The 288,358-nt window shown below is 48.4% G+C and overlaps 1 protein-coding gene, 1 long non-coding RNA gene and 1 pseudogene across 3 annotated transcripts; 2 read left to right on the forward strand and 1 right to left on the reverse strand.

Moving 5' to 3' along the window:
• Nucleotides 1-16,485: 16,485 nt before the first annotated feature.
• LOC133227353 (large ribosomal subunit protein eL33-like) lies at nt 16,486-16,835 on the forward strand (annotated as a pseudogene).
• A 49,188-nt stretch (nt 16,836-66,023) lies between these two features.
• Nucleotides 66,024-198,689, reverse strand: AJAP1 (adherens junctions associated protein 1). The gene is made up of 6 exons (XM_061382939.1): nt 198,569-198,689; nt 136,422-137,239; nt 81,866-81,953; nt 79,446-79,688; nt 77,572-77,703; nt 66,024-70,086 (listed from the first exon to the last, which is right to left on the reverse strand). The coding sequence occupies exons 1-5, from the start codon at nt 198,595-198,597 to the stop codon at nt 77,631-77,633; spliced, it is 1,251 nt and encodes a 416-aa protein (XP_061238923.1). The 5' UTR covers nt 198,598-198,689; the 3' UTR covers nt 66,024-70,086; nt 77,572-77,630.
• A 34,434-nt stretch (nt 198,690-233,123) lies between these two features.
• Nucleotides 233,124-244,434, forward strand: LOC133227883 (uncharacterized). 2 transcript variants are annotated; one of them, XR_009729988.1, is made up of 3 exons: nt 233,124-233,347; nt 239,488-239,620; nt 242,471-244,434. It is a non-coding gene; the product is annotated as an uncharacterized LOC133227883 (long non-coding RNA). The 2 variants fall into 2 exon arrangements; XR_009729987.1 differs by having other exon boundaries at nt 233,131-233,347; nt 242,809-244,434.
• Nucleotides 244,435-288,358: the final 43,924 nt, after the last annotated feature.

Raw genomic sequence — 288,358 nt, forward strand, 5'->3', positions numbered from 1 at the left:
ACTCCTTTTCCTATTTGGAACCAGTCTGTTGTTCCATGTCCAGTTCTAACTGTTGCTTCCTGACCTGCATACAGGTTTCTCAAGAGGCAGGTCAGGTGGTCTGGTATTCCCATCTCTTTTAGAATTTTCCACAGTTTATTGTGATCCACACAGTCAAAGGCTTTGGCATAGTCAATAAAGCAGAAATAGATGTTTTTCTGGAACTCTCTTGCTTTTTCAATGATCCAGCGGATGTTGGCAATTTGATCTCTGGTTCCTCTGCCTCATCTGTATAAATATGGACATAGGTCTAAAGATATGATATACTGATATTGACATGGATATATGTATAGAAATATGATATATAGGTGTGGACATAGAGATGTAATATGTCTGTATCTATCTAGATCTCTATATCTATATCTTATAGATACACAAGATATATCTTATAGATATATAGATAGATGGTATGATATAGCTGTAGAGATACAATACCTCTTTATCCTCCAGTGTGATTGTATGGATAGGAGTGGGGACTAGGGAGGTGATTAGATCATGAAGGTGCAGCCTTCATGAATGGTGTCAGTGCTATTATGAAAAGGACCCCAAAGAGCCTTCTCCCACCTTCCACCATGTGAGGATGCAGGAGAGGACAGCTGTCTGCAGCCTGGAAGAGGGCTTCACCAGAACCCAGCCAGGCTGGGGCCCAATCCTGGTGGCCCAGTCTCCAGGGATGTGAGACATCAATTTCTGTTGCGTATAGACCACCCAGTCTGTGGTATTTTGTTATAATTATCTAAACTAACACAAAAATATAAATACCTATCCATCTACCTACTTTCCTATGTATTTTTTAATGTGGACCTTTTTAAACTCTTTTTAAATTCCTTACAATATTGCTTCTTTCTGTTGTTTATGTTCTGGCTTTTTGTCCATGAGATATGTGGGATCTTCACTCCTTGACCAGGGATCCAACCTATACCCCCTGCAATGCAAGGTGAAGTCTTAGCCACTGGACTTCCAGGAAAGTCCCTTATCTATCATTTCTAGAGCTATAAAATACATCTTCATGCCCATATCCATACCTGTATATACTTCTATTATCTGTGTATAGATAAGGATGCGCACACTGACATCTGCACAGATACGGATGCAGGGCTGCATAGAGTGACAGATGCAGGTACAGGTGTGGATGGAGATGAAGCTCTACCTCCTACGGGTTCCATTTCTCTGGTCAAACCCTGACTGATGCCTTTCCTAAATGACCAAACGGGTGTCAGTGAGCTGTTCCAAGTGCAGAATTGAGGAGAACCATCCTTCAGATCCTCGTCAATCTTCAGTATCGGGCCCTCCAGATATCCTTTTTTCCTCACCGAGGGTGAAATTTTACCTTGGATGAAATGCTTAATGTCTCTGAGTCACCAGTGACCACTGCACACCCTCACAGCCCTGAGAGTGTAGGTCCGGGTTTGCTTCGATCTTCCCTCTCAGATCTGCCTGACCTACAACAGACCCTCCTGAGCCAGAGAGGAGAGGCCAGCCTTCCCCCATATGACTGGCTTTGGTTCCAAAGAGCGAGCCCCTGCGCCAAGGTAGTTTCATCAGGACTGAGTCCCTGTTTCCCACGGGCACCGCAGCAGGCAAGCACTTGTCATGTTTATAAACATGCATTCATCTGAGGGCAAAGGGCATCCTAATTACCATCGATCTGAAACCCCACAGTAAGCACAGTTTTCTTCTATGTTGTTTTACATCTGAAAAGGCTTGTGTGTTTCTCAGTGATGCATACAGGCAGAAGGAAATAAAAATGTAGGGTCATCACCATGAATTATAATCTCATGATGTAATGACGAGAACACAGGTGAGCATCTCTGGATCCTTGGCAGTGAATGGGGTGTCATCAGGGGTGATAATGCCTGCCTGATTAACAATTACAGAATTTACTCCAACAGGGCAATGCATTGCAGCTCTCAATCAGCACCTCTGTGCAGTGTGCTCAAAGATGCCCAATTCTGTGTATGGCCTAATGCAACCATGGCTTCCTTATTCCTTCCCACTGGACTTCTCAGGGAGGTGTTTGGTGCACACCGTGTTCTCTGTGGCTGGTTTAACGAGCTGCGAATTTGTGCCTCCATTGAATCACTCCACCAGTTGGTTCACAAAAGCCATTTCTCTGGGAAGCAAACACACTCAGGTCCTGCTGTGAAGGCATGGCCATGCTGAGTGTATTTTCAACGTGTCAGAGCGAGGCTCCGTGGTGGGACCATTTTTCTTTTGATGGAAAAATAAAGATTGGAAAATAGCTCAACTATCAAGGAAAGCTGACTGAGGGGAGTGGGACTGAGACCTCCCCAGTTTTCTCCATGCTGGATCGAAGCTGGGGAAAGGGTGTTTTTCATTGGCCGTCAAGCAGTTCTTAAATGTAATATGGATGCCAGAGGTGGAACACCATGGATATCTTTTGTTGATAGATATCTTGTTATCCTATTTACCCTCAAATCTATCCCATAGGCTAAGGAGAGGACACAGAGGATGAGGAGGAAGCTGGTGTCACCGCTGGCTCTGCAGACAGGGCAGTCTGATGGGATGGGTTCTTTGCTGGCCTCAGTCACACTAACAGCCCTGAGAGGTGACCTTGGCTTCTTCCCTGGCCTGTAGTTGGAGAAACTGAGGCCCAGAAAGTTTAAGCAGCCTGCCCAAAGCTCTCCCCCAGACAAATAATACCAGCCTTATGAGCAGCCCAAGAGGGGACCCTCCAAGTTACTCAGAGAGTGGGTTTGTGAGGAGATTATCCTGCAGAGTGGAGATGGATTCACAGGACTGAGGACCACAGGGGAGTCTTTAGGAGCAAGTTTGTCCGGAGGCCCTGGTGTCCATGACCTGTTTGTGGAGCTGGGCCTCTGGGCACACTTGGGACCATGATGTCACAGCTGTATCAGGTGTACCGGGGGGAGGGCAGCATTATTTGTATGGCTTCTTCCACAATCTGTTCTAACTGAGAGGGCTTCCTTAACACTTCTATCCTCATACATAAAGTCCTCAGTGAGGATAGATTTTAGTTAACAAGAAAATAGAGTTCAGACCAGAGCCGGATTCCCTAGTTTACTATGGTTGGAAGGCTTGAATGGGGGAGGCATTCCCTGGAGGCCCCAGTCCCTGGAGACGCACATGTGATGCTGTTTTTCATAAATGCATGTATGTACAGATCAAGATTATTCCTACCACATAAAGAAGATGTGGTATATATACACAATGGAATATTATTCAGCCATTAAAAAGAATGAAATAATGCCATTTGCAGCAATATGGATGGACCTAGAGAGTGTCATACTGAGGGAGGTAGGTCAGAGAAGGAGAAATATCATATGACATCCCTTATGTGTGGAATCTAAAAAGAAATGATACAAATGAATTGATTTATAAAACAGAAACAGACTCACAGACTTCGAAACTGAAATTATGGTTGCCAGGGGGAAGGGATATTTAGGGAGTTTGGAATGGACATGTATACACTGCTATATTTAAAATGGATAACCAACAAGAACCTACTATATAGTACAGGGAACTCTGCTCGATGTTACGGGCAGCCTGGATGGGAGGGGACTTTGGGGGAGTATGGATACACGTATTTGTATGGCTGAGTTCCTTCACTATTCACCTGAAACTATAACAACATTGTTAACTGGACATACCCCAATATAAAATAAAAAGTTTAAAAACTAAAAAGATTATTCCTAACGCAGGCTTCAGTCAGTTCAGTTCAGTTGCTCAGCCATGTCTGACTCTCTGCGACCTCAGTGGACTGCAGCACACCAGGCAACACAGGCTTAGGATGTGCTGCAACTCTGCGTGTTTACACTGCCCCAGAGACTGCAGCTACCAAGCCCCAGTGACACGCCACCTCGTCAGGTTTACAACAACTCAGGGGGTAAGGGTAATTGTCGCCTTTTCTTTTTCTGGGCTCCAAAATCACTACAGATGGTGACTACAGCCATGAAATTAAAAGACGCTTACTCCTTGGAAGGAAAGTTATGACCAACCTAGATAGCATATTCAAAAGCATAGACATTACTTTGCCAACAAAGGTTCATCTAGTCAAGGCTATGGTTTTTCCAGTGGTCATGTATGGATGTGAGAGTTGGACTGTGAAGAAGGCTGAGTGCCGAAGAATTGATGCTTTTGAACTGTGGTGTTGGAGAAGACTCTTGAGAATCCCTTGGACTGCAAGGAGATCCAACCAGTCCATTCTGAAGGTGATCAGCCCTGGGATTTCTTTGGAAGGAATGATGCTAAAGCTGAAACTCCAGTACTTTGGCCACCTCATGCGAAGAGTTGACTCATTGGAAAAGACTCTGATGCTGGGAGGGATTGGGGGCAGGAGGAGAAGGGGACAACAGAGGATGAGATGGTTGGATGGCACCACTGACTCGATGGACGTGAGTCTCAGTGAACTCCGGGAGTTGGTGATGGACAGGGAGGCCTGGCGTGCTGCGATTCATGGGGTCGCGAAGAGTCGGACACGACTGAGCGACTGATCTTTTTTTTTTTTTTAATTAATTTTATTTTATTTTTAAACCTTACATAATTGTATTAGTTTTGCCAAACATCAAAATGAATCCACCACAGGTATACACGTGCTCCCCATCCTGAACCCTCCTCCCTCCCCCGTCCCCATACCATCCCCCTGGGCCGTCCCAGCGCACCAGCCCCAAGCATCCAGCATCGTGCACTGAACCTGGACTGGCATCTCGTTTCATACATGACATTTCACATGTTTCAATGCCATTCTCCCAAATCTTCCCACCCTCTCCCTCTCCCACAGAGTCCATAAGACTGTTCTATACATCAGTGTCTCTTTTGCTGTCTCGTATACAGGGTGAGCGACTGATCTGATCTGATCTGATAGATAAGAAAACTGAGGCTCAGGATGTTATATAACTCTCCTCCAGGAGTTGCTAGCTACAAGGATAAAACCCACATCCCCACCCCAGCCTTACTTCCATCCCTCCATCCTTTGGTTGGAAACTGCTTCACATCCTTAGCTTCCCAATCAGAAGCCCTTATTCTGAATAGACTCTCCATGGGTAGAAGCGGTCTCCATGGAAGCCAAGCTCAGGTGATGCTCTTGAGATTGGAGAGCTTTGAGCATTATGCTGTGTTTGTCACTGGGTAACAAGGCAGGGAGTTGGACCTCCCAGCATCCTCTGGACAGTTCTTACACAAGATGAATGCTTCTTACTCTGCTGCTTCCTCCAGGACCAGAGGGAAAGGAAGTGACACACAGTCAGTAGAATTACTGAGTTGAGCTGGTACCAACCTAGATCCCATCACCCCTGTCACAACATTATAGCATGGGTATGTGTGTGTGTGTGCTAAGTCACTTCAGTTGTGTCCGATTCTTTGAGACCCATGGACTGTACCCCACCAGGCTCCTCTGTCTATGGGGCTCTCCAGGCAAGGATACTGGAATGGGTTTCCATTTCCTCCTCCAGGGGATCTTCCCAACTTAGGGATCGAACCTGCATCCCCAGTGTCTCCTGCATTGGTAGGTGGGTTCTTTACCACTAGCTCCACCTGGGAAACCCCCAAAGGAGTAACATGAAGTCAGTGAAAATAACTCAGTCAAGCTGGCACCAACCCAGATCTTCCCAGCCCCCACGTCGCAATGTTATAACATGGTTATGTCTCCCCCAAGGATAACATATATACAGTGTGGGGGTCTGCCTTTTCTCCTCTTTCTGTCTAGGTGGTCTGCAGGTGCACAGAACTCCAGCCCAAGCAATCAGTCCAGTTCATTCCTCTCCTTGCCCTCTGACAGATTCAGGGTGAGAATATGACAACAGTAGCTAATGTTCAGGGCTTCCCTAGTGGCTCAGTGGTAAAGAATCCACCTGCCAAGGCAGGAGAGGCAGGAGATGCAGATTCGGTCCCTGGGTTGGGAAAATCCCCTGGAGGAGGCATGGCAACCCACTCTGGTATTCTTGCCTGGAGAATCCCATGGACAGAGGAGCCTGGTGGGCTACAGTCCATAGGGTCACAAAGAATCAGATATGACTGAAGTGACTGAGTGCACACACACACACACACACACAGTTAACGATCACTGGGCTCTTACTATGTGCATATACTGCCCTGAGCACCCAGTCTTCACAAAGCTTTCTAAGCCTCATATCTACCCTATGCAGTAAGTACCATCCCTTTTTATAGATGAAGCCCAGAGAGGTTTAATAATTTGCCCGAAGATACAGAGCAGAGATGTGACTCCTAGAAGTTACTCAGAGCTTGAGTTCTTAACCACTACCATTGAATTAGTGAACGGCCAACTCCAGGGTCTACCTACAGAAAAAAGACTCTCATTCTTCTTGTTCATCTCAACGTGCGAGGCTGTGAGGCTGGAGCCGGCTCATTCACCCTACCACTATGATGGGAGAGCTAGAACTCCCTTAGCTGAAGCCACAGAGGGAAAGCAGGGCAAAGAGATGAATGCTCCAAGCGTTTTGTTTGTGTCTTGGTTATAATTCTGCTTTAAGCTGAATACCTGCCAAGATTTTCAGTTGCATGAGCCAATAAATTCCCATTTTGCTTAAGACAGTTTCTATCAAGTTTTGTCACTTTCAATAGAAAGAATCTTAACTGATTCAATATTTTCTCATTTTTTACAACTTAAATAGACTGTGAAATCTAAAGTTGGCTTTTTTATCAAAATGAAAGCTGAAAACAAAAACTGAACAAGATGTTCAGCATTTTGGAGCTGCCTCTCTGACTGCAGATGACGCTGCTCTGCCTGCAGCCCTGGATTCGTGCTATGCCTTTGCCTCTGGTTTCAGCTTTGGGCAGCCACCACCATCACATATTCAGGAAGCGGGCTGCCCCTGTACATGCTCTCTGCCCTCATTGCAATAAACTCTTCCCTTTATCATCACATGATCAGATTTCAGAGAAAGTTTTGGCACATTTTAGAACTTTAGATTCGTATGCTAGCAGAAGTCTGGAACAAGAAAGGAGGTGAAAAAAAAATAAAGAAACAAGAGGCAGGACGAGGGACATAAGTAGCAAAAAAAAATGTAAAAGTTATATTCTTTATGGACTACAGTGCTTGAAGATTGGCCTTTTCATCTATGAGAGAAAATGAGATACTGGGCAGTGAGCAAACCCTACCTACAGGGTGTTGAAAGTTCAGTGCTGCTTGTTATTAAGCATATTAGGCATCACTGCATACTTATGCTCCTGACAACACATGACTGTCTCCAAACCATTTCATCCACAGCTGATTAATGTGTTTTAGAGTTCCGCCCCCTACTATCAACACGGATGAGTTGATTAGCACATTAAAGTTTTTCCTCTCCTTTCAGCATCCACTAAATCACATTTAACTCATTGATTTAAATTAGAGATGGTTGCCCTCCAACACGTCTCAATTTCACAGGGAAAAATAATTTGCAAAGTTATTTATCTTAATGTCAATTAAGACTGGCTAATTAGACATAACTTTAGTGGTTTGGACTTTCAGAACTCAAATCACTTGAGTCCCATGGTGATCTTTGTAATTTTGGAATAGTTTAGAGAAACAAGAAGGAGCAAAGGGTAAGGGATCTGGGACTTAACAAAACCTCCTTCTCTTCTAGTTTCATCATTTCATGATGTGTCTTATTCCTTCTCTGTTTCCACCAATGAAGTCCTTGCATCCTAACTAGGAGGTGGTATTAGCAGTGGTAACAGTACAAGTAATGCTTACTCTGTAAGTCAGGCAGTATTTTGGACACTTTAAGCACAACATCACATGTAACCCTTGCAGCAAATCTTTGCTTCTTGACATGGAGGAAACAGAAGTACAGGGAGATGCTGTCACTCGGTCCAAATCTCACAGCCAGTAAGAAACAAAGCCAGGATTCAAACCTGCACGTGCGTCTTCATACTGTGCTGTTGGCTTCTCTGCTATTGGGATAAGGGGGTGACATCGAAAGTCAGCCACAGGTGCAGAATCTGGTGCTGACACACCTGGGAAGGTCATTTGACACTGAATGTCCATCTGGTCTACAAGCAAGGACAACAGTGTCTAGTTCATGGGCTATTGTGAACACCAGGGAGCTCATGTGTTTAGAAGGGTCTGACACGGGGAAAGCATCCAAGATTTGTGAATGTACATTTTAATGACATGGAAGATTGCTCCCAGGGTCATAAAGGTGAAGGTTCAATTAAGGTTTCTAACCAGTTGGTTTTGAGTTAACCAAAAGGAAATTATCCTGAGTGGACTTGAGTGATAGATAATGGATAAATAGATGGTTATATGATGAATAAATAGCTGTTTAGACGATGGATAGATGCTGCTGGTGATGATGATGATAGATAGATAGGGATTGATGATGTAGACACAGATACTTTAATATTTGCCTCTTAACTAGTTTGTTGAGTGGTGACTTACATTGTTTATTAGCTTTAGGCTGCTGTGCAACGATTTACTGAAACTATGTACAAGCCCCTGAGTCTTTGTCTTTTGAAGTAAAATGCTGACACAAGAGTTACTTATTTGGAAATGTGAAGATGTACAAAGAATAGCTGTTGGGCTAGGGAACTGGTCACAATTTAGACTATAATTCTGCCACATAATGGAACCACCAAAATCCCAACTCCCTGAAAGATACAAATAAAGACCTAACACACATTCCTAAATTATTTTTAGTTGATGTTGGATGGCATCACCGACTCAATGGACATGAGTTCGAGGAAACTCTGGGAGTTGGCAGTGGACAGGGAAGCCTGGTATTCTGCAGTCCATGGTGTCGCAAAGAGTTAGACACAACTGAGTGACTAAACTGATTGAAGTTGTTTTTACAGGAAGCAGACCACCCCTCCAGATGAAAACTGCAGACCACAAGAACATAGACCCTAGGCTGGTTGAAGCCAAAAGATTGATGATGACTGAAACTTCTCTTTAATGCCAACCAATCTAAGAACTATCCACAAGCTGATCACATCCTGCTCCCTAAACTCTATAAATCTCCTCACTACCCACTCCAGGGTGGGTTACACGGTCTTCAGGACATTAGCCCACTGTGCCCCTCTTTGCCTGGCAAAGCAATAAAACCTACTCTTTTTTAAATTTATTTTTTTGTTGAAGGATAATTGCTTTATGTAATTTTATTGTTTTCTGTCAAACCTCAACATGAATCAGCCATAGGTATATATATATCCCCTCCCCCTTGAACCTCCCTTCCATTTCACTCCCCCTCCCACCCCATTAGGTTGTACAGAGCCCCTGTTTGAGTTTCCTGAGCCATACAGCAAATTCCCATTGGCTGTCTATTTTCCTTCACCCCAAACTCTGTCTCTGCATTTCTATTTGGCACCAGTGAACAGAGGCCAAGTTTTGGCAACACTACCACAAATTTAGCAATCTGAAACAGCACACATCTACTATCTTGCAGTTTCTGTAGGTTGGGAGTCTGTGTGTGAGTTTGCTGGACCCTCTGTTCAGGGTTTCACAGGCTGAAATCAAGCTATTGATGGGACTGCAGCATTGCCTTGGGCTCATGGATCTCTTCCATGCTCAATGGCTGGTGGAATTCTGCTTCTTGCAATTCTAGGACTGAAGTCCTCAGTCCCTAGAGGCCACACGACATTCCCTTCCATGTGGTCCCCTCCACAGCATGGCAGCTTACTTTCTTCCAGGCCAGCCAGAGAGCATCTCCTGCCTCTCGTCAGTTTATGAGATCACCTGATTAGGCCAGGCTCATCAAGGACAACATCCTTTTGGATTAACTCAAAGCCTACTGGTTTGGACTTTAATTATATCTTCAAAATCTATTCAACTTTGTCATATAACCTGATCATCAATGGGAGAGTTGTCTCACCATATTAATAAACTTTGCCCACATGCAAGGGAAGGGGATATACAGATTGTGTACACCAGGATGTGGGAATTGTGGGGACCATACTAGAACTCTGCCTAACACCTACTAGAAAGATTTGAGTTCATCTTTTCTGCTTTGATAATTTCTAGTTCTAATGGTTTCCAAAATCAGCTGTTGAAACACACGAGGCCTCCACGGTTAACTGTGAAAAGAGAATAAATATCGATTCTTTCTATTTGACAGTGTGTTAGGTTATGAAGAACAACTAAAACCCAACTCAGGTTGTATAATAATAAAGAAAATCCAGAGCAGGATGGTTTCCAGGCATGCTTTGATCAAGGATGCAGTTCCACTTGTCTGTGATAATCTTGACTCTTCTCATCTCCATGTGAAGACTGACTTTCCTCATAGTGGGCAAATTATTGCAAGGACTCTGTGTGCATATCTGATTGTCCACAGTACAAACTGATACTTCTCTTCCTCCAACCAGCAAGCAATAAAATGCCTCATCACCCAGCTAACCAGTCCCTGGGGCCAGGAGAACTCCATGCACTGACTGACTGCAGCCTGGGCTTCTGCCCATTTCTGAGCTCATTTGTATGGGAAGGTGGGTAGGATCATCCAGCTTGACACAGACTAATTAGGGTCCACTCATGAGCCCTAAGCCAAGGATAAAATGAATCAGCCCCCCAAACCAACACTGCTACAAAATGGAGAGAGTGGTGGTTGCTTGCAAGGAAACCACCATAACCCCATATGCCATGAGGATGTTGCTGAGTTAAGAGACTCTTCAAGTCCCACAGCAGTTGTCAAGCTGCTCAGTGCTGGGCCAGATGCTAAGGTAGAAATGAGAGACACAGGCACCGCCCTCCAGGAGTTCTAGCTTCCTGGGGAGACAAGCCACAGATGGACAATTCTACTAGGAAAGTATGAGCTCCCTTGCAGACAAGTAAAATTGCCCCTCCCTACTGGGATACACTCAGTTACTGTGGGGAGTGGGTGTGTGGCACAACCGAGAAAATGAGGAGAGTGGTTCAGACCCTCCCCAGTCTACCACCCAGGCTTTCGGAGAAGGCAATGGCACCCCACTCCAGTACTCTTGCCTCAAAAATCCCATGGACGGAGGAGCCTGGTAGGCTACAGTCCATGGGGTCGCGAAGAGTCGGACATGACTGAGCGACTTCACTTTCACTTTTCACTTTCATGCGTTGGAGAAGGCAGTGGCAACCCACTACAGTGTTCTTGCCTGGAGAATCCCAGGGACAGGGTAGCCGGTTGAGCTGCCATCTATGGGGTCCACAGAGTCAGACACGACTGAAGCGACTTAGCAGCAGTAGCAGTAGCAGCAGCACTTGGTCCCCACTTCCTATCAAAAGCCTGTATCAGCTATCTAAGCTGAACAACAACAACTCCACACTCGGTGGTTTAAATCACCACACATTGACTACCTCACAGTTTTCAAAGGTCAAGAATCTGGGCCCTGGCTTAGCTGGGCTCTTGCCCTGGGGTTTCACAAGGCTGTCATCAAGGTGTCAGGGGGACTGTGTCCCTTTCTGGAACCCAGGATCCTCTTCTAAGCTCATGTCCTGCTGACATAATTCAGTTCCTTGTTGTTGCAGGGCTGAGGCTCATGGCCAGGGACAACTCTCAGCTCCTAAAAGCCGTCTGTATACAGTTTCTTGCTATGCAACTCAGAACATGTCAGGGTCCTCTGTTAGAGGCCAGTAAGAGAGCATCTCTGTGGCTCTTGGTCTCTCTGGCTCCTTTTCTCTCTGATCCCTAGACCATCTTTTCAAAGGGCTCACCTGATTAGGTCAGGCCCACCCACACTCAAGCAGAGGGAATTATAAGCAGTATACAAAGCAAGGGCCAAGGATCCTGAAAGCCGTCTTCAAATTCTGCCTGCCACAAAATCCATCCTATAAAGTCCCTCTGGCTCAGAAAAGTTTCCAGAGCAAATGAAGGCTTAAAATCAACTGAGAATTTCTTTAGAAAGGAGCAACCCTCTGGAAGCCACATTAGTGGGCAGCCACCTGCCCTTCAGTCTTGCTGCTGATTTAGAAAAGCAGAGTCTGGTGCTGGACTGGTTCGTTGGAGCCTCAGCACCCTCGGAAACCTGCTGAGGTCAGGAGATGTCATTCTGTGGAATCAACATCCAGTTCCCCACCCGCCACAACAAGGCAGTTGGCTGCTGAGCTTGAAGCGACTTATAAGCCCCACTTGCACCAACATGGGCCGATTCCCTGTTCCTTTCTCTGCAGCAGCATGCAAGGAGAGTGCTCCCAATTTGTGGGAGTAGGAGGGGGAGTGGTAGGAGGATTAAAGGCTTCTTTCTTCTCCTTTCATTAAAGATGACATCTCTCGTTCATTTTGAAGAGAATGGGAGCTGTCTTGAGGTTCCTATCCTGACACCTTGTGATTTTTCTCTGTTAAGAACTTGAAAAATATGCAAATGCCCTGCAGAGAACTAGGCACACTGTTTTTTTCTTAATGGGTTGGTTCTGATGAAGACTGATTTTGCTCCAAAGTGGCTGGTTTTTCTTGAGCTCTGGGTCTGTTATCATTCTTCTGCCTTAAATGAGTTTCTGCCATATTTCAAACCTCTGCAGAGGGAGATCGCAGGTGGAAAGGCTTATTACGACAAATTACCTTGCCACTAGCTCTTCCATAACATTAGCTCCTTACTGGGAGCTCAGCTTAGCCCCAGAAGAGCAGAGTGGGAGGAAGGTAACTGGTTTCGGATGCTCACAGAGTGTCTCCGATTCAGCGGTTTCAGAAATGGTTGGACTCTTGGGAATTCTGTCCCTTGAGCACAAGTGCATTGTCAGCCTTCAAAGCAGGGGCTGCAAAGGGAAACACATGACTAGTAATGTGCACGTGTGTGCACACACATAGCTATGCAAACATGCATGCAGTTGTGGCATGCATGCACACACTCTTCGTCTAAACCAATAGGATCATGGCTGAAATTAATGGGTATGTCTGGCAGCCACATGGAAACCCCAGAGTTCAGCTTTTCTAGAAACATAATACATCATTATCCAACAAAAGTTGTTCCTTTTTTATTCCATCCCTCCCTCCTTCCCTCACTTCTTTCTTGCCATTCAATGTGTATCAGTCAGGATAGGCTAGATTATGCTGCCATAACAAGCGTAACAGCACAGCCACCCCCCCAAAACTTCAGTGACTAAACCTAACCAAAGTTCTTTCTCGTTCACTAAACATCTGTTGCAGGATAAACATCTGTAGAGGGTCTGTGATAACTGTCACCCCTTGCTCCCAGGGAGGTAAACTGGAGTCTTCACCCCAGCATAGCTCCCAGGGATTCAGAAGCACACAGAGGGAATGGGGTGAATCATATATCATTTGGGGCATCTCCCCAGGGTTTATACACACTTCTTAGCCCACACGCACTGGCCAGGCAAGTCAAATTGTCACCCTGGTCTCGAAGGGATTAGCAAACAGTGGCCATCCTGTGTGCCCAGGAGAAGAACCAGAAATATATGATAAATAGTAGGCATAAGTGCCACCCCTTATGTGCTGGTCTGCTAGGACTGCTGCAACGAACCACCCCAAGGATGGAGGGCTTGAGCAACACAGTCCTTGCTTAGCTCTGGAGATGCAGAGGATCAGGATGCAGGACCTCCGTCTTCTGCCTTCATTGTCACCTGACCTTTTCCCTCTACAAGTGTCTCTGTGCCCTTTTTATCAGGACATCAGTTTTATAGGATTGGGTTCCCTGGTGACTCAGGGGTAAAGAATCCACCTGCCAATGCAGGAGACACAGGTTCGATCCCTGGGTCAGGAAGAGTGCTGGGAGGAAGAAATGCAACCCATTCCAGTATTCTTGCCTGGAAATTTCCATGGACAGAGGAGTCTGGTGGGCTGCAGTTCATGGAGTCGTGAAGAGTAGGACACAACTGATTGACTGAGCATTTATGGGATTAAGCCTCACCCTAATGACCTCATCTTAACTTGGTCATCTGCAAAGATCCCATTTCTAGAAAAGGCCACATTCATGGACACAGTGTCAGGACCTCAGCATCTTTTGGGGAGGATACCATTCATTCCATAGCACCTCTCTGTGTGACCCTCATCTGTGTGACCATACCTGGAGCAGTATCATTCTAGACCTTGAGAATAGAGAGATACAAACACACAGGCAGTTTATCCCCATAAAGCAGAGTCTGGGCTTCCCTAGTAGCTCAGCTGGTAAAGAATCTACCTTCAATTCAGGAGACCTGGGTTCCATCACTGGGTTGATCCCCTAGAGAAGGCAACAGCTACCCACTCCAGTATTCTGGCCTGGAGAATTCCATGGACTGTATAGTCCATAGGGTTGCAAAGAGTTGGACACGATGGAGTGACTTCCACTTATTTACCTTACTTAGAGCAGAGTCTATGAAAATACATGCATATAGTGATGCATGGTGAGAATGTAAATGAATGCTCATTTGTGGTCTGTGATCTAGTCTTGGATTTTAATCCCTGGTCCACAGGGCAGGGTGGCAGATTTTGAGCTAAGGATGCATCCCTCAGGTCAGAGACGCTGCCCATGTCTTAGGTGTGTGTGAACCAGAGACCTGGGCCTTCATAACCTTGGTACTAGAGACGGATCATAGGAGTTCCCCTTGTTCTTTAAGATTCCAGGGAAGAAACACACCCAGAAGGCACACAGTATGTGTGTTTGGCAAGATGGAGCAGTGGTGGGGGGGTGGAGGCCTGTCTCATGGGATATAAGCTTGGTCCCTTTAGATACAGGGTCATCCTGGGGCCATGTTCTTCAGGCTAGATATGAAGCAGGTCTGCTGAAGAGCTAAAAACCCCCTTATCCAGACCCCAGGCATCATGCAGAGTGGTCTCCTGTCTCTGAGACCTATTCACCTACTCATCCCATAAAGGTTTCCTGACAGCCCACCAGGCACTGTTCTCTGTTCTGGGAAATAACAGCAAACACAGCAGACACAGTTTCTTTTCCCCAGTGCTGAACAAGGAAATAGGTACTCAGATTGGTCAAAGTTCTCCAGAGAAAACCAATAGGAGATATATCATCTACATGTGAACATATACATTATATATGTTATAGATATATGCATATAATATATAATAAATATTATAATAAATTTAATAAATATAATAAATTTCCTTTTATATAAAAGGAAATTTATTATAGGAGTTGGCTAACGTGGTTACAGAGATCACATCCCACCATCCGCCATCCACAAGCTGGACACCCAGGAAAACCAAGTGATATAACTCAGTTCAAGTCCAAAGGCCTGAGAACCACAGGGCCTCTGATAAAAGTCCCAGAGTCCAAAGGCCCAAGAAGCAGGAGCTCTGATGACCAAGGGAAGGAAAAGATGGAAGTCCCAGCTCAAGATGAGAGAGAATTTGCTCTTCCTTTGCCTTTTGGCTCCGTTAAGGCCCCCAAAGTGTTGGAGGATGCTGCCCACACTGGTGAGAGCAGGGATCTTCATTCACGGACTGAACTGAATGCTAACCTCTTCCAGAAACACTCCCATGGAGGATTTTCTTGGTGTTCCAGTGGTTAAGACTCTGCACTCCCATTCAGGGGGTGCAGGTCCAATCCCTGTTTGGGGAACTAAGATCCCATATGCCTTGTGGCACAGCCAATAAATAAATAAATAAAACGAAGAAAAAGAAACACACCCAGACCCAAGTATAATATATGACTAGCTCTCTGGACATTCCTTAGCACAGTTGAGCTGACATATAAAATTATTCACCACTGGGTATGTCCCACAGCGTACGTGCTTTGGAGAAACTAAAGCAGGGGTGGCCTTGTGAGGTATCAGGGAGGGAGTCTTATATAAGAGCTCTAGAGAGGCTTCCCTGAGGAGGGGACATCTGAGTAAAGACCAGAAAGAGGACAAGTGTGGGGTTGGAGTCCACCCAGAGAGAGGATCAGAGAGGTGGGTCTGCCCATCTATACCGTGGAAGCTGCAGGGCAGAGATACACACCCACTCCCTCAGAGGGGCATCCTGTTGCTTTCCTCATGTCCAGCCCACATGGGTCAGCCTTTATTCTGCAAGACTGTCCCCTGTCTAGGTAACTATGGCCTTCAAAACCTCCTGGGGGCTTCCCACAGTGGGCCTGGTATATCCAGCAAATGTCCACTCTGCAGCAGAGCCTTCTAATAGAATTGCAATGTGAGCTGGGTATGGAATTTCATGCTTCCTGGAAGTCACATTGAAAAACAGTTTAAAAAAATGAAATTATAACATAATTTATTTAGTCCAACAAATACCAAATATTATCACTTGAACATATAATTGTATAAAAGTTATGTGATCGCTGACATAGTTTTTGCATATGCAGTCTTCCAAATCAGGCCCGTCTCCACGCGGGCTACCCCATTTCAAGTACACAATCTGGAGTCGGTATCATTGGAAACCAGTCTGGTGGTAGCTGTTCTTTTTATATCTTCCTTCAGATGCTTGAGCATTTTGTAGAAATGGCCTTGGGCTAAACAGAGATTCAACACCAGATCATCTGAGGATGAAATGAGTTCCTGCCGGAGAGGGTTCAGTGCAGTGCCTGGCCTGGATTGGCCTGGTGGGTCCTGGGAATAAGAAAACACCAGCCCGGCCGTTTTGGACTCTGTGGAGACCTGCTGGGAACAGGACTTCTGAAATGACAAATAAGTCTGGAAGGCTGTGGTCCACAGCCATTTTTGTTGGCTGTGAGTGGAGTCTATGAAATCAGAGGGAAGGAGCACACAGCTCTCCTGCAAACTGAAGATGTATGTGCCCTCGATGAAACTGAGTTCTATCCAGGCAAGAGATGTGCATATGTGTACAGAGCAAACAACAACACAGTAACTCCTGGCAGAAAACCTAACAGAACCAGAGCAATCTGTGGAGAGATAACTCAAGCTCATGGAAACATTTGGCATGGCTCATGTCAAATTCCAAAGCAATCTTCCTGCTGAGGCCACTGGACACAGAATCCGTGGGATGCTGTACCCTTCAAGGACTTATTAAATAAATAAAAGTGAAAAAAAAAAACACCAGCCAATGTTTACCACCCTTGAACTCTGTACTGACTTTGTCTAAAAGGCCAGTAGCCTACAATGCAACCCCACCATCCACATGCGGATCCAGCAGACATTAACAAATGACCAATGCACCCTTCCCAACCTCCTGATCTTCCCACTAGCATGATTCAAGCAGCCATCTCCTTCCATTTGATGAAATGAAGCCTACTTTCTATCCCAAATCTACGTGGGTTATTTTTATATAACATGGCAGATAGAATTGCTAATACATCAGGCAAATTCTGGTGGCTCAAATGGTAAAGAATCCACCTGCAATGCAGGAAACCTGGGTTCAATCCCTGGGTTGAGAAGATCCCCTGGAGAAAGGAATGGCAACCCACTCCAGTATTCTTGCCTGGAGAATTCCATGGACAGAGGAGCCTGGTGGGTTACAGTCCATGGGGTTGCAAAGAATCAGACATGACTGAGTGGCTAACACTTTTACTTTTCACTTTTCAAGCAAATTCTAAATGCTTTTTCCTCTTCACTCATCCAGTCCTCTCAACATCATCAGATACAATTTTGTCCATGTCACAGATGGGGATACTGAAGCCCAGAGGGTTTTAATGGCTGGTCCAGTGTCATCCAAGTAATACAAGGCAAAAATGGGATTTGAACTCTGGACCCAGAGACACTGCTTTGAACAGTCAGGGAAGATCTGGGTCTGGAGCAAGGCTGTAATGAAGAGGATGCTCTGTCTGCCTCCTCAGGTTGCCTGGGGCTCCTCATAGGAAAGCCTAAAGGTGCTACAGAGGGCTCAATGTCCAGCCTAACCGGTAGAACATGGACTTTGATGTGTGCTTGAGAAATCTTTCAACAGGTTAAGTCCTCTGTCTCCCTTTTCTATAAATGAGGGATTACAATGCCTACCCTTTGCAGCTAGCTCTTAAGTCAGTGAAACAAAACAAAGCATGTATGTGATCCAGCATGGCCTGTCATGACAAGTGTTTCCTTCTCCCAGGAAACAGCTTCATGTGTGTGTGAACTGCTCAGAAACACAAGGTTCCACACTAAGGAGGACCCCACGTTTGGTTTAATCCCCTGCTATTTTGTAAGTTTTAATAATTTGTTAAGAACCCCGTATTTTCCTTCTTCCCTGAGCCCCGCATCTTGTGAAGCCAGATCTGCTTCTCCTCACTTCTCCATCAGAACACATACTTCTCCAGGACATGGGCTTCTCAAGGACTGGCTGCTGCCTTCTTGCTGTTTTCCAATTTGTGTGTCAGGCCTGCGTGAGAAAGGCCCGGAAATTGAGGAGGAAGGTCTGTACCCATGTATCCAAGCCCATCTGGCCAGTGGTACCTAGGAGGGAGGTGCTGGCTAGTGGAGAAGAGAATTCTCAGCCCTGTTTTCTAGGGGACACTGCCTTGTTGTCAAAGGGGCTGCTCCTCCAAGCCAGGCTCAGTTTTGAGTTCAGTGCCCTAATCATAGATTGTCTGGAGGACAGTTCTGCAGGTTGGTGTGATGATCCCTGACTTAGAGATGAAGGACTTGAGACCCAACCGAGATGAAGCAGCTGGTGGCTGGATTGGGGCACAAGTCCAAGAATGCCAACACTCCTGGAGATGCCAATGGTGTGAGACTGCAAGGAGCTGGTGAACTAGAGGCAGTATGCAGAAGGCCCACTCTCACTGATCAAAGCTCCTCTCAGATATCGCACAGCAGATTCCCTTCAAGTAAATAAAATAATGGAAAAATTAGGAGAGGAAATGGAAGATTTCCTGTTCCTGAACAATAATAGGAAGGATTCACAGAAGCAAATTTTGCTAGATATCCTTTATCATTTGTTTCCTTCCAATAGGATTTAAACAAAAAATGATTAGATACAGTTGGTGTTATATATTCAGACTCATAAAATGTTTGACAGCATCTTGTGGAATTTTTACTGGGAGAATTATTTAAATTGGCTGGGATTGGAATGTTGTCACAAAGATTGAAGGCTGGATCACTGTCTGTTAACAGAGGGTCATAATAAATGCCAAGGAGAGCAGTTTGAAGACCAGCACTTTGGGATTTGTGGAAGCTCCATGTTTTAATTAACTTCTACATCAATAATTAAAGTAAGTCGATGTGGTTATCTGGGAAAAGAGGCCATGGTGGATGTACTTGGAAACAGATACAATCCAGATATTCACCACCTCCTCTACCCCAACAACAGTTTCATCACAACCTCACCACCACCACTACCATTGCAACAACATCAACTGCCAACAACACCACATCATCCACAACACTCATCAGTACCACCCACCATCACCCCAATCACCAACACCACCACAAGAACCACAACAACTACTACCCCAACAACAGTAGCATCACAATACCCACCATCGCCACCATGACACCACACCAAGTACCAACACAACCACTACCATAGCAACAAGCTCCACCACCACCATCATAAAAAACTGCAACCACTACCTCCATCACCCCAACAGTAGTGGCATCACAACACCCACTACGGCCATTGCAACAACCACCACAACTGCCAAAACCAACAGTGCTACAACATCAATGGCAACGGATACCACCGCAATAATTACCACCACTGCAGCAACCATAGTAACATCATCAGTTGTAAGCACCAGCAATATCACTGCATCACCAACACTTACACAACAGCATCAACCATGGTTACCACCACCATCAGAACTATAACCATCACCACCATTAAGCAATATCGACCACCTCCACCATCCCAGCAATAGTGATATCAACAACCATAACCAATACCATTGCAACAATCACAAAATCAGCAACCATCACAACCACTACCAAGGCCATAACAACCTTGTACAATAATCACCACAGCATCAACCACCACACCACCATAATAACAGTTACAACAACCACAAAAAATTAATAGTTGCAACCACTACACATCAAAAACAACCACTACAAATACCACTACCACCACAACAATCTCGGTAACAGAGAAGAATAAATCTGACTCCATAAGTGGATCTATTTATTTTACTCTAAATAGATGGGGAAACAGCGGAAATAGTGTCAGACTTTATTTTTTGGGCTCCAAAATCACTGCAGATGGTGACTACAGCCATGAAATTAAAAGACGCTTACTCCTTGGAAGAAAAATTATGACCAACCTAGATATCATATTCAAAAGCAGAGTGATCACTTTGCCAACAAAGGTCCGTCTAGTCAAGGCTATGATTTTTCCTGTGGTCATGTATGGATGTAAGAGTTGGACTGTGAAGAAAGCTGAGCACCGAAGAATTGATGCTTTTGCACTGTGGTGTTGGAGAAGACTCTTCAGAGTCCCTTGGACTGCAAGGAGATCCAACCTGTCCATTCTGAAGGAGATCAGCCCTGGGATTTCTTTGGAAGGAATTATGCTAAAGCTGAAACTCCAGTACTTTGGCCACCTCATGCGAATAGTTGACTCATTGGAAAAGACTCTGATGCTGGGAGGAATTGGGGGCAGGAGAAAAAAGGGAAGACAGAGGATGAGATGGCTGGATGGCATCACCAACTCGATGGACATGAGTTTGAATGAACTCTGGGAGTTGGTGATGGACAAGGAGGCCTCACCTGCTGTGATTCATGGAGTTGCAAAGAGTCAGACTGGACTAAGCCACTGAACTGAACTGAGCTGAAACTTTGTATTCTGTTGATTTTGCTACAAGTGAAGAATGTTGCCTACAGCCTAAAAGAGACAGGATATTCCCTTCTCAAGGCTTTGACATTTAAGGGTGTGATATTTTTCCATTTATATAGAGATAAAAAGTCACAGAATGGAGAATCACATTTGTCTTCTTGGAGACTTACAGGAACATGTTGGCTTGACCTATGGACAGCTGCAAGAACAAAGTATTCCAGCACAAAGAAGTTTGAAACAACCAAGCACACTCCCATCTCTGTTAGTATAAAATAAGTCTGAATTCTAACTCAAATAAGATGGTTGTTTTGGACACTAGTCCACCATCTTCTCAGTCTGCTGACTTGCTGAACAAGGTCACTATTCCTTGCCCTCACAATTCATCTCTTGATTTACTGGCCTGTTTCACCACAAGTAGTACGAGCTTAAATTCAGTAACAGCATCACTGTAGCCAACAGGCACAGCAGCAACATCAGCAACACCTACAGCCCCCTTCCCCGTCACCACCACCACAAGGAGCCTAGCTTGACGATCAGGATGGATCTGGATCTGTCCAGATCCAGCAGGGGTTGTGGTTTGATCTATTTTTGAACATGGCTCCTGGCAGAGTAGACTCCAGCCCATTCCTACCTAGTGGTGAGGAAGGGTTGGCCCAATTTTGTCTCATCTGTCTCCAGGTTTACTTCCATGATTCAAATGAGATCAGGGACTTCACTGGCTTCTTCACATCTGGAATGCCAGCAACCAGCATGGAGCAGGTGCTCAGACATTTTTATGAATTAATGAACAATGGAAAAATGAGAGATTTTGCAAATGGAAGTATTTAGACAAGTGCCCTCTTGGAATCAAGGTTGTCTTGCTAGTTAGCATGTAGTTATGGAATGTGCTCTATGGAAGCTGATTTTCAGCTTTCCCCAAACATCAGAGCATCGATAATTACTCAGTTCCCTAGAACACAGCACTTCCTGCTGGTTTACAAATCACTTCCTGCTGTGCTCAGTGGTGTGGTCCTCATGACAACTGGAGCAGGTACATGGAGATGACATTCTCACCACCTGGTTTTACTCACCAGGAAATGGAGGTGCAGAGAGGGAACCGATTTGCCCAGATCTCATGGGAAGTCAATGATGAGTTTGGGTCCAGACTCTGCCTTCTGATGCAAAATTGCATTCTCTCTCCATCTCCCATATCACCTCTGAGAGTGCAACATAAGCTCAAACCCTAAACCGTCTTGATGGTTCTTCCAATATTTTCCAACTCTTCAATTTTTTCCTACTTAAATAATTCATGGATTTCTTAGGGATTGCATTGTAGTATTTTTATACAGTTCTCAGAAGATACTGTCATTGCAGTGGTTAAGCCACTGTTCCTTTCCTCTCCAGCATGTCCCCACCACATCACCTTTTACTGTCTGGGGGCATTGGATTGGCTGGCCGTTGGGATGGGACAATGTAGTTAGGGGTTCACTGGGATTAGTGGATGTGTTTCCACATATAGGGCTCTGCTATTTGGGTAGGGATAGCTTCTAGAAATTCTCCTGCTGCCCACATTCCAACTCATCTAGAGTTGTGACCTGAAGATGCAAGAACTGTTTGTTACACCTTGAAATAAGAATGCCTTCTCATGGCCCAGGGCTGGATTATGTATTTAGTGGAGGAGAAACATGATTTGGAGAATACAGAACAAAATGTGGGACATGAAAATGGTTTGTTCTCTTCATCAACTTATGAACATACTCTCAGGACCACACTTAAAAGTGCTGTGTGTATGTTTATGAACTCACCACCTTTATTCTTCCATTGTGAAAACAGCAAAATAGACTTTACTGGAATTGTGTCTGTAAGGTGTAGAACTCTAGTAGAATGGCCAGTGTGAGATCGCAGGTGTTACGAGCCAGGAACTGGATCCAGTCTTGATGCATCCAATGGCTCTCAACTCAACCAAGTCTAAAAAGTTTAGCAGAAACAACATGCAATACCACAGACCCAGTGAAACAGCTGATGAAATAAATGCTCCCATGACAATCCTATATACCTCCATTGATGAGCTGACCTATAGCATACAGGATAGTTGGATTATACAGTGGTGTAACTCAATACAACATAGCAGCAGTAGTAAAGTGCATTTTGGATGGATTATTTTAAAATTCTTACACAGTTATGGATCACATGCAAAATTCAAACACAAGGGAAGTTCAGTTCAGTCATTCAGTCATGTCCAACTCTTTGTGACCCCATGGACTGCAGTACTCCAGGCCTCCCAGTCCATCACCAACTCCCAGAGTTTACTCAAACACATGTCCATTGTGTCAGTGATGCCATCCAGCCATCTCATCCTCTGTCGTCCCCTTCTCCTCCCACCTTCAATCTTTCCCAGAATCAGGGTCTTTTCAAATGAGTCAGTTCTTCACATCAGGTGGCCAAAGTATTGGAGTTTCAGCTTCAGCATCAGTCCTTCCAATTTAGCTCTTGGTTCTGCTTCTCCAAGAAGATCATCATCTATTATCCATGATCCAGCTCTCACTCTGGGGTACCCTGGTGCATTTGAGAAGGGCGGAGTGCCCACTTAAGGGATAGAGTTTGGGAGAGATGGTGCTTACTTTCAGGTTGAATGCTCACAGCATTTGCAGGTAAAGGTTTTACCCTATTTGCCAAACTAGTTCTCCAAGTCTTATAGGCATCCGGCCTGAGTAATCACAGGCTGAGTCCTTCTTATACATGAGGCTGAAGCCCACAGTTTCTCATCTGTTTTCAGGCCTCTGTGCCACCATCACCTCTTTCTGTTCCCTTCAGTGATGGCTTCTCTGAGACCATTGGGCATGGTAGATGAGGGCGGGAGGCCCCACCCTCCACCTTCTGCTGTCAGCTGGACGGGCTCTGCTGTCTGGCCAAAAAGTAGTAATGGGGGGCTCTTGTGAAAGGCAGAGTTCCCACACTTACATCCCATTGTCTGGGGTTCAAAAGCAGTTAACTCTCAAGGCGACAAGGTCCCAGGTTTCTGTCCACTTAGTGCTTGGGCACTGATGGGAGCATTCCCTGAGTGGGGCTTCCAGCCTTTTCCCCACTGCCTGTCTGCAGAGCAACTAGCTGCAATCTGGGCTCCTCTCCTGATGGGCTTTCCTAAAATTGACAGGAAGTTGCTGACAGCTCTAACATTCTGACTCCCCAACTCATCCTTCTTAAGATGTGGCTCACCCTCACTGATGTTCCTGGTGTTTTGAAACTGCACAGAAGGATACACTCAAGGGCTCAGCTTCCAGCTGGCAAGATCTGGGGCCTGGCTGAGTCAACCTCCACATTTTCAGTGTGACCACGTAGTTGTTCAGTCAGTAAGTCGTGTCCGACTCTTTGCAACCCACTGGACTGCAGCACACCAGGCTTCCCTGTCCTTCACCATTTCCTGGAGTTTGTCCATCGAGTCGGTGACACCATCCAACCATCTTGTCCTCTGCTGGTGTGACTATGGTAGTTTCCATATCTGCTCTAACCGGAGGACAAAGTTGACATGAAAGAAACTTTCCCATTTGTGTTCCAGTTCAGAAGTGAGCTCCATGGCCAGCAGGGCAGCTCTGCACCCTTAGCTTAGAGCATCTGTCTGTGGGTCATGGAGGCACCAGCTCTTGCTAGAAACAGGGGTGAATGAGGGGAGGGCAGAGCTGATCCAGTCTGGGGAATGACCCCCTGCAAAGCTGTTGGCCTGGCTTTTATGCACCCTCCTCTGCCCTAAACTTGATCACAGGACCTCCATATGTGCCAGTACAAATGGATAGAAAGAGTAGACTCTTTACATGCAGTTATTCACAGAGGGTTAGGGGATCAAAGAAAGGGGAGGGGCAGCTGGCCATCATCCACAGGTAACCAAGGCGAGCTCTCTCAGAGTCTCAGGGAAGAGAGAGACAGCCCACTGGTGTCCTTGTGGAGATTAAACTAGATGATGCACAGAAAGCACTTGGTGGGGCACCTGCCACATTCTGAGTACTCATGGGTCTCTGTCCTCATCTTCACCATCAATTTTTTCCAGAACTGTGAGTTTGGGGAAGATCCTAATTAAGTCTCTTTGCACCTAAAACCAAGTACAGAAGAGCTGATGGACTGCTGGCCATCACAGAGGCCCTGGGCACAATGCAGGTGCCTGAGCTGACCATGAGCCAGACAGAGCTCTCTTCGCAGTGTCCTGCTTCTGTGGACTCGCCTCTTGTGAGATGAGAGAACTTTGCCTCCTGATGTCTGAGGTTATGCCAGGCGTGTGTGTGTGTGTGTGTGTGTTTAGGTGAGACACCTGGCTACTTCTCTAGGTGAGAACATGAGAACACCCAAGAAACCATGCTTCTCATCCCTGAAGTAAAACCATACATCCATCTTCTGGCTGAAGAAGTGAAAGGGGAGAGCCCATGTCTGAGAAAGGACCTCCCATGGAAATGTAAAGACCCCTCCCCACCCCCAACCTGAACAGTAGCAACCTCCCACACATCACATGCAAACACACACCCATAATCCCAGGCACACACAGCCCCCCTGCAGGGCCACCCTACAGGTCCACAGGTCCACTGTCTTGGTGACATTCCCATGGCCCCAGACACATGCTCCCAGGAATGTCATTATCAGCAGAAGTCACTGCTATACTCCCCATGCAAGCTCTCATGTACACATTCCTACACACCCGTGTTCCCACCATACAAGTGACGTGGACCCTTGCACTGCTTGTGCACACACCCCCACCTTCACATACCCACAGGCTCTCTGTACACCCTCTTGGGCTCATGACACACCTACTCCTGCAAACCCCTTTACTTCCCCCAGGAACTGTATCTCAAGCAGCAACTTTATCAGTGAGAATGGGAAAAAATCCCAACTCATCGATACATGGCTGCATTGACATTTATGCCCAGTAGGTGTCAGACAGATATTATCTGCTCCGGACCAGCAGCAGCCCCTTCCTTGCATCCCCAAAGGGGAGAAAAAGATGAATTAACACATGAAAGAGCAGAGAGAAGGCAGAAGCAACAGGACTTCTGCTCCCATGCGGGGAGAGCCCAGGGCTCTTCCGGGCTCTGAATTCATGAGGGACCGGACCCAGGGGTGCTGGATGGGGTGGGCGCTGTTTAACCACATTTGGGGGTACCATCTGTGTACATGCACTTGGCGAATGGACCATGGGGATGAAGGTGTCCTTGTCCATTTGCACACATACTGTTGAGTGTGTCTGTGTCTGCATGGGGTGGAGCCATCAGTCTAAACCAAATGCATAGTGGGGAGAGTGGAATCTGCCCTGAGGTCTCTGCTTGTGGCCCCAGGTCAGCTCAAGGTGAAGGCTAGCTGACAGGGGGCTGAGGAGGGTGGGCTTCTCTCAGCCCCCTGGTCCTCCCAGGCATCACCTGGGGACCCTCAACTTGGCATCCTGAACCAGCATTGCAGTTGCCACACAGAAAAGGCTTGCAGCTGGCCTCTGGCCTGAATAAAAGGAAGTGGGGGCTGAGAAGCAGGGATACAAACAGTTATTTAGGAAGAGTAATGCTCTTCCTAACCTGGGGCTGCTAACCTGTGGTTTCGGAGTCCAACTTGCCATTTTTCAAAATGATACACTGACTGTAGCTTAAAATACCCAAGACTCCATTCTTCTTTGCCTTAATCACAATCATTGAGCTTGGACAGAGGCTAATGATGGGTGGGTTCTGTTGTTGTTTGAGATTTTTTTGTTCTGTGCTCAGCTTTTATTATAAGCCAGGAGGACAAGAGGAGAAGGGGGTGACAGAAGATGAGATGTTTGGATGGCATCACTGACTCAATGAACATGAGTTTGAGCAAACTCTAAGAGATGGTGAAGGAAGGGAAGCCTGGTGTGCTGCAGTCCATGAGGTCAAAAAGAGTCAGACACGACTTAGGGACTGAATGACAAAGGGGCTCCTAGCCCACCTGGACCTGAAGTGCTGTGGCCTAGGCCCCTTCCTGACCCAAGGACTCAGCAACTCACACCACTGTCTCTGCTCAGGGGTCAAGACGTCCCCCGTGAGGTGCCTAATATTGTGCCTGATCCAGCATGGGCACTGGGTGGACATGGGCTGTTACCTGGCCTTAACAGAAGAGAATGTCTCTGTTGCTCTTTCTCTCTGCCTCTGTCTCTCCGTCTCTTTCTATCTCCCTGTTTCCCTGTCTCTCTCCCCACCACCTGCTCTCTTTTTCAATGATGGGGGCCTTCTCTCTCCTGCCCACCATCAAGCAGTCATTAGGACTAAAGCTAGCTTCCCTCATAGGGATCAGCCTGAGTCTCTGATGGACTGGTGGGGGCAGAGGATGTCTGCAAACCTCCTGAAAGCCTGTACACAAATTCCTCAAGGCCTGTAAACAAAGGGCTAGTGTCACCTTCCCTGAGGAGGGGGTCCAGGGTTCTTCTCAAATTCCCAAGAAGTCCAGAACCCCCGGTGGTGGCATGGTCTTGCTTCACTAGCCTTCCCTGGACTGGCACTGATGTTCCTTCCATTGAGATACTGAATTCCTATTATCATGCAAATATGTTAACAGAATAACATTTTTACCTATCAGGAGTCATTAACGGGAGTTAATCCAGCAAATTAGAATAAGAAGCGAGAAGGCCATAGAGGGAAACTGCCTGATTTGGAGGCTTCCTGTGACCTTGAGGAGGTCATATCCCTATGCTCTGGGCTTGCTCTACAAAACAGAAAGACCCTGATTGGCAAGGTGATCTAAGTCCCCATTTGTGGGAGAGGCTGCAGATATCTTTGTTATCCTTCCAGCCCTCTTCACTCTCAAAGTGTATCATCTGCTTTCTCCCTGGGAGGGGCCTGGGGCTTTGACCACTGGCAGATCTGATTCCAGTTGCTTCTGGGAGTGGGAAATCAGGTGGCAGAGCTCAGGAGTGCTGTGGGGCCCTGGGAAGAGGGGGGTCCCTGGGGAGGTGCTCTGTAGGGGTCCTCTTCCCATCTCCACACTGTCCTGGCTGGCCTTCTGCCTTCCCGTCCTTCCTTCTTGGTCTCTGCACATCTCCTGCTTCTCCATGAGGTGCCTCCCTCTCCAGGCTTCAGACCAAGCACTCAGTTCTACTCTTCTGACTCCCTTTTGGGGTCATGGTGTCTATGTCAGTAGCTTCCTTAGGTATTGCACAGAGCACAGTCTGGGCAGCTGTGTTCGTTAGCCCTGTGTGTCTGAAGCTTTCAATGACCACCCTGTATTCTGCTGACTTTTTTGAATTTACCAGGTTGTGAAACGTAATATACATACAGAAAGGTGCCTAAAACATACCTGCTCAAATTAAAGGAGAGTTCTAAAGCACACAATCATATAAGTGTCACCTACATCAAGACATGTAACATTGCCAGTGCAGGAAGACCTCAAATGTCCCTTCCACACAGAGGGTCTTCTCTTGACTTTTATCATGACCAGTTCTTGCTCTCAGTGCTGCTGTTGCTATGGCGATGCTGCCCTGTTGTGCATCCCTACCCCCCGTATGTCAGGCTTGCTTGTTGTGGAATGCAACGCACAGGAATCATTCTGTGTGTATTCCAAGTCTAGCATCTTTCTGTTGATGCTACATGTGTGAGATTCACCCATGCATGTCCGTCTCTTTATTGCTGCTTAAGTAGCTCATTGTAAGTTCCTGTATCTAGTCCACCACTGATGGAGGTCTGGCTTGTTTCCAGTTTGGGGCTGCACTTGTCCAGGTGAGCTTCTGGACCAGGTATATGCCTGGGAGGGAAATCAGTAGGTCACAGGGAACATATGTGTTCAATTTTAATAGATTACCTGCAACTGGGTCACCAAGTGCTTGTAACAATTACTATGTTTACTATATTTACTATGTTTCTGTTCTACACTCTCAACAAACAATGAAAGTGAAAGTGAAGTCACTCAGTCATGTCCAACTCTTTGCGACCCCATGGGCTGTAGCCTATCAGGCTCCTCCGTCCCTGGGATTTTCCAGGCAAGAGTGCTGGAGCGGATTGCCATTTCCTTCACCAGGAGATCTTCCCAACCCAGGGATTGAACCCGGGTCTCCCTCATTGCAGGCAGACGCTTTACCGTCTGAGCCATCCAATGTCCAATTTTGTCAAGCTCACAGGTGCAAAAGAGTATAGTCTAGTGATTTCCTTTTGCATTTCTCTGAGGATTAATAATATTGAGCACTTTTTCTTGCATTTCTTGGCCATTCCTGGCCAAGTGAAGTTGTTCAAGTCTGTTCAAAGTAAATAAATAAATATTTATTTATTTATTTATTTATTTATCTGTTTGCCAACAAAGGTCCATATAGCCAAAGCTATAGTTTTTCCAGTGATCATATACAGATGTTATAGCTGGATCAGAAAGAAGGCTGAGCACCACAGAATTGATGCTTTCCAATTGTGCTGAAGACTTTTGAGAGTCCCTTGGACAGCAAGGAGATCAAATCAGTCAATCCTAAAGGAAATCAACCATGAATATTCATTGGAAGGACAGATGTCAACAAAGGTTCATATGATCAAAGTCATGGTCTTTCCAATAGTCATGTATGAATGTGAGAGTTGGACCAGAAAGAAAGCTGAGAGCCAAAAAGTTGATGCTTTTGAACTGTGGTGTTGGAGAAGACTCTTGAAAATACCTTGGACTGCAAGCAGGTCAAACCAGTCAACCCTAAAGGAAATCAGTCCTGAATATTCATTGGAAGGACTGATGTTGAAGCTGAAGCTCTAATACTTTGGCCACCTGATGCGAAGAACTGACTCATTGGAAAAGACCCTGATGCTGGGAAAGACTGAAGGCAGGAAAAGAAGGGGGCGACAGAGGATGAGATGATCTGATGGCATCACTGACTCAATGGATGTGAGTTTGAGCAAACTCCAGGAGATAGTGAAGGACAGGGAAGCAGTCCATGGAATCACGAAGAATTGGACACTACTGAGCCACTGAATAATAACAACAATTTATCTGTTTGGCTGCGCTGGGTCTTACTTGTGGTGCACGAAATCAGTATATCTGCAGCATGTGGAATCTTAGTTTCCCAACCTGGAATTGAACCTGTGTCCCCTGCATTGCAAGGTGGATTCTTAACCATTGGACCACCAGGAAAGCCCCTATGCGACTATCTTTATCGTTTAGAAACATTTCACTTGGGATGTCTTAGAGACTTGCCTCTCCCTCCTCCCATCAGCAAGTCAATTTCCAACGCCTCTCAGCTATATCGTTCAATGGTTTTTCTTGGCTGTTCTCACTTTCCATGCTTTCCCATATTTGAAACTTCAGCCCGAGGTCTCCCGTATGGTTCAAGATCCACAGGAGTGCCATATGTGAACATGAAAGCCAAATCTCCATATGGTCCTCTCCGACTCAAGCCCTCCTCAGCCTGTCTGCACAGGACACATATTGACTGTTAGCTGGTGGCTCATGAGCTTTTCCACCCCAGCTCATCCACTTCCTCCCTAGATCCTTCACACTTTTAAAAGTCAGCTTCAACTTGCTAGTATTTGGCTGAGGATTTTTGCATCTATGTTCATGTACCCAATGTCCACAGCCACACAATTCATAACTGCCAAGACACAGAAGCAACTTAAATGTCCAGTGACAGAGGAATAGATAGAGAATACGTGGTCCACATATATAATGAACTATTACTCAGCCATAAGAAAGATCGAAATAATGCCATTTGCAGCAACGTGGATGGACATAGAGATGATTGTACTGAGTACAGTAAGGCAGACAGAGAAAGACAAATATCATGTATCACTTATATGTGTAATGTAAAAAGAACGATGTAGGTGAACTTATTTACAAAACAGAAGCAGACTCACAGACGTAGGAACCAAATGTATGCTTGCCAAAGTGGCAAGTTCTAAACCACACATACATGTAACTGCTACACTGGAGGAGGGGATTAACATACACATACCACAGTCTATAAGATAGATAACCAACAAGGACCTACTATATAGCACAGGGAACTATACTCAGTATATTTTAATAACCTAAAGCAGAAAAGAATATTAAAAAGAGTGTATATACATATTATATATATATATATATATATATATATATATATAACTGAGCTGAATCACTTTGATGTACACCTGAAATGAACACAACATATATTGTGTTCATATCATATCAACATATCAACTATATTTCAATAAAAATTTTTTTAATCACAGAAAATAAAAAAATAAAGAAGAAACAAAAAACTTATTGAGGTGTAATTTACAAGCATTCAAAAGCACCCCCTTTGAAATACAGACTTGGATAAGCTCTGATACACATATAGACATAAGCCACCTGGCAGCGAGACCCCCTGTCCCAGACCCCGGCCCCTGGCCCCATGCAAACTCTGACCTGCTCTGTGTCTGTTCCGGAATTTTATCCATGTGGAACCACACAGCATGTCCTTTCTGTCCCTTTGCCTCATTTCACTCTTTGGCTTTATTGTGTGTTGGAACTCTAATCCTGTGTGTTGCTGGAGATGTTCCTTCGTGTGGTGGTACCACAGTGTCTGCAGCCAATCACCTGTAGATGAAAGCTGGGTCTTCTCCAGGCTGGGCTGTGACGATTAAAGCTCTGGTTTCATTTCTATATGGTAAATGCCCAGGGGTCTTCTCAGCTGGCTCAGAGGTAAAGAAACTGCCTGCCAGTGCAGACACAGGAGACATGGGTTCTATTCCTGCATCAGAAAGATCGCTTAGAGGCGGAAATGGCAACCTACTCCAGTATTCTTGCCTGGAAAAGTCCATGGACAGAGGAGTCTGGTGGGATACAGTACATGGGGTTGCAAAGAGTCTGACATGACTTAGCCACTGAGCACACATGCTAATGTCTAAGAGTCAATTGCTAGATTTCATGAGAAGTAAAGAATCTGTCCATCAAATGGTTTTCCAAAATGTCCAGTTACACCCAGCAACATCTGAGCACACCTGTTGCTCCTCATTCTTGCCACACATGTATTTTCACTTTGCCATTTAGCTAGTCCAGAACTATAAGGTGCTGTGCTAAGTCACATCAGCCATGTCCGACTCTTTGTGACCCTATGGACTGTAGCTTGCTAGGCTCCTCTGTCCATGAAATTTTCCAGGCAAGAATACTAGAGTGGGTTGCCATGCCCTCCTCCAGGGGATCTTCCTGACCCAGGGATTGAACCCATGTCTCTTACATCTCCTGCATTGGCAGGCAGGTTCTTTACCACTAGTGTCACTTCAGTTCAGTTCAGTCGCTCAGTTGTGTCCAACTCTTTGCAACCCCATGGACTGCAACACACCAGGCTTCCCTGTCCATCACCAAATTGCAAAGCTTGCTCAAACTCATGTCCATTGAGTCGGTGATGCCATCCAACCATCTCATCCTCTGTCATCCCCTTCTCCTCCAGCCTTCAATCTTTCCCAGCATCAGGGTCTTTTCCAATGGGTCAGTTCTTCGCATCAGGTGGCCAAAGTATTGGAGTTTCAGCTTTAGCATCAGTCCTTCCAATGAATATCCAGGACTGATTTCCTTTAGGATTGACTGGTTTGATCTTCTTGCTGTCCAAGGGACTCTCAAGAGTCTTCTGCAACATCACAGTTCAAAAGCATCAATTCTTCGGCACTCAGCTTTCTTTATAGTCCAACTCTCACATCCGTACATGACTACTGGAAAAACCATAACTTTGACTAGATGGGCCTTTGTCAGCAAAGTAATGTCTCTGCTTTTTAATATACTGTCTAGGTTTGTCATAGCTTTCTTCCAAGGAGCAAGTGTCTTTTAATTTCATGGCTGCAGTCACCATCTGCAGTGATTTTGGAGCCCCCCCAAATAAAGTCTCTCACTGTTCCCATTGTTTCCCCATCTATTTGCCATGAAGTGATGGGACCAGTTGCCATGGTCTTAGTTTTTTGAATGTTGAGTTTTAAGCCAGCTTCTTCACGCTCCTCTTTCACTTTCATCAAGAGGTTCTTCAGTTCCTCTTCCCTTTCTGCCATGAGGGTGGTGTCATCTGCATATCTGAGGTTATTGATATTTCTCCCAGCTATCTTGATTCTAGCTTGTGCTTCATCCAGTCCGGCATTTTGCAGGACGTACTCTGAATATAAGTTAAATGAGCAAGGTGACTGCAGCCTTGATGTACCCCTTTCCCAATTTGGAACCAGTCTGTTGTTCCATGTCACCTACTAGGGTGCTCTAGTGCCACCTACTATGTATAAAATCAGCACGATTTTTGAAAAGACCGTGATTTTCCCATTAAATTATCTTGATACCTTTATTGAAAGTTAATTGATTGTATAACTATGAACATATCTCTTGAATCTCTTTTCCGTTGCACTGACTTAAAAGTATATCCCTATGGGTGTCACTGTCTCAGTTATAGTGGTTTTATGGTAAGGACTGAAATCAAAACGTGGCAAGTCTCCCACTTTGCTATTTGTTTTGGATCTATGTTTGTATTGGCACAAAACTCATGTCAGGACCCTGAACTGTGCGAGTATGGCATTTGGAAGTGTGATATCTGCGAGGTGTTTGTGTTCAGATGAGATTGTTAGAGTGGGACCCCTCAGAAGAGTTGCGGTTCATGGCCCTCCTTGAAACCTAGCTTTCATCCTCCCTCTGTCCTCCCCTGTTTCACCATGTGGTCTTGGATTTTCCCACCACCAACCATAACTATGAAAAGTACATTTCTGCTGTTTAAACCACCCCATTTATGGCATTTTATTATAGCACCCAGAACACTTAGCCACTTTTTTGTTTCAAAATAATTTTGCCTGTTCTAGGTTATTTTGCATGTCTAGCTAAAGTTTAGAATCAGTTTGTCAATTACAAAAAAAAAAAAAAAATCTTCTTGGATTTTGATAGGAATTATATGAATTTGTATATGTATTTGGGAAGAATTAACATTTTAAAGTAGAGTTTTTAGTCTTTAAGCAAGATATTCCTCTTCATTTATGTAGATTTTTCATTTCTTTCAGAAAAATTGTAGTTTTTCAGTGTATAGTTTTTCTGTGTATACATATATCCCCATATATTTACATATTTTATATGTAAATAAAAATATGGGGGATATATAACAGTATATGGGGGCTTCCCAGGTGGCTCAGTAAAGAATCTGCCTACCAATGCAGGAGATGTAAGAGACATGGGTTCGTTTCCTGGGTCAGGAAGATCCCCTGGAGAAAGAAATAACAACCTACCCCAGTATTCTTGTCTGGAGAACCCCATGGGCACAGGAACCTAGTGGGCTACAGTCTACTGTGACCCTAGTGGGGTCACAAAGAGTCAGACACGACTTAGTGACTAAACAACAACACCTGTGAGTATAGTACATATGTTAGATGTATATAACTATATTGACCATACACAGATTCTTAAATCTTTCACTTTTTTGATGCTATTATAAGCGACTATTTTTAAAATTTCATTTTCCATTTGTTTGTTTCTGTCATACAGAGATGAACTTTATTTTTGTACGTTGACTTCAGACAACTTGCTAGATTTAGCTATTTGTTGTGGCAATATTTTTGCAGTTTCCTGAGGATTTTTCTACATATTTACATGATCCTATCATCTACAAATAAAGACAGTTTTATTGCTTCCTGTCTAATTTGTAAGCCCTTTATTTCTTTTCCTTTGTTATTGCACTGGCTAGGAAGTTCTGTAAAACAGTGAATAAAAATAGTGAGAATAGACATTCTTGCCATGTTCCTGTAAGGATTCAGGCTTTCGGCATTAAGTGCAATTTTATCAATAAAAATTGCTTTTGCTTTCGTTTTGTTTGGACTGTTTTGTCTCATTTTTTACCTGTCCTTTATTTATTGAGGATGTTTCCTCTATTTCTACTTTGCTAAGAGTTTTTAATGTTGTGGGCCTTTAATTTTGTCAGATGCTTTTTCTTCATCCATTGAAATAACCATATGATTTTTTCCCTTTTATTATCTTAATGTAATAAAATAGTTGATTTTTTGAATACTGAACGTAATTCATATTCCTGGGATAAGCATTAGTTATCTTTTTATATAGCAATATATATGAATTTAATTTGGTGAAATTGAATTGAGGATTTTTGCGTCTAATTTAATTAGGAATGCTGGTCTGTATTTTTTTTTTTTTTATTCTGTCTTGGTTTCAACTCACAAATGAGCTGAGAAGCATTTATTCTTTTATTTTGTGAAAGAAGTTGTGTAAGACTAGTATAATTTCTTCATCAGTATGAAGACACATGGATCAGAATTTTCATTGTGGAAGGTCTTTAGTTGTGAATTCAATTGCTTTAATACATATGAAGCTATATCAAATTGTTTATTCTTGTATCGGTTTTAGTAACTTGCATCTTTTAAGCAATATGTGTATTTCATTTGAATTGTTGAACTTCTCATAAAGTTGTCCCTAACAACCTAGAGCATGCATGCTAAGTCACTTCAGTTGTGTCTGACTCTTTGCAACCCTATCAATGGTGGTCTGCCCGGCTCCTCTGTCCATGGGATTCTCCAGGCAAGAATACTGGAGCGGGTTGTCAAGCCCTCCTCAGGGGGGTGTTCTTGACCCAGGAATTGAACCAGGGTCTCTTATATCTCCTGCATTGTCAGGCAGGTTCTTTACCACTACTGCTACCTGGGAAGCCCCAACAACCTAATATTTCCCTTTTATTGTCTGGATGATCTATATACCACCTTTATTTTGATATGTTGTCTGATTTTGTTTTGTCTCCTTTTTATTAGTCTAGCTGGAGTTTATGCTTTTAATGATTATTTCAAAGAACTAGTTTTTTAAGCAATTTATTCTCTCTTGATATTTTATTCACTGGGATTTTCAATCCTGCCTTTAGTATTTCCTTAGTTTACTTGCTTTTTTAAAAATTTGCTTTTTTTCTTTATAAATTCTTAAAGTGGAAAAAATAAATCAGTGGTCTTGATCTTACAACTTTATTCTTTGTCATATAAACACTCACAGCTATAAATTTCACTCTAAGTGCTTTTAGCTATATCACACAAAATTTCACATGCTGTGTTTTCATTACCATTCAGTTTCAAACATGTTCTAATTTCTTTTGTGATTTCTTCCTTACATTCTCATTATATTCAGCTTAAAATATATTCTATTGCTCTTGCAAACTTTTCTTAAGAGTGTTTGTTGTTTGCTTTCTAAAGATTTGGATATAATCCAGATACCTTTTTGGTTCTTTTATTTCTAATAAAATGTTACTATGGCCAGACACATGCTGTGTCTGACTTTAATATTTTAAATTTATTGACTTATTTTATGGGCCAGCATATGGCTTAAATTGATGAAGGTTACACATGCACTTGAAAAGAAAATATATTCTTCTGTTGATTGGAATAACTTCCTATAAATGCCAAGTAGGTCAAAGTGATTGACAGTGTTGTTCAAGTCTTCTGTAGCACCCTGGTTTTCAATCCAATTGTTGTCCTTTTGATACAAAAATGGGACTATGGAAACTGTAATCTTGAATATATCTGTCTTCTTTCAATTCTGTAGGTTTTGCTCAGTATGTTTTGAAGTTCTCTTATCCATTGCATACATAGAATTGTCATTTCTTCTGGATAAAGATATATTTTTATCATTATTAAATATTATTTTTCCCCTGGTAATATTTCTTGTCCTGAAATCTACTATGTCTGAAAATAATGTAGCCATTTGAGTTTTCTTATGATTATTTTTATCATGGTATATGCCATCCCCATTTTATTTTTCACTTTTAACATATCAGTTACTTTTTTTTATCAGTCTTTATATTGTGTAGTGTGTCTCTTATAAACAGTACATAAAAAACACCTAGTTTTTTAATCAGTTTTTTTAACCAGTGCTGGAATGAGCTCATACAAGTTCATAAGAGTTGACTGTTAACTTTATAAGAATTTTGCAAGCCAGTGGATGTCATGTCATAGCTTGAACTTGGCTATAGTGGGAGTACTTACACCACATAAATCAGCAATTGATACAAATTAGGACTTGTATTCTTCCAGAGAGTTAGTGGTTAAACATTTTCCAGTAGACCACTGATTTTGCTTATTTCTATCCTGATTACATCTGCCCTTAATTTGACTACTTTGACTACTTACATTTATTGTAATTATTGACACAATTAAGTCCAAGTCTCTCATGTTTCAATTTGTGTCATATTCTCTCTGATCTCCTTTCCCCTTTCTTCTTGCCTTAACTTTGGATTATCTTTCAGTATTTCATGATATCTCCATCCTGGGTTACACCTTTTCATTTTAACTTTTGTGATTTTTATAGATCTCATCATACACACGATAGTAAGGTTATGCTCAAAATCCTTCAAGCTAGGCTTCAGCGTTATATGAACTGAGAATTTCTAGATGTCCAATCTGGGTTTAGAAAAGGCAGAGGAACCAGAGATCAAATTACCAGCATTCACTGGATCATAGAGAAAACAAGGGAATTCCAGAAAAACATCTACGTCATTTCATTGACTATGTTAAAGTCTTTGACTGTGTTGATCATAATAAACTGTGGAAAACTCTTAAAGAGATGGGAGTACCAGACCATCTTACCTGTCTCCTGAGATACCTGTATGCAGGTCAAGAAACAACAATTAGAATCTTGTTTGGAACAACAGACTAGTTCAAGATTGAGAAAGAAGTACAACAGGGTTGTTTATTATTACCCTGTTTATTTAACTTATATGCAGAGCACATCATGTGAAATGTTGGGCTGGATGAGTTACAAGCTGGAATCAAGATTGCCAGGAGAAATATCAACAACTTTAGATATGTGGCTGACACCAGTTTAATGGCAGAAAGCAAAGAGGGTCTAAAGAGTCTCTTGATGAAAGTGAGAGGAGAGTGAAAAAGCCGGCTTAAAAGTCAATATTAAAAAGAAAAAAAAAAAAAACTAAGATCATGGCATCCAGTCCCACCACTTCATTGCAAATAGAAGGGAAAAATGTGGAAGTCGTGACAGATTTCCTCTTCTTGGACTCTAAAATTACTGTGGATGGTGACTGCAGCCTCGAAATTAGATACTTGCTTCTTGGCAGGAGACCTGTGCTCCATCCCTGGTTTGGGAAGACACCCTGGAGAAGGGAACAGCTACCCACTCCAGTATTCTGGCCTGGAGAATTCCACTGGACTGTATAGTTCGTGGGTCACAAAGAGTCAGACACAATTGAGCGAATTTCACTTTTCACTTTCTTGGCAGGAAAGCCATGACAAACCTAGACAGTGTATTGAAAAGCAAAGACATCACTTTGCTGACAAATGTTGGTATAGTTAAGGCTATGATCTTTCCAGTAGTCATGTATGGATGTGAGAGTTGGACCGTAAAGAAGGCTGAGCACCAAAGAACTGATGCTTTCAAATTGTGGTGCTGAAGAAGACTCTTGAGAGTCCATTGGATAACAAGAAGATCAAACTGGTCAACCGTTAAAGGAAATCAACCCTAAATACTCATTGGAGGACTGATGATAAAGCTGAAGCTACAATAATTTGGCCATCTGATGTGAACAGCTGACTCATGGGAAAAGACTCTGATGCTGGGAAAGATTGAAGACAGAAGGAGAAGAGGGCAACAGAGGATGAGATGGTTGGATGGTGTCACCAATTTAATAGATATGAACTTGGACAAACTTTGGGAGATAGTGAGGGACAGAGAAGCCTGGTATGCTTCAGTCCATGGGGTTGTGAAAAGTCAGACATTACTTGGTGACAGAAAAACAACAACATCATACTCATTTTAACTGAGGACAGTCTAACTTCAACTAAGATTATGCCCTTATATCTACTATGTAGACTTTTTGTGACCACATGGACTGTAGCCCACCAGGTTCCTCCATCCATGGAATTCTCTAGGCAAGAATACTGGGAGTGGGTAGCCATTCCATTCCCCAGGGATCTTCCTGACCCAAGTATCAAACCTGAGTCTCCTGCATTGAAGATAGATTCCTTACCATCTGAGCCACCAGGGAAGCCCACATCCCCTATAGCCACTTTATAGTAATAATTTTCCATCTCTCCTTTTCACCCTTTGTGTTAATATTGTCAGATATTTCACTGCTTTAAATTACACAGAACACTGTAATTTTTTGCTTTAAATAGTAATTTATCTTTTTAAAAGTCAAGATGAAAAGAACCTATTTTAAATTGACCCACATATTTACCATTATTGAAGGCCTTCATTGCTTTGAGTAGATCTGAGTTTTCTTTGATATCATTGTCCTTCAGAATGAAAAACTTGAACATTTCTCAGTACAGGTCTGCTGACCAGATTCTCTCAGCTTTTGTTGCCTTTAAAAGTCTTTATTTTGGGAGGAATAGGACAGGGAGACCACTTTCTTCCCCACAAATTCATCAAAAGAACATTTGAATGCTGAGTAAATTCCACAAAACAACTTCTGAATGCTGGCAGAGGGCATCAGGCACCCAGAAAAGCAGCCCATTGTCTTCAAAAGGAGGTAGGAAAAAAATATAAAAGATAAAAAGAGAGACAAAAGAGGTGGGGACGGAGCTCCGTCCCAGGAAGGGAGTCTTAAAATAGAGAGAAGTTTCCAAACACCAGGAAACACTTTCACTGCTGAGTCTGTGGCGAGCCTTGGAACCACAGAGGGCAACATATCGGGGAGACAAAATTAATAAATAATTAAACCCCACAGATTATGTGCCCAACGGTAACTCCCCCAGCAGAGAAGCAGCGCAGATGCCTGCATCCATCAGCAAGGCTGGGCAGGGAGGCGTGGGCTGCATTGCTTAGAATAAGGACTGGGCCTGAATGCCCCGAGGGCAGTCTGAGGGAACTAACTTGGGATAGCAAACCAGACTGTGGGATAGCTACCACGCGAAAAGCCCTAACCTAAGACACCACCAGGTCTACTCATAGAACAAAGGACTGAGCAGAGCTAGCCGGCTGCAGCCCGGCCCATCCCCCTCCAGTGACAGGCAGGCGAGGGTAGCCAGAGCCGGAAGGGGGCAATTGCAGCCCCAGAGAAATATTATCTACCAAACTGCAAGCAGGTTTCATTGCTAACCAAGACTTCTTGGGATTCTGGACAGTCAACATCTGCCTGAGAAGGTGCACCAGTTGTACACCCAGAAAACCAAGCAGCAGGGATGGGGGAGGCGATAAGTCGCAGAGACCGCACTCTCTAAACACCTGATCACCTGAGCTGCTCGGACCTGGGAAAGGCACAAAACGCAGGCCCAAACGAGTCTGCGCCTCTGAGGACTACCCGAGTGCCTGAACCTGAGCAGCTTAGACCTGGGAAGTGCATGCAGCCCAGGGCCGGCCTCAGACGGTTCCCGATGGAGCAACCTAGAGCCTGAGCAGTGTAGACAGGGAAAACACACACACTAAGAGCAGGGGCAAACCCAGTGTGGCTGAGACACTGCAAGCACTCCCCACACACGCCAGTGTATTTGTTGCAGCCTCCCTCCCTCCCCACAGCGCAACTGAACAAGTGAGCCTAAAAAGTGTCCACCACCGCCCGCCTTGTATCAGGGCAGAAATCAGACACTGAAGAGACCAGCAAACAGAAGAAGCTAAAACAGAGGGAACCTCCTTGGAAGTGACAGGTACAATAGATTAAAACCCTGTAGTTAATACCAACTACATAGGAAGGGGCCTATAGATCTTGAGAAATATAAGCCAGATCAAGGAACTATCCAAAAATGAACTGACCCCACACTGCCCACAACAACACCAGAGAAAGTCCTAGATATATTTTTACTATCATTCTGTAATTTTTTTAAATTTTTTTTATTTTTAAGTCCTCTATTACTCCTTTAATTTTCATTTTTATAACCTACTATTACTTTACAAAAAAAAAGAGAGAGACCCTATTTTTTAAAGCAAACTTCATGTATATATATATATATATATAAAATATAATTTTTGTGACTTTTTATTTATTTATTTATTTTATTTTATTTATTTTTGGAAATCCAACCTCTACTCTAGATTTTTAATCTTTGCTTTTCGGTATTTGTTATTAATTTTGTACCTTTAAGAACCCAATCTTCAGTATCCATTTTTAATTGGGAGTGAGATTACTGGCTTGGCTGCTCTCTCCCTCTTTGGACTCTCCTTTTTCTCCACCAGGTTGCCTATATCTCCTCCCTCCCCCTTCTCTTCTCTACCCAACTCTGTGAATCTCTTTGTGGGTTCTGGACAGTGGAGAACACTTAGGGAACTGATTACTGGCTGGATCTCTCTCTCCTTTTGATTCCCCACTTTATCCTCCTGGCCACCTCTATTTCCTTCCTCCTCATTCTCTTCTCTGTATAACTCTGTGAACATCTCTGAGCAGTCCAGACTGTGGAGCGCACATAAGGAAGTGATTACTGGCTAGCCTGCTGTTTCCTCTTTTGATTCCACCTCATCTCATCCTGGTCACCTCTATCTCCCTCTTCCCTCTTCTCTTCTGCATGTAACTCTGTGAACCTCTCTGGGTGTCCCTTACTGTGGAGAAACTCTTCATCTTTAACCTAGATGTTTTATCAATGGTGCTGTATAGATGGAGAAGTCTTGAGGCTACTGTAAAAATAAGACTGAAAACCAGAAGCAGGAGGCTTAAGTCCAAATCTTGAGAACACCAGAGAACTCCTGACTCCAGGGAACATTAATCGACAGGAGCTCATCAAACACCTCCATACCTACACTGAAACCAAGCACCACCCAAGGGCCAACAAGTTCCAGAGCAAGACATACCATGCAAATTATCCAGCACCACAGGAACACAGCCCTGAGATTCAATATTCAGGCTGCCCAAAGTCACTCCAAACCCATTGACATCTCATAACTCATTATTGGACACTTCATTGCACTTCAGAGAGAAGAAATCCAGCTCTACCCACCAGAACACCAACACAAGCTTCCCTAACCAGGAAACCTTGACAAGCCACCCATACAACCCCACCCACGGTGAGGAAACTCCACAATAAAGAGAATTCCACAAACTGCCAGAATACAGAAAGGCCACCCCAAACACAGCAATATAAACAAGATGAAGAGACAGAGGAATATCCAGCAGGTAGAGGAACAGGATAAATGCCCACCAAACCAAGCAAAAGAGGAAGAGATAGGGAATCTACCTGATAAAGAATTCCGAATAATGATAGTGAAAATGGCCCCAAATCCTGAAAACAAAATGGAATCACAGCTAAATAGCCTGGAGACAAGGATTGAGAAAATGCAAGAAAGGTTTAACAAAGACCTAGAAGAAATAAAAAGAGTCAATATATAATGAATAATGCAATAAATGATATCAAAAACACTCTGGAGGGAACAAATAGCAGAATAACAGAGGCAGAAGATAGGATTAGTGAGGTAGAAGATAGAATGGTAGAAATAAATGAATCAGAGAGGAAAAAAGAAAAACAAATTAAAAGAAATGAGGACAATCACAGAGACTTCTGGGACAATGTTAAACGCCCCAACATTCAAATCATAGGAGTCCCAGAAGAAGAAGACAAAAAGAAAGACCATGAGAAAATACTTGAGGAGATAATAGTTGAAAACTTCCCTAAAATGGGGAAGGAAATAATCACCCAAGTCCAAGAAACCCAGAGAGTCCCAAACAGGATAAACCCAAGGCGAAACACCCCAAGACACATATTAATCAAATTAACAAAGATCAAACACAAAGAACAAATATTAAAAGCAGAAGGGAAAAACAACAAATAACACCCAAGGGGATTCCCATAAGGATAACAGCTGATCTTTCAAACTCTTCAGGCCAGGAGGGAATGGCAAGACACACTTAAAGTGATGAAAGAAAACAATCTACAGCCCAGATTACTGTGCCCAGGAAGGATCTCATTCAAGTATGAAGGAGAAATCAAAAGCTTTACAGACAAGCAAAAGCTGAGAGAATTCTGCACCACCAAACCAGCTCTCCAACAAATACTAAAGGATCTTCTCTAGACAGGAAACGCAGTAAAGTAAATGGCAACGGGATCATACTTATCAACAATTACCTTAAACACAAATGGGTTGAATGCCCCAACCAAAAGACAAAGACTGGCTGAATGGATAAAAAAAAACAAGACCCCTATCTATACATGTTGTCTACAAGAGACCCACCTCAAAACAAGGGACACATACAGACTGAAAGTGAAGGGCTGGAAAAAGATATTCCACGCAAATAGAGACCAAAAGAAAGCAGGAGTAGCAATACTCATATCAGATAAAATAGACTTTAAAACAAAGGCTGTGAAAAGAGACAAAGAAGGACACTACATTCTGATCAAAGGATCAATCCAAGAAGAAAATATAACAAGTATAAATATATATGCACCCAACATAGGAGCACCACAATATGTAAGACAAATGCTAACAAGTATGAAAGGGTAAATTAACAATAACACAATAATAGTGGGAGACTTTAATACCCCACTCACACCTATGGATAGATCAACTAAACAGAAAATTAACAAGGAAACACAAACTTTAAATGATACACTAGACCAGCTAGACCTAATTGATATCTATAGGACATTTCACCCCAAAACAATGAATTTCACCTTTCCCTCAAGTGCACACAGAACCTTCTCCAGGGTAGATCACATCCTAGGCCATAAATCTAGCCTTGGTAAATTCAAAAAAATAAAAATCATTCCAAGCATCTTTTCTGACCACAATGCAGTAAGATTAGATCTCAATTACAGGAGAAAAACTATTAAAAATTCCAACATATGGAGATGAACAACACGCTGCTGAATAACCAACAAATCACAGAAGAAATCAAAAAAGAAATCAAAGTATGCATAGAAACGAATGAAAATGAAAACACAACAACCCAAAACCTGTGGGACACTGTAAAAGCAGTGCTAAGGGGAAGGTTCATAGCAATACAGGCATACCTCAAGAAACAAGAAAAAAGTCAAATAAATAACCTAACTCTACACCTAAAGCAACTAGAAAAGGAAGAAATGAAGAACCCCAGGGTTAGTAGAAGGGAAGAAATCTTTAAAATTAGGGCAGAAATAAATGCAAAAGAAACAAAAGAGACCATAGCAAAAGTCAACAAAGCCAAAAGCTGGTTCTTTGAGAGGATAAATAAAATTGACAAACCACTAGCCAGACTCATCAAGAAACAAAGGGAGAAAAATCAAATTAATAAAATTAGAAATGAAAATGGAGAGATCATAACAGACAACACAAAAATGCAAAGGATCACAAGAGACTACTATCAGCAGTTATATGCCAATAAAATGGACAACTTGGAAGAAATGGACAAATTCTTAGAAAAGTACAACTTTCCAAAACTGAACCAGGAAGAAATAGAAAATCTTAACAGACCCATCACAAGCACGGAAATTGAAACTAATCAGAAATCTTCCAGCAAACAAAAGCCCAGGTCCAGACAGCTTCACAGCTGAATTCTACCAAAAATTTAGAGAAGAGCTAACACCTATCCTACTCAAACTCTTCCAGAAAATTGCAGAGGAAAGTAAACTTCCAAACTCATTCTATGAAGCCACCATCACCCTAATACCAAAACCTGACAAAGATGCCACCAAAAAAAGAAAACTAAAGGCCAGTATCACTGATGAACATAGGTGCAAAAATCCTTAACAAAATTCTAGCAATCAGAATCCAACAACACCAAGACCAAGTGAGCTCAGTGCAATCAGAATCCAACAACACCATGACCAAGTGGGCTTTATCCCAGGGATGCAAGGATTCTTCAATATCCACAAATCAATCAATGTAATACACCACATTAACAAATTGAAAAATAAAAGCCATATGATTATCTTAATAGATGCAGAGAAAGCCTTTGACAAAATTCAACATCCATTTATGATTAAAAACTCTCCAGAAAGCAGGAATAGAAGGAACATACCTCAACATACCTCAAAAGCTATATATGACAAACCCACGGCAAACATTATCCTCAATGGTGAAAAATTGAAAGCATTTCCCCTAAAGCCAGGAAAAAGACAAGGGTGCCCAGTTTTACCACTACTATTCAACATAGTTTTGGAAGTTTTGGCCACAGTAATCAGAGCAGAAAAAGAAATAAAAGGAATCCAAATTGGAAAAGAAGAAGTAAAACTCACTGTTTGCAGATGACATGATCCTCTACATAGAAAACCCTAAAGACTCCACCAGAAAATTACTAGAGCTAATCAATGAATATAGTAAAGCTGCAGGATATAAAATCAACACACAGAAATCCCTTGCATTCCTATACACTAATAATGAGAAAATTGAAAGACAAATTAAGGAAACAATTCCATTCACCATTGCAACAAAAAGAATAAAATACTTAGGAATATAACTACCTAAAAAGAAACGAAAGACCTATATATAGAAAACTATAAAACCCTAGTGAAAGAAATCAAAGAGGACACTAATAGATGGAGAAATATACCGTGTTCATGGATTGGAAGAATCAATATAGTGAAAATGAGTATACTACCCAAAGAAATCTATAGATTCAATGCAATCCCTATTAAGCTACCAACGATATTTTTCACAGAGCCAGAACAAATAATTTCACAATTTGTATGGAAATACAAAAAACCTCGAATAGCCAAAGCAATCTTGAGAAAGAAGAATGAAACTGGAGGAATCAACCTGCCTGACTTCAGGCTCTACTACAAAGCCACAGTCATCAAGACAGTATGGTACTGGCACAAGGACAGAAAGATAGATCAATGGAACAAAATAGAAAGCCCAGAGATAAATCTACACACCTATGGACAACTTATCTTTGACAAAGGAGGCAAGAATATACAATGGATAAAAGACAATCTCTTTAACAAGTGGTGCTGGGAAAACTGGTCAACCACTTGTAAAAGAATGAAACTAGAACACTTTCTAACACCATACACAAAAATAAACTCAAAATGGATTAAAGATCTAAATATAAGACCAGAAATTATAAAACTCCTAGAAGAGAACATAGGCAAAACACTCTCCGACATAAATCACAGCAGGATCCTCTATGACCCACCTCCCAGAATATTGGAAATAAAAGCAAAAATAAGCAAATGGGACCTAATTAAAATTAAAAGCTTCTGTACAACAAAGCAAACTATAAGCAAGGTGAAAAGACAGCCTTCAGAATGGGAGAAAATAATAGCAAATGAAGCAACTGACAAAGAATTAATCTCAAAAATATACAAGCAACTCCTGCAGCTCAATTCCAGAAAAATAAACAACTCAATCAAAAAATGGGCCAAAGAACTAAACAGAAATTTCTCCAAAGAAGACATACAGATGGATAATAAACAAATGAAAAGATGCTCAACATCACTCATTATCAGAGAAATGCAAACCAAAACCACAATGAGGTACCATCTCACGCCAGTCAGAATGGCTGCGATCCAAAAGTCTACAAGCAATAAATTCTAGAGAGGGTGTGGAGAAAAGGGAACCCTCTTACACTGTTGGTGGGAATGCAAACTAGTATAGCCACTATGGAGAACAGTGTGGAGATTTCTTAAAAAACTGGAAATAGAACTGCCATATGACCCAGCAATCCCACTGCTGGGCATACACACCGAGGAAACCAGAATTGAAAGATACACGTGTACCCCAATGTTCACCACAGCACTGTTTATAATAGCCAGGACATGGAAGCAACCTAGATGTCCATCAGCAGACGAATGGATAAGAAAGCTGTGGTACATATACACAATGGAGTGTTACTCAGCCATTAAAAAGAATACATTTGAATCAGTTCTAATGAGGTGGATGAAACTGGAGCCTATTATACAGAGTGAAGTGAGCCAGAAAGAAAAAACACCAATACAGTATACTAACACATATATATGGAATTTAGAAAGATGGTAACGATAACCCTGTATGTGAGACAGCAAAAGAGACACAGATATATAGAACAATCTTTTGGACTCTGTGGGAGAGAGCGAGGGTGGGATGATTTGGGAGAATGGCATTGAAACATGTATAATATCATATGTGAAACGAATCACCAGTCCAGGTTCTATGCATGATACAGGATGCTCGGGGCTGGTGCACTGGAATGACCCAGAGGGATGGTATGGGGAGGGAGGTGGGAGGGGGATTCAGGATGGGGAACACGTGTACACCTTTGGCGGATTCATGTTGATGTATGGCAAAACCAGTACAATATTGTAAAGTTAAAAAAAAAATAAAAGTCTTTATTCCCCACCCCCCACCCTTAAAGGTGTTTTTCCACCATTTTCTATCTTGCATAGTTTTTTGAGAATAACAAAGATAAGTCCTATCTTTGTTCCCCTGAATAGACAGTGTTTTTTCTTTGAATATTTTTTAAGATTTTCTCTATCATTAGTTTTCAAGAATTGGGTGGTAATGTGGCTTTTTGTGGTTTTCTTTATGTTTATTCTCTTAGTCTCTGAGGCTTCTTGGATCTGTGAGCTATAGTTCTACAAGATTGGAGAAATTTAAACCATTATTTCTTCAAATGTTTTTCTGACCCCATTTCATTCTCTCTTTCTGGGACTCCAATTATAAATATGTTACACTGCTTGATTTTGTCCTTCAGATTGTTAAAGCTTTGTTTATTTATCTTTTTTCTTTCTATATTTCAATTGGATAATTTATATTTCTGTATTTCAGGTTCATTGGTCTTTTCTTAAGCATTTAATCTGTTAAACTGATCCAGGGAATTTTTCATTTCAGATATTTTATTTTTCAGATTTATATGTTTTTTAATATATTTTTCTCCTAATTTTTATATCTCCCAGTAAGCCCTTAAGTATATTTATAATTATTGTTTTAAGGATTTTGGATTTAATGCCACCCATCTCTCTAATTTCTGGGTCTGTTTCTATTAAATGCTTTCTCCCTGTAATTAGTCACTCAGTCTACTTTCTCATGTCTAGTAATTTTTATTTGATGCTAAACAGTTTGAATATTACAATATTGAGGGCATGCATTTTGTTAACCTTTAGAATACTGTGAATTTTGTTTTGGGTGCAACTTAGTTGCTCGTCAATCAATTTGATCCTTTTGAGACTTTTTTTTTTTTTTCATTTTTTTAAGGACAAGTGTAGAGTAGACTTTAATCTATGGTAGTTTAGCCCTACTAATAAGGCATAACTCTCTAAGGTCTCTCTGAGTGTCACAAATGTTAAACACTGTAGCTGTTCGGACCTCACAATTCCAGAAACCCTGTGTGGATTTCAAGAGTTGCTTACTTTAAAACTCGTTGGTAGTTCCTAACTAAGCCTTATGAAGTTTCATTCTATGCTACTCAGCATTTAGCAAGATTCCTGAGAAACTCTATGTAGGTTTCTGGAGCTCTTTTTTTTTCACCATGATTCTCTCCTCTCCAGTGTTGACTGCTATCCAAGAATATTGGAGTGGGTAGCCATTCCCTTCTCCAGAGGATCTTTCCAACCCAGGGATCAAACCCAGGTCTCCCACTTTGTGGGAAGATTTTTTACTGTCTAAGCCAACAGGAAGCCCAATTCCAACCTCAGAATCCCCAAATTCCAATCTCTTCTCTTCAAATCAATGACACTACCCTTGTCTACCTATGTTCCCTCACCTTATACCATAGCATGAAAAGTACCTCCAGAGACAAGGCAATCACCTCATTAATCTCTGTCACAGGTCACAGTCCTATACTGCCAAGTCTCCAATGCTTCATCCAGTTTTCTAGTTGCTTAGACAGGAACACAGATCTGGTACCATTTCATCCAAGTTGATGGAAGAAGAAATGTATCCTCCTGTCACTTTCAAGTCAATAAATCCAACCCAGTCTTTCACTCGGTGTTTGGCCTCTCATCTCTAATTACCTAAAATACATCCTGCCCTGCCATTATCTCTGAGTCACTATGTTCCAAAGTGAACTCTTTATCTTCACTTCCATCAACTCTTCCTTCCAGTGCCCCTGTGTTTGCTAAGCTCAAAATCTTGGTCATCTTTAAACATTAGCTCAATTATCCATATCCCCTTGAAAATCAGTGCCAATTTCAAGGCATGCCAGTTTTTCCTCAAGGATCTTTTAAATCGACTCCCTTGTCTCTCTTTTGACTGCAACCTTATTGGGACAGATCCTCATCAACTAAATAATAGCTTTCTAAATGACAGACTGAGGGAGGAAGCTGGATGATGCCATAAAGCCTGGAAGAACAAGAATACCTCTCAATGATCAACAGGGCTTTTCAGTCACATCCTGTCTACTCCATTTCCTGTGCCCTGGTTACCTGAAGAGCTTTATTAATGCCCTCCATCATGCTCTCTCTCATCTCTGAATCTCCCCATACAACTCTTCCTTTTCTTGGTCCAGTCTTCTTTCTCACCTCTTCTTTTTTTTTTTTTTTTTGTCTAATTAAAAAATATATATATTCATCTCTTACTTCTAACCATATTTTGTCTCCATGCTTCTACCCATCCTTCAGTTCTCAAAGTAAACATTTCTCCTTTCACAGAGGTTTCCCTTCCCTATTTTCCACAGATGAAGTTTGGTGGCCTGGGTTTCTTTCTCAATAGAACATTTCTCCTATTACATGGTTATATTTCATAAACTGTATCCTCCACTAGATTCTGGGATGAGGCTCATGAAACCCATGTATTCATGGTGCTGCTATAATCACCATCCTGTGTTCCTGTATTTAGCATAGGATGTGGCATTTGTGGGATGTTCACTCCCTTGGATGGCAAGAAGTTCAAACCAGTCAATCCTAAAGGAAATCAACCCTGAATATTCATTGGAAGGACTGATGCTGAAACTGAAGCACTAATACTTTGGCCACCAGATGGAAAGAGCAGACTCATTGGAAAAGACCCTGATGCTGGGAAAGATTGAAGGCAAGAGGAGAAGAGGACGACAGAAGATCAGATGGTTATAAGGCATCACTGACTCAATGGACATGAATTTGTGCAAACTTCAGGAGACAGTGAAGGACGGGGAAGCCTAGTGTGCTGCATGCAGTCCATGGGGTCGCAGAGAGTCAGACATGACTTAGTGATAAACAGCAGCAATAAATATTGGTTGCATACATGAATGTCCAGATGAAGAAATAATGGTGATACTTACATTGTATGCTCTTGGCTCTATCAATGGAAACAACAGAATCAGAGACTTACAGGAAGTCCGAGTTAGAATAGTCCCGAAAGAACTTTGTTTAATTTTCCATTTGGTGAAACCATCCCATTGCCATTCCCTAGTAAATGGTCATCTAGGCTGTGTTGATCCAATTTGATAGTGGGAACTTACTCTTTGCCATGGCAGCCTGTTCTATTTCTGAACAATTTTACTGTTAGAAACTGCACCTGAATCTTCTGCATAGCTTCCATCCATTGGCCTTGTTCTTCCCTCAGAATCTGTGTAGAGAAGAGTCCTACGTTCCAATGATAGCTGTTAACCATTCAAAGAGTTCCTGCAGGTCCCAAGTCTTCTTGATAATAATGATTGCCACTATATTAGCTGATGTTTCTCAAGGATTTACCAGCTTATTTGAGTTTGACAACAATTCCCTGAGATAGTTTATATCATCAGTACCATTTTAGAGACAAGGAAACTGGTGCACACAGAGAGATTCCCTATAGAGAGAGGCAGAAGTCCCAGATGTTTGAGTTCCCCCAGTTCAGGCTCCAGACTCATGAGTGATGGAGCCTTCAGAGGGTTCCAGCCCCAAATGCCCTCTGATTGCAACCGGGTGAGAGACCTGGAGGGAGAGCTGCCCAGTTGAGTCCAGTCAACCACAGAAGAGTTTATGCTCAATCATGTCTGATTCTTTGCAAACCTATGGATATGCCCAAAGAGGATAGCCCATCAAGGGGATCTTTCCAATGCAGGGATCAAATCTGCATCTCTTGCATCTCCTGCATTGGCAGATGGATTCCTTACCACTGTACCACCAAGACAAGAAACAAAATGACAATGCTAATTTTAAGCCACCATGAGGTGGCTTGTTATACAGCCAAAGACAGTCAAATGACCGACCTCACCCCACACTAGCCAGAGTTAGGGAAGATCCTGATCTAAGTGTGCACAAGCTGTATGCTCAGTAGATGTTGCCTGTTGCTCTACCATGGCTTCCAGTTCATCTCTTAGGGTGATAGGCCCTACACTTCAGACCAAACATGGTAGGAACGCAGGGCAGGGTGGACCAATCCCAAGTCAGTGTGTGTGTGACAATGTGAGGAGTTGGAGATAAGAACACTGAATGAGGAGAAATGAAAGTATTTTGAATGGAGAAATTTAAAGCATTTTTCCTGGGAGAAGGTCAATTTAGGCTAAGCAGACTACTTAAGCATGGACTTCAAAGAATTAGCCATACCAGGGTACCAATGCTTTGGTCCCTGGGGTTGAAGCATAGGACAAATTGGGAGCAGTCCAAAAAGACTGGGAAGGGGAGGAGGAGTCCTTTCAATCTGATGCCTTTTGAAGGACAAGTACAGCTTCCCACTGGCAGGATATATCCATGTTTGGACCTTTCTTCATTTCATTCTCCTGTGGTTTATCTTACCCAAGTGTCAGAAACAAGAGGAATGGCCCTACCATCTTATCTCAAGAATGAACTAGCATCATTTATGAGATGCTAGCAGAAGGGCTACAGCAGTAAAAGATAAAGCCTTGCTTTGATCATTGTGCCACCATATTTCCTGAAGTTGACATTGTAACATCTTACTTGGACAGATGCTCCTTTTGGCTCCTTCTGTGCTCAGCTCAGCATTCCAAACTGCAGGTGGGGTACTGTGGGGTGCATGCCTGTGCTTCTGGAACACAGCCAGAAAAGAATAAAAAGGAGGTAGACTGTCTCTCCCAGGTGCCCAGCAAAGGCCCGCAAGTACCCAGCAGTTCGATCTGCATGCTTTCTGTGATGTTTGATCTTCTTACACTTACCACTGGTCAGAGTTCAAACCTTAATCCAAGGAGAAGAAAGAAATCTCCTTTGTGGGGAAGTGTTCACCTTGATCAACTTTCAAATGGGGCACAGATAACAGTAAACACCTGTTAATCACTAGTCTACCTATAAAGTAAAGTTGACTGGATGCAACTGAGACTAAGAGCCCACCTTCAAGGGAAGGTAAAATGTCCACTTAAGAGAATGAGGATTTATTTTCCATTGAATTAAATAAACCTTCCCCTGGGTGTCAGTTTCCAAAGGTCTGCTTTTTTCTAGACCGAGAATAAATTCAAGGGTGTCTATCCTCTGGGTGGGCAGATAAAATGAAAAGACAGCCCTCCCTCCGGGACAATCACAAACACAGACAACATATGAGTTTGGGAGCTCTGTGAAGGCACTTGGAGCCAGTGGAGATTTTGTGCAGAAGACACCTGAGGTCAGATTTGTGATGGACAGTAAGAAGAGGTGAGAGGGTGGACAGAAGGTGATGCAAGTGGATGAAGGAAAAGGCAGCCAGTCTTGACCAGAATGACATGGGAAGGATGGTCAGAGGGAGGGCTCTGAGCCATTGCTGAAGAAACACAGAAGAACTGTGGGGAGACTGGCTTCCCTAGTGATGGGGGCATGATTCCTGTGTGCCAGTTGCCTTCCTCAGCACTGGACAGCTCCCAGACTCTGCTCAGGCCTGCTATCTTCCTCCACCAGAACCCATCCAAAGTCCCTTCGTCATTCATGGTGTGTGTCTCTCTGGCCACCTTCCCATGGGCAGAGACCAGCATCAGAGTGGGCAGGGGCTAGAGCTGGAGAGAGCTTAGGAGAGTGGTGCCCTCTGGTCTTGGCTTGGGTCCTGGTGTCTGCTTTCTCCTGGACCACGGCGTAAGACCATCCACCCCTGCCCAGGCACCTTTGGGACTTGTGCCTAGAGCAGCCTTGTGTGTGGACATATTCCAGCAAAGACATCTTCCTGGTGGGCCCCCCAGATGGTCGTGGAGGCAGCTCTGTGTTCTCTTCCTCCCATGGATTCACCCCTTGGGTCACCTTGGTCAGCTTCAGTGGCCTCATGCCCTGGCTGACTCTATTCATGTCTCCTCTCTGACCACTGACTCTGGTCCCATTTCCCTCCAGCCCACAGCCTGTGCTCTCTTTCTTCAAACTCTGATCGTTTCACATCACGCCTCTGCTCAGAAGTATCCATGGCTCTTCATTACCTGAGAAAATGTATCTGCTCCAGTGGAGTACATAAGGTTCACCTGGGACACTTTCAAAACCAAACCCATTTCACTCTGAATGTGAGCCTCTTGTCCAGCACTGAGATGCTCTGGAGCCAACAGGACCCAGTGGGGAAGGCTGGAGTCTGGCTTGGGCAGGTCTCTTTCATATTTCTCTGGCCATATGCATCCCCACATGGACTGCAGGAGACAAGTCCTTTTGCCTGTTGATGTTCAGAGAAAAAGCCCCAGTCTTGACATTTCTGCCCCACTAAAACCCTTGGGTCTCCTCACTTTACAAGCCCTGAAGCCCACCTAGAACTGGCTGCTGGTTGGGCAGAACTCCATGTTCCCTCTTGTCTTCTCCCCCAGGCCACCTCCTCCAGAGCTTGTTTCCTGTGTCATTGATTGCAGAATGAGATGTTCATTTGCACTTTGAAAACAACATTCAGAATGGTTCGAACAAGCCCATTCGGCTCAGATAAATCACAGAGGACAGAATTCGAGCCCAGGGCTGTATTTCATTTACAGGAGGCCCACTCTCTCAGAAAGTACCCAGGGCTTCCCAATTGAAATACAGCTTCCTCCTTAATTTCATTTCACAAGCCCCCTGCCCACTGCCAGCTTGATTTAAACAGTAATTCAATTCCAAAGTGAGCAGCATCTTTCAATGGTTCTCATTATTTTTCTGCATAATGCTATCATATATAAGGACCTGGCTGAGGGATGCTCACACCCTAGCCATTACTCACCACAGTGCAAGGTCTTGAAGCCCAGTCAGGGTCTGGGCTACAAAATCAGGTGTCTGCTGCATCCTTGGAGCGATTGTGGTGTGATTTCTTTGATCCTAGGAAAAATAAAGCTAAGCAAGATGCCCATGATAATGCTTCATTATTATTTCTCCATGAATCAAAGTGATCTAGCATAATGGTGGGGGTGGAGGGACTTGCTGACATGGGGAGGATGTGAAAAAATCCAGGTCATAGACTGGTCCACCTTGATGCATAACTTCAAGAGGAAAAAGGTGAAGTGTTCTCAGAACTCTTATGTCCTCTCCTGACTCAGCTGCCTTTGGTGATGACAGCCTCAGGGAGTCTGCTGGTATTAACAAGACACACGGGAAGTGGTTTGAGATCCTAAGAAGGTCTAGCCTATGTCATAGCTCATGTGGTGCCATTATCTCCCAAAAAAGGAAAAAAAGAAAGCTATGACAAACCTAGACAGCATATTAAAAAGCAGAGACATCACTTTGCTAGCAAAGGTCTGTATTGTCAAAGCTGTCCTTTTTTCCAGTAGTCATGTATGGATGTGAGAGTTGGACCATAAAGAAGGCCGAGAGCCGGAGAACATACTTTCAAACTATGGTGCTAGAGAAGACTCTTGAGAGTCCCTTGGACAGCAAGGAGATCACACCAGTCAATCCTAAAGGAAATTAACCCTGGATAGTCACTGGAAGGGCTGATGCTGAAGCTCCAATACTTTGGCCACCTGATGTGAAGAGTCAACTCATTGGAAAAGATCCTGATGCTGGGAAAGATTGAGGACAGAGAGAAGGGGGCAACAGAGGATGAGATGGTTGGATGGCATCATCGACTCAATGGACATGAGCTTGAGCAAACTCTGGAAGACAGTGAAGGATAGGGAGGCCTGGCATGCTACAGTTCACAAGAGTTGCAAAAAGTTGGACAAACTTAGCAACTGAACAACAATCCCCTCAAAAAGTGCAATATCTCGCAGTTTTCCAGTGTTAGTTTGTGTTGAATGTTCTCAGCCACAGTGTTCTGGGGGATTGTCTCTAAAACCATTACCGGTATGTCTACACACTGGTTCTTCTCAAGATGTGTCTTTAAGACATTGAGAACAAGTAAACTGACCCAGCATCTCCAGCACCAAGTAGAGCTCCAGGGACCTTCTGGGCTAGGGTTTCAGCAAAGTTGTGAGCACCAGCCTAGGACCACTACAGACTTGCCCTGCATCTCTGCATCTCTGCATCTCTGCACTTTCTCACCTTGCCTCCTGCTTTGGCACCTTTGATTTCACTCCCAGATAGTCTGACTGGAAACCACAGCCTCAAGGATTGGAGGCTTTGCTGCCTCATTTCTGCCAAGTTCAAAGCTGAATATTTAGGAAACATGGAGAGTGCTGTGGGGAAGGGAGATCATAAAGTGCTGGCTGCAAGGAGATCAGAGGGGAGAAGTGTCCTTTCCAGTCCAGACCATCCTGCCAAGGGCAAGTTCCGAGAAACACGCTGGGAAGAGCTGACTGGATCGCAAAGCAAAGTCACACAATGACTTTCTCACCAACAACAGCTGCCCCATTTCCTTTATCCATGCAGCAGACCCTAATGGAGACACCACAGATGCTGTAGGCTGGAGGCATGGGGCTTCAGGGAAGATATGAAACAGAAATAAGGAATCACAAAAGATGAAAAAAGGGCAAAAGATGCAAAAAAAAAAGAGAGGAAAAAAAGGCAAATCTCTGCCTTTGCAGCTGCTCTCTGTGTAGGGAGTAATGTGTTCCAAGTTCCCCTTTCTTCTAAGTTTTATTACCACGTAATCCTGACAGCTGCTTCACCTTTATCTGGCAACCCAAAACCAAAACAAAACACTATTCTGAGGACAGTCGCTTTAAAAGGAAGTCATTTCTCCTTCCTAAGCCCAGCTGGGCCTCTAACTAGAATTCAGATGTCTCAGAATTAAAAGGTGATGCTCCCACCACTTCTATTATTTCCTGACCAGATCTTTCAGCTTCCATGAGGGGAGGAAAAACCTGAACTTTCCTTCTGGACTCACCCTTTCCTGCCCCTAGATCCTCATTTTTCTTTTGGCAGATATAGGACTGGGAAAAATGAGGTTGGCTTCTGTCCTAGTAAGGGTGTCTCTCTCTGATTCCCCAGTGCTCTTAACACAGACAGAGTGAAGGGATAAAGTATGTGATTAAGCGTTAATCCCACTAGTGAATTGTAAGTAGAAAAAATATGGGAGACTCCTGTAAGTTAATGGTAACTCATGAAAGTAGGTTTCAAAGTATGCATACTTAGTTGTGTCCGACTCTTTGCGACCCTTTAGACTGTAGCCTGCCAGGCTCCTCTGTCCATGGGATTTTCCAGGCAAGAATACGGAAGTGGATTTCAAAATTTTGTTCTCCAGGGGATCTTCCCAACCCAGGGATTGAACTGGTGTCTCCTGAATTGCAGGCAGATTCTTTATCTGCTAAGCCATTGGAGAAGACCAAAAGCAGGTTTGCTTAACCACAAAACCAAGCAGATTTACTTAGCAACAGAACCCATGCAGCAGAAGCACGAGATATGCCCCAAAACAATAAAACAGTGGTGGTGTAAGACCCAAAGCCTGCCCAGTAAGTTAATGACCCCTAAGACATACTCTCTACACACACAAAAAACAATAATTTGTGGACCTAGCTTGACCATGTAGAGGCAAGGAAACTCACCTGCTCAACCTGGAGGAAGAACTGATGATAGAAGTATGACATCTACTTAAGACACAGAATTTCTTCTCTCCCTGCTCACTTTTCCTTTGATTATAAAACTGTAGCCCAGTAAGTTCTCATGCTGAGGCACCCCCTTTTCCATCCGCTTGTAAGCCTCACAAACATCTCAGCCGAATAATCATTTCTTATCTATCACTCTGCTCTGGTTGAATTCTCTTCTGCACTGAGACATAAAGGACAGTGGTACTAGAGCTCTTCAGAGCCCCCAGTGAAGTGAAGTGAAGTTGCTCAGCTGTGTCCGACTCTTTGTGATCCCATGGACTGTAGCCTACCAGGCTCCTCTGTCCATGGAATTTTCCAGGCAAGAGTACTGGGGTGGGTTGCCATTTCCTTCTCCAGGGGATCTTCCTGACCCAGGGATCAAACCCAGGTCTCCTGCATTGCAGGAGGGAAGCCCAACACGACACCAATTGATTTCACTCTGGGCTGAATTGTGTCTCCCAAATTAGCATGCTGTAGTCCTAAGTAACCTCTAAGACCACAGCCCCGGACAATACCTTGTTGGAAAATATGGTCACTGAAACCATGATAAGTTAAAATGATGTCATCCTGGAAATGCGCATGGCCCTAATGCAATAGGACTTTTGTCCTTATAAAAAGGGGCAATTTGGACACAGAATCATACACAAGGATTGGGGTGATGCTGCCCAAACCAAGGAGCTATCATAAGTCAGGACCTGGAGGACTGTCTCTAAAACATTACCAGTATGTCTACACACTGCAGCACCTGGGATGTCCTTCCCCAGAGCCTTTAGAAGGACCATGGCCCTGACCACAGATTAATTTTAGACTTTCAACCTCCAGAGTGGTGAGACAACATCACTTTCTTTTGTTCCAGGCCACTCCTTTTGTGAAACTTTGTTCCAGCAGCAAACAGTTGTTGTTCATTCCCTAAAACATATCCAACTCTTTGCCACCCCATTAGCTGTAGCACGCCAGGCTTCCCTGTCCTTTTGGCAACCCACTCCAGTACTCTTTCCTGGAAAATCCCATGTACTGAGGAGCCTGGTAGGTTGTAGTCCCTGGGGTCTCAAAGAGTTGGACACGACTGAGCAACTTCACTTTCACTTTTCACTTTCCTGCATTGGAGAAGGAAATGGCAACCCACTACAGTGTTCTTGCCTGGAGAATCCCAGGGATGGGGGAGCCTGGTGGGCTGCCATCTATGGGGTCACACAGAGTCAGACAGGACTGAAGTGACTTAGCAGCAGCAGCAGAGCTTGCTCAACTCTTGTCCATTGAGTAGGTGATGTCATCCAACCATCTCATCCTCTGTTGCTCTCTTCTCCTCTTGCCCTCAATCTTTCCTAGCATCAGTCTTTTCCAATGAGTCAGTTCTTTGAGTCAGGTGGTCAAAGTATTGGAGCTTCAACTTCAGATCAGTCCTTCCAGTGAATATTCAGAGTTGATTTCCTTTAGGATTGACTGGTTTGATCTCCTTGCAGTCCAAGGGACTCTCAAGCGTCTTTTCCAGCACCACAATTCAGAAGCATCAATTCTTCAGTGTTCAGCCTTCTTTATAGTCCAACTCTCACATTCCTACATGACTACTGGAAAAATCATAGCTTTGACTATACGGACCTTTGCCGGCAAAGTAAGACAAAGCATTTCTTTTCTTCCAGGCCACTTTGTTTGTGGTACTTTGTTCCAGCAGCCAATAATCCAGGTTAAGGAGCAAAAGCCAAATATATATATATATACATATATATATACACACACACACACATACATACACACACACATATATATATACATATACTGCTAAGTCGCTTCAGTTGTGTCCAACTCTGTGCAACCCCATAGACGGCAGCCCACCAGGCACCACCGTCCGTGGGATTCTCCAGGCAAGAACACTGGAGTGGGTTGCCATTTCCTTCTCCAATGCATGAAAGTGAAAAGTAAAAGTGAAGTCACTCAGTTGTGTCCAACTCTTAGCGACCCCATGGACCACAGCCCACCAGGCTCCTCCGTCCATGGGATTTTCCAGGCAAGAGTACTGGAGTGGGTTGCCATTGCCTTCTCCGATATATATATATATATATATATATATATATATATATATATATATATATGAAAAATAACACAACAGGGAAAGGGAGCCCACACCTTGCTATCTGGAATGCTGCCGGCGCACACCTTCTGTGTTTCTACTCAGTTGATGTTTTAGGGAAGATTCTACAGTCAGTCCTGGGAACCAACCAGTGGCAGCCAGGATGGGTTGGGGGGCCAACACCTGGTCTATTAGAAATTACTCTCCATGGAAAGAAGGTCAACTTTTAACTTCCCTAAAGCAGGGTTTTGCCATGTTGACACTGTCAACATTTGTGTGCTCAGTCCCTTATTCGTGTCTGACTCTTTGCTACACCATGGACTGTAGCCCGCCAGGCTTTGTCCGTGGAATTCTCCAGGTAAGAATATTGGAGTGGGTTGGCATGCCTTCCTCCAGAGGATCTTCCCGACCCAGGCACTGAACTCATGTCTTCTGCATCTCCTGCATTGTAGGTGGACTCTTTACCTGTTGTCATTTGGGTCAGATAATTCTTTGCTGTGGGGGGCTGTCTTGTGCAAACCAGAAGTATGTCAGCATCCCTGACCTCCAGGCACCAGTGGCACCCTTCCTTAATCATGACATCCTGTAGATGGAGAGACCCATAGGATCTGGAATCCTGCGGTCTTTCCCAGCCTGGGTGGTCTGTTGTCGCTTTTGTGATGGATCAGTGTGCATCTTTGGTGGCTAGACTGCTGACCTGACTTCCTCTTGAGTTCCTTTCAAACTCTTCCCCTGCGTCCTCTCCCCTCTTACCACTGGTGGGACTGAAGAAACCCCGTGTCACAGACCACACCCCTACAATAAGCTCAGGGATGGGGACACTCCTCCAGCCACCCTCCAGACCCAAAAGGTTTCTGCTGGGCTTGCCCATTTGGACACCCATCACGGTCAGCTCTGCCAAATGTATCCAGCCATCCTAGGCCCCCATATTTATGTTCTTGGCTTCAGTTCAGAGGCACGGGCTCTATGCGGTAGCAAATGGATCCTAGAATCTCGCACTGGTGAGCAAATTGAGTTTATTTTAACGGCATCCAGGCTGTTGATTTGTTTAAATCAGTTAAATGACCTAAGTGGTATTGTTTTTTTTTCTGCTTGTTAAAGACGGTTATGTATCCCATTCATCAATGTGTCTCAGGGCATTAAACCGCTCACTGATTGAGGAGAGGCTCTCCCTGGGGAGCCAGTGGTCACTGTAGCCATCTGCCGGCTCACAGCCTCAGACACCAGTGGGGGCCCCTGGGCACTGAGGAGCTGAGACCAAGGCAGCGCTCCAGGCTAAGAGGGAACAGAAGAGTATCTCTCTGCATGGGTCCTGTGCTGAACTAGGTGATACTTACATACCCTGTGGGTCCTGCAGGGGTATGGGGTGGGGGCTGGGCAGGGTGCCACCTGCTCTCCTGAGCTAATTAAGGATGAGGAATACTCATTCAGACTTAAAAAGAATCTTCTACGCCTTGCTTCCAGTTGTTGGCATCTCTGGACTTCCCTGGTGGTGCAGATGGTAAAGTGTCTGCCTACAACTCGGGAGACCCAGGTTCGATCCCTGGGTCAGGAAGATCCCCTGAAGAAGGAAATGGCAACCCACTCCAATACTCTTGCCTGGAAAACCCCATGGACGGAGGTGCCTGGTAGGCTACAGTCCATGGGGTAGCAGAGTTGGACACGACTGAGCGACTTCACTTTCACTTTTCACTTCTCTGCATTCTTAAACCTGTTCTCCCTTTAGGAAAAGATGGTGAACACCTCGTGTCTCTAACTCTGCAGACCTTCGTTGGGATCCCGGGGTGCAAGTCAGCTCTTGGGTGTTGCCTGATCCCTGAGACCACAGTTCCCTGCCCCCTTCCCTCCTGTCTTTCTGATGCTAGTCAATGGCCTTGGCAATGGATGCACCCCTTGCACAGCAAGGAGATAAACCAGTCAATCCTAAAGGAAATCAATCCTGAATATCATTGGAGGACTGATGCTGAAGCTGAAGCTCCAATACTTTGGCCACCTGATTTGAAGAGCCGACTCATTGGAAAAGAACCTGATGCAGGGAAAGATTGAGGGCAGGATGAGAAGCAGACAACAGAGGATGAGATGGTTGGACGGTATCACTGACTCAATGGACATGAGTTTGAGCATACTCTGGGAGATAGCAAAGGACAGGGAAGCCTGGCATGCTGCCATCCATGGGATCACAAAGAGTCAGACAGACTGATCTTAGCTACTGAGCCACAAAGAGGGGCCAGGAAACTTGGCAGCAGGTGAATTGTGTTGCAGAGACTTTCTGGAGGCCTGTGAGGCTGTGGCTGGAAGGGGGAGGATTGGGTGAGGTTCTGGGTCCACTCCGTGGGCTAGGGGCCCTTCAGAAGCCAGGGGGTGCTCATGGTATCTTGGGCAGCTGATGATGTGCAGGACTTTTGCAGTCAAGGGATCCCCAACACAGGAGACCGCAGCAGATATGTGGATAGGCACTATCAGAAGAGCAATTCACTGGGCTGAGGGCTGAGAGCCAAGGGAGTGACTTTGCTGAAAAAGAAGACAGCCTTAGGGTCCTTGCTGTCTCAGACTTGACCAGAGAGACCACGGTCTGGGGGCCAGGAAACTTCCTCTGAGGCAAAGGCATTCGCGTTAAATTCACATCAGGGGAGCAAGACCCCTGCCTGCCACCAGGGCAGAGTTCAGCCTATGTCCCTGAAGATAAGGGCAGGCTTTGCTCTCTGGGCGTTGTCAACATCTGGGTCTGACCATTGCTTTGGGGGCCATTGTGTGCATTTTATGATGCTTACAGCATCCCAGCTTCTACTCACCAGTGGCCAGGAGCAACCCCTCCCAGTGTGACCCCCCTCTGGGGAGTAAAACTGTCCCTGGTTAAGAACCGCTGGGCTGGGGGCAGGGCCACTCACACACCATCGACCTGACCTGAGCCCATCTTCTGCCTCTGTAAACCCTGCCTATTCCATGAGTCCATCAACTCCAAGGAAGGGGGCCCTTTGGAATATCCCACCTCGGCACAGACAAAGAAGCTTTGGATCTCTGTTCCTCCCAGGGACAGTTTCCTCTGCAGGGAAATCTCCATAGATGTGACCTGGACTCAGATGGTCCACAAAAAACCTCCCAGGAAGCCCCCAGCCTACTCTTGGGGGCCCTCGTGGTCTCAGCTAAAGTATTATGGGACCGTCCCAGTTAGCATAGACTTGGCTTCAAATAACCCTGGGACCCACACCAGAGACCTGGAAATATTTTCTTCATGGTTGAACTGGGAAAGAATTGGTTTGGAAACAATGAAGACCCAGGAGGAAATCTTAGAATCTGTGAACCATGACACAGACATGAACATAGTCTTCGAGGAGGTTTCAGATAATACTGGTAAAGGAAACAAATATACAAATAACATTTTGAAAAAGTCATGTTGCAGTCATGACCTGAACTAACGGTGATTCTTTTGTCTCTTTTTTTCATATTATGTTTTTTTTTTTTTAATAGCAACATCAGAGTACTAAATATACAGCAAAGTTGATATAGCTGCTGCATTAACAATAATTTTTCAAATTACATTGCTTTGAAATACAGAAACAACTTAAAAAAATCTGGAATAAAATTTCACCTGTATGGAAATCACACCCAGCCCCCCACCCATACCCCCGTAGCTCGTGTCATGTCTGTTTATTAACATGATTATGAGATGCATTCAAAGAAAAACACAACAATAAACTACAATAATTGAGCTCTTTCAGGAAGATGATATATCCATATGTCTGTAAGGACAGCTGTGGCATAGATATATATGCGTAACACATAAACAGAGAAGCTTCTGTTTTTCTATGGAAAAATAACCACTGCTCCATGTAAAAGTATAAATAAACAGTTAACAGTTTATTGTATCAGAAAATAATTTAGGAAAATCAAAATAAACCCATTGTTGCTATACATGAGTTGGGGAGGGGAGAAAAATAAAGTTCTGAAATGGGCCTGTGTGGCCATCACCTTTGACCTTCTTGTCCTGTGGTTCAGGCTCATGGTTTGTGAGTTTCCTAGTTCCACGGGTGAGCTGGGGAGAGGAGGGGGGAATGGGTCTGTGTTTAAATGTATGTGATTAAACCTGGTAAATTTGGGTGTGATTCAAGTACATGAGGGTCTCACAAGGGCATGGAGACTTCTGGTTATCAGATCTGTGACCCTCAGATAGATGCCCCACATGAAAAACTCAGCCAAGAGTTTGGATGTTTCTCTGAGTATCTTGTGTATCCCTGCCGCTCCCCACAACACCCAGATGTGCCCACATGTGATGATGGATGTGAAAGCAAAACATCCAAATGATTGACTGCTTTTTCCACTTAGTCATGGAGACACTCTCATGCTTAGTGAAGACTGTAGTCCACAACAAGGATGCCTTCAAACATTAGTTAGACAAACTTTTTAGAAAACGTATGTTGGAAACAGATGGGTGTTTCCAACATGGGTAAGCAACCATGCTTACCATGGAGAGATCTCTGACTTGTCCTCACTCCCCAGACCTTAATGAACAGTTACCACTGAATTAAATAAGAACTGAAGGGTTTCCAATTTTGCCCTTCTTTCTGGCTCTATTTATGTTCTAAATGTTTTGTGGTAAACATTTACTCCTTTTGAAAAAAATGTAAAAGACTTTGAAAATACAGTCCATGTGTGGTCTTATGTTTCCTCCAATGTCAAGTTTAATACTTTCTGGATCTAACTCATGTTCAAGGGTTTAACTCATGTTCAGTAGCATACATATAAAGAGACAGAAAATCAATGAATCTCTTGTTGACCCAAATATGAATCATGAGTTAAGTAAAACTTAATCAGCAAAGTCATTCATGGTCAGGTGAGGCTTGGTTGTTGTTCTGCTTTTCCTTTAAATAATTTTTACTGAAGAATAACTGTGTTCTGGGCTCCATCGCCTGCCATCTTGTTTCTCCAAGTGAGGCAAGAGGAAGGATTCCAATGGGGCTGCCAGAAAAAAAGGGTTTTTTCTATTAGAAAACCCCACAAACTCTCTAGTTTTTAAGAAAACAATGATCTGGAACCCAAAACTGACTACAGTCTTTCCCTCAGTCTCAATGTTTTATTCCCAGACTTTGCTAAGTCCCCACATCCTCTCTCCCCACAATAGGAGAATGTTTCAGGGAGCAGCAAATGCTTCAGATGGTGCTCATCTTCCAGCCAAGGAAGACATGTATCTTTGAAAGCTCTGCTGAACCTCAAGTCATTCCGTGTCATCTTATGCTGAGGATTCATCTTTAAAGATCAAATTCATGGTGAGTCGATTGAGAACCGATTTTGTTCAAGTCCTTTCACACGTCTGGCTTCAGAGGAAGCAATCCAAATACATGTGAAAAACAAACAAACAAAAACGATAAAACCAAATGTCTTCTGTAGGTCACGGCAGTTCAACTCAAGGAGTGTGTGGCTATAGGTGGGTTCTGTAACTTCTGCTGACTTTTCAAAACCAGTTGCCCATCTTTATCTTTAAGGCCCTTGACTGTCCATCCAGTTGTGCTTGTGTGCAGAAGTAGCACAATACTTATCAGCACCTTAGAAATCTCTCCTTTCCAGAACTTTCATGTCAGTTCATGTCTGCTTGCTGTAAGTCCATGAAAAAAATACTCATGTTGCCTTGTAGACCTTGAGTTGTCGGCAGTCACAACACTTGATGTTAGAAATCCATACACATAAGGGAGAGATGACACAGAGTGGAGTGTCCAGCCCAAAATAGACATTGGAGGCAGAGGGAGAGGGTTCTTTCTGGTGGTAACTGCTGTCACAAAAACCTTGTCAAGAACAACACTATTGGTTCACTATTCTACTGCCATGTGGATTCCTACAACCTGAGACTTCAGTGAAGCCCTTCTCTCCTACTCCATTTAGTCCCCCAAAGGTTGCAAATTGAATTTAGGGTGTCACAATGTCTTTGAAAGTGTCCCTTCTGGCCTGGCATGATTGCAGAGTGGAGAAGGATGACATGGTTCTCTTGGGAGATGAATCATTGGTCTAGAAGGTTAATACAACAGTCTTTGCTCTTATAGTTTCCTGCGTAATTATTACACACAAATGTACTGGGGGTCTTCAAAGGGTCTCCCACCATTTTAGCAACAAGTCTTCGTGGTACAAGATGATGTCAAAAAGTAGAACTTAGGGCTTGTTTCTCCTGTGAAAAAAGTTCTCCCCACTTCTCTGGAAGCAATAACTTGTTACATTCAGGAAGACTGGCACGAACTGCCAGTTCACCAATCCAAAATCTATAAATATCAACACTAAAGAATTTATTGCAGAATTTCATAAATCCAAGAAAACTTAACCAGTGTGGACAGCTGAGTTTGTGTTCACACATGAAAGAAGTTTCTGGGGAGTTATTTGGTTGCAAGTATTTGGATGTTGATAAGAACCTAGGTCTCCAGGGGATTCTATTTTTAAGAGAGACTACACGAGGCAAAACTAATTAACTTTATAAAGAAGGATTTCCTACAATCTGATCCTCTCTGCATCCATTTCTGTATATATGATCAGCAGTTGTGTTACTTTGAAATTCAAGATTTGAGCAAGTTAATTCAGTCCCAGGGGATGTCTTAGCAATTCTCCTGGCTTATTCTATGAACCTCTTTCATTTATACTCTCCATGGTACATGTGTGTTCTGATTTCAACCCACACAGAAGAGACAGCAGGGCCATTGATAGGTTCACTGGCTCCTTCCCCTACTGCTCACTCTCTGTTTACCCTACCCCATCTATGTGCTTATAAACCTCTGTTGTCCCAGAGGGCAGGGCTGGCCCAGTTTATACCAGCCTCTTAAGCTCAGGTTCCATATATGATTTAGACTTATGGATTCATTCAAAACTGCTCTGATTCTCTCTTGATTCTATGCTGCGTAACTCTTGGAGCATTTAGCAGGGAATCTATCACGTGGGAAATGGAATGGGGCTTCTGGAAGGATGGGTTTTAGCCTTCCAGTTCCAACACAGACACACGTTATAGCTTAGCTGACCACTCTCTTCAGCTGCCTTTACACTCGGGTGTGGGCCGTGCGTCTGTTAAGTGTGGGCTGTGGACCTGTTGCTGCTGCGGTGTCTGGGAATCCATGGAGAGAAGCCCCTTACCCGCATTGCTACCCTCTCCCCCATCCAAGCACTACTGCCTTCAAGAGCCCACATAGCATCTTGCTTGCCTCTTCCTTCTTGTCCTTTTCTGTTCTTGGCCCTGTGTGTTCACAGTTTTCTCATCAGTACAGCCTAGGCACTGAACCTCCCTAACCAAAGTGAAGTAGAATGGAGGGGGTACATGCAAGCCCCACCCACCAGAGGCTGGTTGCTCTGGTAACACTGCTCCCCTGACAAAGGGCAAATGCTACAGCTGGCCCTTTGGCATACAGAGAGACTGTGCCCAGAGTTAAATTTCCTACTTGCTCACGTGGTGACCGTTTTGAACTCTGGAGTTTGGCTATTGTGGGCTTGCTGGCTGAGCTCTTCCTAAAATCATTTGAAGTCCAAAGAAATTCAGTTTTCTTGTTTGTTTAATGTTGTGCTAAGTTGCTTTAGTTGTGTCCAGCTTTTTGCAATCCCATGGACTGTAGTCCACCAGGCTCCTCTGTCCAAAGGATTCTTCTGGCAAGAATACTGGAATGGGTTGCCTTTTCCTACTCCAGGGGACCTTCCCTATCCAGAGATCACCTGTCTCTTATGTCTTCTGCATTGGCAGGCAGATTCTTTACCACTAGCGCCACCTGGGAACCCCTTGTTTAATGGGTGGGGTGATATAAAAAGATTGATCCTCTGCCTACGCCTCTGTTTATCCCATTCTTTACATTTAAGTGCAAACTCAAAACTTAGAAATGCAAAACTGCCCACCCAGGCCTCACACTTTTTGAAATGAAGGGCTGGGAGCGTATTTCAAAACATCAACCGATCATTTGAGACCTGGATGGGAGCCCCAGGAATAATGCTGAGTGCAGCTAACACACACATCTTGGCTCAGAGCAGGCGAAGAAGAACAAGTTGGGAAGAATAATCAAAGATTCTCAGATGGCGAGAGTCTGGCTCGTTTATGTGGGCTGTGCTATTTACATCGGAAAACAAACAAACGATCAAAAAACAGTATGGCATAGCAAATTGACAAACTGTACCAAAGTAACCACTCCAGAATTACATGAATCACAGCATGTTTTGGAATAAAAGCAGATGTTGTTTAAGAAGTACGTTACTGAGTATGATCTGTGTTGAGGTTGAGCATTGGGAAAGGCAGCTGACTTCTCTTACGAGGGGGGATGGCTCTCCCTGGGGCCCCCGTTGTCCTGTGGGCTTCCTATCCCTCCTTGAGTTTCTTTGTCCTCTTTGAGATCTGCTTGACCTAATGATGACTTGACAACCTAGGGATGTGAGTAGGGAGGGGACCCGGGTTGGGGGGAGACAGCATGCCACGCAGAGATCAAGTCCATCATCAGGGTGATATGCCTCTTCTTGGTCCTACCTCTCTGCTTCCTCAGGTGTTTCTTCTGGCTAGAATGATTGGGGGGTGGGGGTAGAAGGGTTGCAATGACTGCAATTATTATTGCAACAATTATTGCAATAATGGTTGCAATTATTTCTTGGCACTTCACTTTTATCCTTCATTCCCAGGCCAACCTTCAGGAAGCAAGTGGAGATGACTTCCCAGCTGGAGATGATGGCAAGTGGAGATGACTTCTCAGTTGGAGATGATGGCCAGATGAATAAACCCAGACAGCTCCCCTTTTCTCTCTTTCCTGTCATCCTACTCTGTTGCTTTCCTACCATCCCTCTATGAAATTTATTTTTTATTTATAAATTTATTTTAAAATTTTTTCATCCTTCTCCCTGAAAATTATTTTGTTTGCATCTGTGTTAATTGTTTGCCTCTGCCTCACAGAAAGTAAAACCCATGAGGGCAGTACCTCACCAAACAACAAGATGAAGGCTTCCTTTGAGTACCTTTTTTGAAGAAGAGAAAAAAGCTAAAGGAAATGTAAGAACTGGGGCCCCGGGATCTAAGAAGATACAACTGGGTCACTGGTGGACTCTGAAATCCAAAGAGCTGAGAAGAGGGATCACTGACTGACCCAGAGCATCAACCTAGGTCTGTGCAAGCATGGCCAGGCCAAACTCATCACACACAGATACATACAATGTTCAGACAAATGTACACATGTGCATTAGAAGGACTGATGCTAAAGCTGAAGCTACAATACTTTGGCCACCTGAAGCGGAGAACTGACTTTTTTTAAAGAAAAGACTCTGATGCTGGTAAAGATTGAGGGCAGGAGGAGAAGGGGGTCACAGAGGGTGAGATGGTTGGAGGATGTGATGGATGGCATCACAGACTCAATGTACATGAATTTGAGCAGACTCAGGGAGATACTGGAGGACAGGGAAGACTGGCATGCTGCAGTCCATGGGGTCTCAAAGAGTAAAACACAACTTAGCAACTGAACGACAACACGGGGCCTGAGTCAGAAAAAACCTGTGCTGTATCATTTCATAGACTTGACTGTTGAAGGAGCTTAATTTTGTAAGCCTACTCACTTTCATCTCCTTGTATAGAGATGATGTTTCCAGGTAACCATTTAAAAAATAAAGCATCTCTACACACAGTCCGTCCATCACTGTGATATGGTAGCCTTCCTCAAAGTGGATTTATTTGGACAGATTGTCAGTACACTTCTAGAATTCCCAGTGGGGAACACGCAGGCATGGCTTGTCTGGTGGTGGTACACGCATCCCCCAGCCCTGCCCTGAACATGTGCCAAAGGGGTTTGTGTGTGTGTTGGAGGCGGAGGAAGTGGCTGCTATTTGAAGCTTCCTTCAAAAGTTCTGTGTCACCCAGTAGTCAGGCAGCCTGAGGTCCAGGGGAGAGGACTGAGCTACAGTTAGAGGTGATGCACTGGTCACTAAGCCACATCCCCATCAGGAACCCTAGGCTCTGCTACCAGTGGTACAACAGACACCCTTGCCATCACCTTCATCTCATCCGACACACAGTGGTGGCTCCCATAACCCTCACCTGTGGTTCACACTGCACAGTGCTCTTCTGAGTCACAGAGGCCCCAGGGCCACCCTCCAGTGGAGGAGAGTGACTGGAGGATGAGAGCTGACTGTGCTGGGTGCCGGGCTGACAGCAGTGTGGCAGGGAGAGTCGAGTGAGCCTGGAGATGATGTGGACATTAGTGGCATCTTGTTAATGTGCCAGAACTTTGGAGGGTAGGGGGATGACAAAATAAAAACCAAAAAACACAGTTTTCCCACTCTTGGAGGGGGGTATCCCCAAAACAGATCTTGACGGGCATTGTGACAAAATGACATTTTTCCCTCTGCTGGCATTGTCTGACTCTCCCATATATTAAAAGGTACCAAAGCCAAGTTTCCAAGTACATTTCAAGGTGTTGTGGAGGGAGACTGCTGAAAGGACTGGGTCACCTGCCTGGTCAGGGAGTGAGTAGGAGGGATGAGCTTCCTGCCTGATGACCTTTAACCCTTCGACTTAACCTGTCGCATTTCATGCTATACTGGTGACATCACTCACAGGAGACAGGCCCTGTGCATAGAATCTGGGGTCCCTGGAGGAGGACATGCCCTCTGAGGCCCAGATGGATCCCCATCTTTTACAGCACTCCCACTGACAGTAGGAGGGGCAACAGGGCGCCTTCATAAAGTGGGGGCCGTAAAGAGGGGGATCTTCACCGAAGTGTGTGGTTGGGGTTCAGAGAGGCCAAAGCTCACAAGCTGGCCAACGGGAGCCGACAAGAGACAGCATCTTTGCTACCATCTCCACCAAGGTTCGAAGTCACTCTCAGGCTCAAGAAAGAGTGGGTGACCTTTAAGTGCCACCGTGCGGGAAAGAGACACTGCATGCCGGTCCAGGACCCAGTGCTCCTGCCCAGATGAACGGGGCGCTCACGGATTTCTGAGTAATGCTCTGACATATGCGCACACACACTACGAGGATATATTCCTTTAATTTTGGGAACTGGAAAATTCCTTTAATTCGGTCTATGCTTGTATAACACAAAGATGGCCAAGAATCCACCAGCCAACCCCCCCCCCCAAATCTGACGCTCAGGCCCGTTTGTAAGTGGCCGGCCACACACGTGTGCACATGGCTATTAGGTAGCTTTTCCAAACAACTCAATGAAAAAAGGTTGTATTTATATGTATAGAGATTATATATATATATGTATGTATGTATGTAGATAAAACCATGGCAATCTTCATTCCGGCCCAACATAATAAACCACACACCCGGTGCCACTCACCAAATACCCAGCAAATGCAGGACATGCCATTCGAGGGTCTTGTCTGCTCATCGTGGCCGCCCCAGACTGGACAGCGACGGGACACCAGGTCACCAGAAGAATATGCTCACGCGTGGAACTGCATTTCCAGTGTATGCATATATATGTGCGGACGTGTGTATATGCGCGCGTGTGCCTGTGTGTGATCCTGCAAGTAGAAAACACCAGTTCATCCTGTTCATACTAAGCGTGTTAAAGAAATCAGATTTTGTAACTGAGAACACATTTTTTTTTTAAAAAGGAACATTGAAGGTCTTCAAAAATTGCTACGGTACAAAAAAGGGGTGTGTGTGTGTGTGTGTGTGTATCTGTGTGTCTTTATATATTTATATATGTATATTAACCAGAAATAGCGACTCTACAGAAGAGATACCCACTCCTGTTTTCTGTAAGTTTACTCCTCATGGTTCGCTTGGCTTCGGCTTTGTCACCAAGTCCTCAGGTCAGTACATGGCACATAATGGTATTATTGGCACAGGTTCAGAATCGAAGTACAAACTCCAGCTTCTGGTGCGTCCTCCTGCCCTTTTTCTGTCTCCGGTTCCTTCTGTTGGGTCTTCTTTCTGTTTCCCAAAGGAGCTCTGGGAGAAGGCAGTCCCCCATAGGCGTCAGCATTTTTATAAAAATATATTTGGCCTATAGCGTCCTGCTCTGAGAGTTCCCCACCGGCAAACAGAAGTGGTAGGGGTGGGGACCCTCCCCTTAGATAGTTTAGTTTTAGGTTTTGTGTGTTTTTTGTAATTTTTAATTTTTTTTTTTTTTTACAGGTTCACCAACGGAATCCTGTGTGGAAAGAAAACAAGAAGAGATTAAATGGCAGCGGGCCAAAAGTAGTAGGTGTCTATGAGGCCCCTCTGAGCCTCTGTCACCAAGACCTGGGTGCACAGCTGCCTGGCTAAATGACACGCAAGTGTCACCCTGGGGGCACCAAAGCTATCTCGCTGGACCTGGTCACCAAGGACTGCTACAAATGCTAGGAATCCTGAGGTGCCCTCGTGTTAATTACAGTAATTAACAGAGTGGTCCTCCTGCCTTTGAGGGAGGGGCCTGGGCTTCCCAAGAGATGGCTGGGACTACCCCGACACTAACTCATGAGCAGGCATGGCACTCCAGGCCCTCAGGTGACTGAATGCATCCAGTGTCCTGCTTGCTCCCCTTCCAGCTCCCGATGCCAAGGGCAGGGGTGGCTGCCAGCTACAGTCCTGGGCTGCAGGAAGCAATGCAATCCATTTCAATCTTGCTCAGCTGGACGGGGCTGGGACTTGGGGAGGCTGATGGACTGCATCAGAATAACTACCCCTTGGGTCTCCCTAAGAAGTGATCTCACTGGACAGAGGAAGAACCTGAACTGCCCTGTGTGCCGGCCAGGTCAGATGGCTACAAAGAAGCAGATGGCTTTTTCCCAGTTTGGGGGGTGCTGCCTCAGAAAATTGGGACCCCAAAGTCATCCTGCCTCAGTGACAAACCCTGAGGTCAGCATCCCCTAGGGAGACAGAGCTACAGCCGTCCTGGGGATGGCCAGGTAAGTCAGAATGCCCCATAGCTCAGCCCCAGGTTCCGGGAGTGGGGTTGGCTCAAAGCTGCTGTTCTGTTACAAGGGTGGGGTGGTGTGTCTCTCTGCTGTCACTCAGAGTCCTCATCTGCACTCCCACAATGACAGGAAATCGGACCCTCAAATGGTACAAAGAGGATACCATGGCACCCTTCTTCCAAATGGACTCTGGGGTAAGGTTCTTTCTCCTGCATCAATAATCCCCCCAGGTGAACCTCCACAGGACGGAGGGCTGAAGGGCATCCGGGTGCAGGGACACACCTTCAGCCCTCAGGAAAGCATCTGGTCAGCACTGCACACGTCGTCTTCTCCGAGGGCCTCAGCACATGAAAGTCTACTCCATGAGGTGAGGTGGCAGTGCCTGTTCCCTCTCCAGGACCCCTCGTGGTTTGGATAAGAAAGGCAGGGCATCGCCTTGCCCAAACAAATGACACCTGTTTGGGCAATCCCAGGAGGCCCAAATGGGGCGTCTACTCATCTCCTGTGGGATGGCCTGCCTGGCTGTGAGCAGGAGTGTGATGAAATGGACATCTGGTCAACTGTGTGCTGGACCACCCTCGGCAAGGTCACTCCAGCTATCCACCACCCCCGCCAGCCCCCCGCCTGCCAATGCCTAGGCTCTCTAGGATTTGCAGGGAGAGAGGGAGTGTGGTTTAAAAAGTGAAATCATTAAAGCAGACTATCCCTCCTGTATGTCTACCTTCTTTTTAATCTTTAGAAAGTTAAAAAATGTGGAGACAAATCTGTGATGATGCCACTTATAAGAAGTCCTCAGAGTTGTCAAGTTCCTGGGGACAGAGAGTAGAAAGCTGGGTGCCAGGGGTGGGTGGGGGGAGTTAGTGTCTAAGGGGGGCATAATACCAGTTCAGGAAAAACAACAAGAGTTGTGAAGGTGGACAGTGGTGGCGGCTGCACAGCTGTGAATGTACTTAATGCCACAGAACTGTTCCATTAAAAACAGTTAAAAGTAAAATGGTCAGTTTTATGTTATATATATTTTACTACAATTTTAAGAACTTAAGAAATATATTGGGGGACTTCCCTGGTGGTCCAAGGGTTAAGATTTTGCCTTCCAGTGTAGGGGGTGTGGGTTTGATCCCTGATCAGGGAACTAAGATCATACATGCCTCATAGCCAAGAAAGCAAAACATAAAACAGAAGCAATATGGTAACAAATTCAACAAAAGACTTTTAAACAATGGTCCATATCAAAAAATCTTAAAATATATATACATATTGAAAAAATATTGTTGCTATTGTTTAGTCACTAAGTTGTGCCTGACTCTCTGCAACCCCATGGACTGCAGCATGCCAGTCTTCCCTGTCCTTCACTATCTCCCAGAGTTTGCTCAAACTCATGTCCACTGACCATTGGGTTGGTGATGCTATCTAACCATCTCATCCTGTCACCTATGAAAAAATATGGGGACAGTAAAAGCCAGACCTAGTGACCTAGTGACCGTCTGCCCAGATCTGGGGCAGTCTCTGGATTGAGTTGCTGCCCACTGCCCCAGCAGGTTGACCACCAGGCCCCTGCCCACTCTCAGATGCATCCAGGGTGGGACCTGGAGTCACAGGGCCTCCTTTCCTAAGAAGGGAGAACTGCAGCCTGGGGCTGCTCTCCAATCCTTCCTGGCAACCTTAACCAAACAGATGAGGGAGGCACTGCTACTGCTTCTTCCCTGGGGCCAGCCGTCTCCTGAGGTTTTTTCAAACAGACATTATCTGCTAAAAGGCTGAAAAGTCTTCAGTGCTTCTGACAGTGGCTCCTCGGATCCTCGAGGACAAGGGCCCGGCCCCTCTTGCCCCATCTCTCCCTCTCTCCTTTCCGGGCGGTTGCCTGGCTTCAATAGCAAATCTCTGACCTGAAAAACCCCAAGTTTCTGCTGACTGTTATCTCCCTGGGGAGACCTTCATGGATACCCCTTCCTTTCCTAAGCATGTTCTGTTTAATCTCTGTTAGAGCATCTGTTTCTGTGACTCCTCAGGCACTGCTTTGTACCTGAGTGTGTGTACATCACATGTCACCCAGGTCTCATGGGTGCCTGCCAGGTCTGCCAAAGTTTGCCTGGGTACCAGCTCTGAGCCTGGCCCTCTGGAGGGAGATCAACACAGAATGAAATTCAGAGAAGAGGCATCTGTGTGAAAGAAGCATTGTCCTCAGCCCCTTATCTGTCTGGAATGACCGTCATATACTGCCTGCCTGGGAGGATGGCTGGAGGGGCTCTTGGGCCACTGAGGGGGCCAAGTATCTTCCAAACTTAACAATATCTGCTTCTATCAGCATCTCAGGCATTTTCCTGGTGGCTGAGTCATTAAAGAATCTGCCTGCAATGCAGGAGACCCAGGCTCAATCCCTGGGTAGGGAAGATCCCCTGGAGAAGGGAATGGTGACCCACTTCAGTATTCTTGCCTGAAAATCCTAGGAACAGAGGAACCTGGCAGGCTAAAGTCCATGGGGTAGGAAAGAGTCAGACACAAATGACTAACACTTTCACTTTTTCAGAATGAAAAAGAGGTGGTATAGAGAAGGAGCGATGGCTCCAACTCTGCACCTTGAGTAGCTGTTGGAACAGCAGTGCTGGCTTCCTGCAGAGGTGATGGTCCCCTGCAAGAAGGAGAGGGCTCGGTTGCCAGGCCACCTTCCAGGCCTGCCCCAGTTCCTGCTGAAACACTGCTGCTTGCACTCCACTTGAGGGGAAGGGCTGGGTTTTTTCTGATCCAAAGGCTCAGAGCAAGAGCCTCTCAGCCTGGCATTCACCCAGGGAGGGGCAGAGAGGAAGTGCATCCTGCCTGGAGAAGGACACTGGCGAGGTCGTATAGCTGGTGAGGGCAGGCAGGGGAGACTCTGAGCCAGAAGGAAAAGCTGTGGCTGGAGAGAGATCTGAGCGATCAGGGATCCAGGATGAATCCTGACTTGGGAGAAACCAGTGCCCTCTGCTGCCTGGAAGGGGATGCTCCGGCTCTGTGGCCCCTAGAGCTGCAAACCACACGAGGGTCCTGGGTTTCAAGATCTGTATCAGCTTCTGAGGAACAAAGAGAACAGGCAGTTGGCAGCAAGGCCTCCTGGAGAGTGAGCCTCTAGTTAGTTTCTCCACATCCCGAAAAAGCTTCTTGCACACCGGTTTCCTTGGTGCTGGTTCTCAGCTTGGGGAGAAAAACGGCTTCCAGAAGGGTCTGGATGTTGCTTTGAAGAAAACATTTCTTTGAATTACAGAAGCTGGATATTCTGTTAATGCATTTTTCAGAACAAAGCAGGAAGGCTCAGGTGCACTTCTTGTTTTTTTTATTAGTTATCTCTTCAGTGTGGTTTTTTTTTTTTTTTTTTTTGAAAATAATAATAACGCATGATTTATTTCTCACTTGCTTCGGATGCAAGAGCTTTTATGAGTTCTCAGGCTGGAATGAAGTGGCCTCGGCAAACGGGAAGATCTGAACACTGATGAGGTTTTTCTGAAGTTTACTTGCTGCATGAAAAATAACAGGAAATCAGCCCAAGAGCCAATGACAGGCCTGTGTTCAAGGTCTCTTTCCTCGGAGCAGGAAAGGCCGCCTCGTTTTGTTTTGCCTAGCGTTCCATCAGGCTCCACTGAGGAAGGTCCAGGTAAAGAGTCTGCTTGAATCTCTCACAGAGGCTGAATCTAGGGAAACGGGACAAATTTCTGCCCAGGTTGGGTCACCTGTGTCCACGAGCCCTAGAATCACCATCAAGCTGCCCGCAGGGAAATGGGGTGGGCGGGGCTTGGGTCCCAGACGTGCGTGTGGGTTAGCGTGAGCACACAAGACGGTGCTGTAACAAACTGTGGTAGCATCATTAAAAATGCATTTGGAGAGGCCTAACAGTTATGCAAGAGATAAATATCTCTGCTGGCTCTTAAACCTTAATTAAATGTTCCGGTATTAATTGCTATTTATTTAAGGGACAATAAGAATCCCAATAAATCTGAGCCGTCTTCCTGGCTCTCCACCGCTCCATCCTCACATCCAGGCATTAACTGTAGACATCAGGGACACTTCGAAGGCGAATGTTTTCCTCCCAGTGAGTGATAAACAGCCCGTGTGACCCACAGCAAAGGGATGTGTAAGCGTTTATCAAGGACTAACAAGGCTGCTCACGTGGACCTCCTGGTCTGTGTCTCCGGGAGGAGTGGGCTGGAGGGAGCCACTGCCCTGAGCCCATAGGTGCTGCGGCTTAGCGTGGCCAGGCTCCGCTGAGTCCTGTTGCCTCTTCTCTCCTCCCCAGAATGCCCACCTGAGATCCATGGTGGGAGGGTCGAGCTCTCCAGACACAGAGGTGTCTTCCTGTAGATGGGGATGGTCTTGAAATTGATCCTCACGCAGAGTTGGGAAGTGGGGTCTGGACAACTGGTGGAAAACATGGTCCCTGGGGCCCGTCTTGGGTGGCACACTGGCAGAACCCACCTTTTAGCTCGTGGGGTCCTTCTACGTCCTGGGCTACTAGAGAGAACTGGGCAAAGGGGACGGGAATGTCTTCTGGACCAGAGGTGTGGATAAAAAGCACTTTTTCCTCCCAACCTGGTTTTCTTTTAAAGTCAGGTCTGCAGCTCCTTGGTTCAATCCTTGGCCCAGACTTTTGGAGGATCCGGGGCTGGTCTCTGAACTGCAATGCCCCCTGCTCTGCAGAGTCAGGCTGTGTGTCCCCTGCAGGGATGCCAAATCACCTGGAAACCCCTCCTTCCTCTCCCACTACCTGACTCCCTTCTCACTTAGGGTGCCATCAGGGATGGAAAGGGGCACAGAGGCATTCCACTGGGAATAGCAGTTGAGGAAGTCTGACTGGTGGGCAGAGTGTGGCCCGAGAATCAGGTGGCCTAGGATCACGTGGCCCCACCACTTACAACATGACTGGCCTCAGGCAAGTCACATGACCTCCCCATCTGACCTCAGTTTCCCATCTGCAAGTGGGATTGCTGAGAAGACTGAATGGGTCTCTATATGTCCAAAGCGTGCCAATGAGCTGCCATGTGAATGTGCCATTAGGGCAGTGTCTCCCCCACCCTCTCCAGATGGGGGCTACTTGGAATGGAAGGCGTGCCCACCTCAGGCCTGCAGGCCCACAGCTCTTGGAGGAAGAGAGCAGACGTCTTTGATGTGCAGGGCTAGGGTCTCCCAGGTCAACGCCTTAAGCATTCATGCATTTGTGAAATCCCAAAGGAGATGCAGGCGCTCACCTGGCCGCCCTGCAGAGGCCTTGCCAGGCAGGCGGGAGTTCCACTGCTAACTGGGAGCTTCCCCATCGCTTGCTGGGTTGAAACGCCAAAGGGAGCTTGTCCGAGGCCTTAATGAGATGAGTCACATCCGGGCAGACAAACGTGCAAGCATCTGACGGAGAAGCTGTGTCCAGGGCATGTGGCTGTTGAATGTCGGGCACAGCCCTCATCTCACCTGCCTGACCTATACATCTCAGCAAAGGCCTCTGTGTGAGTAGGGGGTCAATTTCCATTTTAACCTCATTATATTCCTTCACCCATCGGCTAAACATAGTTCTAATCAGGTTGTTCTGGCTTCAGGACAAAAGTGAGCGATGGACATTTGATGTGGAATAAATATACACAGTTCGCTAGGGCTGGAATTATGAACCATTTGATTGATACCTGCTTCTCCAAGCAGCTGGGGCCCCTGGCCCCTCAGAAGTGCTGTAAGCAGAGGCCTCTGAGGGTCCTGTGTGCTCCCTAAGAAGATGGGGTACACCCCAAGAAGCCCCGGGACCTTCTCCAATTCTGACAATGACATTTCCCACTCAGTCCCCACATCAGAAGGTGAGAAAAAGTAAAGAAAAAAATTTTTTTTCAAATATAGATAACCCTAAAAACTGGATTCCCTGCTTCTGGAAGGGAAGTGACGTCATGCTTAGAGAGAAGATCTGGAGGAAAAAAGATGTTCTCTGTGGATGAGCAAGATGTCATCCTTTGAAAACCCTAGCATCAAATAAGAAAAATGAAAAAAAACAAAAAAACAAAAAAAACCCCAGTCACCTCAATTGACTGTTCATCCAGAATGTGCAGTCACTGGGGGGGTGACAAGATCCTTTTCCCCCCACAGCAGCCTGCGTGTTCAGGAGGTTCAGCACAGAAGAAAGCAATTTAATGTCAGCATTAAAGTCAATATCATTGAAAGCAAACCAAATGTTCCTATCCAGCAGAGCGTGGCAAATTCATCCCTGTTTTGGTACCGGTCCCTGGCTTCAAATTAGTAGACGTCTCAACTCTTCACTTTCTCTCTTTATCATTTTCTTTCTTATCTCTTATTTTTATATTTCAAAATTGTATTTTAATTCCACTCAGTGTTCTCTCTCCCCACCCCCACGTAGAGACGGGGTGGTGGCATGGTGTCTGCCCACTGGGCTGGGGCTCTGATCTCCTTTTGTTTGGGGAAGTGAGGGGTGTACCTATAGCTTGTTTCCAGAACGGGGTCCCCTGCCCTACAGGGCTTCCCGGGAGATGGAGCAGCATGTGCAGAACTGGACAAGATTGCAGAGCAGGGGTTCCTGAGTCTGTCGTTCCCTCCCACTGGGATGTGGGGGCATTTCTAACGAGTGCAGCAGAGAGACCACACGCCCAGCCCTCTGGTTTGCATTCAGGGCAATGATGCCCTTGCTGAGGCCCACCTGCCATGTCCAGACAGGCTCCCAGTATTCCAGAGGAAAGATGGGGGGTGGGGAAAATCAAGCAAGGTCCAATAAGAGAGGTACATACCATAAAACAGACACATGGCGTCTGCCCTGCCCCCAGGAGGTAAAAAAGACTTCGGCCAGTCAGCAGGAGATTTCAAACCATTTCTCAGACACAAAGGCCACAGGAATAAGATGCCGATCAGAAGAAGAGGGCCTGCAGCAAGCAGAAAAATGGGCTTGCGAGGGCTCATATGTAAAACCTGACAGGCAGGCTGGATGGGACCTGTTGCAGAAAACTGGCTTCTCCAGGCAAAAAGAACTCCCAGAAGGTGATGCTTCACCTGGCCTGGACCCACTGGCCACCTCTCCCTGTGTTGGCCAGTCCTCCCTTCCACTTTGGGAGGCCTAAGAGGACACGCAGTCCAAGGGTTCTGTGCATAGGACAAATCTGGTGAAGATGCACAGAGATGCTATGTCTGGATTTCAGATTTTCATTTGCAATACAAGTGCAAAACTCATGGTCTCTGCCTCTGAGATCAGAGATTCCACCCACTTTACTGCACATTATGGAGAGGGCAGGGCCTGATGCCTAAAATGCCCTTTGCCCCAAGTTATTTTGTCCCCTTCGAGACTAAGCCAATGTTTCCCAGAGCCAGTGAGAACCAACAGAGCATCACCTTTGGCCCCAACGCAAGAAGTTGTTCTCTCCAGGGCATCCACACCAGCTAGCTGTGCCCACCCTGCACATGGACAGGGCTCTCCCAGGACATGGGGGCAGACAGGGAGACACAGTGAAACACCAGGACCCACCTACTCCCTTTTCCTTCTCCCCCCAAGCCTGAGGTTCTGGGTGGCCAAGATTTATATCCAAACAGGCACACAGGCATTCAATGAAATGATTTTAAAGCTTTTTCTCCAATTCTTTGTGAACTCGGCCTTCTGGAAGGCTGGGATGCAACCCACGGGCTCCCCAATGTGGTCGAGTAAAAGCAAAGTCGTTCAGAGGGAGGGTCCTGGGGTTTCTGCTCTCCACTCTTCTCCCCTGGAGAGGGAGTATCTCAGACAGAACATACAGTAGAGTCCGACATGGAGATACCACGAGAGGAGCAGCAGGGAGGTGTCTAAGGAACACCTCCTCGCTCTCCAGGACAGGACAAGGCCAACATGAGCCACAGACACAACAGTTGAAGGCTCCCCTGAGTCTCCTCGACCTGGATTCTGGGAGGAGCCCAGTAGGGCACCTTGGGCAGTGTCCCCGGTCACCACTCCTGTCACTGACCCCATGCCCCTCAAGTCAGCCTGCTGTCCTGCTCATTTCTTCCTAAGATCTTTAAGTCATTGGAGAATTGTTTCTCTTTTAATTTACAAAATGATGCATGAATGTGTACTCACTTAGGAAAAAAAAATAGCTTATTGATATTTTAATCTAATTCCGGATAAACCTTCAGAAGCTGACTCAAGGGTTTCTTAAATATTCCCAGGGATGGTTTTAGAGACATGTCTTCTTTGAGGGATTACATATGACTCATTAAAAAGAGCATTTAATAACCAGGAGTCTGCTTGGTGTTTGATATTTCTGCCAGATCTGCTGCTGACATTTTAGTGATGGGGGTTCACAGATATTGACTGGGGAGGGAGGGACCCATCACGATTTGCTGATATTTTGGAGGCTTGATTGAGACTAAGAGGCTGGTTCTGGGCTCTGAGCTGTCTGCTCAGCTTCCAGAATGTGGGATCCAGGACCAAGCAAGGCAGGTCCATCCACTGGCCAAGTGCAGGGGTCCAGATGTGAACCCTGGCACCTTAGTACTGTGCGTCTTGTCTCATCTCAGCAAATGAGCTGCCTGCATGTGCCCCGACCACATAAAGAGATGAGAAAGCTGCCTGACACCAATCCACAGACCCGGCATCCCCAGAAGGGGGCAGCGGCCAACTCTGGCTCGCGCCTGCACTTACCGGTTCCCATTAAATGTGGACTTGTACTCCCCGGCCGGGTGCAGCGTCTCGTCAGTGTAGACGGGCACGGATGCCCGGACACACTCGTGGGAACACTGGAGGGTCTCGTTGTAGGCCGTGAAGATGTCCAGACTGCTGGGCACCCGGGCAGACGTGAAGTCTGTCAGGTTCTGGCAACTCTCCTCCTGATGGTTCGTCTTCCGCTGGTGGCTGTTCCTTCGTGGGTTCCCACTCTGCGCACAGCTGGGGGAGAGAAAGGTCGGGGTGGGGGTCGGAGTCGGGGTGGGGGACTTGCAGGTGCAGAGACCCACCAGCATCTCCCGCCGCACTGACGCTAAGGAATCTTCACCTCCAGGCATTAATTAGACATCATTTAATAGTAATTCCCAACCTCTTCAGAAAGATCAACCACAAGCAATGGGCTCTTTTTTTAAAAATAAAATAAAATTTGAATGTTAGATGCGGCCGTTATTGCAGGAAGGATTAAGAAATGAGGGGTGGAGTTGTGTTATCGGGGAGCGGAGGTCTGGTTTGGCCAAGAAATGTCAGCCGGGTGGTAGTACTGACTCAGTTTCCCCAGGAACACCTAGATGGTATGGAAATGATGATTGTGGGGAAGGTTCTGTCCACAGGTTGGGGCGGCCGTAGTTCACGTGGAGTGGACCACGTAATTATCTTTGGGGATAGATAAGACTGGGAACTCTCATCCTCAGCCTCTCCTCTGCCCAGGCTCACAAGCTGGAAATGAAAGCAGACCGTTTGGATCTATGAAGAAGACTGTGTTCGTGCTCGTGGGTACCTGCCTTCGTTCCCTGTCCTTTTGGACCACAGAGGCTTTCAGACACTATGTGGACTGCACACATGGGTCCCACCCCTGTTGACCAAGGAATTTGATAGAGAAAGTGCACAGGGATACTTCCCGGCTCCAGGAGTCACCTCTAGGGTAAGTTCACAAGGATGGAAAGAAGTGTCATGCCCATGAAGGAGGGCAGGGAGGAGGAGATTTGAGGGGTCGTGGTTCTCATTAGCTCATCAGTTCTCCTTTTCTACCCGCTTCACAGCTCAGAGCCTTTGCAGAGTGAGTGGGCTGCAAGGGGCAGGGGTTCATGAGCCTGTCCCCATATAAATTGTGTTAATTCCCTGCCTCTTCCCAATGAGAGAATCTCGATAGCTGGCAAGGAAGACTGCCCATAAATGAAGGTGAGAAGATGGATGTGAAAGCCAAGGGACGCCCCCCAACCCCGCCCACCAACGTCATGGAACCACTTATTCACCCTGCTGGACTGTCTTCCCCAAAAGACTCTTTGAAGGTCTGCTGAAAACCCCGAAGTGTGGGAAAACCAAGAGGAAGCTTGTTGCCTATTACAGCATCACAGTCTGCCACCTCCTTGGTGGGGATGGGATTTCACCATCAAGACAGCCAGTGGGATCGGACCTGCCGAGCATCCATGCAGTCCAGGGACCTGGAGCCCCTTCTCCAACCAGCCAGCCCTGCCCAAGACATGCTGCTGAGAGCTGACTATTATCTTCACTATCTCCCCCAGAAAACACCCCAGGTCCAGGGTTTGCTGGCCATCAGGAGCTCTAAGACCTCCCTGGGCTGTTCCAGGGTGGTACCTCTCCACACGTTGTCCTCTGTAATCCTAAAGGCCGGCTTTCTCTCTCATTTCCTCAAGTCTCTGTTACCCAGAGGCTCAGGGCACTTCCCTCCCACCAATCTGTGACTTTCTACCAAGGCTGGCAGGGGGATGATTTGCATCCAAGGTGCTTTGGCTTCGATGTTAAGAGGTGCCTCACTAGCTGGAGGAGAGACTACAGGTGGACAGGGGCCCAGGAGGCGTGCGGGCAGTGGGGTCAGCTGGCAGCCCCCTGATTCTCCCAGGGGTGTAGCAGGTGTGTACACCCAGCAAGGCCAAGCTCAAAGTAGGCCAATTTCCAGGAGGAAATAGGTGAAGACGGGCTGCCTGGAGCAAAGAAGTAACCTAGTTCAGCAGACACAGAGTGACTGCGAGAGGAAGGTGGGGGACGGCAAGGGGCGGGCAGGGACCCCAGCCAGGCTGCTGGTATGAAATAAGGAAAACCAAACCGAGCTGTGAAGGGGACATTCAGAGGGGCGCTAGGATCCGAGAGATAGGCTTTGGGAACAGGCTACCTGCTGCCTAAGGAATTAAGCCAAGCAGGGAAACCCACTGGGAGGGCACTGTCAGGGAACAACCCCTCCCACTGGGTGGCCGAGCTGTCCGGGCAAAGGCGAGTGGGTTGAGCAGGGCAGGAGCTGTGTGGCACTCTCCATTCCAGAGAAATGATTCCCTGGGCTGTGATCTGAGATGGTGTTGAGAAGCAAGAAACTCTCTGTGTGTGCTTCCCCAGGGACCCCCACTGACCCCCATTACCCAGCCAGAAAGGCCAAGGGTCCTTACCAGTTTTTTAAGACAAGAGTTGTAATCAGAGCAGCTATGACCATGATGAGGGAGACGGTGATGGTGATGATCTGATGGACGGCCAAACCTGGAAACAGAGAAGGAGGAGGGGGGCCGTGAAACCAGAGGCATGAGATGAAGGGGCCCAGGAAGAGACAGGGAGTAGGGACCTGTCCCATCCACTCAGCCCTGAACACAAGATCCCATCATGTGTTGAGAAGCCCTGCAGGGGGCTCCATGTTGATGGGGCCTCGTGGGACCAGGTCAGGTCAGTTTCTTGCCCACATGCAGGTGCTGCCAGATGCAGGGGGTACCAGGACTGTTTTCACCTGGAGCTAGGGAAGGGAGGCCCCAGCCTGGCCTCTCTCAGGCCCTGAGAAATGACTCAGCCCTTGGGCAGCTGTGGCCGTTGTTGCACCTGCTGACCCCTTCACCTGGCACAGGTAAGCTCTGTCACCCCTCCTTTTTCTCCTCCCAACTTGGGTAAATTCTGTTCCTTGTGTCTGGGCACCAGGGAAGCTGGCCTGCTGGTGGGAGCAGGGTTTGCCTGGACCCAGGAGAAGCCGGGACAGCCCAGGATTTATTGGGAAGGGAAGGAAGAGAGGCAGGTGACACTGTTGTAGATTCAGGCACTTGGGTCACTGGAAAGCATCTTCATCTTCCCAGATTCCTCTCCAAGAAGTTCACTGCCAGATGAGCTTCCAGGAAATAAGAGATCCAGACCGAGCAGGTGATGCTTCCTGAAGTCCCAGAGAAGGATCTGCAGTCTGGTCTCCAGGTCCTGTCTCCTCTTGTGTGTGTTATACACCATGGTGGGAGGAGACAGGGGAAACAGCAGACAGGGACAGAAGGACTGGCCACTCCAGGAGCAGGGTAGCCACAGCCACAAATGAGAGTGGTCTGAACCCCACACGAGGGCCAGGATGGCAGAGGACAAGAATTCTGTCTGTACTGTCCCTCTGTCCATCCACCCCCATCCCCCGCATCACCTTCCATCAAACATAGATGCAGGGGGAGGGAAAAAAGACAGGCTGGCAACACCTCTGATCCCTTCCCATATAACTCATCTTTACATCCTTCTGGGGACACTAGGGTTGAATCCTCTGGTCAGTGAGGTCCACCTGGAAGGTCCAGGACTCTGGTCCTGCTCTTTTCCCATCAGCAAGAACCACACCTGAGGAGCTGGGGGCTAACAGCCATAAGGGGCTCTGCAGAGACCCCTGCAGGTGGCAGCACTCTGCCCCTGGGAGTGCTGATTCTGCCATTCTTTCATCTCTGCCACTTGAGTATCTGTCTCTCTCCTCTTCTGATGTTCATGTGCAGAGGCCCACCCATCACACCTGAGGACCTTGCCAATCCTGGGGTGAGGACACAGCATGTGTGTGGTCCAGCGTGGAGCATCTCACAGATGTAACACTTTTTTTTGGCGGCCTCTGAAGGACACAGTCTCACAAACAGATGTTACCTCTCCACTGAATATGATCTTCGTGGGGGGAATTGCTAATAAATGATTCAAAGCTGGCATGACCAGAAAACAAGCTCTTCCTGGCTGCCTCTCTTTCGGGCTATTTCTGTTTGTCCCGAGGAATCCCCTTCCTGAGCCCACAGAATAAGCAACACTTGGAAAACCGAAGATGTCATGGGCCTCCCTTCCTCTTTCTTTTAGCCACTGATTCAAGAATCACCTATTGAGTACCTACTGTATGCCAAGCAGGGCCAGTTTTGACTTACTCAGTCATGGTTCCTGCCCTCAGGAACAGCTGCTGTGGTGCCCATTTTTAAAAGTGGCAGCGTTCACTGCTGGTTCTGACCAGTGGCTTCCCATACACCTGTGCCCAACACGTGACATGTACTGTAAAGCTCTGAGCCAGTTTGCCTTCCTCTGGGTCTGCCAGATCAGCCTGACAATGGGGTTGAAAGCTACATATGCCAGTAAGGGACCACTCTTAATCTTACCACCAGTCTCAGTAATCTCTATATGTTCACCAGCTTCTTCCCTGAGACCCAACTCAGACTTCGTTGGAAGAGGGAGGTTGACATGAATGTCTGTTTTAATGGATGATCAGGGAAGATGGCTGTCCATCTTCCCTCACCCTCCATCTACACAATCCTTCTGATTCAGTCAAGAGACGAGGATGCTGTCATGAAGAGTATGAGCTCATCCTGCATCTGTGCTTCTTGTGAGAAGGAGGCTGATGATGGCGATGATGACTGATGGTACTGATGTTGATGATGGTGACTATGACGGTACTGATGTTGATGGTGACAATGATGGTACTGATGTTGATGATGGTGATGGTGACTATGACGGTACTGATGTTGAAGATGGTGATGGTGACCATGATGGTACTGATGTTGATGATGGCGATGGTGACTATGACGGTACTGATGTTGAAGATGGTGATGGTGACTATGATGGTACTGATGTTGAAGATGGTGATGGTGACTGACGGTACTGATGTCGATGATGGTGACTATGACGGTACTAATGTCGATGGTTACTATGATGGTACTGATGTTGATGACAGTGATGATGATGAAGGTGATTGTGCTGTTGCTGACAGTGACATTGATGGAAATGGTAATGGTGGTGATGATAATGGTGATGGTCATTGTGGTGTTGCTGTTGGTGATGGTGATTTGATGACAGAAATGGTGATGGTGGTGGTGATGATGACAGTATAGTGGTGATGATGGTAATATGATGCTGGTGATGATGATTGCAGTGATGGTGATGGTGGTGATGATGCAAGTCGTGATGATGGTGATGTGATGGTGATAGTGGTAATGATGATGTTCCTGCTATTGCTGATGGTGATTTGATGGTGGAAATGATGATGGTGATAATGATGGTGATGACGTAATTGATGATGATGGTATAGTGGTGATGATGGTGATATGATGCTGGTGATGCTGGTGGTAGTGATGATATGGTGATACTGATGGTGATAATGACGGTGATGGTGATTATAATGATGTTGATCACAATGACGGTGATCACAGGCATCTTCAAGTATTAGAAATTGTCAGGTGTATATTATCTCATTTATTCTTTGCAACAACACTCAAAGGTGCATACTGTCATAATAAAAATGGAAGTGAAAATCATCTGGACAAGTTTGCTTAAATTCCTTGGATCACATAGAACCTGATGGCTCCTAAACCCATACTAAGATTGTAGTATTATAGGATTTGATCTCAAACTTTATTTATTTCTGTTTGGGCTTTGATCTGGGGTCCTTGCATCTTCCAAGACAGAGGCTGGCACCACTACCCTTTATATTCCTGGGGAGAATAATCTGCTAAATTATGGATGCTGGTGTTTAAAAGCCTCATCATCTCTTCCATGGATAGATCTCTTAAAGGGTGCTCTGGAACCATGTCAAGAGCCTCTCAGCCATCTTGGCAGGTCATACTCCCAAGTCCACGGCAATAACTGAACCATTGTTTCTTGAGCTAAACCTGCCATCTTCTTGGGTAGGAGCATTCAACATCTATGGAGTATAAAAGAGCACACTGAATGGGAGTGAGCCAAAAGTAGTAGGGATTGGTTCAACTTCAGGCCAAGCCCAGCTAGAGGCACTGAGAGCTCCCTTACAAGAGCAGAACACTTTGTGGCCCATGCCCCAATGTCTGCAGAGCCAAAGAGGCCCAGGCCACCACTGGACTTGGACCCCATATACCAAGGGAATTCTTCTGTTGGGTTGAACATCTGCAGTGACCAAAGTCCTTGGAAGGGAAGAGCTCAATGACCAGCTGCATCTTAGATGTTTAATTCCCTCCCACTCCCTCTGTGACTAAGGATGGGGAAAAAAGCATTCATTCTCTTCATCTGGTGAATGGAAGAAACTGATGATGAGAGGGGGAAACAGCTGGCTCATGGAATACCCTCATTGATGACAGGAAGACCAGAAGCCCAGCCCTTTGCCTAAGGTTCTCATGAGTCTTTGAGCCACTGAAGAAAAAACCCAATCTTCATCAACTTTATATCCATCCCACTCCCAACCATGCACAAATTGCCTGGCACAGAACCTTGCAACAGCACTGTGGGACATATTATGACATTGATAACTGAAGAGTAGAGAACAAAAAGCCAGGGGAACCGGGAGAAAGTTAATGACATAATTCTAATGTTTGCCTTGTTCTAAAGGACCCTTTCCTGCCTTCTGTGTGAAATTTCTCCACAGGACTTGCCAAGTTAAAATTTGGAAAATATGATATGTGGGTTAATAACCAGCCAGGATCATCTGAGTGGAAGTACAACAATAATATCACAGCCATGCTCTTTGGAAAGACTTCTCTATGCCTGTCTTCACACCCATGATCAATTTAATCCACTGCCGATCCTGCAGAGCCCGGGTGTAGGCAGTTTGCTACTCTGGAAAAATCAAACGTCAAGCTCCAAATGAACAAATCTGTAACCACATTCTTGGGAATAAAAGTAATTAGAGGCAAACTCCTTACTGCTCCTCATATATTTCATTTGCAAAGCAAACAGCCTTGTGCTTCCATGCCTGGCCGGTGGGTTGTGATGGGTCACTAGGTTCAGGCATAAGGGACTGATGACTACAAGACGACCCTACAGTCAGGATGGTTGACAAGGACCAGGCCTTTTGACACGTAGTGAGAATATTTGTAGGAAGCAGATTAGAAGATGTAAACCCAGTAAGGATGTCTCATCTTTTCTTCTCTTTGAGAGGTCACTCCTAAAAGGATGATAGAACTTCTCATGAGAAGCTGGGTAGTGTTTCAAGCATCTGTCTTATCATTCAGGTTCCCCAAATGGCATGAGTTGTTTCCTCATCTATGTAAGTCACTTAAGTCTGCACAGATCCTGGGTAGGCAAAGTTTGACAGGAGGAGCCAGATGATAAATACTTTAGGTTTGGCAGGTAGCATGATCTCTGTTGCAACTTCTCAACCCAGCTGTGGATGATATGCAACCAGTGGGCATGGCTGTGTGCCAATAAAACTTTATTTACAAAAACATACAACTGATTTAGGTGAATAGCTGAAGGTGATGTGGCTTATCAGTTAAGAAATATACAATCGGTTTTGAATGGTTGCTTAAAGCTGGGACTCAAACTGCAAACTTCTGGTATTATATAACCTGCCTGCTCTATCATCAAAGATCTGGAGTCTTCTGAGACCTTCACTGTGTCAAGGTGATTTTAAAGACAGTCAAGCATCTGTCTTAAAACTACCAGCAGTGGACAGCTTCACCCTACTGGATACGTTCATACAAAGCTGGCTTGAGAACAGATCACTCTGTGACACTCAGTTAAACAGGATTCTCAATTTTTGGAGACTGAAGATCAAGGAGAATCTTACCAGTTGAATCAATATCCCTCAAGAATATTTCAGGCATGTGTCTATCTCAATTTTTCCTTTAGGGTTGATAAGAAGCTTCATTGTGTGAATGATAATAAGGACCTATGTTATATAGAACAGGGAACTCTGCTCAGTGCTCTGTAATGGCCTATATGGGAAAAGAATCTAGAAAGGGGTGGATATATGTATATCAGTAACTCATTCCCAAGTGGTTCAGTGGTAAAAATCCACCTGCCAAGCAGGAGATGTAGGTTCGATCCCTGGGTTGGGAAGATCCTTGGAGAAGGAAATGGCTACCTACTCCAGTATTCTTGCCTGGGAAATTCCATGGACAGGAGAGCCTGGAGGGCTACAGTCCATGGGGTCACAAAGAGACATGACTGAGCAACTAAAAACAAACAACATAACTGATTCACTTGGCTGTACAACAAAAACTAACACAACACTCTAAATCAACTATACTCCAATAAAAAAAAAGCTTGGGGGGGGGGGTGCTTCCCTGGTGGCTCAGCAGTAAAAGAATCTGCCTGAAATGCAGGAGATGAAGGTTTGATCCCTGGGTGGCGAAGATCCCCTAGAGGTGGAAATGGCAACCCACTCCAATATTCTTGCCTGGGAAATCACATGGACAAAAGAGCCCAGAGAGCTGCAGACCATGTGGATCCAAAGAGTCAGACAGGACTTAGAGACTACAGCAAGAGCCAATAAAAATTAATTTTTAAAAATAAAAGAATGTTCAGAGCATAGAATCCTTGCATTGGGAGAGATCTGACCCCTGGGTCTGTGGACAGGGTTTTCACTGCCACAAATGGGACTGTTCTTAGGGAAGCATTCACCCAACTTTTCTCCTCTCTGAATAATTTCTCTCAACACTCCCATCTTCAACGATGTTCCCTCTGGTCAGGTCTCTGGTACTCATTACATAATGCAAAAGCAGCAACATCTATGCCATAAACCTTACTGACCCTGAGCAAGGCCAGCTGTTGGGTGGGCTGTGATTGGGTTGACAAGGATGTCACCTTAAGAGAACATACACTCTATACCCTCAAGAAAGGGGGGAAAAGACAACTTACTTTCTCCTCTCCACCTTCCAAGGTCAATCTTGAATCTATCTTCAAACTCTGCCATTCAGACATGGTCCCAGTACGCACAGCAAGCTGTGTGGGGAATCTCGCTTCCTCTTCCTGATAGGTGTGATTGTTCCTGCTAATTTAGGGGCTCTTTCTGCTCCTGGTAATTGCCACTGTATACTAATGTGCCAGGAATCAGCTGCCATCCGGATAATGAAAAATTATACCCGGAATAATGGATGGCGACAGATGGATTACCAAGCGCTGCATCAATCAATAGGGCTTTTATGGATATATTTGTGGTGGTTTGTAATAAGATCAGGTCCTGAAGATTGATGGGGAAATTGGTAATCCATCTCTGGGTCTGGGTGAGTTTCTTATTAAATGCAGCTGAATCAACTGTCCATGGCAAGAACCAGCCCTTCCAGGACCTCCCTTCCAGACATGAAGGGGCAGTGGGGCTCACCTGTGGGTATCTGAAGCAGGAACAAGGGCCCCATAATTGAGGAAAAGGACAGCATTTCTGGGTTTACACCAGCTCATTTCCAAAGCAGGGCTCTCATGCACCCACATTATGGGAACAAAGACTCAGTGACAAATGGATCCAAGGATGTCTGCCTCCAGGGGTTGGACAGGTGACTGTGGTACCCAATTCCACCACAAAGAGACCATTCCTTTTCCACAAACACCACAAATCACTGAACACACAGGACATCTTTGACAAATGGTTTCCGGCAACACCACAGAAATTACAGCATCCACGGGATGACAGGTGAGAGGCCAGCCTCACTTTCTTGAGGAACTGTAACCACGAGGAGGTTGAGGCTTTTTCTGAGGCAATTGGCCACCTGGAGGGGAGCAGGCTGTTGAGAGTAAGTGCACCTTCTAAAACTGGGGTGTTCACAGAAAAAGCTACCTGCTTTGTTGTGGAGACACAAAGGCACATCATTTCCTCACTGACCCGGAAGGAGTGAGTGATAAGAGAGGTTTAGAGACAAGACTGTTGAGATGACGTGTCCACCCATCCAAAGTCCCTCCAGCCTGGGGCAGGATGTCAGCGGAGAGCACAGAGGCTCACCCAGGAAACGGCTGTGCCGACACCTCGAGGAATCACCCCAAAGGACCTCAGAGCCTGACTGCAGCAGTGGTCCTGGGCGGGGAACATCAGGCTGGATCAGGAGACGCAGGGGACATGTGTGGTCCCACTAACATCTAGAGGGTAGACACCAAAGATGCAGGAAGAGATGCAGATGTAGAGAATGGACATATGGACACCACAGGGGGAAGGGGTGGGACAAATTGGGAGAGTAGCACTGATGTATATACACTGTGCATGCATACTCAGTTGCTTCAATCATGTCCGACTCTTTGCAACCCTATGGACTGTAGCCCGCCAGGCTCCTCTGTCCACGGGATTTCCCAGGCAAGAATATTGGAGTAAGCTGCCATTTCTTCCTCCAGGGGATCTTCCTGATTCAGGGATCAAATCGGCGTCTCTTGCAGCTCCTGCAATGTGGTAGATTATTTACCACTGAGCCCTTGGAGGAGCCCATATATACACTAACATGTGTAAAATAGGTAGCTAGTAGGAAGTTGCTGTGCAGCACAGGAAGCTCAGCTCAGTGCTCTTTGATGACCTAGAGAGGTGGGGTGTGGGGGGTGGGGTGGAGGTTCAGGAGGGAGAAGATATATGTATACATATAGCTGATTCACTTCATTGTACAGAAGAAGGCAACACAACATTGTAATAACAATAATCCTCCAATAAAAACAACAGTAACAACAAACCCAGAAGCCAGCAGACATCCAATAATGCACAGGATAGCCTCATGAGAAAGAAAGACCTGGACCCAAATGTCAACTGTGCTGAGGCTGTCTGCAAGGAGAAATGGGTGAACAAGACACAGGCGTCCACCTCTCAAACCCCCAGCAGACTATCTGAACCGACTCCTGGGAACATCATCACTAAGGCATCACACAGCTAGTGGGTAACAAATGTCCCAAGATGACACCCTCTGGGGCTGCAACATGAGAAATGTGGTCCTTCCCCATCAAGTCTCTTCATCCCCTAGTCTTGTCCCCATGCAGAGCAGAGATAGGACTGGCAGCGAGGGTACAGGACTGATGTGGGGGCTGCAGAGCCAATCCACCCAGTGATCATGCTGGTGGTGCTACCACCCGTGCTTCTCAGTGAATGAGTTCCTGTGCAGCTCAGCACCCCCTCCCCTGCAGAAGTGGGCACAAAGATGCTCCCCATTTCCATGGGGACATAGCACAGAGCAGCCTTGGAAGTCCCCAAGGCCACTCTCAGATTCAATAACTCCCTATAAGGACCCACAGCATTGAGCAAAGCTATTAAACTCCAGTTACAGTTTATGACAGCTCAATGCTACAGGTTAAAATCAGCAATAGGAAGAGTGTGGGAGAGACCAGTGGGCTCCAACCATTCTGCCAATGGAGGTGTGGACAGCATGATGCCTCCTAGTGACCACGGTGACAACATGCACGGGGTATGCTCAGTCACTGAAGCTCCTCCAAGCCTGAGTGTCCAGTCCTGGTTGGGGCTTGGTCATGTCTACAAAGCTGACCTCCCATGTGGCTGGATGTGGTCTCCAGCCCATGCAGAGGTCAAGCTGACATAGTAACCTACAGTCCCAGCCTAAATCACCTTGTTAGCATAGGTTATATGCCCAGTTCAAGACCCCGTAAACAAAGACCTTCATATCAGGCAGCACACTCCTGGAGTCAGGGGTGACCTCCCAGGAGGTGGGACCAAGAGCTTTCCTTTCAGCAAGCTTAACTCTTTTTGCACATATAGCAGAGACTCAGCAAACACGGGACTCAGACCCAAGCAGGCTTGTTCTCGGCCTGCACTGTTAGCTGGTGCCCTGCACAGCCCGCTGGAGAATGGCAGTCCTTTCTCTACACGGGATGGTCAGTGGCTGTGGATACATAGTCCTGGGATGACACCCACTCTGCAGTCCAGAGTCTTCAAAAGGGACTTGACCTTGAATGATATCCCCTGACACTGGGCTCAACTAAAGCTATTCCATCCACATTGTCCATATCTGGGAGCAAGTTTCTCACTTGAGAACTTCCTTCACTTTTGGACTTGATAGAGAACCCAGTGCCGCAGATGGGGAAACAGAGGGAGCCTGGACCCTAACACAGTCACACGGATGTCAGATCCAGACCCCAGAGAACACATCTGGCCACCTTCACTCTTCTCAGCACTGTCTTCTCAGCCAGGTCTCAGTTCAGTCCCTTCTCAGTCCGAGGGCCAGCTCTGCCCATCCTGACCTGGGATCCATGCAAGAGTTGGGTGTGGGGCACAGTGAGTTTCAGAAGACCCCAATCACGGGCAGCAGTGTTTGCTCCAGGTTATGGGGTTGGCTTGTCTCCCTCAAGTGCAGATGTTGAAGTCCTGACTCCCTCACCTCCCTAGAATATGGCCTTGTTTGCAAACAGGGTCCTTGGAGATGCAGTTAGTTAGTGATTTCTTCACACTGGAGTCAGGTGGCCCCTACTCCCCTGTGACTAGTGTCCTTAGAAACAGGGGGCATGTGGACACACACACAGGGGGCAGACTGCAGTGATGCTACCAAGAGCCAGGGATCTGCTCGGAGCCAGGAGGGAGCCTGGAAGGGAGCCCATAATGGATGCTACCGTGGTTCTGGGAGAGCCGGTGATGGATGCTTCTGTGGCGCCTTCAGAGGCAGCACAGTCACGCAGACACTGGCCTCGACTTCTGGCCTGCAGAGTACTGAGAGGATAGAATCTGCTGTGTGAGCCTCCCCCTCCCCCAAATCTGTGGGTCTCTGTCATGGAGACCCCAGGAATCGACCGCACCTTCTGACCTTTGTGACACTCAGGCAAACTGGGGAGGGAGGTGTCAGTAGGCTCAAGAAATCCAGAGCCCTCACCCTATGATCCATTTCACAGATGACTTCAAAGCCATGGTCTCAATCTCTTTTTTGCCTCCCCTGCTCCATGCCTTTCAGTCAGTCCCCTGACAGGGTCATCACAAAGGGAGGGGACCATGTGCCCAAAGCTGTGATCATTTTTTTTTTAATGTTTTCTACTTTATTTATTTTTAAAGATCTATTTTTATTTATTTTGTTTACTTTTCATGCCACATGACACTTTGGATCTTAAGTTTCCTGACAAGGACTTGAACCCATGCCCCCCCCCCACAACACACACACACATCGAGAGTGCAAGGTCTTAACCACTGGACCACCGGGGAGGTTCCCAAGCCCACATCTTAACCACACACTTCACCAGTCCCATGACAGCCAACAGGGGACCGGTGACGTGGTCTCTCTGTATTGGGTTGAATAGTGTCCCCCTAGAACTCATGTCCCCCAGAACCTCAGAATATGACCTTATTTGGAAATCGGGTCTTTACAGATTTAATGAATTACATAAGGATCTGGAGATGACGTTACCCTAGATTCAGGGCGGGCCCTCAACGCAGTGGCTGGTGTCCTTACAAGACACACAAGAGAAGAGGACACAGAACAAGGGAGAAACACATGTGAAGACAGGGGCAAGGGAAGGAGGGATGTGGCCAAGGAGCTGCAGCCACCAGGAGCTGGAGCAGATGAGCAGCATCCTCCCCAGAGCTGCGGAAGGAGCAGGGCCCTTCAGACACTGGTTCCTAACCTCCAGGCTATTGAGAACACCTTTCTGTTACTTTATGCCCCAGCCTGTGCCGCAGGACACAGATACCCTGGTTTTGCCGCAGTTTCCTCATTTACAAAAAGAGGCAGGAGGAAATGGTGTTTCCCCAGTGGCTCAGCAGTAAAGAAGCCACCTGCAAAGCAGGAACTGCAGGAGACGCAGGTTCGATCCCTGGGTCAGAAAGATCCCCTGGAGGAGGAAATGGCAACCCACTCCGGTATTCTTGTCTGGAGAATCCCATGAACAGAGGAGCCTGGTGGGCTACAGTCCATGGAGTTGCAAAAGAGTTGGACATAACTGAGTAAGTGATCACAGGAGGAAGGTTTATTCAGGGGATGTAGGCAGTCTTTACACTTCTCTGCTGGCTCAGACAGTAAAGAATTTGCCTGTAATGCGGGTGACCAGGGTTCGATCCCTGGGTTGGAAGATCCCCTGGAGGAGGACACGGCAACCCACACCAGTATTCTTGCCTGGAGAATCCCCATGGACAGAAGAGCCTGGTGGGCTACAGTCCGTGGGTTTGCAAAGAGTTGGACACAACTAAGAGACTAAGCACAGCACACAGTACACAGGCAGTCTTTAGTCGCTGTCTCCTTAAGGGCAGCTGTCTTTCCTGGCAACAGTGAGGCTGGTCTTCCTTCCACCCTGGAAACGAATTCCTTCTAGAGAGGGACTCAGCTGGCCTGCTGAGGGGCTGAGATCCTGTGCCCCTGCTCCTGGGGTCCCTGATACCACACCAGCACAACAAAGCCTTAGGGCAGAGGTCAGAAAACTGGGACACATCTGGCCCACTGCCTGACATCGTAAATAAACTTTTATTGGCACAAGGCCACGTCCACTCATTTACATATTGTCTAGGGCTGCCTTTATGCTACAATGGTGGAGTTGAGCAGTGTGGCTGAAATCCTAAAATACTTTCTATGTGCCCCCAGGGGACAGCTGAAATCCCAGAGTGGGCACCACGGTGCATGTGGCATGACTGGGGTGGGAAGCAGTGAACAGCTGGGGAAAGCAAGGGGTGACCCTGTACACCCTTTTCTCACGTGTCTCTCCTGCTGCATGACCACACGGGTTGGAGGGTTGAGCCATAGGGTCTCTACTTTCAGAGGGTTTTGAACTGGATTCAACGGATATGCACATGGGTTGCCCACGGAAGCCAGGGCCTATCCACCTGGCCACTCGACCAAATTTCGATTCAGTGAGCAGCAGTGACCAGAATGTTGTCATTGCTGGTCCAGGGAATATGCCCCCAGCCTGGGGCCCTGGACAGCCAGACACAGGGGTCAGATTCACTCATTCACGGGCAGGATCATTTCCCACAGAAAAGCCAGTCCCTAGGGAGATACAAACTGTGGGAATTCTTAAAGAGATGGGAATACCATATCATCTTACTTGCCTCCTGAGAAATCTGTATGCAGGTCAAGAAGCAACAGATAAAACAAGACATGGAGAAACGGACTGGTTCAAAATTGGGAAAAGTGTACATCAAGGCTGTACATTGTCACCCTGCTTATTTAACTTCTATGCAGAGTACATCAAGGGAAATGCCAGGCTGGATGAAGCAAAAGCTGGAATAAAGATTGCTGGGCGAAATATCAATAACCTCAGATATGTAGATGATGCCACTTTAATGGCAGAAAGAGAAGAGAAACTAAAAAACCTCTTGATCAGGGTGAAAGAGGAGTGAAAAGCCTGCTTAAAACTCAACATTCAAAAAACTAAGATCATGGCATCCGGTCCCATCACTTCATGGCAAATAGGGAAAATGTGGAAATAGTGACAGATTTTATTTTCTTGGGCTCCCAAATCACTGCAGACAGTGACTGCAGCCAAGAAATTAAAAGATGCTTGCTCCTTGGAAGAAAAGCTATGACAAACCTAGATAGCATATTAAAAAGCAGAGACATCATTTTGCTGACAAAGGTAGGTATAGTCAAAGTTATGGTTTTTCCAGCAGTCACATATGGATTTGAGAGTTGGACCATATAGAAGACTGAGTGATGAAGAACTGATGTTTTTGAAGTGTTATGTTGGAGAAGACTCTTGAGAGACCTTTAGATTGCAAAGGAGATCAAACCAATCAATCCTAAAGGAAATCAACCCTGAATAATTCATTGGAAGGGGTGGTGCTAAAGCTGACGCTCCAATGGCCATCTGATGTGAAGAGCCAGCTCACTGGAAAGGCCCCTAGTGCTGAGAAAGATTGAGAGCAGGAGAAGTGGGCAACAGAGGTTGGATGGTTGGATGGCGTCACTGATCCAATGGACATTAGTTTGAGCAAACTCTCGGAGATAATAGAGGACAGGAAGCCAGGTGTTCTGCAGTCCATGGAGTTGCAAAGAGTCGGACATGACTTAGCAACTGAACAACAACAAAGGGAGAGGCAAAACACACAGCTGGGATGGAGTCGGAACTTCCAGGCAGTGTGCACACTGGGGATTCTCAAGAGTGTCACTGTCCCCTCCTCTCCCATGCTGTTCCCTAATCCCCTCCAGAACCTGTGGACTCACAACATATACACATGCACAAGCACACAAGGCATTCTGTGGATACACACACACACACACACACACGCACACACTCACGTATGCTGAATTTACTGCTCGTCTCATTGATGAACAGAAGCAGCTGACATTCAGCTTTGAGCTCAGTAGCCAACATGGAAATGACCCATTTCCTTCACTGAACTCCCAACCGCGTTAGAATATTCCAACAAAGGATGGTAGGCTGGGATGGGGTGTAGGTGGGCAGCCAGTATTGCCTAATGCTAAGGAGGGGTGAGGGGCTGGGGAGGGACACACACTAGGCGCCCATCAGCCAGCACTGCTGAGAGCACACTGCGCAGCAGGAGCTCTGGGTCCCACGTGTCAGCTGCAAAGTCTGTGACCGGATTACTCACCAGCGGAACCAGCACCCACCATCAGGATGGGGTCTATATTTAGCCCATAAAACAGTGAATGGCTCAAACCTCCAGGCAAACAGTGAGGCCTGCCTGCCTCTCCTCTCAGAACCATCCTCACAGGGTCACCTGCACATTCCTGTTCTGTAGACCATGTGCCTGGAACTCCCAGGGGTCCAGAATAGGTGGTGGCACACAGTAGGTGTGCAGAGAACAGTAGTTCCCATCCCAGTAGGTGATCATGACCAGGCAGAGGCTCAGGCCACCTTCCTGGCACAGGACAGGGCTGGGCGTGGCCCAGAGCAGACTCACAGTGTAGCACATTCCCAGTGAACAGAAGGATATGAGAGTTGGTCTGTAAAGAAGGCTCAGTGCCAAAGAACTGATGTTTTCCAATTGTGGTGCTAGAGAAGACTCCTGAGAGTCCCTTGGACAGCAAAGAAATCAAAACAGTCAATCCTAAAGGAAGTCAAACCTAAATATTCATTGGATGGACTGATGCTGAAGTTTCAATACTTCGGCCACCTAAATCAAACAGCCAACTCATTGGAAAAGACCCCGATACTGGGAAAGATTGAGGGCAGGAGGAGAAGGGGATGACAGAGGATGGTATGGTTGGATGGCATCACTGACCCAATGGACACGTCAGTCAGTTAGTCAGTTAAGTCACTCAGTTGTGAGTGACTGAGACTCTTTGAGACCCCATGAACCACAGCACCCCAGGCCTCCCTGTCCATCACCAACTCTCTGAGTCCAACCAAACCTATGTCCGTTGTGTCAGTGATGCCATCCAACCGTCTCATCCTCTGTCGTCCCCTTCTCCTCCTGCCTTCAATCTTTCCCAGCATCAGGGTCTTTTCAAATGAGTCAGCTCTCCACATCAGGTGGCCAAAGTATTGGAGTTTCAGCTTCAACACCAGTCCCTCCAATGAACATCCAGGACTGATCTCCTTTGGGATGGACTGGTTGGATCTCCTTGTAGTCCAAGGGACGCTCAAGAGTCTTCTCCAACACCACAGTTCAAAAGCATCAATTTTTCGGTGCTCAGCTTTCTTTATAGTCCAACTGTCACATCCATACATGACCACAGGAAAAACCATAGCCTTGACTAGACAGACCTTGGTTGGCAAAGTAATGTCTCTGCTTTTTAATGTGCTGTCTAGGTTTGTCATAACTTTCCTTCCAAGGAGCAAGCATCTTTTAATTTCATGGCTGCAATCACCATCTGCAGTGATTTTGGATCCCAGAAAATTAAAGTCAGCCACTGTTTTCACTGTTTCCCCATCTATTTCCCAAGAAGTGATTGGACCGGATGCCATGATCTTAGTTTTCTGAATGTTGAGCTTTAAGCCAACTTTTTCACTCTCCTCTTTCACTTTCATCAAGAGGCTCTTTAGTTCTTCTTCACATTCTGCCATAAGGGTGGTGACATCTGCATATCTAAGGTTATTGATATTTCTCCCAGCAATCTTGACTCCAGCTTGTTCTTCTTCCAGCCCAGCATTTCTCATGATGTACTCTGCATATAAGCATGACATGGACATGAGTTTGACCAAACTCAAGGAGATGGTGAAGAAGAGGGAAGCCTGGCGTGTTGCTAAAGGTCGGACACAACTTAGCAATTGAACAACAACAATAGACAGAAGGACCAGTGCTGCATCCATTTCAGAAAGCCCCAGGGAGTGGGAAAAGGTGGAGGATGGATAAATTAGGAGCTTAGGATTAACATATACACAGAACTATATATAAAATAGATAAACAGCAAGGACCTACAGTACAGCATGGAGAATTGTACTCAATATCTTATAATAAGCTATAAGGGAAAAGAATCTGAAAAAGAACATATATGCATATATGTATAACTGAATCACTCTGCTGTACACCTGAAACTAACACATTGCCAATTAACTGCACTCCAACAGAAGAAAGAAAGCAAGCTCATGTTCCTATGCAAGTCCAGTCCCAGAGGCCTCAGTTCCACTGATCTTTTGAGACTCTTTTAAAATTCCCCACGCCTTTGACACCTCTCCAAATCAGACAGACAGGAGCCCAGACTGTGGGGCATTTACCTCCCTGTTGCATGTGCCCTCGTCCTCTTCCTACTGTTAGTGACATTTCAGCATGGTGACCATGACCCGGGACAGACATGGCTGTCCAGTGGCTCATCAGAGAGGAGCAGACCTGATGGTGACTCCACAGTCAACAAGCAGAGACCAGGTGGAGGGCAGACTGAGTGGGTCTCAGATGCCGGTCAAGCAGTAGAGGGGCTTCAGCATCCTAGCCAGAATACCCCTTGCTGGTCAGTGTGTCACAGATAAAGACAATCATGGGACGGTGACAGATGTAATAATGTTAATAACCCAGCAAGACCCTGAGGCCAGGAAAGATTGAATATAGGAGGAGAAGTGGGTGACAGAGGATGAGATGGTTGGATTGCATCACCAACTCAGTGGACATGAGTTTGAACAAACTCCAGCAGAAAATTGTTTTTACCTCCACCTAGCACCCCATACAAAGTAGGTGCAGCCACTGCCCCTCCTTGGGGTCTCAGGAGGAAGAAAGCTTGTCTGAGATGCAGTTCTGAGAACATGATTTCAGATGGGAGCTGCCCGCTGACTGCTGCATCTTTGGGAGTCACTCATGAGAATGCCTTCTGGACTCAGGATGTCTTGAGGGGGTGCGGGGTGGGGGGCATGCTCTCATTTCACAGAAGCATGTGAAGTGCTCTTTGATGAGGTCGGGTGGGGCCATGACTGTGCTTTCCCGGCAGGACCTCAAACGGCTACCATACCATTTCCCTGGTCCCCGTGCAGACTTGAGAGCCCCCAGCAAGACCAGATGAACATGGATACCTCCTTTACAGAAGTGCCCTGATGAATAGGAAAGTGTCACGTGTCCTGTCAGCAGCTGTTTATTGAGGACCTACTGTATGCAGGCACCAGGCTGGACACTAAAGCTGCAGTTGGGGACCTAGGGGGCAGGTGCCATCAAAAACGCTCAAAAATAACTGTGCATTGTCTCTGTGACAAAGGCTCCAATGACAAGAGGTACTGAGAAGGCCTGTCATGAGCCAATCTAGGAAGGCAGGGAAAGGATCCCTGAGACCCTCAGACTAGCCCCCTGGTGTAATGTCACCATGGTGACCCCAAGTGTTCCCCCTCTCTCCCTCCCTCCATCCTTGGCACTTGGAGTGCTCCTGCCATCCCCACCCCCAGTACGGTGACCTGCCCTGGCTCTCATCTCTGGGCTGGGCCAGTGATGCAGCAGAGGCTGGACATGGGCTTGTGTGTGAGGTTGGCTCTTTTGCATGTTGCTGTTGCTGTGGAAACATACCCAGGCTACTACTGGGGGATGGGAGGCAGGTGGAACAGAACTGATGGCCTCAATCAATGGGATGGAAGCCAACCCAGATCAGCAGGCAAAGTAGCCCCAGCCATGTGAGCAAACCGCAGGAATTCACTCATATGGTTGAATTCCCTGAGGTTTGGTGCTTTTTATTATGTGGCACCGAAAGGAACATAGCTAACCAGTACACTTGGTGAAGAGAGCAGGGGATGATGGTTCTTCCAGGGAAAGAGGGGGAACCGCATGGGTGAAGGTCAGTGTGGGACTCCCTGGAAGGCCTTGTGGCAGGAGGGCTGCACAGACACAGTGATGCAGGGAGGTTAGGGCTCCTGAGAGGCATGGTGGTTTCTGGTCCAGAGCTCAGGGTACCAGTCATCCAAGACGCACATCTAGTGCTCCCCAACTCACTCACTGTGATCACATCTCCAATAACCACTCACACATGACCTTCAGACTCTCCCTTCAGGAATGCCAGGCTCTGACAATGGAATAAAGGGTGGGGACATGGGACAGACAGGGTTTGATTTGCTTGGTGGAGAGAGAAGGGCTGGGGAGGGGGCTGTGGGCAGCTCACCTGGAGGGACCACACTGCCTTCTCCAAAGATCCTTCTCAGCATTCCAATAAAACAAGAGCTCTGCGCATGCAGCCTAGACTTCTAGAGATTTCATGAAGCACGGGTCTGAGAATCCTCCAGAAAAAAGCCCATTTCAAGAAGTTAGTTTAACCCAGCATTCCCCAGAAGCTCTGGCATCTGCTCTCTCCTCCCCCAGAACAGACGCGCCTGAACCTCGGGGAAAACTGAGCGTCCATGGATGGAACTCAACAGCATGTGGGCTCGGGAGAGGAGCGTGACCCCCGCCTCCCCCGCCCCCTCCACCCAGGCTCGAGGTTCTGGGGCTTCTCCAAGTCCCACTCACTTCCTGCTGCATCCTCGGCCCTCAACAAACATCTGTGGATGGAGACAAGAAGCTCAGCATCGGAACTGCTCATCACGAGGGACCATCCTTGTTGCCTAGTCTTGGCTGGGATGAGCTTCTGCTTTAGAGATTAAAAAACAGCCAGAGACGAGCTGTCTGGAATTCCTGTCCATGACAGACCCCGCCCAGGGCATCCAGAGCAGGGGTTTGGTCCCAGCCTCCAAGCCAGGCAACCTTACCATGCTGGGGCAGCCACACCTTCAGCTCTGCCTTGTCCCCTGGCTGCTGCTCTATTTCTACACTGAGGATCACTGGCTCACTGATGGAGGGAACAAAGCCCCATCTGTAACAACCTTCTGGAGGGTCTAAGCCAAACCTTCAGGGTTAAAATGAGAGCGAGGGGTGGGGTGGGAGGCTCCGGCCCAGCCTCCATGGAGCACAGATGCTCAGTTTGCAAACAGAGTGGGAGGCACAGCTGGCTGTCAGCTCTGTCTTCAGAATCCACTGACACTGTCAGTGGAGCCAGCAGGAGGGAGATGGTTATCCCCATGTCCTATTAAAACCTCTCTGTAGCCAGAAAGTTTGGGGAAATTGCAATGCAATTTTGATGGGGGCAGTGAGAGGGGGGTGTTAGAGAGCAGGAGAAAGGCAAGCGCTCCCAGCACCAGTTGCCCACTTTTGAAAGGCTTCCTGGTAGGGAATATCCTTAAATCCAATAGCCACTGCTGAGGTCTTTAGGCTGCAAACTACCATTTTGTTAAAACAATAAAACAACCAGGAGGGATGGAGTCGGGAGAGAGGGGTTCAGGATGGAGGGGGGCACATGTATACTTACGACCAATTCATATTCATCTAGGGCAAAAACCATAACAATATTGTAAAGTAATTATCCTCCAATTAAAATAAATAAATTTTTTTAAAAAAACAATAAACAGACAAAGAGCTGCATTTAAAAGATTCCAGTACCACTATCTCCACCCAGCAGCCCTTCTTGGCCCTCCCATTGACCTCAGGTGATGGTCCATCCTTCTCTTCCCACCAGGATGGGAGCAGGCAGTGCATGGCAGTGTCCAGCAGGGGCACCAGGAGAGAACCATACCCCCAAGGCAGAGCCCCCTGTCTGTCCTGCTGAGAAGCACCTGGCCCAGGTCAGACTGGACCTCCCCCTGCATCTTGGCCCCCTGAGCTTGCTGCAGAGTCAGCACATAAAGAGACCAGGCAGTGATAGTTTTGGGACCTGTCCCCATGACTCTAAGGGAGCCAGGAGAAAGACCTGATGGTGGGAGGCATGGGGGAGGAGAGGAAGAAGGGAGACGATGGGGAAACAGCAACTCATGGCTTTGGTTTGGGGTCCTTGCAATATTCAAACCCATGTTCTCCAGACAGGATTTTCAAGCACATGCTTGAGACCCAGTCAGAGAGAATAAGCAGGAAACAGAAAAATGTTCAAGTTCAGTCTGGGAAGTCAGAAGCCAGGAATTTCCTACAGGTTCAGAGACCAGAAAAGGTATTATCTTCCCACAGCTATTTGGAGTCAAGGAGGCATCCATGAGCTGCAGACTCAGAAATGGGGGCTGAACCTTTCTAAGGAGGATGGCCTTCCAGAAAGATGGAAACCTGGCTTCCAAACTCATGGTTCCAACCTCTTTGCCTGAGGAACACCCTCTAAGCAGGAGTCTGCAGATTCTTTCTGCAAAGGGCCAGATGTTAACATTTAGGCTTTTTGACCAATATAGTCCATTCTCCTCTGCTACTGTGGACTCTCTTTAGAGTCTCTTGGACCAGTCAATTCTAAAAGACATCAACCCTGAATATTCACTGGAAGAACTGATGCTGAAGTTGAAGCTCCAATACTTTGACCATCTGATGTGAAGAGCCGACTCACTGGAAAACACCCTGATGCTGGCAAAGATTGAGGGCAGGAGGAGAAGGGGGCAACAGATGATGAGATGTTTAGAAAGCATCGCTGACTCAATGGACATGAATCTGAGCAGACTCCAGGAGACAGTGAAGGACAGGGGAGCCTGGTGTGCTACAGTCCATGGAGTCACGATGAGTTGGACACAACTTAGTGACTGAACAACAAACGAATTGTGGCTCAGAAGCTGCCAGAGACTGATACAAGCAAGCAGGTGGGGCTGTGTCCAAAGAAAGAGTGGACACTGACATTCAAATCTCAAATAATTCTCACATATTATGAAATAATATCCTTTTTATTTTTTCAACCATTTAAATGTGCAAATTTATTTTTTCTTAGGTCCCATGATGTACATAAGCAGAAAAGAGGCAAGGTTTGCACCGCAGGCCATAGTTTGGCAACCTCTGGTCAACAACCTCAGATGATCTCCATAGGTTTTCAGATACAATGTCTAGCATCTAGCACAACATTACCAGACACAGCAAGGGACAAGACCCAGTGAACAAAAACCAAGAGAGCAAAATAGAAGTAGACAGAAAAAAGTAGTCTCCAAGAATACCCAGGTTTCATAGTTATCAAGCACAAAGTTTCAAATAACGGTGACCTATCTCTTATTGGGCTTCCCTGGTGTCTCAGACAATAAAGAGACAGTTGGTTAAATCCTGATACCTTATAAGTATATCCCCTACACACGAACCTTTAAGTTGCAAACTTTCAAAGATGTGAACATGCCTTCCCATGTCCAATCATGTAAGTTAGCGCACGTCTGATGTAGATTGTCAAGTACATGCCTCCTCTACAAGTGGTTGTGCATTTGTGTACTTTTTACTGTACAGTGTTGTATAGAACACAGCATCTTTATTTCAAGCTTACGATGTCCAGAAACTAGCATAAAAGGAGCAGTATGGAGTCGATCAGGTTATTTGGATACCTAGGCTAACCCTGTTGGACATACGAACAAATAGGACTTACAAACAGGCTCTCAGAACAGAACTCATTCTTACGGAGGAGACTTACTGTATATAAACAGTGCATATGAATAGCTTATATGTTTATGTATGAATAATACATGGACTGTATCCCCTGTCCATGGAATTCTCCAGGCAAGAAAAATGGAGCAGGTAGTCATTCCCTTCTCCAGGAAATCTTCCTAACCCAGGAATCGAACCTGGGTCTCCTGCATTGCAGGCGGATTCTTTACAGTCTGAGCCACCAGGGATGCCCCATGTAATGCATATGAATACCTTTTATATTTATGTATGAATAATATGTATGCATTTTTTAAAAGAAAACAGAATCTATTCCTGCCAATTCCTACGTGACCAGCCTTGGGCAGTTCTTACTTCTTTCTGAGGTTCTGGTTTCCCCATCTGTGTTGTGGGGAACTAGGCCCCCATTGTGGTCCCCAGAGAAATCTTCTGAGCCTGACATTGTGCCTTCTTGGGGGTCAGGAAGGATGAAGGAGGTGGCTCTGGGGTCCTCACTTCTGTTCACTGTACTGCCCCCTTTCAACCTGTTCTCCATACTGGAGATACAAAAGTCCACTGGAAAGCACTTTGAAAATGTTGGATCTATTAGTGCGTGAGGGCTTTTCCAGTAGCAAAGATGTAAGATTCTGTGAAAGAAGGAGATTCATGGTATTCAGAGATGGGGATGTGATGAGCAGGAAAGGCCATGGATGGGGACCTATAGGGTGGCCAGGATGAAGTCCATGGGCCAAGGGGCCCCCAGGTCACAGTCGGGAGGAAGTCTGTGCACAGGCACAAGGAGCCCTGGGCAGAGCAGGACCCACCAGTTCCCCTGGATCAGGATGTGTCTTCCCCAGCTCTACAAGGCCTCCCTCCCCTTCTCCAGCCCTAAGGACCCAGCTTTTGTCTCACAACTTGAATTCCACCCTTCAGCTCCTGGTTTTATCCTTGTCTTTGAGGGGCAAACCCTCCTTGGAAGACTGAACCATTCAGGTAAATGTGGTTGGGTGGGGTGTGGAGAGTGTGGGAGGTGAGGGTCATTTCTTAATGACACAAGGGATGCAGAGAAGTGAGAGAGTCCTGGGTGTGGATCACATGTGATGTTGAGAAGCTGGGGGAGGTTGGGGCAGAATATCATGGAGAGCTCTCCACTAGGAGCTACACCAACTCCTTCCTACTTAGCCAGTGTAGACTCCACCGCATGACGGTCCTACTTGTTCAGCACCTGCTGCATGCCAGGTGGAGCACTCAGTCTTCACTGCCCAGTAAGACAGCAAATAAGGGATGCACAGAAATTGCACAGGAGCCCTCCCTGGACAGTCCTGGTGGCTCTCAACCTATGATTACTGTCTCTACACTGATCATGTCCGTGGCATCCTCTCTCATGAGACCCCTTACCTTCTACATTCTTGCCTCTGTTGGGATCTCCCTGGGGAAGTTCTGCATCCCTCAAGCACAAAACAAGCCTGTCCCTTTTTCACGCATCCATCTTGGTGGATACCCCCAGGGTCTTCTGCTCCCCTCCTCCTCCCTGCCCTCCTTTGGTGAATGACACACTCTGGCTCTCGTGTGTTTGATGGAGTTCCCTCTGTCCCAAGCCCCGCACTCTGTGGAACCTGTAACAAAGGTAGGGAGAATGCTTCCATCCATTCAGGTGAAGTCTACCACATGTGCCGTCCATTCCAGGTTTGTTGCTGTTGTTGAGTCACTCAGTCACGTTTGATTCTTTGCAGCCTCCATGGACTGCAGCACACCAGGCTCCCCTGTCCTTCACTATCTCCCAGAATGTGCTCAGATCTATCGAGTCAGTGATGATACTCAACCATCTCATCCTCTGTCACTCCCTTCTCCTCCTGCCCTCAATCTTTCCAGCGTCAGTGTCTTTTCCAATGAGTCGGCTCTTCATATCAGGTGGCCAAAGTCTTGGAACTTCAGCTTCAGCATCAGTCCTTTCAGTAAATATACAGGGTTGGTTTCCTTTAGGATTGACTGGTTTGATCTCCCTGTTGTCCAAGGGACTCTGAAGAGTCTTCTCCAGCACCACAGTTCAAAAGCACAAATTCTTTGGCACTCAGTCTTCTTTATGGTCCAGTTCTCACATCTGTACATGACTATTGGAAAAACCACAGCTTTGATTATGCAGACCTTTGTTAGCAAAGTGCTGTCTCTGCTTTTTAATACACTGTCTAGAGTTGTCATAGCTTTCCTTTCAAGGAACAAGTGTCTTTTACTTTAATAGATGCAAACTATTTTACAAGTTACAAAGATGACAAGGTTGGCTGTTGGGACCCTTTGGTCACCTTCTGTCTCCATCTTTAGCACAAAAGCCTGAAGGACTGTGAGGCCACCAGAAGGTCCTGCCCTGATGACTTGAAGTGGGTCCACACCTCCAACTGCTCCCCTCTGGTGCACGTGGGTCCACGTGAACACTCACACATGGGCAGACAGACACACGTGTGCACATGCCTTTCTGAAACACCTCTCTGATACAGAGCCACTTACCCGTGGCCTCAACTCTCCAGCATCAGGGTCACAGTGCCTCTTTGTGCACACACTCCTGGTGATCAGACAGACTCCCCAACTTTGGTTCCTTCTGGTCCACCTCATATCAGTTCACAACCCCTCTCATGCATGTGGAAGCATCCACCTAACCTCTGAAACCCTGCATTAGAGTTGGGCAGACAGAAATGCTCAGAACCTGGGATTGCAGTGTTTCTTGCCTTGGCTCTTTGCAGGTGGCAATGTGGTCTCACTTTTGTGGATAAGAAGCCCTACTGTCTGGGGACAAGTCGGCCTCTTCAAGGCAATTTCTCAGGAGGCTCAGCGCAGCTTGAAAGTGGTGCCCAATGCCATGCCCTGCATGGGGCCTTCATCCCGAGAGCCCCCCTGCCATGTGAACTTTGGTCCAATGTGGCAGGGTGGGGTGGGGGTGTGCCATCACCTGTTTAAACTTTTGAAGGGTACTTGACAATCAACAGGGTTGAAACCACAGAGCCCTCCAGGCTGACTTGCATGGTGGGTTGGGTGCGCCGGGAATGCGATTTCGGGTTGAAAAACTATGCTACAGGTTGAACTGTGACCTTGAATGACAAGGTGAGGTCTGAGCCCCCAGAATGTGACCTTACTGGGGAACAGGGTCAGGGCAGATATAACCAGCTATACGGGCACACTAAGCAGGGTGACCTCTGATCCAGTGTGACCGGTGTCCACAGGCAAGGACACACAAAGGGCACACAAAATGGAGAGAAAAAACAGCCACGTGATCCCAGAGGCGGCAATTAGAGCGATTCGGTCCTGAGCCAGAGTCATCCGGGAGCACACCCCTGGTGCCTCTTCGACCTTGATCTTGGCCTCCAAGCTGTGAGAGTCCATCTCTGCTCTCTGAAGCCTCTTAGTCTGCGGTGCTTTGTCCCGACAGCCACGAGAAACTAACACAAACGCAAAAGGCAGACTTCTGGGCTCAGGCAGCCCAACCTCCACAGAAGGGGCTTCTGTAAAGAGGCCTGGATGGATGTGACGCAGACAGTTGCATCTGCCAGTGGCAGGGAATAAGCCTCTTCTTGGCAGGCTGCTCTGGTGCTGTGATCCTTGACCTCGTGGGCAGACCATCCATCCCAGCATCACAGTGACCACAGGGACACAGCCCCTCCCAGCGCAGCGTGGGGCAACCGCTGGTGTACTGCTGTCTCACCTGGGACACCCAAGGCCTCCAGCTGCCTTGTCGACTACACTCCCGATATGGGGAGGCAATTTCTCGATCTGGGGAGCATCTTGAGAAACCAAGCTGTGAACAACCAAATGAACAGGCAAAACAAAGAGCCTGGGGTTCATTCCACTCAACCACCTCCAGCCAAGCTGGTGACCACTAAGCAGAAAAAGAAGGGAATTTGTAGAGAACCAGTGTATGGACACCAAGGAGGGAAGGAGAGAGTGGGATGAATTGGGAGATTGGGACTGACGCCATACACTACTATGTATAAAATAGGTAACTAATGAGAACCTACTGCATAGCACAGGGAACTCTACTCAGTGCTCTGTGGCGACCTAAATGGGAAGGAGATCCAAAAAAAGAGGAGCTATACGTATATGTATAGGCTTCCCTGGTGGCTCATAGGTAAAGAATCTGCCTGCAAACCAGGAGATAGGGGTTTGACCCCTGGGTTGGGAAGGTACCCTGGAGGAGGGCATGGCAACCCCCTCCAGTATTCTTGCCTGGAGAATCCCATGGACAGAGGAGCCTGGCAGGCTACAGTCCACGGGGTCTCAAAGAGTCGGACGTGACCGAAGCGACTTGGAATGCACACACACACACACACACGCACATGTATATGTATAACTGATTCATTTTGTGGTACTGCAGAAACTAACAACATTGTAAAGCAACTATAAGCCAATAAAAATTCATTTAGAAACAAACAGAAAATTAAAAACCCACAAAAAATAAAGAGGGGGATTTGGTGAAAATAGTTGATACTAAACACAATGACTGTCATCCTAAGGCATAAACCTATTTTCAATCATGGTGTGAAGTCAGCTTACAGAAGACTTGGAGTAGTCACCATGGGACAGTTTGGGTCCTTCTGCAGGGGACGGTGACAAGCTACCTGCCATGCGTGGGATAGCGGCCACAGCCAGGAGCTGGCAGGCCATTACACACAGTAGTGCTTATTCTTGTATCAATGATCTTACAGAACAGGTGCAGAGGGTTGAACAGCACTGCTCAAAGACGTCACCTTGCTTGGAAACAGTCTTTGCAGATGTAGCTAGTTAAGAATCTCCGTTATCCTGGACTTAGGGGCAGCCCTAAATCCAATGACAGGTATCCTTAAAGAAAATAGAGGGAGATATGGGACAAACAGGCACGGGGGGAATGCCATGGGAAAACAGAAGCATTCTGAGAGTGGAGAGAGGCAGCCACAAGCCAGGGAATGCCTGGAGCTCCCTACAGCTGAGAGAGGCAGGAAGGACCCTCCCTGGAACCTCCGGAGTGAGCACATCCCCACCCACACCCTGATGTAGGACTTCTGACCTCCAGAGCTATAGGGAAAAGTGAAAGTGAAAGTCGCTCACTCATGACCAACTCTTTGTGACCCCATGGACTCTACAGTCCATGGAATTCTCCAGGCCAGAATACTGGAGTGGGTAGCCGTTCCCTTCTCCAGGGGACCTTTCCAACCTAGGGATTGAACCCAGGTCTCCCGAATTGCGGGCTGATTCTTTACCAGCTGTGGGATGGTACACTGCTGTCATGTTAAGACCCCCACTGGGCTGGTGGTGACTTGTCACAGCAGATCTGCTGTCCTTGGTGATGACTTATCACAACAGACTTTGCTGTCCTCACTCTATAAGGAGGGAAGAGAGCTGATCCCGGCTGCCAGGTGCCTGTTAAGTGGCAGAGCCCATGTTCAGATTCAGCTCAGCCCGATTCCAAAACCCATGCTCTCTCCACTCGTCCTTAAATTCCAGCCGAACACCCACCAGGTCACTCGACCAGCAAATAGAGGCACCTGGGACCAGGACTTTCTTAAGAGAATGAGTTTCCCAGACTCCACCTGAGATGCCCCAATGACCCGCCTTTTGCTGGAGCCAAAAGCGGAAGGAACGCTCATACTTTGCACTTTTCTGAGGCGACCTTTCATCTCCCGCTCTGCGCTCCACCCCAGGCTCCGAGACATGCATAATTCATTCCTGGACACCAATCAACTGCGAGGTACACGGCTGACTGGCAGCGGGAGAGTCCTAACAGAAGGAGGGGGACCCCCAGAGGGATGAACCCTCGCTGAGGGCTGTACTTTATTATTTTCTAATCAAAGCATCCGGATCCGTACCTGCTGTCAAGGTTGGAAAGCGGGGGCGGCAATGCCCCCAAAGCCTCAGAAAGCGGAGAGAAAACAGAGAAGTGGGAACATCTACTCCAGGCTGGGAAGAAGGAGCAGCAGTCATCCCCGAGCCCCTTCCGCACCCGAGCACTGAGCCGAGGCCCCGGAGCAATTAATTTAGGAAATTGTCATCCTAGGCTCTCCAGTCGACTCCAGACCTTGGAGGGGCTCCGACGACCATTTGTTATCATTACACATTGTTATTTAGTCTGATTGCCTGTGATTATTCTGATTATTTCAATTCCATCGGCAGAGGGGGCAGGCAGCTGCAAGTTCCACCGGGATCGGCTCCTTCGTTCCTTCCTTCCTTCCAAGGAGACTTTGAAGGGCTCTTTCCTGGTGTGGTGGCATCAGCTCGAGGTTGGGGGATGGGGTCTGGGTCTCCAGGCCCCACACCTGGGGCCCAGGCCCCCCTCCCTTGAAGTCCCCATGACCCACCTGCTCTATCTCCTTTGCTTTCCCGCCCCTTCGAGGTGGCATCCTCACCCTCTGGCACACAGATGCACTTGGTCTGAGGCTGGAATCTTTGTGTGTGCACACGTGTGTGCCTGTGTGCACTGCATGCCTGGGCACACGTGTGCCTGCATCTGCCTTAAGATCCACCCCTTCCCTGAGCAGTTCGAGCAGGCCCTCATCCTTCTCGTCAGGCCCTCAGCATCACCCTCTCTGATAGAGTTCAATAATTGCTCTGTTGATTGATTCATTGACCTTGGGCAAACTACTTAAATCCTCAGCGGACTCATCTGCCAGAGGAGAAAACATGTGAGAGGTCCTTTAAAACTCATGAAGCATTGTACAGACGTAAGGATTATCTCTGGAGCTGGGAACAGGAGCAATGGCTAGGTTCAGTGCTTGGGAGACAAGGCCCCTTCTGGGTTTAAACTCGCACGCACATGACTGCCCTGGACACAGTGACTCAGGCACGCAAAGGGCCCATTTGGTCCATGCACTCCACTGTCCTGCAGAGAGTCACAGTGGGCATTGACAGGAAGCCGTGAGTCTCTGCTATTCTCTCTCCCACACTGTTCATACAGATCCCAAGGAAAGACAGCGATCACTTCACTGACCATCCAGAGCTTCAGTCCAGCCTCCAGAGCACCTGGGGGACCATCCAGCATGCTGCAGCCCCGCCTTCTCCCATAATTATATCATCAAGACTGAATCAGCACACGAGCATTACCGAAGTCAGGAGGCCAATTATCCCCCAATCCATTTTGAGTAGGTAAGTCAGGAATTGTTCTTGGTGAGACCTCCTGTGGATGAGGTTGAGCCAACCTGACCTTCAATATGCAAATCTGCTCCAACTGCCCAGAGCACTTAAGGGTTCAGGTCAAAAACTAAAAGACAAACTCTTTGGGGAAGGCTGGGGGGAAGAGTTGGAGGGAATTGTTCACATATTATCCACACATCCGGAGCTCCCTGCAAAGCCTCAGGATTTGTCTGATGACCTACTGCTAATGAATGAATGAATGAGCGAATATACAGACACCTGGGAGTGTGAGTAATTGCGGAGAGCAGACAGATACCTGCAGTTTCCAGTCTGTTTTCCCCGTTTCTCCAGCCGTGCTGAGCCCTCTTCCCTTTATCCTCTACAAACTCAGATGCTGTCTCCTGACCCCATCATGCCCTCCTCCCCCAGTCCCTGCCTCCCCACTGCACACAAGTTCCTGGCTAAGCAGTGCTGGGTTGATAACCTTTGCTTGTTTAAGACCTCGGTCCCACATCCTATTGCCCCAGGGCCTCTGATGACATTTTTATAACCTAACCACAAGGAGCCCAGATGACCCCATGGGTCACACAACCGAGAACACATTTCCTTTTTAACAAAAGCCTCTCACACCTGGCCCGGGGCAGCTGTCCCTGCGGATGGAGACTGCACTGCAGCCCCCCTGGAACCACATTTCAGGACCCGCTCCCCCGCAGTCACATTCTGGAGGCAGTTATGGAACCGGTACGGGGTCTCCAGGCACATGGGACCTGAGGGGCATCTCCCAGAATGTGGCCTCGGAGTAGGGCTTCTGGCAGCAGCTCTGGATCTCAGTGGGGTTGTCTCCAGGTGTGTGGATGGCCTTGGGACCCCCAGTGGCCTCAGCACACCCGATCTACCTGTTCAGGAAACTAGAATACCGTTCAGAGGGACAGTCATCATTCCCATCACTGCCTCAAGTTTTCTTTTTTTCCTACAAGGAAACAACTCATGTAGGAATGGCCTCTGAATTCCAGGACCTTTAGGGGGAAAAAAAAATGCAAGTATTGTCCCTGAGCTGTGCTTTAACTGACAGCGGGTCACAAAGTTCCCCTTATGCCTTATGTTGATTCCAACAACAGGAGCATTCTCTTGTCTGTGTCTGTGTGCACACATGCAGGGAGAGGCTTAGGGGGGGCTGCAAAAGGCGAGAGGCTTTTATCTTTAGCTATCTCACTTCTCATCTTGAAACAATTTCAGACTTAAGAGGAAAGGGGCAAGGACAGGACAGATGTCCACATGCCTGTAACCAGAGGCCCCGTGGGGTTTGCCAGTGGTCCCGCCACAATGCAGTCCTGGACCACTTGTCTCATTTGGCTTTGACTCATCTCTAGTTTTCTTCCATTGGGAAAATTCTTCCAGTCTTTCCTAGACTTTCACAAGCTTAGCATTTTTTAAGAAAACAGAATAACTAGGCATTTTGTAGCATGAAGTTTTCATTTGACCAACATCTCCCCCGATCTGTGGGTTCAAGAGGAAATCACAAAGTGAGGCTGTGTGCTCTGTGACTCCTACTGGCATGAGCAGAAGGTCACTGTGTCTCCTCCCTGGTAGGGCAGCAAGGATCACTGGGCCCAGATGGTGTCCACCAAGTATCTCTGCTGCAGTTACTCCCCTACCTTTGTGAAAATCAGCATTTTCTGGGAGACAACCTAAGATGTAAAGTCCTGTGGCTCTCCCAACATTCACCCACTCTTTTTATGGCCCATCAATGTTTCCTGTCTGAGTTAATCATCACTATGCACGTGCGAGTTGAGTGCATGCCTAGTGCTCAGTTGTGTCTAATTCTTTGGGACACCTTGGACTATAGCCCACCAGGCTCCTCTGTCCCTGGGATTCGCCCGGCACAAATACTGGAGTAGGTTGCCATTTCCTCCTCCAGGGGATCTTCCCAACCCAGGGATCGAACCCGCGTCTCCTGCATCTCCTGCTTTGGCAGACGGATTCTTTACCACTGAGCCACCTGTAAAGGTAGCAATCGTCTAATGCCATTGTTCCTTCTGCCTTTATTAGCTGGCATCCTGCCATCAAGAAGAGGGGCTTTGGGGTTTTCCTAGTGGTACAGTGATTAGGACTCCTCATTTCCAATAGAGAGACCATGAGCTCAGTCCCTGGTTGGGGAACTAGGATCCCACATGCAACATGGCCAATAAATAAACAAACAAATAAATAATTAAAAAAAATTAAAAAACAAAAGACGGGACCTCTTCATTTCTTTATCCACTCAGGCAGCCCTACTTTATTCATCTGGTTATGCCCCCCTCTCTTGTTTTGTACTTGGAATTATCTCAGGTTTGGTCAGCGGAAGTCCCTTCAGGCTGGCTTCTCCATCTCTGGGACACATCCCCTCAGTTCTAGGAGTACGTTCTTACCCCTAGGTACAAGGAGTTCCAGGTCTGGCTTCTTCCTTCCCTGCCTCAGCCCTGGAATCAGGCATCTCTTCAAGGAGGACTCGCCCCTCAGTGGAGAATGCAGGCTAGGCTCTTGCTGCTCCTGGGCCCCAGAGCTGGGGAGACGTCTTGATGATCCCTTACACAAGGGAAAACGTTGCATCCGCACCAATCTCTCTGCAGGAGGTTAAACAGCCCCCACCATTCCTATCTACCCAGAACCTCAGAATGTGACCTTATTTGGAACAGAGTCTTTGAAGATGTGATTAAGTGGAGGTCACACTGGGACTAGGGGGGTGCCCTACATCCAGTGACTGGTATTGTTAGGGGAACCACTGACCAAAACCACCTACCCTGGCCAGGTACCATAGTAACCACTTGCTTGAGTCATAACAGGAGGTTCTGGTCAGAAAAGCAGAACTAACCACCAACTGGAACAATTAGAGCAAGGTCCAGAAGAGTGAAGGGGCATCCCAGGTGATGCGGTGGTAAAGATTCCACCTGCCAAGGAGACTCAGGTTTGATCCCTGGGTAGGGAAGATCACCTGGAGAAGGAAACGGCAACCCACTCCAGTATTCTTGTCTGGACAGAGGAGCCTGGTGGGCTACAGTCCATGGGGTCACAAAAGAGTTGCACATGATTTAACGACTAGAGATGCCAGTCCGTATGTCCTACCAACTTTCCAGAAGCCTCCTCGCCAGAATCCACCAGCAAGTGATGCACATGCCATCAGGAAGGATCCCGAGTCCGAGTGACTGGCCAGAGACAACCCAGAAATGAACCCAATTACCATAAAACCCGAGACTGAGAGCCATGAATAAAGTCTCTTGCTTTGTCATCAGGTGTCTCCTCGGACAATTCATTTCCAAGTGCTAGATAAGAATCCACTCTTGGGGCCCTGAAGGGGTCCCCTTCCTGCAACAATACCCTTCTGAGAAGAGAGACACACAACACACTCGAGGAGATGCTGCCAAATGCAGACAGAGGCAGAGATTATAGGAAAGTGGCCACAAGCCAAGGAACAGCCTGACCCCAGAGCCTTGGAAGAGGCAAAGAAGGACCGTCCCCTAGAACCTCCAGGGGGAGCTTGGCCACGCCCACACCTTGATTTCAGACTTCTAGCCTCCACGACTGGGAAAGAATGAACGTCTGCTGCTGTAAGTCCCCCTCCCACCCCGTTTGTGGCACTTTGTTGCAGAAGGCCCAGAAAACCAACACAACCTGAAAACGCAACCCACCCCTGCAGCTAATCCTCAGTTTACCATTCTCATATTCCTGGGAGAAACCTTGCCTGTCTGCCCAGCTCCGTCCCCTGCAGGAGACCGATCTCTCAATCCTACCGGCCACTGCCCTGCTCTGACACCCCCTGGAATGGCCCCAGCCACATGCATTGGCAGAGAGACCACACCTTCTCTGAAGTTGTGGAGTCTGATGGTGATTCTGCAGTTAGAACTCCCAGAATGTCTTCCTGCTCCCAACGCTTCTGATGAAGATCTGGGGCCAGAAGCAGGATGCCCTAGTCCTTACCCTGTAAGTCTTTTTTTTTTTCACTTAAAAAAAAATTACATGTTACAATGCTATTGTCTCAAATCACCCCACCCTCTCCCTTTCCCACTGAGTCCAAACTTCTGTTCCTTATGTCTGTGTCTTCTTCGTTGCCCTGCATGAGGGATCATTGGTACCATCTTTCCAGATTCCATACATGTTTTAATATACCCTATTTGTTTTTCTCTTTCTGACACTTCACTCTGTATAACAGGTTCTAGGTTCATCCACCTCATCAGAACTGACTCAAATGTGTTCCTTCTTATAGCTGAGTAGTATTCCATTGTGTATAGATACCACGACTTTCTTATCCATTCATCTGCTAATGGACAACTAGGTTGCATCCACGTCCAAACATATACATTATTTGCCATATGTAAAATAGATATCCAGTGTAAAATAGATATCCAGGTGCTCTGTGACGACCTGGAGGGATGCAGTGGGTGAGGGAGGTGGAAGCGGGGTACAGGATGGAGGGGACACATGTACATCTATGGCCAATTCATGTTGATGTATGGCAAAACCATCATAATACTGTAAAGTAATTACCCTCAAATTAAAATAAATAATTTTAAAATGATAAAAATACACATAAAATCTGTCTTTATCTTCCTCAAGCATGCGGCTCAGTGGCATTAAGCACATTCACACTGTCCAGAAACCATGCCCACCATCCATCATCAGAACTTTCTCATCTTCTCAAACTAAAATTGTGTCCCCATTAAACACTAACTCCCCTTCTGTCTCCCCCAAGCCCCTAACTCCCACCCTTAATTTCTGTCTCTCTGAGTTCGATGACTCTAGGGGCATCATGTAAGTGGAATCACATAGGATTTGTCTTTTTGTGATTGGCTTACTTCATTAAGCATAGTGTCCTTGGGGTTCATCAGTATTGCAGCAGGCATTCTTCTTTTTATAAGGCTAAATTATATTCCATTGAATGGATGGACTAGTTTGTATATCTGTTCATCCATCCAGGGTCACTTAAGTGGCTTCCACCTTTCAACTGTTCTGAATCATGCTGCTGTGAACATACGTGGACAAATATCTCTTGAGTCCCTGCTTTCCATTCTTTGGGGTCTATGGCCCATCGTATCCTGTCCACCTTCCAAGATGAGGGCATCTGAGCTCTGCATGGGGAGGCCCAAGCTGGGGGAGGGTCTGTATTAGCAGATCCCTGATCCTAGTAGGTAGGGATTCCCTGGTGGCTCAGACAGCAAATGCAGGAGACCTGGGTTTGATCCCTGGGTCAGGGAGATGCCCTGGAGAAAGGAATGACTCTCCACTCCAGTATTTGTGAGGAGACGACTCACTGGAAAAGACCCTGATAGTGGGAAAGATTGAAGGCAAAAGGAGAAGAGTGCAGCAGAGGATGAAATGGATAGATAGCATCACTGACTCAGTGTACATGAATTTGAGCAAACGCCAGGGGAATGGTGAAGGACAGAGGAGCCCAGAGTGCCTCAGCCCATCGGGTCACAAAGAGTTGGAAACAACAACAACCCCTAGGAGATACTCAGTGGCCAAGGACTCAGGAAGAGATGCTGAACTCTGGTGGAAAAGCAGAAGCAAATGTTCCGTTGACCAAATACACAACTCAGTCAGAGACGAGGGCCACTGCAACCCTCTGTGCCATCAGGAACAGAAGCCACACATACAGAAGAATCTGCTGCCTCCTTCCCATCTTCAGATGGCTTCTTCTTTTAAAAATATGCTCGGAGGGTCATTTCTGTGCAGTGAGAGAACACGGAAAATACCAACAACTCGTGTGAAATACCAGCCAAGATGACTCAGTAGGAAAAAATAAAATGCAAATTGATCTCTGCCTCTCGGGAACTGATTTAAGAATCTGTTCAAAATCAAATTAACTTTTTGACTTATTTCCCCAGAAAGCTCGGCAGGCAGCAATAAGACCTCAGGTGAACACTCTCGCCTGGGAAACACAAGAACACGGGGCGGGGGGGTGGTCACCTGGCTTCCAGGGGGTGTCACCCAGCTGTCGTGTCGAATCCCATGGAGAGAGGAGCCTGGCGGGCTACGGTCAATAGGGTCGCAAAGAGTCAGACACGACTGAAGCAACTTAGCACCCACGCATGCACAGAGCACCACAGGTACAATTACTCTCCATGTTCTACATGGAGGATGGAAAAAGAAAGCTTATCAGGGCTCAGCTCAGATGGGGTTTGGGGCTAGCTAGGGAGGGAGGGTCTCATTCCAGTCTTATTCTGCAGTACTTTCTGTAGACAAGCACAGCAGGGAAGGGAAGGAAGAGATCACTTCCTGCTGCAGGGGATTAGAGAGAGATTTGTGCTTGGGGAACATTTGTGGCCAGAGCCTCTAGAGTAAGATGCCTCCTGCAGGCAGAGGCCAGGCCTGGGAAGGAGGAGGGTCCCTGGAGGCCATGTGCGTAGGTGACTGCAACCTTCAGCCCAGTTAGGGAGCATGCTCTTTCTTCATAGGCAGTAGGGAGCCATTGACGATTTTTGAGCAGGGGAGTGGTAATGTCAGATCTGGCCACTGTGTGCAAGCTATTTTATGAACTGTATGGAATAAGCCCTTTATAGTTCTTCCCATGTGCCAGGCATGTTCTGAGCCCTTTACAAGTATTGATTCCTTTTGCCCTCACAGCACTACGAAGCAGGCATTTTTCATATCCCCATTCCACAGGTGAGAAACGTGAGGTGCAGAGCAGTCAGGCAATGACAGTAAGAACCTGGCAGAGCTGGTTTTTGGACTTGAGGAGACTTGGCCGTCTTCTCCTAAGCCTGGTCCCCTGGATTGGCCAGGGGTGGCTGGGATAGAGGATAGAGAATTAGGACCTTCAGGAGACAGCCGGGGCAGAGCCGGCTGCTGACCCAGACACGCAGGGATGGGTGGCCCCCAACACATCATGCCTGCCCTTGAGTACTTCCCAGCTTATCTACAGGCGGTGGGGGGCGGGGGGCGGGGTGACAGACTCCTCTAAGACAGAGCCCCAACCCTGGGACCCTGTGTGCCTCACACCATCCCTCCCACTCCCAGAAGAGAGAGTCAGGATGAGAGACAGGTTGCCATCCAGTTTGAAGTGATCTGAACCCAAATGGCTCTTCTCAGCTTCTCCGTCTAGCAGTGAGGACCCCTGGATCCCGCTGAAGGCCTTTGGGGAGGCCCCCACCTCTACTGACTAGCTGAGCCCCCGTCCATGTACCCAGCAAACACGGGTGGAGGTTCAGATAGCAGACATGGACCAGTCGACCTGTGATGGGGACACAGGAAGGTAGAGGAGGCACCCTCGTGGGCTCTGGGAGCAGAGGAAGCCCCTGGACCTTGGAACCTGTGCAGGAGGAGATGAGAAAGCTGCCCCACGCTGGCCCTTCCCTGGGGGTGCCTCTCTTCTTCCTTCCAAGAATGCTCACAGAAAGCTCGCTCATCATACGGGGGGCATCAGTCCTGTGGGTCCGTCTGCCAGGAGGGACAGGGACTGAGACCACATGCACTGGGGCTGTCTTTGGTTCTGTCTGCCTGAGGATGTGCAGCTGGTCCCTGGGCAGCTAGGGAAAGGGTCTGCATTTCCCAAAGCTGCTACGGGGTGCTGCAGTGTTGCGGTGTGGGGGCTTTCCTGCTCCTCTCCTGCACCGTTGCCCCCTCCCATTCTTCAGATGCTCTAAGCATCTTCGCTGGGACTTCCTGGGGCCACACCTCTGGGAGAAGCAAGGGCTCTAGCCTTCTAGAAGCTGGGCTCTAGCCGCTGAGAATAGAGGCTCCCTGAGAATGGGTCTGAGTGGGCCAAGAGGAGGGGGCAGGCCAGGGCCCCAGGGTGGGAGGATTCAGGGGAAGGAGGCTTAGGCAAGGTTAGCCAAGGGATGGCGGACTCCACGTGTGTGCGTTCAGAGGCCCAGGGCACTGGGAACAGCAGGCCTTTGGGGCCAGGCCAGCACTGGGGTCAAACTCGATGACGGTCACAGACTCCTTAATCTCTTCTAGTCTCCATTTCCTAGTCTGTACTATAGACTCCAAAGAGTTGCTGAGAAGATTGAAGTAGAAAAGCCCCAAGCTAGTGCAGTGCATTAGGATTCCCCGGTGGCTCAGTGGTAACGAATCCGCCTGCAAAGCAGGAGACCCAGGTTCAATCCCTAGGTTGGGAAGATCCCTTGGAGAAAGAAACGGCAATTCATTCCGGTATTCTTGCCTGGAAAATCCCATGTGATTTTAGAGGAATCTGGTGGGCTACCGTCCATGGGGTTGCAAAGAGTCAGACAGGACTTATCAACAACAAGGTGCATTGCATTAGAATGCAATCCCTGAAGCCCAGAATCCCGACTCCAATCCATGTAGGCTGTGTGACCTTGGGCAAGTCACTTAACGTCTCTGTGCTTCTGGTTTTGCCACTGCTGAATAAGGATCAGAGGAGTGTCTGTCTCCTAAAACTGCTGTGAGTTCAACAAGATTTAATTCAAGCCAAGCACTTAGCTCTTGGTAGGTACAAGGTACATCTAAATCATTAATATTGAAGGCAGGAGTTGTACACTGGATACCCCTGCCATTTTCTGGGACTCACATAATGTGTGGCTTTCTTCCAAGAAGGTGCAGCATCCCAGCTGGCACCTTCTGGTATTCCCCCACGAACCAGCACCCGGGGTTCCGGAGATCTTCGAGCCCGTATGTGGATTTTCATTGTCATGGTTAAAAGGGCCTTTTGCAAATTGCTCCCGTTTTTTTCCCTGGGCTGAACCCAGTCGATACTTGGACGTGATGGGTTATAAATGCAGCTAATTGGCGCTTCGGCAAGGCCGGGCGATCGCGGCACAGCCCTAGAGGAGAACCACTCCGCTCTGCCCTCCCCACTCCCACCCCGTCTCCTTTGATCCACATTTCGTAAGGGCAGCTTGCCCTAGAATTATGAGCGCAGAAATCAGAGCAAGACTCTTCCGCGTTCTATTTCTGGCTCTGACACAGACGATGGCTGTGGGCAGATCACAACACTAGAATCTTCTCTGGAATCTGGGAAGTGGCACAAGTCACAGTGGCCTCATCCTGCCCCTGCTGGGCCACGGAGGGGACACCCAGGAGCAGGTCAGGACACCCTGGACCTTCCCCGCAGGTCACACCCAGTGGATTTCCTGTGCTTGTTGGGAGCAGGGTCAGCCCTCCTCGCTGCACTTCCGGAACAACTAGAACGGCCTCTTGGAACAGGGCAGGCAGCTGCTCAGTTGTATTTGGTTCCCACTGGGCTAGACACGGTCTCCCTGAAGACCTGAGGGCCTGGCAGAGTCCATTCTGATGACTGTTAAAGCCCCAGCTCTGATCACAGACCCGGGCACTCCATATATTCCCCTTGGTTTGAATGAATGAGTGAATGAATGAACAAGCAATAGGGATTCCCCTGGGCATTGTCTCCCTCCCTGCTTCTACATCAGGGATCTGGAGATGATGGTTCTCAGGGCCACCGAAGCCTTGGGCAAATACAGTGCTACAGTCTCCCGCATGCATATAGTCCGAAGGGAGCATTTCATATCTATAAAACAATGTCAGTGGCTTCCATGGTGGTCCAGTGGCTAAAATTCCACATTCCCAGTGCGATGGGGCCTGGGTTTGATCCCTGGTGAGGAAACTAGATCCCACACACCGCAACTTCAAGTTCCCAAAGAGATCACACATGCTGCAACTAAAGATCCTGCAGCTTTAAGAGCTGCAACTGAAACCCAGCTTGCTGCTGCTGCTGCTAAGTCGCTTCAGTTGTGTCCGACTCTGTGCGACCCCATAGACAGCAGCCCACCAGGCTCCGCCGTCCCTGGGGTTCTCCAGGCAAGAACACTGGAGTGGGTTCCCATTTCCTTCTCCGATGCATGAAAGTGAAAAGTGAAAGTGAAGTCGCTCAGTCGTGTCCAACTGTAGCGACCCCATGGACTGCAGCCCACCAGGCCCTTCCATCCATGGGATTTTCCAGGCAAGAGTACTAGAGTGGAGTGCCATTGCCTTGGCCAGATCAGTAAACAGTCAAAAATAACTAAATTAAGTGAAACTGAGTCAAGCCCTGTGAGCTCAACTCAGCAAGAGCTGAAGGGGAAAGACGGTGGAGAGCAGCCCACAGCAAGGGAGCCAGAAAATCCCATGAAGATTCCCAAGGTAAAAGTAAGTATTTCAACAGCTTTTCAATTGTTCTCCATGCTAACATGCTCTGAAATGCCCCACTGGGCAGAGAAGAGTCCCGGATACTATTCAGTTCATCCGTGAGGACACTGGAGCAGGAGAAGCCACAGGTAGACGTCCAGGCTGAGATGGATGCTTGGGAAGGAAGTTCTCTGAGGATCTCCTGAGGATGCTCTGGAAAGGATGGCAGTGCAGCGTATCTCACCAGGAGCTCCAGTGTCCATTACCCTTATGCCAAGGGAGGCCTGGCAGGGAGGTCACCCCATTTTACAGGAGTGCACACTGAGGCCCAGGGCTCCTGTCCCACCCCAGGTCCTTCAGGGGGAGCAGTGAGCCGCCTCACTCCTGAGCTGCTTCTACTAAACTGCTCTGTACCGAATGGCACTATGCACCATGGGGCACCCAGGGTGAGGGTGACGCTCTTTTTTATGGAAAGTGCTGGCACTCGTGAGGCTATCTGTGGGCAAAAAGTAATTCTGAGGGGCCTCCCTTATGAGCCCCAGCCAATACACGACAAAACTTCCCAGGACTCGTGGAAGCTGGCAGACTGGAGCAGGGGTGGGAGCAGAACTTTGGGACAAGACGCTTCTCTTCAGCATCCACATGCCACTCTTTCCCCATTCCCTCCCGGGAGGCTTGACTTGCCCAGGTCAGCCACATGGCATCCTGGCCCAGTCCTAAGATGAGGCAGGGGCTTCCCTGATGGTCCAGTGGTTAAGAATCCACCTTGCAATGCAAGGGACACTGGTTCGATCCCTGGTCTAGGAAGAGTCCCCATGCCATGGAGGAACTGAGCCCGTGCATCACAACAGTTTAGCCTGTGCTCTGGAACCCGGGAGTCACAGTTACTGAGCCCACGTGCCACAAGTACTAAAGCCCAAGTGCTCTAGAGCCTGTGCTCCACAACAAGAGAATCCACTGCAATGGGAAACCCGTGCGCTGCAACCAGAGAGCGGCCCCCACTCACTCCAGCTAGAGAAAAGTCCCACGCAGAAGTGAAGAGCCTGACCAGCCAAAAATAAATAAGTAAATACATAAGATGAGATGACATTAGAGTTATCTGGACCTGCATGGCCTCTTCTGTACACTCTCACTCCCAGGGTCCTACCTTACCATGCAACCCCCTTCTCAGGCTTTCTGGGAAGAGGGGGCACAGTTGTCCCCAGACCTGTATGTCAGGGGCCCTCTGAGCAGAGGTATGGCTGAAATGCACCCTGGGGGGCTGTGGAAATGCACTCCATCAACCCCTGGGGTGGGGGAACACACTCACATCACTCTCTCCCTGAAGCCTTTCTCCCTGGAGGGCATGTCCATTCCTGGCCACCCCAAGGCTCGGGGGGCTCCCCCTCTGTTGCTATCACATCTGAGGTTAGACAGGGAAGCCCTGGCCTCCAGGGAGGGATCTTGGAGGATGGACAGCTTGGAGAGGACACTGCTGGAGATGCCCCCCAAAAGCCCCTTGGCAGATGTTGAGACCCCAGTACCCCAGGAAGGCTCAGACCTGAGACAAAGAATGGGGAGAGGGCATCATTCCAGAGCCGACGTGGCTTTGTCTTTTTTTCTAGAAGCTCCAGGCTAGGAGGCCACTGTCTGAGCTCATTTGTTGCTGCCCAGGGAGGCCGGGACGCTGCAGGAGCTGGTCCTTCTGGAAATCCATATAAACAGCACACCATGTTGGAGCGAGCTTGCCCCGTGAACTTCCATACACCACCAGCTACGCTCTGGGACTGTGGTCCCTTAAACCACTTGCTTCTTCCTCCTTCTCAAGCTGTCCCTGAAACTCTGACTTGAGATGATGGCAGGCTGACTGTGCCCACGGTCCCTCTGCCTGCCTGCCTGCCTTGTCGTGAACTTGTCTTTTCTTTCCCTTCAGTTTTATTCAGGTATCACTGACAAAGAAAGTCAAATATAAGGCCTACAAAAGGATGCTTTGATATCCTTTTTTAATTTCCTTAGCTCTTGGTGGGGCACTTAAAATGCCAAGAAGAGGCTGCAGCTCTTCCCCAGAGATGACATCTGGAAAGAGTCTGAGCAAATGTCAGCTCTTCAGTTGCTTCCCAAAACAACAACAATAAAATGTTCTTGTGGCGGAAGCATCTGCAATTGTCTTTTCATTTCAGGAGCTGAATCCATGAGTGAAACTAAAGAGAGGTACCCAAGGAAGAGGACATTATTTCTCCTTGGAGGAAAAGGAGGAGTGCAAGCAAAGTTTGATCCAGCCAATCAAGGGGCAAGAACTGCTCAAGGGCAGAGTGTGGGGAGGAGGCTGGAGTGCTTGTTCTTCTCTGCACACCTTTGGATGCCCGACTCCACCTGCACTTGACAGATGCTCCAGAAATGCCTGTTTCTACAGGAGCACAGGGCTGCCTCCATCTAGCAGGTGTGGGCTCAGCAAGAGAAAGTGTTTTCCTCCTTGGAGGAGGTGTCCTCCCTTGGGCTCTGGCTCTGGCCCAAAAGGCAGGGCTCGGGTTCCATGGTACCATCTCCAGCTGCAGAGTGAGGAGGCCCCACATAGTTCCTGTGTCTCGACCAGCAGGTAGCACAGCACACCTGCCAGGGATTGACATATCCAGTAGGAGAAGCTGTGGCTCATGCTTTTGCTTGTCTTTAAAATGTGTAAAAATAAGATGAGATCAAGAGGAAGGTAAGTGCTTCCCATCCGCCACTTCTTCTCCAGGCACTAGGCTAGGTGAGCTGAAAGATTAATCCTGGCTTCTGGACTGGCTGTGCCAAGCTCGCTGCCTAGAATCCTCTTTCAGTGTCTTGCAGAGTCATTTTTTTCCCCAAAGCCAAAGCCAACAACAACAGCAAACTTTACAAGAACCTCTGCCGCAAACAAGCAGCAGACATGCCTCTCTTCTTTCCCATCTCCTCCTCCAACAGGCTGTTAAACAATCCACGTGTGGTCAAGGGAAACTTCTAGAAACTTCTGTTCTTGGTGATAAGGAGGCCGGCCCTTCCCTCTGCAACAGTCTTACTAAACACCCACCTCCTCAAGGATTTGCTCTAGTGGGGCCACACAGACAAGAGTGCCTGTGCATGCTAAGTTGCTTTAGTCGCATCTGACTCTTGGCAACCCCATGGATTATAGCCCCCCAGCCTCCTCTGTCCATGGGATCCTTCAGGCCAGAATACTCGAGTGGACTGCCATTTCCTCTTCCAGGGGATCTTCCTGACCCAGGGACCGACCCCACGTCTCATGTTTCCTGTATTGGCAGGCGGGTTCTTTACCGCTAGTGCCACGTGAAAGCTCATACATTCAGGAGAGAGGAGCTGTTTTTGGTTGGCAATGGAGGAGCCAGAAGAAGGGGAAATTTTTATGGGTTGAACTTTGCCCCTCTGTAAAGATGCAGGGAGCTCAAACCAGTTCTCTACGACAACCTCAAAGGGTGGGATGGGGTGGGAGGTGGACGGAGGTTCAAGAGGGAGGGGACATAATGTATACCTATACCTGATTCATGTTGATGTATGGCAGAAAGAGCACAGTATTGTAAAGCAATTATCCTCCAATTAAAAATAAGCAAAACATTTTTGAAAAGACACTAAAGTCCTAGCCCCCAGTGCCTGGGAATGTGAATTTCCTTGGAAAAAAGGGTCCTTGCAGATACGATTAAGTTAAAGGTCTCAAGATGAGATCATCCTGGATTATCTAGGTGGCTCTAAATCCAACGATAAGCTTTTCGAGTTGACTTGTGTCCCCCACAAAAGCTCTGTTGGAGACGTAACCCCTAGGACCTCAGGCTGCTCCCTTGTTTGGAAATACAGTCTTTGCAGAGGTCGCTGAGTTACAGAGAAGCCCAGTCCACATGCTCCAGCTGGACGACCTGAGTGCCCCAGTGAATGTATGACACCCAAGGGGACACAGACCCTGTCCAGCGTTCCTCCCACTCTGACGAACAAAAGGGAGATCTTGTCAGCACTGAGGTCAGGAACCAGGCCACTTATTCATTCACTGGAGGTGCTATTTACAGGTAGGAAGCCGAGACGGCTGAGTGTATTAATTAATGATCCATCTCTAGCTGTTGATGTGTAATTTATTTCAATGATTATTTTTCCTGGGACATGGGAGAAAAATGGTCCCTGAGCTGAGCAGGATGAGAAGAGAGTGGGAGCAGCAGCCCTGGGGGTCCACAGGCCCCATGACCATCAGGGGTTGATGGGGAGACTGGCGGGGGTCTGCAGCCAGGACAGAGGTGACAGGTCCAGCGAGGCTGGTTCCGATGACAGAGAGCCTGCAGGAGGGTGGGCTAGGGGAAGTGGGGGTCCCAGACCCGGGTGGAGTGGAAAACTCCATGAGGAGACGTGGCCAAGATTGACGTTCGCAGGAAAGCTGCTTCTGTGGCCAGAATGTGCGCTCAGTCGCTTTCGGCGTGTCCTACTCTTTGCAACCCTGTAGACTGTAGCCTGTATCTGAGGATCTGGCCAGAAGGACAGGGGGCACGAGGCTTCAGGACACCCTGAGGATGTAAGCCGCCCTGCCCCCTCACCTGCCCTGCATGGTGCCCATCCCACGGAAGCTCATGGCAGCGGCAGGGCAGACTAGAGTGTGTTCATTGCCCAGATGCTTCAGTCTTCCTAATAATGGGCTGGAGGCACCAGACTGTCCTCAGCTACTGCCGAGACACCAGAAGAGCTGGCATGCCGCTGGTCGTGCATCGTCACCTATGGTGGCTCATCATCACTCCTGAGCCTCTGGGAACAGCGCCCAGTCTGATGTCCACTAATTGGTCAGTCCTCCGCTGGCCAGAGGGGCGCCTCAGTCTTGCCAAACAGGCAGCTGACCACTGACCACATTTTTGGATGTGGTGCCAGCCCTGGGGCTGGGGTCCACGCCTCCTGCATGTCCACCCAGTCCCCATGGGGGCAGAACATCATTTCCAATAAAGCCTGGATCTCATAAGAAAGAGTGAGGGGCTCGTTTCTGAGTCTGAGTCTCTGCCAGGAGCAGGGCCAGTTCTGGTGTAGCTTAGAGATGACTGTTAAAGGGTGCACTCCAGATGGCTGTTCTCTGGCCCAGCAGTGCCTCCAGCCTCAGGCAAAGGCTCTCACAGAGGAGAAACTGACTTCCATATGTGGAAGGGGCTGCCATTGGTGTCAGCTTACAGATGGAAGGCAGCACAAAGAGCCTGGGATGCTCTGTGAATTTGGCAAGTGTGTGTGTGCTCAAGTTGCTCAAGTCATGTCTGACTCTGAGATCCCATGGACTACAGCCCACAAGGCTACCCTGTCCATGGGATTCTCCAGGCAAGAATCCTGGAGTGGGTTGCCATTTCCTTCTCCAGGAGGATCTTTCCAACCCAGGTATCAAACCCACATCTCCTGCATCTTCTGCATTGCAGGCGGATTCTTTACCACTTAAGCCATCAGAGAAGCCAAGAATGGGCTCAACTGGGCAAGTGGGGGATGCAAGGCCCTGGTAGAGGGGATGCAGCTGGAATGGATTCTTCCATGTCTGTTGACCCACTACTTAACCAGGAGACGATGCCAAGCTCACCTCACCAGGTGAAGGGCCACAGGTGAGGCCCTCGTCGTTGCCAAGACCAGCATGGACAGAAGCTGCAATTTCCTTGCTTCTACAGGAGAAAATCCCCTGGCACTGCTAACTGCCAGCCAGAGCCAACCAAAGTTCCTCCCACTGCAGTGGACTGAATGGCAGCCCCACCAAGGCAGCCATGTCCTAACCCCTGGAACCTGTCAATATGGCCTTATTTAGAAAAAGGACCTCTGCAAATGTAATTACATGAACAGTCTCAAGATGAGACCATCCTGGTTATCAGGCTGGACCTACAAGGGGACACAGACACAGAAGGAAGAAGCCTTGTGAAGACGAGGCTGAGATCGGAGGGGTGCAGCCACAAGCCAAGGATGCTGGAGCCCGCAGAAGTTGGACAAGGCAGGAAAGATGGTCCTCCAGAATCTCTGGAGGAAGCACAGTCTGTCTGCAGCTCCATTTTGGTCCTCTGCCCTCCAGAACTGGGAGAGAAAGAACTTCTCTTGGTTTTTAGCCCCCCATTTGGGTTGATTCATTGCTCTGACCCCAGGACACTCAAGCTCAGAAGAAAGCTGGCCCTTCTATCTGCAGCACGTGGGTGGGGGTGGGGCCTGGGACTCACAGGGTGCAAGACTACCTCTGGGATATCCAGGATTCTCAGAGACTGGGGCATCTTGGAATGTGGGGACATATTTGGTTGTCACGACGACTGGCATTAGCTGGGTAAGGCTGAGATGCTGCCCACCCTACACGATGCAGGACAAACATGCATCCCCTGACGGCCCTCCATCCTGCGTGACTACAGATGCCCTGTCCTGCCGCACGTTTGAGCTCTGAACACTTGAGCCCGGAGCACCTCCTTAGGCTCCATGCACAGACCCACCATGTCTCTGCACGATGTTAAGTAGAACCAAAGTTTCCAGAACTTGACCACCAAGCATATGGGAAGGAATCTGTATTAATCTGTCCCAGAGAGCTGCTCCCCATTTCAGAAAGTCATTGCCCCCCAGGCCCAGAAAGACATACCCATCTCAGCTCATGTGGCATCACATTCCTGGTGAGGCCAGGGGTAGGGGGGTGGGAGGCCCTTCGAGCCCCTCCTTCCACCTCCCAGTCGTGCACAGACCAGAATTTATTCTAAGGAACCTTCCGTTGTGTTGCCTCTGAATCAGTCAGAGGCACTCAAGCACTGTACAAGTTTTTAGAACCAAAGATTTTGGCAGGCTGTACTTTCTATGAAAAGGTACATCGGAAGTGAGTTAAGGCAACATTGGCAAATGTGCACCAGGAACCCAGGCTCTGCATCCGGATGGGGCAGGGGTCCTGACCTAGAGCCCTGGTCTTTCTTTCTCCTGCCCCCAGCACCCTCCACCCGGCCCAGCTTCCTCCAGTCACTACTGTCCCCCGAAGTCATTCCTCCTGCCTTCTGTCTCCACAGAGGACACTGGCGTTCTCCCGCATGTACAGGTGGGGACAGAAGGGGACCCCGGTGTGCACCTCGCAGGGGCTCTGCTCTCAGCCTCAGGACACGCCCCCAGAGTCCTGGCCGGGACCTGAGCCGCTGGCCTTTCCGGACAGCATGTGAGATCACATCATGTGGGCATGTGACCCTTCCATCCACCCTGGCTGGGCTCTGATGGTGAAGCCCCCCCACCACCACCTCAACGGGGCTTCTTAAAGGCCCAAGAGGCCACGGAAGGTTCTTTTATCACTGGACCTCACACACGGGCCCAGATTATCCTAATGAATAAGGCAGTCAGCTTCCTTTTGGACTCAGGACCTGACTCCCTCAAATATCTGCCTGCCAATGCAGGAGACACAAGAGACAGGGTTCGATCCCTGGGTCGGGAAGATCTCCTGGAGGAGGGCACAGCAGCCCATTCCAGTATTCTTGCCTATGAAACCACATAGAGAAACTACAGCCCAAAGTGTCGCACACGATTGAGCGACTAAGCACACACACCCCTCAAATCAGGATGTGCTGAAGCTTCAGGCAACAGGGATATGTGGGGGGAGGCCCCCGCAGAGTCGTGGAAAGAGCCCTGGCCTGGGGTGAGGAGGGTGGGGCCCAGACCCACCAGCCTCCTTCAACATCAGCACCACCATCCCTACCCCCAGGCAGTTTAAGAAAAAGGAGAGTGAAGCCGAGCTTGGAGCATGGCAAGTGCTTCCTGGCTACTTACTGGGGTGGTGGGGAGATGTACAGGGGGTGTCTGGAAAGAAGAAAGCTGCCCTCGTGAAAGGAAAGTCCAGCCCCTGATCTCCCCCATGTAGGATGCCCCCCAAACCACACATGGGCTGCTGATGTGCCTCATTGGCGGGTTCTGCCAGGTTTTGGGGAGGCAGGGGGTAATTCCAGCTGCTAAAACCCTTCCAGGGCAGAGAAAGGTCACTGGAGAGCTGCCATAGAGCTGGCTGTGCACCTGAACACCCTCCTCCTCCTGCTAACATCTTTGGGGAGCATTTGAAGGACATAAAATAAGCAGCATTCTCCCAGCACTGGCACTGTTCCATCCCCCAAAGGAGGTGGACTCCACCACGTCAGCGCTACCCAGGCCCTCCCAGGAGCTCCACACTCCACCAGGGTCAACATCGTCAAGTCTCAGGACAGCTTCGCAGGGTGGAAGGCATTTCCCAGCTCTGCAGGTAGGGGAGCTAGGACCCGTTGAGGTCACGTGTACTGTTGAGGACACACCACTGGCCTGCGGGCGTGCAGCCACGGCACAGGGCAGGTCTGGTCAAATCAGGGGCTCTCTCTGCTACATACCCCCAACACCCCCCACCTCTGGCTTCATCCCCCATGCAGCTCCCTAGACAGACTCAGTATCCCTGCTGCTAAAGAAAACTTCTAGAAAAGTAAGCTTCCTCCTCTACCATTGCCAATCATCACCTCCTAACAACAGACTTTGGCTTCCCTGGTTGCTTAGTGGTAAATAATCCGCCCCCAATATAGGAGACTAGGGTTCGATCCCTGGGTCAGGAAGATCCCCTGGAGTAGGAAATGGCAACCCACTCCAGTATTCTTGCCTGGAGAATCCCATGGACAGAGGAGCCTGAAGGGCTACAGTCCGTGGGTCGCAAAGAGTCGGAGTGACTGAGTGACTAAAAACAACAGCAGGCTTAAGTCAATGGACCACATGGAAAGCAAAGACCGAAGGCCTGGTGACCACAAGGCGTGTCCGCCACCCAGAGGCAGTCGGAACCGGGTCTCTGGATCTGGGCGGGGGCTCTAGGGAGCCCTGGGCTTCACTGGGAACCTACCTGCTGCAGGTGAGGGCACAGCTTCTCCCCAGATGTATTCACCTGGGCCATTTCACGGTACTCACTGTAACCCAGGGCCACACCTGGGCTGGAGGGGGCGGCGGTGGGAACAGGACGGGTGACATCTCACCCCAAACGGTGGCTCTGAAACCCCCTTCCCAGCATCTGCCTGCTGACCCTAGAGCTCGCCTGCACCTGAGAACTGCTGGGCCCACTGCTCAGCCCTCGGCTGGCAGGTTGTTGAAGCTAGAAGCCAGCAGGCCAAAGCTCCCCAAGGCCCTCCTTTCACTGATGACAAAATGGGAGGGAAGCAGCATCGAGGCTGTACCTCCAGCTCTTGGCAGAAGGACACAGGGCTGCTCATGGTCCTGTCTCAGCTGTGAGCTAGCCCAGGGCCCTCACAGGTTTTCTCTTCCAGCTCCTGTTCTAGAGGCAAGAAGACCGTCCTGGCGTCGGCCCTCAGCCCCTCAACCACAAGACTCCCTCTACCAGGCAGGCTTCCAGGCTTCCAGGAGCACCAGGCTCCCCAGCCTCTGCCCCTGTTCACCCTCCCAACCCATCAGGACTCATCTCATCCTCTCTTCCTCCCCGATCCGCGTTTGCAGAATAACAACTGAGCTGTAGCCTACATGGTGTTTGTCACATTCCCGCTAGTGTCCTTAACTGTCATTTGCCTTTCTTGTGCCCTTCCCTGTCTGGCTTTCCCAGAGAAATTTTTAAACTCCTTGAAAAGAGGGCACTGGGATGGGTCTTCCATTTCCTGGCCCCTCTCCACCCCGAGGTGCAACATTTAATGTCAACTAAGGAATGAACAGTTTCCTGAGCAATTGATCAGAAGCTAGAAACTCTGAGACAGGTTCCCTTAACATAGTCAAATAAAAATGCTGAAAATGATGTTCTATCTAGTATTTAATCACAATGCTTAGAATCATTCCCCTGTGAGTGGATGAAGCCATAAATTCAATCCACCGTATATTAGACGGATCTGTGAGTGCAGTTCCCGTGAGCGGACATGTGTCCTACAGGGCGTGTCTCTTGCAACCCCCAGGCCCTGGGTGGCCGGCAGCCCCAGGGACACCCTTAGAGGACTGGTTTCCAGGGTGAGGAGGCATCAATCCAGGCCTCCTCCTGCAGCTCCCCAGGGCCTGGCGAGGACAACAGCCCAGGGGTGTGGAAGGCCCTGGCTTCCAGACAGAAGGTGCAGTATAGGCACCTGGGTTCCACAAGAATTGAAGAACCTTCCAGATTCCAAGGTGCTCTTAGAAGGAGAATGAAACCCTGAGGGAAACAAAGAACTTAAGAAGCACTCATTGCAATAGGTTGGAGCAGGAAGCATGTGAAGGGAATAAAAGGAACCCAGTGACAGAGTCATCTCCCGAGAATCCGAGGTCGGCTTTAATGAGTCAGAGCTCATTTATCCACTTGCTGTGAACACAGCTTTGCTCAGCAAAAGCAAGGAAGTGCCTGGGGAGGCTGGACAGGTCCAAGAGCTGTCGGCAGACACACAGGATCCCTGCCTGTGGCCAGGATGGGTCATTGCAGAACCACAGCCAATAGGACAGGCCACACCCCATCTACCCCGGAGGGTCCAATGAAGACCCTGAAGACCAGCCTCGTCGTCTACAGAGTTCAGCATGTTTAGCAAAGCTCCACATGCTCATTTGTCCGTTGATTCTCTTACACCAATTAAGCCACTCAAAACTTTTGAAGTTCATGAGTTATTTGCTTCAGATATCTTTAAATTAAGGACAGATTCATTTCCCTGGTAGCAAACACCCAACAAGTTATTTAAAAGGGGCTCAGCATCTAAATCACCATCACAGCTTCAAACAGAAGGGGAATACCACATTTCTGTCCCTTCCATCTGCCTCTCACTCCCTTCTCCTCCGATTCAGGCATCTAGAAACTACTCCATCGTTATACAACTTGGTCCCAAGGTCTCCCCACTCCCGGTTCAAGTCAGCTGACCATCAGGGTGAGAGAAGACAACAACAGCCCATCCCACAAAGAGGACACTGAAGGCCCCTGGTGACAAGGACAAAGCAACCTGGAAATCACCCTTGGAAACGCATGAATGGATTCCAATGTAAAAATCACCAGGCAGAGCTGGGAGGACGTCTGAGCCACGGCATCCTTGAGCTGCCGGGCGTCACGAATCTGTGATTGATCCAAATGGGGACAAAGCTTGAATGATGATGGGGACCTTGGCCTCCTGAGCAGTGCACCTTCCCAGAGCTGTGAGTGTGGGCCAGTAGGGAAAGTGTCAGCTGTATCTGTGCAGGCAGGGGGCCAGGGGCCGGCGGGCTGGGTCGAGGACTGGCAGGGCTGGGAAATCTTCACTGAGTACTAACTACAGCCATGAATTTCAGCAAACTCCGGGAGATGGTGAAGGACAGGGAAGCCTGGCGTGCTGCAAGCCAGGGTCACAAAGAGCCGGACACGACTCAGCAACCAAAACAACAACAACTGTAGCCAGTGCCCAGGAGACACCATAGCGGGCAAAGGCGGGGACTGAAACCAGCTGCCTTAAATTCCCCACGGCTCCCTTTCCCAGGATTAAGATTAAAGCCTGGGAAATGACTTTCTATTTTCCCCCCGGGAGACTCTGTGATTCTACACTCGGAACACAACCAGCAAGAGGGCTGTCACAGGAGGAAGGCGCTTCGCTGTGGGGAGCTCTCCCCTCCAGCCTCGGGTGAACTGCTGACCGTCTGACATGCAGCCTCTGCCAGCACCACGTGAGGCTGGAGCTCAACGCCTCCATGAACCTGAGCCAGGTGATTTTCCATCCCAAGCAGCTCCCGGCTAAGCATCACCTACATCTTTGCTCGGAGTATCAAGGTCAGTGATGAGAGCATGGGGACCTCATCTAATGACCTCATCAAGTGAACTCACCATGAGAACATCAAGTGGAGCAGAAAGCCAGTGATCATCCAAGAATAATAACCATCATTGTCAGCACCCTCACCACTAGTACCACCAGCACCGTCATCTCCATCATCATAATTACCATCATCTCCATCATCCCTATCATCAGCATCACCATCACATCCCAGTAGCATCATCATCCCCATCTCTATCATCACCATCATCATCACTACCACCACCATCACCCCATCATCACCACCACCATCATCATCACCCCATCATTACCATCATCACTATCACCACCACCACCACCATCACCCCATCATCACCACCACCACCACCATCACCCCATCATCATCATCATCCCCATTATTACCATCATCACTATCACCACCACCATCACCATCCTCTCCATCATCCCCATCTCTATCATCACCACTACCATCATCATCCTCATCATTACCATCATCACTATCACCACCACCACCATCATCATCCCCATCATCACCGTCTATCACCAGCACCATCATTATCATTACTATCTCTATCATCACCATCGTCACTACCACCATCATCACCACCCCCATCATCATCATCATCACTATTACCACCACCACCACCACCACCCCATCATCACCACCACCATCATCATCATCCCCATCATCACCATCACCACCACCATCACCATCCTCTCCATCATCCCCATCTCTATCATCACCACCATCATCACTACCACCACCATCATCATCCCCATCATTACCATCATCACTATCACCACCACCACCATCACCCCATCATCACCACCACCATCATCATCATCCCCATTATTACCATCATCACTATCACCACCACCACCATCATCGTCCCCATCATCACCGTCTATCACCAGCACCATCATTATCATTACTATCTCTATCATCACCATCGTCACTACCATCATCATCATCCCCATCATCACCATCACCATCACCACCACCACCATCATCATCCCCATCATCACCGTCTATCACCAGCACCATCATTATCATTACTATCTCTGTCATCACCATCGTCACTACCACCATCATCATTATCATATTAACAGCAGCAAATGCATCCTGAGGAGCTGTTCTGTGACAGGCATTGTGCGTGAACGCTCAGCCCCTTTAGTTGTCTCTGACTCTTTGCAACTATTTGGACTATAGCCCGCTAGGCTCTTCTGTCCATGGGATTCTCCAGGCAAGAACACTGGAGTGGGTAGCCACCCCCTCCTCCAGGGGATCTTCCCAACCCAGGGATGGAACCCGAGTCTCCTGCTTCTCTTGCATTGCAGGCAGATTCTTAACTGCTGAGCCACCAGGGAAGCCCCGTGACAGGCACTGAGGATCGGGCATATACTATCTCACTTAATTTTTACAACATTATGAGATGGTTTGTTGTGTAATTCCCACTGATGCACAAAGAGGAGAGGCAAGTCGTCCTGGTCCAAACAACTAATACAAATGAAGCCAGGGATTGGCATCAGGCTGCATCACTCTTAACCATCACACTAAAACTAGGAGAGATCTTCCAACCACTGTATGGCCCTTGGACAATTCCAGCAGTGTTTCTATAAAATGTTACCTCTGACAGATTTCACAGGGCTTCAAATCACCAGCCACCTGCCCTTTCTATGCCCACCAATGTCTGTGCTACAGAAAGAGAAGAAAACATAACATTCCCCTTCTAAACATTTCTCTACAGAAAGAAAAATAAAACAACTCCCCAGGGCTTCCCCAGTGGCTTGGTGGTAAAAAATCCACCTGCCAATGAAGGAGACACAGGTTCAATCCCAAGAAGATCCCACATACCTCAGAGCAACTAAGTCCATGCCCAGCCTTTGCTCTAGTCTGTGCTCTACAAGAGAAGCCACTACGAGAGGCCCACGCATTGCGGTGAAGACTAGCTCCATTCTCTGCAACCAGAGAAAGCCCTCTCAGTAACAAAGACCCAGCACAGCCGAAAATAAATAAATAAGGTTATTAAAAAAAAAACAAACTCCCTAAGTCTGATTCTAGAGACAGTTCTTTGGACAATAGAATTGACTTAGAAAATTCTTTGTATTTCTTCTTAAAGCCTTAATTCCAGACTTGGAGTGCAGTGAGTGGGCAAGTCTGGGCCTGTTCGCCCTCGACATCTGTAACCCTCTCCTTGGAGTCATTCCTGCTAGGTATGAAAACAGCTGGTGTGGATGGAGGATTCTTGGTTGCCAGGCATCGCATTTTGTACTCAGGATTGATTTATCGAGGCCTCACAGCAACCTTTTAGGAGAGATATTTTGAAGCTCTAATTATGCTGATGAAGAAAATATAGCGAAGAGAGAAGGGAACTTTCCCAGAATCACCCAGCTATGTTCAGCAGATCTGCAGCTTAGAAGCAGGTACTGCTCACTACAGCTCACACAGCCCCCCAGACCACTGCTCTGGGATCCCCAAGTCCACTCTTGCTGGCCAAAAAGTGTGAGTCGTGGTCATACTCCAAAGAGTTGGGGGGCTTAGGTCTGCATCTGACCACTAGGGGGATTCTCATCAGAGCTTGGGCTCTCGACGCTCTGGGGCTTGGTCACTTTTGTAGGACCAGTTGAGCATGGAGGAGCCCAGTTAGGGGAAACATCTCTGCATTTTCTCTCTTTTCTCGCCTTGAATTCAAAGCTGAGGACGGTGGGGTGCCCCTCCTCAGCATCCAGCATCACTTCCCAGAATGAGCATTTCTCTGCGTTAAAAGCAAACACACATATTTTCCCCCATTTAAATTTGTTGTGCTAAACAAATTAATCTAGCACCAGATTATATTATGAAGAACCATAAATCTTTTCCAAGATAAGCATCTGTCAAGTTGGATTAGCAATATCCAATGTACTGTGAATTAATTTGCTAAGCCTTATAATGGTGTCCTGGGCGTTTAACTTTAGTAATAACAAATGTAATTTGGAAGAAATGGGAACTCATTTTCTCATCCATGTCTATATAGTAAGTGACGTAGGCAGGGAGATGACAATAAATGAATGCACCACTAAATTCTATTATGATGATGGCTTGGGAGTTTATTGAGGTAAAAACTAATGCTTTGTAAATTGCCTCTTGGGTGCTTGGCACAGAAGTGAATGACAGTCTGTGGATTCCAGAAGGAGGCTACAGGAGAGACGGGTGAAGCACAGTCCTACAGACCCTCACCCATGATGCTCCCAAGCTCACAGCCTCCATCCCTCCATCCTGGTCCATGGCCCCCAGCATTGAGATGGAGCTTGGCTTTGCATCCATAGATATGTTGCTCTCTAGGGAAGAACTGCTCAGGATAAAAACTGCAGCTCTCTTGTCCAGGTGAAGAGAGGAAGTAGGTCATGGAACACCCACTCTATGGAAACCTGTCCAACTAATGACCATAGCCTGCCTGCCGGCCAGTTTGCAAAATCTAATGCACACGCAGAGTGCAAGGGACAGCGTGGCAATTGGGTTGCACAGGGATCCTGAGGAGCAATTCTCTCTGTCCCCTGGGTTCTGAAAAGGACCCGTGTCAGCTCCAAGGAAGTAGAGAGGCAAGCCGGGGGTCGGAGAGGCTGCACAATGCCCCCATCCCCTTCCTGCTTATGCCCTGGAATTAGTGTCCTGTATTACAAGTTAGAAAATACTACTACTGGTCAAGAATGTGCATGGACAGTTCCAAACTAAACCTGAAAGTCGTGATGGGGCCTGGGGCCATGGCCTGTTCACAGAAGCCAAGGATGCTAGCAGTGGGTGGCAACAAATGGGTCCAGGATTCTGGGCTGTCCCTTCGCCGGCCTGAAGCCAGTATATACAAGGGGCTACTAGAGAAGGGAAGTGCTTTGGTCTGGGAGATTTCCAAGGGCTACTCCCTTTGAAGCAACTGGAGGAGTTGAGAAAGAAACAATGACGATGCAGTAGATATTTCAAAATCAAGAAATGCTAATCGTCTGCATGCACCTAGAATGACACAGGCAGAATTACAGCCATCTGTCTGATCTCCGTCCTCCAAACACCTCTTAACCTGACCTCAGCGACAAGATACCCCAGAACCCGAGTCAGTGTGCACAGCCTCAGCTAACACTGAAGGGGATTCCTCCTGATAACCTGGCCTCCGTCTCTCCTGCTGTTTAAGGTAATTCTTAACTCTGGGTTGGTCTGGTAGTTGCCCCTCTGGAGGGCTGCACCCTGGAAAGTTTCTGAAGATGCCATACACTCTGCCTCCATCAGCAGATGTGCTCACACCTGACTCCAAGGCTGGTCCCAGAGATTAAGTTCTAGCATTTGAGAAGATGCTGCTCCATGTCTGGTGGGGCTCAGAACCCCCCTACAAAGGCAGGGTGGGTACATGCCCACCCCTAGGTCACTACTAGGAAGAGACCCTCTCCCTTCTTGCTTAATCCACTAGAAGAGCCTGGCCACTCCTCGTAGAGCATAACCCATCTTTGCCAGGACATGGACATGTGCAAGTTCATGGACACAAATTTCCCCATCTCACCCTCAGGTACTATGGCTTTAGGTGCTCCTGCTGGAAAACAGGCAATCCCAGCATTGTAAGCCACACCCTCCCAAAGCACCCCACAACCCAAATCCAACCAGAGAAGAGGTGGGCGTACCTGAGGTCTCCCCCAGAACCCGCGGGGGCTGGCTGTCTTGGCCACTGTCTCTGCTGGGACTGGTGGAAGGCTCCGTTGTGCTTACCCCAACTGGGATCCTACTCCTGGGGTCCAGGGGCTCGGTGACCCCTTGAGTCTGCAGTGTCACGGAAGTGGCCGTGGTGGCTGTGGCGGTGGTGGTGGCGGTGGCCACAGTTGTCTTCCGCGTTTGGAAGATGGAGACCGTGGTGGGGCCGTAAAAGCCCGGGAATGTGTTGGATTCCAGGGCCTCCTCCTCCCCCGTTGGCCCCCAGGCAATGAACTCCGTCTCCGTGGTGGGCCTGCTGCCCCGGAAGTCAAAGCTGTTGAAAGCAGGCCCCTGTAGGTGCCTCTTCCCCCGCCGCAGGAGGGCCTGCTGGTCCGTGGGGGCCCCGCTGGCCCCTGCAGAGGAGGAGGAGGTGGGGGAGGAGCCCAGGGAAGGGCTGGATTTGGCAGCAGCTGGGGGCTTGGCCAGCCCCCCTTTGGGCCCAAGAGTGGCCTCCTGATCCCTGGGTCTGTGCGCCCGTCGGGCCCGGGGACTTGGCATCTGTCCATGACTGTGTCCGCGCTCCACGCGGGGCGGTCGGGGGCTCCACACAGGAGCAGGGATCCGGGCGGGCTGTCCACTCTTAAAACTCCACAAGCGAGGCGGCCGGTGGGGTGGCCGAGGCAGTAGCCGGAACTCGGGGCCCGGGCCCAGGGACTCACACGTGGGCAGATCCAGGGCAAGCTGAAACATGGCTATAAGGATCCAAGCATGGCTTCCTAGGGAGCAGCCGGGCCAGCGGATGAACATGGAACTGCATGGGAAAGAGAGAAGAGGGTTAGTGGGGGCCTCCACCCGGGGGGCTCTCTCCACCCCCACTCCAGGTCAAGGAAACACTCTCCTAGTAACAAGCCCTAATCCCAACTTCCAAAGAGGAATGGAACCCTTCGTTAGTCCCCTTCAAAGGCCAACTCATGTCCACTCTGTTAGCATCGCTGAAGGACAGGCCCAACCTCATTCGTCAGGACCCACTTCTCCCCGCAGGAGCTCTCCCATACTTGGCCAGCTGATGACAAGCTGGTGTCAAAGAATCCACTTACAGGAGGGACACTGAGTCCCCAAAGCCCCCAAAGAGATGATGACCTCAGGGGTCTTCCATCCCACTTTGCTTTGACCTAGAATAAAACAGAGATACAAAGAGGGAACCAGGGAGGGGACAGCAGAGCCAGCAATGTGTCCACACACTGCGTCCAAGCCAGGCACGTCGCTCTGGGTCACAGAAGTCCCCACTCGCGGGTGAGTGATGCTAAGCTCACAGCTGCCAGTCCTGACGTCTGGAGGGACGGGGGGTTTCAGTCTGTGGGGCATGTCGCTCTGGGTCACAGAAGTCCCCACTCGCGGGTGAGTGACGCTAAGCTCACAGCTGCCAGTCCTGACGTCTGGAAGGACGGGGGGTTTCATCCTGTGGGGCTTCCCATGGGGCATAGAGTCCCACACCTGCTGCTCCGGCCGGGCCCTGTTCCCTGCCACCCCCACCCCCTCGGCCTCCTATTTCAGTCGGATGCGTCTATTTGAAAGCAGGCTTGTGGCCTCAAATGCCATGATGTGTGCACAGGGAGAGCTGCTGACTTGTGGCTGCCTCTGGATCTCGCTCAGAAGAAGATGTGCTGCCCAGAAGCGGAAAGTTCGTCAAGGCACCAACTCCACCAAGTGCTTGCTCTGCTGACATTGACCTCCCATGTAGGTGCCCTGGCAAACCCTGTCCCCTGCGTCCTCAGCATGGGGAGGCTGGGGAGGGCACGCAGGGCTGAGCATGTGCTGGGCCTGGGCAGGATGGAGCCAGGTCAGGATGTGGCCACACGCAAGGTAGGGGAACCCGGCCCCCAGGTCCTCCCACCTGCTTAGTTAGATAATTGAGGGCTGGGGACAGGTACCCTTCAAAATCAGAGCTCATCACCAATGTCAAATCTGAAAATTGAAACAAAGCTAGAATTTAGGGATGGTGGCGGGCAGGGGTGGGCGAGCGTGTTCAGTGAGCTGAGCTGCCAACCGTACTCGGAACCAGGCCTGTGGAAGCGGAGTTGGACAGCGTTTCTTAGCTGGGCTGTCATATGACTTTAAAAGGGACTAATTCAGCCCCTGAGTGAGTATGAGGCTGTCCACATGCCCGGGGCTGACCTATGCTCGCCAACACCCAGGAAGGTGCTGTGCCCCCGACATCCGTGTGTTGAAAGAAAGAAACTTGTATTAATGAGTGCTAATTGCCAAAAAAGACAGATCCCAGAATAATAAGGCCTTGGTTTTTTAATCAGAACGAGAAAGTGCTTGGCTGCAGAAATTAGGAACTGCTCATTATGCTAATGTTTCCGCATCAAGAGGCTGCCGGTGTGCAATTTCTCGGCATGGCCAGCCCAGAGCAGTGCAGGGACCAGGCCAGCCTCGCACACAGAGATTCAGGTCAGCGAGGGGTCCCTCAGGCGCACACCAAGGGCAGCTCCCTTTGAGGTTTAGAAGCTCAGGTTCTCCCACCTGTCTGTGCATCTAGACACAAGCCCAGCCCCCAGGGAAGTGAGACACTGCTTCCAGCAGGCGTGATCTCGGCTTGGAGGATACCACTGGCCACCCCCAGGCACCACAAGGCAGCGCTGAGCACCCTCAGCCTCACAGACACCCCTAGGCCTTATAAGGATCACTGGGTTTCACCAAGCTTCACCAGGAACTCCCATGCCTCATCTTGTAACCTCAGTCTTCACTGGGCACCACCAAGTGCCAGCACCTTACCAGGTGTCACTAGGCCTCACCAGATCCCATCAGGCACCCCGAGACCCCACCAGGTACTACCAGGAGCCCCCAGGTCTCAGCAGGTCTCACCAGGCTACACCAGGTACAATCAGGCCCTGCTGGTACCACCAGGCCTCAGTAGGTGCCACCAGGTTACCACTAGGCCTTGTCTTGTAACCTTAGGCTTCACCGGGCACCACCAAGTACCACCACCTCACTAGATCTCACCGTACCCCACCAGTCACCAATAGGCCCCTCCAGGTATGACCAGGAACCCTCAGGCCTCCCCCAGGTACCTGCAGACCTCACTAGGCATGCCCAGGCCTCTCCAGGCACCCCAAGGTACCACAGTCACATCCAGCCTCACCAGGCTGAATGAACAACAGCTGTACACAAACCCACTTGCCACCTCTACCTGGAGAAGTATCGGCCCAGGAAATTAAAACAGCAGCCCCTGAGCCTGTGCCTGCCTGCCCGGCATAACTTCACACGCAGGATATTTCTGCCGTTTTCCACCAATCATGAGCTGTAATTGGTTACCATGGAAACCCTCTTTTCCATGCCACCCAGCTGTTATGTAGAAAAGCCAGGCCATCACAATGGCAGGGAGAGCTGGATGTATTTTTCCTCTTCCAGTCTAGTCTCTTTTTGAACTGGTGGACTTGTTCACAGGGAAAACAGGAGGCCAGGTTTACAGGTCAGGACAGAGGCTCCACCCACCCTACCCCCTACCCCCAGTAGCCAGGAAATGCAGGGCTCAGGGTGGGAACGGAGAGAGCCCCTCCAACAGGGAGGTCAGCGGCCGATCCTGTGGCCTCTTTACAGGGGACCCATCATCACTCATCTTTTTACAGAGGTCAAAGGCTCCAACCCCCTGCTCTATCAGCAGGCCTCTGCCTCTATGTGCAACCTGGACCTTCCTGGACTGGTGTGGGGACACGCTGGGCTGAAGACGCACCTTGGCATGAAGGGATTCTGCCAGGTCTGCAAGGACCATGTGAGGGGCAGCAGGTGGCCTCTGTCCTCATCCCTCATCTGGTCCTGAAACCAGGCAGGACCCTAGGAACACTCTGCCGTGACACTGCTCAGCACAGGACTGGGAAGCTTTCAGTCCCCAACACCACACCCACTTTATGATGAAGGGGTTCTTGGAGCACCACTCACATATCCTCTCACTCGGGAAGGCATCCACGGTGCCATCAGCCTATTCTCAAGAGGACCCCACACATCTGCGAGGGCCGGGAGGGCCTGAGACTGCTGATAACACTGCTGAGGATGCCACTAACCATCAGGGCTGCCAGGTGACACACCAAGGTCAGGTCACAGTGCAGGCAAAGGTGGGGCCAGCTCCCCCTAAACTCTGGGGCCTCCACAGACCCCTCACAAAATACCACCACTCCACCCCCACATGGATGGCTACAAGCAAAAAGACACAATTCCAAATGTCAGCAGGGGTGTAGGGAGACAGGAAGTCTCATGCCTCATTGGTGAGAATGTGAATTGGTGCAGCCATTAGACAGTTTGGAAGTTCCTCAAAGACTGAGAGTTACCAGTGGACCCAGAAATTTCACTCTTGGGAGCAAAAATGTGTACCTGAATGTTCACAGTAGTATTATTTCTAACAGAGCAAAGGGGAGACAGACAGCCTCAGTGTCCATCAATTGATGAGAAAGTGGCCCAGCCCTACAGTGGAACATTAAATTGTCCATAAAATGGAAAGAAGTATGGGGGTGGGATGAATTGGGAGATTTGGGACTGACATATATACACTATTGATTCTGTGAATAAAACAGATAACTAAGGAGAACTGACTGTATAGCACAAGGAACTCTATTCAGTACTCGAAGAGTCAGACACGACTGAGCGACTTCACATTCACCTTTCACTTTCATGCATTGGAGAAGGAAATGGCAACCCACTCCAGTGTTCTTTCCTGGAGAATCCCAGGGACAGGGGAGCCTGGTGAGCTGCTGTCTATGGGTTCGCACAGAGTCGGACACGACTGAAGCGACTTAGCAGCAGCAGCAGCATGGTGACCTAAGGGAAGGGAATCCAAAAAAGAGGGGACATATGTAAACACACTGCTGATTTGCTGCCTGGAGAATCCCATGGACAGAGAAGCCTGGTAGGCTGCAGTCCATGGGGTCACACAGAGTCGGACATGACTGAAGCGACTTAGCAGCAGCAAGTAGAAAATAACACAATATTTACCAGCTGAGCTACCTGGGAAGATCATTGTACAGTCACCACACTCCAATGAATTTTTTTTAAAGGAAATAAGTCCTGATACACGTTACCACATGGATGGACCTTGAAGACATCACAAAGAAGTCAGTTACAAAAGGCTGCATGTTGCACGATTCTATTTACATGAAATGCCCAGAATCAATCAATCCACAGGGACAGAAAGTAGACTGGTGGTTGCCAGGAGCTGGGGGAAGGGAGGTTGGGAGTTACTATCTAAACTCTAATGATTATAGGATTTCTTTTAGGGGGTGATAAGAATGTTCCAGAATTATCGTGGCAACAGTTGTACAAACTTGTGAATATATTAAAACTACTGACATCTGCACTTTAAAGGAATGGATTTTAGGGTGTGTAGACTGGATCTGAAGAGCTGATGTGTGCCAGAGCAGTGTAGACAGGTCTGGGGTGCACTGCACTGAGGCCTAGCCCTGCTCCCTGTCATGGCAGGCAGGAGGAAAGAAAGGATGCTGGGGTCAGAGGCGGCCTTGGCAATAAACCTGTGGCTGAGACTTCAGGTTCGTCCTCATGATCCTTGCCTGAATGTCGGCTGCCCATCTATACTCCATGACAGACAGCTCCCCCATGGCAGCATCCCAGCCTAGACTTTCAAATGAAGAACAAACGTCCCAGCCACCCCCACCTGACTGCTCCAAAATTGGGAACTACGGCTCCATCTCACTTTACTTTCTAGTTTGCAAGCTTTTTGCTTCTCTCCCTTTTAAATTTTTATTGAAATCTTTTTTCCCGAAGAATGGTTTAATAAGATTCAGCAAATTGAGATTCAATTTGATACCTTCTGTGTATTTTCTTCACTGAAGAAAATCACTGTCAATTAAGGGTGACAAAGACGTCTCTCCCATTTAAGGGCGCACTTTTCTCGAGCGAGGAGTCTGCAAGGGTGCCTCCTGCAAGCAGCTGGCTTCCACTTGCTTGAACACCGGAGCTGGACCACAAGGTCATGCAGGAGCCCTGAGTCTGCACAGCTCAGAGGCCATACCACAATCTCCAGGATGCGACAGGACCCGAGAGGTGTCAGGTAGGTGGCCAGCCTGTCCCAGCCCTGCCACAGGCAGTGACCAGCACCCCGTGTGCAATCTCAGCACCAGATGACTGAGGGAGACCCCCACCTTCCATGTCTGCTCTTGCGCTTGTCATCAGCTGGCTTGAGGGACAAGTCATGGTAGGAATAATTCTGTTTGAGGTTGGCCTGAGCGTGGGCTTGCTGCTTCTGCTTCACAGGCCCTGGGTTCAATCCTTATTCGACACAGTTGGAGCAGTGGCATGGAGGACTCCACACCTTCTAAGAAGAACTGTGTGTCTGTGATCAATAATTGACAGGGTACAACCTGAAATGACTCCGAAGATGCATGTGCGACAGACACAGATGGGCTTCCTCCAGCACAGAGTTGGCTCTGGGGGAGTCCGTGTTCCTAAGTGGACACTCCCAATCCCCTGCAGACTCGAGCATCTCTTCACCTGGGACCCCTGTTCAGTCTACCTGCCCCACTTTCAGCCTGACCCTGCGTGCAGATGCCTCTCCATCCCACGCCACTTATTGGCTTGTTTGTTTAAATAAGCTTTTTAGAGCAGTTTTATCTTTTATAAATTTAAAAAAACCTTTATTTTGTATTGGAGAATAGCCAATTAACAACATTGTGGTAGCTTCAGGTGAACAGCAGATGGACTTAGCCATACATATACATGTATCCATTCTCCCCAAAACTCCCCTTCCATCCAGGCTGCAACATAACACACAGCAGAGTTTCCTGTTCTATACAGTAGGTCCTTGTTGATTACACATTTTAAATATAGCAGTCCATGGGGTTGCAAAGAGTCGGACATGACTGAGCAACTTCACTTTCACTTTTCACTTTTCACTTTCCTACATTGGAGAAGGAAATGGCAACCCACTCCAATGTTCTTGCCTGGAGAATCCCAGGGACAGGGGAGCCTGGTGGGCTGCCGTCTATGGGGTCGCACAGAGTCGGACACGACTGAAGCGACTTAGCAGCAGCAGCAGCACATGTCCATCCCAAATTCCCTAATTACCCCTTCCCCCCACCCCGCTGTTCATCCCCCTCCCTGAACCATTAAGTTCCTTCTCCAAGTCTCTGACTCTGTTTCTATTTTTTAAACAAGTTCATTTGTATCATTTCAGATTCCACATAAAGGGGAAGTCATGTATTTCTCCTTCTCTGTCTGACTTACTTCACTCACTATGAGACTCTACAGGTCCATCCATGTAGCTGCAAGTGGCATTATTTCATGCTTTTGAATGGCTGAGTAACATTCCATTGTGTATATGGACCACATCGTCTTTACCCATTCCTCTGTCGATGGACGGTTAGGTTGCTTCCATGTCTTGGCCATCGTAAACAGTGCTGCAATGAACACTGGCGTGCGTGTATCCTTTTGGATCATGTTTTCCTCTGGTATACACCCAGGAATGGAATTGCAGGGTCATATGGTAGCTTTTGGACTTCCCTCGTGGCTCAGATGGTAAATTGTCTGTCTACAACGCGAGAGACCTGGGTTCAATCCCTGGGTTGGGAAGATTCCCTGGAGAAGGAAATGGCAACCCACTCCAGTACTCTTGCTTTGAAAATCCCAAGGACGGAGGAGCTTGGTGCAGGCTACTGTCCATAGGTCACAAATGGTAGCTTTTAGAGCAGTTTTAGATTCACAGAAAATTGCACAAGGGCACAAAGAACCCCTGTGTAGTCCTCCGGAGTCCTCTATGAGAACACCCTACATCACCAACATGAATCCGTCAAAACTAAGAGAACACACGGGCCCGTGACCAAGAACCAAGTTCCACGCTGTATTAGGGTTTCACCAGTTTTCTCTTTCAGGATCGCACTCAGGCCCCCACGTGACATTAGTCATCATATTTCCTCAAGCTCCTCTAGAGTGTGATGGACGCTTGGACTCGCTTTCTCTGGACGACCTTGAAAGTTTTGAGCGGGATGGGTCAGGTAGTTTGTAGGATGGTCCTCTACTGGGCTTTGTCTGGTGCTTCTCGCAAGGTTAGACTGGGCTAATGGATTCTTGGGAGGAAACACAGAACTGCAGCAGCCTCCTCATCACATGATACTGGGGGCACCTGCTGTCAGCACAACCCACCACTGCTGATGACCTCAGCCCCCTGTGATGTCCTGTCGGCCAGGAGTCTCCACTGAAAAGTAATGACTGTCCCCTTTCCACATGCTCATCTCAGGAAGCAGGACCTCAAGCACAGCAAACACTCGAGAGAGAAAACCCACTTTGTTTTTAACTCTTCAAATCTCACCCATCCAGCAGCCAAGCCACGTTGTTGTTCAGTTGCTAAGTCATGTCCAACTCTTTGCAACCTCTTGGCCTGCAGCATGCCAGGCTTCTCTGTCCTTCACGATCTCCTAGAGTTTGCTCAAACTCACGCCCATTGAGTCAGTGATGCCGTCCAACCATCTCGTCCTGTCGCCCCCTTCTCTTCCTGCCTTCATTATTTCCATATTATTTCAAATATTTCAATATTTCCAAGCATCAGGGTCTTTTCCAATGAGTCAGCTCTTCACATCAGGTGGCCAAAGTTTTAGAGCTTCAGCTTCAGCATCGGTCCTTCCAATGAATATTCAGGACTGATTTCCTTGAGGATTGACTGGTTTGATCTCCTTGCAGTCCAAGGGACTCTCAAGAGTCTTCTCCAACATCACAATTTGAAAGCATCAATTCTTCAGCACTCAGTCCAACTCTAACATCCATACATGACTATAGGAAAAACCATAGCTTTGACTATACAGAGTTTTGTCAGCAAAGTGATGTCTCTGCTTATTAATACTCTGTGGAAAGGGACAAATCTGAGGAAGTCACTGTCCCAAACAGAGAGGACAGTGGTAACAGGCAGGACTCTCTCTTCCTTTCAAACCTACATTCCACATGCTTTGGGGGTGTGGGCTGGCAGGAAGGCGTCAGGGTGCCCAGCCATGGGATCTCCCACTCAGGGAGCTGCAGGAAGGCTTGGGAGGAACAAGTCATGAGATTCTCTCTCAGAACATTCAGAGCTGCCCTCTCCTAGAAACTGATGGCATAATTCTGTTCTTCAAAAAAGACCAGAAATCATGGAGCACAGGCTTGGGGTCCAGGGTGGATGGAGGTGGCAGTGAGCCTTCGGAGGTCATGTCCCAGATCTCAAGGCTGGGACAGAGGGGAGAGGGTAGCCATGCTCAATGCTGACCATCAGGCAAAGTGAAACTCCAGGTGGACTCAGCACCCCCTCCTCCTGGTGGAACATACATCCAATTAGGAAGCAGCAGCATCCGTTCTAGGTGAGGAGGGAGAGCTTGGTACCCAGGGCAGGAAAAGCTCTGTCACCCAGATTCAGTGTTGCCCCAAGTTCTCTGCCCTGGAGAAAGCGGAACAAGGACTTCCAGCACCAGGGTATGTCCATCTCCCCCCTCCACACGGGACCCTCTGGTGCCCAGATGCACTCAAGGGGCCCCCTTCCACCCTGTGTCCCCTGGATCCCCAACAGCAACAGGACAGTGCAGCAGCTTCTGGCTATTTTTCTGGAGCAGAGACCCACCCTCCCTGCTCATGAACACAGGTGCCTCAACCTCCATCCCTCCATACCGGCTCCAGAAGGGAACACACGCTTTCTTCTGGAAAGTGTCACTGGTTTAGTTTTCCTAATGAAACAAACGCAGCCTTGATTCATTCAAACAGTGCTCCCAGCCCGATGTCACCGTGATGGCCTGTTGGAGCTGCTCCGTGCTCAGCCCCAGGACTCAGGGGATTAAAGCCTCCCTCCCTTCAGGAAAGGCACTCAGGGTGCCTAAGCTTTCATACTCCATGGCCCCCGTGGATGCCGGGTGCACAAACAATGTCTGACATGGAGAGGGAGCAGCCTTGGAAAGAAACCTCCAACACAACACGCGACAGGACATCTCTGGCTGCTCTCCTTCCCTGGAGAGTGGGATCCGTCCTGGGTCTGCAGGCCTCTCAGCACCCTCCACTTGGCACCCTCCCACTCCTGGGTGCCTCACAGTAAGTGAAGCACAGGAAAGTCAGTCTCCTGATAGACCCCTTTGTCCTGGAGCATCCGTGTGTAGGTGCCCTCATCCCAAACCATCATTACCCAGGTGTGGGCAACAGGAGACCTGAAAAATAAGGGGCCTGGCTGGGGTCACAGTGAGTCTAGGACTCAGGGACTCATGATCTCTGTGCTCAGAAACTAGGTCCCAACAGCCCTAGACCTGTGGGACCGGGGACACACTAGAAGAAGCAGAGCAAGAACAAACTCACGATAAGCTGTAACCATGGCAACTCTACTCCCTGGACCATCTGCACGGAGGCTCCACCCATAGGGAGGTGCTTGGGTGGGTGCTGAGCCTGGGCAGGTGGGACTCCACACCCCTACCCCCAACCTTATCCAGCTGTCAGGGCCCTGCGGGTTCCAGGGAATCATTTCACAGGCTCTCACGAAAGATAACAAGCCCTTGTGTGTCAGTGACGCCATCCAGATAACTCAGTACATTCATGCCGTCAGTGCGTCTCCCCAGGGGAGTCACGCCCCCACAGGATGTTCTGCAAGGTCTGGAGACGTTCCTGGGCACCAGCAGCTGGGGAAGGAGGCACTGCTACTGGCAACTAGTGGGCAGAGGCTAGGAAGGCTGCAGGACATTCCACACGCAAAGGACAGGCCCCCATCATAAAGCCCTGGAGCTCCAGAAGAGGCCTGGTGTGGTGCTGACACGGGCTCAGGGCCGGCGACCTGACTTCCAGCCTCCTAGCAGTGTGAGCATGGGCAATGAGTGGAACTTCTCCGAGCCTCAGTTTCCCCACCTGTCAAATGGGGTGAACAGGGGTACCCACACCACGGTGTGTCAGGGACTCCATGGCGAATACTTCAGGCTCGGCTCCCAGACGTGGTCCCACCACTCCCCGCCATAGCTGGGGATGGCACCGAGGAACCCATCTTCCTTCCCTGGGTGCTCCAGAGCAGGGTGTGTACAGAACTCTGAGGCATGGGGGCTGTTGCTCGACAGGCTTCACAGGTGCTCGGAGGAGACTGAAGGATAGCAACGTGCTGGCATTCTGGTTGCCTGGGCAACGTGCCCGCAAGCATTCCGGAGGAGTGAAGTGGTGACAAGCGGTGGGTGGGGAGCCCTGTGGGCGGGACGCTCTCTCCCTGGGAGTGGGGAACAGGGTTTCTGCATGTCTCATGCTACAGCCCCTGCTGCCGCGGCCAGGCCCCCACTGCCCTCCTGCAGCCGTCATGCAGCCGGAAAGCAGGCAGGCCGTCCGAGAAAGGTGGCCTCACCAAGTGCCCCCCAGCCTGGTCAGTCCCCTCAGCTCAGCTACTGTCCCCCCAGCATGGGGTCAGTGTCCTGTCTGGGCAGCACCCAGGATGTGACCAGCAGATGAGCAGCCTCCCCAGATCTGCCAGCCCATCTTGCCGGGTACCCTGGGCCATGCTCCAGTGCTTCCTCTGCAGGAAGGAAGCAAAGGTCTGAGACGGGCCCCTGTCACGAGCTGGTCCATGCCCTGGTCAAGCCTGTCTTCTCCATCTCTCTCAGGGCAAAGGCAAACCTGACTAGGAGCTGGAGGTGAATCTGATATCTGGCAAACCTTCACCACCACCAAAGCCAACTCAGAACAAAGACTAGAACACCCAGGAAAGGCAAAGTCGATTCTCCAAACCCCTGGCAGTGGTTCTGAGCCTGGGTTTCACATGAGAACCACCCGATTGGGAGAAAGGATGGTTACAAAACTCTGAGCTCCAGTCCCACCACAGCAGACTCACCAATCAGGATCTTTGAGGAGGGAGCCCAGCATCATAACATTTTGGGACGCTCCCCAGGCATCCAGGGTTGAGAGCTGGGGAACACTGCCTGCTTTTCACCCATGTGTTCAGTCGCTCAGTCGTGTCAGACTCTTTGCGACCCCAGGGACTGTATGTAGCCCGCCAGTCTCCTCTGTCCATGGGATTTTACAGGCAAGATTTATGGAGCAGGGTACAATTTCCTTCTCTGGGAACTCTGCCCGAATGGGGGGATTGAACCTGCAACTCTTGTGTCTCCTGCATCTCCTGCATTGGCAGAAGGATTCTTTACCACTGAGCCAAGTGGGAAGCCCTGCTCCTCCTTAGGGCTCAGTTTAATTCTACTTTATATCCATTTTTAACAAGAGACATAAGATGCTACTTCCCAGGTGGCTCAAATGGTAAAGAATCTGCCTGCAATGCAGGAGACTCAGGTTTGACCCCTGGGTTGGGGAGATCTTCTGGAGAAGGCAACCCACTCCAGTATTCTTGCCTGGAGAATCCCATGGACAGAAAAGCCTGGCAGGCTACAGTCCATGGAGTCGCAAAGAGCAGGACACGACTGAGTGACTAACACTCCGTAAGATGGGGTGGGGGGAGGAATGCTGTAGGCCAGTGACTCTTCAGCACAGGGGTCCCGGGCACCACGTGCCAGGTCTGTCAGGCTGGGAAGATGCTCACAAGAAAACTCTTATGCAATCATGTGAAGAGATAAGGACCATGGCACAGATGCGTATTTATGGCAAACTGCACTGAACAGAGCTGATCGAGGACAGAAAGGGCGGGGCGGGCGCCAGAACCATCACCCACACAGACTGAGCACCAGCTCCACGTGGGGCTCTGGGCTCAGTGCTCAACACGAATTGTCTCATGCCGTTCGCACGGTAACCCTCTGAGAAGAACGGCTGTTACTCTCCTCTTGAAGAAGAAAGAAAAGCACAAAAATAGTAGCTGTGTTTTTCTCTGGAAAGAAGACTCTTAAAAATACAACTGAAAGCAGCTGACGCTGAAGGAGGTAAATATTCAGCCCAGAGGGAAGCTGGTTCTGGGCAGGATGCATTCCTCCAGGGTTTCAGGTTTGGAGAACCATCCTATCACCTCTCTGGCACTGGGGGACACACGTGTTCCCCGCGGAGAACATTCCGAGTAGCAGACGCTGCTCCTGGTGATAGATGGCTCCTTAATGCTGGTCTTGTCCCCAAAGACTGGACTCAGAAGAATAAATGATGTCAGCTTCCACAATACCCAGTGCAGTTCCTCTGTCCTCATGGGAAATATCTATTTCAGCTTTGTTGCCGCTGTTACGTCGTATTTACGAAGTCCAGTAGGGGTGCCTGGTACTTTGTAAGCCAACCAGGAAGGACAGGGGCGAACAGTGGAGGCGTCTCTGCCTCTCAGAGTCACAGAAGCCGCGCTGCCGTGGGACTTGCAGAGACAGGAAAAGGATGACAGTGTGGAGGTGGCGAGGGTGGGGCACGAGGAAGGAAGAGTGAAAAGGCTGAGGGAAAGCTTGGGGGTTGGGCAGACTTGGCTCATATACCAGCTCACCAGGTATATGGCCTGGGGCAGGTCACCCCACCTCCCCTGCATACCATCTCCCGAGGTGTTCACGTACCCACTTTGTGCAAGAGAGGGTGACAATGACAAGACACTGGCAGAGCTCTTGGGAAAGGGCCCAGCTAGACTGCTGCTTAGGACTGAAGAGGAGGCTGGACTCAGGCCACGGGCGGTGAAGGCAGAGTATCTCTGTGTCCAGCGACAAAAACAGTGAACGGTCAGAGGAGCCCAAGGACCAGCTTAGGCTGCCACCCTCTAGTTCTCTCCACTGGTCTCCAGGCCAACCCCGAGCCCTAGGGCCCGTGGGACCATCCCATAGGGAAAGCTGCAGCCTCTGCTCAGAGGGGCTCAGTGTGGCTGACCATGGTGGGTCCCTGAATATCAAGACAAACCACGAGGAAGACAAAGTCGCTAGTTGGAGAGCTTGCAGTGAGCAACATGAAGGAGGTGAAATTGCAGAGGAACCTGGGGAGGTTCAGAATCTCGTGGGTGGCAACAGTGTTGACCAGGAGCATCATACAAAGGAAGGATGACCATTCATCAGGCACCGGGGGAGAAGCCACTGTAGCCAACCGGGGTGGGGGAGGGCAGATGGACCTTGCAGGTCCTCCGGAGTCTGTAATGGGCAGATTTCAGGTAGGAGGGAAAAGGAGGGTCCTCCTCTCACAGTGAAAAGTAGACTCAGCCCACCTAACGGGACCAGGGAGCACGGAAGTCCATAGGCAGCCATCTCCACACCCAGCTGCAACCACATGACCATCCTCAGTCTTTTGTACCTGAGTGTAAATGAGGCTGAGATGAAATGGGGCCTTTGCAGTGGTTCAAGGATCACACCGTGGCCTCCACGGCAACAGGGCTCCTGTGGAGAGGGGATCTGGGGAGCAGGGAGTGGTCAGGGACTCCTCCTTGGTCCATCTAATACCACAGTGCCCATGAGGGAGAGTGAGGGAGAGAAAGAAAGTGCTAACTGGAAAACAACCTGGCATAGCCGGAAGTCTGTGAAGTTATCTGTGCAAATCCTACAATGTAGGTCACTGTTCTGTCTGTACGACTGCAAGTTCCCGTGTCCCTGTCGTGGGGACACGAGGAGGACAGAGGCTCTGCTGCTGACATCCCAACATACTCATCCCCAGTCGAGGTGGGGAGGGGCCTGGCGTGAGTCCCACAGGACCGGGGAATGGTGCCCCCAAGCGCTGGGAAAGACACCAGACAAAGAGAAGCCGAGCGCTTGCCCGAACAGTCCCCCAGTTCCCATTTGGCCTACCTGTGTACTCCATCCACACACTCTGAGAGATGCAACTCCACTCCTCCCACATTACTAATGAGGGGATGGATGTTTCGGAGATGTCTTGGGGGACTGGACACCCACCTACAGGACTCAATCCCACTTTTCGGCTGCCTGGTCCCATCTCATGTTGGGGCCTGTGTACACAGTGAGGAGGGCCCAGCCACCAGCCGGCCAGACAGTGCCAGGGCACATCCTGCCTGATGGACATCTGTGCTCTAACTGCCACCATCCATGGCTTTCCAGCCTCAGCTTGAATACAAACACTGACGGGGAACTCACTACATACAAAGAGCACTGAGCGGGTCTGGGGCCGGGGCTCAGGTAGACAGCCTCGCTGGGGCACTTCCACCTCACTTCTTCAGCTATCCTGCGGGGACTCTGGACTCATCCAACCCACAAGAGGTGCTCCCCCTGCAGGCCACACGAGCCTGTACTACATGTGTGCACACACATGGTCACACATGGACACAGGTGCCCACACATCTGCAGCCATTCCACTTCTGGTTCACCCTGCGTCCCCTCCAGTGGCTGTGCCATGAAGCCCGCCATCCTGGGCACCATGTTGCCCGAGTCTGTAAGTGGGGTGTCCAGAGCTTGGCCATAAGACAATTTGGCGTATAGCTAATGGGATGGTCACCACCGGCCTGGGGACGAAACACGGGAAATTCTTCCCAAATCAGCCCAGTGGAGCTGAGCAGCAGACCTGGGGGATAGGCTGGGGGGTCATCAGTCATGAACCCTTGGCAGTTCTGAGAGCAGCGCCCCCCCAAGCAATGCCTCCTCTTAGGGTCAACCTTCCCTCCCTCTGAGGTTCTGTACAGACTGCACCGTGTCCCTCCAAATTCATATGTTAAGTCATGACCCCCAGTATCTCAGAAAGTGACTGTTTGGAGGTGAGGTCTCTACAGAGGTAATTAAGGTAAAATGACTTATAGATGTGGGATCTTAATTCTCTATGACTCATGTGCTATAAGAGAAGAGATCAGACCACAGACACACACAGGGGTATGACCATGTAGAAACACAAGAAGAAGATGGTCATCTACAAGCCAAGGAGAGAGGCCTCAAGTGAATCCAGCCCTACCCACACCTTGATCTTGGACTCTGGCCTCCAGGATCGGGAGAGGACAAAGGTCTGCAGTGGCTGTTATGGCACCTGAGCTGACCAGGACAGGGTGCTCTCTCTTGCTGTTCCCACCACGGGGGCTCAGGACTCAGTGACTGCTGCGGGTCCCCATCATCACTCTCTCCTGGGACCTGGCACGGCGGCTCCAGATACTGTCCCTGCAGGGGTCACTCACAAGCACCACCCCACCTTACCGGTCCAGACTCAGCTCTCCAGTCCCGGGCCTGACCAGCCTCACAGCCAGCTCACAGCAGAACTCAACCTGGGCCTTGTAAAACCCCTGCCATCAGCACAGCCATTGGGCACCACCATTTACCAGGTAGCACAGCCAGAATTCTGCCCTCGGAGCCCCCCACCCCTTCCCCACCATCCCCACTCTGAACAGCAGTTCCATCCATGCCTCCCTCCCTCCCACACTGGGGTTCTCAGCCTCCACACATGGACATCTGGGTTGGACCATTCTTTGGGGCGGGGAAGGGGTGGCGGCTGTCCTGGGCACTGCAGGACATCTGGGGGCTTTGCCATCCTCCACCCAGAAGATGCGAATGGCACCTCCCAAGTCGTGACAAACATTCCTGACATGATCACATGTGCCCTGGGGCCCAGGACCCTAACACAGGTAGGCAACTCTCTCTCTCAGCTCCTCAGTGCCCAGAGCACTTGTGGTCAGCCTCACTTGTGGAAGGAAGGGCCCTTGTGCAGCCAGTGGGGGTGGCGGCTCTGGCACTTCCAAGGAAGGTGTGCTTTAGCCCCTGTCACCTCCTCACCACCTCCAGGAAGCCACCCATGACTAACTCCCATCCCCACCTTTCTCTCTCCCAGGTTTCCTTTGAAGCTCAGAGTCCATCTCCCCCAGCGCCTACCCATGACATTGGTGGCCACTGCCTCTCCTCCCACCCCCATCCCATTACATGCGTCTCCACATCCTGGTAGCATCACAGAGGCTTCTTGGGTTTGCTCAGATGCTTTCTCTTGGGAACCGGAAGAGGAATCCAGCCCCACCAAACTCCCAGAGCTGGGATGAGGAAATCTGCAGCCTAAGGTGGATGCTTATTGAACCTGATTCTTATTTAATATTGATAACACTTTGCTTCCTAATTCTTGTTTTAATCCAATTATTGCACAAACGTTGATTAAGCAGCCACAATGATGGGCTCTGGGGATCTGGAAACAAAGAGACAACATCCCCACCCTCTTCTGTTGACAAGGACGACCTCTAACCCTTGGGGAGGTGGCGGCAAGGAGATGCAGTGACGTGTGCAGAGCTGGCCCCCAGGAGCACCAGTGCAGTTGTTCCTACTACTGCCTGTTGCCTTGATAATGTGGGGGACAGGCCTCCTGAGATGGGAAACCCAGGCTGCCCACCCACAGCCCCAGATCCTGCTGAACGACCTGCACTGCCCACAGCCTCTGGGGGCTAAGCCCTACTGCCCAGAGACAAGGGAGGTGGCTGGGGGCCCTGCCCAGCTCCAGCCTGAGAGGGATGGGGGAGGGAGGCATGGCTACCAAGAGCAGCTGGACTCCCCCAGCCCTAGGGCGTGTCCCCCTGTAGAGGATTGGGGTCCATACTCACTGAGGACTTCCTTTCCACTAGACTCAGTTCAAGAGCCTCGAATGTCCAGAGAACTTGCAAAGGCCTGTCTCTTGTTATGGACCGTGCGGCCTTGGGCAGGGGTTTAAGCTCTCAGTGTTCTCACCTGTGAAATGGACAGGATGCCTTGGGGCAAGGAGTAAATGAAACAAAGTCAATCTAGGACCCAGGGTGGGCAGATGCTCCATAAACAGGGAGAGCCCTGCCCCTCTCAACCAGGCCTGCAGCCCGGAGGAGCAGACACAGAGCAACAGTGATGCTCCTGCTCCCAGGGGCCTCCTCGGGGAACCCAGGGCAGCTCCGGGTTGCAGACTCCTGAGAACAAGGAGCAGCAGCCGTGCAGGCTCCGATGGCCATTTGCTGGGCCCCTGTCTTTAATACAAGAAGTCACACATGTCGTGAAGGGAGGAAAGCTCTGGATGCCTTTGCAGACCCAGCTCAGCATCCCAGACCCTGAGGAGAGGGCAGGGTAGTGGCCAGACCTGCCCAGGGATCAGTGACAGAGGCTAGAGCCTGGAAAACCTCCTGCAGGGTCTCACTGGGAAAAGCCCCTCCACGATCCTCCTGGGGAAGTTGGGAACATGTCTGGCCATGGTCAGTGGAGAGATCCCACCCTTGACTATGCTCTTCCAAAGAAGGGCTGGGTCTTGTCTGTCTTGTCAGGAGGCAGGAAATATTATATATATCCATCAAGTCTGCATGGATGCACTGGAGCTGAGCAGGTTCCGTGTTATAACCTGAGGATGCTGCCCTGGGCCAGGAAGCCCACCTGAGGCAGGTACCCCCTTCCCCTTTGAAGGGGAGAAAGAAGAAAGCTCTTCTCTGACCTGTCTCCACCGGGGGCTCCCATCCCTTCCAGCGATGCTGACCGCCAGCCTGCTTCTCCACCCCTCCGCCACATTTCACAGACACCCTTCACGGGAGCCCAGCTCTTCATGGAGTGGAAAGTACATGGTCCTTCAAGCTCACTCCAGGTGCTCATAGCCCTATTGCATCTCAAGGCTGAAATCCAGACTCTTCTAGGCATGTGCACGTGTCTAAGTCATTTCAGTTGTGTCTGACTCTTTGTGATTCTATGGACTATTAGCCAGCCAAGCTCCTCTGTCCATGGGATTCTCCAAGCAAGAATACGGGAGCGGGGAGCCATTCCCTCCTCCAAGGGATTTCCCTACCCAGGGATCGAACCTGGGTCTCCTGCATTGCAGGCTGATTCTTTACGACCAAGCCACCAGGGAAGCCCCTTCCAGGCACCGCCCTCCTTCAAGGAGCAAATCCAAGCCCCAGGTCTCAGGGCCCCATCTTCAACCTGCATCTAGTCCCGGCTTCCCGTGTTCACCCCTTCCAGCAGAAATCTACTGGAGGGTCTCGGGCAGTGGAGAGTCTGGTCTTCACCCTGCTATGTGTATAAAATCCTCCAGGAATTCCCTTTACCTTCCACAGGGAGGGTGGGCCAGGGCCCTGGTCCAGGCTCTGCCTGCCTGGGGGACTCCGCCAGGCTCCCCTCACTCTGCTATCAGCTCAGAAAGTAGGAAAGTGGGCATTTCAGGTGTATCAGATTGCTCGTTTGGCTGTTAATCAGGCCACCCTTTGACAAGGGCAAACGATTTAACCACCTCAATCAGTTGAATTCATACTGGGAGCGCTGTTCTGATTTATCGGTAATTTTGTCTGAACCCTCTCTGGGGTAGAAGGATGTCGGTGTGTCTCTGAGCTCTGCCAGGAACTGCTCTGGACGCCCCGTTCCCTCTTGTGGCCTCAGGACACTCCACGGGGAACAGAGAGTATTCTGGACAAGGGCCAGCATGCCAGGTCAGCCAGGAGCCCGAGTCCCCCCACCCCACAGACATGGTCACAGAGGAGGGGACCTCGCCTCCCCGCCACTCACCAAGAGCCTCTTAAGCTCCCCTGGGCTGAGACCCAATGGGTCTCTCCTTCAATGGGCGTGCTGCCTGCGTGCCTGCTCTGAGCGGGGGTCCTCAGGGCCTGTAGTGCCTCTGGGACTCAGTCTCCCCATCCATGGGGGTGACGATACTCTCAGGGAGTCTGTTGCATTTTGTGAGTTGATGCAATTCGAGCACGTGGATCATCTCCACAGTGAGGTAAACGACGAGAGAAAACGACGAATTGGGGCTTTTTTTTTTTTTTTCCAGAATTCTATTTCCAAGTTAATCACTTGTTTGTTTTTTAGTGAGAAGCTACACCTTGAGTGTTTTCACTAAATAAGTCTATGTTTGAATGTATATTTACATTTCTCACATGTTGCATTTCACCTAAGGACATCAACCTCTCTCTCCCTCTGTCTGTCTGTCTGTCTATCTCCCTCCTTCCCTTCCTCCCTCCTCCTTTCTTTTTGGACCCACAGCCCACAGAAGAGCTGACAGACCCCGGTCAGGCCAGCTTCCTGCTGGACCCTCCCAGGCCCCAGCTGAGACCTGGGCCCACTGAGCCGGCCTGAGGTCTGACCAGACAGTGGAGGAATCACCTCCCCAGAGCCTGGGAGACAGGGCATGGGCCGTCACACCGCCTCTCAGACTGCGCGCCTTGTGGTCACTCCGAGGGCACGTGCACGCTCCCACGGCTCGGCCAACCCCTGGGCCAGGCACCATCGACCCCAAACGGTCCCCCCACATCCCACATCTGACCCTACGGGGCTCGCAAAGCCAGTCTCGGCCCCATCCAGCACGCCCCTTCCCCTGGTCCTCTTCCTGTGCTCACTGCAGCTCCTGCCTGCCTTGAATGACCTCCTGTGTCCCCCGAAAGGTGGGCCTAGAGAAAGTTTCTGGGAGGCACAGTCTGCATCAGCGGCCCCTTAAAGCTGCACCCCTTTCCTTGGCTGGGGGCCCCCGAGGCTCTGGGCTCTGCCCTGGTCTGTATCCCAGTCTCCCCGGTAACACCCCACATGCAAACATGGGATGGGCCAATGGACGGACGGACAGACGGACGACACCTGTGTTAGTCTGTCTGTGGGGTGCCTTCTTCCATTCTCTGTCTGCACTGACTACCGGGTCTTGGGTGCTCCGCCTTCTCTAAACGACAGCCACGTTCATCACATAATTCAGCTCAGGGTTTCGCGGCCACGGCCTGAGTGGTCATAACTCCCTTGTGAACATCTTCATTTCTTAAAAAGCCTTAGTCATGGAGGGCAGAAACTCCTGCTACCATCCCTTTGAACTGTGTCCATTCCCTGCCTCAGCTGGTACCATGTAACCCTTGATCCCCACCATCCAATGACGAAAGCGGACAAGCTGCCAGGAACTTTCATTTCCAATCAAAAAGAAAACCAAGACCTCACATCCAGAATGCAAACCCCAGGGGTTCCAGCCCGTCCAGAGGCTGCCCACCAGGCTGTGCCCCTGCGGGTTGACCTCACACTGGACACAACGTTATGGCTAGAGCAGTACGTTGAGGCCAATGGAGCGAGTGCCTCTGTTTCTATACGTTTCTGTGTGGGGTTTAAGGAGAGCCTATTTCTGAATTTTCAACTGAGACAACAGATGATCCTGGGAAATTGCAAAAACCATCCACGGCTTCTCTAAACGCCCCAGGATTGCGCTACATGGTGACTGCCCACAAAGATCTCAAGTTTTCAAGCCCTCTACCCCACATCCTCACTATGGTCATGGCTCTAAAAATCAAATACTTTCCTATGTTTGTTGAGTGGATTCTGCAAAGAGCAAGAAGGGAGACAGACAGACCTTCATCAGTCTTTTGAGAAGACACCAAGCTAAAAGTTCCAGAGGGAGAGACCAGGACCGCTGGCTTGTGTCCCCATCCATGTTCCTGGTCCTGATACTCCTGGGGTGGGGTCAGGGGACGGGAGGTTCCCTTACAGGGGATCACAATGACAGACAGCTGCCCTGGTCAGCTCGGGGCAGGGCGTGGGCAGCAAGGATGCTGGTCCAACTCGGGAACATTAACTCTAACCACCCTGTGCCCTCTGCAGAAGCAGTGACTACCTCTGCTTGGAGCCTGAAATCCCAAAAGCAGGACTGACACAGCCAGCGAGTCGAGCCAATGGACCAGAGGGACTGGTGACTGCTGGAAGGCCAGGGGACACACAGATCAGGGCTCACTTGCCCAGAGCCAGGCGGTAGTCCTGACCACAGCTGAGAGGAGTGGACAAAACATTCCAGAAGGATGGTCTGTCCACATCCACATCTCAGCTAATCTCCTTTGTTATCTGCAGGCTTTGAGATGGCAGAATAGCAACAAGGGGATAAATTCCTACTGGTGCCTCCTGACCAGAGAGGCTCAGTGGGGACCTGGCCCAGGCTTACCTGCCCCCTCACCACCAGTGAGATCCAGGAGGATTGGGGTTTATCATTTCATTTACTTACTGAGACTGAATAACTGTGAATAGGGGCACTCTTTTGGAAAAGGGGTTTTGCTGGGGGCACAAAGGAATTCAGGGGTTTACACTCTCAGAGAAGACAGAAAACTTAACCCCAGGCCCCCTCAAGGTTCCAGCTTGTGGGAGGGAGATGGTTATCAAGGTAGAAATCTGGACCTTGAAGCCCAACCATCCTGGGTTGAGGGCCAGTTCAACCACTCACTCCCGGGCCGTACTTTTGGGCATTGGGCCCACTGTGAGCCTTGGTGTCCTCATCTGTAAGTTGCAAAGGACAGGTGTCTGGTGGGATCTCAGAAAGGTCAAGGATGATGGATGCAAAGTCCCCAGCTCACAGGAGGAGCTTGGTGCTCCAGAGCTGCTACACAGGCCGAATGGTGTCCCCCCAAAAGAGATGGCCACCTCCAACCACCTGAACTTGAGCCTAATTTGCAAAGGGGGTCTTTGCAGATGTGATCAAGTTAAAGATCTGGAGGTGAGGTCATCCTGGGCTAGTTGGGTGGACATATGATACAGTGACGAGTATCCTTACAATAGAAAGGCAGAAGGGGATTTTGGACATGGAGGAGAAGGACATGTGGAGTGGAGAGATGTAGCCACCAGCCAAGGGATGCTGGGCCACCAGGAGCTGGAAGAGGTGGGAAGCATCTTCCTGCCTCTCCCCCAGAGCCTCTGGCGGGAGCCGGCCCTGCCCACACCTTGATTTCAGATGTCCAGCCTCCAGACCTGGGAGAGGATGTATTTCTGTTGCTCTGAGAATCCAAGCCAGTGGTATAGCTGCCCCGGGACACTTGCACAGGTGTGATCATTTGCTAAGACAGCCCTGAATGGAGGACAGCCTCCCCACCAAGGGCTTTCAGGGGAAAGTAATGTTGTTGCGATTCTGTCACTAAGTTATGCCTGATTCTTTGTGACTTCATGGACTGTAGCACACCAGGCTCCTCTGTCTTCCACTATTTCCCAGAGTTTGCTCAAATTCATGTCCACTGAGTCAGTGATGCTAACTAACCATCTTATCCTCTGTTGCCCCTTTCTCCTCCAGTCCTTAATCTTTCCCACCATCAGAGTCTTTTCCAATCAGTTGGCTCTTTGAAGCAGATGGCCAAAGTACTGGAGCTTCAGCTTCAGCATCAGCCTTTCCAATGAATGCTCCAGGTTGATTTTCTTTAGGACTGACTGGTTTCATCTCCATATGGTCCAAGGAACTTTCAGGAGTCTTCTCCAGCACCACAATTAGAAAGCATCAATTCTTCAGCACTTAGCCTTCATTATGGTCCAACTCTCACATTCATACATGACTACTGGAAGAACCATAGCTTTGACTACATGGACTTTGGCAACAAAGTGATGTCTCCGCTTTTTTAGCAAGGAGGAAGTAAACTTAAGGAGGAAGTAAAGAGGAGGCTCAGTTGTCTCATCACTTCAGTAACCATCAACCATCAGCTCTCTTGTGCCTGGCATATGCTTTTGAGGGAAACACCTCGGAGAAGTAGAAAAAGCCCTGACATCCAGGCTATCATTTGGGTTGCCTGGGAAAACAAGGGGCAATCCCTAAAGAAAGGGGTTCTGTCAAATTTGGTGAGTGTTTCAATGGTTGCCTGGGTCCCTGTGTCTGTCACCTAACCCTTCCCATCATCCCAATCCTGGTAGAGGCTGCTATAACCAAGCAAACAGACCTTCAGCCCTGTGGCCTCAGGTTGACCAGATGGCTGATGGCAGGCTGCCCACAGCACCTGTCCCTGCAGTTGGGAGCATTGCTGGGGGGGATGAGGGGTGGCCTCACAGTGCACGTTAAGAAGGAGCCAGGGTATGGTCTTCATCCAGCCTACCCATCCCCTGCCTGGGGAGGGGGCTGCAGCCCCAAATTCCTGCTCTCAGGAAGCAGTGCCTGCCGACAGCAGTTTGAAGACAACGATGCCACATTTGTGACCTGTCAGTGTTATTAGTTAGGACCCTGGCTGCTACCAGGCCCCACAAATTGTGAAACACAAATTGTTAGCAGCTTGCAAACCATTTGCAAATAAACCCCAGCAGCGAGGCATTAAAAGATCCCTTAAATAAGCATGAAGGCAGTGTCGTAGAGCTCCTTGATACCCTTTTCTGCTCGACACTCATTTCATCAAAGGGGACCCCACATGGCCCGTGGAGAGGCCATCCAGGCAGCACTTAAAATGCAAAGATCTGCTGATGTTTCCTATGGAATTATACAAATGGAACCGCTCTTCCATTTTATGATTGAATTAGGTAATGTACTGATGGTGCAGAAAGAAGCAAGGTTATGTCCTTGTTTTTCATGATTTATGGGCTGGGAGCATTTCACAGTTCCCCATTCTGGACATAATCAGACTAACACAGACTCTTGGAGCCCAGGAAGGCTGGCTGTCACACAGACATGGGACGGCGTGGACAGGCTCTCAGCCACTATCACGTCCGGCAGAGAAGGCCTGCTGAGAGGGGATGCTCCGGCAGCAGGAGGCTAGAATAGTCTTTCTGACTTTTCAGAGAGCTGAGGACAATGCCTGGGACCAGGTCTGAGTCCATCCTCTGAGGCCACCATGAGGTCCTGCTATCCCAGAAGAAACTGGCCAGCCCTTCAGGGGCGGGTGAGCTCACAAGATGGTCCAAGCCCATCTCTGTTCAATGGCTGTATCTGCTCTCTGTTTACTAGCTGCCCTTGCTGCTCAGTCACTCAGTCGTGTCTGACTCTGTGCGACCTCAAGGGCTGTAGACCACCAGGCTCCTCTGTCCATGGGATTCTCCAGGCAAGAATACTGGAGTGAGCTGCCATTTCCTTCTCCAGGAGATCTTCCTGGCCCAGAGACTGAACCTGTATCTCTTACGTCTCCTGCGTTGGCAGGCAGGTTCTTTACCACTAGCGCCAACGGGGAAGCTGCCCTTGAACAAGTCGATATCTGGTGCTTCAGCCTTCCCATCTGTGAAATGGAGAGATGCCAGGCTGTCTCTGATGGTTAGGATGCAGCTCTATTTGAAAGCCAGTGATGACCCCCAGGTGACCTGCAAAAACTACTCGTCCCAGGATTCCACCCAGAAAAGCCATGGATCTGGGATGTCTAAGAAACAGTAGGTAAACAGTTCCCTGGAATCAGGATGTGCAGGGCATTTGCTCAGGTTGCTGCCTCCCTTCCCTCCCCACAGCTTCTCCACGCCCTTCCACCCCACCCTGTGCCTCCCCCAGGCAGCCAGGCAGGCAGGCTGCTGAGCTGCCCTGGGTCTCATCTCACTTCCCTGAACTCTGCCTCCCGCAGTTCATGAAGCTGACAGCTAGAAAGCCGCGCTCACAGAGGTGGCAGGCAGCTCCAGGTGTGAGGGGGTCTCCTGGCCCACTCCTTCCTGCCCACCCTCACTGTGAACTCTTAAACCTACAAGAAATGCTGAGCCAGCAGCAAATGAAATGGAGAACAATTTCTACTGAGGACAATTACCAACTGTATAACAGCTGCCCTGAAAACAGCCGGGACGCACCCCTTCTTCACTGCCCTGCACATACTGGAGCTTTGCAGAGACAGGAAACTGGATCCGCCCAGTGAGCCAGGCCTGCCTGCCCTCGCACACCTGAGAGGCCCACCCTCCCTGGCTTTATAGCTGCTCCCCGGCCTCCTGCCTACCTTGGATGCCTTCCCCAGGCCCCCAGCCCTGTGCATCACGCTCTCCTGACCCTTCTCACGAGGCTTTCTCAGGCAGGGGTGACGTTCCCTGCCCCCATGGCCCCAAACCTCACTCTGGAGCTGGCACAAGGAGGGACCTCAGATGGCAGCGAACTGCATGACATGAAGGGTGAGAACGACTTCATCTCGTCCTGAGTCTCAGGGCAGTTTTCCAGCTCTGAGGCCAGAAGACGTGCTAGAGTCCCCCGAGGACCAGGGTCGAGGGCACCCGGTACAGGAAGCCATGTCCCCAAACCACTAAGAGGCACCTTCCACATCTCTGCTCCCCGAGGTCTGCAGAGTCCCTTTGTCTTCCACACACCAAGGTCACAGAAGAGCCACTGAAGCAGAATAAACTGGCTCTGAGGTTCTCAGGGCGAGTCCAGGGCGAGTAGCACCAGCATCACCCAGGAACTTGAAGAAATGCACATTCTCAGGCTGCAGTTCGGACCCAGGGAATCAAGAGGCCCTGGGCCCAGGAATCTGCATTTTCACAAGTTCTTCAGGGCTGGGGGTCCCGGGCTCTGAGGCTGAGTGGGAACTTCACTGAGTGAGCACCAGGGGCAGGGATTGTGCACAGCTCTTCAAAGGTCTTAATTTAATTCCCCTGAGCCCCTGACAAACGGATGCTGTTATTAGCTCATTCTACAGATGATAGGCACGAGGCCCAGAAAGGGTGAGTAATGCATGGAAGGCCACACAGCAGGTAACAGGCCAGATCTGAGACGCAGACATCTGACTCTTACCAGTAACGCAGCGCTGGGGCTCTGGCAGATTGGGCAGGTGGAGCCCACACACCACCCACTGAGCTCCATGGGGTAGAAGGGACCTGGCCATGACAATGATGCATCCTCACTCCTTAAAAAGTCATCATCATCGCCATCATCGTCACCGTCACACCCACGTCCAAAGCCCCACAAAGGCTCGGCATGACTCTGGGTGCTGTGAGGGTGGGGCTACAGGAGACACAGAAGACACCTTGGATTTGAAATCATACAAAACCAGGTAGATGCTCCGCAGGCACCAGTGAGCTGCCTGGGACAGGGAGCTGGGACGCCCCAGGGCTGAGGCGGTGGGGACACGAGCTGGCCTCTGACAGCTGATGTGGTTGGTCTCCAGCCAGGAGAGCAGAAGAAAAGCGGTCCAGGTGCAGGCACAGATGGAGGTGGGCCCAGGCAGGGTCAGGGGAGGAAGCCACACAGGGTAGGTGGAAGCCAGAAGGTGGTCAGGCTGGACCAGCATGGGGATGCTTTTGTAGCAATGACAACCTCAGTAGTGACGACAGGTCACCACTCACAGAGACCCTCATCAACCATCCCCACAGCCCCATGACATCAGCACCTCTGCTTCCATGATCCTAAGACTCGAGCTGCCTGCACGCTTAGCATCTCTGAAGTTACGAGATCCCAATCCAAAGCATCAGAGCCCCAAGGGACTATGGTGTTATCAGACCATAGTCTGATAACAGTCCCTCAGCCAGACTCCACAGATTAATCTCAGCTTTGGGCTCTCTGGGCTGTGTGGCCTTAAGAACGTACTTACCCTCTCTGTACCTCAAGAGAGTAACATGAGCATCACTGCAGGGGTGCTGAGGACTGACCATCGCATGGTGTCCAGCACACAGCAAGCTGAGAGACAGTCACCATGGCTAGTATCACCCTCGTCATTCTGCAGGGAGGGAGACCCAGGCAGAGGCCCTGACAATCCCGCCTGCATCACGAGCTGAGCAACATCCCCATTCAGGTCCATCAGATCCCAAGCATGCAGCTTCCTGCCTGTGGCCTGCCTATCCTGTGTGGGGACACAGCCAGAGGTGACAGTTCAAGATGCACTGTTTCTAGATAGGCCTTCTCCTCCACACCCACGACAGGGCACAGAGATTCCCAGAATGAGGAGCTGGCTTCTGCCCTGGGACCGCCTCTGTGCAGTCAAGTCCCCTCTGCCCCAGATGACTCGTCTTAGGAGTGTGAGCAGAGAGGCCCAGAAAGGACAGCACCCAGCCCTGCCTCAGGCCACCCCCGGAGGCCCTGGCACATCGTGAGTCTTCCTGGAGGCTGGCCAGAGGGGCAGGCATGGCTGGCATCCCAGTCTGGCTCTGGCAGGCGCTTGGGCCCCTCTCCTCAGCCTGCGGCTGGCAGACAGGGACGCCAGCGTGGCCCAGCGCACACCCCTCTCCATCGAGGTCTGCGGTAATTCTGCACACTGTCCGTGGTGCTGAAAACACGAACGTCCAAGGGGCTTTTCCAAACAGTGTGGGCATTCAGCGGGCTGCGGGTTAACAGTGGGCATTTCATCAAAACGTCTGAAATAACACTTGACGTTTGTCCAGTCTAGACAAAGGGATTTTGTACGAGTTTGGCTGTTTAATCTAAAAACTGCACCTGTCTCGTTGATTTATTTAACTCTTCCCCTCAGGATTTTAAGCCAATAACAGGTGCTGGAAAGCACTCCATTTCAAAGAGAACTTGCTCAGAAGTTTATCTTCACAATATTTCCAAATCCACCCAAATTCTAATGTCAAAGACCTGTTATTTAGCTCGTATATTGTATAGGTTATAAGACACAAGACTATAATCCTGCAGAGAAATGGCCTATTTAGACTCCCCTTCAGCCAAAAGTCCACATAAAAACAAGTCTGGAAAGAGGCTTGTGCTGGAACACAAGTACCTAAGTAGCAATGCTACAGCGACTTTGCCATTCTTATTGGGGAAGAAACAAATTTTATTTGTCTAGATATAAAAACTCCAGCACACCTGAAAATACATCTGTAATTCTGCCCAGCAGTTGTACCAGCCTCAAGAAAGGCTTTACAAGGGAGTGAAGAGGACAGCTGTGGCCTGCATGGTGCCCAGAGCTGGGGCCAGCAGGGTCAGGCCTCTGTGCAGTCCCGTGACATTCATTCACACACAAGCATCTACTGAGGAGAAGGCTGTGGGCCCAGCGGACCTGCAACTGAACTTCTTCCAAGCCTCTGCCTCCCATGGGTGTATAGTGAAACTGAAAGTTGCTCAGTTGTGTCCACTTCTTTGCGACCCTATGGACTATACAGTCCATGGAATTCTCCAGGCCAGAATACTGGAGTGGGTAGCCTTTCCATTCTCCAAGGGATCTTCCCAACCCAGGGGTCACACTCAGGTCTCCCGCATTGCAGGTGGATTCTTTATCAGCTGAGTCACAAGAGAAGTCCCCGGGTGTACAGTAGGAGGAGGGAATAGCATCCTCCCAAATTCATGTCCCCCTGGAATCTCAGAATGTGACCTTATTTAGAAATAGGGTCTTTGAAGATGTAATCAAGAGGTCGTACTGAAGTCTAATGACTGGTGTGATGTGTAATTTTATGTGCCAACTTTTCTAACCCACGAGGTGCCCAGACATCTGGCCAAATGTCATCCTGACCATGTCTGTGAGGGGGTTCCTGGATGAGATCACTATTTGGATCTGAAAACTCAGTAAAGCAGATTGCCCTCCCTGCTGTGGGTGGGCCTCACCCAATCAGTTGACGATTTGAAAAAGACAAAAGGCTGAGGAGGCAGGACCTCTTTCTACCTGATTGCTTTGAGCTGGGACATCAGGCATTTCCTGTCTTTGGACCTGAACTAAAATCTTAGCTCTTCTCTGGGTCTCAAGGCTGCTGACTTTTGGACAGCATAGTCTGTTTAACTATTCACCTATCAAAGAACATTTAGGTTATTTCTACATTTTGGCTACTGCACATAGAATTGTGGTAAAGTATAATGTCTAGAGTTTTGTGTAAGCATAAGCTTCATTCTTCTGGGTAAATATCCAGAGACATGATAGCTGGGTCACTGGGGTCCTTTGTTATGACAGCCCCAGAAAACTAATCAGCTGGGGTCACTTATTATCTCAGGCGGCCCCCACCTAAGAATCAAAGACATGAGGATCTTTCATTCATTCATCCATCGACCCATCAAATATTTACTGAAGGCCTGCTCTTAAACATCTCTGTTTGGGGTCTGGGAACACAAGATACAACCCTCTGCCTTTTGGAGTTTACATTCCAGGAAGGGGAGACAGGCAAGACACAAATCAAGTAAAAGTACAGCAGACCAGACGGCAAAGAGGGCCGTCGAGAGAAACGGCTGCATCAGGAAGTGGGGTACAGAACGTGCACGAGGGTGCTGTCTGAAGTTGGATGGTACGTTTAAGATGCGGAGGAGCTGGGGGGTGCACGGCACAGAGCTACCCACCAGGGCCCTAGTCAGCAGCTTGTTCTTGACCTTCAGGGCTCAAACAGGTATAGCCATGCACACTTGACCTCAGAGACTTGGTGTGTGTCTTTAGGCATGTTATGGAACCTCTCTGAGAATTGTTGTTTTTGTTGTTTATATTTTTATTTATTTGTTTGTTTGGCTGCACTGGGTCTTAGTTGCAGCATGTCTCATCTAGTTCCCCAACCAGGGATAGAACTTGGGCCCCCTGCACGGGGAACTTGGAGTCTTAGCCTTGGACCCCCAGGGAAGCCCCTGAGGACTGGTTTTCTCAGCTGTTGAAAGGAGATGGTGATAGGATCATCTCACTGGATTGCGGTAAAGATGGGATGCTTCAAGGTAGGTGCACCTGGCCTATGGTCCTACTGTGTCCATAAGTGTCAGTGATTATTTGGAATCCCCAGCAGAGTGGTTTACACACCTCCTGGTGTCTACGCCTTGCATAATGCACTCTCCCAAGTGTGGGTAGGACCTGGGATGACCCTCTAACCAACAGAAACCAGGAAAGGTGGGTATGTCACTTCTGGGATGACATCACTTAAGATTCTAACATCCCTCTTGCTAGGAGATGCTCCCTCTCAATGGCTTTGAAGAAGCCAGCTGCCACGCTGCAGGCTGCTATGTGGAGAGGGCCACAGGGTGAAGGAGCGACAGCCAGGAAGAAATGGAGCCCTCAGTCAGGGAACCTGCAAGGAGCTGCAACAGCCAGGGGCATGGCAGTGTGTCCTTCCCTGGCTGAGCCTCAGATGAACCAGTCCCAGCCTACAGTAGACACATTCTTGCTCAGAGCCTGGCTAAGCCAGGCCAGGCTCCAGACCCACAGAAAGTGGGAAATCATGTATGTGTACTGTTTCAAGCCACTGACGTTGTGGTGCTTTGTTAGGCACCCATGGATAACTAACACAAAGGCTGCTCATCTTTAGAAATAGGGCAGGCCCTGCAGTGCACAATGCTGGGCCAGAGTCACTGATGCTAGTAAAGCACACACTTTCCGTCCCACACACATTTCTAAGTGATTCACAAACACACACTCTTCCTCATTTGGAACCATAAGAACCCTGTGAACTAGCGACCACAGGGAACATTCATAAGGGAGTCATTCCACATGGCCCTTAGCACTGAAGCAAGGGTCATCCCTTTATACTCGCTGGTAGGGCTGACCTTATATGTGTAGGAGACGCTCCAGTCAGTCCCATTCAGTTCAGTTTGGTTCAGTCACTCAGTCGTGTCCAATTCTTTGTGACCCCATGGACTGCAGAATGCCAGGCTTCACTTCCATCACCAACTCACGAAGCTTGCTCAAACTCATGTCCATCAAGTCGGTGATGCCATCCAACCATCTCATCCTCTGTCATCCACTTACCCTCCTGTCTTCAGTCTTTCCAAACATCAAGGTCTTTTCCAATGAGTCACGTGTCACGTGGCCAAAGTATTGGAGCTTCAGCTTCAGCATCAGTCCTTCCAATGAATATTCAGGACTGATTTCCTTTAGGATGGACTGGTTTGACCTCCTTGCAGTCCAAGGGACTCTCAAGAGTCTTCTCCAACACCACAGTTCAAAAGCATCAATTCTTCGGTGCTCAGCTTTCTTTATAGTCCAATTCTCATATCCATACATGACCACTGGAAAAACCACAGCTTCGACTAGACGGGCCTTTGTTGGCAAAGTAATGTCTCTGCTTTGTAATATGCTGTCTAGGTTGATCACAACTTTCCTTCCAAAGAGTAAACATCTTTCAATTTCATGGCTGCAGTCACCATCTGCAGTGATTTTGGAGCCCCCCAAAATAAAGTCACCCACTGTCTCCACTGCTTCCCCATCTATTTGCCATGAAGTGATGGAACTGGAAGCAATGATCTTAGTTTCCTGAATGTTGAGTTTTAAGACAACTTTTTCACTCTCCTCTTCACTTTCATCAAAAGACTCTTTAGTTTTTCTCTTTCTGCCATAAGGGTGGTGTCATCTGCATATCTGAGGTTGTTGGTATTTCTCCGGTGATCTTGATTCCAGCTTGTGCTTCATCCAGCTCGGCATTTCGCATGATGTACTCTGCATATAAGCTAAATAAGCAGAGTGACAATATACCACCTTGATGTACTCCTTTCCCTATTTGGAATCATTCTGCTGTTCCATGTCCGGTTCTGTTGCTTCTTGACCTGCATACAGATTTCTCAGGAGGCAGGTAAGGTGGTCTGGAATTCCCAACTCTTTAAGAATTTTCCACAGTTTGTTGTGATCCACATAGTCAAGGCTTTGGCATAGTCAATAGCAGATGTTTTTCTGCAAATCTCTTGCTTTTTGGATGATCAAACAGATGTTGGCAATTTGATCTCTGGTTCCTCTGCCTTTTCGAAATCTAGTTTTGTTCAAATCTAGAAGTTCACGGTTCACATACTGTTGAAGCCTGACTTGGAAATTTTTGAGTATCACCTTGCTAGCGTGCGAGATGAGTGTTATTGTGCGGTAGTTTGAATATTCTTTGGCATTGCCTTTCTTTGGGATTGGAATGAAAACTGACCTTTTCCAGTCCTGTGGCCACTGCTGAGCTTTCCAAATGTGCTGGCATAATGAGTGCAGCACTTTCACAGCACCATCTTTTACGATTTGAAACAGCTCAACTGGAATTCCTTCACCTCCACTAGCTTTATTTGTCATGATGCTTCCTAAGGCCCACTTGACTTCACATTCCAGGATGTCTAGCTTGAGGTGAGTGATCACACCATCATGGTTATCTGGGTCATGAAGATCTTTTTCATATAGCTCTTCTGTGTATACCATTTCTGTCCTTTATTGTGCCCTTCTTTTTATGAAATGTTCCCTTGGTATCTCTAATTTTCTTGAAGAGTCCTCTAGTCTTTTCCATTCTATTGTTTTCCTCTACTTCTTTGCATTGATCACTGAGGAAGGCGTTGTTATCTCTCCATGCTATTCTTTGGAACTCTGCATTCAATGGGTATATCTTTCTTTTTCTCCTTTGCCTTTCACTTCTTTTCACAGCTATTTGTAAGTCCTCCTCAGGCAACCATTTTGACTTTTTGCATTTCCTTTTTCTTGGGGATGGTCTTGATCACTGCCTCCTGTACAATGTCACAAACCTCTGTCCATAGTTCTTCAGGCACTCTATCAGATCTAATCCCTTGAATCTATTTGTCACTAGCACTGTGTAATCATAGGGGATTTGATTTAGGTCATACCTGAATGGTCTAGTGGTTTTCCCTACTTTCTTCCATTTAAGTCTCATTGGGGGCTACTAAACCCACCACTTACTGGGCCCCAGGTTGATCCACACCCAAAAAGCTGTCTTCAGGAAGAAAACCCACTATTCAGAAAAACCAAAAGCACCCTACTCCATAGTTCTATCTTGTATTTATAATATATAGTTAATGTTTATTTTTTTGGCTGTGCTATGCAGCTTGTGGTGCTTCCCCAGTGTCTCAGTGGTAAAGAAACTGCCTGCCAATGCAGGAGACTTCAGAGACATGAATTTGATCCCTGGGTCGGGAAGATCCCTTGGACAAGGGCGTGGCAACCCACTTCAGTATTCTTGCCGGGAGAATCTCATGGACAGAGGAACACGGGGGGCTACAGTCCATGGGGTCACAAAAAATTGGACACGACTGAAACAACTGAGCACATGCATCTTGTGGGATCTTAAAGCAGGAATTGAAACCGTGGCTCTGGCAGTGAAAGGGTAGAATCCTAGCCACTCGAGAGCCAGGGAATTTCCTAATATCTCTTCTTAAAATTAGTGAATCGAGGGGCTTCCCTGGTGGTCCAGTGGTTAAGTACCTGCATTCCAGTGCAGGAGCTGTGGGCTTGATTCCTGGCCAAGAAACTAAGATCCCAGGTGCCACAGAGCAACCAAGCCTGCACATCACAGCTACTGAGCCTGCAGGCCACAACTGACACCCAACGCTGGCTAAATAAAAAATAGACATTAAAAAAAAAATTAGTGAATTGACATTCTGATTTGAACCAACAGCTCTAAAACCACCTTGGACAGACAAATACAGTGGCTCATTTTCATCATTTATGGTACACATTTACTACAGACTCTTAATGAGCTGAACACAGGCTCACATACTTTTTTTTTTTTTTATGTCATTTTCATTTGGAATATTTGCTGGTTCCTTTGTATGAGGCAAGTTTCTCCCACCCCACATGAATCTCGGCTGACTAACTTGAAAAGAGTCTCTCCCATAAACCAGGGCCTCATGCCCACTGCACGGCCAGCTTTGGTTTCAGATATTAGAGTGTTTTTTCTTTTTAATCCTTCTTTCCCTTCTTAATCCCCTCTCTGCCATCCACTTGGCATAGCAGAGTGAGCCAGGAGACAGTGGGGTACCCTCTGGAAGAGAAGAGAAAAGCCACTGGCCAGCTCTCATGGAGACCCTCCTCTATTTGAACAGCTCATTTATGACCAATTAAAGCAATTAATCTCTGCAGCAGGCTGCGCAGGGGCTGCACACACCACATCGGCTGCCTCTCTATTAGAAGAAGCAGGTCGTGAGGTCAGAGTCCTTAGCCTTTAGGAGCCTGACAAGCTGGAAAGCACCAGAGATCACAGCCCACCCCAACTTTCCACAGGGATGCCCCTCTGCACTGTCCCTGACAACTCAGCCTGGGCTTGTATGCCTCTTCTGTCTGGGAACTCACTCTCTCTATGAGCCGTTCATTGCATCACTGGACACCTCCTGCAAAGATTATGTCATTGTTTACCTTGAACTAATCTCAGCCACCCTGTGAGTCCTGCCCACTCTTCCCATCCCATCACAAAGTCCACACCACCCCCCATCCCAAACAGCCCTGCTGACGGAGGACCTCAGCTCACACGGCCCAGGTTCACTCCTGATTCTCCCAAGCCTTCCCTCCTCCTAGACAAACAAACATCTCCCATATCTCTGAGTATTCAGTCCATCTATCACCCACCCGTCCATCCCTGAGTGAATTAGCCCCATGGTAGACAACCGCTGGGGACGCACCAGGCCTGTGCTGGGTTCGGGGATCCAGCAGGAGTGAGATGGACAGCCCTGCTCTCCTGGCACATCTATCTGTCCCTGAGGAAGGACCCAGAGAGTCAACGAGGCCATGTCACATGTCCCCAGAGTCCTACAAACAAGGAACTGTCTCAGGGGGCCCTGGGGGGTGGGCCCTAGAACACAGGATGGCCAGGGACATACGTAGAGACAGAGGCCTGAGGGTGAGGACAAAGGAAAATGCTGGGCACCAGGGCCCTACCGACGGTCACTCCTCCTTTTGGAATGTTCTCTCCATGGCTCTGAATGGGACAGGTCATCTCTGCCAGGGAACAGGAAGGAGGATCGTGATGTAGATTAGGGTGTCTGAGTCACCTTCTGACCTGCCCCCAGGGGGTGGGCAAAACCACCAGCAGGGCTGCCGGCCTCTCCACAAAGGGCTGGGCCAGGCAGGCAGGGCTGGGAGGGCATCATGGTTGGTCCCAAGGAGTCAGATGACTCAAGGAAAGGGGGGTGAGCTGGTGCTCCTGCAAGGGGAGACTCTTACCTCCTCCCCTCTCCACCTACAAATCGAGCTCCAACACCCACAGCTGGGTGAAGGCCCGACCTTCTATTCACACCCAGTGAACAGCAACTCATCAGTGGAAGTTTTGTCCATTGCTCTTTTTGAAAAAACCTTCTGGATCCAGCACCACTGCATCTCTTTTCCCTACTCTCACTGTTCAGTTACTCAGCTGTGTCCGACTCTTTGAGACCCCACGGACTGCAGCATGACTGGCTTCCCTGTCCTTCACCATCTCCTGGATGGAGCCTGCTCAAACTCATGTCCAGTGAGTTGGCGATGCCATCCTACCATCTCAGCTTCTGTCACCCCCTTCTCCTCCTCTCCTCAATCTTTCCCAGAATCAGGATCTTTTCCATGAGTCAGATTTTTGCATCAAGTGGCCAAAGTATTGGAGCTTCAGCATCAGTCCTTACAGTGAATATTCAGGGTTGATTTCCTTTAGGATTGACTGGCTTGATCTCTTTGCTGTCCAAGGGACTCTCAAGAGTCCCTACTCTTAGCAAATTCAATAATGCTATACCCCAGTTGGCACCTAGAAATCCTCACAGTGCCCTTTTTTGGTGCCTGACCCTCGGTGAGACACTGGAAGACAAGGTCTGCCTGAGCACTGTCAGCCCCAGAGCCTGGATGACAGACAGGAAGGGCACCCAAAATACCCATCTCCCTCCCTCAGCCTGTCTGCCTCCACCCACACATAAATGTCCAGGGACCCTGTGGGCTGGAGTCCCCAAGGAACCACCTTCTCTTCTCTGTGATGTGTGCATTATTTGAAAGCGAACTTTACTGACTCTGAGAAGGCGTGGTGCAGAAGTCGACCTCAGGGAACCCAGAAGGACAAGAGTGAGGGTCAGCATCTCACTGGCCAGCTGGACCTGAAACATCATGTACAATGATGACGCAACCGGACCCATCTCAGGAGCCAGTAGCCTCTTCTGGAATTCTTCGCCAAAGTTTGAATTTGTCGTAAATAAACTCAATTTTCACTCCCTTCACACAAATTATCTTTTTTTGGAACTGGTTAAAAAAAAGAATAAGAAAAAAAAAAAACAACAAAAAAAAGCCATGAGCGAGTGCCTAAGAGATGAGGAAATCAGAGCAGCGTGACTAACACACAGGCACCGAAAATGAAACGAGGAGACCAACGCATGGTGCCCACCGATATCTGCAGCTTGAGAATCAAGCAACACAGAGTCCTCTTCTGAGAGAGGCCGGGTGTCCAGACCCACAGAGGAGGAGGAGGGGCAGTGAGTGGCTGGCACGGGCTGCTGTCCCCGGGCAAGGACGAGAGCCTCCTCCCAGAGAAAGTGTCAGTCCCCGCAGGAAACGAGGCAGCTCTGATGCTGTTTCTTGAAGCAACTCCACTGCACACCCAGGACGTCCTGCTGACTCAGGGAGAAACCACTCTACCTTCTCCCAGTTCCTCTGCCCTGAAGGTTTTCGGACCAGCATTTAACCAGCTTTGGCTACACCTCCGTCCATAGTGAGACTCTGCGAGACCCTCAGACCCTGGTGTAAAGTACACTGTGTAGTAAAGGGTTTAACCTTGACCTGAGTGGTCTGGTTTTGCCTGTGGCCATTGGGGGGTGGGTCCAGGCCCTGGGAATGTCCTGCCTGATCAGAATGTCTGTGTTTTTTCCTGGGGGGCTTGGCCACCAAGTAGTTCAAGAGTATGACTCAGGGGATGTGTCACATGGTATCTGCTTGACCTTCAAGGGGTGGAGATGGAGGCCAGTCACGTGGGCAGTCAACCGAGCCCCAGTAAAAACTTTGTGGACACCAAGCCTCAGGTGAGCTTTCCTAGGGGACAATGCTGCAGGTGTACTGTCATACACTGTCCCCAGGAGAGGACGATGTCCTGACTGCACGGGGAGGGGCCCACTGGGAGTCTGGGTTTGGCTCCTTCCCGGGTTCTGCCCATGCATCTCTTCCCATTGCCAATTTTAATCTGCTTCCTTTCCCTGTAATAAGCGTTAACTCTGAGTGCAAGAGCCTTTCCAAGTTCTGGGAGCCCCTCTAGTAAATTACCAAACCTAAGGGTGGTCCTGAGGACCCTCAAATGCTGCAGCTGGTGTCAGACGTGGGAGTGGTCCAGGGATTCCCAAACACAGGAGCCCATACAGGAAGAGACGGTGGTCCTGGGGACAGCTCCCATCACTGGTCCTCAAGGTGCTCAGGAGAGGTACAGGGGCTGGAGAGTAGGACAGTCTATGTCCCAGGTCCTGCCCTCTCATCCTGTCCTGAGGCTCTGACACCTGGACCCTACGGGGAAGGGAGGGTGTTCTCCAAGCCTGCAGGAGGATGCTGGAGCCAGCGCCCCAGACGTCTCCATGGCCACATGGCAACATGATTCATGCCCTGTGCAGAATCTGTGTTTGAAAACGCTGAATGTCAAGAAGGAAGAGCAGAAGTAGGCAACGAGACAGAAATAGGCACATGCAGATGAAAGGAGGCTTTTGTTTGCACAGAACTTTCTGCCAGAGACCCCAAAATACAGAGACAGGGAGGCAGAGAAGAGTGTAGCCTGCTTACTCTGCCCTGTCCTCTGTGCAAACAAAAACTGGCTTGACAAGCTTCTCATCGAACCAGAGCCCCAGGGGCCAAGAGCTCCTGCCTGCTGTGTACAAAAGCCTGGCCAGCTGTGCTCTGGATCAGAAAGTCCCCCCTTGCATCTGACTTCAGTCCTTCACTTCACCACCAGCACCTCTGCCTTCCCTCTGACCTCTGAACCCACCAAGGGTCAGCAAACTGTTCCTGGAAAAGTCCAGAGAGCAAGTATTTAAGGCTGCTGAGCTGGGCAGGGCTCCCTGGCACAATCATGCAATCCTGTCCTTCGCAGCACAAAAACAGTCACAATATGCAGATGAGTGGGCATGGCCATGTGCCAATAAAACTTTATTTACAAAATCAGGCAGCAGTGGGATACCGCCCTCAGACTTTGGTTTGCTAAACCCTAACCTACATAATAGCTCCTAAAGCCCCAAAGGTTCTCCATGAATCCCTTGTCCAGTGCCCTCCCCCAACCCATTAGCCTGTGCTGTAAGCCAATCTCTCAGCTTGGTTGCAATCTCGGGGTCCAGGGCAGCCAGATTTAGCAAATGAAAATAAAATCTGCATTTCAGAAAAACAACAGCTTTAGCCTTTTTTTTTTTCTTTTTAATGTAAGGCTATCTCATGCAGAACTTGGGACAAACTTTTTACCAAAAATGTATTTGGTACATTTAAACAATTGTCTGAAATTCAAATATAACTAGGCATCCTGTATTTTATCTGGCAGCTGTATGTGGTGGCAACACAGTTCAATACAGTCTACAGAGATCCCAAATCTCAGGAATGGCACCTCCCCTGAACCACTAATTCTGATAAAGCCTTAGGAGAGAAGGGAAGAGAGAACAGAATGGGGGGAAGACAATAGGGGAGGAGCGGGCATAAGAAAACTGGACATCAAGGACACCTCTTTACCTAAGTCATTTGTATCAGTCAGCTGCACTGTTTAACAAATTACACAAACTTAGCAGCTTGAACCACCAGCCAGGGATCAGCCCATACCTCTGTGGGTCCAAGCCCAGAGGGGCATGGCTGATCATCTGCTCAGGGCTGTATAAGCTCACATCAAGGCACTGTTGGGCTGCTTCTCCCCAGAAGACCCTGGGGAAAGATCCTCTTCTGAGGTCATGCAGACAGCCAGCACAATCCAGTCCCCATGGATGCAGGACTGAAGTCCCCGTTTCTTCAATGGGTGATCATTTCCATCTCCACACCACGTCACATCCTTGTGATGGTTGGAATCTCCCTGCCTGGCTTCTGCATCTCTCCATCTTTCTGCCTCAGTGTCTAAGGGCATGCACAGTCACACTACAGCCACTTGGATAATCCAGGGAAATCTCCTTATTCTAAGATCAACTGATTAGTGACCTTAATTACTTCCGCAAAGTCCCCTTTGTGTGTCAGGTGATGGACTCAGGGCAGAGCATCACATCACAGTTAAAGCCCAGGGCCTGCAAGGGGGCCACAAATCTCAACCATCATCCACTGGGACACTCAGCCCTGGAGACCCCGTGGAGCACCAGAGAGACATGGTCCAGTCTCCGGAAATGGCACTGGAGAGAGCTGGCATTCCCAATGGAAGTGCTTCTACAGTCGGTTCTGGTCCCCAGAAATGGCGGCTTTGGGGCCATCTGAGGAGCTTCTGCCAGACATCCTGCTTCCCAGACCCCCAGACTTCATCAGAAGCATGATGCAGAGTCCCAAACAGAGCCATACCATTTCCCAACACCACATAGGCAAAGCTCTGGCAGAAACAGTCTTCCATTCCTTAGTGCCCCCAAAACTGGAACAGCTGACCCCTTGTAGCCCTGAGACCCCTGGAGGTTCAGTTCTTTCATTTTTGTTCAGTGTGCCTGTGGCTTTTCATACTGCACTGACATGGGGTCCAATAACCTCGGTGACATTCAGCAACCAAAAGGTCCAGCCACGGAAGGTCTGAGTGGCCTCGAATGCCCTCCCACCCAATGCCAAGGGTCTACACCCAGGAGACAGGCAGTGTTTAGCTTAAATGTACACGTTGTAATGATGCTCAGGCAGCTCAGAGAGCCTCAAACCACAGAAACCAGGGAGGTGGGGGAGGCTTCTGGAAGACTCCACTCAATGGGGAAGAACAGTGCTCAGGAGAATGCTCGTTTCCACAAGTCTCATTCTTGCCACGGCACCCAAGCACACGTGGGAGGGCTGTGCTGTGGGTCCCCGCTCAGACCATCACAACGAAAGCAGGCTCCAACCGGCTTCTCTGTGAAACTCTGTGTTCCCATTAATTACATTTTCTGGTTACCCAGGGATTCAATTTTGTTCAGTCTCCGGATCTACAAAAGCAGGGAAAATAATGGGCCAATATCTTTTAGATTAGAAGCATGCCTAACGAGGTTTCCATGTCATCATGCCAGCATCCTTTGATAAATGGAGATATGCTGTGAGCGCAGAATCAGGCAGACATTTAGAGAAGGACTGAAGGATCTAGGAGAGGCCCATCTCTTCCACCGCCCAGGCTGTGCTTGGGAAAGGCGGGCATGTCCTGAGCCCATGGTCCCACACCTGTCAGATAAGAAGACCCACGTTCTGATGCTCCCATCAGTCTGTGTGAAGACTAAGAAAGATGATGCGTTTGTGCTACGATACACTGTAAGCTCCTGGTAACAGTTGCTTGCTATTGCTATTTTTATGAAGACTGTCATCCTCATGTCATTATTAGTATCGCTATTATGCTTTGGACCTCAGTTTCTTCCACTGTGAAATGAACAGCATCACCCAACTCTATTCATGACTGTGAACAACAAGGGAAACAATGCATGGGAAGTGTGAGGCAAACTCTGTGAAGCACCAGCAAGTGTTACTATCACATCATCTCCAAGACGGGAACGATGAACAAGGCTCAGGATATTCCCTCAAACCATCTCCATGCCAGGGCATCCCTTAAAAGCCGTTTCCCTAAAACGTAAACCCTCCTGTCGACACACTGGGTGAGTCATTTGCCTTTTCCCCTCCTCCAAAAGGAGAGGACAAAAGAACATTCTGGGAACCCGTATTCCAGGTAATCTGGAATATGATGCATTTGTGCTCCTGCTCTCACATTTTCCCAACAAGTCGCCCAGCAGGTTCTTTAAAAACTGCAGATGGATGGGGTCGGACAGGGAGACGTCCACCCGCTTGCTCCTTGGGGACCCAGGCACTGGACTCGAGGGGTAGCAGTGTCCCAGGAGCCAGCAGCAGAGTGGGCATTGCATTTCTGTGCTGGCAAGACACAGCTCTCAAGGAAAGGCAACAGGCTCAAGAAGTCATTACGGGGACGCTCCAAGCTCACGGCCCATGGCTGGCTCACAGAGGTCCCATGTGATTGCACAGTCCAGGCTGGCTTTTCAACTAAAAGGATAAACGTTGGTTCAGGTGTTTTTCAATAGACCACACGACTCGGCTCTGAGGTCCAGGAAGAGGGGAAAGCAGAAGTCACCGAGAGTAAAATCCATCCCAGGGGCAGTTGCTTTAATCCACTCCCAAAATGGCTCATAATCCCTCTTTAGTGCAGAGCTTATAAAAAGTGCTGCTTCTCACCCGAGCCTCTTCCCTGGGGATGTGTCAGGAGTAAAGATGAAAACAGCTGCTCCGTGCCGGGCACTCCAGCACCGGGACCACAGGCAAAGTGAAAGCCTGGCTCTCTGTAATGGAGTGGGGGTGGGGGTGGCTCTGTCACTGGGCAGCCAGATACTGGGCTGTGCTTCTCACACAGTGACCCTCCTCCCAGCCCCATGTGGGGCAACAAGCCCACCAGGAAACTCAGAGGGACCACGGGAGCTGCCCAAGATCACACAAACAGTGCAGCTGCTTCCAACCCAGGTAGGTGTGCATAAACGTCGTGTGTGGGAAGTGCTGACACCTACACACATCCCGAAGAATCGAAAGCAGGGCCTAAGACAGACACTTGTACGCTCACATTCACAGAAGCACTGTTCACAGTAGCCAAAGGTGAAGCAACCCAAATCACCATCAGTGGATGAGTGGAAAATACAGTGTGGTCCACCCGTGCGGTGGAGTATTATTCAGCCATGAAAAAGAACGGGGCACTGACTCGGGCTGCCGTGGGGATGAGTGAGAGGGGCCAGGCTCCAAAGGTCAGCTGCTGCATGATCTCATTTACACAGACTGTCCAGAATAGACACTTTAGAGGCTGAAAGTAGGCTGGCAGTTGCCAGGGGATGAGGGAGGGGAATCAGTGACAGCTAATGGGTACCAAGCTTCCCTTTGGAAGACGAATATAGTCTGCATCCAGCTAGTGGTGATGGTTGCACAGTACTGTGCGTGCACTAAATGCCACTGAAAAGTACATTTTTAAATGGTTAATTTTGTTAACCATTGAATTTCATATCAGTAAAAAAACAAAAGAAAAAAAAAGGAGTGTTGGCTGAGTCTGACTCCCTCCTGTGATATCCTAATATTCCCTGTGGCCCCTGACATGAATTCTTTCTGCTTGTAGCTCAAAAAGACTCTGAATTCCTATACAAGGTGGTAGGAGGGGGGTCTTAGGGTGATGCGAGGAGCTGGTTCGAAGGCCACCCTTCCCACCATCTCTCAGAGCTGCCGTGGACATCAGCCCTGGACGCTCCCATCTCCTAGGCTGGGGCTCCCAAGCACACACAGATAAGACAGGAAATGCCACGCTGTCCCCGTGTCCCCTCCCAGCACCAGGGCTGGACAGCTGGCTGCCCGAGAGTCTGGTCTAGATCCTTTGTGACTCTGCGTGAGCTTAGATAAACCCCTTACCCTTTCTCTGCCTCGTTTTACCCACCTGTAAAATAAGGCTAATGATGTGTCCTGACCCTGGAGAGCTATTAAGAGATTTTGTGGAAGTTTTTGCACGGCTTGAGAGCTGATGGATGAAGAGGGCAAAGATTTGTTAATTGGTGATTTTCAAGTCCGCTGATGCCACATATCCACTCCCCTACACAACACACACACACACCCCAGACCCAGACATAAAAGTCTATACGTCTACATACATACGCACACCCTTATACACACAGACACACACACAGACACATGAAAACTACATACACCCCATACCTGTAGATAGACATACACACACACACACATGCCCCCACAACACACACACTCACCCCACAGACCCAGACATAAAAGTCTATACGTCTACATATGCACACCCTTATACACACAGACACACAGACACATAAAAACTACATACACTCCATACCTGTAGATAGACATACACACACATACACATGCCGCCACAACACACACACACACCCCACAGACCCAGACATAAAAGTCTATACGTCTACGTATGCACAGCCTTATACACACAGACACACACATACACATGCCCCCACAACACACACACACACACCCCACAGACCCAGACATAAAAGTCTATACGTCTACATACGCACAGCCTTATACACACAGACACACACACAGACACATGCCCCCACAACACACACACACACACCCCACAGACCCAGACATAAAAGTCTATACGTCTACGTATGCACAGCCTTATACACACAGACACACACGGACACATAAAAACTACATACACCTCCATACCTGTAGATAGACATACACACACATACACATGCCTCCACAACACAGAAACACACACACCTCCTCATACACATTCACAACACACACCCCACATACAAAAACACTCACAGACATATACACAATCCCCATATACACAGACACACAAAAACACAAAAGATACATACACCACCACACTCATAGACAAACATACACACACATACACACCTCCCACAACACACAGACACCCACACACACCTACATACCCATATTCCCCACACAAACATACCCCATATAGATACACACCTCCATGCACGCACCTACACACACACACCAGCTCTCTCTCTGAAGCTACTGTAAGAAGGCCTTCATCTTTTCTGCTACACAGGTTTGGACCCACACGTGACATCATTTGAGGAGGATCCAATCTCCTATCTTCCTTTTCCTACTGGAAATTTCCACCTCGACTGTGCTGTTGGATCATCACCCGGCTCTACCTACTCCTGGCACCCACACTCCTCCTGGTGGTGTGGGGGAGGGGGAGGGCCGGGGTGTGTCCTCAGAAAGTCATTGCCCCTTTGGTACCCCCAGGTCACTCCTGTGAAGCACGTGCACTGGAAGTGATCAACAGCAGCCACCCTTTCCCTTTGCCTAGCTGCACCCTCTTCCTCCTCCTCTTCCCAGACAGGGCCAAGTGCCACCTCCTCCAGGAAGTCTTCCCAGTGGTTCCAGGTAGAGCCCTCTGCTTCTTCCTCTCAACTCCTGCAATTCCAGCTGCACCGCTGCTCCCACTCTGATGAAAAGTTCCTTCAGGGCTGGGGGAAGTCCCCTGTCTCCATGCCTAGCACAGCACTGCACCTAGGGGCAGGTCACCACACCAGCAGAATGAAACTGCAGGAGGAACTCTCCCTTGGCCCCACCAGGCCAGAACTGGCCTGGGCTGCAGTGTTGGGGCATCACACCCTCAGGGGGCCACCTGGTGGCTGGTGTGACAAAGCCACAGCCCTGACCTCTCCCATGATCCTGGAGACAAGAACCTGGGAGATAGATGCCAGCTGTGTGAGCTTTAGCCTCAGGTTTTCGAAGGCATCTATCGGGCTTCTGTGAAGACACTTGAATTAGCCTGCAGATGCTGAGGGAAGGTGGAATTTGGGGCCAGAGCAGTAACAGGCAGTCAACTAGCCCCAGGCCGGGCTTTCATTAAGGGCCTGCCAGTGCCCCCCAGAAACCTGCCCAGTGCCATGCCACAGCACTAGGGGCTAGAGCCTAATGGGGCCATTCCGTCAATGTTTTCTGGGGTTTTGAAATGTGGTGTCATAAAAATAAACATGCTTACTCTTGTCTTGCATAACTGGCTCCCTAAAGAATCCTTGCATTCTGAAAGCCACCGTGTCCCTCAGCAGGAAGCACAGTTCTCTTCAGCATCTGGGTACAGTCCTGAACCTTCTCTTTACCAAAGACAGGGGGTGGGAGGAGTGAGAGAAACGGACTCCGGGGTGGATCCTTCCTCATCACATGTGCTCCTTGCTAAGCGTGAGAATGTGGTCTTCAGCTGGTCCAGAGGCTGAGCCATCTGTCACAGCCTGGCCTCGTGGTTTCTGGAGGTTCCATGCTAGCCTGCAAGGCAGAACCCTGCCTGCTCCCTGATCATCCAGAAAAGTCAGTTTTATAAAATAGCGGATGTGCACAAATGAAGCCCATCGGGCATCCCTGGGTAATTCCTGGCCTAAGGAGGCTTTCTGCAACAGTTTGGGAGAATGGATCCCCAGGGGGAACATTCACTTTTGACCACAGGTACAGCCGGGCCAAAAGGGGAGTGATGAGACTCATCAAAGTGGGTTATATGGATGCTCGAATGAGAACCACGTGGAGCTTCACCCAAAGGTTCACTTACAGAAAGAAAAGCAGGTGAGGACTTGCCCAGCTCCATCTCCCAAATCACGGTCACCTCTCAGAGCCAACTTTGACTGCTGAGAATGAGGCTCCCCACCCAACCCCAGCAGGAGAGTACAGTCTGAGGGTTCTGCAGCCAACACAGCAAAACCAAACTAAAAACTCTGTCCTGAGCTTTCATACCCACGCTCTCTCTTTCATCTGAAATGATAGCTTTTGTTCTAAGATGTCCCATGGTGGTGGATTTCCTTAAAATGGCCACTGACCCCTAGAAGGAAGCATAGGACCCAAAAAAAACACAGCTGCCTCCCTGAGACTCTCTGGGAGACCCGAGGGCCACGCCAGCCACACGCAGCAGGAGGGTGCTTTGTGGCTGGGGGACTTTTTGCAGGACAATCTGCAGGACCCCTCCACCCCTAGGCCACAGGCTGCCTCCCTCCAGCCATGGGAAGCAGCCCCGGGCCAGTTAGGAGCCCTTGTTCCAATGAACAAAATGTTCCCCTTCACAGTATCTTTGTACCAAGGCAAAACGGAAACCTTTGTCCGGGTCTTTATCTCGCCAAGATTCGGCACCATGGCGAGACACAGCTGACACTCAATAAATGTGTATCGAATGAAAAATGAATGAATAAACAAAGGTTTCCGTGCAGTCAGCTCTTCTCTTCAGAGCAAAGGGAAGGAGCAAATGCAAACCCAGAGGTGGAGCCTGGATACCTGGCCTGTGCGTTTCCACCAAATGAGTAACACCATAAGGGCATCTCTGAACCCCACCCCTGCCAAAGCATTTATATGGATGGGTACAAAGAACACGGAATCAGGAGAGAAATGGAAAGAATGTTCATAGCAGCATTGTTTGTATCAGCCACAAAGTAGCAAAGCTAAAAGACTCGTCCACAGATGAATGGATAAACCAACTGTGGTATGTCCAAAAAATGGAATGCTGCTCAGAAATAAAAAAGCCCACAAAGTAGACCCCAAGAACCCTATGTTAAGTGAAGAAAATCAGATAAGAAAGTCTGATGCTGTTCATAGTAAATGCCCAGAATAGGCAAATCTAGAGCCAGAAGTCAGGCAAGAGGTTGCTTGAGGCTGGGGTGGGAATGGGATTAACTGTAAATAATACAAGGGATCTTATTGAGGGTGGTGGCAATGCTCTAAGATAAGTACAAAGATGGTTGCACACACTAAGTTCACTAGAAGCTGAACTGTACATTTAACATGGATGAATGCTATGGTACATAAACTACACCTCAATAAACACACACACGGTGGGCAATCCTTTTTATCCAGACTAAGAGTTTTTTTTTTCTTCAATGTATTATATTTAGTTATGTCCATCTATTTAGGTTTACATATTAAACATCTGCATGTACAGATACATACACATGGAATTCCCTGGTGGCTCAGACGGTAAAAGCGTCTGTCTACAATGCGGGAGACCCGGGTTCGATCCCTGGGTCAGGAAGATCCGCTGGAGAAGGAAACGGCAATCCACTCCAGTACTGTTGCCTGGAAAATCCCATGGACAGAGAAGCCTGGTAGGCTATACAGTCCATGGGGTCACAAAGAGTCAGACACAACTTAGCGACTTCACTTACTTATACATACACATCATAATCGGAGTCAACCATTCAGATAATCCCATATGTGAGAGCTTATTATGGGATGTGCCAACTTCCATTATGAATTCTTTCAGTACTAGACCAGATTTACAAGTTATGTTAAACCAAACTTTCTCCATCCATTAATTTCAAGTTTAATTTCACAAGAGCTCTCAAGAGGCTTCCTTGAATTTGGCAACATACTTATTTTTAATTATTAAATAGATTAAATAATTGTATCTGTATCACAGGTATGTTTTCATCTCTTTATGACATCTTATGAATTCTTTGCTGCAAAATAACCTCTGATTTAGACTACAAAGCTTTTCCCTAAAATTCTGGGTGCAGGAAGGACTTACAACCTCAAAGTCAGGGCTAGCTAGATCCACAGAGTGCTAACATGACATCACAGTGGCTGGGTCCTTCTCCACTTTACGTTTGGTTTTGTTTGCATTTTTATTTTTCCTAGAAGGGCAAAGTGTGACTTAAATCAAGGGAGTGAGAAGTAGATTTTATATAAAACATGAGAGCCATAAAGGAAGTGGGAAGAGCACATTCCCCCACTAGCCACCTGAGTCACCCTGAGCAAATCACTTAATCTCTCTGAATTTGAGGTGCCTCCTTTGTAAAATCAGAGCGGCAACACCTGCCTTGCAGTGTCGTCACATGGATCCTGAGGACAGACTGAGATGGTGCTGATTGGCTGGTCAGTTGCAGAAGTCCAGGTTATGGAAAGGTCTGGAACACTGTGTTCCAGGGCCTCCTAGCTGGACAGAAAAGGAGAGAAAAAGACAAGCAAAGGGTCTGGTTCTTGGAATCACAGCAGTTCACAGCCAAATCTGACACAGTTTCCCACTGCATTATCCAACTTCATTCCGCAAGTATTAATAGAGCACATGTGTGCATACCACACACACACACACACATACACACACACACACACACACCAGTTCTTTTATCATAAAGACCAAAGAAAGTGAAAACAGCAAAGACACAAAGGAACATTGTGCCTTCACAAACTTGAGGCTCTTGTCTTACTGATCTAAAAGCAGGAAACCAACTGTTTGTGTTTCCTTGGAATACGGTCTTGATACCATCCTATGTGCCAGGGCAGGCAAGTAGGACTGTCCCCAGAAAGGCTGTGCTATTTTCAGAGCTGACCTGATTTATGCATGAATCTGGACAGCTCTTCTTATCCAATAATTATGCACCAGGTCATTCATTACTGTCACTGCTAACAGATTTCATCACATTAGCAACACTGCAAGTTTACATGCTAATATATTTAGCATGATAAAAACTGTGGCAGAATCACAGCATAGCAAATCTTCACATCACCCATGACTATCATTAAATTCAAATACATGGTACCTAAAGAGGGGACACAGGCACACAAGCAGATGCTAACCTTTGACAATGAGGTAGAGAATGCTAGGTTTTTTAACGATACTTTTTGAGCTGATTCACAAGTGTTGTAAGACAGATAGGAAGAAATCCTGCACACTCCTACCCAGTTCCCCAGCAGTAACATCTTACAAAACTACAATAAAGTGTATAAGCTGGATAAACTAAGATCACAGCATCTGGTCCCTTCACTTCAGGGCAAATAGAAGGGGAAAAAGTGAAGCAGTGACAGATTTTATTTTCTTGGACTCCAAAATCACTGCTTACGGTGAACGCAGCCATGAAATTAAAAGACGCTTGCTCCCTGGAAGGAAAGCTACAACAAACCTAGACAGTGTACTAAAAAGCAGAGACATCATTTGGCCGATGAAGGTTCATATAGTCAAAGCTATGATTTTTCCAATCATCATGCACGGATGTGAGAGTTCGACCATAAAAAAGGCTGAGTGCCAAAGAACTGATACTTTCAAACTGTGGTGCTGGTAAGACGCTTCAGAGTCCCTTGAACTGCAAGATCAAACCAGTCAATCTTATAGGAAGTCAGTCCTGAATATTCATTGGAAGGACAGATGCTGAAGCTGAAGCTCTAATACTTTGGCCACCTGATGGGAAGAGCCAACTTAACTGGAAAAGACCCCCATGCTGGAAAGACTGAAGGCAAAAGGAGAAGGGGCTAACAGAGGATGAGATGGTTAGATAGCATCACGGACTTGATGCACATGTGTTGGAGCGAACTCTGGGAGATAGTGTTGCAGACAGACTGGCATGTGGCAGTCTATGGGGTCACAAAGAGTCAGACACGACTTACTGACTGAACAACAACAAAGTAAGTTGTGTAGTGACACAGATGCAATCAAGACAGGAAGTTTCCCGTCACCATGAGGGCCCCCGAGTTTGTCCTATTATAGCCATTCTCTTCTTTCTCTAACCTCTGACAATTATTACTGTGTTTCTATAATTATAGTTACAGGAACTATAATTCCTATAATGTTTTCATTTCAAGAAGACTGTGGAATCACCATTCAGTGTGTAACCCTTGAGGCTGCCTCTTTTCACCCAGCTTAACTCTCTGGAGGTTCATGCAGGCAGCTGCGTGTACTAAGCGTTTTCTCGTTTTTATTGCTCAACACTATTCCATGGTGTAAAGGTACCATGATATGTTTAGCCATTCACCTACTGAAGGGCACCTGGATTGTTTCCAATTTGAGACTTTATTTTCCAATTTGAGACTTTATTCACAAATAAAGTTGTTATAAACATTTATATACAGTTTTTCGTGTGGACAGAAATCTTCATTTCTCTGGCATAAATGCCCGAGAGTGGAATGCTCAACTTCAAGGCAGTTGCATGGTTAATTTAATAAGAAACTGCCAAAGTGCTCTGTGGACTGGCTGTAATATTTTACCTTCCCATCAACAGTGTATGAGTGATCCAGGGTCCCCATATACTGGTCAGAATTTGGTGTCAGTATTTTTTATTTTAGCCATTCTGGTAGATGGATAAGGAAGTCTCAATGTAGTTTTAATTGCATTTCTCTAACAGCCAATGATGTTGACCATCTTTTCACGTGCCTTTTTTTTTCTTTACCATCTAAACATCCTCTTTGATGAAATGTCCCATCATGGCTTTCAGTTCAGTTCAGTCGCTCAGTTGTGTCCGACTCTTTGCGACCCCATGTATCGCAGCACGCCAGGCCTCCCTGTCCATCACCAACTCCCGGAGTTCACCCAGACTCACGTCCATCCAGTCAGTGATGCCGTCCAGCCATCTCATCCTGTGTCATCCCCTTCTCCTCCTGCCCCCAGTCTCTCCCAGCATCAGAGTCTTTTCCAATGAGTCAACTCTTCGCATGAGGTGGCCAAAGTACTGGAGTTTCAGCTTTAGCATCATTCCTTCCATTCCTTCCATCATGGCTTTACTTGTTTCTAATTAGCTTGTATCATTTTTTTTTTTTTTTGAGAGGTCTTTGTGAGTCTTGAGTCTTTTTGTATTTTGGATATTAGCCCTTTGTCAAATGTGTGGTTTGCAAATATTTTCTCCCACTCTTCAGCCTATATTTTCATCCTCTTAAGAAGTTTTCACAGAGAAAATGTAAAAATTTTGATGAGGTCCAATTTATCATTTTTCCCTTTTATGGATTGTGCTTTTGCTGTCAAGTCTAAGAACTATTTGGGAAGCCCCACATCTTGTAGATTTTTTTTTCCTAAAAGTTTTAGTGTTTTCGCATTTTATATTTAATTCTGTGATCCAGAATTTTGTATCCAGGGTTAATTTTGTATAAAGTGAGGATTTTATTTTTGCCTATAAATATCCTTTTGTTCTTGTATCATTTATTGAAAAGGCTGTCTTTTCTCCACTGAATCTGTACCTTTGTCAAAAATCAATTGTGCGTACTTGCGGGAGTCTAAAATCTTTGTTCCTGTTTCACTGATCTGTGAATCTAATCCTTCACTGATACTACACAGTTTTGATAACAGTAGTTATATAATGTCATAATCAGATAGACTGATGCCTCTTATTTTATAATTCTTTTTCAAAACTGGCTTAGTTATTCTAGTTCCTTTACATTTATATATGAATTTTAGAATTATCTATATGTTAAAATATTTTGCTGGGATTTTGATTAGAATTGTGCTAAACCTCTGTATCAATCTGAAAAGCGACATTCTCAACATATACTATGATGAGTCTTCCTGTACATGAACCTAGTATGTCTTTCATATATTCAGACTTTCTTTGACTCTTCCATTGTGTAGTTCCCAGAATACAAGCTGTCAGGATAACAGGTTTTATTAGATTTGCACTGAAATATTTCATTTTTTAGCAACTGTAATCACTTATGGTTTTGCATTTTTAAATTTCAGTGTCTGTGTGTTCCCTGATAATAGAAATATAATTCATTTTTGTAAATTTATCTCATATCCTGCAACCTTGCTAAATTCACTTATTAACTTTAGGAGTTTTCTAAAATAGATTACAGGAGGTTTTCTATGTAGATAATCATATCTATAGAGATAATTGTATCATCTACAAATAAGAACAGTTTTATTTCTCCTTTTCTGTATGTCTTCTATTTCCTTTTCTCCTGTAGCACACTGGCTGGAACTTCTAGCACTGTGTTAAGTAACAGTGGTGAGAGTGCATATCCTTGACTTTGTCCTCATCTCGGGAAAAACATCCAGTTTCTCAGCATTAACTATCAAGTCAGTGGTAGTTTTTATAAATGTCCTTTATCAAGTTGAGGCAATGCACTCCTAGTCCTTTTTTCTAGAGGTTCTCATCACAGATAAGTTCTGAACTTATTAAACACACATGATCCTCTGATTTTTCTTCTTTAGCCTTTTCTTATGATACATTTGGAGAAGGAAATGGCAACCCACTTCAGTGTTCTTGCCTGGAGAATCCCAGGGACGGGGGAGCCTGGTGGGCTGCCGTCTATGGGGTCACACAGAGTCGGACACGACTGAAGTGACTTAGCAGCAGTAGCAGTATGATACATTACATTAACTGACTTCCAAATATTGAACCATCTTTGCATCCATGGTATAAACTTCACTTTGTCACGGTGCATACTTCTTTTTGCATGCATGTGCAGCTGCTAAGTCACGTCTGACTCTTTATGAGTCCATGGACTGTAGCCCACCAGGTTCCTCTGTCCACGGGATTCTCCAGGCAAGAATACTGGAGTGGGTTGCCATTTCCATCTCCTGGGGAATTTCCCGATTCAGGGATCAAACCTGCATCTCCTGCACTGGCAAGCGGATTCTTTACCACTGAGCCACCTTGAAAGCCCCCATATGCTTCTTTTCCATGTTGCTAAGTTTATCTATTTATTAATACTTTGTTAAGGACTTTCTTGGTCTATTTTCATAAATTATATTGATCTACAGAATTGAGAATGATAGCTTTTTAATAACACTTTCCTGCTGTCAGAACTTCTCCATGAGACCTTCCCTTCCTCCAACCTACATGTTCTTTTTTCAGGACCAGGGAGTCCATGAAATAGCATGAAAATTCTGTACAGGGCCCTGGCACACTGAGGTCCATCAATCAATACTGAACTCCTGAGATCCCTCTTCTACAGACACTTATGACTACTCCTTCCTCACCCTTCTTTTGCTGGAATCTTCACAACAGCTGGTAGAGCCTATAGATCAATTTGAAAAGGCTGCATAATTGGATTTGGGCACAAGAAGCCACTTAATCTTCATCTAAGTTGCCCCAAAGTTCCTTAAGTTTGAATTTAGAGGTTTTACAATTATTTCATGGCAAATAGAAGAGGAAAAAGTGCAAACAGTGACAGATTTTACTTTCTTGAGCTCCAAAACCACTATGGACAGTGAATGCAGCCATGAAATTAAATATGCTTGTTCCTTGGAAGGAAAGCTATGAAAAACTTAGACACGATATTAAAAAGCAGAGACATTACTTAGCCAACAGAGGTCCATATAGTCAAAGCTATGATTTTTTCCAGTAGTCATGTACGGATGTGAGAGGTGGACCATCGAAAAGGCTGAGTGATGAAGAAGTGATGCTTTTGAATTGTGGTGCTGGAGAAGACTCTCGAGAGTCCCTTGGAGAGCAAGATCCAACCAGTCAATCCTAAAGGAAATCAACCATGAATATTCACTGGAAGGACTGATGCTGAAGCTAAAGCTCCAATACTTTGGCCACCTGATGGAAACAGCCAACTCACTGGAAAAGACCCTGATGCTGGGAAAGATTGAAAGCAAAATGAGAAGCGGGTGGCAGAGGATGAGCTGGTTGGATGCATCACTGACTCAATGGACATGAATTTGAGCAAACTCCAGGTGGTAGTGGAGGACAGAGGAGCCTGGTGTGCTGCAGGCTACGGGGTCACAAAGCGTAGGACAAAACTTAGCGACTGAACAACAGTGAATCTGTGCCCTGCTTAACTAAGTCAGTACATTCAAAAAGACTTAGATGATATCAAAAAGGGAGTTTTCTCAGAGCTCAAAGAGTTTACCATTTAATACAGACAGACTCCCATACTGTGGGCTTGCTCCACAGTACAAATTCTTTAATACTCAAGAACAGGTAACTACAAATGACCACTCAGGGCACCTCAGCAAAGTGCAGTCCCTTCACAGATCACACCCCACTGCCCAGAAGTGTGCCCAGAGCCAAGGTCTTGCACTTGGTGAGTTCCCCATCAGTGTTTCCTGAAGGCACAGGGTAGACTGGTCACTGCAAGGACACTGCCCCCAAATCTGCTCAAGAGCCCCCTTGTACCTGTGCAGCTCTGATCAGCTGTCCACCAGCTGCCTTGGGGTCTGTTGTCTCTCTGAGCATTTGTCAGAAGCCAGGTTCTGACATGGTTGTTCAGGCTTCTTTATCCAGATCGTCAGTCCTGTGAACATACCAAATTCCCTCCTGCAGGAAGAGTTTTGTTTAAAAACTAGTCTCTTCACCTGGAGCTGGAACTCCTGATAAGTGCTTGGAGACCCAATAGCCCCTAAACTCCCCAAATACACACCCACATAAACTCCCAACAGACATGCTCACTCCACCCAGACACCACCCACACCATACACACACACACACACACACACACACACACCTGTTTCTACAAAAACATTCCTAAAATCTTCAAGGAAACCAGGCCTTGGTGATTCCCCATCTGTCCTCCTCCCAAGCGCCTGAGGTATCACGGACTCTCAGCATTAGTGACAAGTGCTGGGGGGCGGGGTGGAGGATGGAGGCCCCCACCAGGACAGATCCAGTGAATGTACACTGTGGAGGGAGAGGGGTCCACCAGGAGGTCTGTCACCCCAGGGTGTGCTCACTCCAGGCACTGGCTCTGGGGCACACTTGGGTGGGGCAGGGAATGCCCCCCAATCCTGGGGGTCAGCGCTCCTTTCTGACGGGCAACACAGCTTCTGTGTTCACTAGGCTCTTTCATGGGAGAAGGCAATGGCACCCCACTCCAGTACTGTTGCCCAGAAAATCCCATGGATGGAAGAGCCTGGTAGGCTGCAGTCCATGGGGTCGCTAACAGTCAGACACGACTGAGCGACTTCACTTTTACTTTCCACTTTCATGCATTGGAGAAGGAAATGGCAACCCACTCCAGTGTTCTTGCCTGGAGAATCCCATGGACAGAGAAGCCTGGTAGGCTGCAGTCCATGGGGTCGCACAGAGTCGGACACGACTGAAGCGACTTAGCAGCAGCAGCAGCAGCAGGCTCTTTCATTGGTCTTTTCCTCTGTATCAGTTGACCCTGGCCTCTGACTCCTCTGTTACAAAGGAACAGCTCTGCCGTCCGCTCTTCAAGCCCCCAAAAGGGTTTTATTACAGCTTGGTGGGGGGGCCCTTGGTGGGGGGCCCCTGATGGTATGCTAGGTATGGAGTACAGGACGTGCTAGCACAGCCCTCCCCCCTCTCCAAGCCGAGGACCCCTAATGGCAGCAGCCACTGCCCCCACCCCAGCCCATCCTTCTGCCTCTGGCCCTGGCGCCGACCTGGCATAGAGCTGGCCTCAGCAAATGCCCGCTGTTGAATCAGGAGGGCTGCTGGCCAGACTGGCCCTCCTCGGAGCTCTTACTAATGGAGCAATGGTGCCAACATGACACGCTGGTTGGGCAGGTGGCGGTCCCCAAACACGTGCTTTTCTCACTTCTGAGTTTCCATACGGAAGTGTCCAGTATGAGCCCCCAAATGCAGCAAGTCCAGAGGGAGAAATGAAAGTAAACTGCACTCCTGGTCTCCAAGACTCAGAGCAGGGTAAGAATGTAAAAGGAATCCTCATTAATCCTATTTTAGACTGATGACAAGTGGAAATGCTATTTTGCACATACTGAAAAATTAAATATATCATTCAAGCTGATTTCACCTGTTACATTTTTTTTTTCAATGTGGTTACTGAAAAATTTCAAAATACCAGTGTAGCCCGTGTTATATTTCTATTGGACAGTGCTCCTCTTCACCCCAATAAGGGTGTTTTACCCCTCATTTGCCTGCCCCCATTGTTGAAGTGAGGAGTCTCGAAGAGGAGAAATCCACTCATTTCTGGGTCTGCTCAGCATCCACTCAGGGTGGGGCATGCCCAAGCACTTAGAAACTGAGGAACAAACTCAATGAGAGATATAAGTGAAAATAGAGATCAGGACATTTTTCTGTGCTATACAGACATTTACAGCAGATATGTCTCCTGAACTACAATGTCAAGCTGCACATGACAGCCCCGGGACTTATTTTATTCTTGGAATTTGTACCTTTTGACCCGACCACCCTTTCACCCACTCCCCACCCCTCACCCCTCATCTCTGGCAACCACCAGCCTGTTCTCTGAATCACATATTTGAAAGTTGTTGAGAGAGTAGATCTTAAAAGTTCTTTTTTGTTTTGTTTTTTAATTTCTTTTTTAAGTTGAATTATAGTTGATTTACCCTGTCTTGTTAGTTTCAGGTATACAGCAAAGATATATATATATATATATATATATATATATATATATATATATATAAAGCTCCATCTATGAAGCTTCCCCAATAGCTCTGTGATAAAGAATCTGTCTGCTAATGCAGCCTAAGTGGGTGAGATCCGGGGTCAGGAAGATCCCCTGGAGAAGGAAAACGGCAACCCACTCCAGTATGTTTGGGAAATCCCATGAACAGAGGAGCCTGGCAGACTGCAGTCCACAGGGTCACGAAAGAGTCGGGCATGACTGAGTATCTAAACGACAGCTATCTATCTATTTACCTATCCATCTATATCCTTCTTCAGATTCTTTTCCCTTATAGGTTAATACAAAATACTGAGTATAGTTCCCTGTGCTATCCAGTAGGGCCTTGTTGATTATCTATTTTCTATATAGTAGTGTATATATTAATCCCAACCTCTTAATGTATCCCCCCCACCAAAGTTCTTATCATAAGAAAAAATTAACTATGTATGGTGACAAATGTTAACTAGATTTACTGCGTTGCTCATTTCACAGGTATCCAAGTATGGAATCATTATGCTGTACACCTGAAATTAATATAATGTTTATGAAAATTATACCTCAATTTTAAAAAAAGCATGCATATTTTATCCAAATACAGTGCAAATTCCACAGCTCACATTTAAGACAGGAACAGACATCGCTTAAGGTGTCTATGTGTTACTGACATTCCTCAACATCTTCCAGCTGCCTACCTGCACTCCTATACTGACCAGAATATTCTCTTGCAGATGCGTTGGCCCTGTCTTCCACTAGTTCCTAGTAGGCACATTAACTCTCCCTATTCCTCAAGACAGTCCAGGGGAGGGGAGACCTCAGCCCAGGGCAAGGCCAGTGAATTTGCCTTTTGCCCTCAACTTCTACCCCATGTCTCTCAGGCCTCCCTTGGTGGCACCGTAGCTCCCACTGTCAGACCTATGCCACCTGCCTTCGTGTTCTCTTTTCTTCACTCACCTTTCCTCTCAGAAAGTTAAAAATTGGATGCTCTCACTCCTACTGAACTGATAGTAACTGAAAACTATCGCACTGAGTACTTTCAGTTCTTATCAGATAAGTAGCTCAGATAGTTTTTCCTGAACATGCCTGCATTCCAATTGTGATGAAGTTTCAAGCCAAAGGAATGAATCTCTAATGGTGGAATTGTGAGCACCAGTAAGTAGGGTTGAAGAAGGTCTCTATCTGTGGGGGGCAGAACAGAGTCTCAACCTAAACCTGGCTCTGGCTGTGCACTCCTTTCCTGGGTCTTAGTTTAGAGTCAAGGCCAAGTAACTACAAGGGCAACACTTGGAAAAAGCATGGGCACTGTGCCAGGTGGATAAGTTTACTCATTTACAGAGAGCTCCTGAGCATCTACACAGTGGCAGCACTCAAGAGGTCCTGAAGGGTGAGACGGCCCTTGCCCTCATCACCCACAGCCCAGAGACCAGGGCTCCTCTCCAGCACCAACCAGGAAGCCTGAGCACAGGTGCACCAGTATCCCCAGCAGACACACTCCCTGAGTCTCCAGCGCCAGCTGAAACCCCTGAGGTCACACACAGGGCTCAAACACTGACTTGCTGGAGAGTCAGGCAGGAGGTCTCAGCAGACACACGGTCCAGGCCACTGCCCATTCTGGGCTGGAAACGGCAAGAGGGCAGAGGCAGTGGGCTCTGTTGGCTGACCACCCAAGAGAAAGTGCACCAAATGACAAAAGCCCCAGTGAGTGGACAGAATCAGCGCCTGATCGGCGTGTGGGGAAGGCTGATGCACAGATGGACCCAGCACGGCTGCCACCCACCTTGTCTTGGGCGGGAGGGGAGAAAGAAAGAAAGTAATAGCTTCTTTCAGAGTGCACGTATGGGATGGAGATGCAAATACAATCCCTAGTCCCTCCAGCCTAGCCCCCCTCCAGCCCTCCCCCAACCCCCTGATCCCCCCCACCCCGATTCCCCCCCAGCCCCCTGATCCCCTAGTCTCCCATAGTACAGCAGCAGGACCCTGTTCTTTGCCAGCACATGACACTCTGATGGTGCCCAGGTCAGTGGGTCACAGCCAACAAGGGCAAAATGGATGCCACCATTCCCACTGTCCTCCACCCAAGCTCTCTTTGGGTCATGTTGGAGGTATTTATCTACTATGAAGTTGCCCATAGATGAACAGGGGGCTTCTAGCCTCTTAGCATCCTCAGAGAAACATCACTCATCATCTGGCTACCTCCCTGCGCCTGCTGGGACATCCCAATTAACTCCGCTGGTCCAGAGGTTGCTAGGAGACAATCCAGCTCACTACATCCACCCACCACCAGCAGCAGTAGGGGATGGATCCTGCATGCTCTTCTGGAAGGGGCTTTGGAAGAGGCCCTGAAGAAGTACCCTACTATGCCTGGCTCATTGCTTGTAGAGAGTGCTGCTCCCAACAGGGGGCCAGAGCAGCCTCCTCCAAGCAGCCAGAAACAATCCAGGCTCTATATGGATAGCCACCGGGGGAGCCAGGACCCAAGGGCTCCTGGAGCTCTGACATGGGAACACTGCAGCCTCCGACTTTCTATGAACTGAGTTAATCTGAGTTACGTAACCACCACTCCCCGCTGGATGGCCTCCTGACGCACCAGCTCCTCTGAATTCCTGGAAGGGGGTCTTGAGAGAGAGTGGAGTCTGGGGCCACAGGGTCTGTTTGCTGTAGCCCCAGTGAGTCCGCCTCCTGCCTCCCCCTCCTGGCTGACTGGCATCGGGCAGGAGAAACCCTCTCGAGCCAGACTTCAAACGTGAAAATCTAGATCAAGGATATATTTGGCTTTCCAAGCTAATCTCTACATCAATTTGGTCTCTACTGAGTTGTAGCCCTTTGAAGAAAACTTGGCAACTACGTTTGGAAAGCAGATGACTCTTACGTAACCCCAGACAGGAGCCTGGGCCTCCGGGAGGCTGGGCAGTGGTCGGCCGGATTGGGGCTTGGTGTCCACCCACTTCATTGCGACCCAGGGTGCAGCCTTGACCCACGTGCTCTGTGCACCCTGTGGTTTCCCCACACAACGGCTGGGGGACGAAAAACTCAAGAAGCACACCCAGCCCACACCTGCCAAACACCTTGACGGTGTCCGTGTTGGGGCTGGGGACCACAAGGGGGATGGGATGCCGCTGTTCCCTCTGAGCGACCTGGCTAGGAGGATGCAGGATGCATGAGGAAGAAGGCGGCTCTTTCTCCAGGGACTGGGAGACAGACATCTCAGGGAGGCGAGGAGCTGTCTCAGCTTGTGCCCTGCTCCCTACTTACTGGCCTCTTTGATGCACAGAAGAAAAAGAAGCAGGTGATTAGAATAAATCAACCAAAGAATAAATCAATTAACAGGCTGGGAGGAGCCTACTTCCCCCTCCTCTGCTTAGACAGTGTGTCCCCTGGGGGGTGGGGGAGCTTTGAGTGGTGGGGGGAGATGCACCCACGTGGCAGAAAAGATGTGAGCTGTCTCCTAAAATGATGATTTATTCCAGCAATATTGTCCTGGATGAGTATAACGGCTACTGACACTCGAGGGGCTCCAGTGGTAATCAATTTGGTGCCAGCAGCTGGAAGTGGGTGAGGACCAAGACTGACCAGGAGGGTGACGTCTGTGGACAGAGCCTCTGACCTGGTCCTCTAAAGCCCAGCTGCAGAGCCCCAGCTACTGGAGGACTTTACAGGCAGCGATGGGGACAACCAAGCCACTGGGACTGTGCACAGAGACCCAAACATGGTACCGTGTGGCCGGCGGGGACCTGTGTGAACCTCCATGAAAGAAGAGTCATCTTATATTGCTACAGACCCTCCCCCACCGCAGGCACACCCAGGGCCTCTGGAACAGAAGGAGCAACAGAACCTTAGCCTGGAAGAACAAGCAGAAGGACAGACACCAGGCCTCCAAGGAGCCCCTAAGGACTCCTGGCAAGTGCTTCGCAGGCTCCGAGCCCCCCATAAAGCTGCTACGTGGAGGGCTGTAGCCTCAGAGGCCACTCACAAGCAGGCGGCCGAACTCTAAAATCTGCGCCGCCTGCTGAGTAAGCATCCCCTTCAAGCTGCTCCCAGATCGAGCTCGGACGCAGCTGGCAGGGCTCTGAGGCCACCTTCAAAAGATACCTTTATCTGCACGGATGGAAGGTATCTTTGGAGCTCTGCTACAACCACCACCAAAAAGGCATAAAAACAGCTCCAAAACACTCAATCTGTTCCTCCTCCTCCTCCTCCTCGGAAGAAAAGGCACCGCACACAGCTCCTTTCCAATGCAGAAGCAGAAATCCTAGCCCAGACTTTGTCTCGCAAGCCAGAGCTGAGAGTCTTCACTCGGGTCGTGCCCAGAGCCGTCTCGTCACCTGGGCCCCGTATCTTATGCTTGCTTGACCTAACCAGGCTGGAAGCCAGACAGCACAATGCCCGGTGCTCACCTGGGGGAGCCATGGAGGGGCTTGGGAGGAGCAGAGGTAGTGGGCTGCCTTCAAGGAAAAACGCATTAGCAGGTCCCAGGCAAGCCATCCCTGGCTTTTAGTGACTGTTACGCTGTGCCTGGTGAGATGCAGAAACACAGACCCTCCAAGCACGGCCCCTTCTCCTGGCCAGCCGGCCAGGGGGTGGCTCTCAGACATGACAGAGCTCTCTCCTGCCAGCCTCCCCAAGAGGTGACAGCCGGTCCTCAGAGGCACATTTACAGAAAATCTCTTGTGCTAACACTGAAGGGAAAAAAACAAAAGGTCAAACTTCAAAATCAGCAACAGAACTATTTCCTAAAGCAAAATCCCAGGTAGACCTCACTCAGGGATGCGTTAGATGAACTGTTTTAGTGAACCACCAGAGAGGTTCTTTCTTCCCGTAATATTTATTCACTTTTCTCTTTATCAAAATATACTAATCTTTCAATCTAGCAAGTTGGTAATAAAGAAAGATGTCGGTTCAAATAACTTGCCGGCAATCAGGAAGGCAGTGCCAGACAGAAGCTGGGGAGGTGTCTGGGAGCTGAAGGAGCACCCTCTCCCAAAGAGGCGAGACCCCTTTGATCTTTTGGAAGGCTCTGGAGTCTGGCTGAAACCCGGCAGGCAGAGGCAGGGCACCTGGAAGGGGTCACTCGGGCAGAGCTGCCCTGACGCTCCATGGAGTCTGCGTCCCAGAGCGGCTGAGCCTAAACCTTATCTAGTCTGAGTACAGGACATCGATTCAGGCTGAGCCAATATCCAGCGCAACCCGCTTCAGTATTAACCTATTAAAGCCCAGGCCGCCGAACACGACCCGGCCACCCAGACAAGAAACGCCGCTTTCAAGAAAAAGGCCAAGGATAACACTGGACAATTCTCACTAGATATTTCCAACAGGCTTTGCCCCGGGACTGGGGAATCGTCTCATAAATCAAGGGTAGCTAAGAGACGCCTTGCGGGCTCCGTCCTCTCCCAGTTTCTCAAAATCAGGACGCGCACTCGATTCCCCCTCAGCCCGCTCCCCCCAGCTTTTATCGGCTGGTGGTGGGGGCGGCTCAGGCACAGGCTCCGGCGACGACCGGGCCCCCTTCTCCCCAAAGCGGGAGTGCAGTGCATCCCAGTGGACAAACTCGAGAACCGCACGCTGGCTTTCGCAGCCTCCGCCTGCGTCCTTCCCGTTCTCCGAGGCAACCCAGGACCCACAACGCACCAGCTCCGCTGAGACCCCGGCGGAAGGGTGACGGATCGCAGGCCGTCTGCCCCGCCAAGGGGACAAGTGTGTCCGACTGGCTCCTAGAAGGGCTAAAACCCGAGAGCCGTGGCAGGCGAGCAAAGTTTGCCCCGAAGGGTCTTCTTGGGTACCCCTGCTGCGGGCATCGAGCTCGAACCCCCGGTTTCAACCGGCCCTGGAGTCCGGGACAAAGGCAAACCCCAGGGCGTTCCTGGAGGGTGTTTGCCCGTAGAGGAGAAAGGGTGCCCTCCCGCGCTCCCCCAGAGCCTCAACGTCTCCCGCCCCAGCTGCCCGCCAGCTGTGCGCGCCCGTCGGGCCCGGAGGTCACCGGCAAACATCTGGATCGGCAGCTGGGAGCCCAGGAGGCCCCTGCTCAGCCCCGGGGCCCCGAGGAAGGGGGAAAGAGGGGCGGCCGTGGCTATCAGGCTTCGGTTTCTTCTAACTCCGCCGGCCGAGCTCTCGCCAGACCCGGAGCCCCCTGGCTTTCCCTGGCAGCCCCGGCCCCCGCCCTGGGTTCACAGCCCGCCGCGCCCAGCGGCCCGCGCCTCCCCTGGGCCCCGAAGAGGCGGCGCGCCGGGGCGGCTGGCCAGGACACTGCGCTGCTGGCGCCGGGAGCAGCGGGCGCGCCCGGCCGGCCCCAGAACCGGGAGAAATGGGGCGGGCACCCGGACCCGGACACGCGGAACCCGGGACAGCCGGTTCCGGGGCTCCAAGCTCCGGAGCGGCTCCCCGACCCGGATCCCGGGGCACCGGCTGGCCTCTCACAGGAGCAGAGAGGGGTTCGCTTTATTCGCATCACAGAGGAAAGCGCCGCTTCAGCCCAGCTCGGTACCCACGCACCCGCGCGCCCACACGCACCCCGGCGCTGGCCGGGTCGCTCACCTGAGTCCTAAAAGCTGTTGAATCCACATGGTCACGTTTCGGGGAGCAGAGCCTCAGATCTCGCTCGCCCCGGCCATCTGCGCGGCGCCCGCGCCCGCTCGCTTCCGTCCCGCGGCGCCGGTCTCCGGCTCTCGGTCCGCCGCCGCCCGCTGCCCGCTGCCCGCCGCCCGCCGGCCGCGGGGCGCAGAGCGAGTCAGAGCGCGGCCGCGCGGGGCTCCATGCCGGCCGGCGCGCCGCCGCCGTTGGGGCGCATGGTTCAGGCGGGGCGGCCCGCTGGGGCGCACATCCTTGAGCCCGGGTGCAGGGCTCGCGACCCCCTCCGGGAGCGACCCGGAGAAGGCAGCGGTGAGGTGAGGGAGCCGGCTGCCGGCCCGGGAGGGGCGCACTCCGGCGCCGCGGCCGCGAGGCGAGGATCGGGGAGCGGCGGCTTCGTCCTCCGGAGCCGCGAAGAGGGAGGCGGGCGGCGCCGCCGCGCACAGTGCGTGTCTCGCAGCGCGGTTCTCGATCCGGCCAGAGCCCCGCGCCGAGGGGGCGGCGAGGTCCGGGGGTGCGGGCGGCGGCGACGCTGGCGGACGCGTTTCCCCTGCGCGCGCCACCGACTCGGGGGGCTCTGCCGGGGACTCCGCCGCCGCTCGGCGCCGCTCAAGTTGGCCGGGGGCTCCGTCTGAGCGCTCGCTCCGCAGACGGACGCGGCGCCGGAGGCCGGCAGGAGGCGGGCGGGGGAGGCGCGCGGGGCGAGGGCGCCGTGGAGCGCGGGGCGTGGGAACGCGCGGCGGCGGCGCCGCGCTGAGGAGGCGCGCGGGGATCCCGGGGCCCCGCCGCCCGCGCCCACCGCGCCCGCCGCAGAGCCGCCCGCGCCGCTCGGCCGCCTCCTTCCGCGCGTCTGCCTCTCTGCGCGCTCGCCCCCGCCTCCCCGAGCGGGCCCCAACTCCGCCCGCCCGGCCCGGCTCACGTCACCCGCTCCCCCGCCCCTCGAACTGAAGCCCGAGCCCCCTGCCCGGCCCCGGCTGCCGGTTGCCGCCCGCCCCGCCTCGCGGTGGCCCACCTCTCCGCGCGGGGCCGTGCCCGGCCCCGGCGACACTGCAGGCGGGGCCCCAGCCGCCCCTTCCCCAGCTCTGGCCTCGTCCCGGTCCCCACCTTGGGAAAAGCTCGAGAGAGGCCGCGGGCTCGGATTGGACCGCCGGGCGCCGCCGGATGGTGTTGCCACGGTAACCGGATAGCACGCGAAGCGGTTCGAGGTTCTGACCCGGTTACCGGTGCACCCAGTGCCCCGAGAGACCTGGTTTGGCGGAGGGGACGTTCCCGAGGAAGTACTCGGGGGGCGCCTGGGGCGGGGACTAGGAGAAAAGTTTCCTCCAGGCAGAGGTGCGCGGAAGCGGCCGCGGGAGTCAGGTAGGTGGGAGGGTCCGCTGCTAGGCACTCGTGTCTCCCCGCGGCCTGGACCCCTGTCTCGGCTCCGGTGAGAGAAGTCTCTGCGTCCCTGGTCAGAGCTCCACCATCTTCTGTCCCCCCACCCGTCCCGTCCAGTCCTGAATCCCGAAACCTCAACAGCTCCCCGGACTGGGCATCCAGCTGCGCCCGATCGCAGGACTGCAGCTGCTGCTCGGCCGGCTCTGAAGAAGGAGGACCCCGGAGAGTTCCAGGACCCCGGCGTCTCGGACTGTCCGTCCCTGGAGTTCCCGTGCCTACCTGGTTAGGTTGTCCTTGCAAGGCCTTGACTAGAGGCGAAAGGGCCCCCGGCAGGGTCCCTCACACCGGGAAGAGACTCCTGGGAAACTCCGGGCTGAAGGCCGACTCCGTGAGCAGCCGCGACAAAGCCCTGCTTCCAACTCTCAGCGGCCCGAGGAGGTGCACAAACCAGGCCTTAGAAATCAGCTAGTGAAGCTCCTGTGTGGCAAGTGTGGATGCGGGGGTCCAGGGAGGGGCAGGCACCAGTGGTCTATGCAGGTGACTCTCCCACTGAAGCTCTGTAACCCCCAGCCCGCGAGAGAAACCCCCTCTATCAAGAGAGGCCTCCCTGGGAGGGGGCAGATGGTTATGGGGTGGAGCCGGGCCCGGTGCTTGCCCCTGAAACTTGGACTCCTAGGCAGGCAACTTCATCCCTGAGCCTCCAGGACCTTTAAAGTCATAAGGTTCTCCTGTGCCCAGGCAGGAGGACAGAGGGGGATGACCTGCCTCCCGGAGAAGTTCCTAGAGGAGAGGGCAGGGGACAGGGTGGTGTGGTGGCCAGATCACCCCAAGTCTTTGACGCAGGTAGCCTAGGTGCCACTGTCTACTCACTATGGGATCCTGGGCACATTATCAACCTCTTTGGGTCCTCAGTTTTCACATCTGTGAAATGGGTTCCATATTCCCTTCCACAGCAGAGATTTCTGTGGGGGTTAAATGAGGTTGCCTCACACTGTTTCACTATTATTGTCCGAAGAAGCGGCAGGCTGATTCAGCCTTTCACCTACCTGACCACCCCTGGCTGGTCTTCCCCTGGAGTCCTCTCTTTGCTTGAGGGTTTAAGGGGGTGAACAGATCCCAAAGGGAGGTCCTGGAACAATGGACTGGGCCCCTGAAGCCTGGAGAGAAGCGGTGACTTCACTGCTGCCACCTAGCGGGATAAAGTGGGAGTGCTGCACCAGGGAGGCCCTTCAGAAGCCCAAGAATCCTTGATGAGGTTGCCCGGCCAGGTGAGCCTGGGGGTCTCCTGACCAGCTCTGCTCCAAGGACCCCTTCAGCACCCTTATGCAAACCCTCGTCTCAGAACGTTTTTAAGTGCATAGAAACTAAAATGCAGAGGATTGTTAGGAAACCAAGTGCACTGAAACACAACAAAATATTACAATGCATTTTTTATATAGCAGTGTATGTTCTTTTTATTACACTGAGGATGAATCGCCAGATCCAAAGTGTGCCGTGATTTGGCTGTGTCCGGACATGTAGCAGTAATATTTCGAGCCATCCACGGTCGTGGTGATGCAAGAGAAATGTCTGCAGTTTCTGTTTGATGGTCGCAGGTATGTCACACCGCCTTGTTCTGCTGCTGTTTATAACAGAAAGAAAGGCTGGACTTAGGTGATTTTTCTCACCATCCAAGTATAAGGACCCCTTGCATTCTACCCACATACCCAGGGGCTCCCCAGACCTCAGTGGAATTGTTTTCTGGAAAGAGCTGGGGGCAGAAACAGTCAGGAGGGGAAGTTACCCAGCAGGGAACCACCGAGACTTGGTGGGGCGCCTTCCACCCCTAGGGGAGGGAGGTTGCCCTCACCCAGGCTGTAAAGTCAGATTGAGGACAGAGACCTGCAGGTTTCTGTTTCCCTGGGGCACTGACCACTCGGCTGCAAATCCTCCAAAGAGAACAACTCTTTTTTTTTTTTTTTCTCTTGATGCAAATATTGTCATTCTTAAAAGGCTTCTTTTATGTGGACCATTTTTTTAAAAAAGTCTTTATTGAGTCTGTTGCAACATTGCTTCTGTTTTGTTTTTTGTGTTTTTCTGGCTGCAAGACATTTAGGATCTTCGCTCCCTGACCAGGGATCGAACCCACAACCCCTGTAGTAGAAAGTGAAGTCCTAACCACTGGAACACCAAGGAAGTCCCAACATGGTCATTTGTATGTGCTGAAAAAGAATAAAATCATGATATATTGGGCTTCCCTGGTGGCTCAGATGGTAAAGAATCTCTGTGTGCATTGCAGGACACCCTGGTTCAATCCCTGGGTCAGGAAGAACCCCTGGAGAAATGCATGGTTGCCCATTCCAGTATTCTTGCCTGGAGAATTCTATGGACAGAAGGAGCCTAGTGGGCTACAGTCCATGGGGTCGCAAAGAGTTGAACACGATTGAGTGACTCACACTAACTAAGAGCAATGACATATTTCACTGTTAATGTAACTGGTTTCTTGTGCTTGGATGGCATCTCATATTTCTGACCAGTCCATTTTTCTCCTCTCTTGGGAGTTTGGAGGGGATGGTGTAAGTCATCTCCCACCCAGCACACTAGCGTGCACACACACAGAGGCAGAGACACACGCCTACAAGCTTGAACAAATGCAAAAGGGAACTTTTCAGATGTACCCATTGTTCAAAGATCACCAGGTCCCCACCTCCAGGAGAAGCCTGCAACCAGGGACCTGGAATCCCAGGCTGGCCCCAGGCTCTGGAAGCCCTCTCTGCCCTGCAGTATTTTCCCAACAAAGAAGCTGGCCGACCCCCAGCGGGAGGCCCTCTTTGAAGCTCTTAGACCATTTACCTAATGGCCTTCACAGACTTGACTATTTTTAAAACCCATCCAAAGCCAAATTGAGCTGCCATTGTTCATTTTTCTCCCAAGGAGGTAAATGTGTCTTAAGCATGACATTTGATTAAGTGGCTACATTTGTGATTTTAAATGGAAGGGAAATACTGATTGAAATTATTATGAGTTTCTTTAAAGCGTTCACAGTCTTCTCTGCCCCCGCCCCCCAGCCTTTCCAGCTTCCTCCACCCATTAAAACATTCAAGGGGTCAGAGGGTTGGGAAAGAAGTACAAGTCACTTTTCCTCCTGAGTGGGGGAGGGTGAGTGCCCCTGACTTTGGAGTCCTGCCCCGACCCCACCCGCCTCTGAACTGTTCCCCAGGGATGCTGCACACAGCTGTCCACTCCAGCTGTGGGCAGGTCAGAGCCTGGGAGGGAAACTGAGACTCCCTCTCATCAAATGACTCGGAGGACCACTGTCCAGCAACCCAGGCCTGGCCAGAGGAAATGCTGGGTCTCTGCTACCCATCAAATACTCATGTGTATCAGAGAGGGAAAAATATGGTCCCTCCGCTTCCTCTGATCAAGCAATGGACTCCCATGAGGGCTGCCTAAGAATTTTATCTGGGAAAAAGAAAACCCTCACTTCAAGCCTTTAAAAAATTCTCTGTGATGACCAACTTTCCTGTTCTATTTAAGTGGGCAAGGATGAAGACTAGGAGGATCCATTCCCATTGCAATATAAAGTGACCATTTGATTAGCAGTCCTTTGGCATTACAGGGTGTGGAGGTTTGGGGCATGAAGCTGGAGAGTAGAGGGTCTAGGGTGGACAGACATGGGCGGGAAGCCAGTCAATGAGGTGCCTGGGGATGGGGCTACCCAGCTGAATCCTTACACATTCTCCTGTGACTGAGTCCGAAATCTGAAGGTTTTGGCCTTCCGTGGTGGTGCAGTGGATAAGAATCTGCCTGCCAATGCAGGAGACATGGGTTCTATCCCTGGTCCAGGAAGATTCCACATGCCATGGAGCAACTAAACCCATGCACCATAGTCACTGAGTCCATGAGCCGCAACTCCTGAGCCAGCATGTTGCAACTACTGAAGCCTGAGCACCCTAGAGCCTGTGCTCCATCACAAGAGAAGCCCTTGTGCCACTAGGAAGGTAGCCCCTGCTCACCACAATAGAGAAAGCCTGTGCACACAGCAGTGAAGACCCGGCCCAGCCAAAAATACATACACAATTTTTTTTTTAATTTTTAAATGAAGCAAAGTCTGAGGGTTTTGTCCTGTGTTGCAAAGTTTCTGCAGTTGTGTTTGCGTCGAGGGGAGTTGGGGGACCTCTGCTGTGGGGGTGAGGGCTGGGGGAGACCACAGTGGCCAGAGAAACCAGGAGGAAGAACTGGGACACGGTGACTAATTCCAGAAGGGATGTGAGGAAAATTCCTTCCTGCCTCACATTCCAGAAGATTCTGGGCCCTGGGTGGATGGTGACCGTGGTGGCAAGAAGAGCCGCCCAACTTTACAGAGTTCTCAGGATGGGGCTTTAGACAGGTGAACTGGGTATTAAGGAAAATCAGTGAGGTTGGGGGCAGGTCAGGGGCCCCTTGGTTACACTCACTGATACAGTAAGGACCAGGGACATCACTTGCTAGCCCCAAAAGTCCCACTCCTTCTAGGAGGAGAGGAGAGAGGCTGAGGATGCCCTCATTGTGTTGACTGAGCCCTGAGGATGTGCAGGGAAAAACACCAGTGATGAGGCTCCCTGGGAACAAGCTCCTCCATCGGGGGTGGGTGCACAGGGACTGAGGGCTGACCCTGGAGGGGTCGCTGCTCCTGGCAGGTCCAGGGACCCCTGGCTCTAAGCAGGAAGGGTCGAGTTGGATGCCCCAGGGTTCTGAGCTATTGCTGTCTCTTCCAAATCAATTCATCAACCGCGTTCAGCCCAGACCAGAAACTGTTGCGTCGGCAGACAACCTGCAGAGCTTGGTGACAACCCGACACAGGGTGATTTCTCGCTCCCGCTCAAGACCACCATGTTGCCCCATCCGTCCTCCTGCACGTTGTCTTCACTCGGGACCAGCCTGCAGGAGCTGCTCTCACCTGCACACCCCGTCATGCAGGGCAGAGTCATGGCAGAACCTCACTGTGGCCCCTACGGCTACCCCCAGGAGGTGGCACAGCCAGGCTGGCATCAGCAGGCTGAGGAAACAGAAACCTCACCCAGAGAAAGGCAGGTGATACCTCTACTTATGAGTTATTGTTGTCGTTCAGTTGCCAAGTTGTGTCCGACTCTTTGCAACACCATGGACAGGCCTCCCTGTCCTTCACCATCTCCCAGAGTTTGATCAAACTCATGTCCATTGAGTCAGTGATGCCATCCAACCATCTTATCCTCTGTCAACCCCTTCTCCTCCTGCCCTCAATCTTTCCCAGCATGAAGGTCTTTCCCAATGAGTCAGCTCTTTGCATCAAATGGTCAAAAGATTGGCACTTTAGCAACAGTCCTTCCAATGAATATTCAGAGTTGATAGGGGCCAACAATTCCAGAAGGTTTAAAATTTCATTTTTACAGAGCCCCTAAATTTGACAATGCTAAAATTTGTTGAAAGGAAGGTAGCATGTTTTCTGGCAAGCATGTTGTGCTTGCATGTTTTTTTCTATCTCTGAACTCTAGATGGATTTTTGAACCTCGAGGCTGCAAGAATTCATCTAGACATTATCGCCTACCCAAGAGTCAGGCACCTGGTTAATGCTGGAAACTCAGAGGCAGACAGTTGTCACTAATGATTGGGTAGTGGGGCTGACTGGCTTTATCCCTAACTATACAAATGGTCAGATAATGCATCTTTAGGGCCTGTATTTCTATCTAGAAGAGAGAGCTGTGATTAGTCAAAAGCAACCATCACCATCATTTCCATCACCATCTTTTTCATCATCACCATCCCCATCATCATTATCATCATCACCACCATCATCACCATCACCATGGTCACCATCGTCATCACTGTCATTTCTAAGATACCTCCGTGGCCTCCTTTCTCAGTCAGTAATTACTGGACCCTGCCTTCCCCCAGAAGCAGCTCATCTGGGCTGCTCTCAGCCAATCTAGGAAGTAATTGAGCAGAAAAGCCACTTCCTCTAACAGTGCCTTGTTGGAGCTGTTATCTTCGGCTTGAAGAGGTTTCCAGAACATGCCAAGGAGGGAGGAAGACTTGTCGTTTCCTGAATGCGCCGGTGCAGAGCAAATGCCTAGCTGGTTTGTCCCAGTGTAGCCTGAAAGTCACCCCTGCGTGGAAGATGAATGAAGAATTTTAAATTCTTCTTCACCATGAAGAATTTTACATTTCTGACCTCATTTAAGTGCCGCCGCAACCCAGAGAGGTTGGTGATACTATCATACACGGGCTTATATTGAAAGCATTTCATACCGTGCAGCCTGGGCACCGGGATGAAGGTTGTCCACAGCCATGGGGTCATGCAGGGCTTCCGGGAGAGGACCAGAGGCGGCGGTCGGGGTGCTGGGGAGTAGGGGGGCTGTTTGCAGCTCGTAGGAAGGTATTCCAATTCTGTAATATCTGGAGTGGCTGCTCCCAGCCATGCTGACTGAATGCCAGGCCTGATCACATGCATATGCATCAGAACTTCAAAGCTGATTGTCCAGGATCCCCCTGCAGGGAAGGGACGACTCAGTGATCCAGTCTGGGATGTCCAATGCCGAAGCTCTCTCTAGTACAACACATGAAGGACTCTTGACAGAGACCCGTTTCACCACCTGCTTTCTTCTTTTTTTTTTAATTGGTCCTATGGGTTTTATTCTTTTTTTCTCTTTCTTTTTCTTTTTTTGAGTATGTTAAAAAGCCGAAGCCCTGGAAGGCAACCTGTGTTCAAAGCAGTTCAATACTCAAATTCTACCCATGGCTACCCTGGATCATGATTTTTTGATGCACAGTAGAGCTGGTCCCCTGCATAAACAACTCTGGCCCTAATTCCACCTTTAGAACTATGCTTTTATGAAAGGTTCACTTTTGTTTGGACCTCTAGGGAATGTGGCTGCATTTACACACTGCCAGATGACCACCCCATATCTACTGCCCCTGTCTCTTACTAACAGAACTTTGTTGGGGGGTGGGGGGAGTGATAAATGTGCTTGGCTGAAAGTTCATGTATTCCCCGCCTCCTTTTTCCTGAGGGTGGCTTGTGATGCAGTTCTGACCAATGAGATATAAGAAGAAATTGCTTGATGGGATACCTGGTGAAGTTTTTTAGAAGGGGGCTGACTTTTTAGCACCTGTTTTTGCCTTCTTTCTTGTCCTTATTTTTGCCTGGAATGCAGATAGGATGCAGGAGATGGTGCAGCCATGTTGTGACCATGAGGTGACAGGTATGAGAGTGGAAGCCGCATGTCAAAATGTCAGAGTAAAGGGACAGAAGGAGTCTGGGCCACTGGGGTGTGGTGCACAGCCACATGCATTCCAAATTACCGACCTACCGACTTCCTGTTTGGCAAGGGAAATAAATCTCACATTAGTTCAAGCTTCTCTTGGTCCCAATTTTCTGTAGCTTTTGGCCAAATGTAATCCTCATTGAGAGCATGCCAGTGCTTACCTGTAAGGCTGGTAGTTAATCAATTGTAGGCCTTCAGTGTTTTAAGATTCTAAATTTCCTAGGGTAGAATTTTATCAACTGTCACTGAAAGTTAAAAAGGAATGACTGAGATCAATCCAGAATCAAGAGTCTAAATAGAAACATAACACAGGGTTTTAAGTCTTCACGGTGTGCTGTGCTCAGTTGCTCAGTCATGTCTGACCCTTTGCGACCCCGAGGACTGTAACCCACCAGGCTCCTCTGTCCATGGGATTTTCCAGGCAAGAATACTGAGGTGGGTTGCCATTCCCATCTCCAGGGGATCTTTCCAACCCAGGGATCAACCTGGGGCTCCTGCATCTCCTGTACTGGCTTCACCTTTCCCCCTTAACATCTTGATATACACCTGATTCACCAGCGTCACCTCTTTCGCTGAGTTCTTTCTGCCTTGGGTATGGGAGTGTTGAAGCTAAGGAATTCATCATTCCTTTGTTCTGATGTTTCTGGAAACTTCACTGAGTAAGGAAGTACATGTCTCCCAGGATACAGTGACTCCTGGCTCATCTGGGTTGCATGTCTGATGCCCAGAGTTCTCCTCTGTTGCAGGAGTCAGCAAAGGGCTCCAGAGAAGGTAGCCTGGTCTGCTGTGTCTGAAGCAAGTGTTTAAAAGCTGAATCAGGCTCACAGCATCCCAGATGAGCTTGAGGACTTAGGCTTCCCAAACACATCAGCAATCCAGGGTATGTTTTTGAAGCAATAGCCTGGATACCACTAGAACTGCCCCTACCCTCATAATGAGCAGTGACATTTGTATCCAAAAAAGGACGCTTCAGTTCAGTCGCTCAGTCGTGTCCGACTCTTTGTGACCCCATGAATTGCAGCACCCCAGGCCTCCCTGTCCATCACCATCTCCTGGAGTTCACACAAACTCATGTCCATTGAGTCGGTGATGCCATCCAGCCATCTCATCTCTCTGTCGTCCCCTTTTCCTCCTGCCCCCAATCCCTCCCAGCATCAGAGTCTTTTCCAATGAGTCAACACTTTGCATGAGGTGGCCAAAGTACTGGAGTTTCAGCTTCAGCATCATTCCTTCCAAAGAACACCTAGGACTGATCTCCTTCAGAATGGACTGGTTGGATCTCCTTGCAGTCCAAGGGACTCTCAGGAGTCTTCTCCAACACCACAGTTCAAAAGCACCAATTCTTCAGTGCTCAGCTTTCTTCACAGTCCAACTCTCACATCCATACATGACCACTAGAAAAACAATAGCCTTGACTAGACGGACCTTTCTTGGCAAAGTAATGTCTCTGCTTTTCAATATGCTATCTAGATTGGTCATAACTTTTCTTCCAAGGAGTAAGCATCTTTTAATTTCGTGGCTGCAGTCACCATCTGCAGTGATTTTGGAGCCCCCCAAAAAATAAAAACTCTGACACTGTTTCCACTATTTCCCCATCTATTTCCCATGAAATGGTGGGACCAGATGCCATGATCTTCATTTTCTGAATGTTGAGCTTTAAGCCAACTTTTTCACTCTCTCTTTCACTTTCATCAAGAGGCTTTTTAGTTCCTCTTCACTTTCTGCCATAAGGGTGATGTTATCTGCATATCTGAGGTTATTGATATTTCTCCCGGCAATCTTGATTCCAGCTTGTGCTTCATCCAGCCCAGTGTTTCTCATGATGTACTCTGCACAGAAGTTAAATAAGCAGGGTGACAATATACAGCCTTGACGTACTCCTTTTCCTATTTGGAACCAGTCTGTTGTTCCATGTCCAGTTCTAACTGTTGCTTCCTGACCTGCATAAAGGTTTCTCAAGAGGCAGGTCAGGTGGTCTGGTATTCCCATCTCTTTCAGAATTTTCCACAGTTTGTTGTGATCCACACAGTCAAAGGCTTTGACATAGTCAATAAAGCAGAAATAGATGTTTTTCTGGAACTCTCTTGCTTTTTTGATGATCCAGCGGACGTTGGCAATTTGATCTCTGGTTCCTCTGCCTTTTCTAAAACCAACTTGAACATCTGGAAGTTCACGGTTCACGTATTGTTGAAGCCTGGCTTGGAGAATTTTGAGCATTACTTTACTAGCATGTGAGATGAGTGCAATTGTGCGGTAGTTTGAGCATTCTTTGGCACTGCCTTTCTTTGGGACTGGAATGAAAACTGACCTTTTCCAATTCTGTGGCCACAGCTGAGTTTTCCAAATTTGCTGGCATATTGAGTGCAGCACTTTCACAGCATCATCTTTCAGGATTTGGAATAGCTCAACTGGAATTCCATCACCTCCACTAGCTTTGTTCGTAGTGATGTTTTCTAAGTCCCACTTGACTTCACATTCCAGGATGTCTGGCTCTAGGTCAGTGATCACACCATCATGATTATCTGGGTCGTGAAGATCTTTTTGTTCAGTTCTTCTGTGTATTCTTGCCACCTCTTCTTAATATCTTCAGCTTCTGTTAGGTTCATACCATTTCTGTCCTTTATCGAGCCCATCTTTGCATGAAATGTTCCCTTGGGATCTCTAATTTTCTTGAAGAGATCTCTAGTCTTCCACATTCTGTTGTTTTCCTCTATTTCTTTGCATTGATTGCTGAGGAAGGCTTTCTTATCTCTTCTTGCTATTCTTTGGAACTCTGCATTCAGATGCTTATATCTTTCCTTTTGTCCTTTGCTTTTCACTTCTCTTCTTCTCACAGCTATTTGTAAGGCCTCTCCAGCCATTTTGCTTTTTTGCATTTCTTTTCCATGGGGATGGTCTTGATCCCTGTCTCCTGTACAATGTCACAAACCTCATTCCAAAGTTCATCAGGCACTCTATCTATCAGACCTAGTCCCTTGAATCTATTTCTCACTTCCACTGTATAATCATAAGGGATTTGATTTAGGTCATACCTGAATGGTCTAGTGGTTTTCCCTACTTTCGTCAATTTAAGTCTGAATTTGGCAATAAGGAGTTCATGATCTGAGCCACAGTCAGCTCCCAGTCTTGTTTTTGCTGACTGTATAGAGCTTCTCCATCTTTGGCTGCAAAGAATATAATCAATCTGATTTTGGTGTTGACCATCTGGCAATGTCCATGTGTAGAGTCTTCTCTTGTGTTATTGGAAGAGGGTGTTTGCTATGACCAGTGCGTTCTCTTGGCAAAACTCTATTAGCCTTTGCCCTGCTTCATTCCGTATTCCAAGGCCAAATTTGCCTGTTATTCCAGATGTTTCTTGACTTCCTACTTTTGCATTCCAGTCCCCTATAATGAAAAGGACATTTTTTGGGGGGGGGGGTGTTAGTTCTAAAAGGTCTTGTAGGTCTTCATAGAACCGTTCAACTTCAGCTTCTTCAGCATTACTGGTTGGGGCAGAGACTTGGATTACTGTGATATTGAATGGTTTGCCTTGGAAATGAACAGAGATCATTCTGTTGTTTTTGAGATTGCATCCAAGTACTGAGTTTCGGACTCTTTTGTTGACCATGATGGCTACTCCATTTCTTCTAAGGGATTCCTGCCCACAGTAGTAGATATAATGGTCATCTGAGTTAAATTCACCCATTCCAGTCCATTTTAGTTCGCTGATTCCTAGAATGTCGACGTTCATTCTTGCCATCTCCTGTTTGACCACTTCCAGTTTGCCTTGATTCATGGGCCTAACATTCCAGATTCCTATGCAATATTTCTCTTGCTTCTATCACCAGTCACATCCACAACTTGGTGTTGTTTTTGCTTTGGCTCCATCCCTTCAATCTTTCTGGAGTTATTTCTCCACTCATCTCCACCCTCATAATGATCAGCGACATTTGTATCCAAAAAAGGACACTTAGAGTAATCAGAAGGATATGGGTTCCGTTTGTTCCTCTTTTTTTACATCAAACAAATAATGTCAAGTGCTGCCTTCACCACTTACCAGATCTCATACCAGTTATGTCATTTCCTTTACCATGGTTCTCACATCTTGCAAATGAGACAGGAAGGAGCAAACCTCGGGAGGATTTAAATCATATGACCTGGGCGATGCTCCTGCCACATTAGATGCTCATAAATCATTGCCATGATTAGGAAGGAGCTGCTGTCAGTGCAACTGGTGTACATCTGAGGACAGATATCAGCTACTTATTAATTTATCCTTCATGCCTCAAAGATTTATTGTGCATGATTCTAGGTACCAGGTAAACTTTGAACAGTTAAACACACCTTCTTCATAAGACAGTTCAGAGAAGAATCCAGACCATAAACAGAACACAAGATAGAAATGCATAATTGTCCACTGGAAACTTTCTGAAAGTCATTGACTGGCTGTTGTCTGGTACTCGGCACCATCGCCTCCTTTCTAAGCTCTCTCCTGCTTTTAGGGGCTAGAAGCCTGCAAACTACATCCCTAGCCCTCCTTCCTGCAGTAGCAAATGGTCCTGTGAGTGGCTGTGGAATAATGGTGTCTGGATCTCAGAGGAGAGTTAGAGACTCACACGGTAGGAAAGCCAGGGTGACATCCATATATATTGATGAAAGTCATACATGTCTCAACAGAACAGTAAGACCTAATGTAAGCAGGGTTCTGCAGAGTGCTGTGAGGGATCTGAAGCTGCCCATGCCTCTGAGCAACTTGGTAGGAAAACAAGGACAAACAGATCTGGGTCAACTTCTCTCCAGGCAGAGCAGTCAGCAGCTTAGAGTCAGCCATTCCTCGATTCCCATGTTCATTGAGCCAACTTGTATTCCATGACTGCTGCATCAGACAAATGAGATCCTGTCTCTCAGGTTGTTTTCTAGTTCAGCCTACTGAGTTTCAGAAAATGTGAGCTAGACATCACTTTGGAACCCAGATTTGGGATTAAGGGATGGATGAGATTGGATTGTCTTCATCCCTAGATTCCTTGGGTCAAGTTCCAAGCCCCAAACATCCATGTGGGAAGGTTAGTAAGCTCTCTGTGATTGAAGCATCACCGGCTTATTAAAACTTGCTTGAAAATTGGGAGAGGGACAGGTAGCCTCATCTGTTGAATGTCTAAGTTGATTGTTGAGGCTTCTCTGGTGGTCCAGTGGTTAAGACTCCACATTCCAAGCCAGGGGACAGAGGTTCAATCCTTGGTCAGAGAACTAAGATCCCACATGCCACGGGGCAACTAAGCTTGCATGCTACAACTACTGAGCCTATGTGCTCTAGAGCCTGTGCATCCCAACTAGAGAAGCCTGCAAGCCACAACAAAAGATCCCATGTGCTGCAACTAAGAGTCAATGCAGCCAAATTAATTAAGTAGTTAATTAATTAAAAGAACTTGATCGCTGACCAGGGACACATGGGTGTCCAAAGGGGAGGCTCTTGGCAAACAGGGTGACCTAGACAGGCTGGGACTATAGTTCTGGAATAACTCTTCACACTGCTCTTTCTCACTCTCAAGGTGTCCCAGTTTGGACTATAAGTTCTATGCTGACTCAATCAATCAAGTGCTTCCACATCAAAAGCTTTGATGTTGTTCAGTCGCTAAGTCATGTTCAACTCTTTGCGACCCCATAGACTGCAACATGCCAGGCTTCCCTGTCCTTCTGTATCTCCCAGAGTTTACTCAAATTCATGTCCACTGAGTCAGTGATGCTAACAAACTATCTCTGCCACCCTATTCTCATTTGCCTTTAATATTTCACAGCATCAGGGTCTTTTCAAATGAGTCTGATCTTTGAATCCAGTGGCCAAAGTATTGGAGCTTCAGCTTCAGCATCATTCCTTCCAATGAATAATCGGGGTTGATTTCCTTTAGGATGGACTTATTTGATCCCCTTACCTTCCAGGGGCCTCTCAAGACTATTCTCCAGCACCATAATTTGAAAGCATCGTTTCTCCAGGGCTTAGTCTTCTTTGTGGTCCAACTTTCACATTGTTACATGACTACTGGAAAAACCATAGCTTTGACTACATGGACCTTTGTCAGCAAAGTGATGTCTCTGCTTTTTAATACGCTGTCAAAAGCTATTGAGCATTAAAGAGACACCACCTAGGAGTTTGGAGAAGGAAATGGCAACCCACTCCAGTATTCTTGCCTAGAAAATCCCATAGACAGAAGAACCCGGCAGAACAGTTCATGGGGTCGCAGAGTTGGACATGACAGAGCAACTGAGCACACAACTGGGAGGTTGAAGGCACCAGGGATCTTAAGACTGAGAAGTGAGAGTCCATCCAGGAATGTGGGCATGCAAGCTCACACCAGCTTTGCTTACGATCACCAAAAGGTGGACACAGCCTAAATGTTCACGAACAGACAGGTGGACAGCGGAATGTGGATCCTCATACAATGGAAGACAGTTAAACCTTAAAAGGGAATGAGGCAGCGACACATGCTACCACATGTGTGATCCTTGCAAACCTGATGTTGTGAAAGAAACTAGACAAAGGGCATGTGTGGGGAACAAACTCCGGGAGATAGAGAAGAGCAGGAAAGCCTGGCAGGCTGCTTCTTGAGATCGCAGAGTTGGACACAACTGAGCAATCGGACAACAACAACAAGACAGGAAGTAGTTTACTATTTGCTCAGGGCTTTGGGTAGGAGGAGGATAGGCAGTGATAACTAAAGGGTACAATTTCTGTTTAAGATGGTTTAAAGTGATGAAAATGTTCTGAAACTGACTAGGTGATGACTGCACATATCTGTGGGTATGCCCAAACCATTGAATTGTACACCTTAAATGGCTGAATTTTGTAGTATGTGAATTAAATCTCAATAAAGCTGTTTAAGACTCATGCATGGGTAAAAATCCATTCAAAGTCAGATAAACCAGTAGATTTTAATGTAATACAGTACAAAAGGTACAGACGTGGAATTCCACCTTGCAACTAACCGTTAAGAAACCACAACTTGTCAAATGTCCCTATGGTTTCAAACAAGATACCCACAATTATTTGAAAAATCTATTAAAACATTCATCTCTTCCCTAGCTACACCAATGTCTGAGGCTGAGTTTTCCTTAGATACGTCAACCAAAACAACACATTGCAACCGACTGAACAGAGATTCAGATGTGACGATCCGGATGTCTCACACAATGTCCTTTTAATTTGGAAATGTTATTTTTAGTAAGAATGTTAGTTACACTAATAACAGTAATTTTTAAGTGAAGAAGGAAATGCAGACTCAATAATTGGCTCAGCCTGTAAAACCTGTGCAGTGTTAGCATAGCCGTTCACCCCTTCGTTCAAAAATTCATCGGATGCCCACTCTGTGCGTGAGTGATGGCGATGATGGTGATCATTATATTAATTCCAGTTAACATTATAAACCAGTTAACGATGAGTCAAGTGCTTGATAAATTTGGGCCATTTATCCTGACAGCACCCCTTAAAGTGAGGACATTATTAGCCCAGACAACTGCTCTGGGAGGTACCCAGGGGCAGGTCTGCAGAGTATGTTCTGGAGTCTTTTGCTGGCAGGTGGGCAGCATAGACGCATAGCCCTTCAGCCTTGGTGGCTGACACACAGCTGCCCTCAGCCAGTGTGGCAAAGTGGGTATGCACACTGCAGTTATGTTGTTCTTAGGGGGGTGTGGAGTCAGTGTCCAGGGGCTGTTGCCCATCTTCAGTATGGGTTGGGGGGTGGTGTGGGACATCTCCCTGCTCCCAGAGGGAACTTGCAGGGCAGAGATTTAGTTCTGGGGGCAGAGTTACAAAGTCACTTCCTGACAGCTGTTGGTTCCCACCTGCCTGCTTCCTGGTCGGCTGGCCTCTTGATTGTCGGGAAGTGTTGTGAACCAAACATTTGTGTCACCTGGAGATTCCTATGTGGAAGCACAAACTCCCAGTGCAATGGTATGTGGAGGTGGGTCCTTTGGGAGGGGATTGGGTTTAGATAAATATGAGGGTGGGGACCCTATGATGGGGTTGGTGCCCTTACAAGAAGCTGATGAAACCAGAGTGGATCTGATCCCTCCCCACCCCCACCGACTGGGTTTGTGTCCAGGATTCCATCACCTCTTGTTCTTCAGTGTCATGGGCCTTCCTTTTTCAAGAAGAGGGAAGTTATATGGAACTAATAATTACCAAAAAAGACTGAAACTTGCCAAAGCAGTCCTAAGGTAAAAGAACAAAGTTGGACCTCCCAGAGCTCAGATGATACCACAAAGTTACAGTAATCAAAACAGCATAGTATTGTCCCAAAAACAGACATAACGATCAATGGAGCAGAATGGAGGGCCCAGAAATAAACCCATACACCATAATCTTCAACAAAGGAGGCAAGAATATACTATGGGGGACAAGACAATCTCTTCAGCAAGTGGTGTTGGGAAAGCGGGTCAGCTCATGTAAATCAATGAAGTTAGAACACTCCCTCAATCCATACACAAAAATATACTCAAGGGGGGTTGGGGTGGAGGCTCAAGAGGGAGGGGATATGTATATACTTATAGTATTCACATTGTTGTACAAGAGAAACCAGCACAACATTGAAAAGCAATTATCCTCCAATTAAATTTTTAAAGTTTACTCAAAATAAACTCAAAACTTAAAGGCTTAACTATAAGACTTGACAATGATATAAATCAACAATACTTCAAAAAATGCATTTTTTTTTTTAAAGGGCCATGCATGGATGGTGATGCCACGCTGTACAGGGAGGTGTGGGGCTAATCAAATTCTGTGCATTCCGGCTGCTTCTGACCCAAGCAATGGCAGCACTGACCACAGGAGCCTCTGCCCACAGTTGAGAGTCCTGTTCTTGTGTCCATGCAAAGATTTCCAGTGGAGGCTAAGCAACAAGGCATTTCAGGAGGATTTTCTGCAAGTTTGGAACTCAGATGGAATCTTTGTCTTTTCCTCTGTTAACCAGCCTATTCCTGAAGCCAAACCCTCCTGCAGCCTCTGGTCACCCTGCTTGACCAGAGTGACCACTTGGTGCTCACTTTGCTTGGAGAGCAAGGTGCACGCTGCTACTTTTGCTTCCCTGGTGGCTCAGCAGTAAAGAATCTGCCTGCTAACCAGGAGACTTGGGTTCAATCCCTGCTTTGGGAAGATTCCCTAGAGAAGGAAATGGCAATCCACTCCAGTATTCTTGTCTGGGAAATCCCATGGGCAGAGGAACCTGGCAGGCTACAGTCCATGGGGTTTCACAGAGTCAGACACGACTGAGCAACAGACTATTTTCAGGGTCAAGAAAGTCGGTGACCCAGATTGGCCCCAACAGCACCCCATTGTAAGATCTGTCTTGAAGAATCTTGTCTTTTCTTGCCTCGTTTCAGTACCTCTGACTCATGAGCAGGTGGGATAACCCCAAAGGTCCTTTGCTTTGAGGCCTGTGGGATGCTCCCCACCTCCCCCTGCACAGGACAGGGAGGAGGTGACCATCGAGGGCACTCAGTGTTGAAATGCATAAAGGGAAGCACTGTCCTGTCCTGCCTGTTCTTTGCAGGTCACTCTCTGTGGCAAGCATGCCTGAGTGAGCACATCTCAGTTCGCAAGATTCCGTCCTTCTCTCTTTGTTGGTGTTTCCTTGTTTTTCTGCAGCTCGACAGGGATGGTCCAGCGATGCAAGCATCTTGTGACTTCCCTTTCCTGCTGGCAGCTTTCCGTGCTCCCAGCGAGCAATGGAGGAGGGCTTCAGAGGGCCAAGAACATCCTAAGTGACTGGCCTGACCATTCCACCCAGGGATGATGGCTCACAGCTCCCCTACCCCTGCTCTGGGTATCAGCAACTTCACGCATGCGCCACCTGGTTCAAGGTGAGGGATTTCCCTGTATTTGGGGCAGAACAGACATCACCGCCTCCTGAGGCTGGCAGTGCAGTTTGGACACGTGGCCTGAGCTGCTGAGAGGTGTTTGTCCTGGATTCCAATATGTTTAAGTCCTCGGGGTCCCAGGGGTTCCTGCTGTGACATGGAAGCATCTTTGCCGGATCTTCAGAAGGCCCAGGGCAGGGAGGAGAAAGCCCAAGGTGAGAGCATCACCTCACCGGAGCCCCGTTTCTGCATGCATCACTTTCCTTGGCTGACACAGTCTTCCTGCTGTAGGAAAGGCACAGCTCAGGTTTGGAGTATGAAGTCAGAGGACACTAATTAGCCACACTTCCCCACCCCCAACATCAAAATGCGAATCCTGGTACCATACGAGGATGGTGATTTGTGTGACTTATTACCATCGCTCCAATCACTTGGGCTCGTCTTTTCATCTCAGAATTTCAAAGAAGAATGCTTTATAAGGAGATGGCTATTCATTTGTACAATGAGAGGCATCCTTTGAAAACGGGGCTTTCAGACTCTTGATAGAAAAATCTCTGATTTCCACTTGGCATGATTAACAGGCTGAGGAGTTCCCCGAGAGCAGATGTGTCTGTCAAGTGGGGTGCAGGCACTGATGTCAGGGGCAAAAGGTACCCCCCCACACAACATGACAGAAAGCAGTTCCTTGAGAGTCTAAGCTTCTGAGACCCTTTGCAGCCAACTCTGTCCTTCTCAAGCCCACCTTCTTCCCAGGAGCCAAAGCATCATTCAAAGACCACAGGCAAACCCGAACAGTATTGTTATAAGGAAGCACAGTGAAGATGTAGGTGCTGGCCAGACTGCTGCTGCTGCTGTGCCCCATACAAAGAGGTTAAGTAATAGTTTCTACCCTTGAGGGCTCTAAGTATTGTATGAGTCATCATAGATTCAACCCTTGGAAGTGTTTGGTACAGAGTAAATACTCAATAAATACTCAGTAACTATGGGGAAGCAGATGATGGCCCTGGTGAAGTCACTTCCTGGCTTACAATTCAACAATGGATTTCAACTTCTCCCATACAATGCGGAACAGCAGCATCCGGCTCATCCAGGTTTAAGAAAGCCTACTCCAGCCTCGGCTGGGGCGACCTGCACTGCCCACCTTCACACTACCCACCCATTCACCCTTCTCATTCACTACCCACACAATACACAGCTGCTTAGCACCCGATCTGAGCCAGGCAGTGAGGGCGGGGCTTCCCAGGGCAGTATTTGGGCATTTCTTTCCTGTAGGTACTGGACTTTCCTGTAGGTTCTTTCCCTGTAGGTACGTTCCTTGGTACTCAGCCCCACACCACCTGTCCCAGGCCCGCACTGTCCACATCCTGCTCTCTGCACCGTCTTACTGGCCCTTTGGCTTGTGCATCAGCCAGTGGACCCTCTTGGAAAGTGCCTCCTCCTCGCTCCTCTGTTTCTTGGCCAGCTTGTCCTGGCTGTTTAGGACTCAGTACAGTCTCACCTCCTCCGGGAAGTCTTCCCAGCCTCCCTGTCGGGTTAGGCGCCCCTCCTCTGTGGGTCCACAGCCCGCCGTGCGTCCTCTTTGTTACCACAATCCACTGCCAGCCGCCTCCTCCCCATCCTCGTCCTTTCTTCTTGTCATCCTCATCTTCACCCTCATCATATTCTGTTCCTCCTGCTGGACTATCGTTTCCTCCAGGGAAGAACCGGAACCGACCTTCTTAGTAACTGGTCCTTGCAAACGCCCAGATACTGCCCTGGGAAGCCCCACCCTCACTGCCTGGCTCAGATCGGGTGCTGAGCAGCTGTGTGTTGTATGGGTGGTGAATGAGCAGGGTGAATGGATGGGTAGTGTGAAGGTGGGCAGTGCAGGTCACCCCAGCCGAGGCTGGAGTAGGCTTTCTTAAACCCGCTCTGGCCTGCAGGAAGGTCCCTGGGGTCACCTGGAACACTCCCTCCCCTATGTCACATAAAACACTCTGGCAAATTAAGGATGGAAGGCCCCATTGAGGAGACGACTCCTTTCATTGCCATTAAACATCGTAAGTGATGGATTCCTCCTAGAAGCAAATGACACACAAGAATCTGGCTGGATGCCGGGCTCTTGCTGCACTCTGGGATTACCTGGCAGAGAACAAGAGGTTAGTTTAGCCAAGAAGAGACGTTGGATGAGGGCTGCTTGCAGACACAGTCCCCAGGTGGTTCCTCCTTTCTGCTATCCATGCCTGTAGAGACAGGCCAAGTTCTCATAAATTATCTTTACATGCCCAAGGAAGATTATGCTATTTTGGGCTCTGGAGACTTTTAAAAACAAATGAAAAGCAAAACACAATAGCTCAGGACGTCTGACTCACTCAGAAGGGAAGCAGGCCCACCTTCTAGGAGAGGAGAGAAGGGGATCCTGGTGGGAGGACCACGGAGAAGGAGGTGGAGACAGCTGTTTATCTCCGATTAACACGAGCCCACCTACTGCCATCCACGCTTCTCGTCGGCCTCTCCGGTGACCTGAGAGCAGTGAGGCTGTACCTTCTGGAACCTGAGAGGAGGCTGATGGGATGGGAGGGCTTGGCATCCCCAAACCCTCTCATACAGACCAAACATTGTTGAATTGGAGTCTCTCTCTGCTCTCTTCCTGGTACAAGGCTGTAAGAGGGAACCGGGCATCCCCAAACCTGAGCTCTTCCTGGGGTTCAGTTACTCAGTCTGGTCATGGTATTATTTGTGGCTCACAGATCTACTGCTTGAATAGCATCTTAGGGTGGGGCACAGCCAGAGAGAGGGGGTACCTCTATGTTCCATATCGTGCAGCCAAGGATGGGAGCACCAGCCTCTGAGGTGGGTTGTGACCTCCTGTAGCCCCCCTCCCCTGGACCACTTGCCCACACTTCTCAGAAGCAGGGTTGTCGTGTCCAGGCTCCGGTACACAACCCACCAGTCCCATGGCAGGCCTCCCAGGCAAAGCTCTGCAGCTCACAGCACAGGGACCACCCCCACCCTCTCCGGGTCCCACACCCACTGTGTCTCGGAACTTGCTGGGTGACAAGCAGGAAGCAAGCGCCCCCATTGCCTCTCACACTGTATTCTCTCCTTTACTTCATGCATCTGCGCAGACCCCCGCCCTGTGCCAGCTCATAACAGGACCTGGGTGTGCAGCGATGAGCAAGCTGCTGCCCTCAGGAGATGTGCAGGCTGGTGTGGGGTGTGAGGCAGTTAGTGAGGGCAGATAATTAGTGAATAGACGCTGTATATATATGCATGTATGCATGAGTGCTCAGTCGTATCTGACTCTGCAACTCCATGGACTGTAGCCCACCAGGCTTCTCTGTCCATGGAATTTTCCAGGTGAGAATACTGGAGTAGACTGTCACTTCCTCCTTCAGGGGATCTTTCTGACCCAGGGATCAAACCCCCTCCCACCTCCGCCCCATCTCCTGTGTCTCCTGCATTGGCATGTGGGTTCTTCACCACTGTGCCACCTAGGAAGCCCATGTAGATATAAATAATGTATCGATAATCTCTCCCATAAGAGGCTGATCATCTCCAGCGCCTGTGAGTATGTGACCTTCATGGATGGGAGTAAATGAAGGATCCTGAGATGGAGATTGTCCTGTATTATCTGGAGAACCCAGCATCATCACAGGGTCCTCGTAAAAGAAAGGCAGGGGGTCAGAGTCAGAGACTGCAAGATGCTGCCCTACTGGCTTTGATGATGGAGGGAGGGGCCACAAACCAAGGAATGCTGGCACCTCTAGAAACTAGAAAAGGCATAACGGGATTCTCTCTTAGAGCCGCCAGGAGGCAGGAAGTCCTGCTGACCCTTTGCTTATAGGACCTATGAAATCTAGAACTACAAGAGAATAGATTTTTACCTATTTAATAAGATAATAAGTGTTTTAAGTCTCCAAGTTTATGAACTTTTGCTAGAGCATCAGTAGAAACTAATATCCCTCTGCCCTCCACACCCAAGTCTATGAATGAAATAAAAGTAATGGGCCCAAAGGCTTCCCTGGTGGCTCAGTGGTAAACAATCCACCTGCAATGCAGCAGAGCCGGGTTCTGTCCCTGGTCCATGAAGATCCCCTGGAGACGAGAATGGCAACCCACTCCAGTATTCTTGCCTGGAGAATTCCACAGACAGAGGAGCCTGGCAGGCTACAGTCCATGGAGTCGCAAAGAGTGGAACACGACTTAGGGACAAACAACAACAGTAATGATGGGCCTGAGAGCAACTGGAAGAGGAGGGGTGGGCTCACGGCTTCCTTGGCAGGGCGGTCAGGGAGACCTCACTGTGCAAGTGACCCCAGACCGAAGACTGAGTTGGGGAGGAGGGGCCAGCCCAGTGTAGCTAAGGTCAGAGGGTCTCCTGACCATGGAGGCAGCAAGAGCTAGGGCAGGTGGGTGAACGGGGGCACAGCTAGAAAACATTGCTGGGATGCCAGTCTCCATGCCCTGGCTTGGTTTAGGGTATGTTCATCCTTCTTGTTTGGCAGCAGACAGCCCCACAACCCCTGCCCACAGCCGCACCACTTGACTTCAAGGCTCTTTATCTGATAGTCTTAAATTTCTCCTTGCCTTGGGGTCCTTCAGAGGGAGCTGTAGGGGTGTGGCTTGGCCTTGGGTGGGGTGAGTCCAGTGAAGTCCTCTGCATGGTGAAAAATTTGGCCTTGCCTGAAGAGTGGTCTGGGGGTGACAGAGGATGAGATGGTATCACCGACTCAATGGATATGAGTATGAGCAACCTCTGGGAGATGGAGACAGACAGGCAAGCCTGGCATGCTGCATCTATGGGGTCGCAAAGAGTTGGACATGACTTAGCAACTGAATGGCAAAAAACAGTGGTCTGATATTTGCCTTTGGCTTCTGGAAGGTGACCTGTCATCCTGACAGGAGGGCCAACATTGAGGATGGGGCTGGCCATGCTGGAAAGACCACCCATATGGCTTGGTAGAGGTGCTCTGGGTCCTGCCATCTCAGCCAACCTGGTGACTGAGATGGACCTGGTGGGCACTCAATGGGTCGGTCACTAATCAAACCATCGTCAATCAGTCAATCATGCCTACCATGGAGCCCTGAGAAAGCGCTGGGCACAGGGCTCAGGAGCGCTTGCCTGGTGGGTAATACCCAGCATGTGTTGTCACTCCCTCATGCTAGAGGAGGGGGTGTCCTGACCCCATGCGGAGAGGACAATGAAAGCTCTGTATTTGGAGCCCACTCAGACTCTACCCTCCCATGCCTCTGCCCCTGGTTGGTTCTGACCCATAAGAAACTGTAACCATGAGTTACAGCTTTAGTGGGTTCTGTGAGTCTTTCTAGCAAATTATCAAACCTAAAGGTGATTTGAGGATTCCACCCCACCCCCCAGTTGGTGTTGGTGTCAGAAGTGAATGTGGTCTTGGCTGAATGACCCCAGAGTCCTCTGACCTTGGCAGTCTGGCTAATTGTCAGTCCCCCTATAAAACACTGCAAGATACACCCCTCGGGGAAGGATGCTCAGCATTTACCCCAGGCGCCAAGCCTTGGCTCCTGGCCGAGAGCTGGTGTCCCTAGGAGCCCCAGCACCCCCTACTCCAAGGAGGACTCCAGCAGCTGCTTCCACATCCCAAGTCCTCTGTCACTCATGACTATGGCTCATGGCTTCATTTTCTAAGAAACGTACATCAGAAAAACACAGCTCCAGTGGTTGACCACTTCGAAAATGCAAATCAGTGCAATTTCAATCAATACATGCAGCACTGAGCATTAAAAATGCAAATTTCCTGCTGTGCAGAGAGCAAGGAAGAGCAGTGCCTTGTTTAGAAAGAAGACTCGGATGGCAGGAGGATCTTTCTGGATCCCCGTGGAAACTCGGATCTTAATTGGGACAGAGGAAGAAGCAGAGCTGGGGGCATTAGTGGCTGTGGCTGCACCACCTGGGTCCTCAGGTTATAGAAATGGGCTGATGGCCAAAGCCTGGGCCCCTTTAAATGAAAGAGGAAGGGCCCATTCCCTTCATCCACTGCCTTCTGCATCCTTTCCCTGCTTTTCCTCCTCAGGAGAAATTGGTGGTTGGAGAACCTCTGACTCCCAGGTAGAAGCGCATGTGGGAGGAGACCTGATGAAAGCCCTAGGAGGCCACTCCCTGAGGTGTACCTGGCCCAGGTGAGGGGAGCACCTGACTCAGCTCAGGGAAGGCCTTGGGGTCCAACCCAGCCTGCATCCCTGGTGGATCTGAGGGAAGATTCACCTCCATTCTCTCTGGGGGTTAACTCCCCAAGCTCCCGATCAATCGCACCAAATTCCTTCCTCCAGGAGGCCCCCAGGGCCCCAGCACTGTCACCCTCTTCCCAGTGCCCTCCCTGCACTGCAAGCCCTTGACCACTCCCGCAGCTGCCACCCGTCCACCTGTTGATGTTGGTCCTTCCTATCTGCGTCTAAGCCCCTTGAGGGCAGCACCACCAGGTTTTTGCTCTGTTTTACATAAAATGTGTTGAAATGAATGAATGATGCCCATCTCCTAGTCTGTCTGGAGACATGGAATAGTGGGTTCCAGATCCCAAATGCAAGTGGTCCGGTGCAGCCTTTCACCCAGGCCAAAGTCCCAGCCCAACACACCTCTGGTGGCCACCTGCCCACTCCTTGAACTCATGCGTGGAAATGCACAGCCTCTGTGGTGCTTCAGGATCATCACCTGCTCAGCATCTAAAACGCCTGTCAGTTATTTCACAATTGCTGTGAGTCAGAGGCTGGGTCCTTGGTGTGGTTTCGCAAGGCTTCCATCACAGTACTGATGGGGGCAGGGGTCTCATCTGAGCTCCCATAGTTGGCAGAATTCAGTTCTTTGCCACTGTAGAATTCATGGCACTTCCTTCCTCAAAGCCAGCAGGAGACAGAGCCTGTGACTTGGGAAGGGCCCCAGTCCCTCTTGTAAGAACCTTCCCCTAGTTGGGTCAGTCTCACCCTGGACAGGGCTTCCCTGCTAGCTCAGCTTGTAGAGAATCAGCCTGTAAGGCAGGAGACCACAGTTCGATTCCTGGGTTGGGAAGATCTGCTGGAGAAGGGATAGGCTACCCACCCCAGCATTGTTGGGCTTCCCTGGTGGCTCAGCTGGTAAGGAATACACCTGCAATGTGGGAGACCTGGGTTCGATCTCTGGGTTGGGAAGATCCCCTGTAGAAGGGAAAGGCTACCCATCACAGTATTCTGGCCTGGAGCATTCCATGGACTTGAGCTCAAGATCAGTCGACTAGGGACATTAATGACATCTACAGAAGCCCAACGGTCCATGGGCGAGAAGCAAGTTACCATTCTGACCAGGCTCCAGGGTGAATGAACCACAATCATTCAGCCACTTTGGAATTCTGCCTGCAGGTCTCATAAGGCGGCCAGCAGCCATTCCATTATCTGCTGGGATACCTGGAGTTTCCCGTCCCATGCTAGGACCTTACATCATGGTTGGCAACTCTGGAGATTGTGGCCTGACACCTACTCTGCCCTCTTCTCTCCTGGATCCAGGACACTCTCTAGACACAGTTCAGCTCAATATCCAATACCACCCACAGGGCACCAGCGAGCCTGCCCAGGCCTCCATCCCAGATGCCTTTACAGCCTCTCCCAGCAGCCCAGGGCCTCCATCCCCACACGCTAAAGCAAAGTCCTCCCACACCTGATTCCCAATCCCCGCACCCCCCACCCCCATCCCCGCACCAGGGCATGTCTTCCTTGACTCAGAGCCTTCTCTCAAGCCTGTATCTTTGTGGTGTTGTTCCTGTCCATTCCCCAGCCCCATGGCTTTAACTAATGGACTTCTTCCACCATTGGCCTGAGCCTGCCCTCATGTGGTCACCTTGCTTGGCTATGTGGTGGTCTACCGGGTGTTTGGGACACTGGAAGGACAACCAAGACCTACTCACCACCAGGCTAAGCAGGCTTGCCCTAGGCTTTGCCCCCTGCCTTCTGGAATCATCCTGTCTCCGCAGGTAGACACTGTCTAGGGAGGAGGAAACTGAGGCTCAGGGAAGCTGAGGCCTGCCTGGGTCAATGGCTGCAGGATAACACAGGATGCTGGTGAAACATGAACTTCAGATAAACAACAGTAACTTTTTATGAATATACTGCAAATGTGGCACAGGTTGTCAACACCAGCGTGTGCATACATGTGGTTTATCTGCAATTCACATTCAGCTTAGCATCCTGCATGGTAACAGCTGGTAACAGATGAGGGAGCAGAAGGAGAGTTGGGACCTGCCCCCAGAGACTGAGGTCCCCTCGGCCTGAGGACAGGACTTGTCGGCATATGCCACCTGCCTTCCTCTCCCTACACATGGGGGCCTGCAGCCACAGCCCTGGGCGGCCTGGAGGCAAAGCCACGCACCAATGGAGAGTCGATGAAACAGCAGGTCCCTGCCACTGAGGGTTATGGGATGACTCCCAGCAAGTGTTGTCCTGGGGACCACCTGCTGCAGATCGAACGTTGTTGTTGTTGCCATCTCCGACTCTTTGAGACCCTATGGACTGTGGCCTGCCAGGCTCCTCTGTCCATGAGGATTCTCCAGGCAGGAATACTGAAGTGGGTTGCCATGCCCTCCTCCAGGGGATCTTCCTGACGCAGGGATCAAAGCCAAGTCTCTTATGTCTCAGGCGGGTTCTTTACCACTAGTGCCGCCTGGGAAGCATAATAAGTAAATAAATACATTTTAAAAAGAAAAAGAAATTTAATCCTATCTCCCAATGGGCTGCTATCAGGAGGCAGGGCCAAGGGAGGTCCTGAGTGTGAAACCCTCCCGATGGATTGGTGCCTTTAAGAAAGACATGAGAGATGCAGGTGAAGATGGTGAGATGAGGCAGGTCTGCGAGAGAGGAAGCAGATCGTCACCAGACAGCATGTCTGCAGGGGCCTTGACCTTGGAGGTACAGCCTCCAGAACCCTGCGTACCATGTGTCCGCCTCTTAAGCCCCTGCTGCTGCTGCTAAGTCGCTTCAGTCGTGTCCGACTCTGTGCGACCCCAGAGACAGCAGCCCACCAGGCTCCCCCGTCCCTGGGATTCTCCAGGCAAGAACACTGGAGTGGGTTGCTGTTTCCTTCTCCAATGCATAAAAGTGAAAAGTCAAAGTGAAGACGCTCAGTCGTGTCCGACTCTTAGTGACCCCATGGACTAGTCTGCTGTATTTGCTATGGCAGCCGCAGCAGACAGATCCGCCTCCTCCCTCCTCTCCCCCCTCTTCCTTCCTCCTCCCTCCTCCCTCCTCCCTGCAGAGGCCACCCTCTCCTTCCTCTCTTTCTCTTCCCTCCTCCCCCCTCCCTCTTCCTTTCCTCCTCCCTCCCTGAAGCCTCGCCCCCGTGGCCTGCTTCTCTGCCTGAGCTATTTATCAATGCAGGGCAGGCTTGTTCCATTAAACCCTCAAATGGAACTTATGGATGTAATCGTTTTCTGTGATCTGTCTCTGCTGAAAGTGGGGCAACTTGCACTCCCCGGCATGTCACTGCCCGTCTTGAAATGTTGTCTTGAAATGATTAAGCCTATGAAGTTTTATTTCCTCCAGCAGCTGACAATTCTGCAAAATGGAGAGATTTTAATTTCAAGTGGCACAATAAAAACCTTGTTGCTTCGAAACCCAGTGAGTAGGTCTGGGGGACCCAGGGCCTGAACTTCTCGGTAGAGGGGAGGCCTCAGCTTCCACATGGGGGTGCAGAGCCAGCCCACCTGGACCTGTTTCTGTTCTGCTGAGAGGCCCTGTTGTGTGGCCTGGGGCCAGTGTCCCTATTTTCTACCCACCCCCTCAGCTCCTCACTCTGGAACATCTCAGAATCCATGCTAACTGCTTGGAGACACAGAGCTGATCGTGGGAGTGTTTTCACTGTCCACGTGGCAGGAGAAAGGGGTGGCCTTTACACGTGCAGCCGGTCCAGCCTTCCCAGCCAACCTATCCCCCAGCACAGCTGTGAAGGCGCAGACTCCTTTGTGGAATTGACTGCTCCTATCCCCACAAAGGAAGGGCCCTCCCAGCTGTGACCCACAGCCCCTGCAAACCTGCAGAGGACAGCCAGGTGGCTGCACATGGGCCGTGGCGGCCTGCACCCGGGCGGGGCTGCTGCTCCTCCACGAGCTGGCCCAGTCACCTCTCCTTGCGGTCCACCCCCCAGAGTCACCCCCTGCAAACCCCCTTGGACTGCTGCACCCCATGCCTGTCCTCCCCTCCTCCTGGGGGACTGCCTCCTTCTCCTTGCTGGCGAATTGGCTGGAAAAGGAAGAAAAAGGACATGCTTTGTTTTACTGTCTTTGCTAATTTCCACGGTGTCAATACTCCCAAGGGAGCCAGTTCAAGCTACAAACCACAGAGAAACCTGCTCACAAAACTCCTGAATATCTGACCAGCTCTCAGGACCCCTCTGCACAAGCACAGTGAGTTGAGTGGGAGCTGAACCGCTGTGTTTGCTCCATCTCTTCCTCCGGAGGGCGGGACCCTCGTCTCCTTCATCCTCCTCCGCACTGGCATAGCCAGTGCCGGCTTCTCCCACTTCCTTGGTGACCTCCCCAGACCCTGCTCCAGCTTGGCCAGGCTTGCATCCCACCCTGACCAGTCACATCTTGGCCAGATCAAGGCCTCCAGCCCTGTGCAGACTCCAGGGCATCCTCTGCAGCTCACTTGATAATTCTCTCTCGTGCTTCCTCCACATGGGTGGCCACAGCTCACGCCTCTGTCGTCTCTACATGCACACCAGGTAGCTCGGTGTCCAGACATAAGGGGGGAAGTGTAAACTCTGGTGGAATGAAAGGACTCCAAACTCGGCTCTGGGGCAGCAGGAGCCCATGGAGGAAGACTCCAAAGCCCGGTCACCTTGTCCTCACCTCATCCCCTGGGTCAGGTCCAGCCTTACGTTTCTGCCCCAGACCTGCTTGGACAGACCCTGAAAACACTGACTGTGTTCAGCTCTGTTGGGCACATATTAGGTGCTCCATAAAAGCGAAACCCGTGGTGAGGGAGGGGCAGGCTCCCACGGAGCGCTCAGCATCTCAGTTCACTGCCGGATCTGGGAACCGGGAGGGAGGGAGGGCCGGGCTCCTCTGCAGCTGTCACTCTTCTTGTCACACAAGCGCCTGGAATTAAAGCTTCACCATTAATTGCAATGGATCCGTCTGGAAAGTCTTCCTGTTTGTAATTTGGACAAATTGCCCTGTATCCTCTCTCAACGCACGTCGCGTGCAAAGCAGCTCCGGGAGGATTGATTTCCTTTCTGTCGTAGGAGAGACTAACCCGCGTGGGAGGTGCCCTGGGGAATGCCAGCCGCAACCTCCTCCCAGGGTTGCTCCAGTGGAGAAGTTCCAAACACAGCCCATCTCCAGACAGGGGTTTCTGTGCGCTGAGAACAGTCTCTCTTGCTTGGGCAGGTGGAGCCTGGAGGAAGCCACATCTGGAGGCGACTTCCCCACCTTCCCTGGTCATGCTGGTGAGTTGGGGGGCACAGGGTGAGACCAGTGAGCGGAGAAGTGGACCACGTGCAGAGGCAGCAGCTGCCGCAGGCTTGGGGTGACCTTTGAGTGAGCTAACGAGGTACAGCAGGTAGGATTAGAAGCTCACCTGGACACAGATGCAGGAGCCAGAGACACCTGAGCTCAGACCTCCACCCCGAGCCAAGCAGCTGTGTGACTCTGCCTGAGACAAAGGAAGACTCTGAGTTTTCATTTGCACGTCTGCAAAAACTAGCAGGATGGGAGATGTTACCTGCCCAAAGGCGGCGATGTTTGTACAGCTTCCCTCCCTAGGAGGAGCCATGTGCCGCAGCCCTGTGTGTCCTGATGAGAGGATCCAGCCAGCTGCACCCCAGCCATGTGGAGGAGATGTAACTGGAGCAGGGCTTGTGGAACCTCCACAGGCCGTGAGTGCACGCCACTCCATTCACAGGACCTCATCCCCGCACAACGAGCCAGGTTTCCCCACCTCTCTTTCTGGAGTCAAGCCACGTGTCAGCCAGCAGAGCAGAGAGATGGACCTCAAGTCCAGGCCCAGCTCATCAAACCTCCCAAATGAGCCCTACCATGGACTTTCCCATTTAGGGCTTTGGGATGGAGAAGGCCCCAGAAGAGCTGGTGTTCCCGCTGTTGGAAATTCTAATGTGTAAGGTCTGGCCAGAGTTCTGGGGTGTGTGTTAAGGAGAAACAGAGAGTACTAAAGACTGTCTGTCATCGCAGGAGGGGCTGATAGTAGGCATAGGGTCAACTCAACCATCTGGAGGGGCTGGAGGGGAGAGGCTTTCAGCTGCTGCTGCTCAAGGAAGATGGACACCCCCAGATAGGGGTGGTCAGCTGTCCCTCAGGAGGGAGACTTTCTTCAGCCATTCTGGCAGCTATAACAGAGTTGGGGGGTTACAAACAACAGATATTTATTGCTCAGTTTTGGAGGCTGAATGTCTGAGACTGAGGCACCTGGAATCTGGTGAGACCAGCTTCCTGGTTCATAGATGGCCGTCTCCATGCTCTCCCTCCATGTGGCAGAAAGGGCAAAGAAGTAGTCCCTTTTATAAGATCACAAATTCCATTCATGGGGCTCCGCCCTCATGGCCTCATCAACCCCAAAGGCCTCATCTCTTAATATCATCATACTAGGGGTTAGGATTTCAACATATGGATTTGGGGGGGACAAGCATTGAGCCCATAAGGGTGACCTTTGGCCCAGTCTACATGTGTTGCAAGACACCCCATCAGTTTGGCATTTATGCCAGATTTTTCATTTTCAAACAGAGTATTATGACGAACGTTCATGTTGAAATAAGCCATGTGGTCCAGCAGATGCCAGCTTTTGGCCCCAGGCTTCCACGATGCTCTTGTCTCCTCGTGCATGAGAAGCAGGCAGTGAGCAGTTTTAATTTAACATGGGATTCAAGCTGAAAGACCACTGATGATGATGGACCAGCCTTGCTTTCAACCCTTTCCAGACCCAGGACGTTTCTCCTGCCTCTGAGTGGTGACCACCATGGGGTACCTCTCGGGCATGAGTGGCAGGAAGTACGTCCTCCATCTGGCCTCCCTCAGGTGAAGAGAAGAATATCCTGAGTTACTGCCTTCCCTTGGCGGACCTGGTGGACAGCCAGCTGTGCCGTGGCTAGGACCACCACCTGGAAGACCTCGAAGCCCCCAGCTGGTAGCTGATGTGGCCAGTGGGGCCAGAGGGACCCTCCAAGCAGAAGTGTGTGAAGCCCGGTGAAGATCAGAGATTAGCGGTCCTGCTCAGAGGGGCTTTCTAGGTGGCTCTAGAAATAAAGAACCCACCTACCTGCCAGGGCAGGAGACATAACAGACTGGGCTTTGATCCCTGGGTCAGGAAAATCCCCTGGAGGAGGGCATGGCAACCCACCCCAATCTTGTCTGGAGAATTCCATGGACAGAAGAGCCTGGCAGGCTACAGTCCATGGGGTTGCAAAGAGTTTGATATGGCTGAAGGGACTTAGCATGCACTCACAGTCCTGCTCAGAACAGATAAACAGGAGCAGCCACAGACTCGGCTACAAATGAGACTTTCTTTATCATCAGAGCAAATATATCACCAAGTATTTATTATTTGCTAATGCTTTTAAAATTTTGTTAATGAACTCTTTGGGCAGCAATGAGCTAAAATAATGAAAGTACACATTTAATGAAAAAGCAAGGACTGAGCTTCTGTCTGTCATTAAAGTTGCGATGAAGCTGCAGCTGGTGCAGAGAGCCCTTCCACATGGCCCCTCTGCCTGTGGGCCACAGGCAGGATGCTGACTGTAAGGCAGCCCCTACATCCTACCTTAATGGTCATTTAAGAAGAATTTGCTCAAAGATGGGTACTTACCATGAGTGGCTGTAGAAGGCTTCTTGCATGTGTGCCCATAAGGCCAGATTTTTCATTTAGATCAAATGCTGATTTGATTGTTTTTTTAAATTTAGATCAAATGCTGTTCTTCCTATGATTGAAAAATATTGCTGCCATATCAGTAAGCAAAGGATGTAGCAACCATCAAGTCACCACATTATAGCCACCCTGACTGTGAGCCCGGAGTGAACTCAGGATGGAGGCAGCAGCAACCCCGCTCCCCATCCACATCTGGCAGTCAGCTGCTACAGCCACACCCTCCCGATGGTGCACCCTGAGGGGACTAAAATGAGAAAGCACAGGCTCCTGGCCCCAGATAGCTAAGGTGCACATCAAAGGAATGATTTCAGTGAGCCCAGACTCTTGCATCTTCCCATACATAGAAAAGCTCTAAATGCATTAACTTGAGATCTCTGATCTGCTTTAATTAACAGTAATCTTTTGATGTTCTTATTACCTAGTCTTTTGTTGCAAAAAACCCTGTATATCCGGCTCCCCTCCCCTTGCCCCTTCAGCACAATTTTCTCAGTGTTATCTGAGATGCTGTGTCCCAGGCTTGAAGTCCTCAGAAAGTCCACCAAATAAAACATAACTAACTTTTAGGTTGAGCGTTAGGTTTTCCATCAACATTCCCAAACTCAGGCTGCTCAGTTCAGATTTTAAGTTTCCTTGGGCATGGAGGAAGGATGAAGCAGTTAGCCATCAATATATCAGGGCCCCTGATACATTGGGAAGAAGGCTTTGGGAACTGGAAAGGAAGCCATTTTGACATCATGACATCAGATTATTTCTGGTACAATATCTGTGAATTCCAAAAGGGCTCAGTATTTCCTGATTCATTTGCTAAACTAAAAATACAGTTTTAGGGGCTTCCCTGGTAGCTCAGTGGTAAAGAATCTGCCTGCCAATGCAGGAGACATGGGTTCAATCCCTGATACGGGAAGATCTCACATGCCACAGACTAGCTGAGCCTGTGCACCACAACTGCTGAGCCTGTGCTCTAGAGCTTGGAAGCCACGATTTCTGAGCCCACGTGCTCTAGAACCCGTGCTCTGCAACAGCAGATGCCACCTCAATGAGAAGCTAGAGACCACAACTAGAGAGCAGCCCCTGCTCTCTGCAACTAGAGAAAAGCCCGCGAAGCCACAAAGACCCAGCACAACCAAAAATAAATAAAATTTATATTAAAAAAGTTACAGCTTTAGGGGTTTCATTCTGTTGGAAGCAAAACACCTGAGACCACGCTGAGTGCTATTGCAGAATCGGATGAAAATTCCACACTGAGGGTAAAACTGATTGATTATATTATGTTGTGAATAAAACAAGGCTGCCTGCCTTATCAGAAAACAAAGGACATTGCAACCATCCAGGCACTACAGCCCCGTCCTCCCAGCCCCCAGGTCACTACAGTGAGTCCTGAGGGAACTCAGGATGGGGAAGAAGAGCATTCTGGCCCCAGAAAGCTAAGGTGCAAATCAAAAAGATGGTTTCAATGAGCTCAGACTCTTGCATCTTCCCAGTTACAGAAAAGTGCTAAATTCCTAGACTTGAGATGGTTCTAACATCTTTTGGTGTCCTTACTCCCTGGTTTTTGCTGCAAAAACCCCTGTATATCCTGGCTCCTCCCTTGCCTCTTAGGAACAGTCCCCCTGAGCTGAGAGACTGCATCCCGAGCTTGAGTACTCAGTTTTTTTCTGACAAATAAAATAAAATTCTCAACTTTTAGGTTGTGCGATTTGTTTGTTTAGTTGATGTGGTCATAATATGAACATATATTTGATACGAGTTTCAAGTTGGAAGCCACATTCTTATTAAAGTAAGAAACTGTTGACTTAAAAATAGTCACAACCTAGAAATTGAGAGTTATGTCTTATTCGGGGGTAATTTTTAGGACTTCAAGCCTGGGAGACAGCATCTCAAGGATCTCTGAAAGAATTGCTCCGAGGAGGTCATGGGGAAGTGGGGGCAGCAGAGGGAGGCGGGAGTGGGGAGGGGGTTGGGGGTGGCGGGTGGGGTGGGGTGGGGAGGGCGTGGAGTTGCAGAGTCAGGTTATATAGAAGTTAGAAACAAGGCAAGTAGTCGGAAGGTCAAAAGATTATTGTAAATTAAGGAAAACCAGATATCTCAAGTTAAGAAATTTAGTGTTTTTCTGCGCATGAGAAGATATAAGGGTCTGGGTTCAGTGAAATCATTACTTTCATATACATCTCCGCTATCCATGGCCAATATCCTTAGATCTGAGTTTTCACATCCTTAGTTTCTCAATCACCATAGAGAGTGGCAGCGGCCTCATAATTGCCAGAATGCAGGCATTGTTCTTTCTGGGCATCCTCCAGGCTCAGAAACTCACTTTTGGAGGGCCAAAATAGCTGATGGCTGTGACATCCTTTTTTATTGATACAGCAGGAAATACTCCATTTCACAAAACATACCAAACAGAAGTGGAAGAACAGGTTGTGGAACACAGGTAATTCAAACGGGTCTGAAAAGTTGAGACAATCTAACAGTCAAGTGATAGAAGTTACAGTGGTTGGAAATTTACAACTGTGTATCTGTATATACTTAGAGTAACTGAATTGCAACATTTTATGACAAGCGGATATTGAATTTTAAAAAGCCCTTCAGTGTGGCAGTATGGGTTCTCTCTTGCTGCTCACCATGAATAAGAGTCTGGAAATGTTTGAACCTTTGAAGAGCTTCTTTGTAAATCAATCTAGAGTGTCCTATAACAGCACTGAACCCTTTTGTAAACAAATCCTCTGTGTTTTGGCTGCATTCAATAATCCAACGAGGAGAGCGAAAACAACAACAAAAACTTCAGCTTTTGAGGCTTTTGGAAAATTATCATTATTGAAAACAAAGCTTGCAAACAGGAAGACATTAAATTTATCCCCATGCAAGCAAGGGAGGGAGGGAACCAATGAAACCATGTGAGCCCCGACAGCCTCAGATTTAATTTAAAAATTACATAATTGTGCTTTGGAATATCTCAACTAGTAGAAAGCATCTTTTAATGAAATCCTATTTTTAATTAAACAAATTTATATTCCATGCCAGAATGGAACCAAATTAAAAGATCTACAAGTTTGCAGCATCTAAATTTGGAGAAACATTCAAGAGAATCATATATAGAAATGACTTCAAAACAGACAACTTATTTGATGAGTTTTATCTTGTTAAGACTGTTTGTCGAAGAAAGACTCTCAGCCTCTGTACATGCATTTGGGTAAAATATTTATACATTTCAACCATGGAAAAACAAAACCCATGAACATGCCCTCTGTAGAGAGCAAAATTTGCTTATTCTGAGCTTACCACATCCCCCTGCACCCGCGGAGAGATAATTGTCTCAATTAAATATGTTATGCTCTAGGAGAGAGAAGTCAGTGTAAGGTGTCAACAATTTCAAATGTATTAGCAAAAGAATACACAATTTTGATGAAAGACCAAGCTATTTTACAGAAAATTTTTAGATGTTAAAAGTCTATTGAAAAAAATGCTTGTTCTTCAGAAAAATTCCAATGGATCTACCTAGGGAATTCCCAGGGTGTAGTGATAAAGAATCTGCCTGCAGTGCAGGAAACATAGGTTTGATCCCTGGATCAGGAAGATGCCCTGCAGGAGGAAATGACTACCCGCTCCAGTATTCTTGCCTGGAAAATTCCGTGAACAGAGGAACCTAAAGGACTATAGTTCATGAGGCTGCAAAGAGTTGAACATGACTGAGCACACACACACATATATGAAAACCCACTTATCAAAAAAATACTTCAAAAATACGTCATTTTAATTGTCTTTAATGCCCTCCTTTCACTATGAAGAAAGGACAGGTGAAATGATCAGCACACACACCATCCAAACTCTGCGTATTTTGCTCTGATACAGGCAATCTCACAGCTACATTATTGTTGTTGCTAAATTAAGGTCTAATTTACAGTACGCTGAAATCAAAAGCTCATAAGTGTACAGTTCAATAAACTTTGACATATGTACACACCGACATGACCAATATATGGAATGTCTCTACCACTCTAGAAAGTTCATTGTACCTTTGCTGTTATTTCCCTATTCTGGAGTCGGTGGTAAAGAGTCCACCTCCCAGTGCAGGAGACACGAGAGATGTGAGTTAGATCTACGAGTAGGGAAGAGCCCCTGGAGAAGGAAATGGCAACCCACTCCAGTATTCCTGCCTGGGAAATCCCATGGACAGAGGAGCCTGGAGGGCTACAATCCATGGGGTTGCAGAGTCGGACATGACTGAGCACTCATGCATGAAGATAACTACCCTTCTCATTAACTGAAATCAAAAGGATCTAGGTCCTAGACCTGGGAAGTGGCTCAAGCTTCCTGAATGTTGGCCATCCATTCATGCAACAGAGCCTGGGGTTGCTAAGATGCCATGAGCTGATAAGGCACAGTGTGGCCATGGGGTTAGTACTCAGTCAACAAGAGCACAGTCAGAGGGGAGGAAGGATGCAAGAGAAGAGGTCCCCACCAGTGTAGAATTCCATCACCATGGACAGTCTGAGAGGACTCAATTCTGTCAAGATATCCTGCTCCACCCTTCTTTCTACCAGGGTCCTACCTGTCTGCCAGGGGCCCGACTCTGCTCCAGGGTCCTACCTGTCTGCCAGGTGTCTAACCTGCCTGCCTCTATCTGCCTACACTCCCTGTAACCTCCTTTCTTCAGGCAAAGATTTGTGACCTCTCCCTGCTGCCTGGAGTTCCATCTTATCCCTGAAGCTCTTCTCTGACCCTCCAACAGGGATCCATGTCCCCCCACAGATACGTGGCCCCTGCTCTTTCCTGTGGCCCAAGGCACTTGCAGCTCTAGACACCCTATAGAGATAAGCCCAATACCACTGGGCTTAGCTCTTGACACACATCCACAAGCAACAGACATGAGCCTTAGCAAGATGACCGAATCTGGTCTCGATCACATGCTCAAGAGATGAGAGTGGGCAACTTCCTTGTGAGCGGTTAATAACACTACAACATTTAAGGACAACTGTGAAAGGCTGTGTCATAAACTGAACATTAAGCAGTGCTACATGGTAAGCCTGACGATGCCCATTTCATGGATGACAAAACTGAGACTTGGGAAGCCTAGCCACCCCCAGCACCCAGTGAGACGGTGCCAGACTATGCTTTGGGACTGGTTCTTCTGGCTCTGCCACCTGACTCTGTCGTTTCTGTCTGGCCCATAGGACACGTGGGTGTGGACTCCCAGAGCCCCAAGTTAAGCGGGACTGCCTTAAGGGTTTGCTTGTCAGGAAGTTCCCAAGACAGTCTAAAGCAGAGAGTGCAGATGCCACCAGCCTATGGGTCCCATGTATTCTTGATGTCACTGGGGCCCTGTCCAGTGGTTCACATCACAAACACTCAATTCCTACCTGAGCCTCCACCATGAAGGGGAATGAGGATGAGGCTCACACAACCCAGCTTTCTAAGCCCCTGAGCCCTGGGCCCAGCCTCGTGGGGTGATGCAGCTCCGACCACCACCCCTCACCCCTCAGGGAGGGAGGACCCGGAGAGCAAACGTCTCACACAAGCCGTCTCACATCTGTGCCCCGCGATGCTAATGCTGGGGGTTTATTTTTACCTGCAAGTGCTTACGGAACGTGTCTGATAATGTATTTATAACGGCCCAAGAAACTCAGCTAGCAGCAAGTGCCCTGAGTGACAAGGAAAATTGTTAGAAATTGTTCCCTGTGAAAATAATGAGCCCGCTGAAATGAGCCAATCAAAACAGCCTCCTGATGGCTTCCTGTACAGCCAGGTGTGGCAGGAGGGGGTGGGGGGTTCTGCTGGAATTGGACTCGGCCTTCTGAGCCCTGCGGGTATGGGTTCAGGGATGTCCTGGCTCTTGATGCAGATGCCCCTCTGCGGCAGCCGAGCCCCCTGGGCAGGATCCCTTCAGGGCGGGATCGTGAGGGGCTCCAGAGAGAGGGGCAGGGGGTTCACGTCACCTGGAGCCTGTGTCTACGCCTGAGGCCAGCCCACTGGGAGGATGCCCCCATCTCCCCAGAGGGGTCCGTCCTCCCTCCCAGCGCAGTCTAACCCAGTGTCCGCCCATGTGCTTCTCTACCCTCGTGAGCTGACTATTCTTAGCGCCTCGTTCCAGAGGGTGAGATAGTTGGATGACATCATTGACTCAATGGACATGAGTCTGAGGAAACTCTGGGAGATCATGAAGGACAGGGAAGCCTGGTGTGCTACAGTTCGTGGGGTCACAGATTCAGACACGACTAAGTGACTGAACTGAACTGAACCGCCCCCCTCATTCCCTCCACCAGGACCCCCCCCCACCCCCGCACCTCCTTTTCCTGGCTCCTGTCCTGATTCCTCCCAGGTTTGGCTTAAACCATCGCCCCTCCAGGCAGGCTCCTCCTTGCCCTCCGACTGAGCCCGAACTCAAAGCTGAGTCTGTGGACACCTGTCTATTTGTCTGTTTCCTTTGCTAGCACAGGACCTTCTGGGCCCGTGGGCTGTGTCTTCACTCCCCAGGTAGTAGAATTGTGTGCGGTAGAGGAAAGACATTCACAATGAATGAGAGCAGTGGAACTTGGGTGTGCAGAATCCTGTAATGAACCTACGACATCCATCCCTTGTGTTAGGATCATGCAGCAACAGTTCTACCGTATATACCCTGATATATGTTGCTTCTGTTTCTCTTCCTCACTCCTGATCATCAGTGTTGATTCTGCAGATCTTGCCCTGTACCTCTGGCCTTTCTCCCTTGTCTTATTTCAACCCTTTCCACCTGGGTTCAGGGCTTATCAGCTCTGCCTGCCCCACCACTCGCTCTCCCTGCCCCCCACCTGCCCCTCAAAGCTCCCTGCCTTGAGGTTCACTCTGAGCCCACTGCTGCTCTTTCTCTAGGTCTTCTGTGGCTCCCCAGTGCCCGGATGATAGAGGCTGAGCTCCTCCACAGCACACAGAGCCCCCCACAGTCACATCCACCGGCAGGTTACTTGGTCCAGCTTCAGACGTGACACTTCACCACAGTGAGTTCTCGCCACATTGTCACACATCCTGTAGTTTCTTATGGGATGGGACTTTGGCACACACTGTTCTCTGTGGTCCAAATGCTCAGCCTTCCTGACTGTCCCCATGTTCTCGCTTTGTCTCTGTTCTCATCACACTTGAAGATTCAGCTCTGGAGCCATTTCCTGGGGACCCTCTTCTCCTCCTGCCCCCACATCCAGCCCCTCCCCTAAGTCCAGGCTTCCGAAGCTGGTGCCCTCCGGCTGTGCGTGGTTTCCTAGGGCACCGGTGTGAATCACTCTTCTGCAGGAATCCTTCCTTCCGGGGATGTGGACTGCGTGCTCTTAGAGTGAGCCGAAGACCCCTCAGCTTCACCTTTGAACCCCTGGTGCTAGGCCTGCCTTCACACCACGTTTATAGGCGGGAGCCTCCACAGACTTTCCTGGTGGTGCTAGTGGTAAAGAACCTGCCCGCCAGTACAGGAGACGTGGCTTCGACCCTGGGTCGGGAGGATTCCCTGGAGGACATGGCAACCCACTCCAGTATTCTTGCCTGGAGAATCCCATGGACAGACAAACCTTGTGGGCTCTGGTCCATAGGGTCACAAAGAGTCAGACACGACTGAAGTGACTACGCACACGCGCACACAAGCCTCCACAGGCTGGTTCTGAGCTCACACAGAAAGTACAACAGCTGTCAGCCACGTCCCGGCCACAGGGCAGGTCTCACTCAGGCCCAGTTAAACGAATGCAGCCTTGGGCACACTTTGTCTAACCACATCCCCATGACGACGGTTTGCAGGCCGGTTTTCGCCTCTGTTTCTACAGATGGGGAACATGACCTCAAGATGCTGGATTTCCATATCCCCTGTTCTCACAGGCTCCGAGGTCCCCACTGGCTTGGCAGCATCCTGAAGCCCCGTGAGGATGCAGGTGTGGACCTGCCGAGGAGGGGGATGTGGCCAAGGTGGACCAGAGGCTACACCTCTCAGAGGCAGGGTGACTGCATGTTCCTAAGGCTGATGGTACTGTCTGAGGGCTGGGGCTTCTCTTCTGCATCCGGATATCTTGTATCCATTTGGGTTCAATCGAGGAACCACCAGTAGGTGAGCAAGAAAGTTCAGTACAAAGAATGGCTGGTGAGGGACCAGAGTCAGGAGGAGGGGGCCTGTGCAGGTGCAGAGAGGCGGTCCAGGCTGCTGACTCAGTGGAGAAGGAGGGCAGCATCCTTTGGTGCCAAGGCGACAAGTCGCCACTTAGAGCCCCTGCAGAATTTGGAATCTAACTCTCCTTCACTGAGTGGATCCCAAACTGACTGAGTGGAGTTAAAAGCACTTTCTCTGCCCCCACCGAATAGGTTGTAAAAGGCACAGCATCTACGTCAGCTCTTAGTTGAAGGTGGGGGGGCGGGGAGGACTGGTGAGACAAACTGGATCACTGTTTGTTTTATCAGTTACTTCTAGAGCAAGATAACAATTACATGTCAAGTGCAAAGCATAGACCTGATTTACAGCAGAACTGCCAACTCCCTGTCCCCCTCGTGCACCTGACAATTCACGTGTTTCCATTTGGCATCCTGCTCCCTGCGTGGTTCTAACAATATCTTTCTGTTTACTGACAGGTGAACCCTTCTAGAGGTTGACGCCCTCATGGAATGATGGCGCTGAATGGTGCACATTTCATCGTGTTGCTGATTACCTCAGGGGACCTTGTGGATACCTGGGAGTCACGGCAGGACCGGCTGAGGCCCCAGGGTAGGGTAGGGCAGGGGGCAGTAGGAGGACAGCAGGAGAGGCCCTCATGCAAGTGTCCCCAGCATCACCCCTGCTGACGTCCCCCTCACTTGGACCATGCAGGCCCCCATGCTGGTGACTTGGCACCTGGGAGGTGGGCTGCTCTACAGAAATGGAGAGACCTCAGTGCAGCTTTATCTGCTCTGCCCAGGAGCTCCCCCACCCCAGTGTTCTCAGGGGTGGTCTTCTAGTGTGAGTAATCCCAGCTCTGGGCAGGACTGATTCCCCACCCCAGACTGTCTCTCTGCAAAGCACACCCCCTGATGGGGCCACCCGGGACCCAGCTGTGCACAGCCCAGAGAAGACTGTGACCTTGGTTGTCAAAGCAGCTGTTGTCCTGGGCTGATAATATAGACAGATTCAGAGCAGAGGCAGAGGAGGGGTGGGGCAGGGTAGGGGGAGGCCGAGAGAGCAGGGGGAACAGAGGACAGGCAGGGGCAGAGGAGAGAGCCAGGTGGGGACCTAAGAACTTCAAAGCCTCTGAACGCCTTGTCTGTGTCTCACCTTTGACCCAAACAGGATGTGCGGCTGGCCTGGGGGTTGCTCTCTTTCTAACCCACCCCATCCTAGCCGGAGGGACCCAGCATGTGAGCCCAGCTCCCCCACATCTGAGTTGATTTCCACCTTCCCACCTTCCTGTGTGTTTTCCCTTCTAATTGAAAGCTGGTGAAATGACAGTTCATCACTGCTGTTTTATTTATTTGGAAACAAGGAAAGCACTTCAGATGTGGTAGGGAACAAAGCAGGGTTGATAATAAGAGTGCCTCCGGCCCTTTGAAAGACAAAGCCAGGTCCCTGATTAGCCCCTAGGGGTAAGGCAGAGTGGCTGGATGAGGTCTGGAGTGTCATTTTGTTGTCTCTGCTGGCAGGGCTCCTTGAATTGCCATTTAAATTATTCAGGTGTTTAAGCACCATTTGATTCCGGGTATTGTCAGGGAGAAGCATTTCAGCCAGGGGAGGGGGGCCTCCTCCTGGCAGCTGGACCCACTCTTGTGTTGGTTAAGGGAGGATGCAGGGCTCATGGCATTGGCTTAGCATCATTTTGCAATGATGGGGGTAGAATCAGCCTTAGAATGAGACCCAGAAGCAGTAAGGAGAGACCAACAGAAATCAAGCGAGGAAAGGAGCTATGGATTGAATTGGGTCCCCAAATGCATGCCTACCTGGAACCTCCAAATGTAGGATCTTTGCAGGTGTGATTAAAGTGCATCCATACTGGAGCAAAGGGGGTTCCAAATCCAATGTAATGGGTCTTATAAGAAGAGGAGAGACACACAGAGGCGTACACAGGGGAGAGATGGCCATGTGATGACGGAGGCAGAGACTGGGGTGACGGGTCTGCACACTGAGCGTCATCAGGAGCCACCACGAGAAATGCACAAAAGGACCCTCCCCTGGAGCCTCCAGAATGAGCACGGACCTGCTGATGCCTCTGCAGCCAGAAGTGTGAGAGCACAAGTGTGTGGTACTTTAAGCCACCCAGTCTGAGGTGCTTTGTCACAGTAGCTCTCAGGAACTAGTAGGAAAATCCTGGGTGCTGCTGGCTGTTGGCGCCCTTCCACCTCTGGTCACAGGGTTAGGAGGGCCCGTAAACGTCCCTCCTGGGTTCAGCTGGTCTTCCACCTCTGGTCACAGGGTTAGGACGGCTCATAAACATCCCTCCTGGGTTCAGCTGGTTTGAAGTGGGGTTTTGACAGTTCATGACCAGAAGATTCTTAAATGACACAAACTCCAGAGTTATTAAAGACCAGGTCTGGCTGGAGTGGGTGATGGCAGGGAAGCCTGGTGTGCTGCAGTCCATGGGGCTGCAGAGTCAGACATGACTGATAACTGAACTAACTAATGTCTGGCTGGGCAGGAGAAAGTAATACGTGTGTTTTCCTAGAATGGTGTGTGTGCTTCAACTCACTGAAATGAGTCCCAGGAACTTTCCCTGGAGCCCTCATGGCCCCAAACGATGACCAAACAAGGTGCCACCTTCAATGAGCTCAGTGTCGTGGAAGGAGAAAGAGGCTGTGTAATTAGAATGCAGGCCAGTATAGGTACACAGGTCAGAAAAGTCACTGCAGGAATTCACGAATGGCTTGACCCTGCTAGGGCTTTCTCTGTGGCTCAGATAGTATAGAATTTGCCTGCAATGCAGGAGATGCAGGTTCAATCCCTGCATGAGGAAGATCCCCTGGAGAAGAGAATGGCTACCCACTCCAGTATTCTTGCCTGGAGAATTCCATGGACAGAGGAGCCTGGAGAACTATAGTCCAGGTGGTTGCAAAGAACTGCTCATGACTGAGTGACAAACTTTTTTTTTTTGACCCTTCTGGGCTGGTTTGATAATTGAACACCACATTTAGAAAGTAAAACATTTCAATCTCTCCTCTTAAGCAATGGGGAAAATATACCACTTCTGAGCAGCTTTTTAATGTGTTTTAATATTCCTTCAACTTAAATTACCAAAGCTTGTAAAAAATGAGTTCCTGTTGATGGAGAAGAAAATATTCTGCTCCTTACCGCTAAGAGCAAAGGACCACTTTTCAAAGGGCTACTCACTCTGTCATTTAATTCTTGGTTTCATTTAGGAAAGGAGGAAAAACTACTGGTTTTGAGGGCTTCTGTGCAAGTTTGGATAGTACATTTTCAGATTCAATCTTTGTAACAATCTGATGAGGACTCTAATACTTGTTTATTTCAGCTCAGGGAATAGAATAATTAAATAATTTTCCCCGGATGACATGGCAGGAGAGCATTGGAATGCAGTTCTGCCTGGTTTGAAAACTCATGCTGGCTTTTGTTTGTTTTGTTTTTTCCTACCAGGTCATGCTTTAACGTAAAGCAAAGAGGCCCAGTGCGGTTATAGCCTGACTGCAGTTTATGCAGAAGGTCTGGGGTAGAACTGAAGGAACAGTCAAGGACTCACTTGGTCAATTCCTACTCACCATCTGTGTGTCCCTCTGTCTTCCTTGTATGTTGTAGAAAGCCACACAAAAATCTTATACATGGAAGCAACTTTCAGAAGACTTATTTGCATTTTGCTTTTCTAGCAACAGAAAAGTGAGCATTCACTCAGTCTTGTCTTCAGAAAAGCAAAGCTCCAAGAAGGGAGGAATGGAAATGTGTTTTCATTGCTGATGGTCTGTCCTTCCTACTCCCAGCAGGAAAATGGACTTTCATCTTTCAGTGCCTGTGATCTGAGCTTTTTCCCTATGGACAATCCATGCGCACCACAATTGGATCTGGAGGGGTTTCTGCGGAGGGAAAGAAGGGGCCTCTGGGTCCAGAGAAAGCAGACAGCTGAGCCATGTGCTGATGCACATGCCACGGGGTGGATCCAGGAGGACTGTGATGGGACAAGCGTCTCTGGCCTCTGTCCCCAGCTGCCCACTCCAGGGGGAACTGGAGGCATTTGTCATTGGTGTGGCTGGGTTGGCAATTAGGTCCATATACCCACTCTGGATGAAGGGAGAGGAGGCCCCACTGCTGGGGGGAACCCTTCATGGCTTCATCGTTTCCATCCAAAGGCTGCTGGCTGGCCTCCTTGAGATCCTCTCCTTCAAACTCTGTCTGTCCAGTTTCCAGCTCACTCCTTCCAGGGAAAGTTCACCCTTTTCAGCAGCCACAGCCCCTCAGGGCCCCACCACCTCCCCTCCTGCCCTGAAGGACAGGGTGTTATTTTCTAGACAAACATTGAATTCTTACCTTTTCATATTGAGAATATCCCTGCCACACACAGAAAAGCTACTGCAAATGTCATGCTGCGAAAGAGGCGGCTGGACCTGCCTGTAAGATGTGCCAAAGCCTATGGGGGCCCAGGCCGCCCACCCCCAAATGTGCCCCATGGCTCATGATTATTTTGAGTTAAAGTTACTTAAGAAACAGCCAACCCAAGAGGGACACCCTGACTCTCTGTCTCTCTGAAAGCAGGATATACATCTCTCATGTGAAAGGTGCTCTCCCTGAGTCTGGAGGTAGAAGGACAAATTTCCCACAAAAGATCTGGAAATTGGGGCTGAGAAACATATGTCAACAAACCTGGTGACCTCTTTCATGGACTAAAGCTGTTTATATTCTTCTCAAAACGAGCGCTGAAACCTGAGTTTCTCGGTCCTATCATTCTGCACGAATGTATGGTTTCTTCACATAAAAAGCATGAAAGCTGCCTGCTTTGGTCCCTTCTTAGATCCCATCTCTGTGGAACCTCCATGTGAAAGAAGTAAAATTTGTTTCTTGTTCTCCTATTCATCTGTCTCATGTCAATTTTATTTACTAGTCCAGCCACACTATCTCAAAATGTTCAGCTCAGTTCAGTTCAGTCACTAAGTCGTGTCTGACTCTTTGCGACCCCATGAATCACAGCACGCCAGGCCTCCCTGTCCATCACCAACTCCTGGAGTTCACTCAAACTCATGCCCATCGAGTCAGTGATGCCATCCAGCCATCTCATCCTCTGTTGTCCCCTTCTCCTCCTGCCCCCAACCCCTCCCAGCATCGGGGTCTTTTCCAATGAGTCAACTCTTCACATGAGGTGGCCAAAGTACTGGAGTTTCAGCTTCAGCATCAGTCCTTCCCATGAACACCCAGGACTGATCTCCTTTAGGATGGACTGGTTGGATCTCCTTGCAGTCCAAGGGACTCTCAAGAGTCTTCTCCAACACCACAGTTCAAAAGCACCAATTCTTCGGTGCTCAGCTTTCTTCACAGTCCAACTCTCACATCCATACATGACCACTGGAAAAGCCATAGCCTTGACTAGATGGACCTTTGTTGGCAAAGTAATATCTCTGCTTTTCAATACGCTATCTAAGTTGGTCATAACTTTCCTTCCAAGGAGTAAGGGTCTTTTAATCTCAAAGGTTAGAGGAGGTAATTTCCCCCTTACCAATAGACCCATATAGGAAGTGGTTCCTGTTTGTTTAAGAAACACAGAACAGAGTGTAGCCCATTGAATGGTGGCCCCAAGGTATGACCACATCCTAATTCACAGAACATGTGAACCCAACCTTCTATGGCTGAGGGACCCTGAGAGGAGGAGCTTGTCCTAAATTGGCCCAGTGGACCCTATAGGCACTCGTGTGTGACTTCATGAGAGAGAACAGAGGGAGTTTGACATAGAAAGGGGAGAAGCCACTGAAGATGCAGCAGAGATCAGAGGATGTGGCCATAAGCCACGGACCCTCTGGATTCCCCAGGAGCTGGATATACCAGAAATCCTCCCAGAAGCCTCCAGAGAGAGCATGGCCTTGTCAACACTGGGCCTCCAGAACTCTGGGAGGATAAGCCTCTGTTGTTTAAGTCCTAGAGTCTAGGGTACTTTGTCACAGCCACTGGAGCAGACTGAGACTCAGGCTTAGGAGAGGGTTGTCCTGTGAGCCAGCTGAGGGGAGACAGCGTGGGGCAGAACCTTCCAGGGAGAGAAATGCAGAGCAAAGCTCACTCCCCTTAAGGAACCTAAAATGCCCCAAGGCTGGCTAGTGTCTGGGGGAAGAGCAGAGACCAGGCCACAGGGGATCATGTTGGATTTGCCAAGGGGATTAGGTATATTCTAAGCTCTGAGAACATTGTTCTTGTTTAGTCGTTAAATTATGTCTGACTCTGTGAGCCCATGGACTGTAGCACTCCAGGTCTCTCTGTCTATGGAATTCTCCAGGCAAGAATACTGGAGCAGGTTGCCATTTCCTTCTCCAGGGGATCTTCCCAGACCAGAGATAAAACCTATGTCTCCTGCATTGGCAGGTGGATTCTTTACCACTGAGCCACCAGGGAAGACTAATCTCAGGTCATAATCGAAGTGTTAAGGAGAGGAATGTTGGATCTAATTTACATAAAAGAGCATTAAGTTCAACCAAGCCTGCTCTGAAAGGAGGGTTATGGAGACTAGATCCTGGATGTGCAGAAGACCAGTAGAGAGACAAGGATAGGCAGAAAAGGGGCCCCTGTCTAGACAGGTCAAGCTTCAGGCACAGGGTATATTTTCAAGTAGAAAAGCAGCTGGGTGTGTAGTCTAGAGCCTCAGGGAGAAGACAGAAATTGTTCATGAATCATCACTTATGGGGACTGTTTAGTGCTGATGGAAATTTAGGATGGGGGTAGATAGAGACTAGAAGAGGTAAGGACTCTAACCTTTAAAGATGGGATCAAGGAAGTGGATTGGGAAGAAGTAGGTGGGGAAGCAGAGGAGTCCAGGAGAGGGTAGGGGTGGGAGGAGAGACGGCTTCAAGGAGGACGGAGGGTCTGCTGCGCTAAGGATGCTGAAAGCTCTAATGAGATGAGGACAGACAGGTCTCTTATATGCAGCAATGTGGAGTCCTTGGCAACTTTGGGAAGGTTAGTTTTTAATGGTGAGGATAGAATTGACCATGTGCCAGACAGGTTGCTGCTGATGAGAAGCAGAAACGGTTCCTGGAATCCACTTAGCCTGAAGCTTGGCAAAGCATCGGTCACATCAGCTACCTTCCTGAGAGTAAGTTATTATGAAGTCACGCTTGAGATTCTTCTAGTCTTGAGGTCTCTGTAAGTACTGCCTGAGCACAAGGACCTTCCCCCAAGTGCATGTGTCCTCAATTTTACCCAGCGGTTGCTGGTGCTTGCTCAGTAGATTCACTGGGTCATACGGGAACTATATCATTAACATCATATTTCTTCCTTTCCAGTGCCCTGGTCAGCACCTGGACCCAGGGCAGAGACCCATTAAGAGCTCTGATAACCAAGGTCACTGTTTTCCAATCACAGGGTCTTGTCCTGTTGTAGATATCCCCTAGATGACACAACTGATCAAGGACTGTGACCCAAAATACGCAAAGAACTTGCACAACTCAACAGGAAGAAGACAGGCATTGTCGTTTAGTCGCTAAATCACGCCCAACTCTTTTGCAACCTCATGGACTATAGCCTTCCAGGCTCCTCTGTCCATCAGAATTCCCAGGCAAGGTCCAGGTATGTAGGTATCCCAGTAGGTAGGTATTCAGGTAGGAGGGTATCCAGGTATGTCTGACTATAACAAATGCATAAGCACACCTCTCTGGTGGGTGGGTTGACGGTGGGGGAGGCTGTGTGTGTAGGCGCAGGGGTACATGGCAACTTGTGTGTGTGTGTGTGCGTGCGTGCGCACGCACTCAGTCATGTCCAATTCTTTGTGACCCCAAGGACTAGAGCCCACCAGGTTCCTCTGTCCATGGGATTATCCCAGAAAGAATATTGGAGTGGGTTGCCATTTCCTTTTGCTAAATTTTTCTGTGAACCTAAAATTGCTCTGAAAAATAAAGTCTATATATAAAAAAAGATACCCTAACTGTATCTTGTGCAGGATTGCTGGAGTTGCCCCACTTGCTGGATTAGAGACCGAGATCAGGTGTGCAAAACATCTGGAAGCAAGAATTCAGTGTCTCTAAGTTCCTTTTCAAGACATTCCTGAGGGTCATTAAGGTTAGAAGGACAGCCTGGCTCAATGGATTCCTCACGCCTTGCTTTAATATGATTATTAAATATTACATATACTTCAGTTATGTTAATATAATTATATGCATACAGATTCACAGATTCCTAATTCTGCATTTAGTCAAAGCTATGGTTTTTCCAGCAGTCATGTATGAATGTGAGAATTGGACTATAAAGAAAACTGAGCGCCAAAGAATTGATGCTTTTGAACTGTGGTGTTGGAGAAGACTCTTGAGAGTCCCTTGGACTGCAAGGAGATCAATCCTAAAGGAAATCAGTCCTGAATATTCATTGGAAGGACTGACACTGAAGCTAAAACTCGAATACTTTGGCCACCTGAGGCAAAGAACTGACTCATTGGAAAAGACCCTGATGCTGGGAAAGATTGAAGGCAAGAGGAGAAGGGGACAACAGATGATGAGATAGGTGGATGGCATCACTGACTCAATGGACGTGAGTTTTAGCAAGCTTCAGGAGTTAGTGATGGACAGGGAGGCCTGGCATGCTACAGTCCATGGTGTCGCAAAGAGTCGGACACCACTGAGTGACTGAACTGAATTCTGGGCATGTGCAGTAACTTCAGAACCAAAGGTCTCATTCTCATGTTCTCTTCTATGACCCCTTGAAACCTGAAAATATCAAACTCATTCTGAGCAGATGCCCCCAAAATACAGCTGGAATGAACAATAAATTCTGATACTTTCCTGTCTCGGGCAGATGATAGAACTTTCATAAACATGAAAGGGAACCCCTCCAGAGGGCAGTGTCCATAGACCCCAGGGGGTACTTGGCTATGGGGAGCTGTCCTTGGTGGAACCAAGGTGTCCACAGCCTGCAGCCAAATTCCATTCACTGGAGGATACATCTGACGCCAAGCAGACTAAGTTTGCTCCCCAAACAATAATGCTCACTGTACCTATAAGACTGGTGTCCACACTCCTGACCTCTATCTGGAAAATCACTGCCTACGATCCTGCCAGTTAGGACACAAAGCCCCTGGGGCCCCTGTTTTCACAAGAACAGAGGACAGACAGCTCTGAAATCAGGGATTGAACCTCTTCTGTGAAGCTCTCCAGACAGTGAGTGGGTCTCACCTTGTCATAGCCTGACATCCCCCATGCTCTGCCTCTGCAGACATCTGGTTCCTACAGCCCGTGGGCGTGAAGAATAACGGAGTAAAGAAGTTGGAATCTGAGCCTCCTTTATCAAATCTCCCTTTGGAGACACGCTGAGTCTGACTATTTCCTCCCATTTTTCTGGTTGGAGGATGAGAGGGCCTCTCCTGCTAGTGGGTTCCCAGTCCCCATCAGCTGTGCTCCACGAAGACAGGACTCCCAAGCACCCCTCTGGTCCTCAGGGTTTGTGTAGAAACTCACATGTGAGAGGCTTTGTTCATCAGCATTAGATAGCTCAATTATTTCAAATAAAATTTGCTAAACCAATCCACCCACCTGCCCAGAACCCAGCTGCCATTCAAAACAAGTGGTCCTTTTCTAAGGTTTTAACAAGAAAGGTTTTCCCTTCGTCTGAGTTTTAGTTTCTCTGCAAAAGTGCTGGGTAGTCCAGTGGTTAAGACTCTGTGCTTCCGCTGCAGTGGACTGGGGTTTGATCCCCAGTCAGGGAACTAAGATCCTGCGTGCCATGCAGGGTGGCCATAAAAAGGTACCGGGTCAGCTCCATCCACCCTTCCTTCGTCCACATCCACATTCATAGACTTTTTTTTTTTTTTTTTCCCATGACACAAACCTCTCCCTCACTGCCTGAGTCTGCACTCCCATGTCTGTGCAGGTTCTGCCTTGGGCCATTGAGACAACCTTCATCCTCAGGCTTTAAAGGGAATTGTGTTTTGCCAGCTGAGATGCTGGGTTTTATGACACCACTGGGTACAGTCCCTTTTTCTTCAAACAGAAGATTGTTAAAAACAATTGGAAACCTACCAGGCTGACAAGTGTAAAAACAAATAACACAGAGACGGTACTGGCAGAAACTTAAAGTGTCCCCCGAGACCAGAAGGGTCTAGAGGGGTGTCAGATGGAAGCTGACACACCTGGCCTGACCTTTGATGACTCATCTGGGGCCTCAGCTCAGGTATCCACCCCAGTGAAGGAACACCATTCTCAGGAGAGCCCTTTTCCCAAGAGCCTGGGCTTATCCAGGACGAAGCCTAGTTACAGCACAAAGGCTGCAAGCGGGGGTGGGGAGCTGTCTGCTTGCAGCTTCCTTCTCTTTCTCTGAGAAGGAAAGGAGTGGATGGGAGGGCAAGGGAGTGAGCTGGGAAGGCTGGCTCTCTGTGGCCAGGCTTTATGGCCTCTTGTCCCATAGAAATTCTGCTACTGGGGGAATTAAGGTTAAGGCGGAAATCCACGCCTGTGAAAGTTATTACCATGGTTATCTGGGAGCTCTTGTTTACAGAGAGCGGGTGACATGTTCTAGGGCCCATGAGCCGCAGCTACTGAGCCCCACACATTCTAGAGTCTGTGCTCTGTAACAAGAGAAGCCACCACAACGAGAAGCCCACACGCTGCAACTAGAGAAAGCCTGCACGCAGCAACGAAGACCCCATGCAACCGTAAATAAATAAATACTTAACAAAACAAAAAGTGGATGAGACATTGCAGTAATTCTAGAACTCTCTGGGGGAAAATACTGTGGCCCCATCGGGGTCTGGGGAGAATTGAGGTGGCATGAGGTCAGGCTGTGGCAGAGGTCCTCTGTCTAATTCAGGCAGGGTGCATTGCGAAGCCTGCCAGGGCAAAGCAGCCCCCAGTGGGACAGTATCCCAACAGCAGAGGATCAGGGAAGGGTCCCCAGTCTACACACACATCCTGAGCAGCACAGCTTATACTGAGACCCTTGGATTGCCAGGTTAATTGGGAGGGAGTTCCACAAACACATCTGACTCCCCTTTGCTTACCCCTGGTCACAAACAAAAACATGCTGACCTTGATTCTCTGGATTTCTCAGCATTAAGGGTAACATCCACCTGTGACGTGTTTCCATCAGTGGCCAGTGCTCCTGACAGCAGCGGGAGGAGGGGAACAGACGAGGAATCTGGGGGATCAGGTACATCAGAAATTGGAGGATGTGATTTCCTCTGTTTGTTTCAGAATGAAAAGAGAGAGACGAAGAGGGATGAACAGTCTTCTGGAATAAGACAACAGAGCCAAGCGCTGGGTCTGGTTTGTTTCACTCACTGGCTGGGATGGGGGGAGCAGTGGGATGGAGATGGAGGACGTTGCATCTGGGGACCCCACCCCCCACCCACACACCTCCCTCCACCTTGTTCTTCACCCCCTCCCCTTTTCATCTTTCAGGAGTGACTTGGGTTACACAGTCACATTTGAACCATGAAAAGGCAAGGGGGTAAAGAACAAGGTGGAGGCAGGCGTGTGAATGAGGGGGGCGGTTCCTAGGTCATACGTTAATGCATATACATTGAATCTAAACCACCAGCACATACCAGAAAAAATGGTGCAGATGAACACATATGCAGGGCGGGAATAGAGACACAGACAGGGAGAACAGGCATGTGGACACGGGAGGAAGGGGACGGTGGGATGGATTGGGAGAGTTGGACTGAAATATATATACTACCATACGTAAGACAGACAGCTAGTGGGAACCTGCTGCACAGCACAGGGAGCTCAGCCCTGTGCCCTGTGGTGCCCTGGAGGGATGAGATTGGGGACGGGTGAGATGGGGATGAGGTGGGAGGGAGGCCCTACAGGGAAGGGCTATATGTATGCAGATAGCTGATTCAGGCTTCCTGGTGGCTCAAAAGATAAGAGTATGCCTGCAATACAGGAGACCCAGGTTTGATCCCTCAATGCGGAAGATCCCCTGGAGTAGGAAATGGCAACTCACTCCAGTATTCTTGCCTGGAGAATTCCATGGACAGAGGAGTCTGGCGGGCCAGAGTCCATGGGGTGGCAAAGAATTGGACATGACTGAGTGACTAACACACTTTACATAGCTGATTCATTTCATTGTACAACAGAAACTAACACAACTTTGTAAAGCAATTTTACTCCAATAATAATAATAATAATAATAAGTGACTTGGGAACCTGGCAGTTGTCTTCTGCTACACAGAAAACATGGATTGGGCAACACAGCAGCCAAAGAGGAGTGTTTTTTATTCTTTGCCCTCCTGCAAGGTGTTTTGATCAACAGAGGAGCAGTCCCACTTCACACCATGCCCTGAGTTTGCCCTGAGAGAGGCCAGGGAAGATCACAGTCCCTGTCTCTGAGGGGCCACAGACTCCCCGCCCAGGACAGTGAGTATCCAGGTGCACAGGCTGGAACCTCAGGCTGGGAACCTCCTGGAGCCCAGCTGGAGGGGGTGGAAGGGTAGACAGCAGGCATGCGGCCTGGGGAGGGAGGCAGTGGAGCAGAGAGCAGGTGGCCAGGGCTCTTGGGGAAGAGGGCTTGGAGGGGAAGAGGGCTTGGAGGGGCAAAGTTGTTGATCCATCCTCTTGGGTAGAGCCTGCGGAGTTGGCACAAGGGGTTTGGAGGCCATGCAATCAGAGGACCTGGATTTGATGTGCTTGTTGTGTTTTCCTCGGTGCGAGACCTAACCTCTCTGAGCCTTAGTTAATTTGTATACAGGACCTGTGATTCTGGCACCAAGCCCATCCTTAATAAACACCCTGTGTGCTTTTCAGGCCGAGTCTGGGGCTCTGGGCCAATGTTTCCAAGCAGAACCTCAGGCTGAAAGATCCCAGGATGGGTCACACTGCCTCGGGCCAGGTCAGGCCCACAGGGGCAGAGGAGATGTTTTCTTTGCTCTCTGGGCATATCTGTGAGTGATATCCACCTAACCGTAGATACTCCTTCCATTGACTTTCTTCACTCACCAGCACAGAAGTAGTGGTGCCTATTCTGAGCCAGGCTTTGTGTGGGTTCTGGGTGGAACTGAATTGTTCCAGACCCTGGCGTAGGGGGATCATCATTGACCAAGTGCCCTAGGCCTGACCACAGCTCCTCCTGGGACCCCTGTTTCATTGTCACAATGTCTGGGGGGCCTGTTCCGGCCACTGAAGACACTTCCAGGATCTGGCTCTGGAAATGGGAGCTGGAGGAGGGGGCAGGGCCCAGATCCTGTCCCCCAGCTCCCAGGTCTGAGTGGGGTTTGCCTCCCGCCTTCTCCAGGCTGCTCCTGAAGCCTGCTGTGGGCAGATCCATAAGTTTTCAGTGACAGTGCCGGTCACCCTCATCTTGCATCTTGTGCTCAGTTGCTCTGACTCTTTGCTGCCCCATGGACTGAGCTCACCAGTCTCTTCTGTCCATGGGATCCTCCAGGCAAGCATACTGGAGTGGGTAGTTATTTCTTTCTCCAGGGGATCTTGCCAACCCAGGGACTGAACCTGAGAATCCTGTGTCTCCTGCATTGGCAGTTGGGTTCTTTACCACTAGCACCACCTGGGAAGCCCGCATCAGCAAGCTCCAAGAAAACTGCAGATGCTCAGAAAGAGGCATCTTCAGTTCACTGACAGAATTCATCAGTCAAACCCAGAGGCTGCTCTTGGGAGTCTCAGGCCAATCCTGGATGCAGAAGCCCAGACTCACTGAACAGATCCAAACTGATCCACCTGAAGTCCTGACCAAGCATCTCAACCCACTCCTGCCCACCCTCAGAACAGCTCTACTCTCAGCAGGGATGAGCATGAATGGGTTCTGGGTCTAAATTCACACATCACTCTGTACACCCAACTCTGGCAGCTGGGCCCAGGGAAATGTCACACCTGCTGGCAACCTTCCAAGGGCACCTTGAGAATCTAGTGAGATGCTGGTGAGCTCTGTACACGAAGAGTGTCAGGTGTGAGTGACCGCAGACACAGCTCTCTACCCTGATGCCCCCAACCCCATCTGAGCTCTTTTCAGACCATCAAGAAAGCATCTTAATAATAGTGGATGGAACATTGGCTGCAAGTTTGCTCTGTCCCTTTATGGTTCTCATTTTACAGATGGAGAAACTGAGGCTCAGAGAAGTCAAGCCATTAGTCCAGGGCACACAGCAGGCTATAAATGATGCTCAGGGGGGAATCCCTGTCTATCCAGCTGCAGGGCCTCCATGCTGTTTGTCCTAGCTACACTTGAGTCAAACTCATCCTGCTCCACCAGAGCTCGGACCGCGGATGGGGTGATTCTGCCATCTCATCCTTTCTGAAGCTGCTTCCAGTGGAGGACCAAGGGTCGTCCTTGGTTCCAAGGCCCTGCTTGTAGCACACAGCTCTGCCTCCCTCTCCACACTTCCTCCTTCACTGCAGCCTGACCACGCCCCCCTCCACCAGGACCTTCCCATCCTCCTTTGGTCTCCTTCCATCTGACCACACCTGACCACATCTCCAGTCCCAAAGCTGTCCTTGACAGCCCCTGGCCCAGCTCAGTAACCTCCCCTCCTCTGTGATTGGCACAGCAAGATACAGATAACAGGAAAAACAGCAACAAAACAAAACAAGGCACAGCTGACTTGGTTCTACAGTGATCACTGAAATTTTGTTAGGATTTGGATTTAAGTTATGCACAGTGAGGTGGGTGTGGGACAGTGAGTTACTTAGCTAAGAAGTGAGTCTAGCAGAACACCAAGCACCCGCCTGGCTCCTGCTCTTCATAGATTACCTAGCAGACTGGCACGTGCTAGGTGATGTGCGGTTTACTAGGGAACAGGTAAGTAAACACCTGGTCTAGTTCAGTTCAGTCGCTCAGTCGTGTCCGACTCTTAGCGACCCCATGAATCACAACACGTCAGGCCTCCCTGTCCATCACCAACTCCCGGAGTTCACTCAAACTCACATCCATCGAGTTGGTGATGCCATCCAGCATCTCGTCCTCTGTCGTCCCCTTCTCTTCCTGCCCCCAATCCCTCCCAGCATCAGAGTCTTTTCCAGTGAGTCAACTCTTCGCATGAGGTGGCCAAAGTATTGGAGTTTCAGCTTCAGCATCAGTCCTTCCAATGAACACCCAGGACTGATTTCCTTTAGGATGGACTGGTTGGATCTTCTTGCAGTCCAAGGGACTCTCAAGAATCTTCTCCAACAACACAGTTCAAAAGCATCAATTCTTCAGTGCTCAGCTTCCTTCACAGTCCAACTCTCACCTCCATACATGACCACTGGAAAAACCATAGCCTTGACTAGACGGACTTTTGTTGGCAAAGTAATGTCTCTGCTTTTCAATATGCTATCTAGGTTGGTCATACTTTTCTTCCAAGGAGTAAGCGTCTTTTAATTTCATGGCTGCAGTCACCATCTGCAGTGATTTTGGAGCCCCAAAAAATAAAGTCTGACACTGTTTCCCCATGTATTTCCCATGAAGTGATGGTACCAGATGCCATGATCTTAGTTTTCTGAATGTTGAGCTTTAAGCCAACTTTTGCACTCTCCTCTTTCACTTCCATCAAGAGGCTTTTTAGCTCCTCTTCACTTTCTGCCATAAGGGTGGTGTCATCTGCATATAAGCAAAGGAGAAAAGGAAAGATATAAGCATCTGAATGCAGAGTTCCAAAGAATAGCAAGAAGAGATAACAAAGTCTTCCTCAGCAATCAATGCAAAGAAATAGAGGAAAACAACAGAATGGGAAAGACTAGAGATCTTTCAAGAAAATTAGAGATACCAAGGGAACATTTCATGCAAAGATGGGCTCGATAAAGGACAGAAATGGTATGGACCTAACAGAAGCAGAAGATATTAAGAAGAGGTGGCAAGAATACACAGAAGAACTGTACAAAAAAATCTTCACAACCAAGATAATCATAATGGTATGATCACTCACCCAGAGCCAGACATCCTGGAATGTGAAGTCAAGTGGGCCTTAGAAAGCATCACTACGAACAAAGCTAGTGGAGGTGATGGAATTCCGGTTGAGCTATTTCAAATCCTGAAAGATGATGCTGTGAAAGTGCTGCACTCAATATGCCAGCAAATGTGGAAAATTCAGCAGTGGCCACAGGACTGGAAAAGGTCAGTTTTCATTCTAATCCCAAAGAAAGGCAATGCCAAGGAATGCTCAAACTACCGCACAATTGCACTCATCTCACATGCTAGTAAAGTAATGCTCAAAATTCTCCAAGCCAGGCTTCAGCAATACGTGAACCGTGAACTTCCTGATGTTCAAGCTGGTTTTAGAAAAGGCAGAGGAACCAGAGGTCAAATTGCCAACATCTGCTGGATCATCGAAAAAGCAAGAGAGTTCCAGAAAAACATCTATTTCTGCTTTATTGACTATGCCGAAGCCTTTGACTGTGTGGATCACAATAAACACCCGTAGGCACCATGTAAACACCAGGTGTTTACATAACAGGTATTTGGGTCTTCCCTAGTGGTTCAGTGGTAAAAAATCCACCTGCCATTGTAGGAAAAGGGGTTCATGGGTTTGATCTCTGGGTAGGAAAGATCCCCTGGAGAAGGAAATGGCAACCCACTCCAGTATTCTTGCCTGGAGAATCCCATAGACGGAAGAGCCTGGTGGGCTACAGTCCACGGGGTCGCACAGAGTCGGACACAACTGAAGCAACTTAGCACGTGTAAGTGCGTACATATACATAATGCTTTTTCAGATTCTTTTCCCTTATAGGTTATCATGAAATATTGACTACAGTTTCCTGTTGTGTAGAGTAGGCCCTTGTTGTTTATCTGTTTTATGTAGAATATGTATATTTTAATCCCAAACTCCTAATTTATCCCTTCTTCCCTTTTCCCTTCGGTAACCATATGTTAGTTTTCTATGTCTGTGGATCTTAAATAGCAGATATTTAAATACTTAGTACTTAATAAGAAAGTGAATACCCAGTAATTTACTAGGTGTTGCCTAGAAAATCTGATGACATGATCAAATGTTATTTCTTGGTGAAAAATGACTCTGGAATGAGAGCCAGCTGCTGGTGTCAGGATGCTAAGTGGGTGGGGAACCCATGCCTTCTGACATCAGTTCCTTGGGTGGCTGTGTGCGGACATGAGCCCTCTGTCCCAAGGGTCCACGGACTCTGTGAAGGTGGGGTGGGGGTTGAACTCCGTGGGCTGTGGCCTGGCCCAGGGCTGGAGACTTTTACGTCATGATTGAATCAGTAAAAGATTCCTGCAAAGTTTCTTTAAATAATATGACTCCTGGGACAACTAAACTGTGGTTTTATTTATAAACACTGTGGTTGCACTGAGCAGTCCTGGGCTTCATTAGCTGAAGCGAGGGTCTCCAGAGACACGGGTTGGATTGCTCAGGAGCACGGCCAGTTCAGACATGGGACACTCAACATCCACCCAACCATTAGAAGGAACAGGTTTGTGGGGTCTGGATACCTCCTGTGTTCACGCGAGCCCACTGTAGGACCTGCCTTCACACCCAGTCACATGGCTCTCAGCACCCAGCTGGGCTTTCCTCTGAGACCACCGATGGGGAGGCGTATATGAACCTCGGGGAAGAGGCCTGGTAACATGGATGTGCTGTGGTTCTGCCCCCAGGAGCCTGCAGAGGCCCATCGGTCCTCCAATGCTTGGGACCAGCTCTGGGCCCATCTAGCTTGTTCGAGGCAGGGTCTGACACCCCCAAGAGAAGAGGGGAGCCCAAGGGATGCCCACTGATTCCCTGTCCTGGGACTTGGCATCATGCACTGGGTGATGAAAGGCCAGGATCAGTTGAGGGGCTGCAGAGGGACTGCAGTGTCTTGCAAGGGGCAGGCTTCTGTGGCTATGAGTTCAAGTGCTGGGCTCAGTCGCTTCAGTCACGTCTGACTCTTTGCAATCTATGGACTGTAGCTCACCAGGCTCCTTTGTCCATGGAATTCTCCAGGCAAGAATACTGGAGTGGGTTGCCATGCCCTCCTTCAGGGGATCTTCCCAACACAGCAACTGAACCCATACCCCTGACATCTCCTGCATTGCAGGCAAGTTCTTTACCCCTGAGTCACCTGGGAAGCCTAGGGTGCAAAGACCACCACAATAACGCTCTTAATGCCTCTGCGTGTGATGTTCTTTTTAACACAAATCTGAATGATTCAAGGTTTGCCTGTGACCATGTCTGTTGGACTCTGAGCCTGGGACTCTGGCCAAGACACACGCCCCACAGCCGACCTGGCTTGGCTCTGTCTGGGACGGCCCCTGAGATCACAGTCATAGGAATGATTGGCTGGCTACGCATCACTTATCACAGGTGGGAGGAAGCCCCAGACCCCTGCTATAGGTGGTGGGGCCTCAGAAATGGATGAAGCATTGAGGGGGATCCAGGAGGGTCCTCAAGACCAGTAAGGATGACCCTGGGCCCTGATTATAACACAGCCTCCAACACTCCTGGGACCTGAGGTTCTAGTCAGCCACACGGAGGGAGGGAGGAAGCACCTCTGTGCTCCTGATGGAACCACTTCTGCTGGCGAGGGGCATCCTTGCCAGCTCCTCCGGGCAGTGGGTGAGCTTCGGAGGGCCGAGCCCTGCCTTGCCAGTGCTGTGGATACCTCAAGAATGTGTGCTGAGAACAAGTGTTGTTGGTAGCCACCAGGGCTCCCCTTGGGCCATAAACTAAGATTCCAGTCATCTCATCCTCTGTCATCTCCTTCTCCTTCTGCCCTCAATCTTTCCCAGACTTAGAGTGTTTTCCAATGAGTTGGCTCTTCACAACAGGTGGCCAAAGTATTGGCGCTTCAGCTTCAATCCTTCCAATGAACTTTCAGAGTTGATTGCCTTTAAAATTGACTGATTTGATCTTCTTGCTGTCCAAAGGACTCTCAAGAGTCTTCTCCAGCACCACAATTTGAAAGCATCAATTCTTTGGTGCCATCACTTCATGGAAAATATCTCCTAGGAGACAGTGAAGGACAGAGAAGCCTGGCATGCTGTAGTCCATGCGGTCCAACTCTCTTTACGGTCCAACTCTCACATCCATACAAGACTACTGCAGAAACCATAGCTTTGACTATATGAACTCTTGTCAGCAAAGAGATGTTTCTGCTTTTTAATATGCTATCTAAGTTTGTCATCACTTTTCTTCCAAGGAGCAAGTGTCTTTTAATTTCATGGCTGCAGTCACCATCTGCAGTGATTTTGGAGCCCAAGAAAATAAAATCTGCCACTGCCTCCACAGGTTGGAGGAGGATGGGACTTCTCTGATGGGGCGCTGCCTTGCAGAGCTTCAGAGTTTAGAGGACCTTGTGTCTGTCCTTGCCTTCAAAGCACCTCTTGGGGCCATAGCTCCATCTGACCCCCTAGTACAGGTTTGTGGTTCTGTGAGTGCTGCTCTGGGCAGGGGCCACCCTGAGGCCCTGGCATATGGCAGCGTCAACAAAGTGACTCAGAATTCACTCTGAAACTGCACCGTTATGCTCAGTCCAACCAGGTGGCCCAATGGAGCCTGTCCTGTTGTATTTGCAGCATGTTGGAGAATAGGGAGAGTCAGGGAGAGGACAGAGTTACTGTCACTGGACAGTGATGACCTCTTTCTAAACTGTAGGATCAAAGACCAGCCCCCTTGGATGATATTATCTGGTGGGTGTGGTCAGTGCCCTCGGGGTGGGTGGGGAGATTGGTGTCTCAGATGGCTGGTCACACACCAGGGAGTACATGGGCACTTCTTACTGGAGTGTAGGCATCCCAAGCTGCCCTGGATAAGAAGAGTCACTAATAAAGATCATCCTGGAACAACTACAATAGCCCTAAAGCCCCAAATCTGTGGCTTTGCACATGCCCACCAAGTAGCTATCAGGGGCTTCCGTGATAGCTCAGTTGGTAAAGAATCTGCCTGCAATGCAGGAGGCCTTGGTTTGATTCCTGGGTCAGGAAGATCCCCTGGAGAAGGGACAGGCTACGTACTCCAGTATTCTTTGGCTTCCCTTGTGGCTCAGCTGGTAAAGAATGTGCCTGCAGGGAAGGAGATCTGGGTTCGATCCCTGGGTTGGGAAGATCCCCGGAAGAAGGGAAAGGCTACCCACTCCTGTATTCTGGCCTGGAGAATTCCAAGGGCTGTATAGTCCATGGGGTCACAATGAGTTGGACACGACTGAACGACTTTCACTTTCACCAAGTGGATGGCATGCACTTGAGGACCATGATGTGTTTTGTGTAGTTGCTCAGTCATGTCCAACTCTTTTTTGCTTCCCCGTGGACTGTGTAGCCTGCCAGGCTCCTCTGTCCATGAGATTCTCCAGGCAAGAATACTAGAGCGGGTTGCCGTTTCTTCCTCCAGGGGATCTTCTCGACCCAGGGGTCGAACCCAAGTCTCCTGAGTCTTGGGTGAAGAAAGTGGGTTCTTTACCACTGAGCCACCTGGGAAGCCAAATAGAAACCTTAGAACAAGTGAGTCTCACTAACTCGGTGAGATAGGAGATGCTGGTGTAGGTGGCATGGCTGGAGAAGGCAGCAGGTCCAAGCTCCCAGGCCCTGGAACCCATAATCTTTGGTGGGGTTGTGGACAGGGTCCACTTTACCACTAAAAGTACACTCCTCTGTCAGGCAGGAATAAAGATATTCCTCTCTCTATCTTACTCCCACTCTCTCTGAGCACATTTATTTGGATTCCTCGAAGGTAAAGAAACATAGATCATACCGACAATGAATCAATGAATGGGTGAAGGAATAAATGAAGTCATGTACTCCCTTCTGAGGCTCCTCCATCTGCGGCAGGTGGCTCCTGGCTTGCAGCATCTTCATCCATCGCCTTTTGCTGGGAAGACAGGGATTTGCTTATGTGTCAATGGGCCCTGTACCCAGGACAGGTCACTTACTGGGCACAAATTCAGCCCAGTATTTGGAGCTGCCCAAACCATTGCCCAAAGGTGGACATCCACCTTTGCTCCAGTGTCTTAGCGGACCACTTGAGGGTTTCACTTCTGCCTCTCAATTACTTTCCCCCTTCATCTCCCACTGGTCCCTTTGAAGCTCCTTAATCAGCATCAGTCAGTGTACAACCTTCCCGCCTCCTCCATGAAGCTTTACCAGCCAGCCCTCATCCCCTCCCCCAGATCCCTGTTTTTCCCCACAATTCTTTTGGCATCCAGTCCTAACTTCACTTTGCTATAAAGCCTTCCTTGAAGCCCTCTTGCAAATGTGCCCTCACCCCGTGCTTCACACACAATATATTTTTCCTTTTCTGTTTTACAAATGACAACACAACATGCATCTGGTTTCTTAGCAAAGCCTTGCTCTCCTTGAAAAGAAGGACATTATTATCCTCACACGGGCTTCCCTCGTGGCTCAGATGGTAAAGAATCTGCCTGCAATGCGGGAGACCTGGGAATGACCCCTGGGTTGGGAAGATCTCCTGGAGGAGGGCATGCAACCCACTCCAGTATTCTTGCCTGGAGAATTTCATGGACAGAATTTCATGGCGGGCTACAGTCCACGGGGTCTCAAAGAGTAAGACACGACTGAGCCGCTAAGCACAAGCACAAGGCTGGTACCTACATCATGTCGGATCCACAGTAGGTATTTGAGTCTCTTTCTGGTTTAATTGGATAGTTAGGCTTCCTGGGTAATAATACCCCCAAAGACTGTGTGAAGTGGAAGGCATTCCTTCTCTGGACCCCAGAAAGGGGAGGGAGGGAGGTGTGGGTGGGAATGTGTGAAGAGCAGCTGACTTTTCTCAGAGAACCACTTTGCCATAAATTACTTGTTCCCAAAGGGCAGCAATCCACAATACTCTATCATCCGTACATTTAATTTTTTCATTAAAACAATCTGATCGTATGTTTCTGTGATAATAGGAAAACCGGTCTGTTTTTTCCCCTAGAAAAAGAATCTTAGTAATCTTACAATATCTGTAAGTAACTCAGACAGCCAATCCTCGCCTTGTCCCAGTGCCCCCACCCAAGCAAACACTCATCCAGACAGTATCCATAGCTGTCCCTGATCTAGCCAGAGCCTTCATTCGAAAATATCCCAGAGGAATCCCAGATGCCAGAGAAAGAAGGAGATGAAGCTTTGACTTCTGTGATGAAGAAGCTGGGCCATGCAGGACAGGAGGCAGAAGCATTCCTAATTCATACCACCTTTGACCATCACCAAAGGCAGAAGGCCAGGGACATCACGAAGACATAAATTTAAAACATAGAGTAGCTATTTGTGTGTGAGTCTTCAGATTCTGTTCCCTTCATGCATTCACACTTTGGGTCCTCACACGGAGTGACCACAGCTTGTCCGCCCATCTCCCTGCCTCCAGCTGTTTCTCCTTCCCTCCTGGACAGCTCCAAACACCCAGTACCAACCAGGGTTCTAGAACTCCTTAAACAAGAGAAATTGATAAGAAGCCAGACAAGGAAACCAGGCAAGTCTTTATTGGGGGCCGTGGTGCAGCAGGGAGAGCGAAAACAAGTAACGGATGCCCTTGCTGGCTCCCCGGGGCTGGGGGGACACAGTAAGCTGGTTCCTTATATATGGGGTGAGGGGAGGGGTGGGTCCAGGGGTTGGGCTGGAGGGACGGCTTAGGTGGTTTTGCCCACCCCTTCAGGGGTGCTAAGTGCAGGGGGCATGTACAATGGCCTGAACCCCTGCTTTTGCTCCTGGCTCTTCAGAAGTGACAGTTGGTCATTTTGGTCTTTTTATATCTTGCCCATAATTTGCTCCAACTGTGCATACAAGTGCAGTTATTTTTGTCCCTTACAGTTTCTTTGTTGCCCAAGGAGAGGTGAGTCTAGGTACAAGCATTGCAGGTCCCAGATCCCAGCCTGTCTCATGTCCACTTGGGAAGAGGTCTATGTCTGTCCTGCAAAGCCTCCTGTAAGCATTTGAGAGAATGCCCTCCTCCTTCCTGAAATGAAGAGCTGCATCTTCACCTATTTCTTCAAAACTGGTAATTACATTTTAAACCCATTTTCATGATCATCATCATGGCTTTTCAAAGATATCTTGGGAGAGGGGAGAGGATGGGGGCAGGTTCAAGGGTGACATTTGTTTCAGTCCAGATTGGAGAATTGGTGAAAGCAAAATATTTACATTCTTTGTAACCAGTGTGTTTTTCTTCTCTTCCTTCAAAACAAGAGGTCAGAGCACCTGTGAATGAACAGATTGTTGACTTCTATGTCTGAAAGCACCCAAAATAGCCCCTGTGAAGGCCCCCTGTTCCACTTCTATTGTTCTGCTTGGGCGGAAAATGCTGTCTGCGTTCCAGAAACAGAATTTCAAATTAGATTATTTGAATGAAATCAGCAGCTGTTGATACAGAAGAACTGAAGAGCCGGTGTCATCAAATCCTTGATCAAGAAAAGGTCTCAAGAGAACATCTGGCCCTGTCTCCTGCACAAGCCTGTGGGGCCCCGGCTGAGCACAGCAGGACAGATGATTTGCTTCCTCTCAGGAAGGTCCATGGGGACAGATGCCACACATTCCCAGGCCACCTACTGCTGCCTGGCCAGTTATTTTTTTTGAGTTGAGCTCCTGGACAGAGGAGCCTGGTGGGCTACAGTCCATGGGGTCACAAAGAGTTGGACACAACCGAGCAACTAACACTTTCTTTTGTAGAGAGTCAGAGCTTTCAGGGCACAGCATTTGGGTGGAGAGAGAGTTCCTGGAAGTGATCCATTGTTGTTGTTATTCAGGGTCTCAGTCATATGCTCCTCTTTGTGACCCCATGGATTGCAGCATGCCTGGCTTCCCTATCCTTCAGTATCTCCTGGAGTCTGCTCAAACTCTTGGCCATTGAGTCAATGATGCCATGAGCCACGGCAAAGCCCTAACACAGGGTGAACCAAGGAGCCTGCAGGGCTTACCTCTCAGAGGCATCTGCATTTAAGGTAAGGTTCACTTTATGTGCCAACATGCTTGGGCCATGGTGCCCAGGAACGTGGTCAAATATTATTGTGTGTGGGAATGTTTTGGGATGGGGTAACACTTATTTTTCTTTTCTATTAATGAGTGAGTGATAGTCCCTCAGTTGTGTCCAACTCTTTGAGACCCAGTGGACTGTAGCCTGCCAGGCTCCTCTGTCCATGGAATTCTCCAGGCAAGAATACTGGAGTGTGTTGCCATTTCCTTCTCCAGGGGATCTTCCTGACCCAGGGATCGAACACAGGTCTCCCACATTGCAGGCAGATTCCTTACCTGAGCCACCAGGGAATCCTACTAATAAGAGACTTTTCTAAGCATAAAGACAGATCGGCTTACAAAGTATCAGCAGATACATGCTTGCCTTTATCTTAATATCTATAGACAATGCATCAGAATATATAAAGAATCCATCATTCTATTTATTTATTGGCTGCACTGGGTTTTCTATAGTCGCACAGAACAGGGTTTATTCTATAGTTGTGACGCTCAGGTTTCTCATTGTGGTGGCTTCTTTTGTCGCAGAGCAGGGTCTCTAGAGCACGGGTCCAATAGTTGTGGTTCATGGGCTTAGTCACTCTGTGGCACGTGGAATCTTCCCGGACCAGGGGTTGAACCTGTGTCTCCTGCACTTGCAGGCAGATTCTTTACCACTGAGTGACAAGGGAAGCCCAGATAAAGGTAACATTTAAATCGATGGACTTGAGTAAAGCCCCTCTGTAATCTGGGCCTCATGCAATTCGCAGAAGATCTTAACAGAACAAAAGGCTGACTTTCCTCCAAGCAAGAGGGAATTCTGCAGCAAACTTGTCATCAGACTTTGTCCGTGACTTTAACTCCTCCAGGTTCACCAGCAGACAATGTTGGACTTGAACTCCAACTCCTTCCTGAGTCCCTAGCCGGTCAAGCTACCCAAGAGCCTCCACAATCAGGCACCCCAATTCCTTTCCATCTTTTTCTCTTTATATACACCTCCCCTGGAGATGGAAATGGCAACACACTCCAGTATTCTTACCTGCGAAACTCCATGGACAGTCTGGCAGGCAACAGTCCGTCAGGTGGCAAAAGGCTGAACATGACTGAGCAACTAAACAATGACAACAAATACACTTCCAATGGGTTCTGCTTCTCTGGAGAATCCTGACTAATACAAGTCCCAAGAAGTGGATCTGAAAAATGTGTGTTGGGGAGGATGGTTCCAGAAAACAAAACTGGAGTATCTTATGCTAAGTCACTCAGTTGTGTCCAGCTCTGCAACTCCATGGACTGTAGCCCACCAGGCTCCTCTGTTCATAAGATTCTCAAGGCAAGAGTACTGGAATGGTCTTATGTGCCCTCCTCCAGGGGATCTCCCAGACCCAGGGACTGAATCTGCATCTCTTGCCGTGGCAGGCGGATGCTTTACTTGGGCCACTTGGGAAGTCCATGTCTTCAGTACTAGAGAACAATCTAGTGGGTCTGGGACTATTTCTGGGTTAACTATACTGGGTTCAGCAGAATACATGCCTTGTAGGTAATGCTCAATAAATAAGTACTTAAGAGGATTAACCATATGAACCTTGAATTCTCTAAGGGCCTCATCATCATCATGATCAAATAAGTTAGGATCTTCCCAATACATTTTCATTTTTACTCTTTTTAAATTAAAATTTTTGGGAGCTTGCTGGTGCTCTGATGGTTAGGACTCAGTGTTTTCACTGCCAGAGACTGGGTTTGATCCCTGGTTGGGGAACTAAGATCCTCCAAGCTGCACAGTGCCACCAAAAATGAATAAATAGGTAAACAGATAAAAGGGCTTCCCTGATAGCTCAGTTGGTAAAGAATCCACCTGCAATGCAGGAGACCCTGGTTCAGTTACTGAGTCAGGAAGATCCCCTGGAAAAGGGATAGGCTACCCATTCCAGTATTCCTGGGCTTCCCTTGTGGCTCAGCTGGTAAAGAATTTGCCTGCAATGAGGGAGACCTGGGTTCAATCCCTGGGTTGGGAAGATCCTTTGGAGAAGGGAAAGGCTACCCACTCCAGTACAAACAAACAAATAAATAAAAATCTGAAAGCTGATTTTTATTAACAAGAGAAGGAAACAACTCAATTTTTCCAGGAAGTGGTTGGCATTTGTCATTTTTTGGCTGCCTGGCCACTTAAACCCTTTCCCATGTGTGGAGAACCCTCCACCTTTCTGGGTCTTGAAGGGAAGAAGAGTTAATTCCCATTAGAAAAGCTGAACATGCCAGGTATTCATGTCTCCTGGGCTCCATCATCAGATGCACTCACATGACCAAACCTGGGAGCCAGTGATGCCCAGAGAGGATGGTATGCAGGTGGTGTGGTGGGGTGACTGTAGGAAACCTGAGTTCCTGGAGCAGGTCTAGTAATGTTCATGGGACAAACAGCAGCATGACTGTTTGGCAGCAGTGTCCTCCCTGGAGACAAGACCTGGAACAGAGACGTTTGAGAGAAGTCTGATGAACCACGGGAGCCTGAGTCACTGCACCACACAGACTCTCCTTGCCAGCTGAAGCAGCTCTACTTCCCTCTCTGACAGAGTGGTCCCCACTTGCCTGAAGATGCCCTAACGACCCTGCCTGAGGACCATGGTGAGTGGAAGCCATGCCTACATGGACCTTTCTTTCCTCCAGACCTAGCAGGACCAATGATAAACTGAAACACCAAAGAACTTTCAGGATTTGGTTCATTTACATCAGGAAAAAAATATGTTGCAACTCTAACCTTGCTAATAAAACCAACGTTCACAAAAAAGACATAAAGCATAAGACTAAGTTTGTGTCAGGTTGAAGGCATGCAGATATTCAATATATTGTTTGGTGATCTTTAATATAGTGTTTGGTGATTTTCTTTTGTTTCTTAAATTTTTTTCTTTTTTTACGTTTGGTGATTTTAAAACATGGTAAATATCTAAAGAACAATAAGAAATTGATAGCCAGAAAATTAATGATAGGAATTATGTCTGGAAGGAAGGGAAGGGGACACTAAGATTTCATAGTGGTGGTCCTAGCAGGGAAGCACATAATACTGACCAGGCTATTTTTTTCCTAATATGGGTACATATGTCAGAAATTTGTATTGCAATATGGTAAGTCAAACCTCTGAAAATTGTTCTATTTCCTGAGTTGATTGAACAAAACCTGGATTCAGCATTTCACCAGAGGCTCCCACTAAATGAAATTGGGATGCCAGCCTTCTTTTGTTTACCATAGAGGAAGGATTCCATGAGGAAGAAGATTAAAATAGTGGAGCAGATTTATTACCTGCTCTCCAGTTCCTTAATTATGGCCTACCAGAAGACTCCGAGCACTCCCTTCACCAATGTATTAATAAATGCTTTGATGATGGAAGGACCTGAAACTTAAAAAGAACTGTAGAGGCAGTTGTCTTTAGGCAGGCAATGCAGAGATGCTGCAGTTGAATTGGGCTTCCTGATTTAAATAGGAATTCCAAGAGCCTGGCCAGGCAAAGGACACGGTGACACTTTACCATCCAGGCAAAGTGGATGTGGTTACACTCTAAGACCCAAAATAGTGTAATTAGAAGGCTCTGCTGTTCATAAATTACTAGAAGAAGCTCATGCATGTTGAGTCCTGTAGAAATGAAACACAGCACTTAAGAGCCTATTTGATTTCAATAAGCCAGATGAACAGAGCCTAAATAGAGCCATAATGATATAGAGTCTCAGCCCTTCACCTAAGGCCCTGACTGGAGTCAGTTCACAAGCCTAGGACCTCTTGAATGATGAGCTGGCTACACACCCTTGAGGTGGGATCTGGGAATAATCTTACAAAAAAGAATTATGAATTTTTCTCCTAATCCTCTCCAAAAAAGACCAGCAGCTTTTTGACTATTTAGCTATTCACTAGAAAAAAGGAAATGCTCAGACCTTCAGGGATTTGTCAGAAATGGGCCATGCTAAGTTGCTTCAGTCATGTCCAGATCTTTGCAACCCCATGGATTGTAGCCTGCCAGGCTCCTCTGTCCATGGGATTCTCCAGGCAAGAATATTGAAGTGGGTAGTCATTCCCTTCTCCAGGAGATCTTCCTGATCCAGGGATTGAATCCAGGTTTCCTGCATTACAGACAGATTCTTTACTATCTGAGCCACCAGGAAAGCCCAGAAATGGGCCAATCTCATCCTAATTGTGGGTGGAGTATTAAGAGAATCAGGTGATACACAGAGAGTGACTCTAATCCCCATTCTGTATGTCCAGTTTCTGAGCATATACTTGCAAGAAATACATCAGTAAGAGGAGAAATTCCCAAATTGCGTATTGACCCATGAAGGAAGAGCTATAGTTGTAGGACTGAGTGGTAGCAAATAACCATTTATGAGGACTTTCTGTGATCTTAAAGCCAATAGGTAAGAAACAAACAAAAAAAAATATGATATTGGCTCAAAGATGAATCTTGACCATGAAATGAGGGAGGGGAAGTAGGTTGTTGATAAACATTGCAAGATGGAAGGGTAGGGAATTCTGGGGGTCCATAGGAGCCCAGTGTTGACATCTAATGAAACATTAGAGCTACTGTTTGCAGGCAGCTCCACCAAGGGCTCAGATGCCTCAGGAATGAAGGATTTAAGTAAGGAAGATGTACATATGTATAATGGAATATTACTCAGCCATAAAAAGACCAAAATTGGGTCTTTTGTAAAGACATGGATGGACCTAGAGACTGTCATATAGAGGGAAGTAAGTCAGAAAGAGAAAACAAATATCATATATTAACTCTTATATGTGGGATCTGGAAAAATGGTACAGATGAGCCTATTTGCAAAGCAGAAATAGAGACACAGATGTAGATAACAAACATGGACTCCAATGGGGAAGGGGAGTGGGATGAATTGGCAAATCGGGATTGACATGTATAAACTATTGAGACTATTGTATGAAACAGATAACTAATGAGAATCTACTGCATGGCACAGGGAACTCTGCTTAATGCTCTGTGGGGATCTGAATGGGAAGGAGATCAAAAAAGGGGAGTATATATATGTCTAGCTGATCCAGTTTGTTATACGATAGAAAATAGCAGCATTGTAAAGCAAATATACTCCAAGAAAAATTAACCTAAAAAGAATGTGACCAGCCAAAATGTTGGCTGAAGGCAAATGGAATGAACAAGTAGGGGAGAGGAGTCATAATTAGAAGTCATTGTCTCTTCATCAATTACAGACAGGAGAACTGTAGCTTATTTCTGTATTTTCTTGCTTCCTGAGTCATGTATATAATATATATATATATATATTTTTTTTTTTTTTACTAATTTTCTCCTTCCTTTCTTTCTGTTGATTCCATCATTATCTATAAGATATGTTACTGGTGGGCTTCCCTGGTGGCTCAGTGGTAACAATCTGCCTTCCAATGCAGGAGATGTGGGTTTGATCCCTGGGTCAGAAAGATCCCTTAGAGAAGGAAATGGCAGCCCACCCCAGTATTCTTGCCTAGAGAATTCCATGGACAGAGGAGCCTGGCAGGCTACAGTCCACGGGATCACAAAAGAATCATAGATGACTTCAGTGACTAAACAACAGCAACAAACAATTGCCATGGTTGTTGTTTGTTTCTGTGGTTTGGACCATGGGTTACAGAATATCAAGATTAGATCACGATTGTACATGGAGGTAGACACCATGACGAATAGAACTTGAAGTCATGCTTTTGTTTTCAATTACAAGGAGTACATTTGTAGTGATGTCAGAGGAATAAATGTTAGATGGGAGCACTGCTTTAGAAATCTAAGAATGGGATGAGAGTACATGTTGATGCTGAGAAGCCAGGTGGGCAGGCTTCACAGGTTGTTGTCATTTGTTTTTCTGTTACCAAGCTTTTTATCTTCCTTCCTACTTGCGGCCATTTTTCCTTAGGGATCTTGGAGATAGAGACATCTTTTACATAGAAGCAGAGAAAGGCAAATATTCACAATTTTGGCCATCCTGGGACACCACTTTGTGACCTTGAGTCCACCAACCAGAAGCGTTTGGTCAGACTTGAGTCAGAATCTGCTGATGTAGGGAAGGGGGTGTTACTGAGCCAAACTTGGGTCCACTTGCCCAAGCACAGAAAAGTCGATCTATTGACATGAGGTGGCGAAAAAAGTGCAGCATTTATTCCAGGCTCCAAGCAAGGAATCTAGGCAGCTAGTATCTAAAAGTCCTAAACTTCCTGAAAGTTTTCAGGGAAAGATTTTTTATGTTTTAATTTACTATTATTATTTTTTTTAATTGAAGGATAATTGCTTTACAGAATTTTGTTGTTTTCTGTCAAACCTCAACATGAATCAGCCATAGGTATACACATATCCCCTCCCTTTTGAACCTCCTTCCCATCTCCCTCTACATCCCACCCCTCTAGGGTGACACGGAGCCCCTGTTTGAGTTTCCTGAGCCATACAGCAAATTCCCGTTGGCTCTCTATTTTACATATAGTAATATAAGTTTCCATGTTACTCTTTCCATACATCTCACCTTCTCCTCCCTTCTAAAGGCAGGGTGAGGGAGGGGAATTGTGAGGTATATGATCAGTTTGTAAACATTCTTCTGATTGGTTGGTGGTGAGGTAATCAGGAGTCAACATCATCAACCTTCTGGGGTCTATGTGATTATGGGCAGCATAAAGTTAACTTCTTCGACCTGCTGGGGATTTCAGTATCTGCAAAACAGCTCGAAGAACATTGCTCAGAATATTATCTCCGTAGCCCTTGCAGCAGTAATAAAGGTCCTTGACGTTTTTTTAAAACAGATTTATTTACTTATTTTAATTTTTGACTGTAGTGGGTCTTCACTGCTGCTTCATTGCTTTCTCCTGTTTTGGGGCACAGGCTCTAGGCATGTGGGTTCAGTAGTTGCAGCTCCTGGGCCCTAGAGTATGTGGGATCTTCCCAGATCAGGGATCAAACTAGTGTCCCTTGCATTGCAATTCAGATTCTTAATCACCGGATCACTAGAGAAGCCCCCTCCTTGACTTTTTTTTAATGGCTGAACTATTATTATTTTACCTAGCTTGACTGTTTTCCTTTTTGCATTTCGTCACTTCTCTGATTAAATATTCTTTGGAATTCAGGGAAGGCCTAGGAGGCTGCTGTTATTCTATAGAGGGGCAGGTAGAAGACACTGGGGGGAGGTGGTCTGTTCCCAGAAGGCCCCATAGGGTCCTGCTCAGTTCCAGGGGTACAGATGTCTATGGGAGGAAAATATTCCTAGGGCACCAGTGCTGCAGGCTTGTGGCTCCTGTGTCCAAGATCTAACCCTAGTGGACACTTGGCAGTGCAAATTTTGAGAGCTGAGAGCCAATGCCGACACAGTAATGTCTCCCGGGTTGTTCTGCAGCATGAACATGTGTGCTGTCCTTGGCTCTCATGCCTTGAGTTTATCTTGCCAATCTCAACAATTCCACGAGCTGCTCCACCTCTACTGAACAAACTCCTTTTCTACTTAAACAGTGATGATGCTGTTTTCTGTTGCTTGCACCTAAGTCTGGGCTAATTGCAGAAGTGAGAAGCAGGTGAAATCCCTTTCTGGAAATGGAAATTTCCATTCCTTAATGACATAACTGTAGGTCAAAGACATCTGTACCATTAATAATAAAATCAGCATGAGGACCTTGAGGTCACTATGAATTTTTTTTCTGGTCAAAATGTAATATTTCTTTCTGGGAATCAAGCACAGACTCAGAGGTGATATTCAAACTGTTTTTATTTTTTCCCCAATCATTTTTTTTAATAATAAATACTTGCCAGTATATAGAATTAGATGGTGGAATGAATGGTGAAAACCTTAAAGCACTATGTGTGTTTGAGAATTTACTAAGACTGCCTCTTTCCAGGTGGGGTAGGCTCATTGGCATGGTCTCTTACCCCAATTGGAGAAGGAAATGGCAACCCACTCCAGTATCCTTGCCTGGAAAATCCCATGGACAGAGGAGCCTGGCAGCCTGCAGTCTATGGATCGCAGAGTCGGGCACGACTGAGCAACTAACACTGGGGCATGTTTGCTCAATCTCTACTGCCATTGCCACTTACCCCAATGATACAGCTGATCATCCCACACTCAAACCCATCAATTGTCTGGGAGCGTGATATTGGATATCTAGGTCACTACATTCAGTATGAAAGGCATTGTTCCTTCCCAGCAAACCCCATCACAATGTAAATACAGAACCTAAAGAGATTAATAACATCCCACTAGCAGAAATCAATGGATAATTCATCAGATAGAATCCCCAGATGGAGCACAGAGAAAGCTGGAAAGCAGTGTGGGGTTTGTTTGTTGTGTGATTAATTCCCTGATTATTTGAAAAAAGATACACACTGAGTTTTGAGTCTTTAAGCCAGAATTTCCCAGACTGATATTCACAGAATACTGTATCAGGGAAATATTAATAATTACTCCAAGAATAAAGGCTTTGTGATCAAACATGTTCAAATATCTTCTCTGGAGAAACAAAATAATGCTCAGATTCCACCTGCTTCTCTAGTTCTATCTTGTTCACAGAGAATCAGCTCAAAGAATCATCTATGCTCTGTTTCTTTTTTTAATCTCTTTTTTATGCATCAACTTAGCTTGGCCATGTCCCACAGATATTTTATCAAACATCATTCTAGATGTTTCTGTGAAGGTGTTTTTGGATTAAGATTCAAATTGGCAGACACTGAGTGAAGCAGATTACCCTCCATGGTGTAGGTGGGTCTCACTGATTCAGTTGAAGGCCTTAAGCAAAAGACTGAGGTTCCCTCAAGGGAGAGGAACCTGTCTCCAAATGGCCTTGACCTTGAGCTGCCATGTCAGCTTTTCCTGGGTCTCCAGTTGGCTGGCCTGCCTTGGAAATTGTAGACTTGTCAGCCCCCACCATTGTACAAGTCAGTGCCTTAAAATCAGTCCATCTCTGTCTCCCATACACACAGACACAAACACACACTTACACGTGGTAGTCGTTCTCTGTCCCTGGAGAGCCCCGACTAATACAACTTAGAATACATTGTCTAACTCTCTGCCTTGGGCATCCATCCCTACTATTCTACTGAACCTGCTCTTGTTAGGCTCACCAGTGGCCACCATACAGGCAAAATCAAAGGAGGTTTTAATGCTTTTATCTTACTTGAACTTTCAGCAGTTTTTGGCTCATTTGATGCTACCTCCTTCTTTTATTTATTTACTTTTTTGGGCTTCTCGGATGGCTTAGTGGTAAAGAATCCACCTGCCAAGTGAGATGCTGGTTCAAACCCTGAGTCAGGAGAATTTCCTGGAGAAGGAAATTGCAACCCACTCCAAATCCCTGTCTCCTGACTTGCAAGCCAGATTCTTAACCATTGAACCACCAGGGAAGTCCCAATGCTAACTCGCTCTTGAAATCAGTCTCTTCATGATTTTTTGACACTGCTAGATTTTGTTCTGTTTAATGGGAAGTTCTTACTCAGCCTCTTTATCAGCTCCTTATTCTTTGATTGACCTAAAACTTTTGGAGGGTTCCAGAAATTGCTACACATTCTTCCTGTTGAGGCCATCTTTGTCAAGATTGATGATAACTCTTTCTTCACTGGTAGTTCTCTTTTCTTGGTTTCCAACACAACATGTACTATTTGGCTTTTATCCTGTCTCAGCAGTGGTTCCTCCTTATCTCATCTTCTCCGCAGCTTCTTAAAGTTGTGCCAAAGAGCTCAGATCTTGGTTCTCTTCTCTTTACAGGTACATTCATTCCCTAGGTGTTTGATCAATTCTGTGGTTTAATATAGCATCAATGTATGTGCCAATGACTCTGTAGTTACATCTTCAGGAAGATTATCTCCAAAAGTTCATTATCCACTGCCCACTCAATAACTGTGTTTGCTTGTTCAGCCTGAATCTTTCCCTTAAACTCCAGATTGAGGTATCCAAGTGCTCAATCAACTTCTCTACATGGATATCTAAGATCTCAAATCCAACACATCAAAACTTAACTCTTCATCTCTCTCCAACTTCCTCCAGAGGATGTAAGTTCCCTTCTTCAGTTTCTCCACCACAGACCTTAAAGTTATGCTTGAGGAAGACTCTCTTTCTCTCACACCCACAATCTCTCAGGTTACCTTGTTGACCTCCCTTCAAAATACCTCCAGGTGTTTCACATCTGGATATGACAGATGAGTTCGTTTTGGATAGTCACAAATTTTTTATAGAGAATTTCTTGTGAGTAGAAAACTCAGGAAAAATATCTTTAAGAAAAACATCCGTTTGAAGGGAACTGAGTGCCACCATGGTAGCAGCGATATGTGAAACCACAGTCCCTTAGAGAAGGCCAGTAAGGGCAGGAGAGCCAAGGATTTGGTCTGACTTTTCTACTTGAAGCATCAGCTGATTCAATGAAAGGAGGCTGAGTGCCTAAGAAGCTGAGAAGAGCTTCTTTGAGTCCCACAGGGCTGGGCGGGTGAGGGATGCTCAAGCTGTCATAGAGGATGTGTTCCACTAGACAAGCGGCATCAAGGTAGGACCCAGGAAGGGCTGTGACCGAGAATGAGAGCAGACCAGAAACAGACTAGCTTATCTCCCTCTAAAAAAGGAAAAAGAAAAAAAGAAAAAGAAGAGGGAGAAAGAAGAAAGAGCCACAACAGAACCATAAACTTGAACTACGAACAACCTGCATATGGCCTGGACTGGGCGATCTGCACGTGTTCCAGGGAGAAGAGAGGCAAATGGAGGAGGACGCTGCTCTTCCCGAGAAGGGGTTTGCTGATTTATTAAGCAAAATTCTCAAGGCTGAAAAAACTAGGGAGAAAAGGTTGTTGAAGAAGATATGCCTAGCTTTTGGCAACTTCACAGTGCTTGGGAGATAAAACTGAAGTTCAGGACCCTCCAAACTTGAGAGGCCCTCTTAAACACATGTGGCTTCTGATATCCTATTGCTTTTAAAAAAATGCAAGAATTAGGTGAAAACCAAGAGAAAAACAGACAATGGAACAAACCCACAGTGATTCCCAGATGTTGAGATTTCACACACAGGCCTTGAAATAACTGTGATTAGTATGCTCAGGAAATTTAAGAAAAGATAAAGAATTTGGGCAGAGAACTGGAAACCACAAAAATAAATCAAGGCAGATGAGGGTGAGGTGGATTGGGAGTTTGGGATTAGCAGACAAACAGCTATAAATAGAATGGATAAACAACAAGGTCCTACTAGATAGCACAGAAAACTATATTCAATATCCTGGGATAAACCATAGCTATAGCTCTTCCAGTAGTCATTTGTGGATGTGAAAGTTGGACCATAAGTAGAAGGCTGAGCACTGAAGAATTGCTGCTTTCAAATTGTGGTGCTGGAGAAGACTCTTGAAAGTCCATTGGACAGAGAGGAGATCAAACCAGTCAATCCTAAAGGAAATCAACCCTGAATATTCATTGGAAGAACTGGTGCTGAAGCTCCAATACTTTGGCCACCTGATATGAAGAGCTTACTCTTGGAAAAGACTCTGATGCTGGGAAAGATTGAGGGTAAGATGAAAAGAGGGAGGGAGAGGATGAGATGGTTAGATAGCATCACTGGCTCAATGGACATGAACTTGAGCATTCTCTGGGAGATAATTAAGGGCAAGGAAGCCTGGCGTGCTGCAGTCCAAGGACTCATGACTTAGAGTTGGATGTGACTTAGCAACTGAACAATAACAGCAAAGCATAATGGACAAGAATATGAAAAATAATATATATGTGTATAACTGAACCACTTTTCTGCATAGTAGAAATTAACACATTGTAAATCAACTATACCTCAAAAAATAAATTAAAAAATAATAATGCTACATGAAAAGAACAAAGAAGAAAAAGTAGAAGAATGTTCTTCCCCCTCAGAGTAAGAGTTATATGCATATACAATGGTGTCACTATTAAAAAAAAAAAAAGAAAAAAGAAATCAAAAGGCAATTCTAGAACTGAAAAATAAACATCCTCAAATTAAGCACTTAGACAAATGTAATGGTGAGTGGTAAAATGTTTAAAGCGGTACTTTACAAACAAGAATATCCAAGTTAGCCTATTAAATGGGAGAAGATGTTCAAACTCACTAATCATCAAGGGAGTGAACATTGTAGTTACAAGAAGTACCAGGACAGACCCACAAGAACAGTGAAAATTAAAAAACCTGACAACACCAACTGGGGAGAAATTAAAACTCTCTAACCCTGATGATGGGAGAAAAAAATAGTACAGCCTCTTTGGAAAAGTATTCTATAAAATCTACTGAAAGTGAAAAGTGTTAGTTGCTCAGTCGTGTCTGACAATTTGAGACTGCATGGATTGTAGCCCACCAGGCTCCTCTGTTGATGGGATTCTCTAGGCAAGAGTATTGGAGTGGGTTACCATTCCCTTCTCCAGGGACTCTTCCTGACCCAGGGATCGAACCCAGGTCTCTGACACTGCAGGTAGATTCTTTACCATCTGAACTAGCAGGGAAGCCCAGTATCTACTGAAGTTACTATTAATATGTGCATATGACCCAGATAATAGGCTAACTTGGATATTCTTGTTTGTAAAGTACCTCTTTAAACATTTTCCCACTTTCCATTACATCTAAGTGCTTAATTTATGAATGTTTATTTTTCAGTTCTAAAATTGTCTTTTGATTTATTTTTTCTTTTTTTAATGGTGACACCACTGTATTTGCAGTGATGCTTAGGAAGCATCACTATGAGCAAAGCTAGTGGAGGTGATGAAATTCCAGTTGAGCTATTTCAAAGCCTAAAAGATGATGCTGTGAAAGTGATGCACTCAATATGCCCACATGTTTGGAAAACTCAGTAGTGGCCACAGGACTGGAAAAGGTCAGTTTTCATTCCAATCCCAAAGAAAGGCAATGCCAAAGAATGGTCAATCTACCACGCAATTGCACTCATCTCACACCCTAGCAAAATAATGCTCAAAATTCTCCAAGCCAGGCTTCAACAGTACGTGAACCGTGAAATTCCAGATGTTTAAGCTGGATTTAGAAAAGGCAGAGGAACCAGAGATTAAACTGCCAACATCCATTGGGTCATCCAAAAAGCAAGAGAGTTCCAGAAAAACATCTACTTCTGCTTTATTGACTACAACAAAGCCTTTGACTATGTGGATCACAATAAACTGTGGAAAGTTCTGAAAGAGATGGGAATACCAGACCACCTTACCTGCCTCCTGAGAGATTTGAATGCAGATCAAGAAGCAACAGTTAGAACTGGACACTGGAACAATAGACTGGTTCCAAATAGGGAAAGAAGTACATCAAGGCTGTATATTGTCACCCTGCTTATTTAACTTATATGCAGAGTACATCATGTGAAATTCTAGTCTAGATGAAGCACAAGCTGGAATCAAGATTGCTGGGAGAAATATTAATTATCTCAAATATGCAGATGACACCACCCTTGTGTCAGAAAATGAAGAAGAACTAAAGAGCCTCTTGATGAAAGTGAAAGAGGAGATGAAAAGGTTGGCTTAAAACTCAACATTCAGAAAACTAAGATCATGGCATCCAGTCCCATCATTTCATGGCAAATAGATGGGGAAACAATGGACACAGTGAGAGACTTTATTTGGTTGTGGGGGGGGGGGCTCCAAAATCACTGCAGATGGTGACTGCAACCATGAAATTAAAAGACACTTGCTCCTTGGAAGAAAATCTATGACCAATCTAGACAGCATATTAAAAAGCAGAGACATTACTTTGCCAACAAATGTCCCTATAGTCAAAGCTATGGTTTTTTTCAATAGTCATGTATGAATGTGAGAGTTGCACTATAAAGAAAGCTGAGCGCAGAAGAATTGATGCTTTTGAACTGTGAAGTTGGAGAAGACTCTTTCAAGTCCCTTGGACTGCAATGAGATCCAGCCAGTCAATCCTAAAGGAAATCAGTCCTGAATATTCATTGGAAGGACTGATGCTGAAGCTGAAACTCCAATACTTCTGCCACCTGATGCAAAGAACTGACTCATTTTAAAAGATCCTGATGCTGGGAAAGGTTGAAGGCAGGAGGAGAAGGGGACAACAGAGGATGAGACGGCTGGATGACATCACCAACTCGATGGACATGAGTTTGAGCAAGCTCCGGGAGTTGCTGATGGACAGGGAAGCCTGGTGTGCCATAGTCCATGGTGTCACAAAAAGCTGGACACGACTGAGTGACTAAACTGAACTGAACTGGTGACCCAGAAACCCCACTATTAAGTGTACACACAAAAATTCACACATGAAGTATTTTAATGGGCTTCCCTGGTGGCCTAAATGGTAAAGAATCTGCCTAAGACCTGGGTTCAATCCCCGTGTCAGAAAGATCCCCTGGAGAAAGGAGTGGATACCCACGCCAGTATTCTTGCCTGGAAAATCCCATAGACAGAGAAGTCTGGTGGGCTAGAGTCCATGGAACTGCAAAGAGTCAGACATGACTCAGTGACTAACACACATACTACAGAATGTTTTAACAGCATTATTCATATGAGCTAAAAAGGGGAATCCGCCCAAATGACCATCCCAGGTGGAAGGCACATGTGTCCTGGTGTAGTGGAACAGTGCAGTTCTATACAGCAGTCAAAAGGCAACACTTGCGATGCTTAACACCTGGGTGGACCTTTCCTGATGTTGAACCAAAGGAGCTAACCAGAGGTGCCTCCATAGTGTATGAGTCCACTGTACACATTCAAAACCTCCTCTTTGGCTTTAGACCCTGAGTATGGCTTCCCCTTGGAAAGTGGGTGTGAAGTTGGTTTTGAGGGGAGTGGTAGGGGGACCCTCCAGACCCAGAGGTGGGGTCATTCCATGGACACATTCTGTTTGTAATCATGCATTGAGCTGCTTACTGTGGCTTGTGATGTGGGAATTCTGTATGAATGAACATGTAAGTACACAACATTTATGGGTCTAGAGTACATCCACCTCTCATCGACCCTATCATTGCTCTATGTCAGCCCTGTCATCTCCAAGGCTTTCCATGATAGCCTCTCTACTTCTCACCTTGCCTCCTGCTGTATCAGTCACAGCAGTGAAGCCAGAGTGATCCTTCAAAACATAAATCTCATATGAATGGGGTCCTTCCTGCCTTTCTGATCCCATTTCCCATCTCTCTGACCTTCATCAACTTCATTCTTGTTTCAGGGCTTGGGCTTTGGCACTTTCTGTCCCCTTTATGTGGAATGTCTTTTATACCCTGACTGTCCCTGGCTTGTGTCTCTGTCACTGAACCTTCAACTTAATCTTCCTGGAGCCCTGCCTTGACCGCGCCCCTCACCCCACCCCATCTGAAGTAACCAGCCGTCCCTCTCAGCCATTCAAATTCTACTTTTCTCCTTCTTCCTTTCACATTTCTCCCTGAGATGAAGCTGACACTGTCTTGTTCCTGCATGATCCTGAATACCTCGAATAGTGTTTTGCATATATATGAACATAATAATTAGGTGTGAAATGAATACAGCAAGTTTGGAAACTGCTGCCCACTATTTATCTGTCTTGGAGAGCCCCAATTTGCATTACATATTAATATTGCTGAGGAGTCCTAGTGTAAAAAAAGAAACGTACTTAACTTCGTACTTCCCAGCCCGTTTTGAATACAAGACACCGTTTTTGCATTACACCCTATTAACGCCCACGGTAGGAAATGCTACCTCTGGGTGTTTGCAGCCATTCTTCCTAAGAGCTACCTCATGGCAAACACTGAGCTAAGCATTGTGCACACATTATCTCTGTCTCCATGACAACCTGAGAAGCTGGGCATCACTACGCCAGTTTTTAATATAAGGAAACTGGGTAGGCCAGGAAGAAGTGGTTCCCCATTGATATGGGTAACACGTGATGAAGCTGTAATAGGAACTGCACATCTGCCTCAGTCAAGCCCTGCTCTTGGTCTCTGAGCTGAGTGAACCCAGTGGAAAAGCCCACCCAGTGCAAAGCCTGAATCCCCACCTCAGGCTCCACCTGCCTGGGAGTGGAGGGGATGGGTGGACAGTGAAGATCAGGGCTTCCTAGAGGTGACAAAAATCCATGCAAATTCACGGCCATGGGACAATTTCCCATCAAATTTTCACAGCCTCAAATTGCATTTTATGAAACTCTTGGCCAAACAGACAGGAAGAGATGGCAAGACGACAAATTCTCCATCTATCCAAAGGAATAATTTACTAAACTGGCAGGGTCACCGTAGGAGTCGGTTTCATGCCACTCATGAGGGGGCCACCAGAACATTCTCTCACTTGGGCTTCAGTCCTTGCATGGCACCAGCTCTCACTCAGCCTCTCTTGCACCCCAGGGTTTGCTCAAAAGTGGGAGGCAAATGCCTGTCATTCCCAAGTACCATTCCCCTGGGGAAACTCTCCCAGGGCACAAATGAGATGTCTCACCTGACACACGAATTCACTAATGGTGAAGGTTGTCCCTTTCCTTCTCTATCCAAGCCTGTTCACGTATAAAGTAAAAGAGATGAATGAGTAAGCTTACCATCTTACAGGTCCTCTTGAGTCTGAGAGGGTAGACAGGAAGCAGAAATGTCAAAATCCTTCAAGAGGCACAACGAAAATCACAGATGTCCTAACACAGAGTCTCAGAGTTCAAGTTCCCTGACCCAGAAGAACTGAGAGGAAGGCCCCTCTCGGTCAAAGTCACCAGCATTGTTGACACTGGGGAGCAGATAACATTTTGCTGTGTGTGTGGGGGGGGCGGAGGTTGTGCAGGAAGGGAGAGGTGCGGCGGTGGCCAGTAGCACCAACCCACCTCTCCCAATTTACAACAGCCAGAAATATCTCCAGGTATAGCCAGATATCTTCTGGAAAACAAAATTGCTCCTGGTTGAGATCCATTGATCTAAAATGAGTCAAAATTCTGAACTATAGAATGTCTTTAAAGAAAATGGAGATAAATTAGTCAAATAATGTATCGACTCACCAAAACTAAGTATTTTCCCTTGGGTCTTTATTTTGATTAAAATATTCATTTCTTCAATCGGCAAATAACTTTAAGTCTGAAGCATTGTGCTGATCCCAGCCTACTCAGGTTCCTGCCTCCCAGTCTAGTAGAAAACAAGATAGATGTGTCATGGGCAAATCAATTATAGATAAAATAAATGGTGTGTCCCCTCAGTTCCTGCAAACAGGCAGCCAACTAGAGGCAGTTAGACCTCCCTTCTGCAGGCTTGTTCGCATTATAAATTTGTCTAAACTTTCCATCACCACAGCTCCTTTCTAACTAAATTATCATAAATTTCAATTGTTTTTCATTAAATCTTATTCTACTCTTTTACAATCCCATGAACTGTAGCCCACCAGGCTCCTCTGTCCATGGGATTTCCTAGGCAAGAATACTGGAGTGGATTGCCATTTCCTTCTTCAGGGGATCTTCCCAGCCCAGGGATTGAAACTGAGTCTCCTGCGTTGTCAGGCAGGTTTTATTTTTTACCACTGAGGCACTACTGCTGCTAAGTCACTTCAGTCGTGTCCAACTGTGTGCGACCCATAGACGGCAGCCCACCAGGCTCCCCCGTCCCTAGGATTCTCCAGGCAAGAACACTGGAGTGGGTTGCCATTTCCTTCTCCAATGCATGAAAGTGAAAAGTGAAAGTGAAGTCGCTCAGTCGTGTCTGACTCTTAGTGACCCCATGGACTGCAGCCTACCAGGCTCCTGCGTCCATGGGATTTTCCAGGCAAGAGTACTGGAGTGGGGTGCCATTGCCTTTTCCAACTGAGGCACTGGGGAAGCCCAAATTTCATAGTAGTGACATACATACAAAGAAGTCTTTCACTTGGTTTTTGTTTTCTAGCAAAACAAGCTAAGACTTGCCTCTGAGGAGATGGGAGCTCAGCTCACGTCCAGTGTGGCCTCAGAGGGTTCTCTCCCCTCCTGGCAGATGCAGACAGGCAGGAGAAAGCAGCCCAGCCCTCCAGTCCCCTAAAGTCTACAATAAAATGGTTGAGAGACTTCGACGTTTCTGCCTTTCCTGCAATCTCTTTTCAAGGTGGGATGTCCTACTCTGGAAAATGAATTTCAAAAGGATTTCAACAACTTGTCTGCTAGGATAGGGCATGTAAGGGAAAGAGGGCAGCTGTTTTTCTGATAAAATCTGTCTCAGAAGAAAATGCAGATAATTTAGTTGTTAACACTGAAAGGAAAAGAAAAAGAAAGAACTAAGTCCAATAAATCTGAAAAGCAGTGTCAAATCCCACCTCCAAATGGAAACGGGGTCATGCATCAGAAGGAGGTTTCTCTCCATGTTTCTGGTTCGGAGGTGTCAGCCCTTGACAGAATTCATCTCTGAGGCAACCCTGTCAACAGTCACTCCCTGAGCTGACTGTGATTATCGCAGGGACCACCTCTCTGCCCCCATTCAAACTTTTCCCAGCGCCGGGTCAGATCTAAAAGCATCAAACAACAACACAAACAAAAATCGATGTTGTTGGTCAAACGTGAAAAGTAGCCAATGTGCCAGGATGTTTTCTTCTTGTACTTTTTGTCACTTCTTAGGAAACATCCTTATGATGCCCTTCACTGGAGACACTTGGCATCCAGACATGAAAGTTTATAAAAGGTGGAAAGAGAATATTCTGGAATTCTTGCCTGCCCACCTTTGAAAGTGAGTCTCCTCTTACGGAAGGCACCATGGATCTTCATCATCTCCTGCCAACCTGGAGGCAAAACAGAATTTCACAAGATCAAGTCCCCACAGAAAAGGGGGAAGGAAGGGAAAAAGGAAAATGCCACCATCCTATAGATTTTTCCATTGTCAGGTATCACGTAGTGATGGGGCCGGAGGTCCTCAAATCTCCATGAGGTGATGGGGATGAGACAATGTTCTGTACCACAGTCCTCCCACCCTGAATCCTGAAATGGCCAGACACGGAAGACCACCTTCTCCATCACTCGCATGAGAATTGCCGGAGGATGAGGGCAATTATTATAGCCCAAAGCAACTCGTGCTGACAGCCGGGAGGGAGCCAGAAAGGAGGATGGAAAATGTCCTCAGATTCTCTCCTTTCTTGAAAGGCCCTGCCGGTGTCCTCCAAACTCACCTGTAACCTCCTTCCTGTGCTGACATATTTTCTTTGTCCTTTTCACTTGTCCACTTAGGGTTCCTTTGGAGCATACACTGGACATGCGCAAAGGGTGTAAAAAACCAATGCTTTGAATGCACCAAAGTTATTTTCACAGTGGAGCATAATAAGCATAACTAACACCTGCCTGCCTGAAAAGCGCCAAGCAGTGTTAAGCGCTCGTTAGATATTATAAATGAATGATACTCAGTTCATCCTATTAGCCACATTTCCCCCCAAACAGAGCCCTGTTGATGGAGCAGAGTCAAGTGGATGATTTAAGATGGTGAAGGAGAACGCATCTCGGCAGAAATTCATAGGAGGGGGAAGGTGAACATTTACAGGGTTTGAGGTCTGGGTTTGAGGGTATTCACTGCATAGATCTGATCAGAATGTCCATGATATAATAGTGTAGGACTGGCCGACATGGCCAGGCCAGGGTCTTGGACCAAATTTTTGATGAATTAGTGTGTTTGCCCAGTTGAACAATCTATTGTTCAGCGAAACAGATTTTCAGGATGTTGCTGAGACTGGTGATTCTGTGAGTTATGTATTTGCAGCCTTATCTTCCTGGGCAAGAATTTCATGGAACAAATAGAAAAGGGGTGTCAGGGCAAATGCCTGAGTTTGGATGCTGCTAAATAAGCTGCAAGCATCTCACTTCTCAACTATCACAACAAATCTTTTGTGGTAGTGTTACTGAAAGGTAGAGTCCAGCTGCTCGCTGCTCAAAAGCTAACAAACAGGCCAGGCTGGTGGAAAGGAAAGTTTGTTTTATTTCAGATGCCAACAAGTGGGGGAAAGGGTGGACACCTGTCCAAAGGCTGACTCCCCCTCCCTCCCAGACAATCAGTGGGCAACAGCTTTGGTAGACAGAGGTACATGCAGAAGCAGCACAGTCAACTCTGACAGTCATCTTGAAATTGGTCACATAGTGGTCTGACCAGCATCATCTTGATTGTTTTAGGTAGTGTTAATCTTCAGCTCCAAGGTCCATTTATTCCCATTTCTTGGTGGTCAGTTCTCATAATTGTGGCCGCTCATGTCCTTGGTACAGTCTGGTCGTCATGTAGTTAACTTCTCTACCTGGGGTTTCAGTATCTATAAGAGAGCTCTCAGGATATGGCTCAGAATAGTATCTATAGTCCTTGAGAAGGAACTAAAGGTTCTTGACTATGCTTAAGACTACATTATTATTATTTGGTCTCCTTAGACTGTTTTCCTTTGTTTCTGCATCTTCTCACTTCTCTGATTAAACTTATTCTTCAACTAAAGTTTTTCCACAGATAAAAGGCAGGCAGAGAACATGAAGTGGGGGCAAAGACTGCAGGGACTCACACCATTTTAGTAAGAGCTATTGTAGATACTGTGGTGTTGGAGAAGATTTGAGAGTCCTTTGGACAGCAAGGAGATCAAACCAGTCAATCCCAGAGAAAATCAATCCTAAATATACCTTGGAAGGACCGAGGCTGAAGCTCCAATACTTTGGCCACCTGATGTGAAGAGCTGATTCATTAGAAAACACCCTGATGCTGGGAAAGACTGATAGCAAAAGGAGAAAGGGATGACAGAGGATGAGATGGTTGGATGGCATCACTAACTCAATGGACATGAGTTTGATTAAGCTCCAGGAGATTATGAAGGACAGAAAAGCCTGGTGCGCTGAAGTTCATGGGGTTGCAAATAGTCGGATACAACTGAGCAACTGAACAATTGTAGGTACTATGATTATCTCCCACTTAACCACTGAAGAAAATAAAGCACAAAGATGTTAAGTACCTTGTCCAAAGCCACCAGCTAGTGAGTGGCAGTGCTGGGATTTGAACCCAGGCTGCTTGGCTCTAGACCCACACTCTTGTTTGTATTGTTGTTTAATCGTTCAGTTGTGTTCGATTCTTTGTGACCCCAAAGACTGTAGCCCACCAGGCTCTACTGTCCATGGGATTCTCCAGGCAAGAATACTGGAATGGGTTGACATTTACTTCTCCAGGGGAACTTCCTGACCCACAGACTGAACCCACGCCTCCTACATTGGCCAGCATGCTCTTGATCTGTACATTATTCTGCCATTTGCAAAAACAAGGACAAATAAAGGAGAAACAAAAGCCAGAGCACTATGTAGAGAAAGGACAGCTTTCCAGGAAGCCCAAGGTTTAATTAGGAATGACAGGGACATCATTCAGCAAGTGGGGTGACAGGGGCCCTGTCCTTTCTACACCAGTGCTGGACACCCTGCCTGGGTGGGGGCGTATAGCAGAGAGAGGAGACAGTGATTGCCTCTGTGTGCTTTTATTTCTGGGAGCTGTGGTGAGTCACCTGGAAGTAAAGCCTGAAGATTAAAATATTTGGGGCATTCCAATAAATAAGTAATGCTTTTATTTCTAAAACTCCAATTGCCAAGATGGAAAACAACACTATGGCCAGAAAACACATTCTCTCTGCCCAAGCCAGGCCCTTCGTAATCACTCAGAAAGATTAGAGCCACTTCTTCACTCTCCTCTGCCTTCCGCAACTTCGGAGAAATGAGGTAAATATTCAGGAAACAGACACACTCCAGGTAACACTTTTTGTCCTCTGAATTTCCAGGTCAGAGCACCAGCAACTGGGAAATGCAGGGGTCTAGAGGGCAGTTAGTGGCTGGTAGGAGTCTGGGTAGCCAGGAGTCAGTCTGTTCAGAGAAGAAAGCTTTGATCTGCAAGTAGGAGAGAGCAGCCGGGTGCTTGGGGAGGGGCAGGGGCAACGGGGGACCACTGACGTTTCTAGAACCAGGAGGGTGCTCACCCAGGAAGGCTGAGGTGCATGACCTCAGAAAGCCGTGAGGCAAATGAGCTTGAATCCGCTGATGGGCTTGATTTATATGACGTGCCAAATAGTGTTTCCTGGAGAGGCAGCAAATCCTTGGTGAACAATCAGGGAGATAACATTTTTGCTCAGACCCATCGGGGCAAGAGCTAAGCATTCTGTCTGCACTGCACTCACCCGCATATGGAAGCGAGTTTATAGGAGATCTCCCAGAAGGAGGAATTCGCTGAGCAAGGGGCTTTCTTATCACACGCAACCTCACATGAGAGGAGGTATACCTCTCCCATCTATAAAACTGGTTCTGTTCTATATTCAAAGGCCTTAAACTTGAGAGGAGCAATCTGTTTTTGTTTATGGCCATGGAGGGTGAAAAGGAAGCTGCTGTATTAAATAAGCCAGTGGCCAGGAGGTGAAGGTCGTTACTATAAGGTGCATAACCTTCCCAAACCAAGTCTGCAGCAGCCGACAGCCTGCAGAGAGGACAGAAAAGGCAGCTGGTCAGAGAGATGGGGGCTTTCTGCAGGCCCAGCCCTGCTGACCCCAAGGCAGGATGCTATACTGGCTTTTGGTGGCATTATGGGCTGAATCATGACAACCCCCTCCCAAAATTCATGCTGAATTCTAACCCTGGCAGCTCAAGATGTGACTACATTTGCAGAGAGGGTCTTTATAAAGATCATTAAGCTGCATGAGGTTATTGAGGGGTGGGTCCTGATCCCATGGGACTGGCGTCTTAAGAAGAAGATCAGGACACAGACCACAGACCCACAAAGGGGTGACCACAGGAGGCCACGGGGGGAAGGTGATGTCCACATGCCAAGGAAAGAGTCCTCAGGAGGAGCCAACCCTACTCACCCATTGATCTAGGACCTCAGCCTCCAGGACCACAAGAAAATAAATGCCTGTTGTTTAAGCCACCCAGTCTGTAGGGCTCTGCTCCCGTCATCCCAGGAAACTAATACAGATAGTACACATGTGCACTCACGGCCCACGGCTAAGGCCATCGGAAGGTCACACAGCTGGTTACAAATCCGTTGCTCACAGCATGGACAGTCAAAGTTAATAAAACCTCGTATTATCAAAAATGAATTATTCATTAAGAGATAAAATAAATTCATGAGGCTTTGTATGAAATAGAGTCCACCATGCACACGGCTATCAACTTCGAAAGATGTTAGCAGGTTCTCCCCTCCGTGTCTCAAGGTGCCTATTCTCATCATACCTTCTTCCCTGGGGTCCTCTTCACCCTTCAAGCTGGTTCCGGGCGGGAACCAGAACCACGAGGATGGAATCCTCGCAGGACTATTTCATTTCCCAAGAGGCTGAAGACAGACGGGGAATGCACAGAGAAAAGTAAAGCTCGAGGAAGAAGCACCCTAATTCCTGCCTCCTTCTCTTCCTAATACATCAACTGCTCAGTCATGTCAGATGATCAAGGCGTTCATGGACAGTTGAGTCATTTCGTTTAGGTTAACTGACTCTCCCAAACTGTGCTCCCACCTGAAAACTGCTATTTTGGGTGAGTCAGAACATTCAACTGGTTTTGCATTTTCTCTTTAGAAACTGATCACAGCACTCCACTCCCTGTCCACTTTCCAGCTCCTGCAACCTGCAGAATCCACTCTTACCCCGTCTTTCTGTCCAGAGCCTTCCCACTCCTGGATGGCTGTGGTGGGCAGGGAAGGGCGGGTATCGTGGAGGAGGGAAGGCTGGAGAGGTTAGAAGAAACTCTCCTTTCTTGGGCAGAGAAAGCTTTAATTGGTTCCTGGCAGCTTATGAAGGGGGTGCTAATTCACCCTAGAGGTGCCAGCTTCCGAAACTCTAACCGATAAGAGAGAGCAACTGGCCACAACCCCAATTACCCAAGAATAATAAGACTCAGCAGATACCTTCAAGGTGTGGGTGATATTTGTACCTTCTCAGCACTTTCCTCCAAAAAAGCCAGCTATTTATACCCATCACCGCCATTCCAGACTTGATGAAAACCAAATGTGGTTGTTCTCTTTAATAGGGGTCTCATGTCACCATTTTATTTTTATGAATATGACTGCTAAATCTTGAGAGAAGGAAAGTTTGCTCAAGCAGTCACTGAAGGAGATGGGGTGATGGGGAGACGCCCACCTTGGCGTGACTTTGTCAACACCTTCCATTTGCTTTGGGCACCAGAGAGACCAGGGGGCAGGGCATCACCCAGTGATCATAAGCAGTGGCCCCTTGGGTTTCTGCACAGTTCACATCCTCTTGGAGCCCTCATCACTAGCCTGCTGCTTTCTTGCCTGTCTCCTCCTCCTGGTCCAGGAACTCCTAGAATTGGGTGTTTAATTGTTGTTATTCAGTCACTAAGTCATATAGCATGCCAGACTCCTCTGTCCTTCACTGTCTCCCAGATTTGCTCAAGTTCCTATTCACTGAGTCGATGACGCCATCCAACCATCTCATCCTCTGCCATCCACTTCTCCTTTTGCCTTCAATCTTTCCCAGCATCAGGGTCTCTTCCAATGACCACCTGTTATCAAAGGCATTTTGCAGAGTCCCAATCTCTTGGAGCCCAGCTTTGGCTCTCTGGACTGACCCTGACACCCGGTACTGGCAGATTTTGGGGTAGATCAACTTGTCACCTGTCCTGGTAACATGTCTGCAAGTGCACACAGAAATCTTGGAACTTCAGCACCAACCCTCTCACTGCAGACATGAAAATGACTAGGGGGAGGGGCTTAGATACATAAGGGGCCCATATCAAATAGCCAAGTTAGAAGCTCTAGGGGGAGGACAAGAGCTGGCTTTCATGAAGGTTTCCCATGAGTTTCTAATGTGCATCCAGGGCTGAGAATGGCCACCTTAATCTAAAATCTAGGAGGACAGATTTTCCCATAATTGCCAGCTAAGGAGGAAAAATGAGGGACATCCTGTCTCAGGACCCTGGTGCCGGTGAGAACCTCAGTTTTAAGACATCTGGAAAGGATGAGGGTGAAAAGAGAAGGAACGGGTGTTTATTGACTGCGTAACTGTGTCAGGCACTCAGAAAGATTCTTTCCCTCCGTTATTATTATTTTTGTGTGTGTGGTGTGCATGTGTATGCTAAGTCATTTCAGTTGTGTCTGACTCTTTGTGGCCCCATGGACTGGAGCCCACCAGGCTCCTCTGTCCATAGGATTTTCCAGGCAAGAATACTGGAGTGGCCTTTCCCTTCTCCAGGGGATCTTCCTGACCCAGGGCTTTGCAGTGGTACTTGGGGTAAATAGAATTTTCTCAATGTAGAAGAGGATTAAAGATGGTCGCAAGGATTTTCTACCATCCTCCAGTGGAGAGATGGTGTCCTCGCTCCTCCACTTGAATCTGAATAGACTCAGTGACTGCTTGCCTACTGCTCTACCGAAGAATTGATTCTGTGACTGTCTGGACCAGGGCCGCTGGAGACTGGCAGCTTTGGTTTCTCCATCTCTGAATGCTCAGTCTTTGGAAAGCTGACTTCCATGTGAGAACTCAGCTAATCTGAAGCACCCATACTTCGAGGATGCTCAAACCAGTCATGGAGAGAAAGATGTTCCACCCCACCCACCCCCATTCTTTCCAGCCAGCCCAGCTTAGGTGCTAAGACATAAGTGAAGTGGGCAGTCTTGACCTTCCAGCCTAGCCAAACCTTTGGATGACTCTAAGCACAGCCACAGTCTGAATGTAACCGTGAGAGTTCCCAAATGAACATACAATGCTGAGTTCTGTC

This window comes from Bos javanicus, chromosome 16 (assembly GCF_032452875.1).
Source record: "Bos javanicus breed banteng chromosome 16, ARS-OSU_banteng_1.0, whole genome shotgun sequence".
Lineage (NCBI taxonomy): Eukaryota > Metazoa > Chordata > Mammalia > Artiodactyla > Bovidae > Bos > Bos javanicus.

Excerpts from the sequence above, each read along its gene's own strand:
- AJAP1 (XM_061382939.1), bottom strand. The coding sequence starts at position 198,597 with ATGTGGATTCAACAGCTTTTAGGACTCAG. Across the intron at positions 81,954-136,421 it reads GGTTCTGGGGGAGACCTCAG|GTTTGGCCGTCCATCAGATC; the intron begins GTACGCCCACCT and ends CTCTGTTTCCAG. Across the intron at positions 77,704-79,445 it reads TCCACATTTAATGGGAACCG|GCCCTCTTCTTCTGATCGGC; the intron begins GTAAGTGCAGGC and ends TGCTTGCTGCAG.